Consider the following 288358-nt stretch of genomic DNA (forward strand, 5'->3'; position numbering starts at 1 on the left):
GAGGGCAGGGGCTGCAGCTAGTTTGCTCACCACTGGGGCCCCTACACCTGCAAGGAGGCCAACACAAGGAGGCCTGCAGAATGTATTTGTGAATTGAATAGGGCTAGAAAATAGGTAATTGCATGTGGGTTCAGAGGTTTTCACTTACTCCTATAGTCCTTTTAGGCTCTGCTCAGGTATCATCTCCTCTAAGCGGTCTGTCCTCCCTATGCTTGGGTTAATGTAAGTATTGGTCCCTCAGGGAAGCAAGAAAGTTTTTCTTGTTTAACTTTAAATAACCAGTGAGTGCTTCTCATACCTATAATTCTAGCACTTTGGGATGCTGAGGTGGGAGAATCACTTGAGGCCAGGAATTTGAGACCAGCCTGAGGAACATAGCCAGATCCCATCCCTATAAAAAAAAAAAAAAAGAAAAAAAAAGAAAAGAAAAATTAGCTGAGTGTGATAGTGCATGCCTATAGTCCCAGTAGTCCCAGCTACTCGGAAGGCTGAAGCAGGAGGATCACTTGCCACTGCACTCTAGCCATGGCAATAGAACAAGACCCTGTCTCAAAAAATAAAATAAAATAAAATAAAATAACCAATGATTACCAGAAAGCCCAACACAGGGGGGCTCACTAAACCCAACTGCTCCCTCCAGCTAGCCCTCTCTCCCTCCCCTACCTCTTCCCCTCCTCCCTTCTTTTTTTTCTCTATCCAACTGCCCCATGAGGTACTCCCTACATAGTTATATAGATCTGTAATGTTATTCCTCCCACTTCAAATGCAAGTCCCAGCCTGGGGTGCTTGGGGGTAGGAGTAGGGTTGAACTATCCAGTAATTGCCTTCTGATACCAGCATGATCTATGCTGTTTTCTTGTCCTTAGTTGCTATGTTTATTACTCCATTGTGAGATAGAAGAAACTCTGCCCTGTCTTTCATTTTCTCACTTTGAAAGACAGTAGAGCTGAAAATCCAGAGTCAGAACACCTGGGTGCAAATCTTGCATCTTCCGTGACTTCCTGGGTAACAAAGAGTAATTCACTTCAAGGCCTTGGTCTTCTCTATAAAACTGGAGACGGGGTGGTCTATGAAACCCCTGCATTCTGACCTTCTCACCCATGACATAATGACAAAAAAAGAGCCCAATTATTGGTGTCAGACTGGCCTAAGTTCCACCTCTGCCAGTTACCACTGGGTAATCTCGAACAATTTAGCTTCAGTTTTCTCTTCTATAATCTGGGAATAATAGTTCTACCTCGTAGAGTTGTAAGGTTTAAATGTGATAATTTACATAAAGCACCTAACATATGGCCTGACAAATGTGAAGTGCTCATTAAATGTTGTCCAATAGATTACCAGTAATATTCTGAAGTAGTCTTATTCACCAGAAATCCTCAGGAGTACTCTTCAGAATGGAAGGAGAGGGACACATTTCAGGGTGTTTGTTCACTTCCTTCCACAAGGAGTGAGGATAGACGGGGGACAGGGAGGTGCCAACATTTTCTGACAGTTCTAGCCCAGTGGGTGACGACTTTCAGCAGGAATGAGTGTGATGGAAGGAAGGAGTACATGGTGACACATATTAAGTTTGGCTCCTCAGAGAAGCAGCCGCCAAGAGGGGAATTGGCATGGAAGGAATCAATTAGGGGAACCACCTGTGAGAGAAAGTGGGGCGGCAGCAGGAGAGGCTGGGGGAGCCAGCCGACTGCAATGCTCTGACCTCCAGTCAAGGAGAGAGGGTAGGAAGGAAAGTGGGTAGGAGCTTCTTTGACTACCGTGCAGTTTTAAGGAAAGTTCAACAAAGCCACTGGGAGTCTTGGAGCCAAATTATTCCTGCCCCAGGAGGAATAATTCAGGTGGTTAGGAAAAAAGGGTATGAGAAAGACAAAATTTGAGAAAGCAGCTGTTATTCATGTGAAGAGAAGCAATTTTTAAAGTTTTTTTTTATGCATTAATTATCCACTTCTCTCCTTGGTATTTTTTTTTTTAGCTAAAGGAAAGATGAAATACTTTAAATTCATATTTTTCTTGCTGAACTGTGTTTCTTTGACACTGAGATTGAGCCACAAGAGCCCTGGCTTAAATTCTAGTTAAAATTGTTATTAAGACCTGGAACCTGGTTTTTTCTCAGGCTACACATATTCTCCAAGCCAGCTTGAGAGATCCTCATCTTTTCTGACACCTCAGGCTTTATGGGAAATGAGCAGAGCTGGTTTGTCCCTTTTCCCAGAATCACTTCTAGACTGTTCTTCCACTCTTGCTGAGCTTCTTTTCCCTTGAAGTTTTTACCCTCTGTTGGTACCGCACCTCCAGTGTTCCCTTGACCTGCACATCACCCCTCCTCTCCTGTCTCCTGTAATTTCCATCCCAGGCTCACTTTTCCCCTCCCCCCCCCCACCATTCTCAGAGGCTCCACTCAGCCCTCATACTGAGATCCTCAGACTCCTCAGAGCCTTCAACTCTGTTCCACCCATGTCAGCCATCCCCACACTGGGCCTTGTGATCACTAAGAATTGCTCCACTGCTAGGAGCTGGAACCTGGCAGTTCTCTCTACCACCTCCTTTTCTGCCACCTGACCCACACCCTTCATACTGACTCTGGTCCCTTCCCTCAACGTAACTCTTTAATTTCCTCAGTGTAAGTATTTATATTGTGCCTACTCTAACATTCTGACCTCTCTCAACTCCTTCAATTTCCATCTAGATCACCATGCCCAACCCTTCCTTTGGATCACTCTGATTCTGCTCACAGACTGACCACTGTTGCTGGCAGAAGTCACAAAAGTCATAGTAGGTGTTTTCATTTCCTAGGGCTGTTGCAACAAATGACCACAAAGTTGGTGGTCAAACAACAGAGATTCATTGTCTCCCAGTTCTAGAAGCCAGGTGTCTGAAACAAAGATGTCATCATGGCCACACTCTTTCCAAAGTCTCCAGGGAAGAATCCTTTCTTGCCTCTGCCAGCTCCTGGTAGCTCTGGTGCTCCTTGTTTTGTGGCAGCATGACACCGATCTCCACCTCCATCTTCATCTTCACGTGGCCTTCTTTCCTGCGTCTCAGTGTCTTTGACCTTCCTCTTTTTTTTTTTTTTAATGTGGATACCAGTACTTGAATTTAGGGCCCATCCTAAATCCAGGATGATCTCATCTAGAGATCCTTAACTTATAATAATTACATCTGCAAAGACCCTGTTTCCACATAAAGTCACATTCACAGGTACCAGGACTTAGGACTTGCACATGTCTTTTGGGGGGAACACAATTCACCTACTATACTAGATCACTGCATATTTTTGCTATTCCTTGCTGTTCTCTCCATTTCTGCACATCCAAATACCATGCATCTGGCTCCAAACACGATTTCTCAGTTATAAGCAGCTCTTCTTCTTCTAAACTCCCATCTACCTTTTTTCCCTCATTTATATCTTTTTATCAAGTTCTACCTTTCAGCAGTGCTATCTATATAAGAAAGACCTATACTTTCTCTGGTTACCAGGTTGCAAGAAATGCAAACTCCTGGTCACCAAACTTCACATTAGAATCTTCATCTGGCTACAATTATTTATGTTACTCCTGCTGACACTGAATATGCACCCATGGCTCCTCTACCCTAAAGATCCCTGTCTCTCGCTTCTTCCCTAACTTGTTTTCTGTTTTCCTACTTCTCAGCTTCTCCCTTGCCCAAGTCCTCTGCTCGACAACCTGCCCCTTCTCTACTTCCCCCCCCCTCAGTTTCCCAAGTAGGTGAGCCCTGTGAAGCACAGGTCTGCCCTGCATACATCATTCTTTCAGGCCACCACTGTCTCATTCTCTTCTCAACCCAGTTCAGTCCGTTTCTTGAGACTTTCTCCTACCTTTCCTCCCAGCCCTCTGGATATCCTTAACTTTCTCTAAGAATGCTCCCTTCACCTTCTTGCTTTTCCTGATGGCATTAGTCCCCTTCCTTCTGATACTCAACATGACTTCCATCCCACAACATTACTGCATTCTTCTTTTGTGTTCCCATAATTTGTTCATCCCTCTAACAGTACCTCCTTGATATATTGCATTAAAATGATTTCTTCAGGTTTTGCTGATGACGTCACCCTTTCCACCCACATTATGGTCCAATTCTGTTTAGATTTAGTCCTGAGTGGTAGCCTGTGCCTGTAGTCCCAGCTACTGGGAAGGTGAGGTGGGAAGATAGCTTAAGCCCAGGAGTTTGATGCTGTAGTATGCTTTGATCATGGCTGTGAATAGCTATTGCACTCCAGCCTGAACAACATAGTGAGACCCCATCTCAAAAAAAAAAAAAAAGATTTATACCTGGTAATGGGGTTGGGATGTAAGTTTCAGAACTCTAATATCCTAGGTCACCCTTGAGGATGCCCTTTCCCATTTCAACCAAAATATCCTTAGTGATTCTCTCCACTTCTGGATACTAATACTGTGTTGCATTTAAGCTAACATGTACCTGTGATACAAGAAATACTCTCTTTTTCCTTCATCCTCCTTTTTCCTATCCATCTCCAAAAGCTTAGAAAATTCTAAGACAAGAATCATAGTACTAGATAAAGAAATCCTTCTTTTAACTAGTGGCTTCTCTTCTTTTTCTTTTATGATTCCTGCTGCATTTCTAAAAGGCCATATGATTTATGCTAACTTCACAATTATTTCTGTTATAATGGGTGATTTTGAGCTTTTTTGTATGAATTATGCTGCTCTAAGGCAATTAAGGTTAACATCTAGAAAATGGGGGGAAAATAAGCTATTTATATATGACTCCTGCTGGATTATAAGCTTATTGAGAGTAAAGACTGTATCATTTTTATTTCAATGTTTCCAGCACCCAGTAGTTCCTGATACATTGAAGATATTCAATCACTGAATGAACTTTCTTGCTATCCACTTTCTCTGGGAAAGGGGAATTATCTGACCCTCAGCTCCATCAGTAGAGGCAGCTTCCTTCCCATGAAGCATGGGAAACCTATCTAGTTTCCCAAGGGTGGTACTGACACTTGCAACGTACTCACTGGGGAACATGAAAAGTAATAAAGATAATTACTTTTCATTAGGGTATGGTTCATCCCATCCAATTCTTCCCCCCCCACCCCCAAATTTTAACTTGTGATTGATGCAAGTGTGACCCTGAGTGAATGAGAATAAGAAGGAAGGTTAGGTAGAAGCATCTCAGACTGCAGTGCAGTCTGAGGAAGTCAGCAAGACAGCTAAATGAAATGACACCACCACTGTACCTTTTGCTTTTACTCTTGGTTTATTGCTTTGGAAAGAAGGAAAAAAAGACAGAAGAAGAGAAGGGAAAAGAAAAGGTGAAAAGAAAAACAGTACTATTTGAAGGCTTGGAAAACAGCTGCAACAACAGAATTTTCCTTACAAACCCTTTTATACATAGGAAAGGATTGAGTAAATATTGATGCATTCCTTACTTCCAGAATCAGCACTACGATAATTATGAGCTAGTGAAGGGCTTCTAGTACAACAGAAAACATGCTTAGGTGCTACAAAACTGAATTCCAAATGACACTAACAAGCAGTGTGACTGTGCAAATAAATTAATCACTTTGAGCTAAGGTTTTTTCCACTTGTAAAATGGCAATAATAATACTGACCCTATAGAACAATATTATTCTATAATGAAAAGATTAAATTAAGTAAGATAACATATGTAAAGTACTGGGTATGCGCTACATGCTTGAAAAGGTATTCCCACTCTAGCTTGGGAGGAGAGTCCAGTGCAGAGGAGAGCAATAGTGTAGATGGGAACTGATTCTGAATACCTGAAAAAGAAAATTAATTATTGGAAGAAAGGAATTGCCAAGGTGGTTGGAGAAGAGTCAAAAGCAAGATAATCTAGGAAAACTCAGATAAGATCATGCCACCAGAACAGTCTGGTTATGGCGTTGACCTAGATACCACTATTGACAGACATTGCTGTCACTGCCTCTGGATTTTCAAGGTTATCCTGCCACTGTGAATAGTTTTTATATTATCATGTAAATTTGCATCACACTTCCATTCATAGTCTTGAGTGGGAATGTCAGATTGGCAGAGAATAAGTATCATGCTCACACTCTAGCATGAGAAGGATCTAGCCCATTTGATATCAAGGGTCCCATAAATAGAACACTCCCTATAAATAGAAGGGAGTTAAGATGAAGAGTAGCCAAGAAAAAGATAAAGGATCTCTAAATTATTTAGAATATTTCTAGAGATTGTAACAAACTCCAAAATGTCAGCTACTTAATATAATAGAAGCTTATTGTTCACTCTAACATTCTAGTGTAGGTGTTCTTCCACATGGTGGGCAGCTTTCCTCCACGTGGTGATTCAAGGATCTGAGCTGCTGCTTGTGGGCCCACCATCCCGATAGTCCTCTGTATTCAACTGGAGAATAGGGAAGGAGACAAGTGGAAGGGAAGTCCTGTTTAAAGACCCCAGCTCCACCTGGATGCAGGAAGAAGCTTGACAAGGTAGTCCCTGGCTGGCCCCCACTTTCCAGCAACAACTCTACACAACAGAAGGGGGATCGTAAATTTTGGCTGATAGCTATCTATGCCACACCCTCTACTGGGCCAACGTATGTGGTAAAATGTATGGGGAATGGGGCAGTGTACTGAGGGTTAAAGGGCCCTGGGAGGATGGAGAACTCTTTTGAGTAGTGGGTTTGAGGAATGGGAAAAGAAATAGTACTCTAGGAAGTTTAAGTACGTGGAAAACATCAATCTAGGGCACAGGATTGTCTGAACCACTCAGTGCCCTTGACAGCTTCTTTCCTATGATGGTTGAATTGAGGTGGCTGTAGTCCCAGTTACTCCGGAGGCTGAGGCAGGAGGATCACTTGAACCTAGGAGTTTGAGGTTGCAGTGAGCTATGATGACGCCATGGCACTCTAGCCCAGGGTGCAGAGTGAGATTCTGTCTCGAAAAAAAGAGTTTAAAGCGGAAGGTTATAACTAACAGGTGGGGACTTAGGGCAAGTGTAAAGTCCAGATCTGCCAAAAGGCTAATGCAAAGACAGTACTAAATGTGCAAGAAATTTAGTAGGGAAATGCCTGAGGGAAGAAATGGGGAGAGAACCAGGGGAGGCTGTGAGAGCCTTCAGACTGTGAATGTAAAGTGAATCTAACCCTGAGTGAGGGAGAGAGGGAAGGATGGAAGGCAGGGTGGGTGGAAAGATCTTAGAATGCAGAACAGAAAGTTGAGCAAGACTCTCAGGGAGTCCAGTGAGCTATGATCTCGCCTCTGTACTCCAGCCTGGGTGACAGAGTGAGACTCTTTCTCTAACAAGAAAAAAAAATTTTAAGAACAGGTATGGAGTAGAGCAAAGTAAGATCTGAACATTGGGGAAAAGATGATGAGTGTGGGTTTGGATATATAAATCTTCAGGTGACTCCAGAACATCTAGCTGAAGGTGGAAGATGATATAATAGTTCTTCAAGAAGGGATAATTTAAGCTATTAATTATAGTTGGAGGAGATGCCAGAGTGGGGGTTATGAAATGGGAAAGAAAAGGAAAAGAAAATGGAAATAGACGCCAAATGGGGGTTGGAGGTGAATTCATAAGTCACTCATTCATTCGTTCATTCAAAAATAATGAACAAATGCACCAGGCCATGAAAAATAAGTTTTTCTTAACTTAAAAAAAAGTTTAATAAGTGAGACAGATGTAGACTTCAATTTAGGGGTATTAATATCAAATTGAAATGAGAGAGAATAAGAAGCAAATAAAAAAGAGAAAGAGACTACCCAGAAATATTAATAGGAAAACTCAGCCTATGCAAAGTCACAGAATAATGGAGGAAAAATGCTTTAGAAAGAAAGTTATTATAAATGATAAGAAAATTTCTTCAGAATGGTCAAGGCGAATAAGGGTTAAGATTTGGTAAAGTAGGTTGATATTGCTGAATGGTACCTTGCCACTGTCCCAGAATTGGTGCTCAGGTCTCACAGTTGAGGACAGTGAAACTCTTAAGTACCCTCAATAGTGGCAGACACTTTCCTTGGGCTATGAGACAATAAAACCAGCCTTGCCACCACCAGCCACCACTGCAACTCTCTCTCTCTTCCCAGTTCACAGAAAAAGAGGGAAGAAATGAAGAGTCAGAGTCCAGCTTCATGGTTGTGCATTTATGGCAAGGTTTCTGTTCCCCTCCCAGAGAAGCTGTGCTTTTCCTCTATTTCCAATGCCAAGTGGGATTAGAGGGATAGGGGAGAGTGAGGAGGCTGGTTTCCTGATTTAATGTGTTCTTGGGCTGGGAACTTGATCTGACCAAGGGGAAAGAAACTGGAGATAGATGCCAAATGGGGGTTGGAGGTGCTGTGGAGTGATCCAAACTCCCACCATAGCAAGGATGAGAATTTCCTGTTCAGGGGTTCCTGAGAAAAATTGCTGGGATTGAGCTATCTTGGCAGTATTCCACATAAGGGAGCTGCCACCCGGCAAGGGGGTCCTAGTAGAGTGCTGGGAGTATGAACCAAAGAGGCCCTGGAGGTGGTCAAGCCAGAGATATTCTTCCATGTCCTGGCACTGCGTAGTGGAGTGGACACCCAGAAGTGGTCCTAGAAGAAAACAAACATGTACTCCAAAATAGACCTTGCACTTGGGTGTTTTCTACTGAGAACTTCAGTTGCCAGTTAATGTTGGAGAAGCAGTGGTAACCACTGGAGACAGAACTGCAGTCCTTCCCAGTTGGGCAGATGTGTGTCCAGGGCCACTCTGAACATTTGCAGAGCCTAGGGCAGGAATACAAATGGTGGTCCACATTCTGTATGTCTAAATATTTATATGTTGTAAATCAAACTAACAAACTTTTAAGTAAAAATGTTTTATTCTCTACTTTGACAACTATATCTTCAAAACAACATGGAAGGCCAGGTTTGAGCTTAGACTGTTTGAAATCCTTGGAGTTTCACACCAGGATGTGGCAGCACAGGTAGAATTGGATCCCCAAGCATGGCTTCTGGCCCACCTCCTTTCTCTTCCTACCTGTGGCTCTTTCTTATACTTTGAGGATCCCAAAGTGCACATCCCAACCCAAACATCTAATCTCTACCACCAACTGCTGTCCCTTTGCCACTTCTCTGGCTCTGGGGCAAATCTCCTTGGCTCTGTGGACCCTTCTACCTGACACGTGGAGTGACATGACTAGAGTTGCCCCTTCTACCCTGGGTCTAAAAGCACTACTGTACGTGTCTCTTTTTCTCTCTTATTTTGACAACATACCAGAAGAGCTAGATCTTGAAGAGTGAGGGGGAAAGAAAGAGATGAGATTTTAAAACATTTTGAAATATTTAGTTTGTGGCAGAAACTGCTAGCTGCAATCCAAAGTCTATTCTTTCCTTCTTCTTTAATAACAGAACTTCCATTTTATTTGGTATGTCCAAGAACCCACTAAAAGACTATGTTTCTGACTCCCTTCCAACTGGGCATGGCAATGTAACTAAGTTATAGCCAAAGAAATATAAGACAAGTGTTATGTGGGCTGCTTAAAACTGGAGGCTGCTTGGAAGGTGCTGACTCAGCTAAGAGGTGGGCCCTTGTGTTCTCTTTCTCTTTCCTATTACCTGACATGCTGAAGCTTCAGGAGCCATCTTGAACTATTAGATAACCATGAAGGTAGAAGGTATATATTTGGATGATGGAGTGTGAAGACAACCTGGATCCCTGATAACAGGGGAACTGCCACACTAACTGTGCATGTCCTTCCTACAGACTTTCTTTACATACAAGAAGTAAATTTCTATTTTGCTTAAGCATTGTTATTTTATAATAGGTTTTCTTTGATTTTAGCCAAACCTAATCCTGATTCAAAGTTTTAAACTAGACTAGATTTTATTAACTAAAAATAGCCAGAAGCTTATGGAATCTGCTCAAGAGGTAGAATAGGGACAAGAAAGGGCAATTAAATATAGCACTGTTGAAAGTAATGATCGGACAATAAAAAGCCAAACATTAGGGGACCTCTGTAGTTCTTTTTTTTTTTTTTTTAACCTCTGTGGTTTTGAAGAATATAGTTTCAGTAGAATAATAGGGTGAGAAATCTGATTTCAAGAGATTAAGAAATAAATAATTAATAAAAATTCAAAATAAAGTTGAATTCTTCCAGAAGTTTGACAGACTAAACAAAAAGAGAGGTCTGGGTATGGTGGCCCATGCTTGTAAACCCAGCACTTTGGGAGGCCAAGGCAGGAGGATTGCTTGAGGCCACGAGTTAAGACTAGCCTGTGCAACATAGCCATACCCCATCTCTACAAAAGTAAAAAAATAAAAAATATAAAAAAGAGCTGGGCGTGGTAACACACACTCAGCACTACTACTGGTGTAGTCCCAACTACTCTGGAGGGTGAGGTGGGAGGATGGCCTAAGCCCAGGTGTTTGCAGTGGCAATGAGCTATGATTATGTCACTGTACTCCTATCTGGGAGAGAGTGAGACCCTGTCTCTTAAAAAAAAAATAAATAAAGAGAGAGATGTGAACTGAAAGATGAGTTTGGGAGCATATGGCATAGCTGGGCAGAACTGGGTAAGACAGCAATGAATGAGAGCAGGCTGAAGAAGTAAGACTTGGGGAAAACCACAGAGCCAATTCCTGGAAGAAACCAGAAACAGAAGAGAAGAATGAGAGAATGGGGGATTATGGAATATTTTGATGTAGAGAAGAAGGGGATCTTGATTTTCTCCTTAAGGTAGAGGTAAGGTCTTCTGCTAAGATTGCAATGTGAGACTGGAGTTCAAAGATGTGGGGATGTGGAAAAGGTTTGGGACAGCTCCACTGCACAGCTAAGAAAGGACTATAACCTTCAAATGAGACTTCATTAGTAAAATGAAATCCCCACTTGGGATGCATATTGTGTGCTGGTTAGTATGCTAGATCCTTTATTTTTTTGAGACAGAGTCTCACTGTGTTGCCTGGGCTAGAGTGCCCTGGCATCTGCCTAGTGCACAGCAACCTCAAACTCCTGGGCTCAAGCAATCCTTCTGCCTCAGCCTCCCGAGTAGCTGGGACTACAGGCATGCGCCACCATGCCCGGCTACTTTTTTCTATATATTTTTAGTTGTCCAATTAATCTCTTTCTATTTTTAGTAGAGACGGGGGTCTTGCTCTTGCTTAGGCTGGTTTTGAACTCCTGATCTTGAGCAATCTGCCCGCCTCAGCCTCCCAGAGTGAGTATGCTAGGCCCTTTACACATATTACCTGACTGAAAATAAAACATTCTCCCAGTTTGCTGCCTACCTCTCTGACTGCTCCTTCTCAATCTCTTTTGTGGGATCCTTTCCCCCTGTTCTTTGTTTAAACATTGGTAGTCATCAGGGTTTCATTCCGAGCCTTCCTTTCTTACTTCCCCTGAGTAATCTCTCTCTACCACGGTTTCTATTGCCATCTATATGCTGCTGACTCCCAAATCTATACCCCTAAACCAGATCCCTTTCCCCTATACCCAGAACACCAAGGCCATTAATGCAACTGCCTACTGGACATTTCATTTGGATGTTCCATAGACACTTCAAACTGAATATGCCCCAAACCTATATATATCGTTTCCCTCCAAACCTATTCTTCCTGTGGAATTCCGTCCCTCTGTGAATTTATAGACTAGTGTCAAAAGTAGCGATTCTGGAACCAGACTGCCTGGATTCAAATCTCAGCTCATAATTTCACCCTAGCCATATGGCCTTGAACAAATTATTAGACCTCTGTGACTCAGTTTCCTCATATGTGAAATGAGAATGATAATAATAGTACTTACCTGATAGGGTTGTTGACAAGATTAAATAAGTTAACATATTTAAAGACTTAGATCAGTGCCTGGAACATGGTAAGGTCATGTAAGTGTTCATTATTATTATTGTTATTATTTTTGAGATAGGGTCTCACTCTGTTGTCCAGGGTGGAATGCAGTGGCATAGTCATAGCTTGCTGTGACCTCCAAATCCTGGGCTGAAGCAATCCTCCTGCCTCAGCTGCAACTGGCCATGTTCATTATTATCATTGCCAGAATTAGAAAACTTGGATATCATTTTTTACTGTCACTTATTGTCACATCCCACTGTTCACCAAGTTCTGTTGATTCAATCTCCTTGAACTCTCTCACTCCTCACTGCTATTATCTTAGTTTGATGTCCAGACCAAGGGTCAGGAAACTTTTTATGTAAAAGAGAAGACAGGCAATGTTTTAGGTTTTGTGGGTTACAACTATCCAAATCTGCTGTAGTAGTACAAAAGAAACTCTAAACAATTCATAAATGATTGAGTGTGGTTATGTTCCAAGAAAACTTTATTTATGGACATTGAAATTTGAATTTCACATAATTTTCATGTGCCATGAGATATTATTTTTATTAAAAAAATAATTTAAAATGTAAAAAAATATTCCTATCTCATGGGCCATACAAAACCAGGCAGGGTGCCAGAATCGGCCTTTGGTCTGTAATTTGCCAACCCCTGGGCAAGATCATCTTTTGGTGAAATACTTCAGTAGCTTCCTAATTGGTCTCCGAGCTTCTAATCTTCCCTGCCCCAACCCAGTCTATTTTCTGTGATGCTCCAATACCCTCAGGATGACCCTCATAAAGTTGATAAAGGGTCTTTGTAATCTGGCCTCTGTTTATTACTCCAACTTCATTTCTCATCATTTTCCCCCTTGTATTAATATTATGTATACTTTAATCCTACTAAACTACATAATGAAATTTCCCAAATACTTAAGCTTCTTCCTCTAGGCCTTTCTACATGATCTTGCTTCTGTCTAGAGACTCTTCCTGACTTTCTTTTGTTTCTCCTACTTGTCAGTCAAGTCAAATTTTACATATCATTTTCTCCATATTTTCCTAGGCCTTGAGATCTGGTTAGGTGTCCCTTCTTATGATCTTATAGCACCATATCAAAGTACTTTTTCCATTGTATCATAACTGTATATTTATTTCTGTCTTAGCCAGCAGACTGAAACTCCTTGAGACTTTTTCACCTGTGTATTCATGGTGTCTGTGTTAGAAACACATTTGGTGAAGATATGACTTGCCATGTTAACCATTCAAAGAAAGTATTATTCTCATTTTACAGGTGAGAAAACTAAGGCTCAGAGAACTTTAATATTTTTCCCTAAATCTAATAAAGCAGGTGTCCTTAACTGCAGCCCGCGGGCCACATGCAGCCCGCTGACGACATTTATCCAGCCCACCAGGTGTTTTTGCCGCCATTGCCTGTCCTGCTTAGCAGCCAACTCATCCTGGGCCCACAGTGCACATGTGTGGAATGTGCACTGCACTATCCAAAGGCCCTCCAATGGTCTGAGGGACAGTGAACTGGCCCCCTGTTTAAAAAGTTTGAGGACCCCTGGAATAAAGATTTGTTCAGGCTTATGCCATGCCACCGCCCAAAGCTCAGGAATAACGAGGACAGTTTGGTTCACAAAGTCTAACTTGCTCAACTTCAGGTTAGAAATCCTCCTTCCCAGCCTAATTTGTCTTTGAGTTGCAAAGTCCATTTTTAAACCTTTATTTTCTAGGAGTGTATACTTAAATATCTTTAGGAATCCTATTTTTTCCATGAAATATATCTTTTAAAAAACCATTCCTGCAATTCCTTTTTATATCCCTAATCATCTCCTCTCATTTTACATAGCAGCAATTCCAAACTTTCATCACTCACTCAATGGACTCTTCCTCACTATCTTCTCTAGTAATGAAAACAGTCAAATTTAGAACTGAGGCTGCTTTAATCCTAGCTGCTTGAGTAAACCTGTTTGACCAGAGGAGTATCTCAAACATGCAGTAATGTGCCCTGGAGAATAAGTTGGTGACTGTGAAACTATGCAACCCTCAGGTAGTACCTACCATAGGCCATGTGGAATAGGTAGGTGGGTATTGTAGATATAAATTATTCTAAGACAGATAGGGATTCTTGGATAATGGAGAAATAGCCCCCAGGGACAAATGGGCTGTGTTCCAAAAATTCAGTTTTAAATTGACTGTTTGGAATGCAGAACACATTTTCCCGTAGAAACAATGCTATGAATAATTGCAGTTATTTTCCTAGGAAAATCCACACAAGCTTGTTTAACTCATAATGTAACAGAAATATCTACTAAGATATTTTAGTTCTGCATCTAGCACACCCCTAAATCCTTACTACTCTGAATTATAAATTAACTGTGTACATAGCTGCCATCCCAACTAGACTATGAACTCTTTGAGGGCTAGAAACTGTTGAATTATTCATTTTTGTATTCTGAATGCTTGGCATATAACTGGCAATAAACGTTGGTTGCATAAATGAATGGACAAATTTAATGGGCATTTGAATAGTATTGAAAGTGTCTTAGGGAATAAAAACAGTAACATTTAGTGGGCACCTTAATATGAGTCTGGCACTGTGCTAGGAGGATGACCAATAAAGCAAGCTGCTCTGTTAAGGCTAGAGTTAGGGATGAAGACAGTGAAAGCAATTTTAATATTTGAGGTGTAAAATAAATGGGTGCCAGACTTGTTAAATAAATATTTTTGGATGAAATGAATGGATAGATCTATTGATTTGAAAAACTGTCATAGAAAAAAATATCAGCAGGAATTGCTGCTGGAGAAAAAAAGGGAAGTGGTTCTTGGGGGCTCTAGGACTGAGGAAGGGAGAGGTATGAGCACAGCTAAAAGCAGAGAATGGAAGAGGAAGTTTGGTAATGGTCAGAGAGGAATGATCAGAAAATAACAGAAGGACTGGTCTGGATTGGATCCTGGTTTAATTTCATCTGGTTTATTGCTCCCATAAAGAAGTATTACTCTAGTCAGTCTCTGAAGATTTTTTAATGAGTTTAGATTAAGCTAGTATCACTTTCCTGTATATTGAGGTTGATTCGATTGATTGCTTTCCAAAATGACAGTAGATTAAGCATTTGTTAAAATTTGGTAGGGATGAGTGTAATGGCGAAGGCAATGGGGCGGGGACACAAGCCAGTGGGGGGAGTGCAACTTGGGAAGGTGGGAGAGGGAACAACATCTCCAGATAGAGCTTTTGGTGGAGGAAGAAAAAAGAGGGGACTGAGGAAAGAAGGGTGCAAGAGGAAGGGAAAGGAAGGGAAAGTTTAGCTATTTCATAATTTTGCAAAGGACTTAACCCCTTGAAAGTCCTTCTGTCTTACTGCTAGCCTGATCTTTGTTCTCTGAAAGCATAACTATAACTTCTTCTGCATTTACTTCATTGTCCCCAAAGTGCTAGGGTACAATCAATAAATACTTGTTGATTGATATTCTGAGTGTTTCAAACCAATCCACACTTTTGGTTTTATTAAGGATCAATTGACATTGATCAAGCTGAAGCAAGAACGGTCTTTAAATTTGTTAGGCATTTTATATCTCTCCCCAAGGAAAAAACAAACATTTGTCCATGCCTGTTATGCACACCACACACTGTACTGGTGGCTCCACTTACATTGATTGTCACATTTCTAGTAATCATTATTTTAACAATTACTGAATTCCCATATGTCAGACCCTACACAAGGCAGTGAGAATAAAAGATAAAGAGGGAGAAAACTCTGACTTTCTAAAGTTATAGAAATAAAATGGGGATAAGACAGGGCTAAACCAACAACTGTGGCATAGTGTGGTAAGAGCAACAAAAGAGGTAAACACTTGATAATTTTGGAGAACAGAAGAGGAAAGCTTTAATTCAAAATGGGTATACCTACAATAAGAAAAACAAGTATTTTCCATAATTCCATTATCCAGAAAAAATAATATTTTGGTGTATATCTTTATAATCTTTTTACCATGCATAGATATTTAATTTTCCCAAAATGGTTCTATTCATCAGGATTTTAAAAAATTAATATATTATGAATATTTTTCCATGTCAATAATATATTTTTATATCATTTTTAATAGCTAAATAATATTCTACTATGCAGATGTTCCATAATGTAGGTTGCTTTCAATTTGAAATTTAGATTGGATCTACTACTTTTTTTATAGTATAAACAACTTCAGTGATTATTCTCATATGAAATTCTTTTCATAGTCCTAAATTACTGTGGTTCCCAAACAGTGTGCCAAGGTGCCTCCAGAGTGCCACAGAGAACTCACAAGGAAGATGCAGGATATTTCAACCTTTTGAGGGAAAAATAGCAATATGTGACATGTGTTGGACACTGTTGAAACTACTAGCGCCAGGTAGTTTACAGTTTAAACAGTAGATCACCATACATTCCAATGAGGTCATATCTTTGCAAAGCTGAGTTTTTGCTGGTGCTGTGATAAAAAGCAAGCATTGCACAAAAGTCAGTGTTACTGGGAAATGAGGATGGTGATGTCCAATCTGATTCTAAGGTTTGAGAAATTGTGCCATGACTAAGAGGTGTACAATCCTATAAGTAAGTAATTATGATTATTTTAGAATGAAATGAAAATATTTATTCTTTAAATGTTTGTGAATTGCCTTTTCAAATAGTTACTAAGTTAGGACATAAATACCCATGAAGTTGTTTGGACCTAACTACTTAAAAACCTGTTTCATATTTCTTTTGGCCTAAGGGTGCTATGAAAAAATTTACTGACACACTAAAGTTACCATGAACCAAGAAAGTTTGAGAACCTCTAATCTAGGATAAATTGCTAGTGGAACTTCTGGTTTTGAGGCTTTGCAAAATTGACAAGCTTTTAATATTGCCAATTGCCTTTAGAAAAATAACCTACCAATTTAAACACTCATTAACAGGCTAGTTTTCTCTTCCTTCAAATGGTGACCCTTGAACTAAATGAGTCCAGAGCATTGTGCTGAGTTATCTATGATACAAGAAAGAGTTAGAAATGACCTCTAGTCTTCTTAGGCTTAGAACCTTAAAAGCAGAGACTGTCTTATCCCCTCTTCCCAGTGTTTGGCACAGGGCTTTGGTAGAGCAGGGGCTCAGTAAATACATGTTGATGAAATACAAAGAATCTCATTTTCAAGGGTTTCTAAGGCAAGGCTGAAAACAATGTTAGGTTATAGTGAAAGTGTACATACTTAGATTGCCAGATAGAATGCAGAATGCTCAGTTAAAAATAAATTTTAGATAAACAATGAATAATTATTTTGATATAACTATTTCCAAATTTTGCATCGAAATACCTATACTAAAATAATTATTTGTTGTTTGGGATGAAATTTAACTGGGCATCAAGAGGAGGCTAAGAAGACATGATGACTAAATGTAATGTGTTATCCTGGATGGGATCCTAGAACAGGAAGAGGATATTAGGGAAAGACTGAAGAAATCTGAATAAAGTATGGATTTTAGTTAATAATAATGTATTACTATTGATTCATTAATTGCATATTTACCATAACAATACATATTTAATATGTGCATATTTAATAATACATATGTACCATAATAATGTAGGATGTTAATAATAAGGAATTGGGTGTAAGGTAATACAAGAACTATCTGTGGAGTAATTCTGTAAATTCAAAACTGTTCTAAATTTAAAAGTTTATTGAACAATTTTCAATTGGCATTTTTTTTTTTTTGAGTCACGATCTCACTCTGTTACCCAGGCTAGAGTGTAGTGGTGTAATCATAGCCCACTGCAGCCTCAACCTCAAACTCCTGAGCTCAAGTGAACCTCCTACTTCAGCCTCTGGAGTAGCTGGACTACAGGTACGTGTCACCACACCCAGCTACTTTTTTCTATTTTTTTGTAGGACCAGGGGTCTTGCTATGTTGCCCAGGCTGGTCTCAAACTTCTAGCCTCAAGCAATACCTCCTGCTTTGGCCTCCCAAAGTGCTTGGATTACAGGTGTGAGTCACTGTGCCAGCCTCATGCTGTATTTTTGTTAGCTCTGATAACCCTAACAACTTACTTTCAAACAATAAACATAAAATGTGAAAAATTATCTTAAGTTGATAGTTTAAGAAATTTGAATTACATGATTTTTCCTGAATAGTTGATCCAAGTACTTTATTTTCTATAAACATTTCATTTGTTTTGTTTTTAGACAAGGCTCAAGCAAGCCAGTAATTATTAGAAAGGAATATACTTCAAGTTGCTTTGCCTCTAAATACCATAACACCAGTTGCAACCAATTTCGGAAGCTAAAAAAAGAATTGGTTTAACTTTCTCTAATCCCCCCTACGCACACGAATGAGCCATCAATATAATCGATTTGGGGTGGCACATTTCAAGAGATTTTTATTATTTATTTGTTTATTTTTTGAGAGAGAGTCTCGCTTTGTTGCGTAGGCTAGGTGGCGTCAGCCTAGCTCACAGCAACCTCAACCTCCTGGGCTCAAGCAATCCTCCTGCCTCAGCCTCCCAAGTAGCTGGGACTACAGGCATGCACCACCATGCACGGCTAATTTTTTCTCTATATATTAGTTGGCCAATTAATTTCTTTCTATTTATGGTAGAGACGGGGTCTCGCTCTTGCTCAGGCTGGTTTCTAATTCCTGACCTCAAGCAATGTTCCCCCCTTGGCCTCCCAGAGTGCTAGGATTACAGGCGTGAGCCACTGCGCCCGGCCTATTTTTATTTTTTTGAGACAGAGTCTCACTCTGTTGCCTGGGCTAGAGTGCTGTTGCGTCAGCCTAGCTCACAGCAACCTCAAACTACCAGGCTCAAGCAATCCTCCTGCCTCAGCCTCTCGAGTAGCTGAGACTACAGGCATGGGCCACCATGCCCGGCTAACTTTTTCTATCTATTTTTGGCTGGCCAAGAAATTTCTATTTTTAGTAGAGACCCGGTCTCAAACTCCTGACCTAGAGCGATCTGCCTGCCTCGGCCTCCCAGAGTGCTAGGATTACAGGCGTGAGCCACCGCGCCCCGCCTCAAGAGATTTTTAAAAATCCAGTTATGAGAAAATCAGCCAGGTTAATACCCTGCAAGTAATCACTTGCTAAGGGTGACTGGTAATTTTTGCTGCCTGAATGGAAAACGATGCTGATTATTTTACTCTCCGTGCTACTTCTCTGGGGGAGAACAACCTGTGTGTTGTGGGAAAAGACCTTAGAGTGTGGAATAAAAATAGAACTGTATAACAGTTTTATCTGAAGGTGAGCTTAGAAAAGATCTCATACAAAAAAGTTGGCAGATGGAGCTTTTAAAAATGAGAATGAATTTTAGAGTATCTTTCGTTTTCCACATACAAGACTACTAAATACATTTTGCACAGCTTTGCTTAATTTCTGCTTTGCTGCTAAACAAAATCAGGAAGCTGGGTTCCTATTTGCTTAATACTTAAGTGTTGATAATATGCTAGGCCTTGTAAAAAAAAAACCTGCCTTCGAATGGTAATAGAAATTATATATCAGAGGTTGCATAGATTCTCTTTTCATTTCTACTCCAAGTCGCAAGCCCCTAAAAACTAACACGCACCCCATTTACATATGGCATATACATGCCTATGTGTATATATACATAACATGTGCCACAAGATTTACACCATAAATTTCACTTTGCAAACGTCTGCAGAAGCATCTATGTGCAAAAAATTACGCTGAAGAGCTTTGGTGTGTCCAGAGATTTGAAATGGTTCCTACGGTCTGTTTCTATTTGTGCAACCCGAAAAAGGTTTTGTACTTTGAGAGGGGAGGGGAATCATCTGTTAAGTTAGGCTTTTGTTTATTTATATCTCAGTGTCCTTGGTCTCCTGAAAAAACAAGGCAAAAGCTTGTTTTAAAAGACAGACAACACTTTACAGATCTTGGGATCGTTCTAGAGCAAGACCATGCATTTTTCCAGAGATGTGTTCACAAAGAAGGGCCGAGTCTTTCAAAAAAGCTAAAACAAACAAAAAAAGGAGTTCGTTTTGTTTTAAAGACTGGACTCCATTCCCGTGCGAGCTCCGCGTGGCCCGGTGTTCGTCAGACCGCACGGGCAGAGGCCGTGGGAACAGCCGGGCCCTGATGGGTGGGAGAGGGGCGGCGGGTTAGAGCCCCACCGCTTACAGAGCGCCTGCCAGGCCCTTACAGACCTCGGACTGCCGACGACAGCCGGGAGACGCCGCCCGCACGCCTGCTGGGCGCGCAGCCACGCTGACTGCTGCACGCCTGCCAGGCAGGCGCGAGCCAGGCGCCGAGGCAGCGCCCTTTCGGTGGTCCGGATGCGCCGCTGCAGGACGAAGGCCGCGAGGGCGGGGCTTGGGGCCGTGAGAGGCTATTTCCTCACACAGCGGTCAGTCAGGACTGGGAGAGGCCGCGTTGAAGCCAGTGCGGTGCGCCACATGGCGCGACCAAGCTGGGCCTCGGCGTTGGCGGGCGTAGAGGCAGTGTAATGCGGGAAGCCTACAGCCTACGTTAGGGAAGGATGTGCCAACTAACGAATGTTTCACCACAGCCCACACGCCTAGGAAAGGGAATTTGAGAGCACGTGGGGGAGGGGCGGCGAGAGCTATCGGCTCGCAGAGAGCATGCTCCGTTCTGAGAGCCGTAAGTGGAAAGCTAGACATGCGCAGTGAGCCCAGGGTGGGTTGGCAGCGGGGAGGGGCTGGCGCGAGCGGGCTGATGTGTTTATCCGGTTTTCTGGGTGGGCGGTCAAAGCGCACGCGTAAGGGCGAAAGGCGGCGGAGCCGGGTGGTGAAATGCGCATGCGCTGAGTGAGCCGGTAGCTCCGGGAGGCTGTGGAGGGGCTCTTAGAGGAGAAGCAGGGGAAAAGGGAAGCGAAGGGAAAGGAAAGGGCGGGGGGGAGGGGTGAGATTGTGCTCTGCGCATGCGTGCGAGCGCTAGCGACGACGGCGGCGGGGGAGTCTCGGGGATGACAGTGGCTTTGCCCGTTGGGGTAACGGTCGTCGTCGCCAGCAGGGCCTGAGGCGCCGCACAGCCCGCGGGATCCATTACGGCCTCAGCAGCCCAGGCCCTACCGAGCTAGAGTGGCGCGTGGAGTCGGGGTGAGGGCGGAGAGGCACGGGGGAGGGGCCTGCGGCGGGGCCTTGCTGTGTGCGCTGGGCGGCGGCGGGGCCTGGCCGTGTGAGCGCTCGCCTTCGCCGCGGCCGGGCGGGAGCTGCAGGCGGCGGCCGTCGTGCTTGGCGGAGGAGTTGTCTGTCTTGTGCGGCGCCGAAAAGATGGCCGGGCAGTGAGGGGGCGGCGCTTGCGTCTGGTGACCCCGGAGTGTGCGACTGAGGAGCCAGGGGCGCCGCCGCGGCCCGGCCGGGCCTGCTCCCCGCCCCCTCCCGCCCGCCGGCGGCGGCCCGCGCACTTCCTCCCCGGCCCTCCCCTCTCGGGTGAGGGACTCTCCTGCCCGCCTCGCCACCTCAGGGAACAGCGGGCTGCTGCCGCCGGGGCGGAGAGCCAGGGCGCAGTCTGGGCCCCGAGTCCGATATGGAGAGAGCGGCGGCGGCCTTAGCCAGCCGCAACAGCAACCTTCGCCGCCGCGGCGTCTTGCACTAGGTCGGGAAAGCCGACGCCCGAGCCGTCGTCCTTGCTGTCGCCGCTGCCTCCTCGCCAGGCGCTGTGATGGAGTAAGAGGCCCTGCAGCCTGTGAGAAGCGTGCCGCCCCTGGGACCGGGCTGGGGCCTGCTCCCGCGCCCGCCAGCTCGACCAGAGGAGGTGCCTCCGGGTTCGGAGATGCAGCTCGAGCGAAGGCCGCCCGCCGAGCCTTGGGGCTAGACTGAGCCGAGTCCCGCCCGAGCGCCCAACCCGCCGCGTTCTGCGCTCTGTGGACGCTCCGGACGAACTCGAACGCTGGTGTCTCTCTCTTCTCTCTTTTTTCGTCTGAAAGTCTCAGGGACGGAGGAGGGGCGCCAAGGCCCCATGTGTGGGAGGATTGCTTCAGCTCCACAAACTTGCACGGATTTTGGTTACTTTGGCCAATGGTTCTGCTCTGATTTCTTCCGAATTGTTACAAATTCGCCATTGTTCCCTGACTGCTTACAAAATTGGATCCGGAATTTCTTTTCAACCGGGAGTCATTGGTGTCGAAGTGTCTGCAATGAACCCCGTGAATGCTACTGCTCTCTACATTTCCGCGAGCCGCCTAGTGCTCAACTACGACCCCGGAGACCCCAAGGCGTTTACTGAGATTAACAGGCTCTTGCCTTACTTCCGACAGTCCCTCTCGTGCTGTGTTTGCGGTGAGACACTTTTTATTGTTCCCTTTTCAATGCTTGTTTTAAAAAAGCCTTCTGGGCAGTGGTAACGTGAACGGGTGACGGCATGGTAGTTCGTATTAAGTTTTTGTTATTTGTGCAGTAGTATTACGGCCATTAGTTTTGAAACTTGCCAAGGGACTTTTGCCCGGCATTTCAGAAAAGCAGAGAATCCTTTCAAACCGCTTTGTACAGCAGCCTTAACGTTCAAAACGGTTTAATTCTCCTCGGTTCATCTGGTAATGGTGCATTAAGTGGGGTAAGGTGCATGCACAGTGCTGCTTTTCCTTTTTACCGTTGCTGCGAGAACTGATTTAATACCCAACGTGGTCAGACGTGGTTAAACATGATTAAAACATGTACATGTGGCATGTTTGCATTTCCCCAGACTGGTGTTATGTGGGGGTGGTGATATAATCTGATGCACCCACAGCTGGAGAACTCGATGCAGAACTTTCCCCCCCGGGTTCTCAACAAATGCTTTGACGGTTTGACGGTTAGCAGTGAGCCTGGGAAGACTGATGGTACTCTAAGTGCTTTTTTAGCTGGTGAGAATTTTACTTATTACGTTTCTCATTTTGTGACTTTGATACATGTGGCTTGGTAGAGGGTAATTTTAGATGTTTTGTTCAAAAGAATATTAACTCGTGGTAGGCAGGATACCTTTAAATTATTTTTAAGAGAGAGGGGATGCTAAATTGTATATTGAAATGTGTCGGAAGTGATGAGAATTTGGGTTAACTGTGTATGTACGTTAATTACTTTTCAAAAAACCTAGATTGAAACGTTAGTTAATACAAAGGAAAGGGCAACTGGCAAAGCAGTAATATATATCGGTTGGCTTAATATTCTACCCCAAATTTTGAGGTTTTGTTGATCCACTTGTTTAGTTAGAACTTGAGAAATTCAGGCACTTTCAGGCTTCTACTTTATTTAAAATAAGATAAAGGAGGAAGATAAATTTTTTGACGGTTGTGGCTGAAGAGGAAAATTGTATTCATTTGAGATTTATCTAGCATTCTGTATATCTCTGAGGCTAGGCACTCGGTGGATGGGGGGAGGGTAGTGCAGAAGGGGTGGAGATTGTGTTTTTGCTAGCCAGATGCTTAATGTCATAAACATTTAAGTAACTGAATTGAGTTAGAGATTAAGTGCTACTGTGACTAGTAACTGACATTTAACACCTATGTAGAGAAGCAGTAGCCCAGGGCAAATCATTTAACGGCCCTGGGCCTCAGTTTCTTGATGGGTAAAATGAGAGCTTTGCGGTAGATTTGAAGTTACCTTTCAGCTTATATTTTACAGATGTAAATATTTGGAGAATTTGCTTGGTTTCACGTACTCTTTCAGTCTACTTCCCACTTTTGTGGAGTCGTTCTTTTTATGTCTTCACAACTTTTGATGGTTTGAAGACTTAGGAAATGGAGCTGCCATAACTTCCTTCTCCATATACTTTTTTTTCTTTTTTTAGGGCGAGGGGTGCTGCTATAGTGAAGTAGGGGAAAGATAGGGCTTATGGCAAGCAGCCCACTCTGTCCTACCCAAACGCCAGTAGAGCAAGGCTATTATCAAGGAACACTTGCAGAATCTAGTAGATCTTCTTTTCACTAGGTGGGTGGTACTTGGGTCTCTAAGGGTAAAATGGTAGCTTTGAATCATGTAGATGTTTGGGATTTTAAGTACTTATCACTAGTTTTTGGTGGTCTAATGGAACATTTTCCCAAATTCCAACCTGGATTTTAAAGGATGGCATTAAAGATAAAACTACATTGGAAAAAAAAAAAGTCCAGCTATGACCTTCTTTTAAAGAAAAATCAGTCTTGGCAACACAAGGGGAATTTTTCTGACATTGGGGCTTTGTAATTATTCCCTCTTGTTAAAGCCTCTCTTCCCATCATCCAATGGAAAAGATTTGTGAGTTCTACTTCTCCCTTAATTGAATAGCTGGCATGAAGTTTTGGTAGTATGGATGTAAGTTCAGGTATTTTCGCCCCTAGTCTTTTTGGACATAAGTCAGTGGTTATCAAGAGATAGAAAAAAATGAGTTATTTGGATTCAGCTTCAGCATTTAATCATATTTGTATTAGGTACTGTCCTAGACTTTTTTCCTTAGTTCAGAAGCATAAACCTATTCAAATTAATGGGTGCATGTGCAATCTTATTTCATGAAAATAATAAATATGTAAAGATGAAGATTAATTCTGTTTTTGTGCTGTGAACAAGGAGTTTCAACAGGTCCTCTAACACTTGACTTAGTCCTACCTTTTCAACCTTGTATTCAGCTTTTACATAATTTCTCTGCTTTAGCTAGATTGATGATTTTGCTTTTTTCAGACACACCCTATATCTTCCTCCTCTTTTCCTTACGTTTGGTCCCTTAAGATTCTTTTGCCTAAAATATACTTTTCTCTAAGGGTCTTACTCAACTCGCTCCCTCCTTGGTGAAGTTTTCCTTGCTTATTGCTGCAAAAAGTTCTTTGTCCTCTGATCCTCTGTAACCCTTTGTTCCAGTCATAAGGCACTTATAACTCCTTTCAGTGCAGTTTTTATATCAATCTGATTCTTCTGATGTATATAATAAACTTTTTATGGAAAGCACTATTTTTTGCATATTTTTATATTCCTCTTGCTTCACCTCTCCTGTCCAGTGATTTATATGTAAGGTGTTTATGACAGACTCAGAGGAAGGAGGCAAAGAAGGCAAAGTACAAAAAACTTTGCAGTTAGGTTGAATGAAGTCTTGGCTTTTATACTTACTATGTAGACAAGTTGCTTTGATTTTTTTTGCCAGTTTCCTTTATCTGCTTCAAGTTTATTTCTGCAAATTTGTGTTATATGTGGGCTTATTTTTAAGTGTTTTGAAAAAACTTGTTGAACCCATGAGAACATGTATGCAGATTGAATGTCTTGGCACATATTAGGTGCTCCATATCCTGTCTTTGCTCGGAAGTAGAGAAAGGTGGGAGGAGGTGAGGGAAGAGACAACTGTCAGGTCAATTATTGGCAAACCTCCGTTATTCACTGGAGTTACAGCTTTGTTATTCTTTGAATTGTTAATTAGCTGATTATCGCTGTTTTTCAATTGCTTTGTATATTGAGACCTTCTGAAACTTCTAGTGAACGAAATTGCAATGCTCCAGAGAATTACTGTACTTTCTAGGCCACAGAAACAGTGACCAAGACAGAATCAATGTGGGTACTGTTTTTAAGGGTCAATTCCTTGCTCCTGTTCTACATGTTGGTTTTGCTTATTATCATTGTGAGACTTCATAAATTTTGCCCTAGGAATTTAAAATTTTTATTAAACTTGTAAGTCTTCAAATGATATAACAAGTTGGATATATAGAATCAAATCCTGTGAACACTGTTTAATTGAAGGGCATGTTAAATGGAAAAATGTTGCTCTTGTAGATATTTGGGGTCCTGTAAATTATGGTCAGATCTCAGGCACATGAATATTTTCCTGGTATTTTAATTAGTGTTTAGAAACAAAGTGATTTTGTTTTTGGATTTACTGAATAGTTGTGGCCCTTTTAGATACCCAGTTACTCATTTATAAAATAGAGGCTGGAGATTGTTTCCTACTGACACTGGGTGACATATGGTGACCAGCTTTTTGTTTTTTGTGTTAAGGGTTTAAAAACAAAAATATGTTATTACTCTTTACTACTGCTACTCTTACATTCCACTCTTAAGTTAGCTAGTTTTCTGAGGATGAGATCCTTGCTTGTTATGTGTTTTACCATTGTACCTCTTGTACATCCTGACAGTGTCTGGCTCAACAGACATTAATCTGTTGAATGGGTAAATACTTGTACCATTGAAAAGAGAACTTTTCAGCATCATCAAAATATTAATAATAAAGGTGTTCTTTCAGAATTAAAATTAAACAGATTTGGCTTTATGAAAAACTTTCATTTCCTTATTTTTGTCATTTTGCCATTGTGGACCCATGTTGGATTTAGTGGTGGGGTCACTCAAGGATCTCTTTCATTGATGCTCAGATTACTTGGGACTTTTTGCTTTTTTTAAAGGGTCTCTTCCAGTTCTAGAATTATGCTTCTATTTTAGCAGAAATAACTTTGCTTTGTGACTGAGCAAACAATAATTTATAAGTAGCAGGAATTTTCTAATACATAATTTGAGCATATAACCTTGAGTGACTTTTAAAACTACATTTCATTTAGATGAAGGCTAAACTAAAGGCTATTTGAATACTTGTTTTCTCAAGCATGAGTTTATTTGATACTTAAGATTTTATTTTTCTTTTACTTGGAATCACTATCATTTTTTATTGTGGTAAACACATAACATAAAATTTATTTTAAACATTTTTAAGTGTGCAGTTCAGTAGTATTAAGTATACAGAATATTCACATGGTTGTGACACAGACCTCCAGAACTTTTCATCTTGCAAATCTGAAACTCTATAGTCATTAAACAGCAGCTCCCCACTTTTCCCTACACCCAGCCCCTGGCAACCATCATTCTACTTTCTGTAAATTTCACTAGGTACTTCATATAAGTGGAATCATACACTATTTGTTTTTTTGTGACTGGCCTATTTCACTTAGCATAGTGTCCTCAAGGTTTATCCATGTGACAGGATTTTGTTTATCCATTTACCCATCAATGGACATTTGGGTTGCTTCTACCTCTTGGCTATTGTGGATAGTGCTGTTATGAACATGGGTATGCAGATATCTCTTTAAGACTCTGCTTTCAATTCTTTTGGATATATACACAAGAAGGGATTGCTGGATCATATGGTAGATCCATTTTTAATTTTTTGAGGAACTCTATATTGTTTTCCATGATGGTTGTACCATTTTACAATTCCAATCAGTGCACATGGGTTCCAATTATTGCACATTCTCACCAACGTTTGTTGTTTTCTGTTTTTTTTATAGTAGCCATCATAATGGGTATGATATCTCATTTGTCGTTTTCGTTTGCAGTTTTCTGATGATCAGTGATGTTGAACGTATTTTCATGTGCTTTTTGGCTATTTTTTATATTTAGAGAATTGCTATCATTTTTTATCTTGAAAACCTTATTCATTATATCTTTATTAATCATGTATGGTGTTATAGATGCTGGGATAGAAAGGTGAATAAAACAAATGGCCTGGTCCCATATGCTGGTCAGTGTTATGGGGAAGACAGATAAGTAAACAAATAATTATTGGTTAAGTGCTGGGGTAGAGGCACTTATGCTATACCAAACGTCAAGTTAACATTTTTGTACTTGTAAAAATTTCAAAATTTACTAACTGTAAAAGTATTTTTCCCTCCATGTAATTTGTTTTTGAATAGCTGTTTGAGTCAAAGGTTAACCAAACCTGATTGATGTTAATGGAGAGTTTGGTTTACCAGTTTTTTCTTGGGACTTAAATTCACCCATTCTCTCTGATGTGGGAAGGATTCTTTAGGGAGCATTTATCTAGTAGGATGGTAAGGAATACCAGTGTTAAGCAATTTTCTTGGCAGATACTCTTCTTTTATTTCAATATTTATCTAACTGTTTAATTTCTTTTCCTAAGAAGAACTTCCTTTTTACAATTTTCTCTTTTAGTATTCTAAGAATTCCAAAGTATTTGTTCATACTTGGGTATGTTTATGCAAAATGAAATTGCCTTAGGGAAAGGACTCCTTAAATGCATTGTTCTGGGTACTGAGAGAGATAAAAAGAGGTTTGTTCCACAGCCCTTCATCATATAAATTGGAAAGTTAAAAAAATAATAATGCTAGTTTAAATAATGGTTCAAGGCAGGTGTTATGGTACTGTAGAATTAGGCAGGAGAAAATGTTTCAATCTGGTGAGATCTACTGACTGCTTTAGCTGGGCCAAGAGGAATGGTGAAGTTAGACATTTTTAGTAGGGTTTGAAAGAGAATGGTTGGCTTGTTTGAGCAACAGTAAATCAAGTTTATCTGGAATAGAGAGTCCTTATAGGACAGCCCTTGCCCTATAGTGGTTACACAGGAGCCTTTTGTGTGGGCAGCTTTGATGCCAGGCTAAGGAATTTGATATTTATTCTGTAGACATGTTCCTCCCCCCACCCCAAAGAGTGCTCTATAGGCAACTTAAAATCACCTGAAAGCTTGTTCGAATTCAGATTTCCAGTCATTACACCAGACTAATTGAATTGGGATCTTTGTGGTCAGGGCCTTGTAATCTGCATTTTAATTGCCCATCTTTATTGGGAGAGAGATTTGCAAGTCACTATTGTAAGCATTTGAGAAACAGTGTTTAAGTAGGAGAATGATGTGATTGAAATTCTTTTTTAGAAAAGATTAATTTGGGGGTCAAGTATGGGTTTTGTTTGATTGGAATAGGGTGAACCCAGTTAGGAAAGATAATAGACGTATCTATATTAGAGGCCTGAATAGAGCTATGAGAGTGAGAAGAAAAAAGGAACAACACAAGATAATGTGTAGGGAAAATTTTGTTATCCTATGGTTGTCATAACATTTTAATTCTTTGATATGTATTATGTTATACTTTGTCATAGTTGGGCTTATCTTGCTATGACTGTATGATACAAGGTATTTCCTGCTCTTAAATTTATAAACACGTCTAGCACAGTGCTTTCAAGTAGGATATACTTTATAAAAAATGTATAGTCCACCCTCCATATTTTCAGGTTGTGCATCTGTGGATTCAACCAAACTCAGATCAAAAGTATTCTGAAGGAAAAATTGTGTCTATACTGAATATGTATGGGCCTTCTTTTTTGGTCATGACTCCCGAAGCAATACAGTTTAGCAACTATTTACATAGCATTTACATTGTATTAGGTATTATAAGTAATATAGAGATGGTTTTAAAGTATATGGGAGGATATGCAGAGGTTACATGCAAATACTACATAATTTTATATCAGGTACTTGAGCATTCTCTGATTTTGCTCTCTGAGGGAGGTCCTGGAACCAATCCTCCATGGATAACAAGGGACAACTGCACTGAATTGTGTTGAAGAACTGACACAATTTGGCAGTTTAATACAGATGCACAGAAAAATTGAAGGAGTTAAATGGTAACTCAATTCATATTAGAAATGAAGTAGGAAGGATGTTGATTTTTTGGGGAGTGGGATGTGAAGAGTGGAGGTAGTCTGGTAAGGGGAGCCCAATTAAAATATTCTTCAGGGATTTCAGCAATATAATATTGCATCTTGAGAGAATTCAGGTATTTGAGCTAAGTACTCTGCAAAATAGCCATTTCATTGTTTGACAGTTTTTTTTCCAAAAGAGTTTTCTTTTTTTTGCTTCCATTTTGCTAAAGTTGCTCTCTCTGTACATACATAGTTATCTCCATTAATTTTAATTTTGTCCTCTGGAATAATTCAGAAAGCCTTTGATAAAATTTTGCCCTTCAGCTGTTGGAAGACAGTTTTTATGTCATTCCTGAGAAGATAAGCATCACTAAATTAACTGTTCTGTCAGCATCTTGGTTTTGATTTCCACTAAAAGTATGGATTTTTGTGTTCATGTCCACAGCATGTCCACAGTATTTTAGATATGGCCAGGTGGTATTATCTGCCTTGATGACTTGAACAAATTATTTGATTTATCTGTTTTATTTGTAAGATGAAGTTGTTGGACGAGGGCTAGAAATTTGGTTGTGAATTTGGCCTTGAGACTTTTTTTTAAAACTTGGCTAAAAATTTATTGAACTGGTCATCAGAGTTTCAAAATCTGGAGTTCACATAAAAATCCAGATTTTAGGTACCTCTTGGAAAATTGTAAGGTCTTGTAACAATGGAAGCTACTGAATGGAAGCATTCCCTCATTGCAGGAGTAGAGAGGGATTTTCCCTTTCTGGCCTGGCCATGAGTGTGCTCTTGACAGTTTGCCCTGGTCATACCCAGCCTTTGTTGATTTTTTTTTTTTTAATTTTAAAAAGTTTTACCTGCTTGCTCCTGTAAACATTTGGATTTGTAGCCCCCAGGAATGATTGTGCTCCGGACACTATTTAACTACAGAATTTGAATGATGTGATTTTCAGTTATTTTGTGAAACCTTGTTACCTGGTTAAGAACCAGGATTGCTTTATTTTGTTTGGCAGTTGGAGAACAAATGTTCCACACATGTTTCTGGTCAATTAAAACATTTTCACAGGTTGGTTGACAGTGGTGGTCAAATCTTTTTTCATTGGTTTTCTAGTAGTTTTGTCAATTATTGAGAGAGTGGCATTGAAATCTCTAACTGTAATTGTAGATTTGTCAGTTTCTGTTTGGAGTTTTATCAGTTTTTGCTCCATGTATTTTGAAACTCTGTTATTAGATACATAAAACAATTTTGAACCTGTGGAATATAGTTATAACTTTCATTTTTAATGTTCTTGTCTACTAATTCTATCATCTGTGTCATTTCTGGGTTTGTTGCTCCGATTGGTTCTTCTCATCATGGGTTATATTTTCCTTCTTTGTATGCCTGGTTAATTTGGATCAGATGCCAGATATTGTGAGTTTTACTTTGTAGGTAAAATTTTACCTTGTTGCTGAATATCTTTGTACAATAAATATTCTTCAACTTTGTTTTAGGAATGAGGTTAAGTTCCTTGGAGACCGTTTGATCCTTTTGAGGCTTCTTTTTAAGCTTTTGTTAGGCAGGACCCACAGCAGCCTCTAGGGGCTAATTTTTCTACTCTACTAAGGCAAGAACCTTCTGACTACACTATGTGTGATGCCTTGTGAATTAATGAGATTTTTCACTCTGGGTGGTGGGAACAGGAATTACACTGCTGCTGCTGCTTTGAGTTACAGGGATTGCTCCCAGTGCTCTTTTCTGGGACTTCTCTGGTCTTATATAAATGTGCTAGTCAGTACTTACCTGAAGACTTCAGAAGGACTTTGTGCAAATCTCTGAACCTCTTTCTCTGTGCAGCTCTCTCGTCTCAGGTACTGTGCCCTAAGAAGTCCAGCTGTCTTGGTATTTTAGTTCTGTCTTCCCAACTCAGGAAGACCACTAGACCATTTTCCTTTCCTGTGCTCCAGCCTGAAAACCATATCCAGGCAGTAAGGTGGGACAGTATGTGGTTCACCTCATTTGTTCCCCCTCTCAGAGATAACTTTTGTGCTGCCTGTTGCTCAATATTTGAAAAGCATTATTTTATTCTTCAGTTTTTAAATTGTTTCAGGCAGGAGATTTACGTTTTGTCTGGAAGCAGAGTGAGATCACATTCTAAACCTACCCTCATACAGAGCCACAAGCCATATATGACAATTTAAATTTTATTTAATTAAAACTAAAGCTTAAAATCCAGTTCTTCAGTTACGCTTAGCTACAAGTACTCAGAAGCCACATAGGGCTAATGGCTATCTTAGTGGACATTGCATATAAAACATTTCCATCATTGCATCAGTTTCTGCTGCACAGTGCTATAACAACTGAAGAACTTAAATTTTTTTTTTTTTGCAGGGAGGATTTAGAGGGGTAAAATGGAAAGGAGACAGACACAGAGTAGGGAGATGGAGGCAACAATGGAGGGAGTCTTATTTGTTCTTGAAAGCTGTGGGAGTTTTAGAAACTGTCTAAAGTGTTTTCATCTCAAATTTTTCAAGTTTTGATTTTAAAACATGACCCTAGATGGGGTTATAAAACAGATTGTTGGCGCTCACCTCTTACAGACCTCTAGAACAGTTTCTGCAACTTAGTAAATTGTGCTCAAGAAAGTGTTCCATAGTGTTCATGTAGTAAAAGGTTTCTGTTATTTAGAAGAAAAGAAAACAATTTTTCTTCCTTTAAAATGAGGTAATTTGAAGAGATGCCAGATGAGTATCTGGGCAAATAGTGGAGCCATAACCAGTTAATAATTCAGCTGAATCGTTTTATCTGTAGTGAAGGGTTTAAATTGTTTTGTTAGTCACGTCTTTTGTTAACTCTTAGTCATATTGTTTCACTTCTTTGCACATTTGATGGATCATCCATTAGAGACAAGAAACACTAAAAATTAAGTTGATAATAAAATAAATGGTAGATAATGAGGAACATAAAAATGTAAATGATATTAAATATGTAGTTCATGATTACTTTTACCTCTTTCTGTAAGTCGTCTGTGTTGGTCTAACATCCTGTATCTCAACAAGACTTTGGAAATATTTCTAAAAGTAATATTGAAAAGAGAAAACATAGTATTACCCACTATGTTTTTTTATTTTTAGAAACTTAAAGACTACATATGCTTGTAATGTGTTATTGGAAGTGTTTGCAGATAGCAACCTGAAGCCACCTTTGGTTTATCACTTAGTAACAAAACAGAAAAATGGTTAAAAATATTTTAAATAAAAAGAAGAATTCCAGGTATGCACACATGCAGTTTTGTCCCTGTATAATGTATTGAATTTTAGCCTACATTTTAAATATTCTTGAGTTTACAAACAAGATATGTCATTTTAAAGTAGATACACCATCAAAATGCATTTTTTACAAAATTTAGGTAAATTTTTCTTTGTATGCTTTATTAAAATTAACTTTATAATCCTTAGTCATATACTGGTTACAAGTACTTTTATCCCTTTGAATAACTTCATCGCATTTTCTACTTAAGTGATGAAATGATTAGGAAAAATCCCCAGAAATTCTTGTTACTGTGCAAGGTAGCTTCAAGGCGAAGAAAGGTTAAAGTATCTTTCATGGTTCCTAATCCTGTTTGTGTGTCAGAATTTGGGATGCTTTTTAAAAATACACATTCCTGGTCAGCATCTCGATACTGAGTCAGGTCTTGAGTAGGCTATGTAAGTGATTCTGATACTAACCCTTGGACGATAGTAGTGCTGTCTTAGAATACAAAAAGCGCATGCCAGTAAATTTAAGCAATGCTGTGTTAAGCAAGTTTCTTGACAGCTGTAGTATTCAGTTTTAAGATGCTGAAGTATTTTGGGATGACTTTCTAAGAGGGTAATAAACTTTATGGTTCCATGGAACACCAGTTTGGGAAATTTGGGTCTAGATTTATATTGGTTTATTGATTAATGTTTGGTTGTTCAGCTATGAATCAAGTTAATTGTGCCTAACTGACCATCCTATATTATCTAATTGGTAATAATTTCATGAGCGACCATCATTGCTTTGCTAAAATAGGAAAATGGAATATTACAAAAGTACTCTGTAACCACACTCTATAAAAGTCTTCCCTGCTTAGTTATTAAGATAAATGATGCCTGGCATTCTTTTCTAATTCTTAGTGGAATATGAAATGAGGCATGATTTGAGTTTATGAACATTGTGGAACTGAGTGGTTATTCCTTTAATAATCTATGATGAACATTTGGTTTTTTAATTTATAATGATAATTGATGAAACTTACCTTATGTAAAGTACTGACTTATCACCCTGAGTACCAGAAGGATTTTGTCATAATTTTCAGCTAACTGTGGAAAGTTAAACAGCTTGGCTCGAGTAACTTTCATACTGTTAAAATTGCAGTGTTTAACTGTTCTTTTGTTTCACCCCTCAAATCCCTGTAAAATTGGCATACATGTTTATTACTGGTCTCAAGGTAGTAGTACTTAGTTATTTAAAGTTATATAGTGAACTTTAAAATAATTAGTCAAAATACTTCCACTATGTCATCATTTTTAGTGACTAATGCACATCTGTCATATTATCCTCCTGACTTGTTTTTAATTAAAATGCATATTTTTGTCATTTGTGCTAGATATTTTAAAGAAAATAGTTTGTAAATCTGTGGAATCTGGGTGATAGGGATATTTAAAGGGGCTAATGCTGATCTGGACATAGCTGCTTGGATATTTAATTAGGGAAGTAATAATTTCAAAACCTTAATTTGTTATTTGGATCTGCTGATTTCTTTGAGGCCTGTACTTTTTGGTTTATGCTAAAATTAACTGGGTGGAGGTTTAAAGGAACTTTAAGTGGTGCTGTTCAATCAAAAATTAAAAGAAGAGAGCCTGGTGTGGTGTTCATGCCTAAAATCGAGTACTTTAGGAGGCCAGGAGTGTGATACCCAGTGTGGACAACATAGTGGGACCCTTCTCTTTACAAAAAAAATTTAAAAATTAGCTGGGCGTTGTGGATGTGCTACTGGGGAGGCTGAGGCAAGAGGATTGCTGGAGCCCAGGAGTTTCAGGTTTCAGTGAGCTATGATCACACCACTGCACTCCAGCCTGTGAGACAGAGACAGACCCTGTCTTTAAAAAAAACAAAAAAACCTGGGCTAGGGAAGCTCCACCAAGAGTAAAATGGTGCTGTCTTAGGAGTATTCTCTAGTTTCAGATTCATTTCTCTTTGACCTGAGCTTATTATTGTTTATAGTGGCACTCATAGTACTTATGAATTTTGCCTAATGAAAATATTTTTGAGAGGTTTTGACTTTAATGTATGTCTGTAGAAAACTATTTGGTCATTAAAAATGAAATGTCTGATTCAAGTCAAAAGTTTATTATATCTTAAACAAGAAGCAGTACAATTAATTAAATTATTGCATAAACTATTGACACAGTTTTGCCATCCTAAAGGTAGCTTGTTTATGTCAACAGTGAAGAAGTCTGGAAAGTGAGTGGCGATGAAATCGTGAAAGGCATTTTTTACAGTTTGTTGAGAATCGAATATTTTTCCTTGTAAGAAGTGGTCCAAAGTCAATACTGGCACAAAAATGGATGCAAAAGAAAAAAATAAAAAATAAAAAAAAAACACAAAAAACCAAAAAACAAAGTCTGGAAGAAGAGATAGTCAGTTGGTACAAGGGCTGGTGAATTTGGTGGATGACTGAGAGTTTCTGAGTCCAGACTCAGTAGTTAAACTAGTGTTTTTGTGTGACATGTGATGGAGTCAGAGGATTGGCTGGTCTCTATTGACCAGTCTCGGCTGTTTAGTCACAAGCATCCTCATCATTTTGTCAAATTGGTTGTAGTAGACATCTGCTGTAATTGATTGACCAGGTTTCATGAAGCTGTAGTGGATAACACCAGTGCTGGGCGACTGAACAGACACCATTAGCTTTCTTTGATGAATATTCGGTTTTGGAGTGTGTTTTGGCACTTTTATCTTTATCCAACCCTTGTGTGGAACACCTGTGATTGTCAAAAAGAATCTATTTTTTATTATACGTAACAGTATGGTGTAGAAGTGGTTTGTCTTTATGTCGTGACAGCCAAGAAAGAGAAGTTTCGAGACAGTGTTTTTGGATGCTTGTTTAATTTATGTGGTACTCATCTATCCAGCTTTTTTACCTTGCTGATTTGTTTTAAATGGTCTTAATATTGTTGAAGTAGTAACATCAAACCTTGTTGTTAATTTACACGAAGGTTGAGATAGGTTTGCTTCTACTACAGCTTTTGGCTCATTATTATTCACCTTGGTCTCAGGTTGCCCATGTGGCTCATTTTTAAGATTAAAATCATCAGAATGGAACTTTTTTCAAGCCATCAAGGTACTGTGTGCTCATTAGTCACATTTTATTCAAAAAAGACTTTGTGACTTTGTTGATATTTTGAGCTATCTGTGTAGTTCTGGTTCTATGCCGGAACTCATGTTTGATAATAACACAAATTTTTGACTTATCTATGGTTTTACAAAAATTGTTTAAAAAAAACTTTGAAAGATAATCATAAGTCATACTGTGTGTTTGAGAGAATGAGGATGTACCTTCCTAAGAAAGATAAAAGAAGTGTCAAAGGGAAATGTCAGAGATATCAACTGTCACATTTAGTACTTAAGGAAATTAGATATTTCATACTTAATGACCTAATATAATTGGGCATTGGTTTTGCAAGAATGAAAATAAGCTTTTAAAAAGAACAGTTTTAGCTGGATGTGGTGGCTCATGCCTGTAATCCTAGCACTTTGGGAGGCCGAGGCAGGAGTTCAAGACCAGCCTGAGCCAAGAGCAAGACCCTGTCTCCAAAAAAAAAAAAAAAAAAAATTAGCCAGACATAATGGCTATAGTCCCAGCTACTTGGCAGGCTGAGGCAAGAGGCTCACTTGAGCCTAGGAGTTCGAGGTTGCAGTGAGGTATGATAAGCCACTCAACCCAGCCTGGGTTGGAAGAGAGAGACCCTGTCTGAAAAAGTAAAAAAAGGTTAAAAAAAAGACCACAGTTTTAATTGTCCAAGAACAGTTAATTCACATGTGCCAATTTGTTAAGTGACACATATTATCTTTTTTATGTTATAGTCATTTTTGTTCTTGGCTGAATCCAGAGATGATTTCCATAAGTATATGTATCCAGAAGATGTCCTATTATTGTTTGAAAACATATTTTACATCTTTAATTTTGGGATATAATGTTGGTGCTATAATTCAGAGATGTAAAAAAGGTCTGATAATGCCTTGTTAAAAGATGGAGTGGCTGGCTCTAGTGCCATGATTGGCATATATAGCTGGGCCCGAGGAATTATTTACATAAGTAATGGAGGAAGAAGAAATGTTTTATTAAATGAAGGTAGCCTAAACAATTAACTCTTCATTTGGAAAAGGTGAAGAATGCAGATAATTAGATCAATGGATTGGATTATGAGAAGATCATTGTCTAGGCCCTATCTCAGACTTTTGACATCAGAGGGAGAAGTATATTCTCCTGTTCTTTGTATGTACCTTGATAGTGCTGGAGACTGAATCTAGGCTGATGGGTTATGACTCAGATTCAGGATAATTATTCTCAATACAAAAGAAATAGGCTGTATGTATATATTTTAGTTTATCAGCATCAATTTATTGTTACTCAATACTAGAAAATTTTATAAATAATTTTTATAGATCAATTTTATATATGAATAATGCTATCTGAAGTGACATTTGTGAAAACCAGCTATCTGATAATGAGTTTAATATCTATATATTTTATACATACATACATTATATAATACATATCTACATATTTAATATACATAACATAAATAGTCTTTTGTTAAGATTTCTGATGCTATAAATTCTTAGACTGGTATATAGGCTGAGCTTTGTTTTTGCTGGAATCTCTTTAGCAGAGAAGATAGCACAGTGCTTTATAGCTGCAGTCCCCAATCTGCAGGCCACACAGCTCCATTGCCACACTCCCTGATGTAAACATTGTCTTCCATGCAACTTAAGAAGGGGGTGTGTGCACAGTAGGAGGTGAGTGGTAGGGGAGCCAGCGAAGCTTCATCTGTATTTACAGCAGCTGCTCCCCTTCCCCACAGTTTGCATCACCACCTGAGCTCTGCTTCCCCAACCCCCGTGGAAAAGTTGTCTTCTGTGAAACCTGTCCTTGGTACCAAAAAGGTTGAGGTCTGCTGCTTTATAGTGTATATATTCACTTGAAACATTTACGATTAACTTTAAAAATTGAAGTCAGTGTATAGAGAATCCAGGCAGGGCTCTTGTAGCTCCAGTTACTGTGCAGTAGGGATTACTGTACTGACCTTTAGAAATCTGTTGTTCAGAATCCATCCTCCCCTTCCTTTCACTCTTTCTGCCCCATCACTATACATTATTGTCAGCTACTAGTTCTTCTTTCTCTAAAAAGGTTTTATATCTTGTAGATCATTATTGATTTTGCCTAGGCTCAGTTTCAGTAATCATTCTCTTTGATAAATACAAAGAAACTAAAATTGTCTCAGTATATGCCATGAACTTAAAATCGTAGAAGTAGGGATGGTGCTGAATAAGGGAAAGGAATACTAGGCTGGGAATCAGTAGACTCAGCTTCTATTTCTCATTGCTAGTAAGGAGCTATATAATCCATGAAAGTCCATATTGGTTAAAATGAGGCTATGGAAAAAGCGATTACCAAAGTGACTCTCAAATCTAATGTTCTTTTTATGATTGATTCGTTGTACATTTATTAGGTGTGGCTTATGTGCCAATGCTGGTTTAATGATATAGAGATAGATAAGTTTCTGGTCTTGAGTGAGACTCAGTGAACAATGACAATGTAATATGATAAGTGCTATAGTAGGAGAATGTATAAAGTGTGGTTTTTCAACAAACAGAGGGGAGAGAAGTAGGGAAGATATTCTCTTGGAATTTATATTTGAGTTGATTCTTGTAGAATAATTTACCATGCAAGGATTGCCCAAGGACATTCTAGGAAGAGCAACCCACAGAGGAATGAGTAAGTTTATTCTATGCTTTGCAATAGTCAGTGGTGGTGAGAATGGAGTATAGAGTTTTTGGAGAAAGCTTAGTGGTAGTGGTATGAGATTTGGGGTGGGGGAGAGCGTAGGTGGGGACCAGATTCTTGAAGGCTTTATATGTCATTCCAAAGGCTTTGGATTTTTTTTTTTTTTTTTTTTTTTTTTTTCAAGTTGTTCTCTTTAGGGTAAAGGCTTTGGATTTTAAAGTCTGATTGAAGGGTTTTGAAAAGAAAGGCATTATAATCAGACTTGTGTTTTAGAAAGATCACTTGGAAGATGGATTGATTGGAGTGGATGAAGTTGAGGCATGGATATCAGCTAGAAAACTCAATATTCAGGATGAGAAATGAAGAGAATTGAACTAAGGCAGGAGTAGTTGTGGGAGTAAACCCTGAAGGGTGTAATTGGCAGATTTTTAGAAGCTACATGCAAGAAGACTGACTGGATATGAAATGGAGGTGAAGAGAAGCCTCTGGATTGTTTCAAGGTATCTAGTTTGTGAGTGAATGATAGTGTCAGCGTCTAAGAGAATAAGGGATGCTGAAGAAGAGCAGGCGGGTGGGGGTTTAGGTGAGATAAATTTATATTGGTACATGTTAACGAGTTATTTGTGAGTTGACAAAAAATGTGATTACTAGTAGGCATTGGGTCTGAAGCCCAGGAGTGAAAGGTTTGAGCTGGAGATACAGATTCAGATGTCAAAAGTTTATAAATGGTAGTAAAACAGCTTTATGAGCAGATGACTTTGGAAGGAGTGTTGAGAGAACAGTTTTAAACTTTGGGTGGTGTCATATCTGTGTTTCAAAAAGGGAAAAGGCTCATGATCCCCATAAGATTCTATGCAATAATTTGTACATATTTGTATTATCAGGTTCTCAAAGGGGTCTGTCACCCAGTAAAGATTGCTAAGGAATACTGGAAGAGAGTAAGGAGTGTAGATCCTGTTACAGAAATATAGGAAATACTAAAATTAAGGAAGAGACAGAAGAGGATGTAGAAGAGATGGGACAGACAGTAGTGTTGGAGAAGGGAAGGAGAGCATCTCAAGGAAGAATGCCCATTGAATTTGGGATAAGCAATTTTTGCCTTTCATTAGAAGATTGATTCTGGGGAGCTACTTCAGGAACAAATAACCAGAGGGCAAGTTGCTGTAGAGAAGGAAGGTTGAAGGTAAAAGTGAGAAAGTATAAAGTTATGTGGGTAACTAGGAAGGTAGGGTGGAAGCCAGAGCTTAGGAGGGAGAGAGGAAGATTTATCTTGGATGGAAGAAGAAAAGGGGCGGGCGCGGTGGCTCACGCCTGTAATCCTAGCACTCTGGGAGGCTAAGGCGGGCAGATCGCTCAAGGTCAGGAGTTCAAAACCACCCTGCACAAGAGTGAGACCCTGTCTCTACTATAAATAGAAAGAAATTAATTGGCCATCTGATATATATAGAAAAAATTAGCCGGGCATGGTGGCGCATGCCTGTAGTCTCAGCTACTGGGGAGGCTGAGGCAGGAGGATTGCTTAAGCCCAGGAGTTTGAGGTTGCTGTGAGCGAGGCTGACACCAGGGCACTCACTCTAGCCTGGGCAATTAAGTGAGACTCAGTCTCAAAAAAAAAGAAGAAGAAGAAAAGGGAGAGAAGGAGGAGGAGGGAGAGGGAGGGGTGGAGAGAGAGAGAGAAAGAATGGGAGGGATGGAGGGAGGGAGAGATGTGTGTGTGTGTGTGTGTTGGGGAGGAGTTGGGTGTGTGTGGGATGAGAAGCGGGAAGAGGAGGGAGAATCTTTAAGTATGTAAAGCTTCTGGTAAGTTTGAAAGCATAAAAAATTGGCATGAGTAATATTCAAGCTTTTGTTGAACTTTATTTTGCAATTTTTTGTAGGAAATTTCAACATGCAAAATAGAGTGCAATTCTCCTCAACAGTTACTGATATCCAAATAATGCGACACACTATTTATAGATCTAGCCATAAAGTCTTGAAAGTCATAAATCATCAAATTTTAGCACTGAAAAGAACCTAGGTATTGGCTGGGCACGGTGGCTCACGCCTGTAATCCTAGCACTCTGGGAGGCCCAGGCAGGCGGATTGCTTCAAGGTCAGGAGTTTGAAACCAGCCTGAGCAAGAGCAAGACCCGGTCTCTACTATAAATCGAAAGAAATTAATTGGCCAACTAATGTATATAGAAAAAATTATCCGGGCATGGTAGCTGTAGTCCCAGCTACTCAGGAGGCTGAGGCAGAAGGATTGCTTGAGCCCAGGAGTTTGAGGTTGCTGTGAGCTAGGCTGACGCCATGGCACTCACTCTAGCCTGGGCAACAAAGTGAGGCTCTCAAAAAAAAAAAAAAAAAAAAGAACCTAGGTATTTAGCTAGTTTATAGCTTTAAGAAACAGAGGGCCAAGTCACTTTTAAAGACACATATCATTACTATTATAATTAATACATTGTTTTACACAAAATTTATCGGATTTAGACAGTTATAGAGTTACTACTGATTGTAGTGGATGCCATGATATACTACCCAAATCCCCACTTCAGTACTGAAGGACTTCATTCTGTTAGCTGCTTAGTGTGCTGTTGGGACTGTCAGACCTCCCTGGGAATTGCTCTTGGTTGAAGAGAGCTACTCTCTCCAGGTCACATCCCCTTGCTGGGATTAGCCTGTGTTCAAACACTGGTGCATTAAACACCTGGCTCCCTGGCCCCAACATAGGGCAACCCTAAAGAGTCATCACAGCTTCAGAGTTTGCTGTGGGGTGAGCTAAGGCATTTGTTGTGAGTACATCCAAGCCTAACTTGTTCTTCTTCTGCCTTTTCCTTCCTTCCTCTACAAGTGGTAATCCTAAGAGCAACCTGTGTTATAAACTTCCAGAACATTAACCTCTGTCCTGAGATGCCCAGAAACCTGATTTCTAGCACTTATTAACTTTAAAATTCTTTTGATTTGTGACAGCAATTATTTGCTAAACTTTCAGGGATTTAACATGTCCTGCTTTTTCATGTTGATGAGAAATATCCAGGTAAATGTTGAGTGATAGAATCAAGTAATAACATAATGAAAGAAAATGATTAATTTGTATAATGCCAGATGTACAGAAAACATGTTTTGGGATGGCACAAAAGGAATACTCTCTCAAACTTGTTGAACATCATGGCATATAATTGGCTTCATTTCCCCCCATCATTGTTAGTGTTCTGCCTCATTTTATTACCTTTTATAAATTAAAGGGGTGTCCCCCCATTTGATATCAGGCTTACACTCTTTTTATTGACTTTTTTCTTTCTTTTTGAAAATTCCAAAACTATTTTTTATTGGCTTTTCTTAATTGAGATATTTTAAAATAGGGACAAGGTGGGTTTTTTTTTTTTTTTGGTTATACTGTACAAAATGGAAAGATGTGAAGTATATTTCTTGGACAAATGTGATTATATTGATAGAAGAGGCTTGCCCTTTGGTAGCATGATAGGGTGACTATAGTTAATAATTTATTGTATATTTCAAAATAACCAGGAGAGTTATTTGAGGTGATGGATAGCCCAGTTACCCTCATTTGATCATTAGGCATTGTATGCTTGTATCAAAATATCACATGTACCCAATAAGTATGTAATATTATGTACCCATAAAAAACAAAACAAAACAAAACCTTACCCTTATGGTACAGGAATGATTTGCCTGGCAGAATCCAAGCCTGCTACATTTCTGGATAAAGTATTTGAAGATTTTTTTGTCTGCAGCATTTGGGAGTTCCTTTCCAAGATCAAGTGTGCCACTTGTCATCATCCATTCAGATGTTTTGTCATCTTTTAAATTATCATCCTGTGTTTGATCCAAGAACTTCACAGCAGTTTTGGTTGGCAGCAAAATTCTTTTTGCTATGAATAAAGCTTTTTTTTCTTTCTGTGTATGTAACAGTAGTTATAATTAGATGGTTAATAAAGTTATCTGGGCCATTTTGAAAGGAATGGCTGACAAAAAGGACATTTCATTCAATAGTAATTGCTGAGGAAGTTGGCTTTAGAATCAGTAACATAATGAACCCAGAAAACTTCGTTTTTAAAAATTTTAATTTTTTTTTTTTTTTTATAAAGATGGGGTTTCACCCTGTGGCCCAGGCTACAGTGCAGTGGTGCAATCATCGCTGCTCACTGCAGCCTTGAACTTCTGGATTGAAGTAATCTGCCTGCCTCAGCCTCCTGACTAGCTGGGACTACAGGCTCAGGCTACCAGGCCCGGCTAATTTTTTATTTTTTAGTAGAGACAGGGTAACACTGTGTGGCTTAGGCTGGTCTTGAACCCCTGGACTCAAGTGATTTTCTTGCCTTTGCCCCCCAAAGTGCTAGGATTACAGGCATGAGCCACCAGGCCTGGTCTAGAGATGTATCTTTTATGATATCTCTTTTGTTTGATGTTCCTGTCTTCAGCAAAAGCAGAAAACTGCTTCTTTTGTAGGATGCCACATATTTTATAGTGTTGGATTCTGTACTGTTTTTATTTTTCTTTTATTATTTTGGTAAAGTAGGTTGTGGTATTATTACAAAAATTGGTTTTTTTTCCATATCTCCAGTATTATAAGATTTATTGAGTCTTCTTGTGGATGCTTTGTCCATTTAAAATTCTGGTTTCTGAGAATACTTTTTGGACAAATGGCATGATGGTTTTTGATCATAACCATCATTTGCCTGTGTGCATTTTTTGCCTTCTGATAATGGTATTTCATGATGAGTATTGGTTAATTTTCCCTGATTATGAGTCATCTCATCAGTAACAAAGTTTATATAAAATTACTTTATTTGAAGTTATTGATAAGGCAGTCCTTGCTATAATAGAAGCATTACCAGGAGAAGGAATTTTGGAGAGAAGGCATGGTGATAGAGTGTTTTGATTCTGAGTAATACTGTTTTTATGCATATGACATTTAAATTAGAATTATATGATACATTTTGTCAAAGGCAATAGTTAAGCTATTGAGCTAGTTTAATTCCTTGATCAGTTTTCTCTGCAGACCAACTAAACCATTTTTCACTTTTATCAGTTTGTATTTTACCAAAATTTTCATTGGTATCATTTCTTTCTTTTCTATATAAACCTTAAAATAAGGATTTGATTTATAAAGTGTCTTTGTTGTTCATGTCTAATTTGTCAGTGTTTTAAGTTATGATAATTTTTACTATTGTAGCTTTTATGATTATAATTATTGTCAGGTCCAGTGTTTACTTTTTAGTCATCAGTAAATTTTGCTAATAATATTAATAGCTATTGTCAATTTTATTTTTTCATGTGCCTCCTCTCCTCATCTCCCTAAACTTAATTTCCTCCAGTAATCTGGTCAAAATACTTGTGGGGTTAAATTACTTCACTATTTGGAGAATCAAAATGGAGAATCAAAAAAAATTTTTGCTTCAGAAGTGATTAAGACATAATTTAGTAATCAACATAAAATTTATAGTATGGCCATCTTTACTAATAGTATTTTGAAGTAAATGAGTTACTGGTTGCTTTGTTCAAAACTGGGATAAGCTCTGTATTTAGAAGAGTTCGCCAAGATTAATGATGTCCTTGTTTACCTATGCTAAGGAGGAGTGCCTATCCCTTGTCTGAAGAAAGGGGCAAATTGATTTGAGACCTCGTTACAGTTTATTTATAGTGGTGCTCTGAGTCTCTCTCATTTATGTTGGTTTGTAAATCTTGATTCTGGCTGGCAGTGATTCTTGTCAGGGTCACAGATGAGGATGAATGCCAGCCAATCCAAGTGCTAGCTTTGGCATATTAACACCATAAAGTAATGATGTGAATGATCTATGTTAAATCTGTTTAATACAAGGAAAGGTTTATGCCCCTAAAAAGCACATTGATTCAGAAAAGTACAATCTATAAAATGTTTTTTGATGGCTGAATTACAGACGCTTTCTAGGGCCTTTAAAAGTTTTTTCTCGGCCGGGCGCTGTGGCTCACGCCTGTAATCCTAGCTCTTGGGAGGCCGAGGCGGGCGGATTGCTCAAGGTCAGGAGTTCAAAACCAGCCTGAGCAAGAGCGAGACCCCGTCTCTACTATAAATAGAAAGAAATTAATTGGCCAACTGATATATATATATAAAAAAAAAAAATTAGCCGGGCATGGTGGCGCATGCCTGTAGTCCCAGCTACTCGGGAGGCTGAGGCAGTAGGATCGTTTGAGCCCAGGAGATTGAGGTTGCTGTGAGCCAGGCTGACGCCACGGCACTCACTCTAGCCTGGACAACAAAGCGAGACTCTGTCTCAAAAAAAAAAAAAAAAAAAAAAAAAAAAAAGTTTTTTCTCTTAAATTGAATATTAATCTGGTTTTTAAATTATTTAAAATTGCTAATTTTGTTAGATATGATAATGGTATCACAGTTACATTTTGTAGTGACTTATGCTGGTATTTATAGAGGTGAATTAATGATGTGTGGGATTTGCTTTGAAATACTTATGGAACAAAAGATGGGTAGGTGAAGCAGATGTGGCATAGTCTTGGTAATTATTTAATCTAGGTGATGAATATATGGAGGCTAATTGTTTTTGCTTTTGGCTGTTTGAAAATTTCCATAATCAAAAAGTTCCACAAATTAGAGCATTAAAAAAGTCTCATACTAAATATCTTAGTAAATTAATTACCAATGTTATGTATTCCCAGAAATACCCAGAATGAGAATTGTGGTATTCTAAAACTAAGTTTTAGCCTTAAATTATGATTGGTTGATTTGGGGAAGAAAAGTTAAGAGGAAGGAGAATAAATAACAAATGGGTAACTTAAGAAAATTAGGTATAAAAGTGGATATTTAAGTCTTTCTAGGGTCAGTGTCACATCATTTGTTGAAACAAGGCACATAAGTATCAAATTCATTTAGTTACAAGACCATTTTTGGAAAGGAAGGTAATTTCTGTGAAATACAGATAAGTATTCAAGGCAGTGCCGTGAGAATTTTTTTTGTCATGAACTATAAATTTTTGAAGTCTGAAGGTGTGTATTTTGAACAAGTCTTTTTTTGTACTTTTGTGTATAACTATATGGAACATTAAGCCAAATTAAACCTTTCTCCAAACACTCCCCAGGTTTTATAGGAGAGTCTGCCAGTGAGTGACTTATTTTTCCTTGATGCAGATTGCCCATGCATTTTATTTTCTAGGATAAAATGCATTTTTGCAAATTTTAAAATGTCATCTGATATCTCCCTCCCTCCCTCCCACCTTTCCTTCCCCCTCCCTCCCTCCCTCCCTCCCTCTCTCCTTTCTCTCTTTTGGACAGGGTCTTGTTCTGTCACCCATACTGGAGTGCAGTGCTGCAATCAAAGCTCACTGCAGGCCGGGCGCTGTGGCTCACGCCTGTAATCCTAGCTCTTGGGAGGCCGAGGCGGGCGGATTGCTCAAGGTCAGGAGTTCAAAACCAGCCTGAGCAAGAGCGAGACCCCGTCTCTACTATAAATAGAAAGAAATTAATTGGCCAACTGATACATATATAAAAAATTAGCCGGGCATGGTGGCGCATGCCTGTAGTCCCAGCTACTCGGGAGGCTGAGGCAGAAGGATCACTCAAGCCCAGGAGTTTGAGGTTGCTGTGAGCTAGGCTGACGCCACGGCACTCACTCTAGCCTGGACAACAAAGTGAGACTCTGTCTCAAAAAAAAAAAAAAAAAAAAAAAAAAAAGCTCACTGCAGCGTGGAACTCCTGGAGACTCAGGTGATCCTCCTGCTTCAGCCTCCTGAGTAGCTGGGACTACAGACATTCACCACCACACCCAGCTAATTTTTTAATGTTTTTGTAGAGATGAGGTCTTGCTATGTTGCCTAGGCTGGTCTGAAACTCCTGGCCTTCATATTTTTTAAATTGGAGGAAGGGAATTCCCTTCCGTAGAGACATATAGTTAGGTATTTGGTTAATGTTGATCCCAGCTAAGAAGCTCCTGAATCTTTTTCTTTGTTCCTCAGGTCACTGGAGCTGCCTTCATTGTGAAGTGTATAGAGAAGCTTTGGGGAAACTTTGAGAGTTAGGATGGTTAGCTGAGTGCATAAAGAAAGTTTGTCTAGAGGCATTTATAATGGTAGATTAAAGTTTCAGATACTTGTGTTGAGGAATAGTGGGCAATCTCGTAAGTAATATAAGGCCAGAGGATGAAGTCCTTAAGAATTCACTGGTAGTGGAGTCAATCAGTGAGATTTTGTGTTTTCTAGCCCATTTTCAGTTCTCAACAGTAGGCATAGTTATTCTCCTAAGACCTCATAAAAAATATAAAGATCTGTAGAGTATAAGTTCTTTAAGTTGTTGGTAGCTTAGGAAAGGTTTTTTTTTTTTTTTTTTTTTTTTGAGACAGAGTCTCGCTTTGTTGCCCAGGCTAGAGTGAGTGCCGTGGCGTCAGCCTGGCTCACAGCAACCTCAAACTCCTGGGCTCGAGCGATCCTTCTGCCTCAGCCTCCCGGGTAGCTGGGACTACAGGCATGCGCCACCATGCCCGGCTAATTTTTATATATATATATATCAGTTGGCCAATTAATTTCTTTCTATTTATAGTAGAGACGGGGTCTCGCTCTTGCTCAGGCTGGTTTTGAACTCCTGACCTTGATCAATCCGCCCGCCTCGGCCTCCCAAGAGCTAGGATTACAGGCGTGAGCCACAGCGCCCGGCCTTAGGAAAGGTTTTGATTGATGTGACTAGTGAAAAGATCACTGATGGAATTAAGGCTAAAGAGAAATTTGTCACTTGTGATTTGATTATATGTTGGTATAATTCATTCAATAAGGACAAATACTTGATTCTTGCTCTTACCAGTTTTCAAACTAATGAGCTGGTTCACTAGCGTCACAAATTGATTTTTTTTTTTTTCTTTTTAATGTCCTCAGGTGTACTTCCTTCCATTGCATTTATGCATGCTCAGCTTTTCTTTTTGGCCAGTGGGAACCTCTTCAGGTTTGCTCCTGAGTCCTGACCTTTGATAGTTTTCTTACTTTTTGGTATAACAAGGTGATCAAAACTAATCTTGTCCACTTCTTATCACAAACTTGGAATCAGCCATTTGTCCAAGAAGCCCTGAAAAACATTGGAAAATGTTTTTCAATTCTATCTGAATTAATTGTTCCTGGGGTTGGACCTTGTTTCCAGGACTTTTCAATGGATAGTGCTAAGAAATACATATATTTAAGATGAAAGCATGAGTTCATACTAAGTCCAAATGAATTCTTTTTAAGACTTCAGGATTTTTTACTTAACCTCTTGTCTTTTATAAATTTCCTCCTTCCTGCTGCTGAAAAAAAAGGATTCTCAAGGGCATCAACATTTACTTAATCCCACAATAATGTAAATACATTCATAATTACTATCAACTCTACCACCAACGTTATTACTAAAAACAAGAAAGATTAGGATCCGAGGATTAAGAGTCAATTTTCTGTGTTACAAAGTCCTTTGAAATAGTTTATCTTTGAATGGTTATACCACCTATTTGATATAAAATTATGATTACTTATTTCATTTTGCTTTTTAGAGATTTCCTTTAAAATTTTGTTTTCGTTATGATATAAAATATTTATATAGTTTGAAAGTAAAATCTTATAAAAGAGGTTAAACTCATAGTCTTTTCTTATTACTGTTAATTTTTCACTCTGCTGTCTCTCCTTCCCAGTAGGTAACTGATTTTTTTAACCTATGGTTTGTCCTTTTAAGTGCATGCATATGCACACCACATACATATGTGTTTTTTTCCTTCATATTCCCTATGCCCTTCATTAGATGAAGTCAAGGGTATTCTGCAGTGTTCCCCAACCTTTTTGGCACCAGGGATTGGTTTCATGGAAGATAATTTTTCCACGGAGTGGAGGTTAGGGTGGTGTGTCGTGGGTTGGGGAGGGCATGGTGCAGAGTTTGGGCAGTGATCCCCAGCCGGTTTCCTAACAGGCCACAGATGTACCAGGCCGCCTGGGGGTTGGGGACTGAAATTTCAAGGGATTCTTGTATTGGCATTGGATAAAATGTTGGATTCTATAACTACTTGTGCCTTGTCTTAAGTGTTATTGTTTTTTAACTTTAGAGTTGTGTAATGATCATTACAATTTGATTTTAGAACATTTTCATCACTTTAAAAAGTTCCTTTGTGCTCATTTATAGTTAATCCCTGCTCCTACTCTCAGCCATGGGTAACTCTTCTATGGTCTGTGCTTTTCTGTCATTTAATATAAATGGGATCATATAATAATGTACTCTTTTGCATCTAGCTTCTTTCACTTAGCATAATGTTTTTGAAGTTCATCTATGTTGTGGCATGCACCAATAGTTTGTTTCTTTTAATTACAGGACAGTACGCCATTGCATGAATATACTAACTTTTATTTACTCACCAATTAATGGACATTTGGATTGTGGCCAGTTTTGGGCTATTATAAATTATGCTGCTATTACCTTCGCATACATTATTTCTGTGTGGACATATGTTTTCATTTCTCTTTGCGTAGGTTCCTAGAATTGCTGGATTGTATGGTAAATTTATGATTAACTTTTTAAGAAATTACCAAACTGTTTTCCATTGTAATTGTACCATTTTACATTTCGCCAGTGATAACCAGTTTCTCCACATCTTTGCCAAGTCTTGGTATTGTCATTTTGAATTTAGCCATTCTAATGGGTATGTAGTAGTATGCCATAGATTTACTTTCTCTGATAACTAATGATACTGAGCATATTTTCATGTGCTTATTAGGCATTCATATTTCTTTGGTGAAATGTTTATTCAAATCTTATGTTTACTTTTAAATTGGATTATTCTTATTTATTTGTAGGATATTTTTTTAAAAATGTGATTATAGGTGTTTATCAGGTATGTGACTTGCAAATATGGTATTTTCTTAATGGTGTCTTTTGAAGTACAAATTTTTAATTTTGAGGAAATCCATTTTACTGTTTTTTCTCTTTTGTGGATTGTGCATTTGGTGTCAACATCTGTGAACACTTTGGCCAATTAAAAATCACAAAGATTTTTCTTCTGTGTTTCTTTTTAGTATTTAAAGTTTTTAGCTCTTACATTTAGGCTTGTGATCATGTTGAGTTAATTTTTGTGTATGTTGTAAGGTACAGGTGTAAGGTTTTTTTTTTTTTCTTTTTTGGCATTGGGATATCATATTGTCTAATACAATATGTTGAAAATACTCTCCTTGACTCATTGAATTATCTAGGTACCCATGTCATACAAATCAGGTGACCATAAATACAAGCATTTCTTCCTGAACTCTCAGTTCTTTTCCATTGATGTATATGTCTATATTTTCACTGTTACCACACTGTCTTGATTAATGTGGCTTTAGAATAAAATTTGGAATTTGGTAGTATAAGTTCTCTTGGATTTTTCAAAATTGTTCTGGCAGCTGGGTGCCTAGTGCTAGCTATTTGGGAGGCTGAGGTGGGAGGATCGCTTGAGCCCAGGAGAGCCTAGCTGGGCAACATAGCTAGACCTTTATCTCTAAAAACAAAACAAAACAAAACAAACCAACCCCCCGCACCCCCCCCCACACACAATCAAATAAATACCTTGATCTTGCCAGTAAGAAAAAAAGAAAAAACAAAGTGTGTTTTGGCTATCCTCTGTGATTCCATATAAATTTTAGAATCAGCCTGTCAGTTTCTTAAAAAAAAAAAAAAAGCCACCTGGGATTCTGATAACGATTGCATTGAATTTATAGATTGGGGAAAATTGCCATCTTGACAATATTTAGAGTCTTCTAATCTGTGGACATGAAATGTGTCTCTATTTATTTAGATTTTCTTTAATTTCTTTCAGCCATCTTTTGTAGTGAGTGTAGAAGTCATGTTTTTAATATATTATTGATACTATTATGAATGGAATTTTAAAAAATTGTTAATGTTTGAGTATTCATTGCTAGTATATAGAAACACAAAATGCAATTGGCTTTTATATGGTATTAAGTTTGTACTGTGACTTTGCTAAACTTGTTTATTAGTTATAGTTTTTGTGTGTGGATTTCTTGGGATTTTTTATATATAAGAGTGTATAATTTGTTACTAAAAACAGTTTTACTTCTTTTCAATCTGGATGCCTTTAATTTTCTTTTTCCTTTCTTTCTTTCTTTCTTTTTTTTTTTTTTAACTTTACTGCACTAGCTAGAACACCGAGCACAAGTTTGAAAAGAAGTGGCAAAAGCAGACATCCTTTCCTTGTTCCTGATCTTTGGAGGAAAAGCATTATATTTCACCCTTAAGTATGATGTTGGCTGTAGGCTTTGTATAGATGCCCCACCATCAGGTTAAAGAAGTTTTATTTCTAGTTTGTTAATTTTTTTTTTATAATTGCGAATGGGTATTGGATTATATGTTGCTGGATTCTGTTGAATGTTTTAGTATGGATTTTTTTTTATCTATGTTCATGAGGGATTTTGGTCTGTATTTTCTTTTCTTGTGTTTGGCTTTGGTATTGAGGGTAGCTGCTGGCCTTTAAAGAATGAGTTGGGAAGTGTTTTCTCTTTCATTTTTGGTTGTTATTGTTCTTAATTATTTGTTGGAATTTATCAGTGAAGGCCTTTAGCCCTAGAATTTTCTTTTGAGGAAGATTTTCAGTTACTATTTCAGTATCTTGTTAAAGGTATGTTCATACTTTAAAATTTTTCTTGAGTCAGTTTTGGTCAATTTGTGTCTTTATAGAAATTTGTTCATTTCATCTAGTTGGTCAAATTTGTTGTCATAAAGTTGGTCATAGTATTTCCTTAATCCTTTAAATTGCTGTGGGGCACTAGTGATAATTGCAACCTCTTTCATTGCTGATTTTAGTAATTTGTATCTTCTTTTTTCCCTTGGTAATTCTAGCTAAGGTTTGCCAAACTTTTTGATCTTTTTGGTTTTATTGATTTTTCTCTTTTGTCTTGATTTCTGCTCTAATCTTTATTCTTTGCTGTGTCCTTCTTAGTTTGAGTTTAGTTTTGGTCTTCCTGTTAAGTTGTAAGAAAGCGTAGGTTATTGACTTGAGGCCTTATTGTCTTCTTTAAAATATTATTTGGTTTTATTGTTTTTGTAAAGACAAGGTCTTGCTATGTTGCTCAGGCTGGATTCGACCTCCTGGGCTCAAAGTAGCTAAGACTATAGGCACATGCCACTTTGCCTGTTTGGAGACCTTATTTTCTGATACAGACTTTTAAAACTATAGATTTCCCACACAACACTGCTTTAGCTGCATCTCCTAAATTTTTATATGTATGTTTTCATTATCCTTCAAGTAAATGTTTTCTCATTTCCCTTATGACGTTTTTGACTCATGGGTTATTTTAGGTATATGTTTAATTTCCAAAATCTTGGGTATTTTCCTGATTTTTTTCCTCTATTGATTTTTAATTTCTGTGGTTAACATTCTTTGTATGATTTATGAGAAGAGATAAATGCTTTGGGTTCATTACTAACCAGTTGTCTGAATTGGGAACCAAGGAGCAGTTTGCTTGGAGTGAGGGTGGAGATGAGGACTGGATCTAGTTCCTTTTCCTTCCTGGTTCATATGTATAGGTCATTTATAATTTGGGAGTTGTGTCCCTTTGGGAAACCACTTTCACTTTTATGCTGTATTGCTGCAATTAGGATATTTACAGTGTAAAACCATGGTCATTTTGACTTCTGTCAAAAGAATTTGAGCCCAGTATTATGCCATGTTTTTTTCTTTAAGTTTAAATATAATTGCTTCTCTGTTTTATACTTTGATTTTTGGTAGAACAATTTGAATTCAGTAGCACTCCCCCTTTTCTTTCTTTTAATATAAATGAACATAGTTCTTTTCCATTGTAACTATATGTTTATTTTTAAAGAGGGTCTCGTTATGTTGCCCAAGCTGACCTCTAACTCCCAGGCTCAAGTAATTCTTCTGGCACAGCCTTCTGATTAGCTGGGATTACACACTCTGCCACTGCACCTGGCTTGTATCTACATTTTGATCTTTTTTCCTTAAATTTTAATATCAGTATATATCTAATTAAAACTGGTTGAAAAAAATTTTTCTGTGAACACGCCTTTGTACTGATTAATGCCCTCAAGACTATGTTTATGAGGGCAGGGACTAAGTCTCTCTTATTTGTGTCTTTTTGCCCAGTGCCCAACACAAAATAAACAATAAACAATCAGTATGATTTTGTTAAATATGTTGTACCATTACCTTGTTGCCTTAGGTTGAGGTCCCAGGAGTTTTAAGCCTAGTTTGTATTTTGGTGACTGATCTTCACGCTTTTACCTTTATAGCTTTTGGAGAAGAGGATAAGAAGGTGGACCAGAATGTACTGCTTGGGGTAGACACACAGAATCAGGGAAGTTTCTGGTTTGAGATAAAGGAATGGGGAATATGGCATGGAAATGAAGTGAGCTATTGAATATTTTTTAGTTTCTTGTAAGATATATTTATTATTATCTGGTCTAGTGAGTTTAATCCATCTCACTTTTGATAGATTACTTACAATATCATCTTAACTCCAGGATATGAAACTGTATATTTATTTTACTAAAATCTTTGCTTTCCTCCTTTCCCCCTTAGGACATTTGCTACAAGATCCTATTGCACCCACCAACTCCACCTGTCAACACTATGTCTGCAAAACTTGTAAAGGCAAGAAAATGATGATGAAACCTTCATGTAGCTGGTGCAAAGACTATGAGCAGTTTGAGGAAAACAAGCAGTTAAGCATCCTAGTGAACTGCTACAAAAAATTATGCGAATATATAACACAGACTACTTTGGCACGGGATATAATAGAAGCAGTTGACTGTTCTTCTGATATTTTGGCTTTGCTTAATGATGGATCATTGTTTTGTGAGGAGACAGAAAAACCCTCAGATTCATCCTTTACTTTGTGTTTGACACATTCCCCTTTACCTTCAACCTCAGAACCCACGACGGATCCTCAAGCTAGTTTATCTCCAATGTCTGAAAGCACTCTCAGCATTGCTATTGGCAGTTCTGTTATCAATGGTTTGCCTACTTATAATGGGCTTTCAATAGATAGATTTGGTATAAATATTCCTTCACCTGAACATTCAAATACGATTGATGTATGTAACACTGTTGACATAAAAACTGAGGATCTGTCTGACAGCCTGCCACCTGTCTGTGACACGGTAGCCACTGACTTATGTTCCACAGGCATTGATATATGCAGTTTCAGTGAAGATATAAAACCTGGTGACTCTCTGTTACTGAGTGTTGAGGAAGTACTCCGCAGCTTAGAAACTGTTTCAAATACAGAGGTTTGTTGCCCTAATTTGCAGCCGAACTTGGAAGCCACTGTATCCAATGGACCTTTTCTACAGCTTTCTTCCCAGTCTCTTAGCCATAATGTTTTTATGTCTACCAGTCCTGCACTTCATGGGTTATCATGTACAGCAGCAACTCCGAAGGTAGCAAAATTGAATAGAAAACGATCCAGATCAGAAAGCGACAGTGAGAAAGTTCAGCCACTTCCAATTTCTACCATTATCCGAGGCCCAACATTAGGGGCATCTGCTCCTGTGACAGTGAAACGGGAGAGCAAAATTTCTCTTCAACCTATAGCAACTGTTCCCAATGGAGGCACGACGCCCAAAATCAGCAAAACTGTACTTTTATCTACTAAAAACATGAAAAAGAGTCATGAACATGGATCCAAGAAATCTCACTCTAAAACCAAGCCAGGTATTCTAAAAAAAGACAAAGCAGTAAAGGAAAAGATACCTAGTCATCATTTTATGCCAGGAAGTCCTACCAAGACTGTGTACAAAAAACCCCAGGAAAAGAAAGGGTGTAAATGTGGGCGTGCTACTCAAAATCCAAGTGTTCTTACATGCCGAGGCCAACGCTGCCCTTGCTACTCTAACCGCAAAGCCTGCTTAGATTGTATATGTCGTGGCTGCCAAAACTCCTATATGGCCAATGGGGAGAAGAAGCTGGAGGCATTTGCTGTGCCAGAAAAGGCCTTGGAGCAGACCAGGCTCACTTTGGGCATTAACGTGACTAGCATTGCTGTGCGTAACGCTAGTACCAGCACCAGTGTAATTAATGTCACAGGGTCCCCAGTAACGACGTTTTTAGCTGCCAGTACACATGATGATAAAAGTTTGGATGAAGCTATAGACATGAGATTCGACTGTTAAATCAGTGGGTCTTTTAAACCTACCCCTGGTAGGGAAATAGCTACAGTTTCACGGCAGCTATGGTTCTGTTGGTTTAACTTGCCGGAGCTCCTGCATATAGATCACTTGTATCAAGTGTTTTCATTGCTAAGTTATATGTGTTAGTGTCGGGGAAATAGTTTGCAGATAATGGAGGAGTAACCCTACAACTATATGTCCTTAGTTCTTACAGAACCTCATAGTTTGAGAACAAATGCTGATGCAACTGATTTATACAAAATGAACTTTGGCAAGGAAAATAACATTAACCTCATTGTTTATGGTCATGCTTTGTGCATAATCAAAGTTTATGATTAAATGTAAGGAAGTGGTATCTAGTCAGTCCATAAAGATTGTGCTAATTTTTTGTGGAAAAGTAGCCATTAGTTTGTTCAGGAAACTCAGTGCTGCCTTCAGATGCCATTGATGTTTCTCCTGTTGAAAAGCTGATGTGTCCAGCTCAACCTTTGTGCTGACATAATACCATTTCTGATCATGAAAATTGGCTACTGGTGTATGTAGCAGTTCTTAAATCAGCAGTATTATGAAAGAAAATTTCCCCCTCATTAGAATGTTTAAGAAATCTGTTTTTAAAAGTAAATAAACTGAAATTCTGTCAGACTGCAAATGTTTAGCTGTTTATGCTACAAAACTCTTCTGAGTTGAGCCCCTTTTTTAGTTAAGTCTGACTCATTTCTAGGGAAAAAATTCTAAATCCTTCACTTTGAGCAATGTTCTGATTGGATAAATGAAGTGGAGAAGAGCAGTTTTATTCTGAAGGTAATTGAATTTAGATTATATAGTATGTGACAGAATTATTAAAAGATTATAAAAATATTTTATTTAGAATTGGGATTTAAAATAATTTTAGAATAATGCCCCAAAACTTATCCAGATTTATGCATTATACTTACTGCCACTGGCCACTTCTTTGATTTTTCTTTCCTCTAGTAGTTTATTTGCCACAGACTTTATTTTGAATATGCTCCTATTTTTTTTTAGGGTGCTATTCATTATGAAAGCTTTATAGAGGCCTAACAAAAATGCCTTTTTATGAAGCCTGTGCATTTAGGTAGTTTGAAGCTAGGAGGATTTTCTTTAGAATGCTCTTTTGCATGTAAAGCACAAACTATGTTTCAGTTTAAATGCACTTCTTCCCTTTAATTTTTATGAGGGAAGAGAAGTGAGTCACAAACATTCTGTTGAAGGGAAATCTAGTCAGTTGCTTGAAAGAGCACAGCCCAAATAAAACAAGGACTGACTAGGTGTAAAGAAATAACCTTATGATTTAAAAGAAGAGCTGCTGCTCTGACAGTGCTTAAAGAAATACTGCTGGGAAATTTCCAATTTCTACTACGTTCACCATCTCTAGTCAGATCTGACATATGTTGAAGTTATGTTTTGATTTGGCACACAGCATGTTCAATGATGGTTACTCGCCTAGTACAAGACATGGAGAAGAAACCTTTGGACACAGAGCAGATGACACCTCCTTCTGTTTTGTAGTGTATCCTGGTGTCATTTTCTGTGAATGTGGTCAGGTAGAGTTGTTTTTGTTGTTGTTGTTGGGCTTTTTTTTTTTTTTTTTTCCTGGTCTCTTCTGGTGGGGCGGGGGTGGGCTAAAGCCATAGGAAGAAAAATGTGATGTATGTGTCTGGTATGTACTATTTTGTTTTTGTTTTGCAAGAAGAGTTGAACTATTTTTGATAACAAGAGTAAATGGTGGAAAATGCTTCTTAGTTGTCTTGTCTTTATTTGCTTTTCAAGTTTTGGAACTTTATTTAATTCCTTTAAGTGTTAGCAGTGTCTTATGAAACATGTATTTTACCTAAAGTTTGTAACAGTTTTGTGTTGAACTCAGATACCCTGCTATATAAACTTGTAAATCTGTTCTTTATTCACAAATGATCACTGCAAAAATGACTAGAAATGAGATTGTACACATGGATGATGAGGATATATTTTGCAAATTTCCCAAACTTTCCTAATATTATGATCTTAAAATTCATAGAGTACTTTATTGCTTCCCAAGTTTGATAATCTTGTGTTTCTTGATGCATGGGAGGTTGGCAATATAGAAAAAGTGGAAATCATTAGTATGTGAGGGCCTTGATTGTTAATGTAATATTGCCAATGATGAATTCAGGTTGTTTTTAGCACAAGTTTCTCTTTTTTATGCTGGTATTCTCACTGCCACATTTTTTGAAACCTGTATTACATCTTAAATCTATCAATAAATGATAGTTTTCTAATTCTATGTTGTAGAATACTGAGGAGTTTGGGATAGCATGCTGTGTTATGGTCTGTATTATATGCATTTGGGGGAAGAGTAATTAATTTACAGTGCCTTTATTTTTATATTGTTTTTCTTTATACCCTGAGTTATTTAGGAATGCTGACCAATGGCTAACTAGGGATGATTGAGAGATTATTACTGAAGTAACTGGATTTACATCATCAGGATTTGAAACCACCAAAACAATAGCATTTAATATGACATCCTGAGTGTTCCTCTGAGTTATTGTTATAAATGATCAGATGATCTTTTTTACCTTAGGTAATAGTTTTAGAGCTGACATTTTATCTTTTTGGTTAGCTTCAGATAAAGTCTGCATTGCCATGTAGAGGTATAGTATGGTCCTAGGATAAAGAATTCCTTTTATTTCATTGTGTTCTTAGTTTTCTTAAAACAATTCCATGTTGACTTTGCTTAAGAAAAGTACAAGTTTTATGACACATGAAAAACAAATTGTCCTTTCCCTTATCATAGGTATAACACATGTAAAATGCTTTAGAAAATATTAAGTTCAAAGTATAGTTTCTAAATCTAATACTTGAAAAGTATTTTTTCCTTTAAAAAAATTAAAATTTGTGACCAATAACATGCAATTACACATTCTTTTAAAATAATACATTATAGACAAGGCTGAAGTCCCCTTTGATCCCTGTGAACCCCTCACTCCCAAGCCCTGGTCCTCCTCCCTGTCACCAGAAGAAATCACTTCTCAGTATATCTTTCCAGACCTTTCTTTATATTTTCCCCAGGGGTTCAAAACAGTTCTCTTTGAAACTCAAGCTTGTTTACAGTGTTACTTTTTCAGACAAAAATAAGGTGCAAGTGTGATTAAAAGCCAAAGTGTATAGTGATTATCTTAATGAACATGATTCATATTTGATAACTTTATTTAGTTTTGCAAAAAGGGAAAAACAAAAACAAAAATTAAGTCATGCAGCCTTTTCCACTCAAACACACCTTAACATTTCCAAAAGCTGAGCAAATGACTTACCTCATTTGATTAATCTAGAGTTTTATAAACACTTTGGTGCACAGTGACAAAGATACAGGGAAAATATATGGAATTTTATTAGTTTGATTACCTTGGCAATTAATGTTATGCTATGAAACTCATACTTCACGGAATAGAATTAAGATCAGGATAACCCTCAACTTATCTTTTATCAAGGGGCCTGGGATATTGTAACAACTTGAAATATCCAGTTTGGCAGTAATGATTATATTTACCATGATCTTCACTGGAAAGCCAAATATATTCTATCCTAGTTCCTCAGAATTCACATTTCTTGCATTTAGCTGTAAGAAAGGAGTACACTGAAACACATTTTTTTTTTTTTTTTTGAGACAGAGTCTCGCTTTGTTGCCCAGGCTAGAGTGAGTGCCATGGCGTCAGCCTAGCTCACAGCAACCTCAAACTCCTGGGCTCCAGTGATCCTTCTGCCTCAGCCTCCCTGGTAGCTGGGACTACAGGCATGCACCACCATGCCCGGCTAATTTTTTTTTTTATATATATATCAGTTGGCCAATTAATTTCTTTCTATTTATAGTAGAGACGGGGTCTCGCTCTTGCTCAGGCTGGTTTTGAACTCCTGACCTTGAGCAATCCGCCCGCCTCGGCCTCCCAAGAGCTAGGATTACAGGCGTGAGCCACAGCGCCCGGCCATGAAACACATTCTTGTAATTCCTGAAAATGTGCTAAATTTGGGTAACCTGTTAAAATAGTTTATCTTGAATGGTATTGATGGCTGTACTTTTATAACAGATTAGACTTCAAAAACCAAATATTGATCAAAGTGAAAGAGGACTTCAGTAAGGAGAAACAAGGTAAAAAAGTAAAGCCACCTAGGAAAAAAATATATTGTAAAACTGAATTTTATTTTTACTTTTTGATGAATCTTAGAAATAGTTTGGATCATTATGGATAATAAAACCTTTAAACCATATCTGGCTTCTAAAAAAAGTATTACCTTTCTTGTATTTCTATATGAAATAAAAAGAATTGCTTTCCTTCCCTGGTAAAGGCCAGATGGGATCTGTAGTAAATTTCATGTTACCATATAAGTGATTGAAGTCCTAACAGTTTATTCCTGTGTGTTTAAGTTACTCCATGTAGTGTTTGCTAAAAATTTAGTCACTTTTAAGCTTTTGATTCTTTTGTGTGGACTATTGTAACAGTCTGTAACAAATAAATAGAAGATCAGTTCTAATCATGAAGATAAAACAACAAAACTGTGAGGAGCTTGTGAAAGGCAGGATTGCTAGAATTACTGTTTCACTGTACTGGTTGATGGTATATCTCCTAAAATTCTCCTTTCCTCCACTTTTTGCCTATCATAGCCCCCCAGGTTTGATTATTTTAATGCTTGGCCTTTATACCAGTAAGGGTGGGGTGGAAAGGGAAAGTAGTCTAACACTTTTAGGACTGTGGTTAAAAAAAATCCAGTGGAAAAGTTTATGACTTTGGCAGAGAAGGATATTAAAAAGTTATTTGGGGCATTTCTTTTACTTATATCAAATTATTTTACTTATATTAGAAATTATATCAACTATCCATCCTTTGTAATGGTTTCTTCCAAGGATATTGTAGGATTTGGCTGCACTGTGGCCTGCTGAAAAATGTAGGATTCTGTAACAAACATGTGAACTATAGTAAATAGTTTTCTTTTATGAGTGTATCACTGTTTTCTTCCATTTCTAAGATAAATATTGAGGTGGATGGTAATAATCTGGAATAGTAGTTCTTTTTCAACATGAAGTAAAGAATAGTGTTTAGATTGACGCCTTTACTATTAGCCTAGTCTAATATTCAGTGAAGAAAACAATCTGGTAAGAATTTTCATACATCATTATTCCTTTAAGTCTTCAAGTAGGCCTGACAGGAAGTGAAGATGAGGCATCAACTAATTTGAAGATTAATAAATCATTCAATAGTTAATTGAACAAATGTTAGATAAGTTGAAAGGACTTTTTTCAAGCAAGAGTCAAATTCTGTACTTGTCTTCACTGAAAACGTTTTTTCTTGAGATTTTATGTAAGATCCACAGTCAGGATAGGGAAGTTGCCAGAGCTTGTCAGCAAAGTTGGAAGGCCCAGTGGTTAAAATACCTGAGGATGTAAAGTGACTAGCAGTTTGGCAGGTCATTGTGAAATTACATTAAACCAGGTAAGTTCAAGATTTCTGAACTCCAGTACACATATAATTAAAAGAAGTCTCTGAGATGTTTTGGCAGTGCTTTTATTACTAGGGCTAAGTCAATTCTGGAGGCTCTTACTGCTTTTTCAAGTTCCAGAATTTTTTGACTCAAGTTTTCTGGAAGTGAAGGTTTCTTCTAGGCTCCATAGGAGCCCCTGAGGAGCCTCAGGGATGCTGGCCAACACTGAGGCAACTTCTGCTCTGTGCAGAGAACTCTGTCCCAAGAGATCCTTGGTACATTCAGGGGTATAGAGTGCTTATTCGCAGACTTTGGAAGATGATGGTACCTCATTATATTCACTTCTGAGGAAAAGCTCTCTAAGAGGTTTGAGGCAAACTGGAGGCATCTCCTAAGTTGAGTGTGTATCCAGACCTATTGCATGAAAGCATTTTAAAGTTCCTAGTGCAGATACACATTTGGAGAAATCAAAGCCTTTGAAACACAGTATGCAAACTAGAACATCTCTTCACAAGAAAAAAACATTTAAAATACAAATCTTCCTTTCATGTAGACATTGGCAGCTATTCTTCATTCACTGACTGAAGCTTTCCACATTTCTCTGTAAGGCTTGAGCTTACTATTTTATTGCCTTTGTTTCCAAATTCAGAGGGAGAGGCAGGTTCATCCGTTTCATAATCTTCAAACGAGCTGAAAGAACAAAGCAAAAGTGAGTTAACTGATGTTAAAAAAAAGTTTTAATGTTTGGGTAGAAATCAATGTAGCAAACTGAAGACCAGCCTGTAAAAGTACCCTCAATTGTTAAATGGAGGCTGTAAACAACTAAGCCACCTTGGAGGTGACAACACTTGAGAGCAGAAAACACGTTCTTGTCCCTGTTCCTTAAAGCTCAAGTCCATGTTAGAATTTGTTGAAAATGTGCTGCATTGAGCTTTCCATGGGGCCTTGGTGGGATTGAAAACATTATGTATGGATGGTGCTATGTTAAGGGGAGTTGAGGTCCATAACGTATAAGCTTTTACATGAACATTTTCATTAAAGTGGTTTCCATGCAGAGGGGGTATTTTTTCAGCTCTAAAATTGCTTTATAGTTTCCCTCCATGATTTCCAAGAAGCACAATTAGATGTGTAATGTGTATACACAGCTGACTAAAGCCCATTCATGGATTTCCCTCCATTCTACTTTGTAGAACTCCACAGCATACCTAGATATTAATCCTGGGAAGAAATTCCTCTGCTCATTCCCCTTTGGAGGTTGTTGGTATCCCCTGAATTCCATATCCTTCAGGCTACCCTTGAGATTGGCTTTAGACAGAGATGATAAAATATTTTATCTCTTGAAAATGATCACTGCCTGAAATACTAAATTGATAAATATTCTGAGGCTATGTCTGAGCTCAGAAAATATGTGATCAATTATTAATAACAATGTCTACTACAGTATCTTAACATCATTGGCTTAGCCTTTTTACTCTTTCCAGGGATCTCCCACAGCATTTGAGCAGAAGTTTCTATACATACATTCCCTTCATCAAAAAGGTAGCAGGGCCAACTAGTGAGGAAAATATGCTGAGGCAGGTATATAACCCAGTAGGTGGTACCAACTATTCAAGTTTCTAAAAATTTTTTTTTTTCTAAAAACTTTTTTAATAGAGGTTAGAGAAGGTTAAACTTAAAGCCTACCTGATGGAAATGTTTTTTTCTATGAATACCAGCTTGTAATATTAAAATTATTTACAGTTTTGGTCACTTTTTTAAAAATACTCCATTCTTAATTTGTTTTCTCTCTTCCCCCATCTCCTTGAGGCCTCAGAGGAGTGTGGGTTATGCTGGATAAGGAGGCAACTGGAGGGTAACTTCACTCTGATGGGAGTGAAGTGGTTGATGGTAGAGTCTCTATTTTGGGAACAAAATTCTCAAAAAAAAAAACCCCAAAACACCTTAATTATAGTAATGTAATGTTAGACACTGCTTATTTCTTGTCAGAATGGAAGACATTTTCTTCCCCATAGTGCCCTAACTTGCTGTCTGCAAGCTGTGTCAATGTCTTAAACACCTCAATGCAGGTCTGGGAATAAGGCATATTTTTTTAAGAGTTAGGTGTGAAGGGAAATTCATTCAAATATTTGAATTCCCGTTGCTAAGCATGAGCCAAATACTAGGAATACAATGATGAAAAAGACTGAACCAGCCCCTTCCTCACAGCACTTGTAGGCTAATGAAGACCATCTGGAATAGCAGTGAAGTGATTTAGTCACAGAGCATAGGCTCTGGAGTTAGACTCTTAAGTTAGGTTCCAATCTGGGTTGATCACTTAATGTAACTTTGGGGCTTACTGGAGCATGATGTTGAGTGACACTTAACCCTATACTGGAGGCAGGGTTATAAATTTTTTGTGTGTCAATTTCAAACAAAAGGGAGCTCATTCAACAACCCTCTTTTTGTCAGCATCCTGGAGACACCTCTTATTCTGGTTCTCAACTGGGGTGATTTTGACCATCCCCCCCCCGGGGGGGGATATTTGGCAATGTCTGGAGACATATTTGATTGTCACAACTGAATGGATCCTACTAGCATCTAGTGGGTAGAGCCCAAGGATGCTGCTAAACATCCTATGATGTGCCAGACACCACCTCACAATAGAATTATCCAGTTTAGAACATTAGTGCTGTTCTTGAGAAACCCTGGTCTAACTCTCGCCCCTTCAATGTCATCCCAGCATTCTGGACTAAGCTCGTCTAGTTTTGTACTTCTCTGGCAAGCTTAGTTTTTCTTATGGCTTTACCCACTACTTACTCACCTGTGCCTTCTAAACCAAGTCCAGCCTCAACCTTTTTTTTTTTTTTTAAAGAGGCAGTCTTGTTCTGTTGCCCAGGCTGGAGTGCAGTGGCTCACGGTAGCCTTGAACTTCTGGGCTTAAGCAGCAGTGTAGGTGTGTACCACCACACCAGGCTAATTCTTAAAAAATTTTTTGTAGAGACAGGGTCTTGCTATTTTGCCCAGTCTTCTCTTTCTAAGCTGGAGAACCCCATATATCCAGCTGGCTACTAGCTGGCTCTTCCCGGATGGCAGCATGTATAAATCTTGAAAACATGGAGACAGACTATGTTTAACCTAAATGACCACTGCTGGGGTTAGCTGTAGGTTATTGGGATTCCTCAGGGCTCAAAGATTATCTTATGAGGTGTTTTTGGTTAACAAGCCATTTTTGAACTAGCAGAGGGATCAGAACTCACAGGGTTCATAAACAGTTTACTAGAAATCACAGGTATCAAATTGTTTACCATAGTATTGTGAACATGAGGGAAAATAATGGTTCTTGTAATTTTGCCAGCAATATCATTCCATTTAGGAACTTGTTTCCCTGAGTATGTTTTCCCTTTCAGGGAGCAATTTCTGGGTGAAAGTAGTACGGCTGGTTCTGTAGATCCCTGGGATGGGAAATATAGTAGCTGGAATGAGCAGAGACAATAACTGGCACATATGTGGTCTGACAAAGGGTTGTATGCAGTTTCAGGGTGTTTGGGAGTGAAGGTTTGATTCCAATTTCTGGGATTCTACCTATTTACAGGGACAGAGGAATAGAATATTTGATTCAGGGATTGTCTGGGGAAGTCTAAGACATATGGTGGCTATAGAGCATAGAATAAAATGTTAAATAGTTCTCTAGAGTCTATAATGCTTCAGAATTTTATACTTTAAAAAACCGATCTCCTAAGTCATTTATATTAAATGAATTAACTGAAATATTTTGGAAATTGGATATTTGGTTCAGTGAAGTTTCCTTAACCCATCCAGTGACTAGAAAATTTTTTGCTTTAACACTTGTTAAAGTTTCTAATATGTACCATCTACTTTCCTGCCTTAGAAAGTTGATCTCACTTCATTTTTTATGGCTGAGAAATCTTGCAGTTCCCCAGCATCATGAGCCATCATTATGCTATTCATTGTGGATGAAAGCATAAAAATGTGGGCTAAGTATATCCTAATTATGAACTTGAGGGGCAGAGTTTCATACATTTTTATTACTGAGCACAGTGACTAGCACAGAATAGTGCCTGTTGAAATAGATTAAAATTGGGCTTTGTTTTGTTGAACATGGAAAAAAATAAAACGTCATTAACTTCCAGTCCATATAAAGACTTTATTAAGCATTTAAAAAAATGATTCAACTATTCTATCTGTAAGATTATAATTCATGTTTTAGAATATTAATTCATGTCATTCCTTCTTTCTATACCTCAATATATATCCCCCCCCATATCCCTGCTCCTCTGCTAAATTCTCCAACTTCACTGAGGATAGTCAGGGTTCAGACAATCCCCCCTTATCTCACTCTTTGCCCAGAGGACCTTATTTTCCAGTGCTGATGGAAGTAAAGGTAGAACTCTTACAAAGAGTAATTCATATAAGTTTATATTTAATGTAAAGGAAAAGCTGCCTTTAAAAACATTCAGTGGAAAATGTTTTTCTTAACTAAATGCCTAATAATAGGGGAATGAATGTGTGTTATTGCTTGAGAGAATACTCTGAAACATTAAAAGTCATGTTTCTGAACCCAACTAGTGACAGCTATCAAAAATAATCATACCAAAGTATAAATAAGGGTGATTTCTGGATCACTGAACCAAGGGCAATTTTTATCTCTATATATTTTCCAATTTTTCTGCAGCAAGCCTGTATTTCTTTACAGATCAGATAAAGATTCCCAGAATATTAATAAAAAATTATGCTTAATCTGGGTTATACTCAAATATAAAAGCTGTTGGTGAAATACCAGACTATCCTGTAAGCAAGCATTTTTAAGGTCACTAAAAATCTAAAGCAGGCCGGGCGCTGTGGCTCACGCCTGTAATCCTAGCTCTTGGGAGGCCGAGGCGGGCGGATTGCTCAAGGTCAGGAGTTCGAAACCAGCCTGAGCAAGAGCGAGACCCCGTCTCTACTATAAAATAGAAAGAAATTAATTGGCCAACTGATATATATATATAAAAATTAGCCGGGCATGGTGGCGCATGCCTGTAGTCCCAGCTACCCGGGAGGCTGAGGCAGAAGGATCACTCGAGCCCAGGAGTTTGAGGTTGCTGTGAGCTAGGCTGACGCCATGGCACTCACTCTAGCCTGGGCAACAAAGCGAGACTCTGTCTCAAAAAAAAAAAAAAAGTCAAAATCTAAAGCAATCAAGCATTAGTCAAATTGGCAGAAAAGCTTGTTTTTGATTATTGTAAGTCTCAGTTTCTAAAGATAGGAACATGGAGGATCTTTTAGCCTGCTAAATTTACAGAATTTCCATGGAGTTTTACATTTATTGCAGAAACCATAAGAATGTTAATTATAAATAAATATGGTATCATAACTTGTTTTCTTCATATAAGTGACATATTTAGTTGAATAGGCTTAAGTAACTGGTACCCTGTCTTTCCAGTTTCCTCCATGACCATTCATTACTGGGGTGGAATTTATCCAGATGCTGTTGTATGCTGTGATCACTTTGTGTGCCAGATGGGCTAATTCACAATGTTTGCAGCCTCATACTTATGGAGACCTTTGGCCCTCCTTCATCTCACTGAGACCTGTAGTTATTACTAGGTTTTTTATTGAATGTATTATTAATACATAAGTACCAGCTAGGTAGTACTTATGTATCAGGAGGTACGGGTATTCCGTACAATGGCTACCTATGATTGTTGTTAGAGTAGATGGAGATGTTGTTAAAGTAGATGTTGTTAAAGTAGATGGAGAATTCTGAGTTGTTTTTGGAAGGTCAAGTCATCTGGGCTACTGTAGTGTAGTATCCTTGTAGCGAGAACAGCTGGAGTGTAGTGTAGTATCCTTGTAGCGAGAACAGCTGGAGTGATGCTGTCTTCTGTGCCACTCAGTAAACATCTGCTGAGGACATCCTATATCCCTAACAATCTGGCAGGTGCTGGGATTACAAGACTAAGAAAAAATTCTTTGCCCTTGAGGAGCCCTCAATCTAGTGGTAAGATAAACAGCTCCCATTTTTTGAGCACTTATATGCCAGACACTGTTAAGTACGTTATATACATTCTATCTAATTCTTAGTATAGTCCTGCTATTCACACAACAGATAATTAGTGTCAAACCTGTGCCATGCACTGTGCACAGGGAATAAAGGGAACAAGGTGGGTGATGGAATGCTAATGTTACAGCTGAATAAACTTTGGTTTGGAGAGGTTAGGTAATAATGTGATCAAGATCACAGAAGTGGTAGTAATAACCATTGTTTATTGATTACATAGGCACTATGCCTAAGTGCTTTGTATTATGTGCACTATCTTATTTAATTCTTAAAACAGCTCGGTGTGACAGGTGGTACCCTTGTTTTTATAGGGGAAGTTGAGACTTGGATGCTGGGGATAACACAGCTTTTAAGTCCAACTCCAGATTTCATGATCTTAACCATGATGTGTTGCATCTCTTCCCATATAGGGAGCAGTAATAGCTACTATTTCAGTAGCTATGTGCCAGGTGTTTACATATATTATCTTAGATTCTCACAGCCACCTTGGAAGGCAGTTGCTGGTATCTTCTGAAACTGAGCCTCAGGAATCAGGTAACCTGTGCAGCTGGTGAGTAGACCAGATCTGTCTGGCTCCTCAGTTTCTGCTCTTTCCATGGTACCAACATTGTTCCTCCTTTTCTAACATTTGAGTGTGGCAATCTCTGATGGACTCACCCTGACTTGTTTGTAATTCCTCTTGAGATGAAGCTCTAGGTGGTATAGCCTTGGGATTTTGGGTCTGGCCTTGCTTTTGCACCAGTTGGTTATTACTCCTGTAAATGGGCCTTTTCCTTTCCTTTGTTCACTTTCTAGTGTTCACTCTATGGGCTATAGCTGTTGTGAGCCTTCTCTCCCCTGGGGACTTCATTGCTCACATGTGTTCTATGTAGGCCTTTTCTTATCTCCCACAACATGAGAAGAGGGGTGTCTAGCAAGAGCCTCTCATATACACTGGTCGAATTTCACTACAGCTGGTCTCTGCATCTCCTTTTCTGACCCCTCCTCACTGGTACTGTCTGTATTCTCCCCCTCCTCTCTTTTCCCTCCACACATAGTGGCACCTTCTTTTACTGCTATCACAACTTGAAAAAAACTTTCGCTTGAACTAATTATTTATTCTCTTTAGCTGCCATTTGTTTCTCTTTCTTTTCAGAGAAGGTCTAAGTGTTTAGACCTGCTATCTCTCTTTTCTCCTCCCTTTAAAGCAGGTTATAAAATAATAGTTGTATAAATTCCATTTAAAGCAAATGATTTATGTATTTGAACAGAAATTTCTAGAAGGTTACACTCCAAAATGATAAGACAGGTTTTCTCTGGGTGGTAGATTTATGGTGAAGATTTAGATTTGTGGTGAAGATTTTTTGTTTACATTCTAATCCCTCCTCTGTAATGAACATGTATTACCTACATAAACAGATAAAAGAGAAAAATAACTTTTTCTTACTTATTAAGGTAACACATGCTCATAATACGAACCTTAATAGAACAGTATTAAAAAACCCAAATTTCTTGCAATTCTACAAGCCCAGAGTTAGTATTTTGGGGTATTATATTTTAGCATGAGTATATACATACACACATTTCTAATACTGGGATTATATCACAATTTTGTAACCTTGATTTCTCTATGAAATTAAAATTTTGCAAGTACATTTAAATGGCTGTATAACATTAGGGCACAGATACCATGAGTTATTTAGCTGTCTATTATTGTTCTTTTGTGCTGCTTTGAATTTTTTTTGGAATTACCTGTGACCATTGCCAACTGTTTAGAATTCAGTGGTTCCCAATCTTTTTGGTACCAGGGACGGATTTCATGGAAGATAGGTTTTCCATGGATGGGGGTTGGGGTGGGGGTAGGGAGGAGCTCAGGCGGTGATGTGAGCAATGGGGAGGGGAGTTGCTATAAATACAGATGAAGCTTCACTGGCTCCTCCATGGCTCACCTCCTGCTGCCCACCCCCGCCCCCCACACCTTCCTAAGTTTCACGGAAGACAATTTTTCCGTGGGAGGCAGTAGAGCTCTATAGGCCAATATTGTTTTGCAGCCTGGGGGGTGGGGACCGCAGGTTTAGATAGAACAATTTTATCCAAATTTCTAAATATTTACCATAGGTACCCAGAATTAGAATTAGGGAGTCAAAGGGCATAAATTCACACATCATTGCCAACTGGTGATTTTGCTTGTTACACTGGCAGTTTAGTATATCTCATTGTGGCTTTAATTTGCATTTTCCTAATGTCTAATGATACAGAACAGCAGTCCACAACCTTTTTGGCACTAGGGACTGGTTTCATAGAAACAATTTTTCCATGGACAGGGGTTGGGGGTTGGAGCTCAGGCGGTGATGAGAGTGATGGGGAGCAGCTGTAAATACAGATCAAGCTTTGCTCACTTGCCAGCTGCTCACCTCCTTCCTGCTGTACAGCCTGGTTCCTAAGTTTCTTGGAGGACAATTTTTCCACAGTGGGGTTTGGGATGGGGGTGTGTGTGGCGCTCAGGCGGTGATGTGTGGCCTAGTTCCTAACAGGCTGTGCTGGAAACCAGGTGGAGCCCAGGGGTTGCAGACTGCTGAAGAGCATCTTTTTATATACCTATACCTATTTGCTATTTGTACCTCTTAGTGTTTGTTCAGATCTTTTATCCATTTAAAAATTTGGGTTTTTAGTCTTTTTATTATCAAGAGTTCTTTACACATTCCAGATATGAGTCCTTTATCAGAATATTTTGGAAATATTTTCTCCCAGTCTATCTTGTCATTTTCTTAATGGTGTCTTTTGAAGGGTGATAGTTTTTAATTTTGAAGGAAGTCCAATGTATTGATTTTAATTTTTTATTGTTCTTGGCCTAACACAAGGTCACAAAGATTTTTCCTATGTTTTATTCCAGACACTTTATAGTTTTAGCTGTTACATTTAGGTCCATGATCCATTTTGAGTTCATTATTTTTGTATATAGTATGGATTGAGGTTCTCTTTTATTTAGCATATGGATATTCAATCATTTTAGCATCATTTTTGAAAGACTGCCCTTTCCCCTTTGGTTGAAAATTAGTTGGCCATATATATGACTATCTGTTTCTGGAGTGTTTCATTGATCTGTGTATATATATAAATCCTACAATGTCTTGTTTGCTTTATTGTAAAATTTTAAATCAGGTAGCATGAGTCTTTCAACTTTGTTCTTTTTTTTTTTTTTTTTTTTTTTGAGACAGGGCCTGGCTCTATCACCCAGGCTGGAATGTACTGGCATGATCATAGCTCACTGTAACCTCAGGCTCCTGGGCTCAAGTAATCCTCCTATCTCAGCCTGCCGAGTAGCTAGGACTATAGGCATGCCCTACGAAGCCTGGCTAATTTTTAAAAAGTTTTTTTGTAGAGACAGGGTCTTGTCATGTTGCTCATGCTGGTCTTGAACTCCTGGCCTCAAGGGATCCTCTCCTGCCTTGGCTTCCCAAAGTCCTAGGGATACACTTGTGAGCCATGGCACCCAGCCTCAAGGCTGTGCTTTTTAAAAAGTGTTTTGGCTATTCTACATATTTTCATTTCTGTATAAATTTTAGGATCAGTTTATTAATTTCTATGACAAAAGTCTGCTGGGATTTTGATAAGGATTTGGTTAAATCTGTAGATCCATTTTGAGAGAACTGACATTTTTAACAATACTGAACCTTCTAATCCTTCTATTTATTTAAGTCGTCTTTACTTTCTCTCAAGCACAGTTTTGTAGTTTTGATCGTGCAGATATTAAAGTACTTTTGTTATATTTATTCCTAAGTCTTTTATTCTTTTTGATGTGACTGTGTATACAATTATTCTTTTTATTTCAATTTCATTCATTGCTAGTATATTCAAATATTAATTTTATGCAAATACTAAAAAACTACTTTTTGTATACTGGAGCTTGTATTCTGAGATTGTGCTAACTCAATAGTTCTGGTATCTTATATAGATAGCATTTTCTATTTATAGGTCACATCATCTGTGAATAGACAGTTTTATTTCTTCCTTTCCAATCTCAATGCCTTTAATGTATTTTTCTTGCCTTATTGCAGTGAGTAGGACCCCCAGTTACAATGGTTGAGTAGAAACGGTGAGGAATAGAAGCATTCTTGCCTGGTTCCTGATCTTAGGGGGAAGGAATTCAGTTTTACTTCCCCCATAAGTATGATGTTAACCGTAGATGCAGTTTATCAGGTTGAGGAAGTTTCCTTCTATCCTTACTGGGTAAGAATTATTACGAATGGATGTTGGATTTTGTCAATGATCATGTGCTATTTGTCATTTATTCTATTAATATAGTGTATTAACATTGATTTTCAAATGTTAAGTCAAGCTTCCATTCCTGGAATAAACCCCAGTTAGTCATAGTGTATAATCTTTTTTATATTTTGTTGGATTTGATATACTAATATTTTGTAAGAAGTTCTGTATTGATGTTCATAAGGGATATTGGTTTGTAGTTTTCATTTCTTATGATGTTTTTGTCTGGCTTTGATATCAGAGTAATATTGGCTTTATTAAGTTTGGAAGTATTCCCTCCAACTATTATTTTCTAAAAGTATGTATGAAAGATTGATATTTTTTTCCTTATATATTTGACAGAATTCCCCAGAAGTCATCTGGATCTGGATTTTTCTTGTGGGGAAGAAAGACTTCTTGTAGGGATATATAAAGACTTCTTTATTTGATATAGATCTGATTTTCCATTTCTTCTTAAGTCAGTTTTGGTAATTTTTAGTTTTTCTAGGATTTTCCCCCCATTTCATCTTAAGTGTGAAATTTACTGAGATAAAGTTGTTCATAATAGTCCCTTATAATTCTTTTAATTTCTGTAGTACCCATTGTGATGCCTTTTCATTCATTCTTGATTTTGTTTGTTAATTTATGTCTTCTCTTTTTTTGTTAGTCTATCTGAAGATTTATCTTTTTGGTCAATGAAATTCTGGTTTAATTCTTTGTTCTCCTGTTTTCTCTTTCATGGATTTCTACACTGATCTTTATTATTTCCTTCATTCTACTTACTTTTGGTCTTGTTTGCTCTTTTTCTCTAGCTCAAGTTAGAAGCTTATATTATTGATATTAGACCTTCTTAAGCCTAAATATCACTCTGAGCAATGCTTTAACTGCATCCCATATATTTTCAAGTTCTTTTCATTCATTTAAAAATTATTTGTAATTTCCCTGTGGTTTGTGTTTTTTTCTTTGACCCATGTGTCTTTAGGAGTGTGTTATTTAATTTACAAATATTTTGGGGTTCCCAGGTTTCTTTCTATTGTTGATTTCTAATTTAATTCTGTTTTGGTCAAGCAACATATTTTATATTATTTATTCTACTTCAATTTATCAAGTCTTATTTTATCAGCCTAATATATAGTTAGGAGAGGTTCCATGTGCACTTGAAAAAAAAGTATAATTTTTTTTTGTGTGTGGAGTATTTCCTAATGTTGATTAAATTAATTATGTTGGCTGTGTTGTTCAAGTCTTCTGTATCCTTATTTACTGTCCGCAGTTGTTCTCTCAATTCTTGAATGAGATGTGTTGAAATCTCCAACTAATATAATTGTTGAATTGTCTATTTCTCCTTTCTAGGCTGAAAATTTTTGTTAATGTATTTTGTGGTTCTGTGATTTGGTACATATACATTTAAAATTGTCATATCTGGCAAATGCACTTTAATGTTGGTGAAATAGGAATTTTTATGTTTGTTTCTTGGGTGAAATTTCTGTCTTTTGACTGTTTTTAGAATTAGACAGTATTTATGTTACTATTGATTTTGAAGAACCTTATTTATAAAATAATATTGGTCATATGATGCAACCCAGTTTGTCTTTCGATTATGACATAGAATTTGTCACTTATTTTAGCTAGTTTTTAAATGTATTCATATCCATAATTTCCTTATAAATTTATACCGTTACGTTTATGCTTCTAAAGTCTGTTTATTTGTATGCAGATGTTAATTTAATATCTACTTTTTTTACCCCACAATGGAGAGCCAAATTTTACTGACTAGTCTTTTCCTAGCATAGTCAAGATGCTTACCTTTATCATATACTACATTGCTGTGCATAAATTTTCTGTTTTGGCATGAATTTTATACTCAGTTCAATTACTATGACTTTATATAGTCCATCTCCCCTATATCCCACCATATCTTTGTTTCTTTTCAAAACTCACTGCTATTTTTATGTCTCTTTATTGTTCCATGTGAGTTTTTGAACTAGCTTATCAAGTTCCACAACATATTTTGGGAGATTAAATAAATTAATTCTAACATGGTAACTAGTCTTTATATTTTTCTATAGAATTTTATAGATTTCTGCATGTATATTTTTCAAGTCACTGCTTTTTTTTTTTTGCTATTGTGAATGAGGATTTTTTTTTTTATTACATTTTTAACTGGTTATTTCTGGGATATGGAATTAATACCCTTTGTCAATTAAGGAGGTGCTTGTTTTAGTTTGCTTAAAGATTTCCCCCCAAAACTGGAAAATATATTAAATTTTGTCAGATTCCTTCAAAGAATCTATTTAAATTTTATGATTTTTTTTCCTCCTTTAATCTGTTAATGAGGATTTTATAAGGATTAACTATTATTGCAGTCTTGGGATAAAAACCACTTGCTTATGATGCATTCTTTTTTATATTGGTGGATTTGACAAATTACATAATCTTTTGTGGTTCATTTTTCATAACTGTGATAACAATTTCTACTTACTAGGTAGGGCTCGGTGAGCCCAATGAATTAAAATGTTTAGAACAGTGCTTGGTACACAGTATGCTGTGCATGTATAAATTAATGGATTTCATTTTGTTTAAATAAAAGTGTTTACTTTCTTCCCACTATATACGGTTGACCTTTGAACAACATGGGTTTGAACTGCATGGGTCCATTTAAACATGGAGTTTTTTCAACCAAACATGGGTCAAAACTCTAGTACTGAAGGGATGCAAAACCTGCATGTATGGAGGGCTGACTTTTCATATATGTGGTTCCACAGGTCTGACTGTAGTACTTGAGTATGTGTGGATTTTGGTATATGCAGGTGGTCCTGGAAATAATCCCCTGCATATATCAAGGGATGACTATATTTTGGTCTATTTTGTCATCTTTTTCCATGCATCTTGAGTTGACAACCTAATTAATTTATTACAGTCTATAAGTTAAAATTTCATCTTGTCCATATCCCCATAGGTTTTAATAAATACAATGCTTTCATTGTCTGGTTCTAAAAAGATTGTACTTTGCATTTTCATGTCCTCTTTTGCTTAAAGGTTAAACGTATACTTTAAAATCACCAAAATTTTAATTTTAAAATATCCAGATGTATGCATCTTTGCTAATTTTTTTGTTAATTTCAGGTTGCTTTTTTTTTTTTTTTTGGAGACAGAGTCTCACTTTGTTGCCTGGGCTAGAGTGCCGTGGCGTCAGCCTAGCTCACAGCAACCTCAAACTCCTGGGGTCAAGCAATCCTACTGCCTCAGCCTCCTGAATGGCTGGGACTACAGGCATGTGCCACCATGCCCGGCTAATTTTTTCTATATACATTAGTTGGCCAATTAATTTCTTTCTATTTATAGTAGAGACAGGGTCACTCTTGCTTAGGCTGGTTTTGAACTCCTGACCTCGAGCAATCCGCCTGCTTCGGCCTCCCAGAGTGCTAGGATTATAGGCGTGAGCCACCGCGCCCGGCCAAGGTTGCATTTTAAATAGCAAACATGGCCTGTGTACTAGTGATTTAAAAAAAAATTGTTTGCTACAACTCATGATGATGGCAAAAAAAAAGAAAAGAAAAAATATTGTAGTTTTCTTCATGCCTTAATAAAATAGGCACTTTTGTGGTGGTTCCATTTGTATTTGTCTATACTTTTGATTATCTCTGTGAAATCAAACTCATTGTGCTTTTTTGTCATTTATCTTCCTTAGAGTTTTTTTTTGTCCATTTAATTTGTTGGTTTTTATGACTGTGGATTTGTCAATTCCTCGTTTTTCCATCAGACTTGCTTTATATACTGCATATAGTTGATAACTTATTTTCATGGCCAACTGTTGAAATACTGATTCTCTTTTAAAGCTGTGAATTCTGTTTGTCTCATTAACATTGCCACATTTGATTTCCTCTATTCATTTTCCTGTTACCACTATGTAAGGTGTGAATCTGAAGAACAATATATTGTTAGATTTTTAATCAATTGAACTCTATACTGGTTTTATGATTGACACTGTATCTGGACTTATTCCATTTAGTGCTGTCTTTTTCTTATTGCCGTCTCTTTCTTAATATAGTGGACATCTATTGCTGTTGTTCCTTTATCAGCATAACATTCCCCTTTCTTCTCACCATATTCTCCATTTCCCCCCTATTTTCCTTGGGAGAACATATGGTTTGGATGGACTTGACTTATGTCCAAGTTTAGTTCTAGGCCTAACCCCTTCAGGAATTAATTTAGGGAATGGACCCAAACCAACAAAAGCTGAAGTGACATGAATCCCAAGCTTTTGTTAGAATTTGGGGGAAAGAGATTTTTCTCTTTTCTCTGAACTTGAAGCTATTAGGTGATCATCTTGCTACTGCATATGAAAATCTCATCCAAAAATAAAAGAATGAAAGGAAAACATATCCAAGAGATGAAAGAGATGATATCCTACTTTTATCATTCTATAGAGTCTCTATAGTCAGTACTATCTACTATCCCTGGACTTTTCAGTTCCATAAAGCAATAATATCCTTTTTATTTATGCCTTTTTTTTTTTTTTGGCTTATGCCAATTTGAGTTGAATTAGGTCACTTGCCACCAGAAGAATGCTGATTAACACATTTGTCTTTCAGCAGACTGAGTTTTCTTTACTCATCTTGTTTTCAATTAATAATCTATGTCTTTTTCTAAAACTGATTTGAAAGTTTTTAATTTTATTTTTCCTCTTCTAGTGATTGACCTTAAATTTTTTAACAGATATATTTTAACTCTGTGGTCCTCAACCCCTGGGCCACATCCCAGTACTAGTCTGCAGCCTGTTAGGAAACAGGCCACGCATCACTGCCTGAGCCACCTCCCCCAGCTTCTGGTATCCCCCTCCCCGAGGTCCATGGAAAAATTGTCTTCTATGAAACTGGTCACTGGTGCCAAAAAGGTTGGGGACCACTGCTTAACTCTAGTCATTGTTAAAGAAATATAAATTTATCAGTATCTATTATATTCTCCACTCTAATAAGGATAAGAACCATAGCATATTACCTCAACTTCTTTTTCTCTTTTATGTTAACAATAGCTATGATCAGTATTTAGTCCTAAGAATAAATTTTACTACTTTCATTGTTCATAATTGTTTCTTGCATCCCATGATTTCTTCTAGGATCCATTTACCTTCTTGCTGAAGAATACTGTTTAATATTTCTAAACTTTTTTGCAGACTTCTGAAAATTCTAGGTTCAAAGTTATTTTCTTTGCAGTACTTGAGTGATTTTGTTCCACTTCTTTTTGTGTGCACTTTTCTCGGGTAGGTTTTTAGCTCTTCTATGTTCTGAAATTTCACTTCGTTGCAGCGGTCAACAAACTGTACTCTGTGGGCCAAACCTATCTTGCTGCTGTTTCATGAGGGTAGGATGGGTAGGAGGGTAGGATGGGATATGCAGGGGTTGACCTACCTGGATGCATCTCCTCCTGGTCTTCTTGCTATTGGTTTGAGTCGAATTCAGGTATGGATCATTAAGTGCTGCTCCCATTATCAGTAGCAATTATCATTACAAAGAATCTAAGCTTCTGGCTTCTCCTTCAATCTGATCCCATCTGCTTTCCTTCTTTTAGTGGTCCACTGAAAAGTTTCTCTCCTTACTTTGAGAGGTGCTGTCTTATTTTTATGTGGTGTGAGACTGAAAACTACAGCGTACTTTCAGTCTACCTCCTTGAAATCAGATGCTGGTCTATATTATTGCTACTTTTTAGAAGTCCACTGAAGTTTTGTTTGTGGCCTAGTATGTATTTTGTAAATGGTCTACAGACATAAACCAAAAAGGTATTTTTATCTATTTTTAGGGAATAGTTTACTGTATCTGCAAATAATATTATAGGTTTCAATTTCTCCTTCTCTTTTGAGGTTTCCCTTAAAAAATCTGCTATTATCAGGACAGCTTTTTTTTTTTAGGTCTGAATTCTTTTTATATCCAACCTTTGTTGTTTTTTGGTGGTTGTTATTCCATAATTGAATCTTTTTCTCTTAATAACTGAGTTTATTCCTTTTATATTCACTCATCTAGAAATATTTGCCTTAGTTTTGTCATCTTTAGTTTATGCTGCATGGTCTGTATTTTTCCTTTGTGTGTATATATTTTCTGATGCAATTAGGATAGAGTCTGGCTTTTCAAATGTTTACTTTAAGAGTATTAATTAAACACCCAACTTGATTTATCAGTTTTTGAGGGTATCTGTTGAGACCCTGCTGGTAAAACTTACACATGTATTTTCTTCTTTCTTGGTATCTCCAATTTCAGTTGTTATTTCTAGAATTTACACATATATTTCCTCTTCACATCTCAATTTTATTTACTGTTTTCCAGAATATTATATGCTGTTCTCTTTTAATGCCCTTAGCTGTTTAGCTTCATTTCTACATTTACATGAACAGAATGTTTTTCTACCATGGCTGCTCCATTTCTTTGTTTTTTTTTTTTTTTCTATTCCTTTTAGAGACAGGGTTCTTGCTCTGTTGCCCAGGCTGGAGTCCAGAGGCGCAATCATAGCTCACTATGACTTTGAACTCCTTGGACTCAAGTGATCCTCCTGTCTCAGCCTTCCAAGTAGGGTGGGACTACAGGCGAGTGCCACCACACCCAGCTAATTTTTTTGTAGAGACAGGCTCTTGCTATGTTGCCCAGGCTGGTCTCAAACTTCTAGCCTCAAGAGATCTTCTGGTCCTCAAGAGATCTTCCGGTCTTGGCCTCCCAAAGCACTGGGATTACAGGTGTGAGCCACTGCACCCGGCCTCCAATTCTGAGCTCTTTATTTTGGTTTGTCTCTTGGTTTTATGATTATGTCCTTTTTTTTTTTTTTTTTAAAAGAGCTCTTTACAAAGAGATATGAAGCTGTATTACTTTCAGTTCTCACATGTTTGAAAATATATATCCATCTGTGTCTTTATGTGTGAATGCCATCTTGGCTTAATATAAAGTTCTTAGGTTTATTTCTCTGAGAAAGTTGTAAACATTGTTTCATGGTCTTTATTATTCAGTTTTACTGTGGAGGTATCTGAAGAAGGGCTGACTTTTTTCCCCGTCTGGTAACTTGCATTTGTAAAAAATGGGAAAAAAAACCCACCCCCAAACCCTAAATAAACCTTTATTCATCCTTGAATTCCAATAAAATCACAACGCATATCTGGGGTCAATCACTGCTATCAGTATTTCCTGGATATGGCATGATTTCTGACCGTTCATATTTAGGTTTTCTTTTATTTAAAAAAAACTTTTGCATTATCTTTGAATAGTTTTTTCTAGTCCGTATGTTGTTTAATACATGTAAGTCAGATCCCTTTTGTTTAACTTACATATACCTATTTTTTTTTTATTCTTCCTAGTATTTCTTTATTGTCCCTCAGAAGAATTCCTCTTTTTCCCCTCCCATAACCCATTTTACTAGAAAGGTCTATAAACTTTTGAACCCCATGGAGGAGTTGAATCTTCATTTTCTGAGGGTTTTCAAGTATATACATTAAAATAAATTTGTATAGTTTTTCTCATTAATCTGCTTTATTGTGAGTTGATTTTTCAGCAAACCTTCAAGAGTGAAGGGGAAATTTTCCCTTTGACCCAATAGTTGAAAGTTTACGTTTTAGAACTAGATATCTCTCTAGGTTCAAATACAAACTCTGTTTCCAAAAGTTCGACACTTGTCCCTGAGGCTGCATCAGAAGAAAAAGGACAACTGGTTTGAGGAGAAGGAAAGATAAGTTTATTAATTTGCCGGCAAATGAGGATGTTGACAGACTTCCATCTTAAAGTACCAACGTCCTCCCTAATTTTCTTTTGGATACCTTTTTGGTTCTTTCTATTAATAAGCCTTCTTCTTTGTCCCTATTATTTTCTTAATGAAAGTTAAATAATACAAATCCACAAAATTATTTTAATGCTTACTTGGAATTGCACTGTGTATGTGTAGTATAACTTTTGCTTTTGAGAAAGGGTTTCGTGCTGTCACCCAGGTTAGAGTGTAATGGTGTTATCATATCTCACAGCAACCTCAAACACCTTGGCTCAAGCAATCCCCTTGCCTTAGCCTTCTGAGTAGCTGGGACTATAGGTATGTGCTACCATACCCAGCTAATTTTTCATATTTTATGTAGAGATGGGGTCTTGTCATGTTGCTCAGGCTGGTCTTAATCGAATTCCTGTTCTCAAGTGATTCTCCCACATCAGCCTCCCAAAGTGACAGGATTACAAGCCATGTAGTATAACTTTATTAATCTTCCCATTAGATACTTTGATTGTCTCCAATTTTTCACTGTTATTAACATCCACATATGTTCTTAACTATAGCAGTGTGGCTTCATATGATCAGTAAATGAACCCTAATTCCTAGCAGGAAGCTCAATGCCAAGAAACTTTAAATAATGGTTATGAATCCACTTTCCTGTCTTCATGAAGTTAGGCTTAAGATACTCAATGCATAATGAATGATTTTTAGGGTTTCTAGGTCATTGCCATAAAAATGACACCCCAAATTTGTGGCTAAGCAGATTAAAGAAATCTCTAGATTAAATAAATTAGACCAGGTATGGTGGCTTACACCTATACTCCTAGCACTTTGGGAGGCCAAGGCAGGAAGATTGCTTGAGGCCAGGAGTTGGAGACCAGCCTGAGCAAGAGAGAGACCCTATCTCTACCAAAAAATAGAAAAATTAGCTGGGAGTGGTGGTATGTGCCTGTACTCCTAGCTACTCCAGAGGTCAAGGCAGGAGGATTGCTTGAGCCCAGGAGTTTGAGGTTGTAGTGAGCTCTGATGATGCCACTGTACTCTAGCCTGGGGGACAAAGTGAGATCCTATCTCCAGGGGGGAAAAATAAAAGAAAGTGGTTTGGTGATAGCTTATTCAGCACTCTCAAAAAAGATATTAAAGACTTGATGGTAGAGGTACAAAATGGTGCAATCTATAATATATAGAGGACTATCTGACATTATCTATTGGGTTGGGCTGAATATTTTCTGTTTATCCTTCCAGATCTCTTCCCCTATGCTGTGCACCTCAGAAGGATGACCTAAATAGACCACATCATTGGGTTCTTTTCTTCTGATTTGAAGTCAATGTGAGACATTAGCAGGATACTGAAGGTTATGAAGAGAATGAAGTTGGGTATTTATTCTAGCAGGTCCCTCTCAGCTGAGTTGCCACTGGTTAGTTAAATCCCATTACTGAACGTCACAGGTCCTGTCAGGTGACTCTCTTCATATAGCTATTCTCTTTGGGTTCTGGTGATAGTTTCATCTCCTTGTCCCTTTTGGCCTCCTACAGATGAGAATGGCTTCCCACTGGTGTGAGTTCTGGGTGTCTGCATCATTTCTCTGAAACTCTTATGTCTTTGCAAACTCTTTTCAGAAACCTAGTTTGAGTATGCTGTTTGCTACACTTCTAGGAATTTGTCTTATATTTATATATAAGATGATTCATTGCAACATTATAATTTCTACTATTAAAATATTAGAAATAATGTCCATCACTACAGAACTGTAAAATAATGATACAACTATATAGTGGAACATTATGTAGCTGTAAAAAACTGTCATTCATTAGACACATCTATGGCATAATCTCTAATATATTAAGTATGAAAAAAACAAAGTATCAAACTATGAATATATGCTACCATTTGTGTAAGAAGGAAATAACAAAAGAATATATATGTATTTCCATATATATGGAGTAGGAGTTTTTGGAAGGGTATATAAGAACATGATATAAGAACTGGATGGTAGGAAACTTGTTACTATTTATTCTTTTTGTTTCCTTGATATTATATCATATGAATACTGCCTATTCAAAAAATGCATTACATTAATGATAAACCTTAGAGAAACAATGACTAGGAAAAATTACAGGAATTGCTGAAAAAGTCACTAGAAGATGATGGAAAAATTCAGCAAATTATAGAGTTACTAAAATCCAAGCAGTCAAATTCTTGGATAATTTAATTTCTTAACATGGTCCCTTTTACAGAATTATGCCCTGACTAGTATTAATTATATGTAGAAGTTACTTCTGGTACTAGGTTGAATACACAAAACCACGTATGATAAAGATTTGTTTTAAACATGATCATTTTTATTATTTTAAGGAGCTTCAGTTCCTTTAGTCTCCTCCTCTATCTGCAGAATTTATTGATACCACTAAAATAGCAGTAATGACTGCTCAGTGATCTTGGTTTCCGGTGAAAGGTACAAGGGTGAAAGGTACAACTCCATGAAAGAAAATGGGGCATGAGAAGACTTTATCAGGAAATTAGAGAAGAGAAGACTGCTGGAGAGAATATTCATTTAACTAAAGTTGGTTTAAAAATCGTATTTTTATGCTATTCAAAAATGGAAAAAATAGAAAAGGATTTTTTCTAGGTGGTTTTAATATTCTTGACATGGGCATCCCTGTTAAAAAGTTCTACAAGACAAAGGGAGACTCACTCACCCTTCTTGGAACTGTGCTTGTGCAGATTCCTCTGCGACAAGAGTCTCATACTCCTCAGCAGCAAACCGGTCCCAGTCAGAGGGCTCAGGCCCCTCGTTTTCAACATCCTGATTGGAAAGAGGGCAACCACAGGAAATAAAAATAATCAAAGACAGAGAATTGGAGATAGGTCATCACATGTGTTGACTGCTGAAGAAAACCTATCTGAAAAGTGTTTCCTGTTAACATGTTAAAAGAAGTGGTAAGGTAACACTCCTAAAGTGATTTTTATACCGCAAATCACAAAATTATAATAATTTAGCAGCTAGATTGTAGATCTAGATTCTTTAGCCTTGTATTTAGAGACCTTTCTCCAGTTCCCTCTCCCCTGGCACTTTGCATAGCAGCTGTCTGGAGTGACTTGTGGTTTGCACATGACCACCTGAAATGTACCTTCCCCATATCCATGGTTTTCCAGCAAATTTTACTATCTCTTTAAAAGCTAGCTTAGACACCATGTCATCTGTGTTATCTTCCATGAAACAGCCCTTCTTTCCCAAATCACTTCCTTCTCTCTATTGCAGATGCTTTGGTTCCCATCTTTTCCTCTTGTGTCTCTGTCATCTCCATATTCCCAGTATCTCTTCAACATAGTGCCTGGAATTTATTGAGCATTTTCTGACTAATAACATTCTCTGCAGATCAGAACAAATATTAATGATTACCATCTCTTATAAAAGTAAAATTTAGAAATGAAGGGGGAAAAAACCCATACTTTTTCTGTCCCTTCTACAATGTCTCAGATTATATGTTCCAGGTAAAATGTCTTTCCAAACTGACAATGTAGTAGTAGTGTCTTAGGGCCCAGGGTCAGTTATGCCCAGAAAAATGTTAAGTACCTAAATATTGAATATGCAGTGTGTTAATTACTACATCTAATCCATCTTAATACCCTCTCCATCTTTTTAACATTTCTGAAATTGCCATGCATCTTAGACTTAAAATTGGCAATGTTTTGGGTTTTTATTGCTTAGAGGAATGTAAAATAATGGGGCATGTTAAATTCAGTGAAATATAATACCGACTTTAGGCCAGCAATAACGTACCTGATATGCTGAGATCAGCTGCAGAGTATTTGTTTTTAGGAGGTGATTTCATATTCTTACTATTTGGGTCAAACAGTTAAGGAACATGTAGAAGAAAAGAAGACTACAAAAGCTGCCTGTAGTTGTACAATAACTGTCGAAACAGTCCTTTTCTATCAACATAATTTTTATTTCTTAAACAGAGGAATGCTAAAAGCAAATGGTGATTTTTTTTTTTTTTTTTTTTGAGACAGAGTCTCGCTTTGTTGCCTAGGCTAGAGTGAGTGCCGTGGCGTCAGCCTAGCTCACAGCAGCCTCAAACTCCTGGCTCAAGCAATCCTCCTGCCTCAGCCTCCCAAGTAGCTGGGACTACAGGCATTCGCCACCATGCCCGGCTAATTTTTTGTATATATATTAGTTGGCCAATTAATTTCCTTCTATTTTATAGTAGAGATGGGGTCTCGCTCTTGCTCAGGCTGGTTTCGAACTCCTGACCTCGAGCAATCCGCCCGCCTCGGCCTCCCAGAGAGCTAGGATTACAGGCGTGAGCCACCGCGCCCGGCCGGTGATGTTTTTTTGTTTCTGGACATGGATCATATGTCCAGGGGTTTCTGAAAGTCCATGGTTTTTGTGTATGATGAAGGAAGCTCATCTTTATTCAGAGGCAGAATGACATTTAAAACTGATAGCCATGCTCAGCAATCATTAATACTTGAAAAAGTGTTATATTACACAAGAGCTGTTTATCACAGAGAGCTTCTAGTTTTTATTATGATGGGGAAAGCTATTTATCATAGATTCCTGGTAAGTGAATGGTACAATTAAATCAAGGTCAATATAGTTTTTAATACAGATGCCTACTGATATATTTTTAAAAGTCAGAAGAACAAATTTTTAATTTATTTTTCTTATTTTCTTTTAACAAGAAAGGGAAGAGAATCAAGAACAAATTTTTTTAAAAAATACTTTTTGTAACTGGTTTCTAATGTAGACAGTACGTAGGTGGATGCAGGTTACCTAAACTTGAAGATTAGCTGTGGGGAGAGATGTGTTCTAGGTCTTTTTTTCTCTATTTTCAGTATTTGATAAAATGTTTTAAACATTACTTCTTTAAATACTGAGATTCCTACATGCATTTATTTATTTTTTTTAGAGACAGAGTTTCACTCTGTTGCACAGGCTAGGGTGCAAAGGAATGATTATAGCTCACAGCAGCCTCAAACTCCTGGGCCTAAGCGATGCTTGTGCCTCAGCCTCCTGAGTAGCTGGGACTACAGGTGTGCACCACCGTGCCTGGCTACTTTATCTTATTTTTGTAGAGATGGGGTCTCGGTATGTTGCCCAGGCTGGTCTTAAATTCCTGACCTCAAGCGATTCTCCCACCTTGGCCTCCCAAAGTGCTGGAATTATAGCCATTAGCCACTGCGCCTAGCCTAGAGAGACCATTTTAATATTAATATGAAGCACACAGCCCTGATACTGCAGTCCTCAAACAAAAGTTAAAATTATACTGGTACCTTCTGGACGGCAAAGGGATCCCTTTGTTCATGGTCTAAGTATTTCTCCAGATTAAAGAAAGTGTCGTAGAAGATGTGAGCCATTCTGCACCTCTTCAGATCTCTTAGGGTTATTTTGCCTACATAAAAGAAAATCTGGTAAATTTCATCAAGAGCTGTTTTGGAAAGAGAAAAAACTCCTTAAGTCTAAAAGTATATGTATATGTTTATTATAAAAATACCATTTTTTTTAAGTTGAGTTAAAAATTCACATAACATAAAATTCACCATTTTAAAGTGCATGGCTTTTAGTACACTCACAATGTTATAAAACCTTCACCACCAATACCTAGTTCCATAACATTATCATCACCCCAAAAGGAAACTCTGTATCCATCAAGCAGTCCTCTCCTTATCTCCCCTCACCCCCAAGCCCCTGGCAACCACTAATCTGCTTTTTGTCTCTATGGAAAAAAATCCTATTTCTTTGTTTCTTTTTTTTAAGAAATTAGGTCTAGCTGTGTTGCCCAGGCTAGAGTGAAGTAGCTATTCACAGGTGCATTCATGGTGCAATCATAACGCACTACATACAGTCTTGAACTCCTGCCTCAGGCTCCCACATAGCTGGGACTGCAGGCATACCATACCCAGTGAAAAATCCTATTTGTTAAACAGTGGATTTGCCACCAATTGCCAGTTCTACATTAATAGTCAAGGAGAAACTTTAAACACTTCTATACTTGGGAGGCCTGCATGGAAGACTCTGGAAAGTAGATAATCTAGGGTGGTCTAGGATTACGTGCCCCACTTTGTTACACAGGTGAACAGTGTAAATGTCCCTTTACTCTGTCTCACCATCACTGGCTGGCTTCACCAAGTCAAGCATCTGGCACAATAAATCATGGAATGGCAAGGGCTCGATGCCCATGGCCTCCATCCGTTCACACTGTTCCTCGTAGAAGTACTCCAGCTCGTACATGGAGAGTACACCATCTCCATCCACGTCCATGCAGCGGAACCAATACTCAATGCTAGGAGATAAGGACAATCATTATCACAGGCCTGGTAAAGATCTTTTATTTACCCAGATTTACTATTGCCCCTGTTTCATTTTAAATGAGAGTTACATACATGTATATGACTTAGACATAGTTTTACAAAGTTTGTTAGGGAAAATGGGAGACTCCTTCTTCCCTTTATTTTACCATCCCAGAAGCAACCATGTTCAACAACTGATTATTTTTCTTTTCACCTTCATATTTTCAGATAACATATCTATATTACTGTCTTGTATTTGTTTTAATAACTGTATTAATTTTACACTATGAAAGATGAGGTTTTAGATCTTTACCACTTCCCACCACTACATGCCTTTTCCATCCTCTTAATATAAATTGTTCAACATTCAGAGTGTATAATTTTATTTTTATTTCTTATTTAGTTTTCCATGTACTTGTTAATAATTCAACTCTTAAATCTCTGCCAGTTGTCTAAATCCATACTCAGTCCCATCAAGTATGCTACCAATTGTATGTTCTTGATGAATTTTATTGTGGTTCCTCTGACCTGCTCTAATCTGGACTGCTAGGTCTCTAGGCTTAGTTCACAGTTTCATCTAAGAATTCCTTTTACCTTTCTCCTATTTCTTGTATCTAACATGTTCCTCATTCTTTTTTTACTTACTTGTTTGGTGCAGCACATTAGCTAGTAGCTTCTTGAAAAGGGAGCATGGCAGGTAAATTTTGTGAGATCTTGGATCTTTTTGAAAGTACCTTTTTTCTACCTTCTAACTTGGTTGGTATTTTGGCTCGTTATAGAATTACAGGTAGGTGGTGCTTTTCCTTCATATTTTTAAAGGCATTGATACATTGTCTTCTATCTATCCAGTGTTGCTGAGAAATCTAAAGCCATGTTGAGATGTAATTCTTTGACTGTAACCTGTTTTTTTCTCTTTGAAGCCTGCAGAGGTTTCTCTGAGTCTCTGGTGGTTTGAAATGATGAAGTGCCTTGGTCTGGATCCAACTCATCTATTTGGCTGTGCTTTTCTGAGAATTTATTCAATTTGGAAACTAGTAACCTTGAGTCCTTGAAAATTTTCTTAAATTATTTTATTTTTTGCCTGTCTTCTTCCTCCTTATTGATTCTCCTTTTATAGAACTCCTGTTATTCAGATCTGTATGGTCCAATATGGTAGCCACATGTGGCTTTTGAGCATTTCAGATGTGGCTAGTCCAATTTGAGATGGTTTCTAAGTGCAGATTTTGAAGACATAGTATGAAAAAAAGAACGTAAAACATCAATATTTTATATCACATGTTGCAATGACAACATTTTAGATAGGGTAAGATAGATTAACTAAAACTAATTTTACCTACTTCTTTTTACTTTTTAATTATGGCTAAATTTTAAAAATTACATATGTGGCTTGCATCATATTTCAATTTCTAATTATATGGGCCTTTTTGGCCTGGTTCTCTAATTTTCATATCTTGTCTCTATTTTCTACCACTTCATCTTTTTAAAAATTGTTCTTTCTGTGAGATTTCCTTAGCTTTATCTTCTAAATATTCTGTTTTTTATTTTTGCTATCATAGTTTTGATTTCCCAGAGTTTTTTTTCAGTTTCCTGAATGTTCCTTTTATAAAAAGTAAAATTTTGTTCATGTTCTATGAATGTAATTTCTTCTCATATCTCTGAGATATTAATAACCATTTCTTTTTTTTTGTTGTTAAAAGTTTTCTTTTCCTTACAAAGTCTCTGTTTCATCTAGGTTACCAATTCCCCACCCTCTGCTCATTTGTTTGGTCTCTATTTTTTATGTGAGGCTTTACTCAGGTATTTAGTGATGCTTTGTTTTCTGTTCATATTTAAGAATAGGTGCTAAAAAGCTGATCAGAAGTTCTATCTATGGGATGGTTGACTCTGGGCTTTACTGTAAAATGATCTGACTGGGTTATTTCCTTGGGGATAACCCAATGTAAAATCTTCAGGTCTTTATTCTTTGGCTGGTCAGATTGCCTGGAAAGCATCTTTTAGTTGGAGGATCAGGGCAAGTTGACTGTAAATTGAGTGAGGAATGAAGACTGGACATGCAACATTCAGTATGCATATACTAATTTAATCTGTTTTCAATATGGCATCCATAACTTCAATAATGCTCGTTTTCCCTAGTAGACAGGGTCTCTATTTTATACTTTCCAGGGAATAAAGCACCAGTTTTATGCCAAGGTAGAGGATATGATCTAGAGACTGTTTCTTTAAACAGATTTTCTGTAAACCTTCCTGTGTTTTTATCTTTACCTTCACACTACCCCTACTTCCAAGGTTCCTGGTACCCCTGAGTCCTGAATGTGTAGAGGTTTTGCTGGGTATATCTGGTTGCTTCTTGTTTTATTCCTCTGCTGGCTTAGGATTTAGGGAAGTCTGCTAAGTTTATTTGCTTTCTAGTTTCTAAATCTTTTTTTTTTTTTTAAATCTCTTCTATTTCCTTTATTATTATGGTTTATTCCTTAAAAAAGTCTCTTTACTGGCATTTTAGTGGGGTTTCAAGAAGAATGAAAATTAAGTGTGGTTAAGTTGCTGTCTTCACTCAGAAACCTATTCACTCTTTATTATGCCCACTTTATCATACTGCATTGTCACTCAGAGTAGCATCTATAGCTGTATCATCAATTAAGAACATATACAAACACAACGAGTAAGAGGTGCAACGTTTGGGGGATGGACACGCTTGAAGCTCTGACTCGAAGGGGGAAGGGGGACATGGGCAATATATGTAACCTTAACACTTGTACCCCCATAATACGCGAAAATAAAAAAAATATATATTAAAAAAAAAGAAGAAATATATCATTGTAATATAAGGAAGAAAAAAAAGAACAGAATATGGGCCAGGCACTGTGGCTCACACCTGTAATCCTAGCACTCTGGGAGGCCAAGGCAGGAGGATCACTCAAGGTCAAGCGTTCGAAACCAGCCTGAGCAAGAGTGAGACCCTATCTCTACTAAAAATAGAAAGAAATTAATTGGTCAACTAAAAATATATAGAAAAAATTAGCCAGGCATGGTGGCACATGCCTGTAGTCCTAGCTACTCAGGAGGCTGACACAGGTGGATTGCTTGAGCCCAGGAGTTTGAGGTTGCTGTGAGCTAGGCTGATGCCATGGCACTAAGTAAGACTCTGTCTCAAAAAAAACACAAAAAAACGAAAAAAAACCACATACACACACACACACACACACACACACAAAAAAAAAAAACAAAACAAAAACAAAAAAACACCCCAGAATATGAAGCCAACAGCATTAATTGGTAATAGGGAACAATATTTTTCTAGAAACATAAGTTCATGGCGAAGTAAAACTTCTCAACCCTTGGTCAAATTCACATTTGTAAGCCTGAAACCATATTAAGAACCACCACACGTGTAATGGCTTCTAAAAATCTCTTTTGGGGAGAGAAAGGTGAAAATAACTAAGTTGTGACTATTAACTGTTTTTAATTAAGTCACAATAAGATCTGTATGTACCTTTCCTAAGAAAGATAAATATTAAATCATTCTAACAAATTGAACAACTGATACTTACAAAGTTCTTTTAAGAAATATATTTTAAAAATTATACCAGCTTGATATTTAATGTTACCATTAAAGAACAGAAAAGGACATTCACTGGGTCCAATGAGAGTAAGGTAATAGTTTGGCCATGGTGAAGTCCTATCATAACTTACCTACTCTCATAATTATAAAAGGAACAGCACTTTGAAACAATTACTTATTGTGGGAAAAACCTTGAAGAGATAGATCTAATAAGCAGAGGCCTGCAATAAATGGAATAATATCTAGTGGTTATACCATTATATCATTTTTTTTTCTTTTTTTTTAGTGATAAATGTTTTAGTACAAAAGGAGCAAGGGACTGTCCTTTGGTCTTTAAGATCTCTTGGTGTCTTGAAATTCCTTATTACTTGTCTTAAGAGAATAAAAATCAGGCCAAAAGGAAGAAAGTAAATCTTGATTTTGACAGGGACCTAATAGGAATTAAGTAAACGGCAACTTCTTTTACTGAGAAATATAACCAGAAGTACGTTAGCCACTTGCACATTCAATTAAGAACTAAGACTCTTTTGAGTCTATACAATTAGTAAAGCTAAAGCACATACTTCAGTTCTTTGTAACAGCTCATAAGAGAGGAAGAAAGCTGGAATGCAAAGAGACAGATATACTGCTTGAATATTTGCCAAAGACACATGATAGCAGCCTTTAAATTGGAAAGATGTGGTAGATAAATCAGATGTAAGTCTGTGAATATTAGAGAGGATAAGGATCAATGTACAAAAGAGAGAAGATGTTTTTAGTCATAGACCTAGAAAAATGTATATAGGCTGCTTTAGTGGATAGTTATCTGTGCCTGAAAAGTTTAGAAGTAGGGGCTGAATAGATGGTTAAACACATGTAGAACATGTTCAGAGGGAATTTTTTTATTGGAAGTACTGGATACTCTCTAAAATTTCTTTCAGTGAAGATATTCTACTCTTTCTTATGAAGGGAACTTACCTTCTCAGAACCTAAAGTAATGACCACATTATAGGACAAGTGGAAAACAGAAAAGCACACAAAAGGAATAACTATCGAAGGAGAACCAGTATTAAATTTTTGCTATATTTACCAACAATTTTTGGTTTTTCAAAGCATAATGACATTAATGACAAATTGTAAAACTGTAGACATAAACCAGATTATGTCTTGCCCTTGTTCTTAGACTGGATGAAATTAAGTTCTGGACTAGTGATTTCTTATCTTTAATATAAACTCCTATAAGCTATTCAAGAAGAAAGTTGTAGGAAACTCCCTTATTGCTTAGGGTATAACTAAATGTATATTTCATTGCATATTCAGAATACATATATTAGTGCCTAATACCTTAAAAAGCACTGGCCTAGTGCCTTCAGGCATAACTAACTAAGCTGAATAAAATAGTTGCTGGAGATGACACCTAGCCAGGTGACTGTAGAAGCAGAATGTGATAAAAATAAGGACAGAAGGATTAGCAGCAGTCCCCCCTTTTCGGTACCAGGGACCAGTTTAATGGAAGACAGTTTTCCACGGACCAGGGAGGTGGGTGGTGGTGGGTGGTGGTGTGGAGCTCAGGCGGTGATGTGCAGCTGTTTCCTAACAGGCCACTGGCTGTGGCCCCGGGGTTGGGGACCACAGGTCATTAAAGGACATACCAAAAGAGGGTTTGCAAGAGCTTGTCCACAAAAATCAATCTATTCAAAGATACCTTTCATATCTTCCCCAGGACCAGACATAGGAAGGACTCAAGATCCTAATTTTGTACACGGTATTTTATACAGGACTCAGCAAGTTTTAGTCAGTGTATAATTTTTTTCATGAAACTCATCTTCTACCCATGTCTTGTATAAGTCAGAATCTTGATTTCTGCAAAGTGGTGCCTATTATATTTTCTTAAATAAGACTTTGATTGTACAGATGGACCCTGACTTATGGTTTTCTGACTTTATGATGGTACAAAAGCAATATGCATTCAATAGAAAACATACTTCAAGTACTGAAAAAAACATTCTGTTTTTCACTTTTGGTACAATATTTCATAAATTACATGAGATATTCAATACTTTGTTATAAAATAGGTTTTGTGTTAGATGATTTCATTCAACTGTAAGCCAAGTAAGTGCTCTGAGCATATTTAAGGTAGGGAAGGCTAAGCTATGAAGTTCAGGTAGATTGGATGCAAAAATACATTTTTGACATATTTTCAACTTATGATACGTTTATCAGAATATAAGTGGAGAAGCATCTGTATAGATTCTTTCTTTTAGTTATTTTATTTTTTAGGTATTTTATTTTATTATAATATATATTTTTTGAGACAGAGCCTCACTCTGTTATCCAAGCTAGAGTGCTGTGGCATCAGCCTAGCTCATAGCAATCTCAAACTCCTGGGCTCAAGCAATCCCTACTGCCTCAGCCTCCCAAGTAGCTGGGACTACAGGCATGTGCCACCATGCCTGGCTAATTTTTTTCTATATATTTTCTTTAGTTGTCCAACTAATTTCTTTCTATTTTTTTCAGTAGAGACGAGATTTTACTCTTGCTCAGGCTGGTCTCAAACTCCTAAGCTCAAACAATATGCCCCCCCCCCTCCCTGGTCCTCAAGGGGAAAGGTGTAGGCCTCACTCTCTGTGGAAACCTCAGACTGGAGGACGCACCAGTGGAGGGGAGGTGGCCTCTCCCCAAAGTCTTGGTTTAATCTGCCCTCCTGGCTGCAGTGGGTAGGGGAGGAGCAGGGGAGGAAAAGAGTCTGAATGGAAGAGAGTTGGTACTCTGGCTCCTTTGGTCCCTCTCCCTGGAAGGAAGCCTGGATGGAATGCCCAAGGTTTGTGATCACACAAGTTTTCCAGGGTCCCCTGCAGTCTGAGGCAGGCTTTGAGAACTGCCTGTGTGGGAACAGGTGATGCAAAAGGGCTGGAGTTCCCTAAAGTGCTCAAAGGGATGCTATGGGCAGAGAAGTACAATGGCGACTGCTTTCTCTACTCTAGGCTGTGGTCATTGGGGGTGAGGGGACCCTGAAGGGGCTCAAAGCCTACCCTTTATGTTCAAGAAGCTTGGGTTTGTGAGGGTGTAAAAGCTTCTAAGCAACTTGGCAACCCACTGATTACCAAAGGTGTGTGGGGAGGAGAAATGAAACCCCCACCTATCCCCCTTCACTGGGCTCTGAGCTTCTCCTGGGTTGATTTTTGCTGATATCTTTTCCTCCCTCTTCTTGGTTCTGCTCACAACTTGTTTCTGTGAAGTCCCCAGCAGGCTCTGGCACTTTTTCCTCCAAACTACACCTATGCTGTGCCCATTCCCTCTTCTCCTTTATCTGAAACTTTCCCTTCCCTCCAGGACCATCTGGCAAGTGATATCTCTAGTCAGCCATTTTCCTTTTGATAGTGTCTTGAAGCACAAAAGTTTTAAATTTTGATGAAGTCATCCATTTTTTCTTTTGTTACTTATGCCTTTGGTGTCAAGAGTCAGCATTTCCACTTTTAGAACCAAAAAACACCAAATAACCCAACCAAACAAACAACAAAACCAAATAACAACTACCTGAAATTTTTTAAGGAATTGCTTTGAATCTGTAGATCACTTTGGGAATTACTGCCATTTAACAATATTAAATCTTTGGATCCATGAACATGGGATGTCTTCATTTTATTTAGATCTTCTTTAATTTCTTTCAACAATGTTTTGTAGTTTTCAGAGTATAAGTTCTGTACTTTTGTTAAAATTATTCCTAGGTATTTTATTCTTTTTGCTGCTATTATCACTGGAATTATTTTCTTAATTTCATTTTTTTGATTTTTCATTATTAGTACATAAAAATAGAGTTGATTACTATATATCCTACAACCTTACTTAGCCTTTACTAAGTTCTAACAGTTTTTTAGTTGAGTTCTTCTTATGGTTTCTGCTAGATAAGATAATATCATATTCAAGTAGATAGCTTTATTTCTCCCTTTCCAATCTGGATGCTTTTTATTTCATTTTCTTGCCTAATAGTCCTGACTAGAACCTCTAGTACTATGCTGAATAGAAGCCACGAGAGTAGACATCCTTGTCTTCTCTCTTAAGAAGATAGCCTTCAGTCTTTACCATTAAATAGTTGTTAGTTGTGCATTTTTCTGATACCCTTTATGGGGTTGAGGACATTCCCTTCTAATTTTGTTAAGTGGTGTGTGTGTGTAGTGTTTTTTATCATGAAGCAGTGCTGGATTTTTTCAACTGCTTTTTCTGAGACTACTGAGATGGTTATGTAGTTTTTATCCTTTGTTGTATTAACATGGTGTATTACATTGATTTTTAGATGTTAAACCAACCTTGCATTTCTGAGATGTCTCACTTGGTCATGGTATGTAATCTTTTTTATATATTGTTGAATTCAGCTTCCTTGTATTTTGTTGAGCATTTTTACACCTATATTTAAAAGAGCTAGTGGTTTGTAGTTTTATTATAATATTTTATATCTGATTTTGGTATCTGGTGATATTTGGCCTCATAGAATGAGTTGGAAAGTGTTCTCTCCTCTTCTGTTTCTTGGAAGAGTTTGTAAAGAATTGTTATTAATTCTTCTTTAAATGTTTGGTGGCATTCTTCAGTGGGATTCTTCAGTAGCATTGTCATCTTGGGATTGTTTTTCCTATTCGGACTTTTTATTTCTTTCTGAGCCAGTTCTATAGTTTGTGTCCCTTCAGGAATTTGTTTATGTTGTCTAAGTTATCTAATTTGTTAGCATAAAGTTGTTCCCAGGCTTCTGTTATAATCCTTTTTGTTTCTATAACATTGGCAGTGATGTCCTCTCTTTCATTCTTGATTTTAATAATTTGAATCTTCTCTTTTATTTTCCTTGATCAGTTTAGCTAGAGGCTTATCAATATTGTAGATCTTTTCAAAGAAATCAACTTTTGGTTTAGTTGGTTTTTTTTTTTTTTTTTTTTTTGGCTAGGTGTGGCGGCTCACACTTGTAATCCAGCAGTTTGGGAGGTTGAAGTGAGAGGATCACCTGAGGCCAACAGTTTGAGATCAGCCCAGGCAACATAACAAGACTTTGTCTCTAAAAAAAAATCTATTGTTTTCCCCTCTCTATTTTATTTATCCATTCAAATCTTTATTCTTTCCTTCTGTTTGCTATCCTTAATTTGTTCTTTTTCCCTAGTGTCTTAGGGTGGAAGTTTCGGTTATTGATTTGAGATCTTTCTTGTTTAATATATGTGTTTACAGCTATAAATTTCCCCTAGCACTGCTTTAAATACCTCCTATAAGTTTGGTATATTGTGTTTTGATTTTCCATTCATCTCAATGTTTTGGTATGTTGTGTCTTCATTTTTATCCATTTCAAAATATTTTCTAATTTCATTCATGTGTTGTTCTTTGACTCAAATTGTTGTTTCTATATATTTATGAATTCCCAAATTTCTATTATTAATTTTAAATTCTAATCCATTGTGATCACAGAAAATGCTTTGTATGAGTTCATTAATTTTATTTATTTAAATGTTTTATGCCCTACCATATGTCCTATCTTGGAGAACTTTCCATGTACATGTCAAAAGAACAGGTATCCTATCATTCTTGAGTGGAGAGTTCTATAATGTCTGTTAGGTCTAGGTGGTTTACAGTTTTGATTATAGTATTTATACTATTGTTCATACTTCTATTTCCTTGTTGCTTTTCTTCATGGTGTTTGATCCATCATTCAAAGTGGGGTAATACCAGATGCAGTGGTTCATGATTGTAATCCTAGCACTTTGTGAGGCTGAGGCAGGACTGCTTGAGGCCAGGAGTTTGAGACCAGCCTGGGCAAGAGTGAGACCTGGTCTCTACAAAAAAATTAAAAAATAAGCTGGGTGAGGTAGCATGTGCCTACAGTCCCAGCTACTTGGGAGACTGAGTCAGAAGGATCGCTTGAGCCCAAGAGTTTGAAGCTGTAGTGAGCTATCATCATGCCACTGTACTCTAGCCTACATGACAGAGTGAGACTCTGTCGGGGGAGTGGGGGGGGGGATAAAAACAGAAAGCCAGGTAATAAAGTCTCCAACGAGATTATCATCAAATTGTTTACTTTTCTCTGCCATTCTGTCAGTTTTTGCTTCATGTATTTCTGGGTTCTATTATTAGGTGCATATGTATTTACAATTATAATGTCTTTCTGTTGGATTGGCCCTTTTATCATATAAAATTGTCCTTCTTTGTCTCTAATAATGATTTTATTTATTTTTATTGATTTATTTTATTTTAGCATATTATGGGGGTACAAGTGTTAAGGTTACTTATATTGCCCATGCCCCCCTCAAGTAAGAGCTTCAAGCATGTCCATCTCCCAAACGTTGCACATCTTACTCATTGTGTCTGTATATACCCATCCCCTCCTCCCCCCTCCCACCCTCTCTAATAATGATTTTTGTATTAGCTGTTTATTTTCTCTGATATCTATTACAGCTACTCCAGCTTTTTTTGTGGCTAATGTTTACATGATTTTTTTCCATGTTTTTACTTTCTTTTTTTTGACTTTTTAAATCTTTAAATCAGTGTCTCCTGATAGCATAAACAGCATATACGGATAGAGTACTGCCTATCTGAATCTGAAATGCTTGGGACTAGAAGTGTTTTGGATTTTGGATTATTTGGGATTTTTGAATATTTGCATATATATAATGCGATATCTTGAAATATGAAAATCACTTATGTTTCATATATACCTTATACACAAAGCCTGAAGGTAATTTTATATAATATTTTAAATAATTCTGTGCAGAAACAAAGTTTGTGAACATGGAACCATCAGAAAGCAAAGATGCCACTATCTCAGCCACCTATGTGGACAGTCTGTGGTTGTTTGGCATCACCATCATTCCTGACTCTGAATTTATATGCTATCAATAAGCAATCATTTTCTTTCACTTATTCACATGTAAGTGCTAACATGTAACAGTGAAAAATATGACATACCATTAATACAGTGAAAAAAATGTATTCAGGGTAATTAAGCAGCACCATAGCATCACCAGAATACCTGTATCAGCTGTTTACCAACAGCAACAACAAACAAGGGCAGGCTTTACGCCTCTACCTATGATGCTGTGTTTTGATTAAAAGGTTACTGTGTACTGTATTTTACTTTTTTAAGTGTGAATAAACATGACAAGCAGTTGAGATACCAGAAAGTGGGTCCTTTAGGGATGATGAAGCATCCTGCTAGATGGTTTAAGATAATGCTTCCTCCAGAATCATTTGCCTCATTAACAATGGTTTTTGTCTCAGAAGTCACTCTTTGATTTTATAAACTGACATAATTTTTTGTTTTGAATGCATGATGCTCTCGTCTTTCAATAAGCCTACCACACATTTTCACCATGTCATCTACAGGCACTTTTTTCTGCAGTATTAATGTCATCTTTGTTGTTACTGTTACCAAAATCACCTCAATTCAGAACCATTTTGGCTATTTCACCATTGGTCAATCAATGAATGAACAACTGGAGTCTCATTATCAATATTAAAAAATTTTCAGCACCACATGTACTTACCAGCAAATTGGTATAAACTGATCAACAGCTAAGTGGACATACAGGAATAACATCTATCGGGTGTCAGCCAGGTGGGGGGGAGGGTATGGGTATATACATACAAAATGAGTGTGATACACACCAACTGGAGGATGGACACACTTGTAGCTCTGACTCAAGAGGGGAGAGGGGGACAAGGGCAATATATGTAACCTTAACATTTGTACCCCCATAGTATGCTGAAAAATATTTTTCAATAACCACTTCTTCCAGCTTACTAATGGACTCTGAAGGTATTTTTTGGCATATGTAAGGTCAGTCATCATTTTTTTCTCTCGCTTGACTATGGCATCGTTCAAATCACCACCCTGTTCAATCATCATCACTGAACATAGTTGCAGGCCAGACGTTGTGCCAGGCATGCACAACTTTGTCTTTATTCACTATGTTCCAAGCATTGGCAACAGCATATATGGCGTCCTTCATGTTAAACTACTTTTGAAAACCTTTTGCACTGATACCTCTGTTCACTGCTGCTAGCAAGCTATTAAACAAAATGTTTTAATATTGACTCTTCATTGATCTAAGGATACCCTGACCACATGGCTGAATAAATGAAGTCACATTTGGGGGAGAGGACATGGCATAAACATTACTGTTGTTATTTCTTTTTTTGAGACAGGTTCTCACTAGGTTGCCTAGGCTGGTCTTGAACTCCTGTGCTTAAGTGATCCTCCTGCCTCAGTCTCTTGAATATCTGAGCCTGTACAGGGTGTACACCACTGTTCCTGGCTCATAAACATTATTTTTGATGATAATTTCAGCTGGAGGATAAGCAGAATAGTCCTTAAGGAATAACAAAATCTTACAGTCATCATCCAGTCAAACTTCCAGGCTGTGAGCATAAGCCAGTGGTACAAAACGTTTGTGAAACCAATCAGAAAAGATATCCCTGGTAATTCATGCTTTTTTGTTAGAATAATAATGGACTGATAAGAAAGTCATTCCTTGAAAACAGCAAGGATGCAAGTTTTGCTTATCATAGCACGTTTACACTTATGCCTGCTGTGTTAGCACATCCCAGCACAGTTATTCTATCCTTGGCATCCTTAATTCCTGTAGGGGCTGTCTCATCAGCTGTAGTGAGTGTCTTTTGGGGCACTAATGCCAAAACAGTGATGTTTCTATAACATTATAGTACTTGTTCTGACATAAAATTTTTATCAGCAAGGACCCTGGCAAACTTGTCAATAAATTTTTCCACTGCTTTGTGATCAGCAGGTGCTTTTTTACTGCAAATATTTAAAAATTTAATACCATGTATTTTATTAAAATTATCTTCAATTTTTAGTTTATTGTGATAGAGTTTTGCTTATTTCATAATCAGCATACCATTCAATGGCATGTGTTCACTGCAATGCTGAAAAATCTACTCTTTTAATACACAGTTGAGATCTTCATTTTTAGCTTTATGAAATGTCTTTCTATTTTTCATTGACTTCTTTCTATTCATCACTGTCAGCATAGAACTTCAACAATTTATTCTTTTCTTTCCTCCAGTTATATATGGTGGTCATTCCAACACCATATTCTTAAGATGTTTCACACTTACACCACTGTCCAGTTTCTCCAACAGCTTGACTTTCTATGCTATAAACGTAAATGCTTCCTCTTTTTCTTACCACTGTTATGGGGTATCTGCAGGCCTTTTTGACATTTTCAACAGTATCTTTCTACCACAGAGCAAAGAATAAGCAAAAAACACAATGAGTAAGGCACGTAGGTCTTGGGTCCATTTGAAGCATTAAGGAGAACCTGCCAATAGAGTATCTGGCTTGCACACATGCAATTTTATTCCCCTTTGTGGGTGTGCTTGTGCTGGGGAAATCTATGGGTGCACAGAAAAGACACATTGTAGTTGAAGGGGATTGGAAGGGTCTTTTCTCCTTGGGTATGCTGAGTAACCTGTGTGTTATGAACCTGTGTTTTGGCTGTAAAATGTTATGACAGGTCAGATGTGGAATTTTCCACTTCTGGCATCATGTTGGTACTCAAAATTTGGCATTCTGGAGTGTTTCAGATTTTGGAGTTTTGAATTAGGGATGCTCAACTTGTAATTGTATTTTGTTTTTATAATTGTATCTAGTCTGGTAATCTCTGCCTTTTGGCGGATGATTTAATAATTCACTTCTAATGTTATTGTTGCTATAGTTGGATTACATCTGTTGTGTTACTTTTTGTCTTCTGTACATTTTAACATTTTTCTCTTTTCTTTTTTTTTGGGACAGGGTCTTGCTCTCATGCCCAGTCTAGAGTGCAGTGGTGTCATCATAGCTCACTGCAACTTCAAACTCCTGGGCTCAAGTGATCTGCCTGCCTCAGCTTCACAAGTAATGTCTGCACCATTATGCGCAGCTAATTTTTCTAATTTTTGTAGAGGTGGGGTCTCACTCTGTTGCTCATGCTGGTCTTGAGCTTCTGGCCTCAAGTGATCTTCCTACCTTGGCTTCCCAAAGTGCTAGGATTATAGGTGTGAGCCACTGTTCCTGGCCCCTTTTTTTATATTAAGTGAATATTTTCTAACATTTTAATCCTTTAATGATTCTTTCACTATGTATTTTTAGTTAATTTCCTAGTGGTTGCTCTAGAGCTCACCATATACATCTTAATTTGTCAAAATTGACTTCAGATTTGTACTGATTTAATTGCAGTATGAGATATTGAAATATTACTCCTTATAGCTCTATTCTTTCTTCCCTCTTTTTGTACTATTATTGTCATACAACTTACAGCTATACATATTAAAAACTCAATAATTACAGTTATAATTGTTATAATTACTACTTTATATGATTTTATGCTTTTTAAAGAAGTTGAGAGAAGAAAGGGAATTTGTTATATTACAGAATTTGTTATATTGAACTTAACTACCATTCTGGTTTTCTTCATTTGTTCCTGTGGAATAATAGGGGTTCCAGAAAAAGAAAAACATGGATGGGAAGTATTTGAGGAAAGTTTTTCCATAATTAAGGTAAAGATTGAGAGGGTTAAAAAAAACACCAAAAAAGTGAAAAGAAAAAATGCACATCTTCAAATCTTTGGAAATTTAGGTAATCTAACTGAAACCACCCCAAGCCTTCAAAATAATACATTAATGACAAATTTACATATGCATACTTATTGATATGAAAATTTACTATATGTGGAAAAATGTGTTAAAAAACTATATATAGTATAATCCCATTTATCATACTGTATCATTTGGAGCAAGGAGAAGGAGAAAAGGAAGGAAAAGGGGAAGAAGCAGGAAGGGGGAATAAAAGGAGGGGGAAAGGGAGGATATATACCAAAACATTAACTATGGGTCATGGAATTATGAATGAATTTTATATTAAGGTTTTTGATTGCATGTATTTCATAATTTTAATATTTATCTTAAGCAAAAAGAACAAATTGGGAGGCATCAGTCTGCCAGACTTCAAACTTTACTACAAGGTTATAGTAACAAAAACAGCATAATACTAGAACATGAACAGAGATATAGACATTTGGAATAGGATGGAGAACCAAGATATAAAACCATCCTCATATAGCCCTCTAATCTTTGACAAAGCAGACAAAAATATACACTGGAGAAAAGAATCCTTATTCAATAAATGGTACAGGGAAAACTGGATATCCACATGCAGAAGATTGAAACCAGATCCCCACCTCTCACCGCTCACAGAAATCAACTCACGATGGATAAAAGACTTAAACCTAAGGTGTGAAACCTTAAAAATTCTTGAAGAAAATGTTGGGAAGACTCTTTTAGACATCGGCCTCGCCAAAGAATTTATGAAGAAGACTCCCAAAGCAATCACAGCAGGAACAAAAATAAACAAATGGGACCTGATCAAATAAAAAGGCTTCTGCACAGCCAAGGAAACTATCATTAGAGCAAACAGACAACCTATACAATGGGAGAAAAGTTTTGCTTTCTACACATTTGATAAGGGGCTGATAACAAGAATCTACATAGAACTTAAGAAAATCAACAAGAAAAAATCAACCCATCAATTAATGGGCAAAGGACATGAACAGAAACTTCTCCAAAGAAGACAGAATAATGGCCAGCAAATATATTAAAAAGTACTCAACATCTCTAATCACTAGGGAAATGCAAATCAAAACCACAATGAGATATCACCTGACTCCGATGAGAATGGCCTTTATCAAAAAGTACCAAAACAATAAATGTTGGCGTGGATGCTGAAAGATTGGAACACTCTTACAGTGCTGGTGGGACTGCAAATTAGTACAACCCCTGTGGAAAGTAATTTGGAAATACCTCAGAGAGCTAAAAATGGAAATTCCATTTGATCCAGCAATCCCATTACTAGGCATCTACCCAAAGGAAAAAAAAAAAAGACATTTTATAAAAGAAACTTGCACTTTATAGCAGCACAATTCACAATTGCAAAGATGTGGAAACAACCCAAGTGCCCATCAATACATGAGTGGATTAATAAAATGTGGTATATGTATACCATGGAATACTACTCAACTACAAAAAACAATGGTCAACTAGCACCTCTTACATTATCCTGGATAGAGCTTGAGCCTGTCCTTTGAAGTGAGGTATCACAAGAAGGGAAAAACATGTACCACATGTACTCACCATCAAATTGGTACTAATTGATCAACACTAAGGTGCTCACGTGGTAGTAACTAATACTCATTACTCTGGAGGGAGGGGATAAACCCTTAAATAATGGAAGTAGAGCACACTGTATGGGGAAAGGGCATACTTGTAGCCCTGGCTTGGGTGAGGCAAACGCATTAAATGTATCTTCATAATATCTTGAATTTAAAAAAATAAATAAATAAAAAAACAATGTGTATATCATTAAGCAATAAACTTAAAAATTTAATCTAGCAGCAATGTGCAAAACATATGAAAAAGGCAAGTCACCTGAGATGAAATTAAAATGGGCAAATACATATAAATTCAGCCTCTCTAGTAATCAAAGAAATATAAATTGATACTTTATTCTTATTTTTCAAATTGGAAAATATTTTTCAGAGGAAAATACCTACTATTAGTAAGGGTTCTAGGAAATATGCTCAATACCTTGTTGGTAAAGATATAAACTGATACCATTTTTCTTTTTTAAAAATATGCCTATCCTTTAACCTAGCAATTACTTATCTGGGAATTTAGTCTATGGAAAAAACTGTAGATATAACAACTATGTAGCTGTAGTTATTAGAGGATATTTAGGAGAGCATTCCATTAAAAATTTGGGGTATACAGCAATTCAGATTTAATCCAATGGAAATAATCTAAAAGTACGAACAGTATGTAAAAATATATGGGTTAGGCCAGGTGCGGTAGCTCGCCTGTAATCCTAGCACTCTGGGAGGCCAAGGTGGGTGGATTGCTCGAGGTCAGGAGTTTGAAACCAGCCTGAGCAAGAGCAAGACCCCCGTCTCTACTATAAATAGAAAGAAATTAATTGGCTAACTAATATATATAGAAGAAATTAGCCGTGCATGGTGGTGCATGCCTGTAATCCCAGCTACTCGGGAGGCTGAGGCAGTAGGATTGCTTGAGCCCAGGAGTTTGAGGTTGCTGTGAGGTAGGCTGATGCCACGACACTCACTCTAGCCTGGGCAACAAAGCGAGACTGTGTCTCAAAAAAAAAAAAAGCATATGGGTTAAACGTCCCTAATCTGAAAATATGAAATCCAAAATGACCCAAAATCCAAAACTTTTGAGCACTGACAAGACACTCAAAGGTCATGCCCAAAGGAAATGCTCACTGGAACATTTAGAATTTGGGATGCTCAACCACTAAGTATAATGCAAATACTCCAAAATCTGAAAGAAAAAAAAAAAAAAACCTGAACTGCAAAACACTGCTGGTCCTAAGCATTTTGGATAAGAGATACTCTATCTGTATATGAAAAAATACTATAATGAATGCTAACTTTTTTTTTTTGAGACAGAGTCTCGCTTTGTTGCCCAGGCTAGGGTGAGTGCCGTGGCGTCAGCCTAGCTCATAGCAACCTCAAACTCCTGGGCTCAAGCAATCCTACTGCCTCAGCCTCCCGAGTAGCTCAGACTACAGTCATGTGCCACCATGCCCAGCTAATTTTTTCTATATATATTAGTTGGCCAATTAATTTATTTCTATTTTTAATAGAGACGGGGTCTCGCTCTTGCTCAGGCTGGTTTTGAACTCCTGACCTCGAGCAATCTGCCCGCCCCGGCCTATCAGAGTGCTAGGATTACAGGCGTGAGCCACTGTGCCTGGCCGAATGCTAACTTTTAATGAAGTCTTTTTCCCGGATATTAGAATTACTAGTATTACAATTTATTTTGTTCTTTCTTTTCATCTATGTTTTCTAATTACCTATAAGGGACAATAAATTATTACTTTTGAAATGGATAACAGTCATTTAAAAATAATATAACAAGCTGCCAGAAGAAATGGCTTATTTTTTTCTATTTCAACAAATATTTCCAAAGAATATATTCAACATTTAGATAACTTTCTGAACCAATATGAAGACAGCTGAGTTGGTTATATCTATAAGCACCATCAAGGACTACAGCCCTTCCCCTCCTTTGGTACTGAGCACAAACTATGTATAAGGCATTGTGTTACACAAGCTAGGGATAAAAAGAAGTAAGGCAACTAGATTTTTGTCTTAAATGAGAGATAGCAGTGGGAGAAAAAGATGTATAAATTCACAATTATAAATCAATTCATAATTATAAATCAAAGTATATTTGAGAGTGTCAAGGAAAGGGAGTGATGATTTCAACTGAAAGAACAAACACATGTTATTATATACTAATCATCTACAATTTGTTTTTTTCTCCCTCTCCAGTTTACCATTGAGATCATAAAACTAAAATTAACATTATCTATTCCCACATACTATATAAATCCTAACCAGTCCTACTTATCCCTCAGGGTCCACTAACATGTCACTTCACCTTTGTTTCTGTGGTAGTACTTCTCTTGATATGCCTATGTCATGAATTCAGTGCCTATTCCCTTTCTTAGACTCCAAGAAGCCAGAGACTAATCTATCTTAGTATCCTCAGGCTGAGTCAGCTTCACAAGGTATGCATTATGACTTTTTCAAACTTTGTGCATGTGTTTAACATCTTGGCAAAGGAAACTTAGAAGTCATACCTGGTAGGGTTCCTTTTGTCTTCCTCAGAGATCAAAAACCAAACAAAATCTGCATAGCTCATTCTTCCCTCTTTCTGTACTGTTTTTCCCCTGAAGAAAATACATAGTTATAAAATTTCCTGAGCAATGACTCAGATACATTTAATAGAATGATGGACTAAGAAATAAAGTAATAGTCTTCTTTGGAAATTTAGTTAAAATTTTTAAAACTTTAGAATGCTGGATGCCTCATAAAGGGCAACCCTTCCATGGCATATCTTCTTTTCAGATGCCTAAGAGGGTGAAATCAGAAGGCATCTGCAAATGTGAAGAAAAGAAATCTGATTTCTAATTTGAATGCAAATAAATAATCACTGGGATCAAATACTGTTATGTGTATTTAGATATAGGATTAATAGTCATATTAAAGAATTACTGTCTTATATAATATTAACCATCAGTATGTTTTATAGGATATTATTTCACCCAGTACGACTGCCAAATTATGCAGGAAGCCTTGCTAAAATGAGATCATTACAGTATCACTTGCAGTTCATTTTTTTTTTTTTTTTGAGACAGAGTCTCACTTTGTTGCCCAGGCTAGAGTGAGTGCTGTGGCGTCAGCCTGGCTCACAGCAACCTCAATCTCCGGGGCTCAGCGATCCTACTGCCTCAGCCTCCCGAGTAGCTGGGACTACAGGCATGCGCCACCATGCCCGGCTAATTTTTTGTATATATATTTTTAGTTGGTCAATTAATTTATTTCTATTTTTGGTAGAGACAGGGTCTCGCTCAGGCTGGTTTCGAACTCCTGACCTTGAGCAATCCGCCCGCCTCGGCCTCCCAAAGTGCTAGGATTACAGGCGTGAGCCACCACGCCCGGCCTATTTTTAAACTCAGTTTTTAAACTTCTTCTTACCTTGTTACTGCTCCAGAGAATATTCTTTCAATAATTCTGTTTGATGAAGCTAAATATAAATAAGAAATTACAAAGCTAGTTAGAAATGTACTCCATAATGCAATACTTTTGGCAAATTTATTTTTATTAGCTATAAGGTAAACAAACCATAACAATCTTCCATCATGAGAATAAGACTTACGTTTTTCTTATGTATGATTTATACTTTTTGGAAGTAAGAATTTGAGGTAGCTTACTATCCATTAATCAATAATTTTTAAAAAGAACAGGCAAATGAATGTCCCTGATATCTGGGAAGTATTTATATAGTTGAGTGCTAAGTTAATTCTGAACATCCTGACAACTAAGATGAAAATGTACAGGATTTATATTGATCTTCTTATCCAATGAGATGTATTTTCCTATAAAATAAGACAAATTTTATCCTAGCATTAAATTCAAGGGGGAACTGATTGTGTAGCTCCTAATACAATATAACATAAAACAAAACAGAATAAAACAATGGAGAATGCTTTCAAATAGAATTTTATAGAAGATACTAAAACATATCATAAGTGTCCTTTTATATTTGTGTTCTATGAAAGTCTAGGATATAACAAGATATAACAAAATTTTTAGACTTTCTATCAGTAAGTTTTATTTATTAGAGAGAGACAATTTTATCTTAAGATAGTATGTTGCTTACTATGATAGATCCTAGAGAATCTCTGGTGGTTTCAAAATAACCAAAGCCATCAGAAGAAAAGAAAAGAAAGGAAAGGAAAAAGGAAAGGAAAGGAAGGGAAAAGAAAGGAAAGGAAGCCAGGTGTGGTGGCTTATGCCTGTAATCCAAGCTGTGCTGGGGATCCCAGGTCACTTGAGGCCAGGAGTTCAAAACCAGCCTGGGCAACAAAGTGAGACACCCATCTCTACAAAAAATTAGCTGAGTGCAATGATGCACACCTGTAGCCCTAAGTTACTCAGGTGGCTGAAGCAGGAGGATCTCTTGAGCCCAGGAATTTGAGGCTGCAGTGAGTTATGATTGCACCACTACACTCCAGCCTGGGCCAGAGCTAAACCCTATCTCCATTAAAAAAAAGAAGAAGAAAAAAAGGCCTAGGGATCTCAGACCTGTTCTTTTAACAAGTGCTCCTGGCAATAGCATGCACACTAAAATGTCAGGACCAGTTATGAGGTTTTAGGAATTTAGCAGCTATCCACATCTGATCTTCTGCATAGAGTTAGTTAGGTACAGTCAGTATAAAGGTTCATTAGTTTGATGAAGAGAATATGTCTATCAGTACAGCCATACCTGGTCACATGTGGAAGCTTATATAAAGACCTTCTATACTTTGGACATTGGTTTATAGGGTTAATAATTAGTACTAGATAGGAAAAGAAGGCTATATACGAAAGGCAAGAATATTTAATTCTAAAGCTAACATCTTTTTAGAAAAGCAATTTTTTTTTTTAGCTTTAGAGGGTTTAGGCTCCTAAATTGAAGACTGTATTGTTCCACGTTATCTCCTTAGGGACAGTCTGGTGAGTGGATAATTATGTAGCATTTAGTGGTTCCTTCATTTATTTTCCAGACTTCACCCAATTAATATGGATAGTTCTTTACCTGCTATGTGAGTATATATAATATTTAGGGACTTAGAAAGAATTATGGTTATATGATCCAGAGAGGGTGCTTTAAAGCCACAGGATTGTGCATGATCTCTGGACCCTGGCTCATGTTATATAGATGATCTGTTTACTGGTAATGGGAAGATGCACAGCTAATAAAGCTGACCTCATACCCTTATAAATATCTTCATCTTTCTGCTATTCTGGTGATAGGAAGTTTATGATTACTTGAAGAAGGGATGTAACAGTATTAATATAGTGATCAAATAAGTACATTTGAGTAGTTCCCCTTGATGTCTGCTTGGCATCTGAAAATTTGAGAATGAGAACTCTGTTTCCTAGATATGCAAAGTGCTCCATGAAACTTGACATCATATATGATGACCCTTTTCTTAAGCTGTATACCACTGGTCACAGATATACCAAATAACAGAAACAAAATTCAATGCATGTATGTAAGATTTACTCTATTATATCTAAAAAGCTAAAGTCTGATTAAAAAAATCAACAGTGCCTGAGAAGACATTTAAAAATACACCAGGGACAATCTTATGAGAGAAGAATGAATGGTGCATGGTTAAGAATATTAAATAAGTAGGCAATAGGTTCTAAGTTTACTACAGGCAAAAATGAAGCAAAAAGGGTAATATCATAAGTAATTTTTTGTTTGCTGTCAAAAGAGAGCACACAAAATTCATCTGTAGAGATAATACCTTTTGGAATTAAATTCCCAAAAGTAAGTTTTTATGATTCTTGAAAATAAACTTGGCAAGTTAGAAACATTATTTTCATCTTTGGCTTTTTATAGAAATAATGTTAAGTGGGAAAGTTTATAAAGGTATATACATATTCTCTTTCAAATAGATTTACACAGGTGTGAATCTTATTCAGTTCATCATCAGAAATACACATCACTATAAAGACCCACCACTTCATCAATACTAAGACTGATTGCTTACCTCCAAACCCCTTCTCTCATACACCTGGCCTTTAAATATAAAAATTAAATTATCTTTGCACATCTTAAAAATTCTTGGCCCTATAAAGACAGCTTGATTAGATACAGAATTAAGGAAATGGGAATTTCTAATAATGAGTAGGGACAATTTACATGACTCTTAAAATGGTTAAGTCTTAGCATCTACAGAGTCACTCACTCACCCTGGTCATTGTATCGAGATAGATCAGCCTGGCTGATGTAAAGGTCGTGATCACTATCTAGTTCCCAGAATTTACAATAAATAACATAGAAATGTTCATAGGAGAAGTAATCTGTGATTTGGTTTATATCTTCTTCTTCTTCCAAAAGGGCTAGAGTCTGAAATGGTATAAAAAGAAAGATTAATTTCAAAATTATGAAAAACCAGCTCTGGCCATTGTACAGAGTCTAGCAAACGTTTGTTTTAAATTGAATTTGCAATTTTGTTTTTGGTAACAAGTCAGGGAACTTTTTAATAGGCAACCTCATCCTACCTTTAATTTGCTGAGCTCTATAATATGCTTAACAAAGGATTAGATGCTCTGGAGGATACAAAAGCAAGGAAAGAGAAGGGCCATTACTAGGAGGACTGTAACCAGTCAGAGGTCCACAGACTGGCAGGCACAGAACAATTAGACAACAAGTTTAATTATATGGCCATAAACTAACACTGCTTTTTAACTTTTCAAAGTTATGTGAGCAATATTAAGAAGAGTAGGCATCCACATACCAGGTTTAGTTTTGTAATGAAATCAAGTTTACCATAAATGATACTTATATACACAATAGTGATGACACATGGTGGCTTGGCATAGAACTTAGGAAACAGAAAAAACAAAATGAGATCAGATATATCAACAGTCACAATAAAGATAGATGAGTAAAATTTGCCTATTAAAAAATTTAAATTGAGTATCAAAACCTAATCCAAAAACCAGATCTAGGTATATACTATCTACAAGGGATATACCTAAAAAAAAATTAAGATGGAAGGCTAAAAAAAAAATGGACAAACATACACTAGTCAAATGTTAATAAAAAAGAAAGCATATCAATATTAATAGAAGATAAAACAGAATTCCAAGGGAAAACATAAGAGGGAAAGAGGACTGTTTCATAATGCAAGTATGCAAGTGTATTACTGTGATAAAAATTTTTAAATGTAAACATTGGAAAGCCAGAACATTTTTGAAAATTGAAAACATAAATTATTAAATTATGGTAAATCTGTTCAATGGAAGATTATGCAGCCAGTAAAAATTATTAAGTCTACATACAAATAAAAGAAAACCATGATGTGGTAAGTAGAAAATATAGGAAACAAGATTGTACACTCTAATAACTATGTAAAATCCTAAAATCCATATATGTATATGAATGAGATTAGAACACATACAAAAATGATTCCAGTTGTATTAGGGTGGTAAAACAAGTTTTTCTTCTTTTTTCCAAACTTGCTTGTAATGTTTTGTTTTATAAAATGACCTTTGATATGTTTGAAGTAGAATACTTTCAATAAAACAAATCTTCAAAAGCAAAGAACTATCATTTTCACCCACTGGATTGTCATTAAGTGAAGATGACAGATAAATTCTATTGTTGGTGACTATATAAGTGAAAGTATGAACTAGTACAGGCTTTTAGGAGGGTAACTTGGCAGGATCTATCAAATTAAAAATGCATATACTATTAATATTTCATCCAGGATTTTCTCTCCAGTGGTCTATTCTAGAGAAATTCTTACTCATATACACACCAGAGGAAAGAACCAGGATGTTCTGCATCATTGTAATAGAGGAAATCTGAAAATTATTTGAAGATCAATAGAATATGTAATTAGTTTAGCCATGTGATTGATTATGCAGTAGTTAAAAGAGTGAGATAATTTATATGAATGGAAATGAAAAGAAGCCCAAGATACTTGTTAAGTGAAAAAACAAGTTAACAGAATAGTATGAACCCACAGAGTGAAGAGATAAATAGCAACTTCTGCTTATTTATTACTATAGATGTGTTCATATTATTTGAAAATTTCGAGTATTTGTTTAAATACTAAGAGGAAGAATAAGGAGAGGAGTAGAGAAGGAGAGAGGGTAAAATAAATCATGCTCTAGGAAGCACATGAGTTCTGTTTCTAGTTCAGCAGCTTGCTGGTTGTGTGATCTTATATAAGTCATTCACCTATATTTTATCATTGGTTAAAAAAAGGTTTGTCATTATAATAATGATTCAAAAAGTACAAACTATAATGTGCTTCAGGAATGTGAGGGATTATTATCTTGAGGTAATATGAAATTTCTGCCATCTTAACCCATTCCATATTATTAATAAAACTAGTGAGAGCCCAGGCAGGCATTAGTGTTCAATAAATATCAACAATGAATGTGATGATGACTGTTCATTCTGGAATAACAAAATGTTTGTATATCCACTGGACTGCTAATTTTGATAAGGCTTTATTACTTTGTCCCAGATGAAGACAGGAAAAAATAAACAGTAAATAAGGTTGTATTATTAGCCTAAGCTTCATTTAGTATCAGTCATTTAAAATAAAACATTTTATTTCCTTCCAAGTATGAACAATTCCACTTTCTTTAGGCGACCTTAAACAATCAGGTGTGAAGATTACCTCGGTAAAAGGCTCCCACTAGTGGTCAATACTCACTCTCTCATTTGGTAAAATAAATAAAATAATTGAATGAAATGTATTCTTTCTTAAAAGAAATTTTTAGCAGGTACTGGGTAAAGAGTCACTGCAGACAGGATCAGGTCCAAAATCTTCCATTGCTTTGGTAAGCCTCTTCCCAACCTGGCCTCAGCCCACACTCTTTCAGCCCTATCTCTGGTCACTCTCTGGGAGCCTTTGGACACTTAAGATTGTTTGGCAGTTCCTGAATATGACATTTGCATGCTTCCAGCCTTTGCTTATGCTGCTTTCTCTGTCTGGAATCCTCTTTCTTCTAATATTTTATCTTGGTAAACTCCTGATATCCTCCAGGGTCACAATAATATGGCAGTCTTTCTGTGAAGCCTCTCTGCACCTTTAATATACATCTCTAGAATGTATCAAGTCAGGGGTGGTACACCTGTCTCTCTTGCTCCACAATGCATGCCTCAGTCAGAGATCCTTTGTTATTCTATTTATCTTTGTCTCCCTACCCCAAACATCCCAGTGTCCCAATATAAATATTTGATAAATACTTAATGACTGAAAGTAGTGACAGTGCTTTGCATAGAGTAAGTACTCAAATATTTGTTAAATGAAGTAAGGAAATTATTTAAATTGCTCTTTATATGTGAAATCCAATGAGAGTGAGAGACATACTTGCAAAAAGTTGCTTTTTCTTATCTCTGTCGAAGTAATTTTTCCACTCCAAGATCTGTTGACTGTGTAGAATATTCTCTGAATAACCTGGTTCCAAAGGGAAAACAAAACCAAATGAAAACATTAAATATCTCTATTACTTTATCAAAGCCCATCTTATGAATATGCTTGGAACCAATTTAAGTTATGGCTTTTTGATTATGTCAAATGTAATTTCTAGTAAAAATTAATGCTATATTTCAAAATCTACATCTATATATATTTTGAATATGCCTCTATAATTCTGAGAATAAAAAAATTCTCTGCCCACAAGTCTTCATTTCCCAGTTGCCTGCACATCACTTCCTTTGTTCACCTTTCATTTATACAGTGATGCCTGATTCAAATAATACTTATTGGGCTATATGTTTTGGGAGGGCAAATGAGGTGGGAAGTAATCTGCTGGGCTGGCTTAATGATTGATTAATCAGTCAGAAGGATGGCTGTCAAGGTGGTATAATTCAAAAGGGCATTATTCTGATTATTATAGCCTTATGCACTGGAGTCTCAAAGACTCCTGGTCTTTCAGATTCACTATGTAAACTCAAATACATCTGGGTAATTTATTTCCTGATCTTTATGTGGCTATGAACACCTTTGTTATTAGCTAGTATTTTAATGAGTTTAATGGAAATGAAACTCTGGAGAAGACTCTGGGTAGGATTGGAGAAGAGACAGTAAGCAAATGAGTGTGCTGGGGATGTGTGCGCTATGGTATAGAAGAGGATCAGAGAACGAGAAAGACAGAGCCTGCAGTCATGGAAGTAGGAGGTCATAGTGCATTCTTACCAATTTTACCTGTGATTACTTCTACCCACTCAATTTCCTTCTTTCACTATTAATATTATTTTTTCTCCCAAAGGAAACGGTGGTTGAGAAGAGCAATTTAAGCAGCCTTTTTGGTACTTTGGCTTTTATTTTGATAGTCTAATAATATAGAAATCCTGTATCCTTGGTGGTTTTGTCATGGAAAAGGTTAGATCTCTTTTTCGAACTATTTTGGTGCAAGAAGAACAAAGAAGTAAAGACATTTGGACATCTTTCCAAAGAGAAGGCTTAATGAGGTACTAAACCACCATTCTGCTTCTGAATTCTTTAGCAAAGACAGTGATGCTTTAACTGAATGGAGAAAAATTAACATCAGGATGAAGGTTTAGATTTCTACTGCCCAGTATTTACCAGTATTCACCACTGATAGCATGGTCTGCTATCAGTGCTAACCTTGTCTGACCCCCCAGAATTGAGCCCAAGCTCCACACTCCACAGGAGGCCCCAGGACAGGAACTGGGTTGGAATTCTGCCTTCTGTGCTCCCACTGCCACCTGAGCCCCCTTCAGTCATTGCTGTGGTTACTTCTAAACACTGGTGTGCACCTGACCATCACCACTTCCACACACCAGGGGACCAGGTCTTTCCTGACTTGTGTTCTAGTATCTGATATGGAGCTTTTTATATTATCAGGTGGTCCATAGTTGCTTAATAAACTAATGAGGGTGGGAAACTGTGTAACAAAGACTTTTGTGTAATCTTTGTGATAGAGAAATATGGGTTGGTTTCACAGCCAGTTGAACAACTCTATTTAGAGTTTTGCATAGCAGAAGGATGCCAACCCAAGACAGGTCTCTAATTAGTATTTCACATAAGTCACTATTTCTTTCTATGATTTATAGATAGAATGCATATAAAATGTGCAAAAAACATAGAACAGGAAAGCTTAACTACATTCAAAATGATTGTGAAGATGCTACTAATGTAGTAATGTTTAATCTCGAGGAAAAAATAAGACTAGAGATAGGCTCATGATCTGAATGGCTAACTCCTGGGTAGAAGAAGAAACTGACTTGTTCTGTGTTGCACCAGAGGGCAGAATTAGAACTGCTAGATGGAGATGTCCTTATAATGAAATGCTTCAAAATAGGTTAGTTTCTTAAAATTAGCTTTATGAAATAATGTGTTTGTATGAAGGTAAGGTTTCTTTTCACCACAGAGTTGACAGGATTCCTGCATTAGGTAGGAGCTGGGTGCCCAATTTCTCTACTTGCCTCAATCACTCAGACTCTGACATCCTGGAGGACAGAGAATGTGTCTTGCTCAACACCTCCTTAGCACTAGCTTGGCAAAAGTTCATATAAAAATGATGGGAGATTTTTAGCATGGAAATTATATATATGAAAATAAACATTAAGAATTTCATTTATCATAATTTCACTTCCCCTCTCTCAAGTTAAAGTCAATTTCAATACATATTATTACACCAAATTTTTCTTTTCACCTTTGTTGAACATTAGTTTTTTGTCCTTATTTCTTGACTTTGTATATAAATTTATCTTAAATTATGAGTTTCCTACTTAAATTTTATATTTATATACTCAAATATTTTATTTATGGAAGTACTGTGTTAAAAAGTATACAACTTTAATCTGTATCCAGTTCTTCTATTTTATTTTTGTCTTCTTTTGTTTCTTTTGACACAATTTTTAAAAGTTGCAGTTTGGCTATTAGGCATTTGCTATTTTTAGCCTCTGCTAACCTACTTATCTAATACTATAAAACAATGTACCTGTAGTCCATTTTTTCATAGCCTAAATCTCTTTATTCAGTGGCCCCACTTCATCAGCACATTTGTTGGTTTCCACATCACTGATTCAGCATTTTAGATAATCAAGGTCAGGCCACCATCTAGTGGTGAAAGCATATAGCTGCTGGTTCTACATTAATTACAATTGTTATTTTTCTAACTTTTGGCCTACTACTTCTAAGTGAATAAAAATTAATCACCATTTAAAAAATGTCAAAAAAACACAAACTTAAAAATAAACTATAATTAGAATGACTGTTTACTACCAGTGAGAGAAATGAAATTTGACAATCTTTCACCACGGGACCTCTAGTCAACTTGATAGGTTGAATCATGAGACAGTTTCCTTTCTTCTTTTTATCTATGGAATTGGAAGCCTCTAATTCACAAATATAGGTCACCAGGAATGGAAGTAAGCGTTTGGTGGCTTTATCATGTAGTTTTTGATAAGCGAATTAAATGCAGATGCAGAAATTACAAAGAAGTTCTCACTATAGATGACATGACTGCCGAAAAGCATACTCAAATGCTGCAAACCTGGCTCTGCCACTTGGCAGGGAGGAGTGAATGGATTTCTAATCCTCTCTTTAGTTAACATGGCTCTGAAAAGTATTTCTTCAAGGTCTGCTTTAGAAGTTGGACTTTAAATAAAAATGATTTCATTCTCTATGAAGAAAAGTTTTCAAGGGGAAAGAGTTAATAAGCTCTTAGTGATAAGCAGTCTTCACCACAGCTTAGTCATCTTAGGAAATATCAGTTTCTTGTCCTCAACAATTAAAAACCTGGCATTTCAGCCTGAAGTGATGGGATTCAGGCCAATCATGATACTGAATATATGACTAAGACACCATCTGAGCAAGCCACAGAAATATCTTTACTGCCAGCACCAGTGTCATAAAGAAGTATTTTAAATCTCATCACTTATTTTAAAAACTCAAGTGAGGACTTCTTTCCTCAAAAGTCAGCATATGTCAGTTTGGATAAGCAGAGCCTTTTTTATTCACTGGCAATCTCTGCACAGCATGTAAAACTGCAAACTCAAGGGCTACAATTTGCTGGTATTTCTAATTTTCATTTTCATTCAGTACGAAAGGCTTATTTCTTAACTGCTAACTCTTTTGGGAAATAAAAAAGAATATGGACTGACTTTAGGTGCAATCTCTTATTTGGGTAGTGATGTCCTTCTTTACAGTATATATAGCTGGTGCTCTTTTTCCAGTCTAAAAATAGCTGACAAAATAATTAACTAAATAGTCTTCCTATAACATAGGCTTTCAATGATAAATAGAAAATAAAAGTTGTCCAATTTTTCTTCATCATATATGTATCATACATAAGCTAATATTTGGGGCACACTTTGTGTCAGTGTTTTCTTCCAACTACAAACTGAAATAACTAAATAACTCTAGCATGCAATCATACTATTATAATTGTTCTTCTACACTGTATGCCACTGACATTATATAACATTCAATAGGGTCATATGATAAAATGATTTATACTATGGAATACTGCAAAGATTTCAATGATTTGCAATGAAACTTGGCCATTATTTGACCAAGTTTTGTAACAGAAAAGGCACTGGGGAGAACGGATAAGCAGTCTGATAAAATTCTATTTCCAGATATTCATTGTTAAACTTTTTATTTGCACTTTTCATTTTTGGGTGGTAGTGTAAGATTATCATGACATCAGTTATTCACTTATCTCAGTAAAGACAGATTCACATTCTATATTCCTGAATAGGCCTCTTTATTCTTTATGTTATGATGCTATTTTGAGGTATCATATCATTATTTCATCACAAGTATTTTACACTTTAATGACTACTTCTGAGTAACAGAATCATTTTTGTGAACTGAGAATAAAGCAGCATTATATAACAAAGTGTAAATTTAACAAATTCAAATAATTATACAAATGCTATGAAAAAATGACAGTAGAGATAATTAACTATATTCTGTTAATTGACCAGTGCAGTTTTGTTCAACAGCTATTTATTTATTTATTTATTTCAGAGACGAGGTCTTGCTCTATGACCCAGGCTGTTGGAGTGCGGTGGTGCAATCACACTACTGTAACCTCAAATTCCTGGGCTCAAGCGATCCTCCTACCTCAGCCTCCTGAGTACCTAGGACTACAGGCATGCAAGACCACGACCAGTTAATTTGTTTATTTGTAGAGATGGGATTCGCTTTGTTGCCCAGTGATCTTGAACTCTTGGTCTCAAGTGATCTTCCTGCCTTGGCCTCCCAAAGTGCTGGGATTATAGGCATGAGCCACCATGCCTAACCTTGTTAAATGATTATTAATATGATAGAATTTCTTGGAAAATGTGAATTATATGTGAACAAAATGGTTTCATGGCTTTCACTCTGAAATCATAAAACTTCTTGGGAACCACTTGCTGGATGACCACAGACTATCACAGGTCCAGGTACTTAAAGAAATACCAAACTAAAAAGTATACAGAAAGAAAATTTATCTCTACTTTATTCTTTTGTTCTTTAATATCTCTACAAATAAATTAAAATAACAAAGTTCCTCTGTAGAGAGCATTTTCTGAATTGGTAGAAGGTTGGACTAGATTATTTCTAAGATCTTTTCCAACTCTTAAGATTCTAAATTATGCTGTTAATATGCCTGAGTTTACAGAACAGTCAATAATCAGAACCCAGTAATTCTTTGGAATTGTAGCCAGAGCTATTATAGAATTCTTAAGCATGAATAATTTCATGTATTCACTCAGTACATAGTTATTGTGTGTCTAATATGTGCCAGGCACTATTCTAGGTACCGGGTATATGCAGTGAAAAATACAAAGACCCTGCTCTCATGGATTTTATATTGAGAGAAGGAGATGGGCAATAAACAAATAAAATCTAAATATCAGATGACAGGAGTTAAGAAGGAAAATAAAGCTGGACAAAGGAATAGAGAGTGTAGAGGGAGGAGACAGGGGGCAAAGAAGGATAATGAAGGCAGAATGTGATCAGGAAAGGCTTCACTAATAAGGGAATGTCTAAGCAGATATCTGGATGAAGTAAGGGAGCAACAGTGTAGAAATCTGTAGGAAGAGCACTGCAGGCAAAGGAAAGAGGAAGAACAAAGCACCTGAGGCACAAGTAGATCTGGTCTGCTTATATGTCTTAAGCAGAGTAAGCAGCAGGGAGGGAGGGAAGAGAGATCAGAGAGCAGGGATTATGAGGATATGGGAGGATTATGGTGAGTCTGGGCAAGGACTTCAGCTTTTATTCTGAGTGAGATGGGAAACTATTTGGAGGGTTTGAGCAGAGGAGTGATATGATCTGACTTATATTTTTAAAGGATAACTCAGTTTGCCTTATGGAAACCATGAAGGTGCTAATAGGGAGGCCAATTAGAAGTAATCCAAATGACAAATGAGGGTGATTACCTAGATTGTGGTGGAGGTAATTTAGTACAGCGTTGTGGTTAACAGGCAAAAATAACTTCTGAGATAGTCTGAGATGACAGTGACACCTTCTGGCTCAGATAAAATCTTACAAAGTTTAACACTAACAGAAGAAAGCCTGTGTAAAAGTAAAGAATGAAGTCCCTACAGGAGGGACTTCTGTAGTTTTAAAGTATTTTGTAACTCGGCAGAACCTAACACATCCCAACAAACTATACCCAAAGAATTAGAGGGTGGTCCTCAAAGGAGACTGCCCAGGTTAACTGAGGGATCTGAGTTAGAGGCAAGGGCCTTCTCCCTTGAGTGTGTCTATAAATGGCCTGAGGGCTTGTCTGTGGAATGTCCCCAAAGATAATCTGGGAGCTAGGACAGAGAACACATGAAATAGCTACACTGTACACTGCAGGTCTGTGTGCTCTCACTCATAATCCATGCCCTGCCTGTGACTGACCAAACGAGGCTGTGCCTGAGAAACAGGAAGTATGAGCACCTCACAAAACAGGGGATTGCGATTATGTTACTTTAAATTCTTACATGCTTTACCTTCTGATTATACACAAGGTATTTCTCATCATTTCCAGTTCTAACCTTGAAGTACTAGAGACATATCTTTTTCTGGGATAGGCTGTCAAAAATTCTTTTCAGTCTTATTTGGAAATACTAAAGATCAACTGGATATTAACATTCATAACAGCAAAAGGTATACCTCATAGGGCCAGACAGAATGAGTATATTACTTTAATTTCATATATAAGAGACTCCTTTGGGCATAAATAAGAAGGGAAATAGATATAAATAATTCAAGTTTATTCACCTTCTTTCCAGTTAAAAATAATCATTATAGCCCATGTTAGCTTTTGCATAAATATCTGAAATTCTGAACACCAGATAGTGATTAAAAGGTGACTTACAGAGTTACATTAAGAAAAAAGAGGAGTAAGCCTACCGTGGTGATGTAGCGGGAGTGGAATTCTGGAGCATCTTTCAGGAACGTAAGACCAGGGTGTGTATCCACCACATCCTGAAAAAGATCAAAACCAAAACGAAATTAACAAACATCCAACAATTATGCCTACAGAATTTTTTACTTCCTATATAATACATTACCAGTTGAGCAATCTTGCTATTTTATAATATTGAACAATGCACTTAAAATTTATTTAATACTTTATTAAATTCAAGTTTTATTACAAGTATACGTGTGTGCTTTTCTGTATGTATAGTATACTTTAATAAAGTTAAAATTTTAATTTAGCTATATTTGGTGATTTGTGACTCAAATGTCTTAGAGGTATGCAGTTATAATTCTAACACATCAAGTATGTCAGGGAAATTCATCCCACAGATCTTGGTAGAGGTTGCTAAGTGATATTTACACAGAAAAGATGTGACAGACATAAGCCCAGGAGAATGATTCTTTTTCTTAACTTTACAGAAACATGAGAAATTTTTGAAAAAAACAGTACATGTAGCCAAGTAGTTTGAAATCTGCCTATGTTAAGTTGTGTGAGCCAGCTAATGTCCATCAGTTTTTGTCATAATAATTGTGTGGACAAAACTGTTTTATTTCAATTTAGGATTCATTTCTAAATCTAGTATCTTGTTCTTATTGAAGACTGTTAGAATATGAAAACCCTAAAATACTGTTTTTATTTTCTAATTAGATTTTTAAAGCACTTTGAATGAGTCTAGAGAAACTATCAGAGGTAATTACTATTAATTTAATAACCAAAGGAAGTAGCAATGCCAACATAGATAGAACCTATTAATATTGGCTAGTCACCAATGGATAGACATCAGTTACCTCTTTTCTTTGTTTCTTCAGAGCAGTTAGCTATACATAACTACCAATACATAGCCTCAAACCAGTGGTCCTTACTATTTTTTTAAGTTTTAATTTGGAAATAATTTTATACTCACAAAAAATATTGTAGAGAAATTTCCTGTGCCTCTCTCCCAGCTTCCCCTAATGGTAACTCACAAACCATTGTATAATCGTAAAATGAACATTGATAAAATACTGAACTACAGACCTTAAATCTCACCAGTTTTTCCTCAATGTCTTTTTCTGTTCGAGGATCCTACACTGCATTTAGTTTGTGTGTCTCACTGGTCTCCTCCAATCTGTGGTAGTTCCTCAGTCTTTCCTTATCTTTCATGATTTTGATGCTTTTAATGAGTTCCAGTCATTTATTCTATAGGATGTCTCTCAATTTGGTTTTGTCTGATGTTTTGTCATGACTTGATTAGGGCTACACATTTTCAGCAGGAATATGACAGAAGTGACGTTGTGTCCTTTTCAGTGCATACATAATACAGGTGCTATGTGCTATCAATCTATCTTGTATCTGGAGATGTTAATTTTGATTACACTTGGTTCAAATGACGTCTGCTGTGTACTCCACCGTAAAGTTATCTATTTTCCCTTAATAACTGATAAATACCGTGGGGGAGATACTTGGGGACTATGCCAATATCCTATTTCTTCTCAAACTTTTGTCCACTGATTTTAGCATCTATTGGTCGATCATGACTGCAACATTTATGTTATAGTGTTTAATAGTGACTTTGTATTTTCCTCATTCTGTCTACATTTATTAGAATTCTTCTATAGGGAAAAGCAGTCCCTTCTCTCCCATATATTTGTTCACTTTATATCAGTACAGATTCATGTATATTTATCATATGGGTAGTAATGCTATACTACCATTATTTATTTTTTTGCTCAAACTGATCTAGCTTTGGCCATTAGGAGCTCCTTCAGGTTGGTTTCTGTGTCCTCTTGACATACCCTTGTGTCCTTTTGCGGGCACTTCCATATTTTCTGGTATCATAAGATGGTCCAGGTTTATCTTGTAGTTTCCTCACCCTAGCCCTGGAGATTGGTATTTAGAAATCAAATCTATGTGTATAACATGTGCCCATTACTACTAGGCCATCTTAGCAGGCAGAACTAGGAAATAGATGTATGTGCACCAATCCATGCACATACACATATCTATTTTCTTTCTAAATCTGGCTGTATATATATTAAAAACTAATATTCATAGAGATAACTCATTCTAATCTAACACCACAAGGTTCATTCTAGCTTTTCTCCTTTCCTTTGTAACTTCTTTTACTAACATTGAGAAATTGGGCATTCATTATCTGCAATATATTCACCTATTTATTCAATCCTATTATAGTAAAAGAATTGCTAACACATACACAAGTGATAAATTTACTAACTACAGTACAGTATTTGTATATAGCTCCTTTTGTCTTAATTTTACAGTATATAGTTAAATATTGTTTTCCAAAGTTAGCCTGGTTCTTTCCTTTTCTTCCTCCATCCTCCTCTTCAATGTGGTTCATTTCATTTGTTACTGTTAACATTCTGTTTTGGATTTCATTCCCATATATACTGGCTGACTTTAATTATTTTTTAGAAGGAGAGCATATGAAACACTCCTATGGTTGTAAGTATCAAATTTATCGTAGAATCGACATCTTTACAATATCAAGTCTTCCCACCCATAAAAAACATGACATCTCTCTCCATTTATAGAAATCTTATTTAATTTCTCTCAGAAATGTTTTAAAGTTTTCAGCATATAGGGCTTACACATCTTCTGTCAGATTTATCTCTAAGTATTTCATATTTTTGGGTGGTATGACAAATGATATTGTTTTTTAAATTTTAATTTCCAATTACTTGTTGTTAGTATATTAGACAACTGATTTTTGTATATTGATCACATACTCTGTAACCTTGCTAAACTCATTCTTAAATTCAGCCTTAGTAGCATCCTAAAAATGTTATGTTTTCATTTTCATTCAATTCAAAATATTTCCTGATTTTCTTTTTGATTTCTTCTCTGACCAATGGGTTATTTGGAAGAGTTATTTAGTTACCAAATATTGGGGAATTTTTCAAAGATCTGCTATGATTTCTAATTTAATTCCATTATGGTCAGGAAACAAACTTCATATGACTTGAATATTTTTAAATTTATTGAGGTTTGTTTTATGGCTCTGAATATGGTCTATCTTGGTAAATATTCTGTGCACACAAAAAAGGAAAGTTGATGGGTTAAGTGTAATATAAATGGCAATTAGTTCAGGTTGATTGAAGTGTTGTTCAAGTGTTATATATCCTTATTGATTTTCTGTTTGTTCTATTGAGTATTAAGAACAGTGTATGGACATCTATAATTGTGTATTTATCCTTGCAGTTCTATCAGATTTTGCTTCATGCACTTTGAAGGTCTATTATTAGGTACATAAACATTTAGAACTGTTATGTCCTCTTGATGAAATGATCCTTTTATTATTCCCTAGCAACAGTATTTGTTCTAAATACTACTTTGATACTAATATAACCACTCAACTTTCTTTTCTTTTTATTGTGGCAGAAAAAGCACATAAAATTCACCCTTCCAACAATACAGTACAGTTTCCAACAATACAGTACAATACTGTTAACCACATGCACACTATTGTGCAACAGATCCTCTCACTCCATCCTGCATTACTGAAACTCTATACCCACCAAACAACAGTTTAGTCCTCCCCCAGTCTCTAGCAACCACCCTAAATTTTCTAAGTTTGACTATTTTAGATACTTCATGTAATTGGAAATATATAGTATTCACCTTTTTGTGACTTATTTCCCTTTCCATGCCCTTAAGATTCACACATGTTATAGTATATAACAGGATTTCCTTTTTTAAGGCTGAATAATATTCCACTGTATATACATAATCTGTTTACCTATCAAATGATGTTTAGGTTGTTTTCTCACAACTTCATCCTTCCAACACATTGTTGTGTATCACTAACCAAGGAAGCTCAATTGAGCTTCAGTGTTCAGAATTTTTATTGGTGTTTTATTATGAGGGCATAATAGATTGAATCACTGGCCATGTTATACTGAATTCAATCTCTAGGCTGCCTCCCCTTGAAGGAGCTGAGGTCGTATCACCTGGCTAAAAGCCCCAACTTTAGTCACATAGTTGGCCATTCTGGTATAGCAAGTCCCCATCCTGAAAGTATCCAGGGCCCACCAGGAAAAACAAAGATATTCCTATCATTTAAAAAATTCCAAGGGTTTAAAATCTCTGTCCCAGGAACCTGGGACAAAGACTTGAAAAATTCTTTATTATAAAACACCCCTTCCTCCATCTATGTATATGTTAGGGCTGCTTGAAGTTGTCCCACAGTTCACCGATGATCTTTACACTTCTTTTTTTTATTCTCAATATATTTTTTCTGGTTTCTTGGACCATTTATTATTTAATTTTAATTTCTTATACATTATATTTATACTTATCCATAAGTACATATGAAATTTTGTTACCTACATAGAATGTATAATGATCAAGTCAGGGTATTTAGGGTATCCATCACCCAAATATTTGTTATTTCTATGTGTTGGGTACATTTCAGGTCTTTTCTTCCAGCTATTTTGAAAAATACAATACATTGTTGTAAACTATTGTCACCTTACTCTGCTATCAAACATTAGAACTTATTCCTTCTATCTAACTGTATATTTGTACCCATTAGCGGACCTGTCTTCATCCCTCCTCCCATCCATACATCCTTCCCAGTCTCTGGTATCAATCATGCCACACTCTACCTCCCTGTGATTTCCTCACACATGTGAGTGAGAGCATGTGATATTTGTCTTTTTTCACTTAACATAATGACCTCCAGTTCCATCCATGTTGCTGCAAATGACATTATTTTTTATGGCCAAATAATATTCTATCATGTATATATATTTATACATATATAGATATAAGATACGTAGATATATAGATCTATATATATCCATAAAGATATGGATATCTTTATCCATTCATCTGTTGATGGAAATTTAGGATGATTCCATATCTTTGATATTGTGAAGAGTGCTGCAATAAACATGGGAGTATAGGTACCCCTTTGATATACTGCTTTCTTTTTCTTTGGATAAATACCCATAGTGGGTTGGCTAGATCATATGGTAGATCTATTTTTAGTTTTTAAAGAAATCGCCATACTGTTTTCCATAGTAGCTGTACTAACAATTTATATTCCCATCAATAATGCAGAGGAGTTCCCTTTCTCCATGTCCTCGTCAATATTTGTTATTTTTTTGTCTTTTTGGTAATAGCCATTCTAACTGGGGTAAGATGGTATCTCACTGTGGTTTCCCTGATGATAGGTGATGTTGAACATTTTTTCATATATCTGTTGGCCATCTGTATGTCTTCCTTTGAAAAAAGTTTATACACATCTTTTGCCCATTTTATTTATTTTATACTGTTTTATAATACAATGTTATTAACTATAGTCACCATGTTGTATAAAACTCTTTTTTTCTTGCTTTCCTCTTTTAAAAAATAGACTTGGTACAGAGAGTGGATGGTACAGAGACTTTTAATATACCCTGTGCCCACACAAGCATAGTTTCCCTCATTATCAATATCCTCCACTAGAGTGGTACATTTGTTATAATTGAAACCACATTGACATATTATCCAAAGTCCACAGTTTACATTAGGGTTCACCCATGGTATTATACACTTTGTGGGTTTGATAAATGTATACCGATGTGTACCCACCATTATGGCATTACAGAGTCGTTTCTCTGCCTTAACATTTCTCTGTGCTTTGCTTGTTCATTCTTCCTTCCCTGCTAACCCCTGTCAATCACTCATCTTTTTACTGTCTCCATAGTTTTGCCTTTTCTAGAATGTCACAGAGTTGAAGTCATATAATATGTAGCTACATAGTTTGGAGATTAGTTTCTTTTCTTTCTTTCTCTTTTTAGGGATTTAAAAAAAATTTCAAAATATTACGGGGGTACAAATTTTTTGTTACATGGATAGCTTTTATAATTCTTTAGTCAGGGCTATAAGTGTGCCCATCACCCAAATAGCATTCATTGTACCTGTTAGGTAGGTTTTTACCCCTCTTCTATCCCCTTCTTGATTCCCAATAATTTTTACTTATTTTTGTGCCCATCAATTAGTTCCAAATTATTAGAGAGTACATATGGTGTCTGTTTCTTCATTTTTGAGATACTTCACTTACGATAATGATCTCCAGTTTCATTCAAATTGCCGCAAAAGACATTAACTCATTTCTTTTTGTGGCTGAGTAGTACTCCATGGTATAATGGTATATACATATACACCACATTTTCTTTATCCACTCATAAACTGATAGGCACTTGGGTTGATTCCACATCTTTGCAATTGTGAATTGTGCTGCAATAAACATTTGAGTGCAGGTGACTTTTTGATGAAATGTGATAAAATGACTTCTTTTCCTTTGCGTAGATACCCAGTGGTAGGACTGCTGGATTGAATAGTAGGTCTACTTTTAGTTTTTTTAATTAATTTTTTTTATTTCAGAATATTATAGGGGTACAAACGTTTAGGTTACATATATTGCCTTTGCACCACCCAAGTCAGAGCTATAAGAGTGCCCATCCCCCAGACAGTTCACACTGCACCCATCAGGTGTGAATATACTCATCCCCTCCTCTTACCTCCTATCTGCCTGACACCTGATGAATGTTACCTCCATATGCGCACATAAGTGTTGCTCAATTAGTACCAATTTGATGGTGCTTGCTTTTCCATTCTTATGATACTTCACTTAGAAGAATGGGCCTACTTTTAGTTCTTTGAGGAATCTCCATACTGTTTTCCATAGAAGTTGTAATAATTTGCAGTCCCACCAACAGTGTATAAACATTCCTTTCTCTCTGCATCTATGTTTTTGGACTTTTTAATAAAAGCCATTCTAATAAGGTTAAGGTGATATCTCATTGTAGTTTTTTGAGACAGAGTCTCACTCTGTTGCCTGGGCTAGAGTGAGTGCTGTGGTGTCAGCCTAGCTCACAGCAACCTCAAACTTCTGGGCTCAAGCAATCCTTCTGCCTCAGCCTCCCGAGTAGCTGGGACTACAGGCATGTGCCACCATACCCGGCTAAGTTTTTCTATATATTTTTAGTTGACCAATTAATTTGTTTCCCTTTTTAGTAGAGATGTGGTCTCGCTCTTGCTCAGGCTGGTTTCGAACTCCTGACCTTGAGCGATCTGCCCACGTTGGCCTCCCAGAGTGCTAGGATTACAGGTGTGAGCTACGGTGCTCGGCACCCATTGTAGTTTTAAGTTGTATTTCCTTGATGATTAGTAACGTTGAGCATTTTTTCTTGTGTTTGTTGGCCATTTGTCGATAGACAAATCTTCTAAAATGCTTTTGTTCATGTCTTTTGTTCACTTTTTAAGGTTTGTTTTTTTTTCTTGATTTGTTTGAGTTCTTTGTAGATTCTGGATTTTAGCTCTTTATTGGATATATACTTTATGAATATTTTCTCCCATTATGTAGATTTTCTATTTGCTCTGTTGACTACTTCCTTAGCTGTACAGAAGCTTTTTAGTTTAACCAAATCTCATTTACTTATTTTTGTTTTTGCTGTAATTGCCATTGGGGTCTCAGTCACAAATTCTTTGCCTAGGTTAGTATCTAAAAGAGTTTTTCCTACATTTTCTTCTAGAATTTTTATGGTTTCATGCCTTACATTTAAGTCTGTTATCCAGACTTAATTAATTTTGTCTGAATTAATTTTTGTAAGTGGTGAGAGACAGGGGTCCTATTTCATTCTTCTGCATGTGCCTATTAAATTTTCCCATCACCATTTATTGAATAGGGATTCTTTTCCCCAGTGTATACTGTTGTCTGCTTTGTTGAAGATCAGTGGTTGTAGGTAGATGGTTTTATGATTGGGCTCTCTATTCTGCTGCATTGGTCTATGTCTCTATTTTTGTACCAACACCATGTTGTTTTGGTTATTATTGCCTTGTAATATGTTTTGAAGTCAGGTAATGTGAGGCCTCCTGCTTTGTTCTTTTTGCTCAAAATTGCTTTGGCTACTTTGGCCCTTTTGTGGTTCCATATAAATTTAAGGATTGCTTTTTCTATTTCTGTGAAAAGTGACACTGGTATTTTGGTAGGGATTGCATTGAATCTGTAGATCACTCTGGGTAGTATAGTCATTTTAGCAATATCAATTCTTCTGATCCATGAGCATTGGGTGTCTTTCCATTTGTTTGTGTCCTCGTCAGTTCCTTTCACCAGTGTTTTGTAGTTTTCATTGTAGAAAGCTTTCACCTTCTCAGTTAAATTTATTCCTAAGTATCTTATTTTTTTGTAGCTATTGTACATGGGATTGCCTTTTTCTTTTCTTTTCTTTCGTGTTCTTTTCTTTTGAGACAGTGTCTTGCTCTGTTGCTTGGGCTAGAGTACACTGGTATCACTGTAGCTCATTACAACCTCAAACTCTTGGGTTTGAGCAATCCTCCTGCCTCAGCCTCCCAAGAGCTGGGACTACAGACGCATGTCATGAAGCCTGGATTTTTTATTTATTTTTAATTTTCATAGAGATGAAGTCCTGCTCTTGCTCAGGCTGGTCTCAAACTCTTGGCCTCAAGTGATCCTTCCACCTCAGCCTCCTGAAGTGCTAGGATTACAGGCATGAGCCACCATGCCCAGGTGAGATTGCCTTCTTGATTTTTTTTTTTGGCTATTTCATTATTGGTATAGAAATGCTGCTGATTTTTGTATGTTGATTTTGTATTCTATAACTTTACTGAATTTGTTTATCAGTTCTAAGAGTTTGTTTGGTGGAGTTTTTTTTGGGGGGGGCTTCTAAATATAAGATCATGTCATCTACAAAGAAGGACAATTTGACTTTATCATTTTCAATTTGGATGCTTTTTATTTCTTTCTCTTGCCTGATTGCTCTGGCTAGGATTTCTAGTACTAGTTGAATACAAGTGGTGAGAACAGGCACTTTGTCTTGTTCCTGTTCTTAGAGGAAAGGCTTTCATCTTTTTTCCATTTGGTATGATATTAGCTGTGAATCTGTCTGGGCCTTTATTATGTTGAGGTATATTTCTTCTATGCCTAGTTTGGTGAGAGTTTTTATTATGAAAGGGTGTTGAACTTTATAAGATGCTTTTTTGGCATCTATTGAGATGACCATATGATTTTCATCCTTCATTCTATTGATGTCATGCCTTACATTTATTGATTTATGTACACCGAACCATCCTCACATTCCTGGTAAAAATTCCATTTGATCACGGTGTACTATATTTCAATGTTCTGTTAGATTCAGTTTTCTAGTATTTTGTTGAGGATTTTTGCATCTGTGTTCATCAGGGATAGTGGCCTGTAATTTCTTTTTTTATTGTGTGTCTGTCTGGTTTTGACATCAGGGTAATATTGGCCTCATAAACGAGTTAGGGAAAATTCTCCCCTCTTTAATTTTTGGGACTAGTTTGAAGAGGACTGGTATTAGTTCTTTATACATTTGGTAGAATTTGGCAGTGAATCCATCTGGTCCTGAGCTTTTCTTTGTTTGGAGACTTTTTATTACTGATTTAATCTCATTACTCATTCCTGGGTCTGTTCAGGTTTTCTATTTCTTCCTGATTCAATCTTGGTAGGTTGTATGTTTCCAGGAATTGATCCATTTCCTCTAGGTTTTCCACTTTGTTAGCAGAAAGTTGTTGATAATGGTCTCCGATGATCTTTTGTGTTTCTGTGGTACCAGTTGTAATGTTTCCTTTTTCATATCTAATTTTATTTGGGTCTTGTTTTTCCTTCATTTCCTTCATTTCCATTTTCATCATTTCCTCTTCTGATCTTTATTATTTCTTTCCTTTTGCTAATTTTTGGTGTGTTCTTGCTTTTCTTGTTTCTTGAGGTACATTGTTATTTATGTGAAATCCTTCTACTTTTTTGATGTGGGTATTTGTTGCTACAAAGTTCCTTCTTAGCACTGCTTTTGCTGTATTCCACAGGTTTTGGTATGTGGTGTTTCCATTTTCATTTGTTTCAAGAAATTTTTTGATTTCCACCTTAATTTCTTCATTGACCCAATGGTACTTCAGAAGCATGTTGTTTAATTTCCATGTATTTGTATAGTTTCCAAAATTCTTGGTATTGATTTCTAGTTTTATTCCATTGTGGTCTGAGAAGATACTTAATATGATTTTGATTTTTAAAAATTTGTTGAGACTTGTTTTGTGGCCTAACATATGGTCTATCCTGGAGAATGTTCTATGTGCTGATGAGAAGGATGAGTATTTTGCAGTTGTTGGATAAAATGTTCTGTAAATGTCTATTAGATCCATTTGCTTCAAAGTCCAGTTTAAATCCAATGTTTCTTTGTTTACTTTGTGTCTAGATGAACTGTCTAATGCTGAGAGTTGGGCATTGAAGGCCCCCACTATTACTGTGTTGGAGTCTATCTCTCTTTACATTTAGTAATATGTACTTTATAAATCTGGGTGCTTCAGTGCTGGGTGTATATATTTAAATTTATTATATCCTCTTATTGGATTGATCCTTTATTATTATACCATGCCCTTCATTGTCTTTTAAAAATTGTTTTTGACTTAAGGTCTGTTTAATCTGATATAAAAAATATAGCTACTCTTGTTCACTTCTGTTTTCCATTTGTGTGGAATATCTTTTTCCATCCCTTTACTTTCAGTCAATATGTCTTTATAGGTAAAGAGCATTTCTTGCAGACAGCATGTAACTGGATCATTAAAAAAAAAGTCCACGCAGCCAGTCTGTATCTTTTAAGTGGAAAATTTATTCTATTTATATTCATGGTTATTGTTGATATGTGAGGGTTTTCTGCCCTCTCATATTGTTAATTGTGTTCTGATTGTTTTGTATAGTCTTTGTTCCTTTCTTATTGTTTGGTGCTGTGGTTTGTAGGTTTTCTTTAGTAGTATCATTTGAATCCTTTCTCTTCCTCACTTGTATTTGTTTTACTAGTGAGATTTAAACTTTTGTGCATTTTCATGATGTTAAATATCATCCTTTCACTTCTAGGTTAAGGACTCTATTGAGCATTTCTTTTAGGGCAAGTCTAGAGTATTGAATTTCCTCAGCTTTTGCTTGTCTGGGAAAGTCTTTTCTCAAGCAATTAGGGAGTGGAGGATTCATACCCATAAGTATAATCCACCAGCTTGGAGATTAAGCTGGGGGACCAAACTCACTACATGCCATTGGGAAGAGGTGAAGACAACAGGTCAGAGGTAACCCAAGAGGTTCAATAAACCTGGTAAAATACCCCAAAGGCAACTCAGGACCAGCACTCCTCTCCCCGACATGGTCAGGGATCGATCTTTGTGAACTTGGAGACAGGGCCATAAGCCAGCCCTAGCACCCCCAGCTCTTGATTAAAAGGCCAGATTAGAAGGAATCAGTTAAAGAACTCCAGAAACATGAAAAATCAGAGCCAAAGGACACCTCTGAAAGAAATCAATAACTTTTCACCAATGAATACCAACCTAAATGAAATGGTTAAAATAACAGATGAAGAATTTAGAATATGGATTTTAAGAAAGCTCAATGAAATCCAAGAAAAAATAGAAACCAACTCAAGGAAACCATAAAAACAATGTAGGAAATGAATGAAAAATTCTCTAAAGAAATCAAAGTAGTAAATAAAAACCAAAAAGAAATTCTGAAAATGAAAAATTCATTCAAGGAATTACAAAACACAGTGGAAAGCCTTAAGAATAGGCTAGATGAGAATGAAGAAAGAATCTCAGAGCTTGAAGAGAACACCTATGAGCTACACAAATCAGTCAAAGAGAAAGAACAGAGAAATACGAGGAACAAACAAAAACTACAAGAAACGGGGGATTATGTAAAGAGGCCAAACATAAGAATCATAGGAATCTCTGAGAGTGAAGAAGAAAATACACAACGGTTGGATAATTTATTTGAGGGAATAATTGAGGAAAATTTCCCTGGCCTCCCTAGAAATCCAGATATCCAGGTACAAGAGGCACATAGGACTCCTGGGAGATTCATTGTGAAGATGCAGTCACCACGACACATAGTCATCAGGCTGGCCAAAGTAAACACAAAAGAGGCACTCCTACGCAGTAAGGTGAAAACAGCAGGTAACCTACAAAGGAAAACCTATCAGACTAACTGCAAACTTCTCAACTGAAACCTTACAAGCCAGAAGGGACTGGAGACCCATCCTCAGTCTTCTAAAACAGAATTATGGCTAGCCCAGAATTTTGTATCCTGCAAAACTAAGTTTCTTATATGAGAGAGAAATAAAGACTTTCCCAGACAAGAAACTGCTGAGGGAATTTGTTAAGACCAGACCTGCCCTGCAGAAAGTACTCAGACATGGCTGGGCATGAACTTAATGCATATGAAGATGGCTGACTAGAGACTATGGATGCCAGTTCTTCTAAGAAAGAAGAACCAAAGTCATGGGTGAATAACCATAACTTAAATAGAATATAGGCCGGGTGCGGTGGCTCATGCCTGTAATCCTAGCACTCTGGGAGGCCAAGTCGGGAGGATCACTCAAGGTCAGGAGTTCGAAACCAGCCTGAGCAAGAGTGAGACCCTGTCTCTACTATAAATAGAAAGAAATTAATTGGCCAACTAAAAATATATATAGAAAAAAAGAGCCAGGCATGGTGGCACATGCCTATAGTCCCAGCTACCCGGAGGCTAAGGAAGGAGGATCATTTGAGCCCAGGAGTTTGAAGTTGCTGTGAGCTAGGCTGATGCCACAGCACTCCAGTCAGGGCAACAGAGTGAGACTCTGTCTCAAAAAAAAAAAAAAAAAGAAAGTACTCAGACTTGCATTGTATAGTTATCAGCACAATAGACACCCACCGGTGTAAAATCATCCAAAAGCTAAAGTTCAGAGCCCAGATATCTCAAGAGGTAAAACAAAATAATAAGAGTCCATCCAACAGTATGAACGGAAATCTATCCCAAATATCAATTCTTTCAATAGATGTGAATGGCCTGAACTCCCCAATGAAGAAACATAGGCTGGCTGAATGGATAAAAAAAATACAAGCCAAGTATTTGCTGTCTGCAGGAAATGCATCTAACCCACAAGGACTCATTCAGACTCAAGGTAAAGGGATGAAAAACAATATTCCATGAAAATAGAAACCAAAAAGAAAGCTGGCATAGCCCTAGTCATATCAGTAACATACACTTCAAGTCAATAAAAATAAAGACAGACAAAGATGGTCACTATATAATGGTGAAGGGAACAATTCAACAAGAAGACTTAACAATCCTAAATATTTATGTACCTAATGCAGGAGCACCCAGATACATAAAGCAAATCCTACTTGATCTAAACAAAATGATAAACAGCAATGCCATAATTGCCAGGGACTTCCACATCCTACTGACAGAACTGGACAAATCCTCCAAGCAGAAAATAAGCAAAGAAACAATGGACTTAAACAGAACTCTAGAACAAATGGGCCTAAGAGACATTTAAAGAATATTCTACCCCCAAAATACTGAATGTATATTCTTCTCATCAGCTAATGGAACTTTCTCTAAAAGTGATCACATCCTAGGCCACAAAACAGGTCCCAACAAATTAAAAAAATAGAAATTATACCATGTATCTTCTCAGACCAAAGTGCAATAAAATTAAATAAGTGGAATAAAATTTGTTACCTGTGCTTTTGAGTTCATATCCAAAAAATCAATGCCCAGACCAATGTCAAGAAGCTTTACTCCTTCGGTAGTTTTACAGTTTAAGGTCTTACATTTAAGCCTTTAATTCATTTTGAGTTGATTTTTGTATATGGACATAAAGATTATTCTTATTTTATGGATTATTTTATATCATCTTTTTAATATTCTTTATGTTTCAAAAAAAGACTATTTTTTAAAACAGTTTTAGATTTACAAAAAACATTTGAGAAAATAGTACTGGGCATTCCAATACATCCTGTACCCAGTTTCCCCTATTATTAACATCTTACATTTACTGTATGGTACACTTGTTCTGAATAAACCAATACTGATATATTATTATTAAAGTCTATGATTTATTCACATTTCCTTAGTTTTTCCTAATGTCTTTTTGTTCCAGGATTCCATCTAGGATGCCACATTCCATTTAGTTGTCATGTCTCCTTAGACTCCTTTTGGCTGTGGACAGTTTCTTATACTTTCCTTCTTTTTGATGACCTTGACAGTTTTGATAAGTACTGGTCAGGTATTGTGCAGCATGTGCCTTTATTGAAATCTATCTGATGTTTTTCTCATGATTAGACTGGGCTTATGGATTTTTGGGAGACAGACTGCAGAGGTAATGTGCTATTGTATCATATCCTAACAAGGGTACATATTATCAGCATGATTTATGACTGTTGGTGTTGACTTTGCTTACCAGACTGAGGCAGTGTCTGTCAGGTTCCTCCACTGTACGGTCACTCCCCTGGTCTCCTAGAAATCACTATGTACAGCCACTCTGCTGTTAAGAAGTGGAGAGTTATAATCCCCTCCTTGGGGATGTGGTATTTATTAAATTATTTGGAATTCTTCTTCACAGATTTGCTCCTTCTCCCATTTAATCCTTAATTATATCAGTATGTGTAATTAATTTTTTAAAATTCTCATCTTTTCTGTTTCCTGAATTTGTTTTGATTTGTTTTTTTCTAAGTCAGTTTTTCTGTGTTTTTTCTTAACCTTGATTTTTCTCTTTCATGGTTATGGTTTTCCTCATATACCCTGGTGTCCATTTATCTTTAAGAAGGACAAGGTAGTTCATATAATTTTCCTCTGGTGAAATATAAGTAGGTCTATTTTTCAATAGGTATCTTTCTTGAGTGCCAGGTCTGCCTGCAAGTTGTTTGTATTTAGGTTGGGTGTGATGACTGCCTGGCATTGTTTTAGAGTAAACTGGTGGGACCTCCAATGACCTACCCCACAACTGCCAAAATACAAAGAAACAGGGAGAGCTTTAATCTGCAACTGTCACATTAGAATCCTGAGCATACTTTATCATTTTTGTTAGTTTGTTTATGCTTGTAAGTAAATGTCAGGCTGCCTTTACCAGGAAAGGAGTCAACTGTTCCGTACACCAACCTTCAATGAATTCCGATTTCTAATACTTCTCATCAGATCCACCAACCCTGAGTTTACAGCCACCCTGGAACTCTGATGAGCAGAGAAGCTCACTTCACCACAGCCCACATACAGCTCTTCATTCTGGGTTGTGGTTTCCTTAGCCTGTTGCTGTTCACTTTCTATCTTCAAGAAATATGTTTAAATCTCCTGTTTCTCTACCATTTCATCCATTTCCATAGGTTTATTACTTTTTAATTTCTAATACTTTAACTTCAGAGGAGTTTGGGAAAGAATGAAAGGAGAATGTGTCATCTTTTACCAGAAAACTCCACAAGTCTACTTAAATAAAAATAAAATTTCTCCTTAGCTTTAAGGTAAGTATAAATGTCCATTAACTCCTAATTATGGTTTCGTTGTTGTCTGTTGTCTGTTCGTTGTTGTCTGTTGTTATAGTTCTTAGTATAAACTTAATTTACTTTTCTATCAAAGCTTACATTAAAGCTCTGATAAAACTGAGAATTCCATCTCTCAGGGTAGGGTCCTTGCAAGAAAAAGAATTCACCATATGAACCTTTCATGAAGGGACTACATGTAGAGTGTGGGCAGCATTAAGGGAGCTAACAAGGGAATGGTGAGGCACCCAGGGCTAGCAACAGTAGGATACTGTTACAATTCTTAGAGCCAAAGGAATAAGGGGAGGAGGAGAGTTATGGGAGCCTGGCACGCACCAGAACCATGCAGAAGAGGCTGTCCAGCAGAATCTGTGTTATAAAGAGATATAGTTACTATGCTGAAGCAGAGAATGGGGAAGAAATGCCAACTTCCCTCTCCTCTGCCCTCCTATATACTGGCAATGCTTCCCATTGACTAGACTCAACCAGAAGCTAGTCAGAGAGCCCAAAACATAAAATTTTCAGGGTCAGAGCACAGAAAAGAATGGATTGAGGTAGTGAGGACAGGGAGCAGATAAAGAACCTACTGTTTTAATACCAATATAGTTTCTATATTGAATATATGAGATTTTACAAAACATAAACAGGAATGTTTAATGTTGGATATCATCAGGTATAACTGTCTTGATTAAATGCAAAGAACTATTAATAATTCCCATTCTCATGAGTATTTTTTTTTTGAGGAAAACAAAACCAAAAAGCAAATAAGTCTAAGGATAATCAAAACCATCATGTCAATTCAGAGAAGCCTCAAGTCCTTGAATGTGAAATAAAATCAGAACCAAACTTTATATTTTAAACATGGAAAATTATTACTATAATTAAAAAATCTATGCCATATGGTGTTAGAAGTCAGACCAGCAGTTACCCTTGGCTGGCAGTGACTGGGATGGAGTGGGAGGGACTTTGGGGATACTGGCAATGTTGTTTCTTGATCTGCGTGCTACTTATACAGATGTGCCCACACTGTGAAAATTCATCGAATAGTAAGTACACTTGTGATTTGGGTGATTTTTGTATATTTCAGCAAAAATCTTTTTAAAAATGATGGCAGCCATTAATACAATTAAAAAAAAAAACCAAACAACTATGTCAATGTGTTTTTATGCCTTTCTTTAGGTACCCTTACTAACAGCCAACAAGGACTTACTGGAACAGCTAAAGCAATGATGTATATTTAACAGAAATGAAAGGCAGATCTTAGCTTCAAAAAATTTGTGATCTGCTTATTTAGGAAAACCAAATATTTAGACTTGAAATTAAGAATATTAGTAGTATCTCAGGCTATGAAGAATGCTGTAGTAAAAACAGATCCAATACTGATATGTAACTGATTCTCACAGGAAGGCCTAGATAGAAATACTCTTTACGTGGGCTTTCTGTTGGAGATCTCTTTAACCTTAACAAAGGTCAACTAGACCAAATGCTTGTAGACCCTGCATTTAAACCTACAACACACACAGTGCCACAAAAGCTATGAAGATTTCTAAGCCTCTTCTCTTCTCTGCCCTGAGTGGTAAGTAGGAAGCCCACACCTACTGGGAAGGGAAGTAGACAGCACAGGGAAGGAGATTTGAGGGCAGAGACAGGGAAACATAAAGGAACATGACAGAGGATTTCTACAGATTAGAAGATCACTCTGTGTCAGAAGACTGTGTAAGAAGAAGTCTGTGGGTGCCAAGAGCAAAGGGATCTTGCTGCCTGGCAACACCACTAGGGAGGCAGCTAAAACCTCAGGATAAAATACATGTGTATACATCTAGGAAGATGGGCTATGGTTGTCTTCACCAAAAGTTCTGGGGTCTGACATATGGCACAGAAAAAGCAAAGACCTCTGGATCTGAAGGGATTTTCTAGCCAAGGATGACTGATATCTCAGGAGTAACTCCCAACCCTCATGTTATGGCACTGTGTAAAACCTCAGCTGTGGCATAACTCCAGGATGAAGAAACCTCAGGTAGATCTGAGATAATACAGTACTTCTGTTTCATTTATCTGGTTGTACTAGTGAAAGCTGTTTCATATAAGTGAGTTTTCTGGATAAGTAAATATAGAAACTGTGCTACTTATATAAATTACCAATCTCAGCTGAAATCTGGTAATGGGATTGGGGATTACTGCCCTTATCCTGAATTATTTCCAGACTGGAGTGCTTTTAGAGTTTTAATGCCTCTTTTTTTTCCTTACTCTCTTGACTACCTTTGAAGTCTTTTAGATATCAGTGTGCTTGATTCTAGTTATCCTCTCTTCCTTCTTCCTATTCCGATTTTTTGTTTGAAATATATCTTGGGTTGAAAAATCAGAAAACCAAGTATTTTTAAACTATTCTTAAATCAAGAGTCAAGAGGCACTGAGTGAAAATGCCAGGGTTCATGAGGGCAATTCTGATTACACCATGGCCTTTTCTTACTTTCTACCAGGTTCTTACCTATGTTCTATGTCAGCAATTTTCAAGTTATTTTCTTGAATTTTAAAGTTTCAGAAGGTGCTTTAGTGATTGCTGTGAGTGGACAAGAGGGAGGCTGAGAGGCCCTTCTCCCTTGCCTCAGTGGGAGTAACCCTGTTTTCCATATTTTCTACTCTGGGTTCCATTTTAGATTTCATTTAACAAAAGGATTTTATTGCTAAAACAAGTTTGGAAACCACTCTTCTAGAAATCTGACCTCTAGATTTGTGTAGCTTAATTGACTATATGTTATAATTGCAAAATTTTTTAAAAACCTCTGAAACTCCAAAAATATAACCTATTTTGAAAAGAAAATGAAAATTACCTGAAGTAAAGGGATGAAATCCTCCTGTTCTAGAGAGCTGCAGCTGGGCTTTGCTAGAAGACAGATGAATTTAGAGGCATCATCATGATGGTTATTCACCAATCTATAAAAGAAACAAGTGCTTAGGAAGATTGGCTCCTCTGAACAAACAATGACTATAACATCAATAGTTGGTAATTTCAGTCTGACCTGAAGTCCTTTTAGATAAAAAACTAAGTAAGGGAATTATATAATCAAAGTATGTTTTAGAATGATGAGTTGTCTATGATATAGAGCTGGATGAGTGCTGAAGCCTCTTGGGACCCTCTTCCCTTCTAGTGGTCTCAGCATGAAATAACAAGGCCCTGGACTTGATGGTACAATGGAATGGAAAGAAAGGAACAGTTGTCTAAAACATTTTGAGGAAAATTCCTCAGTGCTCCATTACTCCTATCCTGCATTCCAACCACCTACTGGTAGATAAATATTAAGCTAGAAATTTGGGAGTCATCATGAACTCCCCCCTCCTTTTACCCCCAATGCCTATGAATTACCACATCCTTTCTATCAAATTTGCCCCTTTTGTCTTCATTGCCAGTATCCATGCTCAGGCTCTCACTGTTTCTTGCTTGATGTTTCTGAAAAACATCTGATCACTTGGACAGTGATCATGTCACTGTCCAAGTTAAAATTCTTTTTTAGAGTAGGCTAAAGTCCAAGCTCTTGACTTGACATAAAGGATCTTTAGGATCTGATCCTACCATCTCATGTCCCCTTCCACTACTATTCCTGCATTTGTAGTTGCCCAAATGTTCCATGTACTACCATACCAGGCATTTGTACATGCTACCCTCCTTACTGCAACACCCTTCTTCCCTACTTCACTTTCCAGGGAATCTCACTTGGCCTTCTGTGTCCTTCTATCCCACCTTGTGCTGCTTAGTTCTGTCATGGCTGTTCCACAGTAGTATAGGCTTATTGGAGTAACTCTTTCATTAGACTCTAAGCTCCTTACAGGGCATAAAACTGTGTCTTATTTTCTTTGTATCCCAAGCATCAAGGCCAGACACAGTTAGCATTCGATAAATGATTAAGAAAGAAAGCAAGAAAATGTTTGTGATCTAACAGACATATATTTGTTATATCTGTTAACAGTCAGTTGAGATATACATACTTAACTGACTTCACTTGTGATTACTAGAGGTATGGTATGATTTTTATGTTTATTCTCATTATGGTTTTTAATATGCTCAAGGCCCCTGAAGTTCAATAAATACATGTTTCAGAAAAAGATTAGTGCAATAGGAACTAATAGGAGCCATCTCTCAGGATTAGAAAATAGGTGGGATGATCAGAGCAGAAAGGCAGTGAAGTTTTTGAAAAGAAAAAAATGTATAGCACCACTAAATAAAACAGCAGATATATGATAGATAAGAGCTACTCTGAGAGGACAAAGTCAAAGGATGCCTTTTGCTACGAAGTAGAAAGTAAAAGCGAATTACAATTTTCTGCCAATGCTCATGGCTGATAAATGCTACTGGCTTTTAGGTGGTATGAAGGGATTAGAACACATTTGTACGATAAATCTGCTATTATATTTATTTTAAATAGTAACAATAACAATACTACTACTACTTGTAATAGGTGAATAAAGAAGAATGAAGGCAAGTATAGCTATTCTAAACTGGTATCTTCCAGAGCTTATAAGACAAAATATTGTTTCATTAATGGACAAATGACATATTGATATAAAAAGGTAAAAGAAAATAAAGCATAATAAAGCTGAAGCAATAGTATTGACTACATTTGAGAGGAAGGAATTCTGCCCCAAATCTGCTACTCTAGAACCTCAAACAAAAAAGCTGTGGAGCACTGTTTCTTCTAAAAACGTCCTGACTGTAAGAAAAATAGATATCAGAGTATAGATTTGAAATGGGCAGTAGCACAGGGAAATGAGGGGGGGAAAGATCCACTGGAGGAGAGATATAGAAGGCTCCAACTGATGAGCACTCTGACATGAGGGGTATTATTTACCTTTATGTTTTTGACTTTTGTATTTGAATTTATTTTTTAAAACTATATATAGCTTGTGATTGGAACAAGACAGCATATGTATGCATATGCCAAAATGTTTCAATTCTGTATCATTACCTGCAAGTTTTTATTTTTTATTCTTTTTTTTTTTTTTTTTGAGACAGAGTCTCACTTTGTTGCCCAGGCTAGAGTGAGTGCCGTGGCGTCAGCCTGGCTCACAGCAACCTCAATCTCCGGGGCTCAGCGATCCTACTGCCTCAGCCTCCCGAGTAGCTGGGACTACAGGCATGCGCCACCATGCCCGGCTAATTTTTTGTATATATATTTTTAGTTGGTCAATTAATTTCTTTCTATTTTTGGTAGAGACGGGGTCTCGCTCAGGTTGGTTTCGAACTCCTGACCTTGAGCAATCCGCCCGCCTCGGCCTCCCAAAGTGCTAGGATTACAGGCGTGAGCCACCACGCCCGGCCAACCTGCAAGTTTTTATACCTAAGAGTTTTAATATACTATACTTGGGCCCAAGTTGCTTTATGCAAAGGGTACAATTTGTAAAAATTCAGAAAACTAATTCTGTCTTCTCCAAGGTCAGTGTGGTGACTCAAATCAACATGCTTAGCTGCTTAGTCTTCCCACAATAGCCATATTTGAGTCTCCCTTAAAACACTCTGGCTTTTAAAAGGCATTTTAAGAGCTCAAAGAGGAGTTCCCACTAGAGGGCACTCAAACCATTTCAGTATCAGACCATAAGATAATGCTTTAATTTAGAGACACACTTTCACAGAATTTTTTTTAAATGAAAAAAGATACGGACAGTTGTTCGTGCTATTTAACTTCATTAGCAAGTTTTCCTGCAGTTAACCAAAGTGAAGACTTGTGCTTCATGTCTTTCCCCCCTTTTGCTTTTTACAGAAGTGCCTTTTCCCTGTAGATAAAATTAAAATGATTCATCTCAATGAAGTAATAAAATTATTCTTGTGGTGGCTACTATTGTTCTATTCACCAACACATACTCTGATCACTTTAGTTCTAATCTAATACATGAAGAACTGGGCGAACTCAACTTGCTCCTAGATTTTTAAAATTAAGAATACTTTTGTTTTTGAGATAGAGTCTTGCTCTGTTGCCCGGGCTAGAATGCAGTGGCTTCACTGTAGCTTACTGCAACCTCAAACTCTCGGGCTCAAGTGATCTCTGTCTCAGTCTCTTAAGTAGCTGGGACTACAGATGTGTGCCACCATGCCTGGCTAGTTTTTCTATTTTTAGTAGAGACAAAGTCTCGCTCTTGCTTAGGCTGGTCTTGAACTCTTGAGTTCAAGCAATCCTCTCATCTCGGCCTCTCAGAGTGAAGAACACATTTATTAATCACCTACTATGTTCTCAAGCATTATACTATTAAGGGCTTTTAGGTGGTATGAAGGGATCAGAAGGTCTATAAACTGAATCTATGGCTATTATATGTTACTTTTAAATAATAACAATAGGTGAATGGCATTTCCCAATAGTTTACTAGTAAGGGTATATAGCCCAGAAAAGGTGAGAAGAAAATTTATAAAGAGGGCTGATCTCTTAAGAGAGGAAGAAGGGGCAAGTTACGATATTCTCCTCAAATGTATAAATACATCAAAAAATAGCTACTAAGAAAGAAAGGAGAAAAAAAGAAAATGAAGCAGAAAGTTGGGCTTGAATTCAAGAATATCTGTCACAATGTTATAAACCAGGAATATCTTGATAAATATTAGCCCTTTTTTCTTTAACTGGAGCTTTTAAAAAATAATTAGAATCAATTAAAATTCAGTTATTTTTAGGTATAATTCAACTAGGTATAATTTTAAATTGGATTATATGAGAATGAAAATGTATTACTCATGTGATACATGTGGTTTGCTCCCTTTCAAGGAGAGTCTAGCTCCTTTTATGTCACTGCTGGCAGACCCAAATTCTGAGACCCAAATTTAACAAGTAAAACTAAGAAACTATCAAGTAGTTGTTTAAAAAGTATTTTTACGTATCTGTTTTACTGTTTAAAGACAAAGATACAGACTTGTCGCAAAGAACTTGTGTGTGAGTATAAATGGTTGTCAAATAACCAATTTTCCTTGTTGGAATAAAGTGTAAAGAGAAAATGAATAAATAACACAGGTGATCTTTATAAAGCATGCCATGAGGACCACACAATTCTTTGCCTACCCAGAGTTGACTGCTTACATACTTACTTTTTCCACATGGCAATGAATGACTGTGCTGACACAAATCCTGTCTTCTCTCCCCCTGCAGCCCTGAACATGGGGGCTTTCCAATAGAGAGGACAGCCAGAGACCTGCAAATAAAAACAACTACAGCGTAAGCCAAGAGGCAGTGAAGAGATATGTGGCTAAAGAAAAGGTCTTTGTGGCTTTTACCCTTCATACTGCAGTGGATAGAAGGGCCATTGGGAGAATAAAACTGGGTCACAGGCAAATATATCAACTAGGGTAGATTCAGAGAGAAACAGAGGGGAAACAAAATAAGAGGATTACATGTTTAATGAAGAAAATGGAAATCCATTTACCTTTTCTCCAAGTTCATTTATAGTGATTCCTCACCCACACCCACAATCCTGATAGTTAAAGCAACCAGCCTCACTTCCTAACACTCTTACATCATATACTTTCTACTTTCTAGAAACAAAAAGAAATGACAATGTCATAGTCGTATATGTATTCCATTCCTTGACCAGAAAGATAGAGCCACCTTTATTACTTGGTCACTTGGTGTTAATACACTCTACTACCTATCTCCTTCTCTTTCCTTTGTCCATTATGTTATTAAGTACCAGGTTCAAGAAGAACCAGAAAACCCTAGACTGCTCAAGAAAACATTTCTCAAATCTATTTAAATGGTTATAATTCAGGTAAAAGATGAAAGATAAAAATCAAAATGCTTTTTTAATATATTAGAAGATACCACAAATGACTACAAAAAGGAAAAACTGGGAATAAATATAACTTCAATAACCCTAAAAGCTATTTTTTTTTCTCCTTAATAAAAAGACCTTACTTCAATTTAAAAAAAATTACTCTTTTGCTATCAAGAGTTCTTACTAAATTTACCTGGTTTTTTCCTAGAGGAAAAATTCTTTCCTATAAGTAGTAATATTATCTAAATAATAGCAGAGAAATAGTCTCTAAATCTTCCCAATTTTATACATACACAGAAAACATTCCAAGTCTGGATCTCTTCAAGAGTCACATCTTGTTATGAGATAAAGATATGATCATTATTCGTATTAGATACTGGATTCGTTCAGCCTCCATCATTCTACAGAGAGAAGCTTCTCCTTTGGAAGTAGATCAGATGTGTATCCACATTAGGTTTAAGTGAACTCACTCCTCCTATCAGGCCTTAGTGCACAGGGATCCTCACAGGAGCCTGAAGAGTACCTAGTCTGACATTATCTATCTTGGGAGAAGCCCAAAGCTGCTGTGTTTATGTCGGACTTGAAGATATGGAAGGCAAGATTCAAGCCAAAAGATGTAAGAACAGGGCAGAAATAAGAGGTTGCTGCTGCCAGGGCCAATAAAGCACATCTGCAAGCAGAGTAGAATTTAAGATTTCTTAAGTCCAGAGGTCGAATACCTCCACTGAGGTCAAGAAAGAGGGAAAGGTGTTGCTTAGCAACCATGTGATTTTGTTTATTGTATAAATTGTGATTGCCAAGGTACAAAGCTCACAATTAATACAGTTTGGGTGTATAAACTGTCAAATCCACTTTCCCCAATCCCAGTCCCTCCTTTCATGCAGAGTAGTGGTTTGCCAAGAAAATGCTCTTAGCCTTAGTGATAGGCTATTGGCAACTGCTGGGAAAGCTGAAAGAATAGTATGTATTATGAAGTGGGGGAGACACATACAGAAAGTACAGGGAGAGAATGGAACAGGCTTGCCAAAGTGCTTGAAACTCCCACCACCAGAGTCACTCAAGAATTTTTCAGAATTGGAAGGGATCAGGAATCTTCTAGCTCAACCTTGGGAAGTGGGCACCAGCCTCAACTGAAACACCTTCCAGGGGCTGCATGCTTACCACCTACTGTGGGGTAACTTCCAGTTTTTTGGTTTTTTTTGAGACAGAGTCTCGCTCTGTTGCCCCAGCTAGAGTGCAGTGGTGTCATCATAACTCACTGCAACCTCAAACCGCTGAGCTCAAGCAAGCCTCCTGCCTTAGCCTCCTGAATAGCTGGGACTACAGGTGCATGCCACCACACCCAGATAATTTTTTCTATTTTTAGTAGAGACAGGATCTCCCTCTTGCCTGGGCTGGTCTCAACATGCTAGCCTTTAATAAATGATTTTTTTTGCTTAAACTAGCAACTGTTGTTTGCAACTAAGCATCCTGACTTGTATGAAACTATTATCTCACTATGGACTTTAATTTTTAAACTTTTTTATTGATACATAATATTTGTAAATGTTTACGGATTTTTAATTTTTTATCGCTATGAACTTTAAATCTCTATTTTGAAACTCAATGCAGACCCTTGGTTGGGTTCTGTCCTTCAAAAGTGTATTGTGAATGTGGCCATAAATTCTTTGCAGTTCCTCCATTAAGAGGGGAGCGTGTTTTCCTGGCCCTGAGTCTGGGCTGACCTATGACTTTTTCAGGATCAATACAACAATACAGAAGTGATAATGACTGTTACATAGAAAAGCTAATTGATAGCCCTCCCCATGAAACAATAAATATTGTGGAATTCATGGGCTAGAGTAATCATGAAAGAGCTAGGAACTAAGGATTACTGGGTGTTAAAATACACTGGTTTTGGATTTAGTGTCTAAAAAATATCCCTGTTATGAATCATTTTCTAAATCAAATTAAGCTAATCTGAGCTCCCAGCCACCACGATTGAACAATCAATGAAAATGTTAAGTTGGGCTGGCTTTTTGGAAGGGCTCTGCCCCCTCCTAGGGTTGTTATCCCAAACATAGACCCTGAAGAAGTGGGAGGCTCATACAGGGCAGTCACTGTCGTCTCTGGGAACCTGTTGCTTTGAAGAGAAAGCAGCAAAGGAGCTGGAGAGGCTCCCACAACCCCTGGAGTTTGATCCCATTGGCTCTGTCAGGCTATATGTTGCCCTGATCCTAAATCCTACACTGGGTCTCCTTTTGTAACTGGCTCCATGAACCCCTATATGTTTTTTATAATCCTCTCCCTTAAATTAACATCTTGACCCTTTGAGTTGTTTCCCAGAAATGAATCAACTTCCATTAACAACTTTCATTCCCTAGATTAAGGTCCTTTCTCCAGAAGATGCTTGTTAAAATGCATAGGTATCAGTTCAGAGATTAATACTTATAAACCTACTATGACCCAAAGGCAAAATCCTAAAAGATTAGGAACAGAACAAAAATGTTTTAAAGTGGATTGGAAAAGGTCAGCCTATTTTTCTCACTGTGGGATACCCTGAGTAGCCAAGCGTGAAACAACATGAAGGTATCAGGCCCCTGGAGAAAATGGCAAAGGAAAAAAGTGGGAAGGGCAGCAAATGGCAAGGGCTGTGGACATTATATTTTGACGATTTAATGGAAAATGTATGAACCCAGTGTGAATACGGTTTTTTTTTTAAACAAAGGAAGAGAATGGATGACAAGTGGGGATATAAAGGGTGATACAGAAAATGGGTGTAGGAAACTTACACTTAGAGGTGGCAGCAAGAGTCAATGTGTGGTAACCAAAGTTGCTGGAACAAAGAAAACTTAAATAACACCTATAAAATTTGATCTAAGAATGGTCCAATAACATAAAAGAATTAAAAGCAAAGCTGTCTAATGATATACATAGGAGGCTATGTTGTAATGTTCTTTCAACATTTAAACATATCTCATGCTGGTTATTTCATTTAGCCCTCACATAATCCCCATGCAGAAGAGGGCAGGTACTTTTACCACATTTTACAGATGAAGAAATTCAGGTACAGAGATGCTACCTTCACAGGCACGATGGGTCAAAAAGGTGCTACATCAGCCAGAGAGAGGAGCTGGAGGGCTTTGCATGGTTCAGAAGAGAGTTTTATTCTTTTTCCTCAACGTTCTGCTAGAGGTTAAAACTCTATGATGAATCCTCTGGCCCAGTCTCTGACAAATGCTTTTCTTACTCTTGCTCAGTTTCTGTTCCTATGCTGCTTTCATCCCTCTAAGATTCATCCTCTAGTCATTTCTTCTCTATCATCACTTAAAGCTGTGGAATAAAGCATAAACTACACACTGAGAATTTAACTAGATGTGGGCATTAAGCTCTTCACGGCTGTTTGAGGTCTAAGATGAATGAGCTAAACTTCACGAATAGATGCAAATTTCAGAAACAGAGTTTTCTCTGCACTTGAAATATAGATCCCAGTCTTTACAGCTATACTTAAGTGCCACTAAGAGTAGGTTGCAAACTAAAGCTGGCCTTCCTAATAGCTTTATAAACTACATGAGTCCATAAAAATATTCATTTATTGCTCTGACAACCTCTCTCTTCCTTGCCCCTTAAAGGTTGCCTCTCTTTCTCCTTTTCTCATGCCAATCTATTGTAATCTATTGGACAGTAAGTGCTGGAGCCACAGAATCCACTGCCTGGTGCCAAAAAGACTTGCATAGTAAAGAATTATTGAAAATAAGGGTGACTAAGTGAGTGCTAACAGACTGCCATAGGCAAGTAAAAGCTAGAATAAATGAGAATTAGCTAACTGGAAGACATGATTAAATCAATTTTTAAAAATTGTTTAAAGAATAAAGACAGTTTAAAGAATAAATGGTTTAAAGAATAAAGTCCAACAAAATGAGCTGATATAGTAATCAAAACCAAAACAATACAAACCGATACACTCATCATATCTTTTGAGGTCATTGTATATAAATCTTCATTTTCATATGTAATGTTAGTTTTAACTTTTTAAAGGTATGGGCAGTTTACATTGCTACTTAAGCTGACAATTAAGATCTAAGAGCAATGAACACAAAGGCTTGGTGCCCATGAATGAAATTTAGGGCTATAATCAAGTATAATTCAGACAAGTTAATCAGACATATATATGTATAATAGCTATTGTGCCACATGATTATTAGGTATAAACAGTAAATTGTTATGGAAGTGACTGTTACTATGGCTAAGCAAATTAATTTTCTCTTTCTAAACTTCTCCGTGTTGTCAGCTTCGACATGAATGGTTTTTCCTGAGGCCACATACAGACTGATCCTCACTGCACATAAATAGCAAAGTCCTTCCTCTGGCTCCCCACCATCCTGAGGCCCCCTTCCCTGCCTTTACTATACTCTTTTTCATACCTGCCTTGACCATTGTGAAGTCAAGAGGCTTTCTGCTTTCCTCTCACTGAATCTGTGGAGTGCTAGAGGGCCACCGAGTAGTGCAACAGGACAGGGCTACCACAATACAGGGCTGGAGGGACAGACCCAGAGGGATGTGGAAGCAGGGCAGTGTGAAGGCACAGGGAGAATGGGCTCTTCAGTCAGGGGCTGAGAATATCTGGAGAAAGAGAGTTGGCCCAGTGGGACCTGTATTCAAGACAGGGTAGGCTGCAGGTTTGTGACAGTTAGGCACTAATCACCTAGATGCACTCTCCAGACATGGTGACCTCAGCACTGTACTGGGGAACTGCTATGCTTTAATCTGGACAGTTTCTCCTTGTCTGCCTACCTGAAGCAATCCATGAACCCTCCTATCTCTTTCACACAAATTATCCCCATGTTAGAAATACACTGTTGGAAATTATGCAGTTACCATGTTATCTCCAAATGCAGATTTCCTTCATCCTTGCTAAATTTTATCTTTTGGATTTAGATCGATAGTTCTGGCCCATTCAGAGAATTTATTATTTTGATTCTGTCTTCTAATAAAATAGCTATCTCTTAAAGAATTGGGTAAGAAATCCCTGAGTGCCCTGAAAGAACTGGTAATTTATTTGGATGACTACTGATTAGAAGTTAGTTAATGTTAGTGTACATTCAGGGAGATAACACATGTAGAAACAGCACCATGCTAGAAGTTAAAGGACTTGTCTCCTGACATGGACTAGTTCTGCGACTGCAGGTAAGTACTCTTGGTACAGCAGTTTTCCCATAAGTAAAATGGAATGAAATCAGATAAGCTATTATTTCTGGAATGAGTTTGTTTTTCATTAGAAACATCTAAGGGATCAACAAGCAATTTTTAAGACAGGGATGAAGAAAGAGAGAATAAAAGAAAGAATTCTCTTTTATTTCCTTTAAAATCACTCTAGTTATAAACCATTTAACAGCAATGACAAATGCCCTGTGAGGTGAGAAGTAGGGCATGGCTGAAGTGGAGGTTTAGGGACTTCTCCAAAAAGACAAAATGGAAGCCGGGGCTCCAAAATGGATACTGTGAGAGCCCAAGAGCTCTGAGAGCCCAAAGTCAGAGGTGTGCCTGTGAGCAGGCAAGTGGGTCAGGCTCATAAAGGTTTGGGAAGGAACTCTGGGGCCAGATTGCAAAGGCCCTGTGGAATGCCAAGAAGAGAAGGTTGAGTTTTATCCTGAAGAACAGTAGCTTTAAAACTTTTAAACATTACTCCTGAAAGCAGGGGAAGCGTTCCCAGTGGAAGTGTGCCTGGGGTCTTGTGCATTCTCCTACTTGCCTCCATGCATCTCTTAGCCTACTGAACCCCTCTTCCTCTTGCTTGAAGCACAGAGTGAAACCACTGCTAAATCCTGAGGTATGATCTGACTCTTCAATATACATGCATGATAAAAATAAAACACAAATAAAACAAAACACTACTCAAGAGGGTTGGAACCCTTGAATATTGCTGAACTGGGAATGGCATGATCAAATATAATCTGATGGTCATGCTCAGTATTAACTGTTCTGAGAGAAGGCTGGAGGTATAGAATCCAGTCACAGTAGTCCTGACATTGGGACTTACAAACCTTAAATCAGAAGCAGTTGGATATATCAGAAAATATCAAAGACTTGCTTCCTAGTGTCAAATCCACTTATTTCAGGGTAAAATGACAATGCAGAGATGGCCTAATGGTGCCTTGTCTGGCATTACGGCAGAGTTATGATTAATGTGAGAGAACAACAACAAAAAAAGATTCCTATTTAACTCAAGGAAAAATTTAATGATGGAACAGGCTGCTTGGCAAGGTAGTAAGCTTCCAGTCACTGACAACATTCACATAGAGAATGAATTCATGAGTTGATGACTTGGAAGGGATTCCTGTATTAAATGGGAGGTTGAACCGGAAAACCACTAACATTTTCTTTCAAACTTAGAAGTTCCATGAAATAGGACCACAGATAAAAGACTTTATCAGGATCAAACAAATTATTTAAACATGGAGAAAAAGTCTATGCATACTTAAAAACAGAAAGCAAAGAGGCAGTAAATAGGAGGAGATTGGGGATTCCAGAGAAAGGGGGATTGTAAATCATTTAGTTATATTACCTTTGCAATTTTCCCCATTTCATAAATGTCTGCTTTCTGATCTTCAATATCCATGAAAGCAGTTTCAATTCTGCTTAGAGTCTGTTCATGGTTACTGCAGGTATCTGGGAGTCCTTCAGGAAAGTAGAACTGTGGAATGTTTATGGACAATGGTGTGTTCACAACATTATTCACATGAAGAACAGGAGAGGGAGGTCTGGGACTACTTGGCAAGGTGGCTGGAGGTGGAAGCGGTGTTCCAGGTTTCTTTTCTGGTTTATTTTGAATCTGGAAAAAAAATGAGATTATGAGACACAAAAATTCTAAACAGCTTTTATTTCTTGAGAATCCTTACCAGTAGCAGGAATTTGGGTATAAGTACAAAACCACAATTAGAGATGGTAGAGATCAAGGGCTAACTCCACTCTGGAGGGTGGTAAGCATGTTTCTAGGGAGTTATTATCCATGTTAAATAAATTAATACATCAATTATCTGTCAATAATAAAATTTACATAGATTTATGTTTAAAAAATCCTGCAGTACATTTTCCCATCAATCAATTGGCAGACATTTCAAAAGAATCAAAAAGCAATGTCAGTTGATGTATTAAGGATATCAAGAAGTAATCTCAGTCTGCTGGAACTGGATTAGTAAATTCTTTTTGAAGACTGTTCTTGGCCTTTCTGTGAATTTCTACTTCAAAAAGGCAGAAATGAGTTCTTTTTAAATATATAAATCTAAAACAAAATGGGGTGAGGCTCCTTTCACCGTCTTCTCTAGTTTGACTTTGCTGAGGTGGAATCACTGCCAGAGCCTGATGCTGAGAAAATCTTTGTTAAGAAAATAAGCATTTTAGTTCTGGAACATCCTCTACCTGGCTGATTTACTTGCCACCAGAGGCATGCCACTTTTTCCAAAATATACATCTGTCTTATTTTTGGTATGTTCTACATAGGCAAGGACCATGGTCATTAATTTCATCACGACCAAATTCTCTTTACAGTTTATGACTTCATATACAGTTTATATCATTCCTTTTTATAAAAAGCATTTAATGTAGTATAACATAAAGAGACATTAGAAAGGACAGTAAAGGTGGGGGACGATGGGAAGACTAAGATTACTCATGATTTAGGAAAAGGGAAGGGGAGGTACACCGTCATTCAGGTAGTTCATTTTACCGATGAAGACTGAATTTAGTTCTGAGATTCCTAACAGAAAAAGCAAAAAAGATTCCACAAAGATTTTCACAGTTTATACTCTTAATTAATGACTAAGTTATTTATCAAGGCTCATAAGCATGGCACTGTGTTGGATGCTACATAAAGTCATGTTCATGAAAGATGGAGATGGACATGACTGTTGACTAGCTAACCTTACTTTATTTATTTATTTTTTTTGAGACAGAGTCTCGCTTTGTTGCCCAGGCTAGAGTGAGTGCCGTGGCGTCAGCCTCGCTCACAGCAACCTCAATCTCCGGGGCTCAGCGATCCTACTGCCTCAGCCTCCCAAGTAGCTGGGACTACAGGCATGCGCCACCATGCCCGGCTAATTTTTTGTACATATATTTTTAGTTCGTCAATTAATTTATTTCTATTTTTGGTAGAGACGGGGTCTCGCTCAGGCTGGTTTCGAACTCCAGATCTTGAACAATCCGCCCGCCTCGGCCTCCCAAAGTGCTAGGATTACAGGCGTGAGCCACCACGCCCGGCCCTAACCTTACTTTAAATTCACTGTGAACACAACATATTATTCAAATGTTCTTCTTCCTTAAATTACCCTAATGGCATCCTACAATTTGAACGATGATTTATATATAAGAAGTAGATCTGAATGTCATATTTCCTCTTAACATATGACTTATAACATGATTTTAAAATTCAGGATAAGGCCGGGCGCGGTGGCTCACGCTTGTAATCCTAGCACTCTGGGAGGCCGAGGTGGGCGGATTGCTCAAGGTCAGGAGTTCAAAACCAGCCTGAGCGAGACCCCGTCTCTACTATAAAAAAATAGAAATTAATTGGCCAACTAATATATATATATATATATATATAAATTAGCCGGGCATGGTGGCTCATGCCTGTAGTCCCAGCAACTCGGGAGGCTGAGGCAGTAGGATTGCTTAAGCCCAGGAGTTTGAGGTTGCTGTGAGCTAGGCTGACGCCATAGCACTCACTCTAACCTAGGCAAGAAAGCGAGACTCTGTCTCAAAAAAAAAAAAAAAATTCAGGATAAAAGTCTTAGCTATCCTTAAAATGCATGAGTTTTATAGGGCAGATAAGCTTCATTCACATAAACATGTGATGAAAATGGTTAAATTTCCTACTTTTGTTATAATGGCCCATTTCCTATGTGTTAATATCTAGCAATATCACACAGAGAGGATTCTGCTCATATATTAATACTATCAGGGGCATAAAGGGCAGCTGTCATATCAAGCCTTTGCTGCAGTAAGTATTAAGATGTCACCCATATAAAGCAATAGTCAAGAAACACAGGGAAGTGATGCCAATGAAACATGAAAAACTTCACAGAAAACAGTGATGGCTTACTACTCTGTGACCTCAGGAAAGTTACTTAACCTTTTAGAATTTCAGTAATAAAACAGAAACTATAGTCCTTACTTCTTGGAAGGTTGTTGTGAACATTAAAGGAAATTACAGGATGTAACATAGATAAAAGATTCTCAATAGTGCTGGGCACAGATCTGTCTTGATGTAAGAAAATAAGTGACAGGCCAAAGGGTGAAGTTCTTTTTTTTTTTTTTTTTAAAAGCATAAAACAGTCCAAATGGTGAAGTTCTTAAAAGATCAGATTAAAGGGGGGGAAATGGGCATTTATTGAAACCTTAAAATCTGTACCCCCATAATATGCCAAAATAAAAAAAATAATTAAAAAAAAAAGATCAGATTAAGCATTATTTGGCATGGTCCTTCAGATTCAATAATAAATTAAATAATCATTTACATTTATAAGGCAATTAAAATTTATAAATCACTTTTAATAAATTGATAATCTATTCTAAATAAACACTTCTCAGTGCTAAATCTGCAAATATTACATAGTGCTAGGAGTCAATAATAGTTATTGTTATTGTTTTAAAGTATTCTTAAAATCCTAAAATAAGGCATAGAATTCTTCAGAGGCTTTATCTAGGTCTTTACCTACATTAGTGCTATTTCCTTTCCACTATTCTATGACGAAAGAGATTTGTGAAACTACAAGTGTGCAATCATCAAAATTATTTTATTGTTTCCCCATGTTTCCCATGCTGTAACATCCAGAGCAGTTATGGATAATTTCAGAGTAGTTATGCCCACAGAATTAGGACCACAGGGATGAAACTGATAGTCTCATGAACACACCCTAATGGGGAAGGGTTAGAGCTGGGTCTTCTAAAACTCTGTTTTTGCTTTGACAGAAACAAGTGACATTCAGAACAAAACACTGGCTGTTAAAGTTTTCATCTGAATGGGAAAATATTTGATTACATAATATTCTACTCTGTTTTCTTAATGTACTTCTTAACACAGCAATTCACTGATAGGCAAATATCTATTATTTCACTGGTTAATTCCATATTAATAAAACTGATATTAATATTTAAAAGGAAAATAATATCTAAAAATGCATTTATATTGAACTTTCCATTTGAATTCTATAGGAAACATATAATTTAAACCTTAAAGTAGTTTAATAAAATTGACCCTTTATAAGCATTACAGAATAAAACCTAGTAATATAAATTTTGCCAGATTCACTGGTAAGTTTATCATCTGCTCACTTTCAATGGAGTGGTTTTAGGCCAATCTAGGAGCAGCATTAAAATAGAATTAGCATCTCAATTCTCCATTTAAGTCTTTCCCTATAAACACAGTATCATTTAGATATTCATTCTGAATAGTATCCTTACGCTATTATGTCACTGTAGCATTTCTGATATTTGATCATTTTTTACATACAAAAAAGCAATTTCATATAATTCACCCAAATAATTTGAGATTATTCTGGGTAAGAGTAACTATGAAACTATGACTTCTTGCTGGATTTTGGATGACCTGCACTTGTATAGCCCTTGATTTATATTGTACTCAATGTTAGGCAACTTCAAAAAACACTGCCACAAGGTTATGAACAAGAAAGCAGGGATTTGGCAAAGAAGTCATCACAGGCAGGAATGACTCAATCTTACAGCCTGCTCAAGGAAGACATTCTTTGCACTCTCTAGAAATAATTGCCATCCTTCATTATCTACATATGTACATCATATGACACATATATACACACACACTTGTCTATATAAAAAATGCTTCTTGGTTTAAAAACATTACCAGGATATATTCTTTTTTATAAACATTCATTACAGATGTATGTATGTTAATACAAACACAGCCTGCTGATTTAAAGTGCAAACAAGGCTTTTAACACAGAAATTCTAGTTTCTCAAGGATATTCCCATTAAAGATTCTAATATTTTTCTGACTAAATTGTAAACTATTTGTTAAGTTGTATTTCTTGTCTCTAAACTGGGTTCCCTCTCTACAAGAGAAAAATGTGAGTACTGTACTCCAGGTCCAGAAGGTCTATTTTTAAACCTGTTGGAATCCCTCTACAAATAGCTTTCTGCAAATAGCTGTATAGAGGACACAGATTAATTCCTTGATCTAATATCAAGATACAAGTGAGCTGTAAAATTATTAGAGTTAGTTCATTGGGTGGTTTTATTAGTAATAAAAATATTTCAAAAGAAACACCCAAGTTTCAAACCTGTGTCTGCTGAAATGACTTTAGCCGCTTCTTAAACCGTGAAGGGAGAACAAAATCACAGCCCCTTGCCAGGAAAGCTAACTCTCCTCTTAGATCCGGGTCCCTTCGTAGAGATGTTTCCTTGATCATCATCTTTGAAAAGTGAATGTTTACTTCGTAACTGTCCAGCACACTTCGGAAGATAGTCGGATTTAGTAAGTTGTCAATCTTGTCAGGTAGAAGGTATTTTTTTCTTATCTCCCAAAGAAATGCAATTCAAGCATTGTGCTCTCCAAGCCTCCAGGGAGCACAATCCATGCTTGTTCTGACAAGCAGCTGGTTCCCAGTCTGTGGCTCCCAATACCTGCTCATAATTTTTAAGTTAGAAACACAGCCTGCAATGGGCCTGTGGCTCCTTGTAGGTAGCTTTATTGACATAAAGCTGACCCACACATGTTGAGAATACAGAGCCTTCTGGGAAAGGAAGCACCCACTACTCTGAGTACCAAAGTTAGAAACATTATAGCTGCACCTAAATATAGCAACTTCTCAGATAATGCTAACTTCTTAAACTCCGAGTATGTGAAGTGTCAATCCACATAAAGTAGTTTCTCCTTAAACTAGAAGGAAAAGAACATGCACAGCATTTTTGGTTTTTGCTATTTAATATTTTATGAAAAAAGAACAGGCTGAACTTCACATTTAAAACTACTATTTTAAGAATAGTTTTTATTTTTTATTTGAAGGGAAGTAAATATCCAAAACCCTCTAAATCTCTCTAGTCAAAATATCAGCAAAAACAAACTTTCATCCTCAAATAGTAATTTGTTAGTCTCATATTTTAAAATTTTTTTTTTAAAAAGAAGACTATCTTAGTTATCAAACATACTTTTTCAATTGATTATGGATATATTTAAAAATTTATTGTCAAAAGTATTGGCTAAGAACATGGAGAAATTGCCATAAAAAAGCAGCTTTAGCTACATATAATGAGTGAAATTTGGCTAAAGTAAGGGTATAAAAGATGATCAAACAGCAATGATATAGTATATACTAAATTTATGAGACTTTTTTCCTTCAAGTAGCTTTAAAGAAATCATCAGATTTTTAAAATTTTTTAAATGTTCTATTATTTATCACATATTGAGTATATGTCTCATATGGTTATTTATAAGTAAATCATCAAGTATAGTCATCCCTTGGTATCTGTAGGGGACTGGTTCCAGGATCCTTTGAGGATACCAAAATCCATGGATGTTCAAGTCTCTTATATAAAATGTGTAGTATTTGCATATAACCTACCAACATCCTCCCATATACTTTGAATCATCTCTAGATTACTTATAGTACCTAATATAAGCCGGGCACAGTGGTCTGTGCCTATAGTCTCAGCTACTTAAGAGGCTAAGGTGGGAGAATTGCTTGAGCCCAGAAGTTCAATTTCAGCCTGGGCAACACAGCAAGACACTGGCTCTAAGAAAAAAAAATATAAAACCACACCTAATACAACGTAAATGCAATGTAAATAGTTGTATTGTTTAGGGAATAATGACAAGAAAAAAAGTCTGTACTTTTTTTTTCTGAATATTTTCCAACCACAGTTGAATCCGTAGACACGGAACCCATGGATATGAAAGATTGACTGTATTTTTTCATGTTTAACATTTAGATTTCAAAATTTATTTTCAATCACATCATTCAATCAGTATTTATTTTCTCCTCCTAGAAAATATAAACCAAATATCATTATCAAAAACCAAACCAAACAATAGCCTACAACTCTCTTTTACTGAACTTTTGTCTAGTTTAGTGGGAATTCAATTCTTTGGTTTTCCATTGTTTCATACAACTTAAGTCAGCTTTTTCCTACTAATTTCAAGATATTCTCGCAACTCTTTATAATGTATACACTTGGTTTATATGTTTAAACCTGTGTGTAAAAAAATTTTAAAAGCTATAGATCTTCTATTCACACAAAAATCTCATCTGATTAAAAGAGGATTATAATTGAAAACCACTGGTCTTATGCTTGAACCTGGCCAGCCCTTATTTTCCCAATTTTCCCTCTCACTGGGCTTACATGTTAACTTCTTTTTTTATTTTTTTAAATATTATCACTTTATTTTTTTTTCCACACTGTAGACCTGAGATGTTTCTAACATGTTAACTTCTTGAGCTAAGTAGCTATCCATATTTTTTCCTTACACTCCTGCCTAGTATACTTCTCCAAATTAAAATGTCAAAAAAGTCTGTTATGAATGCAAGTAGGTCTTTCGACTTATGATTTAATGCCAATTCAGTTAAATCTCACATTAAGTTGAATTTCCTCCCTCTTCTTCACAACACCAACCTATGGCTTCTGGTGGGTGAATTTTCATCCCCTTCCTGAGAATCTTCCTTTTCTCAAATTATACATATTCTAATCATCCTTCAAATTCCAACTCAAATTTTAACTATTTCATGAAAGCTTCATCATTAAGTTCCCTTACTGTAATTCTTAACTCTATATATATGACACTTAGTGAAATGCTATAGAATCTCTCTTAAATGACCTCCACTTAACTTATGCTCTGGATCAGCCAGTGCTCTCCATTTCTCCTATGAAACGGAGCAACCGATGCCCATCACACACTGATTCATGGCTAATAGTTTATTTTTGGTTATGCTCTCATATTTCTTATCTTAGTATTTGAGTTGTATGCTCACTAAGAGTCAGTTGTGTTTGTTGCCAATTTGTTTATGCTGGTTGTACTTTTTACAGTAATTATTCAGTTCAATTACCTATCACATAAATTAATGAAATATGAGTAAAAAGAAAAGTTGTTTCTAAAATTTAAAAAGAACCCTAAGTTTTAGTAAAGGTAAACTACTAAAAAAATTTTTCTGTAAAATTAGGTTATGGGTGGGATAAAAGAGAAAAATCATTAAAATCTAGAAGGTTTCTACATTCAAACTGCTTCATTACTAAGTTCCCACTCTAAAGAAACTAAAATTGGAAATCAGTCAACAAATGTATTATGAGTGTGATTTATTTAAGAAAGAGGTCACAGAACTCCAATTATGAGACTCATTCTCAAATAAAAGACTGGCCCTATATTAAGAGATATCTGAATAAATTAATGTTTTAAGTTAAAATATTTATGATACACATTTTATAGCATACATACATATGGTTTATGACTCCTTAACTATCAAAGTCAATTATGTTAAGGTAAAAGAGCTTCTTCTATAATATTTTATAATCTGATAATTATTTTCCAATAGTGTCTAAACTCTTGAGAGCAAGGTCAATTTTACAGTCATTCAATTTATCAATGAATGTTTTTATGATCCCTTATTATGTGCCAGACACTTTGCTGGGTATGAGGATAGAGAGATTATAAAGTGATAATATTTAAAAAATAAAAAAAAGTGGCCTCTTCTTTTCCTCACTGCACCTTCTAGTACACCTTCTAGTTGATTTGGAGCAAAGGATAAGAAATAATTCCATTTTATTTACTTATTCTAAGTCTCTGAAGTTTCAAAGTCAGAACAGTGGTTAAAAGCCTGCTCTGCTATTATACTCTTAAGCAAGAAAACATTTCTCTATGTCTTTTGATGAAGAAATAAGCTCTAAATTTTGATTTATCAAACTGTTCTCCAAAAACTTCAGAGGAGAAAAAAGACCAGGACCCCTAGAGGGCTTAGAAAACAGCTGGTCTGTGGCAATGAGTTATTGACAGAAGAAGACTAGCATGAGATTGGTTTATTTGCTTTTTATTTACCTGTGTTTGAATGGAAGTATACCTGCATGGTTCTAGAAAGGATCTGAGAATGCTAGTTTCAAGGAGTATATGTCAACTGGAACATAGCACCAAAGAACATGGTTTTTAGAGTGACCTCTTCTTTACTGGGAAAAGATCAAGCATAGGGGAATTTCACTATAAATAAAACATATTCTATGATCTACTCTATTCTCTCTCTGCTTTAATCAGAAGGCAAAGTATAATCCATGAGGCTGGGTATTATAAGAGAGAAGCTATTTTTGGGTGACAGGTTTCCCCTGAAGGGACTAACCAGAATAAGGAAGAACAGAGAAACATAAACACATAATTTATAAATTCAGTTTGAGAATATGAAAAATTAGGAGCTGTGGGCAGTTACCAAGGAAAGAGACAACGGTAAGGGTCTTCCCAATGTCTTTTTGGAATAAATCACAAGAACTTTCCTCCTGCCCTCTGCAGCATATAATGAAGCCCATCCTAACAAGTTAGCTGATCACTAGTAGGTGCTTCCTGCAAACCTACCTCTCTCTTCTTGGCCTTTAGATCACTCATGAACATACCCTGTCTGAAGACACAATTAGTCCTATATGGACCACGTACTCAATTTGAGTCTTTAGGTCAATAATGATAAGAGAACTTGACTAGAGGATACAAAAGACTGGTGCTCTCTAATGAAGGATTGACTGGGATTTACCAGTTGTAACCTTGAGATCCAGCCGCCTGTAGCATCTTCCCTGCTTTACCATTCCACGTATCTTCCTCCAGAATAAGTATGCTTGGCAAGGGAGATAATCTTTCTCAAAGAGAACCAGTTGGCATGGGTTGCTAGGTATAGGTTTTATAGGTTCCCTGGCAGAGTTTATATATGCAAGAAAGGCTACAATCTATGAGAACCCTAAAAACTAAAGATTTTTGTTTAGGATAGCCTGCAATATCTCAAGAAAGAAAAGATGCTCCCTTATCATATCCTAAAAGGACCTACATAACTGAGGAATAAGTTTAGAATGAGCCTGTACCCTGAAGGAAGGTGAGACTGGGAAGGAGAAAGAGGAGAATAAATCATGTGAGACCCAACACATTCCATTTTCATAAAATTCATTCTTTGAAGCTTAGTTTGAAACTCAGGATGGATTTTTTTTAGAACTTTCTGAATCCTCTTATAATTCCCTGCTCTTTCATCTTTGAAAATAAAGACAATGGTGATATAAAATATTAATTTGCTTTTTCAAGAGAATCAGCTTTCTGGGCTGTTTTAAAAAAAAAAATAGGTTGATTACACAGCATAGAGAAAATGATTTTGAACATTTGCCTGAAGAAGTAAATCTCTTATTCTCACTTGTTTATAACTGCTATACAGTTAGTATTGTATATGCGATGTGTTGTGCCAAAATAAGTCTAGCCCTTTTTTATACACCAACATGTAAAGTCAGTCACCAGCCTCAGCTGAACATGGTTATGAAGACTGAGATGATGGCATCAGCTAAGGCCTCACAGTTGGGAAGGGCAATTGGGATAATCTAGGTAGCAAAGCAGTAAAAATCTGAGTAACACAAACATATAGCACAGCAAGGCTGGAAAAATCAGCACAGCTATGTGGGGACCTGTACTGAATGTTAGAAGCAGGTCCAGAAAGACAGCAGAGCCTTATTCTGAAATGACACCAAACAATTTTACTCAGAAGATGCTACAGAAAAAAGTTACATATTAAAGGGGAGGTTCTGGTACACCAGGAGGATACTTCTGATTAACAAAAGGTTGCTGTTTTCAAAAATCTAAAAATGCTAAATCAAATAGCCTAGGTCCATACAAAAATGTATATATGAATGTTCATAGCTATATTATTCATAATAGCCCCAAAGTGGAACAACCCAAATGTCCACATAATGATAAAATGAAAGGATGACCAAATTGTGGTATTCCAAATAATGGAATATTATTTAACCATTAAAAGGAATGCAGTAATGATACATGCTACAACATGTTGAACCTTGAAAACATTATGTTAAGTGAAAGAAGCCACGAAGTATCATATATTATGATTCCATTTACATGAAATCTCCAGAATAGGCAAATCTATAGAGAAAGTACAGTATGGTTTTCAAAGACTAGGAGCAGGGGGAATGCGAAATGACTGCTAATGATTATGGGTTTCCTTTTGGGGTGATGAAAAGGTTCTAGAATTAGATAGTGCTGATGGTTGTACAACCTTGTTTATATAATAAAACTACTGAATTGTGTACTTTAAAAGTGTGAATTTTATACTTCACGAAATATATCTCAATCTTTAAAACCTTTCTCACCTTGTGATTCTAACTGGCTGAGTAGTTAAAAAAGGTAACAACCTGGAATCACAAACTTTGTTTAAAAAATCACTATGGAATTGATGTGGTGGCCCATGCCTGTAATCCCAGCACTTTGGAAGACCTAGGTGGGAGGATCGCTTGAGGCCAGGGGTTTGAGACCAGCCTGGACAATACAGTGAGACACTGTCTCTACAAAAAATAAAATTAGCTAGGCATGGTGGCACACTACTTGGGAGGTTAAGGCAGGAAAATCCCTTGAGCACAGATAGCAATTTGAGGTTGGAGTGAGCTATGATCATGCCACTGCACTCCAGCCTCGGTGACAAAGGAAATCCCTGTTTCAACAAAACAAAACAAACAGAATATCACTGTAAATAGGCTTTAACAGAGGAAACTGATTATAAGCTATTATAATTAGTTGTTAAGCCTAAAATCTGATATCCTTCTTTTATGATCTAATTCGGTGTTTTTCCTTTGTTGAATAAATGGCTTATTCTGTGTTATTAATGTTATTTTGCTCTTAAAAACAGAACACTGGGGCAGAGGAAGGAGGCCAGATAGTGGTAGTGAACTCTGGTTTCTTCGTTCCCAGTCTAATAATCCTCTAGTCTTACTTCACTGGTTGCAGGAAAGTATGAAAGCATGTGTGTGACAGGGGAAACCTAATAAGCATTTTTTTCTCTTGCTTCAGTTGCCTCCACATGATGAGAACACATTCCTTGACTAGTAACAACAAGAACCAACAAATCTAATATTTTTGCTTTTCAGTGTTCCTAATACTTGGGTATTAGGATCCTAGATGTTCTTCTAGGATCTGAGGCAGGGAGAGAGAATTAAGAGCCTTAAATTATTAGGCATAATAATTCTTGGATCCCTAGAATTTCTAAGTTTCTGGAGTTCTCTGTCCTTCTTTGTTTTTTTTTCCCCTCTCTCTTTAAGGAATTACTTCAATTAGAGATTGCTCATTACAGAGCATAAGAAGAATTTATTTTTGGCCTATAAGTGTGTTACATAGAGAAAGAAGAAATGAAATATTTCCATTTCATTAACATTACCATGTTAAATGAATGCATGGTGGCCTGGTACTATAAAATACCTTGCCCTAGTGTCTTCCTTGGCAGGTGGAGCCCACTGGAGGTTGGTGGTCACGAATTTAAAGCAAGATCACTCAGCATGGTTGTGTGAGGCTCTTAATTTAAGGCTCTCCAGCCAAGTACAGCTGCACAAATTAAAGCTCAGAGTAGGCAGAAAACACAATTTAATCTGAGGTAGAGTTTTCCAGGTGTGTACCATGAAATGAAGGCAAGGTAAAGAAGCTGAGGATATACTGAAGGGAGTGATTTTAACGATGGACCATGGCAGTGGTTCTCAAAGATGATCATACATCAGAATCTCCTGCAGGGCTTGTTAAACCACAAATTGCTGGGCCCTACTCGCCGCAGTGTTTCTGATTTACTAGGTCTGGGCTAGGGCATGAGAATATGCATTTCTATCAAGCTCCCAGGTGATGTTAATGCTGTTAGTTGGGAATTATACTTTTAAAACCACTGACATAAACATAGGGCCAAAGAATAAAGGAAGAAGGGCAGAGGCCAAGCTCACTGGAGAAGAGGAGATCAAGGCACTGAGATGCTCCTGTACTGGATACTTCATCTACTGAAAACTCTCAAGAACTGTGGCAAGAGTTGTATTGAAAAGTGTGTCACAGAGCCTTGGAATGGAATGGAAACAGTACAAGCCACTGTGAGAAATAAACCTTTAACCTCAGTATCATTAATGCTGTGTTAATGCCAAGAGAACAGCTAGGTCCTTAACTAAATTAATTGGATAACAGTAAGGTGTCCCTATCCAAATGCTATCTCCTCCAGAGCAACTTCCTTGAATTCCACAAGCTAGGATGTATCTCTCCCTCCCCTAAGTTATTGCAGCACTCCATTTATATTTCTCTTATAGAATCCATTATTTTCTAGTTTCTAGCAAAGTCAATAGCTCATGTCTCTTATTAAAACTGTGGGCTCCACAAAGCCTTGTTCTATGTCTCATTCATCTTTATCTCCCACTGTAAGCTCTGCATAGAAGTGGTTGTGAATGCTTGAACTATTTAGAAACTATTCTGTTTAGAAACAAAATAAGCATTTTATCAACCTCAATTCTGCATAACAATGAACAATATGTTAACTATAAATGATCTTTACATTATTGAAACAGGTCCAGCTGAGATTTACACTTCGCAATATGCTGATACTAGGTTTTACTCTTTAATCTTAAAATACAGCTATTCTTTCAAAACATTAATATTTTAATTTGTACTTTCTACTAATCTAGATGTGTTTTCCCCCTCAGTTGAAATTTCTAAGGTTTCACTAGACTTAAATATTATCGTATAGTTTTTTTAAAAAATAATCTTCCTCTGTATTTAAATTCTTCCTCCTTCACTGAAGAATCCTCCCCCCAACTATATTATTTTAATTGAGGCAAGCAGTAATGGAAATTTTTTCCTGGCTTTGTTCTTAATAAAATTAAATATAAATAAATAATTTTAAAGGGAGGTTGGGGTTTATTATTTTAACTTGTGAATAACCATTAACATGCTATTGCCCCATAAGGCTAAAAAGAGACCAAAAATGACTGCAATAACATCTGCTGGTGGTAATATAGAATTACAGTATCATTTATTACATGAATTACCAAAACTATAATTTCTTAGTTTTTAAAAAAAATTATTCCTTTATCCCCCATGTCAAAACATGTCCTCAGTAATTCATTCATTTGTAATTATCAAACCCTTTGGGCCCTCAATCACATCACCCTTTCTCTCTTCCACAGCCGTTCTCTTATTTTTGTTCAACTTACTTTCAGGCCCATCTGCACACCTTAGCTATTCTAGAACCCCTATAAGGTTGTTTCCTGTCACGTGGAGGCTTCCATGAAAAAGGCATGTTCTGAAGATTCATTTGCTAGCCAAAGATACAGATAACTAGACATAGTGAGAAAGTTCATGTGCAAAGGAAGGGGAATTTAAGATACAGGATGAGAAAGAAGCTGGAAACATCAGAGATAAATCATTACTAAGGAGGAGAGAGGAGAAAGGGCCATGGTCAAAATCCATTATGAAGGAATTTTTTTTTTTTTTTTTTTTTTTTTTGAGACAGAGTCTCGCTTTGTTGTCCAGGCTAGAGTGAGTGCCGTGACGTCAGCCTAGCTCACAGCAACCTCAAACTCCTGGGCTCGAGCGATCCTTCTGCCTCAGCCTCCCGAGTAGCTGGGACTACAGGCATGCGCCACCATGCCCGGCTAATTTTTTATATATATATCAGTTGGCCAATTAATTTCTTTCTATTTTTTATAGTAGAGATGGAGTCTCGCTCTTGCTCAGGCTGGTTTCGAACTCCTGACCTTGAGCAATCTGCCCGCCTCGGCCTCCCAGAGAGCTAGGATTACAGGCGTGAGCCACCGCGCCCGGCCTTATTATGAAGGATTTAGAAACCCTAGGCGTATTTACTTTTCTATGCCCACTGATACACTGCTTAAATATCATCAACCATTGGTAGTTTCTGCTATTGATATTTAATGATGTTTCCAAGATTTCCAATGCATTTAACAAAATAGCACATTGAACCTTATCAAAAGTCTGCTTTGCTGATCTGCCATGAAATATAATCTAGACTGGGAGTCAGCAAACTTATTCTGTAAGTAGCCAGATAGTAAATATTTCAGGCTTTAGGACCGGCAGGCGTCCTCAAACTACGGCCCATGGGTCACATGAGGGTGTTTCTGCCCATTTGCTTTTTTACCTCAAAATAAGATATGTGCAGTATGCACAGGGAATTTGTTCATAGTTTTTTTTTAAACTATAGTCTGGCCCTCCAACAGTCTGAGGGACAGTGAACTGACCCCCTGTTTAAGAAGTTTCAGGATATCTGCTTTAGGATCTCGGCTGTAACTATGTACTACTCAGCTCTGCAGATAGAGCACAAAAGCAGCCACAGACCATATGTAAATGAATGGATGTGACTGTGGTCCAACAAAACTATTTACAAACATATGCTGCAGGCTAGATTTGGCCTATGGGCCCCAAATGACTGACCCTTGATATGGACCAATATCCTCTTTATCAATCTCTCAATATCTTCTCAATATTTTCTTTTGGCTTCTACCACCAATTCAGGTTTGAATTTCACACACACACACACACACACACACACATATATATATATATACACATATATATGAACATCAAATACTGCTCACTCTTGGGAAATTATTTTGAAATACATACTAAAATATTAGTGACATACAATATTGTCAAGTCCATCTTTCTTTTAAAAGATAATCATTGTCATTTAAAAGTACTGTCTATATGCCCACTTAACATAAATCTTTTAGTTTTCTTTTTTTTTCCAGCCTTTTTATCATTTAAAAAAAATTTTTTTATTTTTTATTTTAGCATATTATGGGGGTACAAGTGTTAAGGTTACTTATATTGTAATTAAAATGTTTTGAATGACAGGTAAATTTTCAACTGTCCAAAAAGTAAAAAAAAACACCCCAACAAAACAAAAAAGGAAGACAATTTAACACATTGACTGCCATACTAGAAAAAAGTTTTCCTTGGGGCCACAGTGTTTTATTATGAAAATAGAATAAAAACTTGGAAAACAAAACGATCCTTTCTACTTTAATAAAAATTTGTTGGCCGGGCGCGGTGGCTCATGCCTGTAATCCCAGCACTCTGGGAGGCTGAGGAGGGTGGATTGCTTGAGGTCAGGAGTTCGAAACCAGCCTGAGCAAGAGCGAGACCCCCGTCTCTACTATAAATAGAAAGAAATTAATTGGCCAACTAATATATATAGAAAAAATGAGCCGGGCATGGTGGCGCATGCCTGTAGTCCCAGCTACATGGGAGGCTGAGGCAGCAGGATTGCTTGAGCCCAGGAGATTGAGGTTGCTGTGAGCTAGGCTGACGCCATGGCACTCACTCTAGCCTGGACAACAAAGCGAGACTCTGTCTCAAAAAAAAAAAAAAAAAAAAAAAGAAACTATTATTTTTTATTGTTTTCTGTGTGTGAGTGATATGCAATTAAACTGTCAATATTAATTCTAACAATAAGAACATCAACAAGTAAGATTTTCATGAACCAAGTGCAGTTACATATGCTTCAAGAGGCCCCCCCAGGGCTCAAAACTAGCATGAGTTAAATACAATTCACATGGCAGTTAATGTGTTACTCTTAAAAAAAAAACAACAAAAAACCCCCTATGTGACTCTTCTGCTTAAAAGCCTTCTTTGTCTCCCCACTTCCCTAGAACAAACACTTTATCATAGCATACAATGTCATTCATCAGTTGGCCTTAACCTACCTCTCTATTTTTTTCCTATTATTCTCTGCTCACTCTATATAATAAAAACATGAAAAGCAATATTGTATAAAAACTTGTGGGTGGAGATAAACCTTAACTTTAGGATAGTAGTTACTTCTGAAAAAGGGAGAGAGAGAGAGAGAGCACTGGGGTGGGGTGCCTTAAGGATTTCAACTATATCTGAGGTATTTTTTGTTTAATGATGATAATGAAAATATTAGATAAAGATCTGAAGCAAATCTGGCAAAATGTTAAGATTTGACAAAGCTAAGTGGTAGGTAAAAGTTTCATTCATCATACTTTTCCATTTGCTTAAAACAGAAGTGGACATGGGCCAAACTTGGCCACTATCTGTTTTTGTACATCTTGGAGCTAAGAATGGTTTTATCTTTTTAAAGTGTTTAACAACAACAAAAAAAGGCAAAGACAACTATGTGACAGACACTTTGTGACCAACAAACCCTAAAAAATGTACTCTCTGGCCCTTCACAGAAAAAGTTTGTCAATGCATAGCTTAAAATATTTAAAGAGAAGGAAAGATTAAAAAAAAAAAAAAAGACAAGTAGGGAGGCAACTGGGTAAAGGAAGAATGGTTTGTCTTCTTGCATTAAGTGTCTTCATGAATTAAACATTTTATATTACCCTTTTTTTTTTCTTGAGACAAGGTATCATTCTGTCACCCAGGCTAGATTAAAGTGGTACAATACTAGCTCACTGCAGCCTCAAACTCCTGGGCTCAAGTGATCTTTCTGCCTCAGTCTCCCTAGTAGCTGGGACTACAGGTGCACGCTACCATGCAGGCTAATTAAAAAAATTTTTTTTGTAGAGACAGGGTCTTGCTATTTTTTGTCCAGGCTGGTCTTGAACTCCTGGCCTCAAACAATCCTCCAGCCTAGGCCTCTCAAAGTGTTGGGATTATAGGTATGAGGCACCATACCCAGCCTTATTTATCTCTTTAAATTAGCTGTTCATTAATTACTTTTTCAACTTTTAACAAGAAGAAATCTCATCAAGTTTTATTCTATGACATTGGAACTTATTTAAAAGAATGGCAGGAGACTATTTTAATAAGATTTTCATTTCAATCCATACTTGTCAGAAAATCTGGGAAGCACGTTTAGAGTCCAGTGTAGCATTTTTAGGCAGCTGTACTTAGACTGGGGGACCACAGGCTACCTGCTCATGAGCTATTAGCTGGCACAGGAGGGGTGTTGCTTGTGCATTTTCTACTTTCTACAGTCCATCTCTTTTAGAAGAATTGGCCTCCTTTTTCCCACAGAAGATAATGGGGGAAGAGGGTTGAATAAAATACAAAACACTGTATCATAGTAAGAGTTTTGGGTTATAATAGTTGTAAGGCATTGGAATAGGTCATAGAGGAAGTGGACTTTTTTCCTTTAATGAGCAGACAGGTTATTGTGGAGAAAATAGTGAGACAATACTTCTAAATGTTTTAGCATGCCTTAGCTCACAATAACTAGCAGATTTCATGATATTATCATTCTGAGGTTGCTATATAGGTATTTTCTTTCCTTCATAAAATATTGAGCACATCAGTATTGCCTGTCTATTGCTAATATACCCATGGAAAAAATCCACATAAAGGGAGTTTTTTCTTATTTTTGTAATTAACACCCACAGTTGCTCCCCAGCGTTGACCCAAGTCAACTAAAGATATTACCACTTGTGAATCAACAAATGAGACAAAGACACAAAGTGATTTCATAGAAATGCTTAGTTAACATCTAAGGATATTCAGACTCAAATCAACATTTAATAAACTTAAGTATGTATTATTTAAACTATAGTGTCACTAGTAATTTAAAATGTCCACAGCAAAACAGCAGCCTCAAAATATTTGCAGGTTGAATATTCCTTATCCAAAATGCCTGGGACCAGAAGTTTTTCAGATTTCAGATTATTTCAGATTTTGGAATAGTTGCATATGCATAATGAGCGATCTTGGGGATGCGGCCCAAGTTTAACACAAAATTCATTTATGTTTCATATACATCTTACACATATAACCTAAAGGTAATTTTATAAAATACGGTTAACAATTTTGTGCATGAAACAAAGTCTTGACTGCCTTTTGATTGCAACCCATCACATGAGGTCAGGTGTGGAATTTTCTACTTGTGGTGTCATGTTGGTGCTCAAAAGTTTAAAATTTTAGAGCACTTCGGATTTTGGATATTTGCATTAGGGATGCTCAACCTGTACCAGGGAAAAATTCATCTGATTACAACATATATTTTTTTTCTACTCAAATGAAAACTTTAATAAGAAGCCTAAAATAATATGTAACTTGTTTAACTTGGCCACATGATTACCACCTCTAAAATCTTGTTTTTTAAAAGAAATTTACTATGTAATATTTGAGAATATTCAAAAGGCATACAGAATATGACAAAATACTTATGGATTCCCCACCCAAATTATGAAATAAAATATTCCTAATACTACTGAAGCCTCCTGCACACCCTTCCTCAGTTGCATCTCTCTTCCTTCTCCCAGAGTTAACCACTGTGATGAACATAATATTTGATGCATTTCTTCATATTTTTTATACAAATGTACATACATATCTCAAAATAATTCATATCATTATTTTACAACTTGCTTTTGTTGATTTGGCTTGATGTCTGTGAATTCATACATGTTGACACATACAGTACATTCAGGTAGTAGAGACAATGCTTAACAAATATGCTATATGCTTCCCTGTGTTTCTCAGATCTTAGGTTGGGATCACTGGAACTGTGAGCAGAAATGAAGTGTGTCATGTTTGGGACCGGGCACTTAAAAGCACCCCCCCTTTTTTCCCCTTCTTCAGTGAACTCATAAGCCAAGTATTCCAGATGGGGCAATTGGGCAGCAGTAAGAACATGGAGCCTCCAACAGTCTGGTCCTTCAGTGAGGTAGAGCAGAGCCCTTGCTAACCCAAGTTGTAATTCTGTTATGCTAAGACACACATACACATATGGACAGATAAACACCTTCCCGGGAGTAGTCAAAAGCAGTGCCATCAGTAGGGTATAGATTCAAAACCTTTTGAAAATACTTCTATGATTCTAGATTGATAATTATTCTCATTTGCATGGAGAAGCAAATCTCATACTCCAGTCTTTATTTCCTTTGAAGACCTACTGTACTAACAATACTTTCAGAGTAGTGATTACATGCTCATGAACTGTTTCAGGAATATTAGTCTTGTCTCCCCAACTAAATTTTATGCTCTTTAAGAATCATGTTTTCTCTTTTTTATACCCTATCCTATTCTGACCCTTATATAGGTCTACACAGGCATGTTGCAATGATTGCTCTCTTGGCTGACTGGGTGAGGACTAACATTAGATGCCTACTTTGTGTAAGGCACTGCGCTTGTGTTTCACATGAGTTATTTTCATCCTTATTATTTCTACCATAAAGGTATAAGGATATTAAGGCTAAATAATTTTTCTTTGGTCGCAGAACTAGAAGATGAAGGATGGGGGAGGGCAGTTAAAACCAGTTTGACTCTAATTCTTTGCTTTCTGCCACCTGAACTAATAAGTAAGACCATGCCTAGTGTAGGGCAGGAGTGTTAGAACATAATATGGCTAACAAAAATAGTTTTTGTTTATAAATTTTGCAAACATTAAAACATTTTCTTGAGACTTTTCAGGACTCAAGATTGTTGGGTCTTACCTTGATCACTTCTGGAGTCTGCTGAATCAAAACCATGGAAGTAGTATCTTTGGCTTTATCACCAACAGGACTTCTACAGCCTGATAAATCGGCCTGGGAGGAAGTTGTTAAGGTTTCCTGTAGAATTTGCATCATTTCCTTTTCTTGTGATAGGCTCCCTCTGCCTGATTTGCATTCAACTAATTCCTGAGCAAAGTCTTCAATGCTTTCCAGAATTCGCAGTAAGAGGGCTCGATCCTCCTCCTCTATTTTATGTCCATTGGTTTCAATAATCCTTGTTAGACAGGAAGGTGAGACTTTTTCCATGGGTAAAGAGACTTTAGATTTAGATTCAAGATCTATGGAGGTCTGACCAGTCAACGGACTATGACTATTTAGAGAATTAGAGTTTTTACTCTTGGCTAGTGGCTCTCTTAGAGAAGTTTCCATCTTCTGTGAAAAAGATTCCAAATCCATTAATAATTTATCTATCTCTTCCTGGCTGTTAGACTTCATAAAATCTCTCTGGCCTCCCCTTTCAACTTTAGGACCTTTTGATTTACAGTCTTCCTTAGATAGATGAACAAATGGCTTCTCAAATATGTTACCAATTTCATTTTGCATGGAGGCTGGACATTTTTTAAGATGAGTATCATGTTCTGAAAATTCTGTTCTATGTTCATTTATCTTTAACAACTCCTGACTGGGTCCATTCTCTGTCCTTTGTCCTTTATCTAATGCTTTCTTTTCATCTGACTCTTCTTCAATATAAAGAGTTTCCATTAAGTCACCAGAAGAAACATTTTCTAAAGGATTCATGGTTAAGGACTGTGATTGAAGCTGGACAGGTTTTAGAGTTCTGGGATCATTTACCTTTAAGTTATACAAGGAATTTGGGGAATTGTTTGGAATGGATTTTACAGTGTCCATTTTCCTAGAATTTTGCTTGTCATCTTGCAGTTCAATAGTCTCAAACTGTCCAGAGGCAGGAGCTGAGAGCTGAACAACATCTTCATATTTAGGGGGCTGTTCATTGCCAAATATTGGTGAGAAAGGAGTCAGTTGTAGACTAGGCATATTAGTGACCAGTTCTGTTAAATCTATAGCCTCATTATTCCCAGATTTCATGAATTCAAAAGGTAACTTTTTCAGATAGGATGCTAACCTAGTCATTACATTCATATAGACAGTTTCAGAGCTAGAAACTGCATCATTACCACTTCCTTCATTGATGCTACTTCCTGACTTTTTCTTTATGCATTGTTTTATAATGTCTGTGCATTTTTTCAAATCCTCAGAGCATTTCAGCAAGATGTCCAAGCATATCTTTATATCTGTCCCAGAAGAAAAATTATCTATTTTATGTTTTTCCAAAATCTGAGTAACCAGATCTTCTTCAGAGAAGTTTTGAAGAAGCATGGAAGTCAGGTTTGTATCAAGTGAGTTTCTATGGGACAAAGATTTTTCCTCAACTGAGGAACTCCGTAGTAAACCAAAAGATGGGGAGTTTCCATCATTGTTATAATGGCCACAGAGCAAGTCAAAATCAACTGACCTCCTATTAAATGAGTCAGATTTAACTTTTCTTCCCTTTCTGTAAGCTGCATGGTTAGAGTTTTTGAGTTTTTCAAGGGAAAATTCTTTTATTTTCCCACTGGCAAAACTGATCGCTTCTCCTGCAATGTCCTTTAAGTTACAGGTATTCTGAAATGTAGATCCTTTCTTGACCCTGGGTATGCCTGTGAGGGCCTGATGGGGATAGTCACCTTCAGCTGAGGAAAGCCCATTTTCGTGGGGTAGAAACATAGAGTTCAGATCTGCATCTTTGAACGGAGACACAGGGATATGCAAGAGGTCTGCACAAACACTATGATGTACCACAATGCAGTCAACTCCATGTGTGAAGGTGTGGCAGGTTCCAGTGCAATAATGTATAGCTTGCTCAAAACGCCGGTCTATCACCACACTGCTGTAGTGGTTCACAGTGCTAACCACAAGTCTGTAAGTTGCTGCCATAATACCAAATCCACTTAGTGGTGGAACTTGGAACTTTCTAGAACTTATTTCAAGAAAATTCTCCTAAATGGCACTTATCTGGAACTGTATTTAATGACAACACTCAGTGGTTTCTTGCAAATATAATGACTCTTTCCAAGAAGGGAAACCATCTAAATTTGAGGTTTGATAACTATTAGGATACAGTAGCTACTGCACATGTGTGCTTGTATTAACAAATCTAATAACTAAATAATTGTGCCTTTTAGTTTTATTTAGTAGTATCATGATACTACAGAATTATTTTTATCAAAGAATATCCTCTTTTAGTTCTTCAACAGTTCTACATGTAGAAATTTACTGTCAAAAATTTACTGTCTTAAATCTTAGTTGGTGGTATAGAAGTATTATGATAACTGAGTCCTCCAAAGGTTTAAATGATCCATTTTTCTGTGAATGACAGAGAAACCTATAATAAAAAAAAAAGAAAATTAAAAGGAAATGATTTCTTAATATTGGAACTTATAATTTCCTCTTTGCATCGCATATGTAGATAATCACCGAGCCTTATTCTCTGCCATGTCACTGATTGCTGATACTCAACTCATGCCTTTGTTTTATCACGCCCTATACTCCTTACTACCTAGAGTAGTATTGTCTCAACTCCACCTTGTTACAACTGCCTCTCAGCTGATATTTCTTTTCCCACTCTCCTTGCCACCTTACAATGAAACTAGCAAGCTTAGACTTAGACAGCTTTTTCATCCCTGACAGCTCAAGAATTCACATTGCCAATCTCCATCATGGATCATGGCAGGTCTACCTCTTTTGACTCACTTTCAAGTCCTTCAACATCTGTTCTCATCCACTTATATTTTCTACTACCCGCTGGAACCAACCTTTTGCTTACATCAACCTAATCTTCTCAAAGACTGACAATACACAGTACCTGTTCTTGATTCTGAAATTTCCTCTATACTTGGAAATTTTTCTCCCATGATCCTTTCTTTTTTTACTGAGTAAAAAACAACTTTTATTATTGCTCTTGATCCCATCTCCCAGACCCTGCCAAATGCAGATCTTTCTCTCTGCATCAACTGGATAGAATTTACTTAATCATTATCTTTTTTTAAAATGGCTTTTAAAACATGTTGTTGCTTTCCAAAAAGATTCTGTTAATGTATTCATTTAATCAACAAATATTGAGTGCCTACTATGTGCCAAGCTCTTTCTACATGCTAGGGATGCAGCAATGAATAACACAAAGTCCCTGTCCTTATAGAGCTGACAATCTGATTGTAAAAAGAAAAACAACATATAAGTTAAACATATAACTTATCAGATGGTAATATGACTTACAGAGAAAAATGAAGAGTTTAAAAAGGCTGGGAGGGTGCTGTTTTATAAAGGGAAGACCTCACTGACATCTGAATAGAGGCCTGAAAGAAGAGAGGGAGCAGGCCAACAAGGCATTAAGGGGCAAATCATCTTAAACAGAGAAACTGTAAGTGCAAAGGCCCTCTCTGAGGTGGAGCATGCTTGATTTACTAGAAGAATGACAAAGAGACTAAAGCTCTTAGAGCAGTGAAAGCATGGGGGACAGTTTGGAAGATGAGGTCAGAAAGGAAAGGTGGGAGTCTAAATTATGCAGGGTCTGAAGACCACTATATTGAAACTGGCTTTAACCCCGAGTAAGCTGGGAAACAACTGGTAACTATTGAGCAGAGGAATGTTATGTTCAGATTTACATTTTAAATTGATTTTTGGCTGCAGAGAAACAAGTTAGAGGCTATTGCAATAAGTCAGGCAAGAAGGCTGAGGGGCTTGGACCAGAATAGTAACAGTGGAAATGTTTAGATGCTATATATATTACAAAGCTGCAGCCAACATGATTTGCTAGAGGATAGAATGTGCAATACTACTGCATCAAAGGTGGTATAATAAGGCAATGAGAGGAAGGAGCTAATGACAGTAATGAAGGAGACTATCAGTTTCACTGCACCATCACTAGCATTGGTATTTTAACAATAAAAATCTTTCCCCATTTAATAATGAGAAACAGTATTTCTTGTTTTCACATTTTATTTCTTTAATCATAGAAAGCGGTTTATTTTGCTTATTTATTTGTTCTTTGGTAAATTGTCTATTCTTGTTCTTTGCCCATTTAGGTATTAGGGACTTAATATAGAAACAATTAATACAATTAATTCATGACGAATCCTATCTTATGTTGAATTCTTATACTGGTTAGACTCTATTTCCCGGTTCTTTGGATCCAATAATTACTCTGTTTTTGTGCCAGTATACACTATTATAATTACTGTTGACTTATTAAGTTTTACTACCTGGCATTGCTTCCCATATCCCTAATTATAATTCTTTTTTTACCTTCTAAGTGTTCTTTGATGGTCTTCCAGATGAACTGTTGAACTGTCAATTTCAACATTTGATTACAATTGCAAAAAAATTCAAATTATTTTGAAGGAACACTGATATTATTATAATATTCAGATTTTCCACACAGGAAGATACATGTCTTTTTTTTTTTTGAGACAAGGTCTTGCTGTGTCACCCAGGCTGGAGTGTAGTGGCATGATCATAGCTCACTGCAATCTCAAACTCCTGGGGTCAAGTGATCCTCCTGCTTGAACCTCCCTGGGAGGTAGTAGTACAGGAGTGGGCCACCATGCCTGGCTAATTTTTTAAAAAAATTTTTTGTAGAGATGGGGTTCTCAGTATGTTGCCCAGGCAGTTTCAAACTCCTGGTCTCAAGCAATCTTCCTGGATTAGCCTCCCAAAGTGTAGAGATTACAGGCACCCAGCCTGGAAGAGTTATTCTTAATTCCAATATATATTTTTTTATCTCTTTCTTTGTGGTTTTCTTCAGGTGGGTCGCATCTCAGTCTTCTTGTCCCTCAGTATTTTAACTTTGTTGCTATGTGAATGGATCTTAAACTATTGTCTCACCATCCACTTGTCTTTATATCTCAGGTGGTGGCTTATATAACTATCAAATTAGATATCTCAGAAAATGGATGAAGCTAAACCAGAAAAAGTTACATAGTAAAGGAGATATTCAGTAATTCTTAAATTAAAATACAAAGAAGCCAACGAGGAGAAGTATTATAGAACAAATGATGAGAACATGGTAATGGAAGGAATTACCTTTTCAAAAGATGCACATCCAAAACACAGGGAAGAAATGGCACCTTTTCAGAAATCCAAGATTTTGACAGAGCATTTGGGTAAGGATACAAGGTAAGGTAAACACAAAGGAGAAAGTACAGTAGGATAACTATATGAAAAATACTGGGACTATTTCCTAATACAGTTGATAAAACTGGCCCAGGGACAAAATGTGTGTTAGAAAATTTATCCAGAAACCTATTAAAATATGTGTCAGATAAATTCTTAAGTTGACATAAAAACAACTGCTTTTCTCTGAAATTAGAAAAAATAAAGAGGGAAAGTATTTCTCTAGGCCTGAATATAACCAAAACAACTGGCTGATCAGGTAATGTGACAGAAGGAACAAAAATGTATTTGTGTTACATTGGAATTTGAAAGAGTAAAGGAAGAGAGAACACTGGCTAAAGTGAGATATGCTGACCAATAAAATTTCTTGCATTGATGGAAATATTCTTTATCTGCACTATCTGTTATGGCTGCCATTAGCCACGTGGGGCTATTGAGTACTTTAAATGTGGCTGGTGTAGCTGAAGAACCAAATTTTAATTTTATTTAATTTTGAAATCATTTTAGATACACACAGGAGTTGAAAAAAATTGTAGAGTTCCTGTAAACCCTTTCCCCAGTCTCCCCCTAATGATACTAAGTCACCACAGTACAATGATCAAAACCAGGAAACTGACAATGGTACTATCAACTACAGACCTCATTCAGATTTCACCAGTTTTATAACCACTTACTCCTTTTTCTCTCCTTTCCTCCCTCCCTTTTAACAATAACTACCACCATAATCAGAATATACAACTATCCCATCACTCCTCAAAAAATCCCTCATACTACCCTCTTGTAGTCACACTCTGGCCCCAAACCCTAACCCCTGGCAAACACGGATCTGTTCTCCATCATTAATTTTGTCATTTAGAAAATGTTTTATGTATGAAATCATATAGTACGTAACCTTTTAAGATTAGCTTCTTTTAGGCCGGGTGCTGTGGCTCACGCCTGTAATCCTAGCTCTTGGGAGGCCGAGGCGGGCGGATTGCTCGAGGTCAGGAGTTCAAAACCAGCCTGAGCAAGAGCGAGACCCCGTCTCTACTATAAACAGAAAGAAATTAATTGGCCAACTGATATATATATAAAAAAAAAAATTAGCCGGGCATAGTGGCGCATGCCTGTAGTCCCAGCTACTCGGGAGGCTGAGGCAGAAGGATCACTCGAACCCAAGAGTTTGAGGTTGCTGTGAGCTAGGCTGACGCCACGGCACTCACTCTAGCCTGGACAACAAAGTGAGACTCTGTCTCAAAAAAAAAAAAAAGATTAGCTTCTTTCACTTAACTCAATGTTTCTGAGATTCATTCACATTAATGCATATGAAGATGGCTGACTAGAGACTATGGATGCCAGTTCTTCTAAGAAAGAAGAACCAGGGCCGGGCGCTGTGGCTCACGCCTGTAATCCTAGCTCTTGGGAGGCCGAGGCGGGCGGATTGCTCAAGGTCAGGAGTTCAAAACCAGCCTGAGCAAGAGCGAGACCCCGTCTCTAAAAAAAAAAAAAAAAAAAAAAAAAAAAAAAAAAAAGAAAGAAGAACCAAAGTCATGGGTGAATAATCATAACTTAAATAAAATATAGGCCGGGCGCGGTGGCTCACGCCTGTAATACTAGCTCTCTGGGAGGCCGAGGCGGGTGGATTGCTCGAGGTCAGGAGTTCGAAACCAGCCTGAGCAAGAGCGAGACCCCGTCTCTACTATAAATAGAAAGAAATTAATTGGCCAACTAATATATACAAAAAATTAGCCGGGCATGGTGGCGAATGCCTGTAGTCCCAGCTACTTGGGAGGCTGAGGCAGGAGGATTGCTTGAGCCAGGAGTTTGAGGTTGCTGTGAGCTAGGCTGACGCCACGGCACTCACTCTAGCCTGGGCAACAAAGCGAGACTCTGTCTCAAAAAAAAAAAAAGAATATAAAGGGGAAAGTGCTAGAGTCTAGCAGAAAACCCACAGGAAGAAACTAAGGCACAGAAAAAGAAGTGGCAGACATTGCCAAGGAACCCAAGGGATCTGGTATGTATTTTTAGCTCCCCTTGCCCTTGCTGCTGCAGACCACCAGTACTGAATCATCAATGAGCTCCTCTACCTTTGTGAATCTAGACAGGACTAGGAATCTAGACAAGACTAGGAAACTTTCAGGAAAGGTTTCCCAAAATAAAGAGATGTTATGTACATAATTTTGAAGGATCAATGAGAGTGAGTTAGGCAAAATGGAAGGGAAGAATACTCCCAGCAGAAGGAAACACATATGTGAATGTGCAGAGGTGTAACATGGCACAGTGAGTCCAGAAGTACAAGTAGTTCCAGCTGGTTTCACTGGGTGGAGGAGAGTAGAAAGGCAATCAAGAAGGGAGGAAACTTGAGCAGCAGGAACCATACCACAGACTAAACTAAGTAAACTAGGGATTGTGAACTTTATTCCGAACACTATGGGAAAAAGAAAGACTTTAAGGTAGGGGAGTAACATAAATGAGATTTATGTTTCAGAGAGATTATTCTAACAGCTAAGTGGAGGCTAGATAGAGAGGAACCAGATTGAAGCCATGAAAATCAGTTGTGAGGCTACTGTAATAATCATGCAGTAAGTAGGGAGAATCTAAACCAAGTAGGTGGTAATAGTTAAAAAGAGGAGGGTATCAATGAGACAGGGGATGGGGGGTAGAATCCACAGAACAGGGAGAGGGAAAGTGAGAGGGAGGAATCTTGGGTTTCTGGCTTGAGTACTGTGAGACTAGTATCGCTACTTCCAACACAGACTTTTTTTTTTTTTTTCTTTTTAATGGTGGTTGGCCATAGAAAAGATAAAGAATTTTATTCTGAATGTGTTGTTTGAAGAGGTACCTGTGGAACTTCCAAAGAGTGATGACTGGATGAAATGTGAATATAAAACCTGGAGGTCAACAGAAAGAAATAGGTTGGAGATACAGCTCTGAGAAGTTACTCAGGGTGACAGCGTAAAGTATGGGGAGCTCTAGGCTGAGGACAAAGTTGGATGTCACTGACATTTCTGAGTTAAACAGAGGAACAGAATTCTGAGAGAGAACCGAAGAAGAAAGAGACAGGTAATAAGGAAACAGGTAATAAGGAGAAAGTAGTTTTACAGAGGCTGAAGGAGAAACTTTGAAACTGGAGGTCGTCAGCATTAGATGCTACTAAGAGGTCAAGGAAAAAACAAAAATTACTCACTGGATTTGGCAACATGAAGGTTGCCGGTAACCTTAACAAGTACAATTTCAGGAAGTCGCTGTCAAATAAGTGGTATAAGTAGACTAGATTTTCCATTCGTATCTTTTGTTGAAAAAGGAGGGCTATTGCTGGGTGTGGTGGTTTATGCCTATAATCCTAGCACTCTGGGAGGCCAAGCCAGGAGGATTGCTTGAGGTCAGAAGTTCAAGACCAGCCTGAAAAAGAGTGAGACCCCATCTCTACTAAAATTAGAAGAAATTAGCCAGGCATGGTAGTACACGCCTGTAGACCCAGCTATTTGGGAGGCTGAGGTAGGAAGATCGCTTGAGCCCAGGAGTTTGAGGTTGCTGTGAGCTAGGCTGATGCCATGGTGGGTGACAGAGCAAGACTCTTTTTTAAAAAAAAAAAAAAAAAAAAAAGGAGGTCTATAAAATGGTAGCTAGAAGAGAATGGAGTTACAGATTTTTTTTTTCTATCAAATGATGGGAGATATATTTGAGCTGTGTGTATGTTGAAGAGAAAGAGCCATAAGCTTTATGGAGGCAGGAACTAGTAGCCAAAGCCCCAGTGAAGGGATTAGTCTCAGAGGAAGGTGGACACCTTTCCCAGTGAGAGAAGAGGAAAGAAATCAATGGGATAAGTTTATAGATGGAAGAAGAAGAATTTAAGGGATGTTTTTCCCCTTGACAACTTCAATTTTTCACAGTGAAACTGAAGGCAAAATTATCTATTAAAGTTTAGAGGAAAGAAGAGGTGTTAGGGGATTCAGGAATAGAGTAAAAATCTGAAATAGATGCTAATGGAAATAAGGAGGAATCTTATTAGGAACAGGCAACAGTACAGAGAAATCCTGAAACATTTGGCAAGATTGATGTAGCAGTAGGATGGTAATGGTTGGATTGATCCAGGGCTTCTCATGAAAAAGAACCATGGCAAGAGATTCAAGAGTAAGAGTGATAAGCCCTCACAGAATTATGAGGTAATATGTTTATTTCTTAAATTATGTTGAGCAGAAAGGAGCAAAGGAGAGAAAAGTCTCTCAGCAGTTTATTAAACATCTCCCACTAGGATGACATCTGTTTGTACAATAAGCTTTGACTCTGATCATTAGTCAACAAATATTTCACTGCATATTAGTGGACACTTCACTGAATCATGTGAGATGTAGAAGGTCTATTTTTTCATCAGGCTTCTTTCAAAAGTTGACAAAGATAAAACTGCCTCTATTAACTTTAAGCAAAATAAATATGAAGACAAAAAAATTTCAAAGAAGAAAATCCTAAATTTTTTCACAAAAAGGCAATACTTTATTTTTTACTTATTTTATTGCTATAGCAAATTTAGCAAGAAAAGCCAGCATTTTTTTAAAAGTTTGGTTATATTTTCATTTTAATTAATTTACTTTTTTAGAGATAAAATCTTGTTATATTGTCCAGGCTAGGCCTGAACTCCTGGGCTCAAGTGACCCTCTGCCTCAGTCTCCCAAGTAGCTGGGATGATAGATGTGTACCACTATGCCTGGCTTTATAAATATATTTTTTAAAAGCAGCAGCCTTCAAAAAATAATAAGAACAAAGAGAAAATCTTGGTGCAAGAATCACATTAATTATTAAGCTACAGTATGTTTCAATTCTAAAATACATTTTTTAAAATTTTTTTCTTTTCTTTTTTTTTCTTTTTATTTTTTCAGGCCTCAACTTACATATGTGGTTTATCTAAAATACATTTTTTAAAATCTCTATGGGCCAGGCAGAATTGTGACATGGTTGTCATTTACTGACAACTTCTAGTAAGATCAAGAAAACACCACCATAAAAAGCATGCAGAATGACTTGGCAAAAAATTCTCAAAGGCCATTCATTGTAGAACACAGTTTTAAGAAATGCTTCATCACCAAATACCCTTGACGGCATAGAGGATGATACTGTGGGAGAAAATATGAACATAGATGGTTCTAAATTGAAAAGTTATTTTTAAGAGAATCTGAATTGAACAAATTCTAGAAATATTTTAATCAATTTTCCCTACATTTTATTTATATATGCACAAGAGTGATATATAATTTAAATATCTGTCAACATAAGTCTAATAGAGCTCTTTCAATAAAAAAATTCTAAATAAGCATATAATGAGTATTTTAAAATCTTAGATATGGTAAAAATACGGTAAAATTTTTCAGTTAGTCTAAGTATCTGTTATAGCCTGATTTTTTCCCCTGATATAATAAACTTCTTGGGAAATTATAATTATTCTGAATGTTTATATTTATTCCATCTCAGGTTTTGTTGCATGCTGCCTGCCCTACCCCTCACGGCCTTTAGTTTCTCCTGGTTCTTTGATCCCTGCAAAGGACCAGAGTCTGTTTTCCCAATTTCTAGCTAAGTGGTTCATATGCATATTCAGAGTTCAACAAATATTTATTAAGCATTTACTATCACTTCCACTGTAAGCTGATTACAATTATTGTAACAAGTACTTTCCAGTGGCTCCTGGAAAACTCCTTCATAGTAAACTGCTATATGGCAATCCCTGATGAAATGGACCTTTTGTGAAACAAAGGTTCAAAAGCAGAAGACAAGAAAGTTAGGAGGGAGCAGAACTGGATTTTCAAAGATGAGAGCCTTACCAGGTGAAGAAAGGATTAGACTAGGCCTTGTAAGCGAAAGGAAATTCTACAAAGGCACAGAGATATGAAAAGGCTTGTGTGTTTGGAGAATTATATGGAGTTTGGCATTGCTGAAGTTAAAAATTAAAAAATGAATTATGGGCTTTACAGGTCTGCTCCAAACAATAAGAACAAAATACAAGAATGCAAACTCCATCTTTAAAAACCTAGAAGACACCTGTAACTCCAAATTACTATATATGAAGACAAAGAAGAGAAGGTGAATGGTAAATGACTTAGCAGAGTAGGGATGCTGATGACAAGCAAACCAATTCATCCCACACAACCCCCCAAAAGCTAAGGTTTGGTGGTAGCAGGTACTACAGAAAATTGGGTAGGATAGAAGATTAATTATAGAGGGGCTTGTCTGAAAGTCTGCAAAGAAATAGACCTCGTTATTCCCATTCCACAAACCCAGAAAATCATCCTCTTTCACCCTGCCGAGACAGGAAGTTTATTTGCTGAGGGGAAAAAACTGAACCAGAAAAGTATCAACACCAGGGGCAACAGACAGAGGGTAGTAAAAGACTGAAAGTAAAGGAGGTCCATGTCAACAGAAACCAGGTTTATTACCTCTAGCTCCTAGTTCCCGCTGTGGATTAAAGAAACCTTATCTGGAGAAATAGAAATCTCATCTAACTACATCATCACCTCACAGTGAACCCCATCAACTGATAAATGTTGCCCATGAACACATAGCTTCCTTTCAGCTTTTTAGAACCTTACTTTTATTTTAAATCAACTTTATTGATATATAATTTACATACAGTAAAAATATGTTAAAGTGTATAGTCCAATGAAATTTGATAAGGACAATGCAACCACTGCCTTAAAAACAATACTATACCCATGCCCTTTTCCAGTCAATATCCCTTGCCCACAACATCCAACAACCTCTGATCTGATTCCTCATTACTATAGATAAATTTCGCCAGTTCTAGATCTTCATATGAATATAACCATACAATATGTATATTTTTCTGGTTTCTCTCACTTAGCACATGATTTGAGATTCATCTATGTTATTGCATGTATCAGTTGTGCATTTCTTTTTACTTTTGCTTTATCTATCTGCCAGTTAATGAACATTTGGGTTGTTCCTAGTCTGGGCAATTACAAATTAAAGCTACTATGAACATTCAAGTAAAAGTGTTTTTGTAGATATGTGTTCATTTCTTTTGGGTAATTAGCAATGGAATTATTGAGCCATAAGTGTACATTTAACTTCATAAGAACCTACAAAACTGTTTTCCAAAGTGGTTCTACCATTTTACACTCTTATCAGCAACACTTGCGAGTTCTAGTGGCCCTACATCCTTTCAGATACTTGTCAGTTTCTTTTATTTTAGCCATCTTAGTGAGTATGAAGTGGTATCTCATTGTGGCTTTAATTCACATTTCTCTGATGACTAATGATGTTGAGCATTTTTTCACATGCTTATTAGAAATTCATATATATCTTCTTTTGTGAAGTATCTATTCAAATGTTTTGGGATATCTTTTATTATTGAATTCTAAGGGTTCCTTATATATTTTAGATACAGATATCATCTCCAGGTCTGTGGCTTCTCTTTCCACATTTTCTTAGCAGAGCAGTTTTTGAAGAATAGAAGGTTTTAATCCTACTAATTAATTTTCATCAATCCAATTAATCAATTTCTCTTTTATACTTAATACATTTGTATACCATCTTAAGATCTTTGCCTACCCTAAGGTCATGAAGATTTTTTATGGTTTTATAGTTTCAGCTTTTATGTTTAAGACTCTAATCTATTTTTAATTAATTTTTACTTATGTTATGAAGTTGAGTTTGAAGATTATCCAGCACTATTTGTTCAAAGACTATTCTGTCCTCACTGGATTATGTTGGAGCTTTTGTTGAAAAGCAAATAACCATATATATGGGTATAATTCTGGATTCTCTATTCTTTTGTCTATATATACACAATACCATTCTATCTTAATTACTATAGCTTTATAGTAAGTCTTAAAATAGTAATGTATACCTTCCTTCCCCCCTAGCCCCTCCAGAATTGTTTTGACTAGTCTAGGTCCTTTGCACTTCCAGATAAATGATGGAACCAGTTTGCCAACTTTTACATAGAAAGCTTGCTGGAATTTTGATCAGAATTTCATTTAATTTAAATTGCCACTTGGTGGCAATGGAGGGTTTTTTTTTGAGACAGAGTCTCACTCTGTTACCCTGAGTAGAGTGCAGTGACTTCGTGGTAGCTCACTGCAGCCTCAAACTCCTGGGCTCAAGCAATCCTTCTGCCTCAGCTTCCCAGTAGCTGGGACTACAGGCATGTGCTACCACATCCAGCTAATTTTTCTATTTTTAGTAGAGACGGGGATCTCGCTCTTGCTCAGGCTGTTCTCAAACTCCTGAGCTCAAGCAATCCTCTCGCCTTGGCTTCCCAGAGTGCTAGGATTACAGGTGTGTGCCACCGCACCTGGCCTGGAGATCTTAATAATAAATCTTCAATCCACAAGCATGGTATATCTCTCATTTATTTCAATGGTCTTTAATTTCTCAGCAATGTTTGTAGTACTTTCATTAAATTTATTCCCAAATATTTCAAGTTTTCATGCTAATGTAAATAGTATTGTTATTTTAATTTCCTTTTCCATATTGTTTGTTGCTGGCATATAGAAATATAGTTGATTCTCCTTGTCATATGACACCTTGCTAAATTCATTTATTATAGTTTTTATGTGTGTGTAAATACCTTGGGATTTTCTATATGATCATGTCATCTGGGAATAAAGATACTTTTCCTTTTTCCTTTCCAATCTTTACTGCCTTTTGCACTGACCAGGAGTTTCAATATGGAATAGAAGTAATGAATTTAGGAATTCCTGTAGCTGATCTTAGGGAAAAAGTATTCAGTCTTTCACCATTAAATATGATGATAGCTATAAGGTTTTTTTTTTTAAATAGATATTCATCATCAGGTTGAGAGAGTTCCTTTCTATTTACAGTTTGTTGAGAGTTTCCAAAAATCTCATATGGGTATATAAGTTTATCAAATACTTTTTCTGGATCTATTCAGATGATTACACAATTTTTATCCTTTCTTTTGTTAATGTGGTAGAATAGGGTGAGAGAGCTAAATTCACACTAGGAAGGCAAGACTTAGTGTTTAAAATTAACAAATGAATTAGCAATGTATTAATACATGCATTTAAAAGATAAAAACAGGAGAAATAGCTAAGAAAAAATTGACAGTGGTTGTCTCTGAGGAGCAGGACTAGGTGGGAGTAGAAACTGATATTTTTAAAAAGGCTTTTGGAATTATTTGACACTTTAAATATAATATATAATGTTTAGTAATAAATTTTAAAAATTAAAAATGGGTTCTAGGGACATGTGGCAATGAAGCTCGGGTCTGATTATAACTGTGTGCTAGGATAGCTAAGGGGCAAAGGTGCAGGGGAGATGAATTCAGCTTCTGGCATGGGTTGTTTCAGTGGAACATTCTGGAGAAGATATTCCCCATGCAGTTGGATATTCCTGTCAGTGAAAAGATAGGAACTGAAGATAAAGATCTGGGAGGAAGCACCAGATAAAGGTTTTATATTTACAAGAGTGGATGAGACTGAGCAAGCATAGAAAAGGGTTGAGGACAAAACTCTGAGGAAGGCTGGCAAGGAGAGGAATGCAAGCTAGAAGACAGTGAATTTTCAAAAGCAGGAGGACAACCAGCCAAATATGGCACAGAAATCAAGAGAGAAGAGTGTTTCATTCTTCCAACATGCTGAATTCCAAAGATTTTGTCTACCAACAAAAATAATAGCTATACTTTGCTTTTATAGGTGTCTCTCCCTAATTTCATGGAGAAATCTGGGAAGTTAATAAAATCTTAAACATTAATGTAATAAAGGAAAATAGAGAACAGTGTTACACATATTATGTTGCTATTTACTTGTTCCATTTCAGGAAACATCTGGAGCAGAGAGTATGAGGTAAAGAAATTCCGTTGCTTATCTCAGCTAATGAAAGGGTTCAGTTCAAGAAGAAATGATCAACATAAATCATAGACACAAGAGAAAACTGGTCAAATATCTATGTCGCTAAGGTGGGCATTTGAAGAGTAAGACTGGAAGAAATTGTAAAAATTGTCTTGAAAATTTTTTATTTAACAGTACACAAGGTGTGATGATTCAGAAATAGTGAGTCATTGAAGAATAATAAAACTATAACTGTGCCTGGAAAACACAGGCAATCTTGGATGGATGACTCACTATGGAAACTGCTTCCCAGAGAACAGTTTAGAATAATACAAAACATATACCATTAGATCTACATGTGAGATTCAAAAAAAGAGACCTGGACTATTTTATTTTTTGTGTTCACTTCAAAAATAGTTGAGAAAATAAATTAAGAAATTTCTTACAAGGGAAGATTTCTGATGCTCAAAGAAACTGTACACATGAGTATGAAAGAATATTTAATGGTTTAGGTTTAAGCTAATGTCTGAATGAGACTAAGAGTAATACAAGATCATTTCAGCAGCAGGCATAATTTGAGCATATGGGAATTTGGAAGTGCTTAAAAACTTACTTTTACTGCAGTGGAGAAATAGGAAAGATGATGAGGGGAAAAAGCACCAGGTGGGCAGTCAGGAGCTCCTGGTCCCAGTTTCTGCTATTGTACTGACCAGCTCAGTAACTTGGTCAAGTTACTTCCCACACAGGGAATTCATCTTCTCTTCAGAAAAAACATGATGAAAGATGGCTTTGGGATCTAGAAAACATGAGAAAGCAAAATTTGTTTTTTCTTGGTTTGAATTAGGAAAAGCCTATAATTTTTTTTTTTTTTGCCTGGGCTAGAGTACAGTGGTGCCATCATAGGTCACTGCAACTTCAAACTCCTGGGCTCAAGTGATCCTCCTGCCTCAGCCTCATGAGTAGCTGGGACTACAGGCACATGCCACCATGCCTGGCTAATCTGTCTATCTTTTATAGAGATGGGGGTCTCACTATGTTGCTCAGGCTGGTCTCAAACTCCTGACCTCAAGTGATCCTCCTTACCTTGGCCTCCCAAAGTGCTAGGATTATAAGTATGAGCCACCATGCCTGGGCCCATTTTATAACTTTTTAAAAAACAATTCTCTATTATATAGTCCAAAATATTAACAATAATTATGTGTCTGTCTGGTAGTATTTTAAGTTACTTTAATCCATATATTCTCCCTTTCTACATATTTTTCCTATTTTGGAGGAGGTCATACAAAAATCAGATCACATTCTATGGGTCAAAATCATTTGGACAATTTAGAAGAACATATGAACTTTACAACACAGTTTAATAAACATTTGAGTTCCACTACAGACTAGGTTCCCTTCCAGACAAAGAACTATGAACTTATGGTTTTGCCTCAAGCAGCTGACAGTAGTGAGTGGGCAGAAAAGGAGGATACATCAGCTTTAGGTCAAGGAAAGCAACCCAGAGAGGCAGACTGCCAAGTCCAATCCTGCAATAGGGCAGAAGTAAGTTGGCTGCAGGAAGGAAGGGAAAACACCTTGTGGGCAGAGAAAGCAAAAGCAGAAGGCAGCATGAGATATGTGGCAGCTACCAGTATTTCAAGTGTCAAGTCTGAAGACAGGTTTCCAGGAGCCAAAGTTGAAGGGGTGGGGCAGGGGCAACATAGCATCAGGGAGCCCCTGAGAGGTTACAGACTGGGGGCCAGGGGGAGACAACGTCAGATTTATACTGTAGGTATATCACTATTTCTAGCACTGCGGAGGACAGACTTGGAAAAGTGAAAAAAAAAAAAAAAAAAACCAACTAGGTAGCTGGCCTCTGCAGACTTTAGAAGAGAATCAGTGAGGCTATAAATGAAGGCAGCCAAGGGCCTTAAGTAACTACGACCATAAAACTATGAGCAAGATCTGAACATAAGTTTTTTATCTTGCAATCCTGTGCCTTTTATATTCCTATGTAAGTACAAATTCTGGTCAAAGTTGAAAACAGATCTTAAATTTACCTTTATTAAGTAAATTATGGATCTATTTTTTAAAAAAGACTTTATTCATTAATTTATATTAAGTACCATAACTGTTCACGGCATTATAGAAAACAAACAAGGTTTCTGTCTTCTAAAAATTTATGAGATAAAAGAAATGAGACAAAAAAGAATAGGTTAATTCATTAAATAGATATTTATTTAACCCTCCTGGGCCCTGATGGAGATCACATTCTAGTGATAATTCTTTTTAAAACATGATTTTTACATCCTTTCTTTCTCTGACAAATTCTTTTTTTTTTTTTTTTTTTTTGAGACAGTCTCTCTCGGTTGCCTGACAAGAGTGCCATGGCATCAGCCTAGCTCACAGCAACCTCCAAGTCCTGGGCTCAAGTGATCCTCCTGCCTCAGCCTCCGAGTAGCTGAGACTACAGTCGCATGTCACCAGGCCCAGCTAATTTTTTCTATTTTTAGTAGAGACGGGGTCTCGTTCTTGCTGAGAGGATCATTTGGCCTCAAACTCCTCACCCCAAATGATCCTCTCACCTCAGCCTTCCAGAGTGCTAGGATTATGGGTATGAGCCACTGCGCCCAGCCGACAAGTTCATTTTGATACAAGTGATCACAGAAGGTCTTCAGAACCAAGTGGGCAGTTCTAGAGGATGGCCAGGAATCTGATGTAGAAGGAAAAGGTTAGGGTAAAAAAAATTGCTTGTACAGATAGAATTAATGACTGCAGAAATAAGATACACTGGAAAAAAAATAGTGAAGAGAGACACAAAGAAATACAAAGAATACAAAGAGATACAAAGAAATACAAAAGAAATACAAAGAGGAAAACAATGATCACAGCTAGAGGTAGGATCAACATGAACATTTTTGTAAATATCCTTTTGGGCTTTAAATATACATATATACATACATAACAAAGACATGGAGCTTTTTATGTATATATTTTAAAACAAAAGTGAGATTAAATTATCATTTGTTTTTTCTACTTAGTATAGAGAAATTCCTTTTTATGAAAATTAAAATCCTTTTTCAGGATTTTAAGATGATTCATTAGATTGTTTATATGTGATCTTTCTGTCTTTGGAATTAGGCATTTATGGATATAAATTTTCCTCTAAGGAAATGCTTTGCTTTAGCTGTGTCCCACAAATTTTGATAACTTGTGTCTCCTTTACGATTTAGTTCAAAGAATCTTTTGATTTCCTCCTTAGTGCAATAATCGTTTAGCAGAAGGTTGTTTTAGTTTCCATGATTTCATGTAAAGATGAGAGTTTCTGTTGGAGTTGATTTCTAATTTTATTCCACTGTGGTCTGAGAAGATACATGGTATAATTTCTATTTTTCAAAAATTTTTTGAGACATGCTTTGTGGCCTAGGATATGGTCAATCTTAGAGAATGTCCCATGAGCTGATGAGAAAAACATATATTCCAAGCTCATGAGTCGGCAGAATCAACATTGTTAAAATATCTATACTACCCAAAGTGATCTACAGATTCAATGCAATCCCTATTAAAATACCAACATAATTTTTCCCAGATCTAGAAAAAATAATTCTACACTTCGTATGGAACCAGAGAAGACCCTGTATAGCAAAAGCAATCTTAAGCAAAAAGAACAAATTGGAAGGCATCAATTTACTAGACTTCAAGCTATATCACAAAGCTGTAGTAACTGAAACAGCACGGCGCTGGCACAAGAACAGAGACATAGCCAATGAAACAGAACGGAGAACCCAAATATAAAACCATCCACATATAGCCATCTAATCTTTGACAAAGCAGACAAAAACATACACTGGGGAAAAGAATCCTTATTCAATAAATGGTGCTGGGAAAATTGGATAGCCACATGTAGAAAACTGAAACAGGATCCTCACCTTTCACCTCTCACGAAAATCAATTCACAGTGGAAAACAGACTTAAAGCTAAGGCATGAAACTTCAAGAATTCTAGAATAAAATGTTGGAAAAACTCTTACAGACATTGGCCTAGGCAAAGAACTTATAAAGAAGACCCCAAGGTGATCACAGCAACAACAAAAATAAATAAATGGGACCTGATCAAATTAAAAGCTTCTGTACAGCCAAGGAAACTATAACGAGAGCAAACAGACAATCCACAGAATGGGAGAAATGTGTAACATGTTTAGGTTACGTATATTGCCTTGGCCCCACCCGAGTGAGTCAGAGCTTCAAGCATGTCCATCCCCTAGACAGTGCACACCGAATCCATTAGGTGTGTGTATACCCATCCCTTCCCCCCCACATCTGTCTGACACTCCATGAATATGGAGTGTTATACATGTTACACATCCGATAAAGGGCTGACAACTAGAATCTATATAGAACTCAGGAAAATCACCAATAAAAAAATCAAACAACCCTATCAAAAAGTGGGCAAAAGACATGAACAGAAACTTTTCAAAAGAAGACAGACTAATGGCCAACAAACATATGAAAAAATGCTTAACATCTCTAATCATCAGGGAAATGCAAATCAAAACCACAATGAGATATCACTTATCTCCAGTGAGAATGGCCTTTATCACAAAGTCCCCAAACAACAAATGTTGGCCTGGATGTGGAGAGACAGGAACACTCACACACTGCTGGTGGGACTGCAAACTAGTACAACTTCTGTGGAAAGTAATATGGAGATACCTCAAAGAGCTACAAGTAGAACTACCATTTGATCCAGCAATCTGATTACTGGGCATATATCCAAAAGAATAAAAGATATTCTATAAAAAAGACATCTGCATTTGAATGTTTATAATAACACAATTCACAATTGCAAAGATATGGAAACAACCCAAGTGTCCATCAATACATGAGTGGATTAATAAAATGTGGTATATGTATACAATGGAGTTTTACTCAGCCACAAAAAACAATGGTGATATAGCACCTCTAGTATTATCCTGGATAGAACTGGAACCCATTCTACTAAGTGAAGTATCCCAAGAATGGAAAAACAAGCAACACATGTACTCACCATCAAATTGGTATTAACTGATCGACACTTAAGTTCACATACAGTAATAATATTCATGGAGTGTCGGACAAATGTGGGGGGGAAGGGATGGGTATACACACACCTAATGGATTCAGTGTGCACTGTCTAGGGGATGGACATGCTTGAAGCTCTGACTCACTTGGGTGGGGCCAAGGCAATATACGTAACCTAAACATTTGTACCCCCATAATATGCTGGAATTAAAAAATTTTTTTAATGAAAATTAAAATCTGTATTATAAAACATATGTAGTATGGGTATACTAAATTTACTTATTTAACTCTCTAGTAAGGCACATGAGGCCTTAAGTAAGGTGCATAAAGGAAGCAAGCAGCAAGGATATGATAAAACTGACTTCATCTATGGCAGCATTTGGAATATTCTCAAGGTGGAAAGAGGTAAGACATACGCAAGCTCGTGAGATTTTAAGTGTTCCAGACATAGATGAATAATGTCTGAATCTGGAATTCTTTGTGGATGAAGAAGAATTTCCAAAAGGGAAACAAAAAAAAAAAGACTGCAACCCAACTCATACTATAAATGAAGTAATTTCAAATCTTCACATCTGCAGAACAGATAGAATGTCAAAGAAAGCACTCAGACAACTAAAAACAGTGGGTGGACTGCCAGGGAAAAACCAAGTGCTGTTCTAATGATCATCCACAACCACAGCTTTCCAAAGAAATGACAGAACTTCCAAATTGTGCTCTGATAGAAAGTGTACTGGGCCTTTCTCATGAGATGCTCAGGTGTACTGAGCCTTTCACATAAGGTGGCTTTAGGACTTCATGTTTCCTCTCTGGGCCTCCACTTCCTTAAGTGTTTGGGCAGGCTCTGTGAGTTACAAATGGTGCTTGTCAGAGTTCCCTTGGAAGCTGCTACTATGAGGCATTTCCCACTGCAACCATAACAGCTCTGCTTTTATCTGTTTTAGATATTAGATCTCCTAAAAAGGTTTTACTTGAAAAAAAGTTCCACAGCAAAAAATTATTCTTAAAATTACAGGGTTAAAAAAATAACATTCATCCTTAGGCTTGTTAATCACTAAGGGAAAAAAGCAAATTATAACAGAGGGATCTGAAAGTCCCCACCTTAACATATTAGTCAAACTTAGCATTGCTAAGGTAGATCAATCAGATAAATATGTACCTCCAGAAATGATGCAAATGAAGATCACAGTATCATCTATGGAGTTTTCTTGCCAAAAATATTTAAATTTTAATATAATCAATCCTTTGGCTCTAATGTCCAATTATAGGACATACAGCACATAGAGAAATAATACCATGAGGAAGCAGAGAAATTCACAGTATGGATCATTTTATAAGACAATTAGCCTGGTCTCTTCAATAAGTCCAGTATCACAAGAGAAAAAGTATGTGTGTGTGGTTGGGGGCTGGGGAAAGAAGAAAGCAGAAGTAATACCAAATATAAAGGCTCTGTGGTGTGGGCATGTCTTGAATGTTTTAGTAAGAGTGAGAATGCCAGAGTGACTAGGCTTTGGCTCTTACTTGAGTGAGATGGGAAGCTATTTAGGACTTTTGAGCAGAGAAATGACATGACCTGTCTTACTTTTTAACAAGATTATTCTACAAGGGGACAAGAGTAGAAGAGGGAGACCAGAAAGAGGGCTATTACTATAATCCAGGCAAAAGGTGATGCTGGCTTAGACAAGGTAAGGATGAGAAGTTGTCAGGTTCTGGATATATTTTGAAAGTACAGCCAGTGGGACAGATGTGTGGGTTCTGTAGAAAAGATGGAGGTCAAGAATGCATCTAAGAGTTTTAAAAAATTGTTTTTTTTTTGTTGTTGTGTTTTGTGATTTTGCTTGAACAACTGGAAGTAAGAGAACTGACATTAATTGAGACTGGGGAGACCATAGAAAAAACAGATTAGTTGGTGGGAAAAGAAATGGTGCTGGCAAGGAAAATCACTAGTTCAGTTTCAGACAGGTTAGTTTTCAGATGCCCATTAGACATTCACATAAAGGTGTCCAGAGGCTGTTGGAGAACTAAGCCTGGAGTTTAGGGGAGAGATCTGGGATGATATAAATTTGGGGTCATATTTAAAGCCATGAAACTAGATAAGAACATCAAAGGAAGGGATACAGAAAGTAAAGAGGAGACATCCAAAGGCTAAGCCCTGGGCCATTGCAAACATGCAGACTGGCACTGTCCAATGGAACTTTCTGTGATGATGAAATATTTTTATATCTGCGCCATTCAACTGTAGCCACTACCCACATATGGTTACTGAGAACTTGAAATATGGCTAATGTAACTGAATAATTGAAATTTTAATTGATAGAGCTACATGTAGCTAGTGGCTGTAGCATTGGACAGTAAAGATCTAGAGTTTGGGGAAGTGAAGAAGAATCATCAGAGGAGACTGAAAAGAAATGGTTAGAGAGGAATTATTGTGGGACAATTCTTAATGAGTCTTTCATGTTTCTGCACATATTTCAAGCAAGGCACTGACTATGATAGTTCTGGACTATCTTTTTAAGAATGTTTTTATAGTGATTAGCCTTAGAACACTCAGCATTGTCTCCCTCCACAGCAAAGGGTTATTATCCAGTATAATAATGTTTCCCTTTGGAACAAAGAGCAAGTATGCTCATTGCCCATTATAAAAGATTTGGGTTCCATAAGATGAGGTTTCCTTTCTGATAAAACAACCCATTGTGCATGTACAGGTATCATCCGGCCTCTTCACGTTGCCCTGGGGGAACTGGGGATCAGGGAACCAGTACAAAAATACTGATGTTCTAGTTACTGCTACTGCTGAAAGAAATGAACTGCCTTCTATCTATGATCCAGAAGTCTTTTGTCTTCTACCATTATTCATGAAATTGTGGCAGGTTAACTCATTAGCTTACAAATAGGGTAAAATCTTAGATCTTCCATAGTTCTTGACAAGTATCTTAGAAACCAAGTGAAGAGGGTATTGCAGGGAGGAGAAAGTAATCAACTCTGTTTCTGAATGTTAAGTCAGATAAGCAATGAGCAATGGCAGATATGGACATCACTGATAATTGATACGAGTGGTTTTGATGGAATTGGAGGGCAGAAATCTGACTGACTTGAGTTCAAAAAAGAAAAAGGAAAAAATTAGCAACAGAATACAGATAATTCTTTCAAAAAGTTTCGCTGTGACATTTATGTGAAATAAGGCAATAGAGGGGAAGGTGGAGTTAAGAATTATTTTTAAGATGAGAAAAATAAAATTATATTGTCATACACAAGAGAATAATTCAGGAGAGAGAGAAACTTAGAAAGAATTACAAAGGACTTAGGCTAGTTCTTTCACAATAATAGGAAAGAAAGCAGTGTATATGGATACTATTGCAGGTAGTGGGGAGCTGTGATATTAAAGCTCTTTTCTTAGTTTTCTCAGTGAAACAGGAAGCAAGGCCAACAGCTGAAAGTGAAAAGAAGGAGATATTCAACATGTAAGGAGACTGAAGACAAGAAATAGCCATCTAGGAAAGGAAACTGAGACAAAATGGGGAAATATAGTATGATAGCCAGGCAATTTTAAGGGTCCACTTGAAGTTATGAGCACTAATTTAATGAAAGTTCCACAGCATGGTTTTAACAGGCATGAAATAGGCAAAGAATTGGATTTAACTGGTGCTATGGGTTAGCCAGGCAAAGTTGCTGAAGTGAGAAGAGGCAAAGAAATTGAGGATATTTGCAGGGAGAGGTGGTAATGATGATGGAATATAAGCCTCTACCCCTCCTATCTGCTGAAACCTTAAACCTTTCCACTAAGTCCTGTAGGACTCATAGGTAGTTACTGGCAAAACCCCCATATCCTTCATCTCTGAAGCTTTCTTCGACTTCCTTTACCTTCTTACTTAAAACTGAACCTGGGGGCTCTCCTTTGAGGATGCTGCTTTCACTCTAACCTTTAAGGCTTTTTCTCTTCCACACTCCTTAAACACAAAGCCTTCTTATTCTTCATTGCTACTTCCAGACCATTCTCCCTTTGCTCTATCCAAAAATTCTCTTTTCTGAGTCATACACCACTAGACTCTAAGACCTACTACCCTTCCTTATTGTAGTCATTTATGGCTCCCCAAGGTCATTCCCTTTCACTTCTTGATGATTTTAGCTTCTGGCTATCACTCCAACACTATTTTCAAATAAATAATCTATCTGATATCCTGTCTTCTTAGTTTCTTGATCTTTTCTTCACAACAACAATAATGTTGATCTTATTCTCTACTCTATCTCAGCTTCTTTCTCCCCTGGTCACACCCTAAGCCTTTAGAACATGTGTTAATAATGACATATGTGGAGGAGCATCACTTACCAAAAAAAGTTTACTGATGAGTTCGTAGTAAGATAATCCCTTGTGGGCTTCCTAAAAGAATGGTCATACATCAGATATAAGACCCCTCTGTAGGAATTCTTGCTACCATCATCAACAGATAACAGCAAGAAAAAGAGAATTAGTCATGCTTTCTATTTGCCACCTCTTATCTTGGGCTTATATTCTTCAGGTGGGGAGGACGGTGTGTGTGTATGCTAAGGGCTGGAGTAGAGGCAGAGGCATGCTGCTATGTTGATCCTTCTTGTACTGGGCTCTCAAAGGGAAGACAATTTAATAGTATTACATTATCATTTAAAAAGTACTTGTATATGCTAGGATTGTCCTGAGCATTTAAATGCATCATCTAATTTAATTCTTATGACAACATTGAAGTAAATGTTATTTGCATTTCACACATGAGGAAACTGCAGCTAAGAGAAGCTACAGAACTTGCTCATATTATGTACTCCAAAAGTAGAACTGTGATTTGAGCCCAGGTTTCCCTAACATCAAAATCCTTTTGTCCTACCTATATATGTCCATATTAAGGCTAAAGGAGCAGAGGTAGTCAGTTCCTGAGTCCCTCCCATAATCCCAGATTTCTCAACTTCTAGGGAAGGAACAACTGTCCCAAATCTAAGTAGGAAGAAGGAAAGGAAGGAGAAAAAGAGGAAGGGAGGGAAAAATCTATAGAACACTGAAGTTGTTACAATAACCTGGAGAGAATGAACAAAATGGTGTTTTTTAAACCCCAATTTTGTTTTTAGAAAGAAAGCTTAAACATGTAACAAATTTATTAGCAAATGATGAAATTGTGACACATAAAATAGCTATAAAAAGGAAAATCAGATACTGTTAAGGGAGTTATCAGTTATACTAATAAAACTAATGAATAATGTTAAATGCCACCTATCTGAACTTTAGACTATAAGTACCGTGTTTCCCCGAAAATAAGACCTACCCATAAAATAAGCCCTAGCAGGATTTCTAAGCATTTGTACAATATAAGCCCTACCCTGAAAATAAGACTCAGCGTATCTGTACAACCCATGCATTTCATCGCAGAGCAGTACAGAAGACGAGCAGCCCTTCTCATCTGCCCCATGAGAGCTCTACTGCTCAACATGAGAGATTGGGGCCAATGGTTCTAAAGGAAATAGAGTCGCAAGAAATTCAGGATGGAATTCAGGGTTTGGAGAGTTATGATGATGTTCCAGAAGAAGAAGACTTAATTATATTTGAATAAATGTAGATTGTTGTACCATACTTAAAAAAAATTACACATCCCCTGAAAATAAGGCCTAGGGTGTCTTCTTGAGGAAAAATAAATATAAGGCCCTGTCTTATTTTCGGGGAAACACGGTATATTATCAAATGTTGTAAGTATAATTTAGACAATAAGCTTGTTCAACACTAAAACTGACTGGGACATAATTAAAAGCATATTTGCATATGGCATCACATCCAGAAAGAGAATTACATATAAAACATGCCATAAAGCCAAGCATAAACCTTAATTAAAAAAAAAGTGACCTGTGAGATTAAATCAACAGGAAGGAAACAGAAAATACAGAAGGCTCTAAATGTGAAAGAATACAAATATCATGGCAAGAAAAAACAATTTAAAGAAACAACAGAAGAGTGAAACATGGGATGTGATTTAGAAAAAACACATACAGATACCAAAACAAAGATTCTCTGAACAGAAAAAACTTAGAAATAATTTCCATTTATTCACAAAGTATTTTTAGTATTAAGCATTTATAACACTGCTATAGTTTCTCAGGAAGGGGGATGATGGGATTCAGGTGGCAGTGTGATGGATCAGGGAAGCAGAAGCAGATGAGCCAGACTGCCACTATAATTTGCTCTTCCTCATATCCCCCAACACGTAGCCAGTACAGAGCATAAAACAGAAATTCAAAAAATTTTCTTAATGTATGAACTGTCAAATGCTGTGAAACACCCCAGAATTCAACTGGGGTAGGGGAAGGTGGCAAAAGTCCAACGGAAATATTTCTAGGTATGCAGGAAATAGAGATTACTTTGAGCTGACCCTTCGCGGTTCTCACAGGTGTCCCTCGACAGAACTCATTGCTTAGCTCCTGCCCCAGATAAGGTTTAGGTACCTTATTTCTTGGCTCTACTGATGCCCTCTATTTAACCAACCCTGACCATATTTCTAGTGAGGTCTTATCAAAGATAAGATTATTAGTTCATTTTTGCCTGAGCTTGCTCACTGGAAGAGTACATGAAGCACTCATCTGTCTACAAGACAATTTCACACAAAAAGTTGTGATCCTGAGTAGTACCTAACTAAATATAACCACCCACAGGACACAAGTCTCAATTACCACTAGTGATACTCCTTTAATGGGGTTCTGTGGCCACAATTTCAGCAGGTAATTTTTCATTCAATATCATGATAGGGGTGAGTGTATGCATGGGTGGGATGAAATTGGGGAAGATGATACCGAGATAGCATGGGAAAGCAGAGCTGAGAACAAGGTTCAAGTTTAATTCAAAAGAGGGAAATGATGTGAGTCTAAACCAAAAGGCCAGAAAGGGTATGGAGGTTGACCATACCCTTTGAGAGCAGGAGGGAATTTGAGAGCAGGAGGGTTAAGAATAAACAGAGAGTCATCGCTATAACAGAGTCAGCAAGGTTAATGACTTGCTTTTTATCCTGGTCATATATGTAGTACATCGGGGTGAGCTGAAAGGTCCAAGTTTAGGGTAAAGACAGCCATCCAGCCTGCCTCACCAACCTTTGACTGTCATTCAGTCTTTATTACCCTGAAGGGTATAATGAGAACCCTGAGACACTCCCAAAGTTCTTCATTCAGCTGATATTCTACATTTGGGACTGAGGAATCCCTGTATTCTACAAATGAGGCCCAAAAAGCGTTTGTTATTAATTACCTATTATATAGACAGACAAGCCCAGTACATGCACAACCAGGTACCTTACTGGGTAATAAAACTTTTCACAGGTGTCTTGTTAGGTGTTTGCAAATCCATAAAAGTAGAATAGCCACCTGCCATATTTGCAGGCCATACCCAGGATATAAGGCCTATAAACCCTATCTCCAAAATCTCTCTCAATTCTGACCACTTCTCATCACCTCCACTGCTAGAATCATGATCCAAACCATCAACCTCTCTCACCTGCAAAACTGTCACAGATTCCTGTCTAGCTGTCTTCACTCTCGCCTCTTCATACTTCAATTATCGTCCAAACAGCACAATCACAATAATATACAGTGAATTACTCACCTGTTTAAAGTGGTTAGCCACTGCATTTTGAACATTCTGAACTCCTCCACCATGCCCTATAATAGCTCTAGTCTGCTACCACCCCACTGACCTCATCTTGTACTGTTCTTCTCTGGTCTTTTTCCAGTTCTTGAAATGGCCTCTCCTTCTGCTTGACCACAATCCCCATCTCGTTATTTTCTCCTCATTATCTAGTTTACCGTGTTTTGATGTGCCAGTCCCTGAATTTGCTTTATTTATTGTTTACACATTTACTGTCTTTATCCCTGCAATAATGCGTACACTCCACAAAGGCAAGAATCTTGTTTGCCTTGTTCACCACTGTATCCCAACTCCAGAACAGTGCCTGGCATATGTTAAGCACTCAATGAAGGAAGGGAGGAGAGAAAGGAGGGAGGCAATTTGCTAATAAGCCACCATTTCTGTTGGCCAAAACCTAGACTAAGAAAAAAGTCACTTTTTGTAACTAGTTTAAGGAAGGGCTAACTGACTCCATCTAGGATACAGTGGCCCTCTTGGCCATTTCCGAGACTGCTCAATTTTTCATTCGGCATTTTATCTGATGCAAAGGTTTAGCATATGCTTTGAACTTCCTGGCTCCCATCCCAAATGCCCTAGTACTGAGAGGCAAAGTACAGTTAACCAGACCTTGGTCTGGTTAAGAAAAGTGACATATCCATACTGATGACTAGATACCATTAAGAGCTTCTGCTGTTAGCACTGTTATACAGTACACCTATACCTGGCAGTACTCCTCCCTCCTTATGAATGCCCACTACTCCCACTCATCTGTGCAATGCATGAAGGGCTCAAAACAAACCAAAGCCTACTACATGGGAGTGGGAGAACTAGACATTTGAACATCAGTGGTTACCAAGCTGGCTGAGCTGAACAGAAATCACTAGTCTGGTTCATCATCTACCTAAACAGACTTTTATCATGATGGTGGCTGGCTATTAAGGGGAACAGACTTTGGCCAAGGTGTCTATACCTTGACAGACATTGTAGTAGAGATTTCATGGAAATTTTTAGTTACATACCTAAAGTTCCAGTCATCCATTCATTTCACCTCCTAGAGCCCTCATTCCTATTGGATGAGAATCATCTATAAGGTTATTGGGGCAATAAAGCTGCCCAGGGCTACAGAATGGACTGTTGTTCATGATGTAAACTGAACCAATCTTCTTTTTCTATTATATCCTTACCATCTTTTGAGGTGTGTGTGTGTGTGTGTGTGTGTGTGTATTTTATGCTCCCTCCCCTTTTTTCCAAACCTTGGGACAGTAATTAACTCCTTTTCAAATAAGTCTTCACTCTTATGTACTGAACAAGAGATTTCATCCATTTACTCCCTCCTCACACCCTCTTCTTAGAGACCTTCCTTGTCCATAGGCTAGACATCCAGTCCCTGGGTAAACTGGTTGGGACACTAACTCAAGGTAGGACAATCATATTTTCTCTCTTAGGGACTTGGAATTGAAGTACTGAAACACTGTCAATGAGCTGAGTGCTTTGAGTCTTAAAGTTCCTAGCAATTTGATGGTGGAGGCCTTTGTTTGGGGGCATCCATGATGAGCTAAATGGCAGGAGAAGCTGGTGTTAAGAAAACAGAGCAGACATAATACAGAGAGAAAGAGAGAGGGGATGCAGAAGAGGGAGAGAGATGGAGAGGGAGAAAGAGACAGACAGAAGCATGTTCATTTGCTAAGATGGCTGGTTGTACTTAATAAAACTGGAATGAACTGATGTGCTCCCTGTGTATTTTTACTATAAACTAACTTCACTTGTTTTTAATTTTTTCTCATTGTAAAAATTTTATTTAGACTTTTTGCTTTTGTTGTGAATCCTAAATCCAAGCTGAAATACCCTTGCTGTTCACTTGTCTTTAAATGGCTTTTTATTCCTTAAAATCAATTTCAATGACAGGCAAATATAAATCTTCATTGATATTGTCTCTCCATTTTCCTTTCCTCCAAAGACCTTTTTTGGTGTCTCTCTTCATTTCATCTGTAGCCAAGAAACCCTCATCATATGTAATGGGTAATTACCATGTTTTCTTTTGTTTTGTTTTGAGACAGGGTCTCACTTTGTTGCCTGGGCTAGAGTACAGTGGTGTCACCACAGCTCACTGCAACCTCAAACTCCTGGGCTCGAGTGATCCTCCTTCCTAAGCCTCCCGAGTAGCTGGGACTACAGGTATGTGCCACCATGCCTGGATAATTTTTCTATTTTTTGTAGAGATGAGGTCTCACTATGTTGCTCAGGCTGGTCTCAAACTCCTGGCTTCAAGCGATCTTCCTGTCTCAGCTTTCCAAAGTGCTAGGATTACAGGTGTGAGCCATGGTGTCTGGTCTTTTGTTTTTTCCCCTGCTCTCCATAATCTTTTGGTCTTTCTAATCTTTGATTGTAATGATGGCAGCATGAGCAATACATGTGCCCGTCTTTAAGATCAAAGCAACAACAGGATTGGAAAGGGGAACGTATTACCCTTCTAAAAAGGAGTAGCAATGCTACACTCTTTAGTTAAAGGTACCCATCATATGACACATTCTGCTCTCACACTTTAACAATGGTGTATGTCTTTTCCAGGCTGACCATTCTGGATCCAGGTCCAATCTGACATCAATCAGTAACATTTCAGTCAATAGGTGTCTATAATGCAGATCAATGTTTCCCAACCTTTTTTGACTAATAAATCTTTTAAAAAGTAATATTGCAAACTTCTTCAGGAATTTAAAAAATCATTTAAAATTTTTTTGTATGACATATGATTAAACAATTTTAGGTAAAAATATTTTATCTTAGATTAGCATATTAGTAAAGATCGTGTCTGGCTGCAGTGACTTATGCCTGTAATCCCAATGGTTGGGGAGGCCAAGGTGGGAGGATCACTTGAGCCCAGGAGTTTGAGACCAGCCTGGGCAATGTAGCTACATAGCAAGATCCCCATCTCTAAAATAAAAAAAGATGAGAAAGAAAAAATAGCCGTGCATGCAGTGGCACTGCCTGTAGTCCCAGCTACTTAGGAGGCTGAGGCATCAGGAATGCTATAGTGAGTTAGGATTGTACCACTCTACTCCAGCCTGGGTGAAGGGGCAAAACCCAGTCTCTATAAAAACAAAAACAACAACAACAAAAGGATTACATTATAAAGTTTGTGTGATACAATCTTTAATAATATTGATCATATATAAGGACAAATTTTGTCTTCTACTCACAGTAGACGAATTGTTTTATAATGTAAAGAAAATCATAAGTTGTCAAATAAAATTGTCCAAAAATGGATTTACTTTCAAATGTATTAAATGAGAAGATAGACTTGGCACCAGATGTATGCTGAAATGTAGATTGAAACTTAATTTGTATTATAGCCCATCCAAAATAAACAAACTGCTTTTATAACTTGATACTTGGAATTCTTCCATTTTGAGCTTATAAAGCTGCTTATTTTGGTAATTTGGGGGCTTAGTTTTTAAATGTCAAGGTAGTAGAAATGGCTACATGCTGTTCTTTTGAGAGAATTTCTTTGTAATACACTGTAGATCTTTATTACCAATAAATGAAAAGCCAAATTGGATAGAATCACCCTATATTTTTCTTTTTGTCACTTTCAAATGTGTAAATCATTCCTTTTTAGAATTTTAAGTACCTAAACAGAGTATAATCAATTATAATCAACATCTAGCCATCTACAACACCACTCATATAGTAAGTTGAAATGAATTCTTTTTAGAGAAAACCACTTCCTAATTATTTAATACCACATGGGGTCTTTCAATTGATAATCTATTCTAGAAATGAAAGCATCTTAATTTGATTAGTCCTCTGCTATCTTTCATGAAATTCAGTAGGATATCTTTACCTTGCTATTTGTATTCAGTGAATGAATTTGAAATTATTTTTTCTAGAGCAGGCTTAAGAATAGGAAACAGAAAATGCCAATTACATGCATATGTAACTTTAAACATAAGGCATGCCTGGCTGATTATATCTTTATAATGATTAAAAAACACTTATTTTGAAATAATTTTAGGTTTCCAGAAAAGTTGCAAAGATAAGATAGAGATACATGACCCCTAGTTTTCTTTAATCATATAGTTTTTTTAAATATTAGAGATATCTAGATGTTTTATAAGAATTCTGATCAGGCGAATGAAAGTTATGTATTCCATAAATAACATCTTGAAATAATTGAGCAAAATTGTTTTTTATGCTCTTCATTAATTTATAATATTTTGACATGTGCTACATACACATTCTATCTTTAACCAACAGTCCATTATATGAGTACAAATTAAATCATACTTAGAACTAAGAATTAAAAACAGTGTGATGGTTAAAAACCACCAAAACAGATAGTAAAAAATTGGCTGGAGGTCATGACCGCATTCAACCATCTTCTAACAATTCTACATTTGCATCATATCACTCAAGCTGTTGCCTTTAAATGGAAAAAAACATTTAAATAATTATTTTACTGGCACAAAAACTATTACTCTTTTTTTTTTTTCTTTTAGAGATAGGATCTTGCTCTGTTGCCCAGGCTAGAGTGCAGTGGCAGGATCATGGTTCACTGCAACCTAGAACTCATGGACTCAAGAGATCCTCCCACCTCAGCCTCCTGAGTAGCTAGCATTACATGCACAGGCCACAGTGACCACTAGTTTTTCTTATTTTTCTGTAGAGATGGGGTCCTGCCATGTTGCCCAGGCTGGTCTTGAACTCCTGGCCTTAAGCAATCCTCCCACCTTTAGTGGTCAGGAAGATGATGAGAAACTAGCAAAAAGACTGAGAAAGAACCTCCAGTAAGGTGAGAAGAAATCCAGAGAATGTAGTGAAGCTAAGTGAAGGAAGTATCTCAAAGAAAGAGAAATAATCAACTGTGTAAAATGCTGCTAAAAGGTCAAGAAAGAGGAACACTGAGAACTGATTCACTGGAGTTTGCAATGCAAAGGTCAGTAAGCCTGGCAAGAGTGCTTCAGTGGGGGAAGAGGCCTGGTGAGTGTGCTCTCAAGACAGACTGACGGAAAAGGAATCGAGTCGGTGATTCAGAAAACTGGCAATTTGCAGGGGAATGCAAGGTCAAGAAAGAGCTTGGTCTTATATCACAAGGCATTGTATATTCAGTATCTCCAACAGTGCCTGGCACAAATACTTGTGAGGCAAGTATTTTTATCATTTTCATTTCACAAATGAGAAAACTCAGGGTCTGAGACTTGCATAAATTCACATAGCTCTTTCAACAAATGGTGCTGGGATAACTGGATATTCCCATGCAAAAGAATGAAGTTGGACTTTACCTCACATACAAAAATTAACTCAAAATGGATCAAAGACCTAAACGTAAGCACTAAAACTATAAACTCTTAGAATAAAATGTAGGGGTAAACTGACGTGATCTTGGATTTGGTAATGGATTCTTAGATATGATGTGAAAAGCATAAGCATCAAAAGAAAAAAAAAATAAACTAGACTTCACCCAGATTAAAAACTTTTGTGCAAAGAACATTATCAAGAAAGTGAAAAGACAGCCCACAATAAGGGAGAAAATAATTGCAAATCATATATTTGATCACTGTCTAGTATCCAGAATATATAAAAAAACTCTTATAACTCAACAAAAGACAAACAACCAAATTAAAAAATGGGCAAAGGACTTGAATAGACATTTCTCTAAAGAAGATACACAAATAGCCAAAATACATATGCAAAGACACTCAACATCATCAGTCATTAGGGAAGTGCAAATCAAAACCACAATAAAATACTACTTCACACCCACTAGGATGGCTATAACCAAAAAAATCAGAAAATGGCAAGTGTTGGCAAGGATGTGGAAAAACTGGAATTATGAAATATTGCCAGTAGAAATGTAAAATAGTGTACAGCTTCTGTGGAAAACAGTCTGGAAGTTCCTCAAAATCTTATACATAGAATTATCATATGATCCAGCAATTCCACTCTTAGGTATATACTCAAAAGAATTAAAAACAGGTGTTTAAGCAAAAACTTGTAAACAAATGCTCTTAGCAGCACTATTTATAAGAGCCAAAATGCTTAAACAATCCAAATGTCCATTAATGGATGAATGAATAAGCAAAATCTGATATATCCATACAATGAAATATTACTCAGCCAAAGAAAAGAATGAAGTACTGATACATGCCAACAACCTGAGTGAACCCTGTAAAAATTATGCATGAAAGAAGCTAGACACAAAAAGTCATATATTATATGATTTCATTTATATGAAATGTTCAGAATAGGCAAATCCATAAAGACAGAAAGGAAACTGGTGTTGCCAGGGATAGAGGGTATGGGGAGTGACTGCTTAATGGGTACAGGGTTTCCTTCTGGGGTGACGAAAATGTTCTAGCATTAGGTAGTGTTGATGGTTGCACAACACTGTGAACATACATATTGAAAGTTACTGAATTGTACACTTCAAAATGGTTAATTTTACCTCAGTTTAAAAAAATACCACAAAGCTCACACTTGACAAATCCAGGCCTTGTGCCCAAGAACTGATTCCAATTTCTCAGCCCACTCAGCCATCCTATCTGCTTCATAGACCAAAGGAGCTCTGGACTACCTTGGCAATGGGCTTTTCTCTCAATCTACTGCTATCCAGGTATAGTACCTAACCATATTTGTGATAGTCAAGTCCCACAGCTGCTCAAACACATACAAGTTTCTAAACAAAATATTTTCTCATAATGGGCTCCCAGTACAAACCATCTTAGACCAAGGTGTGCTATTGATCTATTGATGTCAGAAAGCCATCCTTTTTTTTTTTTTAAATCTTCTTCTTTTGTCTTTTAGATCACGCAGTGAGAACAATGTCATCCTTTACACAGAAGTTAACCATCATCTACCTAACTAATAAACCAATGACAGCTATGAAGGCTAGTCCCTCATAAGATGATACTCCTGTTTGCAAAAGATTATGGCAATGTGGTTATGTCTTCAACTAATAAATACCATTCTTCACTAATAATCCTTGGCATTTTCCACCCCCTATATTTTCTGTTCTGCTGGTAGACCACAACTCTTAGAGACATAAAGCACAAAACTGACCTTTAAAACCTCCTTTGCCAGGTTAAGGTTGCCAATGAGGTAGAAACATATAAAACACAGACTGGTTGTGGACATTTGTATGACAACCCATCCTAGACAGTCACTCTGACTATAGGTCTTCAAGGCCTTCACATAACCATTGGAAACCAAAGTTGGCTTAGTGCTTAATTCTCTTAGAGTTCAATAAGGGCCTACATTTCCAATTTATATCCATACCCTTAGTCACCATCAATGATAAAAATTTCAAAGTATGAGAAATTTTACATGCATGCAACTGGAAAACCAATCTACAAAATCAAGTTAATTGGAAAAAACAGTTGCAAAAACTACTCCTGGGAATCTGATAGTTAGATACACATTCCCTAACATAGCCAAGTATTCCATTTTCAACATACCAACAATATAGCCTTTGTTCATCAGTTTAATGAAAGGATGATGTCAGGGTCACTGGAGCCCAGATCACTGCTGGCCTTTAGGAACTCTATGGCTTTGCAGATAAGAGATTTAGGGCCTAATCACCAACATCTGAGTCAGCCACATCAGAAGTCTCAGGAGTCCTGGCAAAAATATCTCAGTAAGATGTACAAAGTCTCCAAAACAAATACAAGGGAGACTCCTATAAGATGGGAGAGAGAGGTAATCAGGTACCATTGATCTACCTTCCTGAAAAGTCAGAAGTGTTTCAGTAACCAACGGACTGAGCACCTATCATGTATTCATGTAAGACACCTGTTCCTCCTTTACCACTCCCTTTTGTGGGCAAGTTCTCAAAAGATTTTGCCAATATTCACCCTTTCTATTTTCTTCCTACCTACTTCATTCTGGTTTCTGCCTCTTCCAATCTAAAATGGTTCTTCTGAAGTTAAATAATCCATCTTGCCACATTCAATGATCATTTTCAGTTCACATTTTTACTCAATAACTCCTTTTTCAAACACTCTTCCTTTGCCTTTTATGACACATCTTAAACTTGAATTAGATTCTAAAGCAAGCATCTAAGGCAAAAATCAAGTATAGCTTAAATTACTCTTGAAGATCCTTTAAATGGCCCATTAAGTACAGCATACCTGTACACATGCAAAATAAAACCTGGCTCTCTCTCATCTAATTGATTTTATTTATTTTTTTTAGTTTTTTTTTTTACTTTTCACCAACTCGAACCAGAGCTCTCATCTAATTAAAAACACGGTAGGGTGACTTTGGTTAATTCTACATATTTTAACTTCACGCAAGGTGCCATTCCACTGTACCTCTCTGGCTACTTCTTATCCTCTTCCTGGGCTACCTTCCTCCACCAAACTTTGAAATGCTGGACCTGAGTCCTCTTTTCTTAATCTTTAGACCCCAGCCTTAGTATTTTTTTTAATCATTCAGTGATTCTGATGTGCAACCATGATGAGAATTCATTCTATACTCTCTTCCTAGACCAAGGGTCACACATTCAAAAGCCTACAGAGTCAGAGAAGTAAATGAGCAAAGTGGGCCAGGCCTAAGTTTAGGGAGTGGTGGGCTCTGTAGTGAACTAGAAAGCAGCTGGGATCAGCTTTGACTTAGCTTTAATTATTGCTGCCACATGGGAAAGCCAACTCAGTAGTGCTACATCTTTTCATTTTGTAAGAGAAGCTCCAAATATGGATTTTCATGGGAAATCTTTAGATTTTAAAATATTAGCAACTAATTCAAAATTAAATAACAATAAAACCACTGTATGGACAAAACAAAACACATCTGTGGGCCAGATTCAGCTGAGGGCTACTGGTTTGCAACCTCTGGGCTAGATAATTTCATCCACACCCTTCAATTTACACTTAAAAATTTGTGCCTTCAGTTCAGCTCTTTCCTCTGGGCTCTGGATTTGAACTGTCAAATGCTTATGTGACATCTCCACTTGAAAGCCTCAGCAGTCCCAATGTAAACTCTGGTTTAAACTCACCTCAAAACTATACTTAAGAGTGTTCTCTAATTCAGGTAACAACTCCACCATTCACCTGGTTGGGCAAGCTAGAAGCCTGGGAGTCATCCTGGAACTTACTTCTCCCTCTCAACTCTCGTACCATATTAACCACCAAATCCTATAAATTATGCCTCCTAAATATTATCTCATGTATACATCTCTTCATGTCCACTGCTACCGTGTTGGTCCCAGCTACCATCTTTTCTCTCCTAGTTATCCACAGTAACCTTAGTTAGTGTCCGTTGCCTCCCACATTCACTCGTTTCCTTCCAAACCATTCTTTCCAATATGACCAGAATGATTTTTTAGCATCACAAATATTTACAAATATATAAATATACACACTACATAAATATACGTGTGTGTGTGTATTTGACCAAACAATTTCACTTCTAGGAATATATCCTACAAATATATTCAAACACATGTGGACTGGCATATTCATAGTACTGTTAATGATAAATTATTGGAAACAATCTAAATGTCCATCAGTAGGAGAGTGGTTAAACAATCTATGGTAAATCCATACAGTGAAACATTATACAGTCATTCAAAAGAATAAGGAACCTATTTATTGAAATGGAAAGATCCCCCTAGACATTGTTAAGAGAATAGAGTATAGAGAATACTACCATTTGTGTAACAGGAGGAAAGAACATGCATTTACTTGAATACGCTCAAAAAATCTACAACGATATACAAAACTCCTATCCGTGGTTATCCTTTTGGAAGGCATAGATTAAATGGTGTCTGGGGGAGGGAGTGGAATCCATGAAAGATATTCTGATTTAATGGGTCTGGAGGCCGAGGCACCAGTGTTGTTCTAAGTTCCTCCAGTGATTTTTGGTGAGCAGGCTGGATTGAGAACCACTGTTAGTGGACAGCCTCTGCCTACTTTTCCAGCTTAATTTTGTATCATCATATTCCCTGCTTCTGTCACCCTGATTTCTGGATTCCCAGAAATGGTCCTGTTCCTTTCTGCCTCAGGGCCTTCACGAACCTGCTCCTTCTTCATGGAATATTAACCCCCTAAGATTCACCTAGTAACTCCTGCTTATCCTTCTGAATCTACCTCAAAGGTCACTTCCCCAAGGAAATTTTCCCCAGTTTCCAAACTTAAGTGAGAACTTGTTTCACGTACTCAGAGCAGCCTGCACTTCTCCTCCCAGAATGTAATGCATTTGTAATGAGGTGATTGTATGATTATACCTGTATACATCTGTTACCCTCTTTAAAGTCCAAGTGTGCAGATTTGCTTTTAGTTGTATATTCCAGACCTAACCTAACATCCAGCTGGCAAAGTAGGGCTTCATATATTTGTTAAATAAATGACTGCTCCTGCCCTCAAGCTTAGTATAATAAATGTATAAGCAAATGAGGACAATGCTGTATCATTTGTGTTAAGGAAGCAGTCTGTTTACAACAGTGGTTCTCAACTGGGGGTAATTTTGGCTCTCCTAGGGGACATCTGGCAATGTCTGAAAGCATTTTTGATTTTCACAACCGTGTGTGGCATGCTACTGGTATCTAGTAAGCAGGGTCAGGAATACAGCTGAACATCCTATACTGTACAGGATAGCACCCTATAACAAAGAATTACCTGATCTAAAATGTCAATAGTACCATAGATGAGAAACCCTGATTTAGAGGATGGTAATACTCAGAAGGTAGTCAATTATATTCCCAGGGCTGGTGATTTTTAAAAAATGTTTTCTTTTTGGCAGACAGGGGGGATGTGAAGAGAAGCTTCAGAGAGGAAGTAAAGCTTCAGCTCCATGTTGTGTTGAAAGAGACAGAAGCCAGATCAGTGAGGACTATGTTTGTCAGAGGTATGAGGAGTCTCTGAAGAGTTTAAAAGCAAAGTTATGGTTTGAACAGGTGTCTCCTCTCAAGTACCTCATACTCCAAAATTACTCATCTCCTTTATTCCATTCTTGCTGAAACAAAACTTCCATTCTCTCAGAGTAGCTCAAGTAGGGGTTGGTAATCTGTGGCCTTGGGGCCACATGTGGCCTTCTAGATCCTCAAGTGTGGCTTTTTGACTGAATCCAAATTTTACAGAACAAATCCTTTAAATAAAGGCCTTACTTATTAAGTCCAGACTAATTCAGCCCCTTCAATCTCCAGAATGTTAAGCTGCATTTTAAAATATGCAAATACTTATGAGTACAAATAAATCTTTCACTGCTTAATGTTCAAGTTGTTAGTGGATAAAGCTATTTTTTAACTCAACAGCCAGGTTGGCCCTGGTAAGCCTTCTCCAGAGCTTTCTATTTTTTAAAACCTTTTTACCTATTTCCTTGCTCTATTTCTAGGCTCCTAGACTGTAGAAAAAATCCAAGTTTTTTCCACAAGTATCTCATGCTATAAGTTCTTGTGCCAGAGATGACAGAAGAGCCATTTGGATGCAATAAATGTGAATAAACTGAGTGTGTAAATTAGGAGTGGTTTATAGATTTTTTTAAAAGGCTTTCAGAAAAAGTCGTGGATACTATTAAAGGAAACATTTTTAACAGTATCACCCAGGGAAAAAAATCTGTTTTACTACAACACAAGTCTGAGCTTACTGAACTGGATGTCCATCTTCTGACCTAGTATGGCAATCCTTAGGGTCTCAGCGCTGGGTGCTCTGTTTACAAGAAACTGAGGCCTGAGACTAAAGAACAAAGAAAAATGCCTGGCACCAAAGGTGTGGGGATGTTTTGTACACAAACGAAGATTTGAGGAGGAGCACTTCCTCAGATTTTGGAAGGCATCACAAATCACTCTTTTTTGCTTACGTGTTAAGAATTTATTTTGTGTTCTCAGACCATTTCCTAATAAGAAAATACCTACTAATTTACAAACAGCAATCTGTCTTCCCCTACATTTGCTGACCACTAAGACTGGATAAAATTTCCTTAAGCTTTACCAGAATGGGATGACTGGGAATAATGTGAGCACAACACAGTTCGGATGCAACATTAACTCCAAGCTCAGCCAGCTGGTTTCCATCGAGAGGTCCCCCAGGAGAACGCCCCTCCGAGGCGGCGGCCGGCTCGGCGCGGGAGAGAGACCCTGCAAGGCACTTCGAGCGCGGCCGCGGAGCAGGGCCGGGGTCGCCCGGCCTCCGTTCACCTTTGTTTCAGGTACCCCTGCTCCCAGTTGGGCCGGGGATCCCGCCCGCAGCCCAGAGCTGGTGGTGACACATCCTTCTTTGGCCAAGTCGGGCCGAGGCTGGGCAGGGGGCGGGGAAGGAAAATGAAGCCTCAGCGCCTAACGACGTGACTCTCAGTTCTTCCAAAACGTTGGCATTTGTTTCTCTGCCAAGCTTTCGCGTTAACAAGTTCCCGAGGACTGTGCTGGCGAACTGGCCTAGGAGCCCCGAAAAGTGGGAGGGCCCAGGCCGCCCCCCGCCTTGCCTCCTCCGCGGGCGCCTCAGGGCAGGCGTTTTCCACACCTCCCGGGCCACCGCGCCCCGGGACCGAGCTGGGCGTGCAGAGGCGGCCGCAGCGCCTCGAATCCCGACTTCCACAGCCCTGTCCGCTCCGCGCGGCCCCTCCGGCCAGGCCGGTCCCCGCCCCCAGGCCGCGGCCCCGCCCGCCCCGGCCTCCGCGCGCCGCCCCCCGGCCTCGCCACCCTCTCAGGCCGGGCCGAGGGAGCACAGGGCTCCGGGCCTCGCGGCGGGTGTCCCCGCGCCTACCTCGGCGCCCGCGGCTCCTCCTCCGGCTGCTGCCTCGGCTCGCGCACCGCACTCGCCTCCAGGGCTTCCCGCGGCGCGGGCTCTGAGGCTACGAATGCGGCTGGTGAGGAGCGGAGGCCTGAGCGCGCCCCGCCCAGCCGCCCGCGGCCCCCTCCTCCTCCTCCTCTCCCCACCCTCCGCGGCGGGCTCGACGCCCCGCCCCGGCCGGCCCGGCCCCGCCCTCCAGGCTCCGCCCCGCCCCGCAGGCCAATGCAGGAAGGGGGCCGCCAGGGGCGCCGCGATAGCCGCTGCAGCTGCGGCTGGTGCAGTGCCCTGGAGGCGGCCCCGCGGGGACGCGATTCCTAGTGGTTACTGCTATTTGACGGATGCGAGTCTCTTTCTCGGATTTATTAGTTACTGTCATCATCATTGTTATCTTTGTTGTTTATTGTTATCGTCATTAGTTATTTTGCCCTTCTCGCCACTGACACTCTCAGGGCACTCGATGCTCCCAGCGGCCGGCACCAGTGTCGCATTTCGCTGAGTCCAAAAAGTTGTGTGAATTTTGAAAAGAACAAAAATTTACTTTTAGCTGTAAAAAAATATAATACAAATACAGAAAGGCATACAAAACTAATGCAGAGTTTAATGGTTTATTCTGAGACGCACCCTTATAACCACTCCCCCAATTTAGCATCATGTAAAATGGTCTGTCTTAAAACAAAACCTCATTAATAGCTGTGAGGCACAAGCTGGGAGGGCCCCCCCAAATTGTCCTACTTTCAACTGCCACAAGAACTTAAAGGCCGCTGGCCCATAAACATGCCCTCTCCAAAAATACATTTGTAAAATGGAAGTTTTCCCAGAATTAGGAACCCCCAATTAAGAGTTATTTGTAAAATTCTTAATCAAAAAGATAAATCAATAAATATATAAGCATATAAATAACAATAAATAAGTCAATCAATTGGAAGATTGAATAGCATGAGGAAGAAGCATCTAGGGATGGGCATTGGGAGGTATATAAAGACTTAAAAATAGGCAAGGATTAGGACTTGAGGCTGTGTCCTGGGCACCTGGACTATCCTTACTGTGTCATTAGCACCTATCACAGCACCAGGCACATACTAGGTGCCATATGTGTGTGTATGAACATATGTATATATGTGTGTATGTGCATACATTAATGCACAGATATATATGGCATATATATATATGGCATATATGTATATATATATATATATATATATACACACGCACGGCACAAGGAGAGAAAAAATATGTAAAATAACCCCAAACAGGCTTTACCTACTGAAGAATTTCACTCAAGGTCAATCTTTCTGATAGCTAAAATGATATGCTCAGTGAGAACCCTTGATGCCTTGGCAAGAAAGAGACCATTATACTTTCAACTTTATACTGCTTTTCCATTTTAAAAGCCCTTTCACAGGCATATGACATTTTATTCAAGACAGAGCAATCCTGTGAAAAAGGTGGGGCAGGACAGGACTTTGCAAAGGTCACAGTGCAATGCACACTGAAGTACACAGTGAACCATAAAATGATTTCAATACTGCTGACCCTGCCAACCAGGATTCCTGGTTTGTCTTAAGAGTTTTATCACCTGAGTTTTTACATTATGACTCCTTTGGCTCTTTTGCCATACATTTATACACATTATAACTTGAATGTATAAAAGACACAACACTTGACTGGAAATTTGATTCAATACAATGAAGTTAGCCTCTCCATCATGAGCACCTTGGGGGATTGGGGCTCAAGAGTTGCTAATTCACCACAATTTATAGAACACCCAGGCTCTGCAGTAGGTAGTAGGAATACAAAGCATATAAAATAAATAAGATACTATCTTTGCTCTTAAGGGGCTTATGGTCAAGTAAAGGGGAAAGGTTTGGAAGTAAATGAGGGTTTATTATGATGGTAGGGGAACAGTCATAAGAACAATTAATTCCACTACGGCTAAGGAGAGAGTGGGGTAAGTCTTGTCAGAGAACATCTGTGTATTTTTCATTATAAAAAGTCAAACATTGCAAACATAAAAAGCATAACATACTGAGCTACTATGCGCCCATTACTCAGCTTCAACAATTATCACCTCATGATCAATATGTTCTAGCTGTACCTTCACCTTCTCTTTCCCTCCCTGGATTATTTTGGAGCAAATCACATGCAGATATTATTTCACTCATAAATATTTAACTATGCATCTCTAAATGATAAAGTCTATTTTAAAAAACAACCACAAAATCATTAAAATTGTTTAAATTAATAATTTCTTAACATCTAGACTGTTTAAATTTTCCTGATTTTCTCATATATGATTAATGTAGTTTATTTCTTCAAGTCAGGATCCAAACAAGGTCCTCAAATTGTATTTTGTTAAAATCTTTTAAACCATTTTATTTCCTTATACTTTATATGTAGAAGAAATGGATAGTTCGTCCTGTGGAGTTTCCTACATTCTGCATTTTGTTGATTGCTTCCCTGTGTTTTTTTTTTTTTTTTTTTTGAGACAGAGTCTCACTCTGTTGCCTGGGCTAGAGTGCCATGATGTCAGCCTAGCTCACAGCAACCTCAAACTCCTGGGTTCAAGTGATTCTTCTGCCTCAGCCTCCCGAGTAGCTGGGACTACAGGCATGCCATGCACCACCATGCCCAGCTAATTTTTTCTCTATATATATATTTTAGTTGTCCAGATAATTTCTTTCTATTTTTAGTAGAGATGGGGTCTCGCTCTTGCTCAGGCTGGTCTCGAACTCCTGAGCTCAAACGATCTGTCCGCCTCGACCTCCCAGAGCGCTAGGATTACAGGCATGAGTCACTGTGCCCAGCCTCCCTGTGTTGCTTTTTAACATGTGCCTCTACTTCTGTATTTTCCCACAAACTAATTGTTAGAACTAGAGACTTGGTCAGATTTAGGAAAACACAACCCATAATGAAAAGAAAAATCAGCCAGTCAAACAAACAAACAAAAAAGAGGAACCAGAACTTGCACAGATATTAGAATCAGCAGCCAAGAACATGAAAGTTACTATAATTGTATTCTGAATGTTAAAAAGTTAAATAGATATAAAAAAGGAAAATATAAAAATAAAAAAACGGCCGGGCGCTGTGGCTCACGCCTGTAATCCTAGCTCTTGGGAGGCCGAGGCGGGCGGATTGCTCAAGGTCAGGAGTTCAAAACCAGCCTGAGCAAGAGCGAGACCCCGTCTCTACTATAAATAGAAAGAAATTAATTGGCCAACTGATATATATATAAAAAAAAAAATTAGCCGGGCATGGTGGCACATGCCTGTAGTCCCAGCTACTCGGGAGGCTGAGGCAGAAGGATCACTCAAGCCCAGGAGTTTGAGGTTGCTGTGAGCTAGGCTGACGCCACGGCACTCACTCTAGCCTGGACAACAAAGTGAGACTCTGTCTCAAAAAAATAAAAAATAAAAAATAAAAAATAAAAAACCATCTAGTATTTTTATAGATGAAGATTATAATATCTGAGGTAAAAATAGTTTTGACTGGATTAATGGCAAATAAGATATTGCCAAAGAAATGATTAGTGAACTTGAAGTCAGATCAGTAGAAATTATCCAAAATGAAACATACAGAAAAAAAATTAAAAATCAGAAAGAGTGTTGGTGAGTTGTGGAAAACTACAAGTAGCCTAATATATGTGTAAATAAAATCTCCAAAGGAAGGGGTGGGAACAAAGAATATTTGAAGAAATAATAGCCAAAAGTTGCCAAATATTATGAAAATAATATACTCTTAGATCTAAGAAGTTCAGCATACTTCCAGTTTCCAGTCCTGCAGATGACAGAATTAAACCCAACCACATCAATAATCATATTAAATGTGGGACTCCTGGTTCCAAAATAATAGTGAAGAAGCAAGCTGGCCTCCATAACCATCTCCCTACCCCCCAGAAAGCCAGAAACAAATATACAACACTGAGATCCTCACCAGCAATATCCTAGAAATAAAATATGTGGATGAGACAGTTCCAGGGCCATAGAGAACTGAAAAAAACTCTGAGCGGACAATAAGAAAATTGGACTTCCACATTAATGGTACACCTCCCCCCATTCTGCCTGGCACCAAGCCCACAGAAAATTTCCCTTCAACTCATGGTTTTCTACACTGGAAAAAGTGAGGTTTAAGTGGACAAGCAGCTTCCCCACTATCTTGGGCTCCCTTAATCCACAGGAAACATTGTGAGTACCTGAAGTGAGAAATATTCTTTAGGACAGGCAGAGACAAAGGGAGAGGCAGGACTACCATCCCCAGCCCTGAAAACTCTGCTCTGTAACTCAGGCAAAGGAGATGCCAAATCAGAGTGGCTGTTCAGCAGCGCCATGCTGTAGCAGGTACATTCCGTAGATTGCCTAGGCATGAACCCCCAGCCAGCCTTCTCACACCGTTGGGATATCCCCTTTGGGACCTCCCATTTACTAGGGCCAACCAAGGAGAACCTGGGATTAAGGCACCACCTAGAACTGAAAAAGGAGGCAGTGACCTAGCAGTAAGGAATCTCTAAGCAAATATATTCAATAAAAGCCAAAACAAGCCAGAGAGAGAAGACTGGGATAAATAATTAATCTTTCAATGTAAAGACATAAGCATACATCCACAAGTAACATCAACAAACAGGAATCCATGACCTCCCCAAACAAACAAAGTAAGGAAACAGTGAGTGACTCTAATGAGACAGCAATATGTGAGCTCTCTGACCAAGAATTCAAAATAGCAGTTTTAAGGAAGCTCAGTGATCTACAAGATGACATGAAAAAGCAATTCAGAAATTTATCAGATAAATTTAACAGAGATTACAATTTTAAAAATCAAACACATTTTGGAACCAAGAAATACATTGCTGAACTGGATAATCCATTAGAGGCTCTCAACAACAGAATGGATCAAGCAGAGGAAAGAATCAGTAATCTCAAAGACAGGCTATTTGAAAATACTCAGGCAGAGGGGATAAAAGAAAAAAGAATGGCAGGGGATGAAGACTGCCTATGAGATACAGAACATTGCCTCAAAAGACCAAGTTTAAGAGTTCAACAGGGAGTTGAATAAGAGCAAAGAGTAGAAAACTTATTCAAAGAAATAATAGCAGAAAACTTTCCAAAACTTGAGAAAGATATAAATATCCAGATACAGGAAGGTCAGAGAATACCAAACAGATTCAACCAAAGACTAACCCAAGGCATATGATAAGTAAACTCTCAAGAGTCAAGGACAAAGAGAAGCTCCTAAAAGCAGCAAGAGAAAAGAAGCAAATAACAGGTAAAGGAGCTCCAATTTGTCTGGCAGCACACTTCTCAAGGGAAACCATACGTGCCATGAGGGAGTGAAATGACATTTTCAAAGAGCTAAAAGAAAAAAAGTCTGCCATCCAAAAATACTGTACCCAAAACAAAGTTATCCTTCAATTATGAAAGAGAGATAGTCTTTCCCAGACAAACAAAAGATGAGAGAATTCACCACCACCAGACATGTCTTGCAAGAATTCCAAAAAGGAGTTCTTCAATCGGAAAGAAAAAACAGTAACATATAAGAAGAAAACATTTGAAGGTATTATATAAAACCCACTGGTAAAATTAAATACACAGACAAACCCTGAATACTCAAATACGTAACTGTGGTGGGTAATCCACTCATAACTCTAGTATAAAGCCCAAAAGATAAATTTATCAAAACTAGTAATTATCTATAGCAACCTGCTAAGAAATAGGTAATATAAAAATGTGTAAATTGAGACAACTAAGAGTCAAAAGTGGGGGTTGGAGTTAGTGTAGAATTTTTTTTTCTTAGTTTGGGTCTGTTCTTTTCTTTGTTATCTAAGATGAGTTGTCATATCTTTAAAATAGGTTGTTATATCTCTATAAGATTTTTTTGTAAGCTTCATGGTAGCCACAACACAAAAAAAACCAACAATAGATTCACTAAAAATAAAAAGCAACAGATTAAAATGTACTGACAGAGAAAAATCACTTAACCACAAAGGAAGATAATAAGAAAGGAAGAAAGGAAAAGAGGAGTTATAAAACAACCAGTGAACAACCAATAAAATGGCAGGAGTAAGTCCTTACTTATCAATAAGCACTGAATATAAATGGACTTAATTCTCCAATTAAAAGACAAAGAGTGGCTGAATGAATAAAGACACAAGATCCAACTATAAGTTGTCTACAAGAACCAACTTCACTTATAAAGACAAACACAAACTGAAAGTGGAAGGGTGAAAAAAAATATTCCATATAACTGTGAAAAAAAAAAAAGAGCAGGAAAAGCTATACTTACATTATATAAAATAGGCTACTAAACAAAGACCATAAACAAGACAGAAAAGATCACTATATAATGATAAAGGGGTCAATTTGTTACCAAGTAATGGGCTTGCTGTCTGTTGCTCATAGAAGCCAATATTATGACACTGGCTTCTTATTTACCTAGGGTGCAATTCAAATGCACAATTCTTATGATGAGATCAAAGACAATTTAAGGTGTAAGTGCATATTAATTAACAAGGTATTTGCCCTGAAAGGCATCTTGAACCAGAAGCAATTTCTTTTCCCAAAAGAGAAAGTAGCACTCGGGAGCTTGAAGTACTTTGGCAGAAAAGCAGGAACCTCACAGCCAAACCTCTAGAAAAAACTACTCTAGGTGTCCACTCAGGGTCAGTCAAGAGGGCCCACACCTTGCCAAGGGGCTATAGTGCCTCTGGTAGGATTTAGTCCCATCTGGGTTGCCAAAATTGTTACTGAGCATGAGCTCACTTCCTGATGCACATAGAAGCCAAGATTGGCTTTTAAGAAAAGAAAAAGCTTTATTGCAAGTCAACTGGCAAAGAGGTAGAGGCAACACTCAAATCTCTCTCTGGCCAGGTGCGGGGGCTCACACTTAAAATCCCAGCACTCTGGGAGGCCCAGGTCGGAGAATCACTTGAGCTCTGGAGTTCAGGAGCAGCCTGAGCAAGAGCAAGACCTATCTCTACTAAAAATAGAAAAATTAGCCGGTTGTGGTGGCATGTGCCTATAATCCCAGCTACTTGGGAGGCTGAGGCAGGAGAATCGCTTGAGCCCAGGAATTCTAGGTTGCTGTGAGCTAGGCTGATGCCACAGTACTGTAGCCCAGGTGACAGGGTGAGACTCCGTCTCAAAACACACACACACACACACACACACAAAAACCCCTCTCTCTCCAACTGGGGTCTGGCGGCAGGTTTTATAGGTGGAGAGTAACCATGAGGAGAGAGGAAAATGCAATGAGGCATGATCTGATGGGCTATGCTGTTGAGTCATTGGCCTATAAATCTGTATTGCAACAAAACAGGGAGTTCCTTGCTTCCTAATTTGGTCCCTGTTCCTTCATCTGAGTACTTAGGTTCCACCTGTAGTTGACTTTTTCATTCCAGCTTGCTCTGGGATTATGAATTGGGCATGATTGGTTCACCTGGTCATGCTCAGGTTACGTTACCTGTAGCCTGAGGGGGTCTGTTGTAGCTGAAAAACAACTCATTGCTTAGTTACATTTTGTTACTGACAAAGCTGAACCATGCTAAAGTATAAAACTGGTTCTGCAGTTACATCAGTAAAAGGATATAACAATTAGAAACATTTATGCACCCAATATCAGAGCCCTGAAGTATATAGAGCAAATAATAATAGATCTAAAGTGAGAGATAGACTGCAATACCATAATAGTCGAGGACTTTAACACCCCACTCTCAGTAATAGACATATCATCTGGCCAGAAAATCAACAAAGGAACATCAAAGTTAAATTACACACTAGACCTAATATGCGTAACTGACATTTACAGAACATTGCACCCAACTGCTGCAGAATACATATTTTTTTTCATCAGCACATAGAACACATTCTCCAGAACAGACCATCTCTTAGGCTACAAAATAAGTCTGAACAAATCCAAAAAGGTAAATATCATACCAAATATCTTTTCTGACCGCAATGTAATAAAACTAGAAATCAATAGCCAGAGGAACCTCAAAAACTACACAAACACAGAATTAACAACATGCTCCTGAACTACCAAGGGGTCAATGAAGAAATTAAGAAAGAAATTAAAACATTTCTTGGAACAAATGAAAATGGAAATATAATATACTAAAACCTATGGGATACCACATAAGCAGTACTAAGAGAGACATTTATAGCAATAAATGCCTATATCAAAAAACTTGGAAAACTTCAAATAAACAACCTCATTACACACCTCAAAAAACTAGAAAATCAAGAACAAACCAAACCCTAAATTAGAAAGAAATAATAAAAATTAGGAAAGAAATAATAAAAATCAGAGAAGAAATAAATGAAATTGAGACTAAAAAACAATGCAGAAGATCAACAAAATGAAAAGTTGGTTTTTTGGAAAAGCAAACAAAATCAAGAAACCTTTATCTAGACTAATAATAAAAGAAAGAAGACCTAAATAAATAAAATCAGAAATGAAGAAGGAGACATAACAACTGAGACCACAGAAATGCTAAGAATCATTAGAGATTATTATGAGTAACTATACACCAACAAATTGAAAAACCTAGAATAAATGAATAAATTCCAGGACACAACAACTTACCAAGATTGAGCCTTGAAGAAAAAGAAAACTTCAATAAAGCAACAATAAGTGGTGAGATCAAAACTGCAATACAAAGTCTCCCATCAATTAAAAGCCTATGACTAGATGGATTCCCTGCTGAATCCTACCAACATTTAAAGAAGAATTAATACCAATTATATTCAAACTCTTCAAAAAAATTAAAGAGGAGGCAATACTTTCAAACTCATTCTACAAGGCCAGCATTACCTTGATACTAAAACCAGATCAAGACACAACAAAAAAAGAAAACTGCAGGCCAATATCCCTGATCAACATAGAAGCAAAAATCCTCAACAAAATATTAGCAAACTGAATTCAACATCGTATTAAAAATATCGCTCACCATGATCAAGTAGAATTCATCCCAGGGATACAAGGATGGTTCAACGTATGAAAATCAATAAGTATAATATATCACATTAACAGAAAGAAGGACAAAACCATATAATTATCTCAATAGGTGCCCTGAAAGCACTTGATAAAATTGAACATCACTTATGATGATACCCTCATGAAACTGGGTATAGAAGGAACAGACCTCAACATAATATTGGTCATATGTGACAAATTCACAGCTATTAATAACATAGTACTGAACTAGGAAAAATTGAAGGCCTTTCCTCTATAATCTGGAATAAGACAAGGGTGCCCACTCTTACCACTTTTATTCAACTTAATACTGGAAGTCCTGGCTAGAGCAATTTGGAAAGAGAAAAATAAATGGCAACCAAATTGGAAAGGAATAAGTCAAATTAGCCTTGTTTGCGGATGATATGATCTTATACTTAGAAAAACCTAAAGACTCCACCAAAAAACTATTACAACTGACAAATAAATTCAGCAAAGTTACAGAATATAAAATCAACATACAACTTTTGGAGAGTGACTTGCAATTATTGATTCTGTGGTTTGAATTCATTAATGATTCCAAATAACTTTTGGGGGAAGGAAGAGAAGCTGCACTTCACTATTGGGGATTGGCAAATAATACTTAATTTTGCATCCTTTAATTAGCAAAGAGTTGGTAAACTGACTTCTTTTTTTAAACAAGGAGGATTTGAATCTTTGCTCCATGATTGGAAAAATTAGGGGCACAGATTGACATCTTTTTAAAAACTGGCCTTTAAAGAGAAAAGCCTGCTGGTCTCATATTAAAGACTTTGGATTCATATGAGAATTGGTTACAAATTCAAATTTTCATGTCACCCCATGACAGCTGACACACAAGCCACTTGGCCTTATGCCCAATTCCAAAAGGGCCTGAATGTTGGCAGCCATGTTAAGAAATATGGTCAGAGTGCCTATGAAGTTGAAACTAGTCATGACACTAAGATTGCTTAGTTTTTTTACCCCCTTCACGAGTATAGTTAATTTTCCAAGTAATTAAATGACTAGTACAAAACATGCAGAAACATAAGCTAGATATCATTAACACATTAACTGCCATGTGAGTTGTATTTAACTCACACTAGTTTTGAGCCTGGGGCCTCATGAAGCATATGTAATTCACATGTCTCTTTACTTTGGGAGCCATATGAACTATTTTTCAAGTTGCATATAACTCACAGAAAACAATAAAAAATAACCAATTTTTCATTAAATTAGAAAGTATCATTTTGTTTTCAAAGTTTTTATTCTATATTCATAATAAAACACTGTGGCCCCAAGGAAAAACATTTTTTTTCTAGTGTGGCAGTCAATGTGTTAAAGAGAGATGTGTTGGTTTTGATTTCATCTAATGTAAATATTGTAATTTGCCTAACAAAACCCATCTAAACTACTACATTAAACTAATTTTTTTATGAATTAAAAATAAAGATGACTGTATATGTAAAAAAATAAAATCAATATAGAGAATTAGCATATATATACACCAACAGTGAACAATCTGAAAAAGAAATCAATGGCTGGGCATGGTGGCTCACTCCTGCAATCCTAGCACTCTGGGTGGCTGAGGCAGGAGGATTGCTTGAGGTCAGGAGTTCAAGACAAGCCTGAGCAAGAGCAAGACCCTGTCTCTACTAAAATTAGAGAAAATTAGCTGGGCAACTAAAAATAGAACAAAAAATTAGCCAGGCATGGTGGCAAGCACTCCCGCCTATAGTCCCAGCTACTCAGGAGGCTGAAGCAGGAGAATCCCTTGAGCCCAGGAGTTTGAGGTTGTTGTGAGCTAGGCTGATGCCATAGTATTCACTCTAGCACAGGCAACGAAGGCGAGACTCCATCTCAAAAAAAAAAAAAAAAAAAAAAGGAAAAGAAAGAAAGAAATCAAGAGAGCAATCCCATTTATAATAGCTAGAAAATATAAAATACCTAAGAATCAATTTAACTAAAGAAGTGAAAGATCTATACAATGACAACTGTATAACACTTATGAAAGAAATGGAAGAGGACACAAAAACATGGAAAGATATTCTATACTCATGGCTTTCCTGTAGTTGAGGGAACTCTCCTGGTAGGAGTCCTGATGCCCAAGGTGTAAGCCAAAACTCACTTTCCCCACCTCCTTTGCAGCTAGAAGAGGGTACATGACCTAGGTTTAATCTGATGCACCTCATTAAGACTCTAAGAGGAGCACCATGTGAAGAAGCAGGACATCCACAACAGAATCAAGTCATTAGATGTATGTGCAAAAGATTCCCAGAAATCTTTCCTCGCAGGAGGAATGGATTTTCTCTCCTTTCTCTCCCTCCCTCCCTCCCTCCCTCCCTCCCTCCCTTCCTTCCTTCCTTCCTTCCTTCCTTCCTTCCTTCCTTCCTTCCTTCCTTCCTTCTAGATAACAGCTTTATTGAGGCATAATTCATATACCATATAATTCACCTCTTTCCAATGTAAAAATGTGATGGTTCTTGCTATATTCAGAGTTGTGTAGCTATCATCAAATCAATTTTAGAACATTTCCATCACACCCCAAAGATGCCACACTCATTAAGCTACTCTTCATTTCCACCCATCCTCCCTCCCAGCTGCAGGCAACTACTAAACTAACTTTCCGTATTGATAAATATTCTGGACATTTCATATAAATGGAGTCATATAGTATGTGCCTTTTGTGGTCTAGCTTCTTTTGTATATGTAGCATAATGTTTTCAAGGTTCATCTATTTGTACTGATCCATGTATCAGTACTTTCTTTCTTTACTACTAAATAATATTATATTGCATGGCTATTACTACAGCTTGTTTATCCACCACCTGCTAATGGATATTTAGGTTGCTTCCAGTTTTTGGCTACTACAAATAAGGTTGCTATGAAAAATTTAGGTCAATTCTTTATATGTACATAATGCTTTTATTTTGCTTGGGTATATGTCTAAAGGTGGAATTTCTGGGTCATATGGTAACTCTATGTTCAAAGTGCTTCGCTTGCAGGTTAAGGGGGTGTTTTTTTTAATGAAATTAAATTTATTTATTTATTTTTTTGAGACAGAGTCTCACTTTGTTGCCCAGGCTAGAGTGCCATGGCATCAGCCCAGCTCACAGCAACCTCAAACTCCTGGGCTCAAGTGAGCCTTCTGCCTCAGTCTCTCGAGTAGCTGGAACTACAGGCATGCACCACCATGCCTGGCTAATTTTTTCTTTATATTTTTAGCTGTCCAAGTAATTTCTATTTTTAGTATAGACGATGCCTCGCTCTTGCTCAAGCTGGTCTCAAACTCCTGAGCTCCATGGATCCACCTGCCTCGGCCTCCCAGAGTGCTAGGATTACAGGTGTGAACCATCGTGCCCAGCCTGGGAGGTGTTTTTAAAATGAGACCCTGGTTTGTGAGAAGTTAACCCTTTCATCATTTCATCATTTTGATTTTTTAATGTATGAGGCAGGCTTTTATACACAGAAAGAAGAAAAATGCAAACACTTAGAGCCACTTTTTAAAATTAATGTCAAATTTATTAGAGGTATCTCATTTGAAATCTAGTTTTTACTAGGCTTTTAACTTAACTTTCAATCTTATAATTTTGTTTATAAATATAGTATTCTGTTATAACCTAAAATTACATTATAAATATGATAGATTAAATTCCCAAATCATTTATTTATTAACTTGATGCAATTCTTAGATATTTGAAACCACAATTACAAATGCAATGTATTTGATTCTCTAAAGTACTTCAAGCACTCAATGAGCAAGGTTACAAATCTAATAAACCAATATTCCTAAGCACTTGAACTCCATTTACAAACGTAATAACTTAAAAGTTGTAGATTTAATACCTCAGATTCTCTGAAAAATTCAAACACAATTTACAAACATAATCATTTCAACTTTTACACATCTCAAATTTAAATCTTCAATCTACCATCAATAAAAGTCTTTTAAACATTTCAAATTAAAATCACAAGTCTAAATTCAACATTTCAAATACTGTCTGTCAAACAAAATACACCTAAATTTCCAAGATGATTAAAAAAGACCTTATTCTTGAACTTAACACAAAAGTGTTCAATCTTGGGTTTGAATCCCTTCTTTACTCTTATTCAGACCCTGCATGTGTTTGGTTTATAGAAAAATTCAGCTAAAGCAAGGAATCATAAATAATATGTCATATATGGTTTAAAATTTAAAGTTAAATGTTTAGAGCATATAAATGTTTAGTTTAGAACATATAAATATACATTCATTTGCCATACTTTTCTTTAAGTATGAATTGGTTATCAGAGTTCCAAGACTTCATTGCATAAACCACTCTCATGGTGTATCCTGTACAATTTCCAGTTTGTATTATGTTAAAAGGGAGTAAAAACTTTAAGCTGCTGCAAAGCAATGTAAGTGTAAATTGATTTTAGATTTTTACATTTCCTTGCAGTTTTTCATAGCTGTCTCATCCACTTTTAGTTTAAGAATTTTTTTAGCAAGTTCTATTAGCAAGTCTTTATTCCAATTTTATTAAAATTGTTTCTATTGAAAATGTATTCCAATTTTCATAGAAATGAAACAATAACTTTTCCTTTCCACATTCATATTTCATGGGCTTATGTCATATTTAATTAAATTAGGTAATTATAATAATGAATACGACTAACATCTGCAGGTTTGAGAACACACACAACTGATTCTTGGTATGTGTTGTGCTCAACTGATGGAAGCAGAAAATGCCAGTATATTAGAAAGGAATCTACTAGCTTTATGTACTCAGCTGTAAATGTTCTGAGTACCAGTTGGTATGTTTTACAGAAGGAATAGAGAATGTCGGCTAATTTAGTAATTGAGCTAAGCAGACGTTGGTTTAAAAAGCTTCTATTATTTTTCATGGTTTTAAAAATTGAATTATAAGTTATATACAGTTAACTCTCCTTTGAATGTATATTCCTATAAGTTTTGACAAAGGCTTGAAGTCATGTAATGATCACTACCATGATTAAGATATAGAATATTTCTATCACCCTTCAAAATTCCTTTGTGCTACTCCTTTGTAGTCAATCCCTCTACCCACCCCCTGCCCCTGGTTCCTAAAAATCACTTATCTCTGTATAATTCTCTGGAGATTGATCAAAGTTCTTGTGTGTATCAATAGTTTGTTCCTTTTTACTACTGAATAGTATTTCATGGTATGGATGTACAACAGTTGATTTGACTATTGACCTGTTGAAGGACATCTGGGTTGTTTCCAGTTGAGGCTATTGTGAAAAATTTGCTAGGAGCATTCATGTTCAGGTTTTTGTGTGAACATAAGTTTTCATTCTCTATGTAGTGCTATCTCGTTGTGGTTTAAATTTGCATTTCCCTAATGGCTAATGAAGTTGAACATCTTTTCATGTGCTTATTTACCATCTGTATATCCTTTTTGGTGAAATGTCTGTTCATGCCTTTATCCATTTTTCCATTGGATTGTTTGTTTTTTCACTATTGAATTTGGAAGTTCTTTATATATTCTACATACCAGTATTTTGTGGGATATGTGGCTTGCCAATATTTTCTACCAGTTTATAGTAATTGTCCTTTTATTCTCATAGTTTTATCATAGAGCAAAAATTTCTAATTTTGACAAATTCCAATTTATCAAATTTTCCTTTTATAATCATGATTTTGGCATTAACTCGAAGAACTATTTGTCCAGTCCTAGATCCCAAAGGCTTTTGACTATTTTTTTTCTAAAATTTTTATGGTTTTACATTTTATATTACATCTATTATTGATTTTGGTTAGTTTTTGCCTAAGATATGAGTTTTAGGTCACAGTCCATTTCTTTGTCTGTAGATATCCAATTTCTATTTGTTGAAATGATTGTCCTTCCCCTGCTGACCAACTTTTGAATATTTGCCAAAAATCATTTGGGCATTCCAGGAGCAATAAGCAGATTGAGTGCCCAGGTCATGGTTTTCACCACCATTCTCCAATGAAAAGAATGAGGGCTCCTTGGAGAAATGGCTGATGCTTGGACTGAGGCAGAAAATATACAAGTTGATCCTGGAGCATCTTGTAGTAACAGAAAGTAAGGAAGTGATAACAACAACAATAAAATCCACAATGATGTGGGTATGTCAAGGGAGCACAGGAGCCGAAAGAACTCCTGATGGCCAAAGTTGGAACAATTTGAACAACAAAATAAAGTAGTATTGGATTATAGCCTGAAGTATAAAATACCCATGAGTTCATACTGAGATAAAAAGATTGAATAATAAATATACTGGGAAGAATAGACAAACCTCCCATGCAGAAGAATTCCAAATAATCTATGCAGATACTCTTCCCTCAAGGAGGAGAACATAACGCTCCACTCTTTAGGTGTGGGCTGCCCATAGTGACTTACTTCCACAGAGAATAGTGTGGAAAGGGCAGAAAAATAACTGTACAGTAGAGAAACCTTACGAATACTATCTTTGCCAGGTGATCAAAGTCAACATCAACAGTTATAAATCACATTAATGGTATGTACTCTTGATATGATGTGATGAAAATGACACTTCTGTGATCTTCCTCCCAATAACCCATCACTCAAGTTTTATCATGAGAAAAACACCAAGTTCCCATAGTAGGGCATCCTGTGAAATATATGACCAGTATTCCTCAAAGCTGTCAAGGTCATGGAAAACAAGGAAAATCTAAGAAACTGTCACGGCCAAAATGAGGTTAAGGAGACAGGACAATGAAAAACTAAGGAAATCTGATTTACTACGGTCATTAGTTAATCATAATGTTTCAATATTGGTTTCTAAACTGTAACAAATATACAAATGTAAGATGTTAATAAGGCAAACTGGTTATAGGGTATATGAGAACTCTCTGTACTATCTGCTTCATTTTTTCTCTAAATCAAAAACTATTACAAAAAATAAAGTCTATTTTTTAAAAAATCAGTTGGGCACATTTGTGTGGTTCTAGTTCTGGGTTCTCTATTCTATTTCATTGATCTTTTCACTATCCCTCTGCCAATACCACACTGTATTTTTTTTTTAATAGGCAGGGTCTTACTATAATATGTTTCCCAGGCTGGATTTGAACACTGGGCTCAAGGCATCCTCCCCTCTCAGCCTCCTGAGTAGTATCACACCATCTTGATTACTGTGTGGTATTGTCAGAGGGATAGCTATCCAGTAGGCCTTAATATTGGAGTAGTTTTTGGTCATTTTTAATTGAGTTGTTTTCTTATTATTGAGTTTTGGGAAAATGCCAGTGTGTTAGAGAGAAGCTCATTGGCTGCAAGTGGTCAGCATGCCTTAGGACAAGTTGATAGGTTTTATAGAAGGAATGGAGTTTATTGGTTACATTAATAATTTAGTTAAATAAAAGTTGGTTATAAACATTTCTATTATTTTTATTTCTGGGTTTCTTCTGCGGGTTGAAAGGACACATACCCAGCTGAATTAGCATCAGTTATTTGGAGAAGATTTGGGATTACTGTATATTTATAGTTTTGGGTTATATTTTGGGGGTTAGGGGACTGAATACTGGATCCACATTCACCTTCTAGAATTATTCCTCCTGAACCACCCTTTGACAAACTAGATCCCTTCTTTTATAGCTGGGCTTTATACAAAGAAAATCCTCAAGCTCATGTCTTTCAGCTGGAATTTAACTTGTTTTATAACCCAGTGAATTGCATCGTCCCTAGGCATACCCCAGAGTTATATTTTCACCCTTTCCTCCAATTTTTTCACTAAAACATCTTTTACAACATTTTAGGATTGGGGTTGATAGGATGCTGCACCCTACCTCCACCCCCAAATAGTCTGCAACTGCCTAATGAAAGGGTTTTTAACCTTCTTCCCCACATAGACCTCTTTGGAAGTTTGATGAAGCTATGTATCTTTTCTTAGATCAATGTTTTAAAATCTATTTCATAAAAAACATAGAACCACAAAGGAAACCAAGGACTGAAATACAATTATCAAAATATTAAAATGAATGTGAAGTATATTTATACAGTCATGCATCACTTAATCATGGGGATACATTCTAAGAAATGTGTTGTTAGGTGATTTCACTGATATGCAAACATCATAGAGTACTTACACAAACCTAGATGGCATAGCCTACTACATGCCTAAGCTATGTGGTATGGCCTATTGCTTTCATGCTACAAAACTATACAGTGTGCCACTGTACTGAATACTGTAGGCAACTGTAACACAAAGGTAAGTATTTGTGTATCTAAACATACCTAATATAGAAAAGGTACAAAAATGGGGCTCCTTTCTGCTCCTGTAGTTGGTGCTTCCCCACATGGCTCTGTATGAGATAGCATGCACCCCTCTCAGAAATGTAATAAAAATATTCATTTGAGCAAATTGGCTGACTAGAAGCCCCTAATGCTTGTTCCCCTGACAAAGATATTAGAATAATAAATACAGAACTACATTTTAATGAAAATAACTGAGTGAGACAACCACAGTGCTCATAGGAATAACAGAAACCCTGGTGAGCACAGAAACTTATGATGGCCACATAGAGAGTGAAAGGAAAATCCAGGCCTCCACCACTCCATTCCCTAACCAGGATCAGCTGGGAACCAGGGGAACTTCTCCATATGGCGAGGAGATAAGCAAGAGGATCCTAGCAATCCCCATCAGCTCCTTGGACATCTACAGACTTCACTACTGGGGGCCCCTGCAGTCCTCACTGGAACTAAGCCCAGCTGAGGGAGCTGTCTGGAGTCTATATAGTTGTACTTCCCCCAGAGATGGAGCCAACACTCTACCCAATCCACTATGGCCCACATAGCTACGGCACTGCCCCATCTTGGGATTGGAAGTACAACTGGAGCATATCTGCTCTGTGGGTGAGTAGCCATGGCTCCTCTTCATCCCTGAGGCTAAGCTGCCAACATGCCAGCCAGCTTGGTGGCCTAACATCCCCAAACCAAGTTGTGAGCAGCTCTTACATATACCCTTCCTCATGGGGCCAAGTGGAGGTGGAGCCACTCCACCTAGCCCTCCTCTTGGCTCCTTGGCTAGAGCTGAAGTGGTACCCTGCCTCCCAGGACATCGGTGCCTTGGCTGTTCAAAGATGTCTTGCCTCCTAGTGTATGAGTTGAAGCAGAACCCTGCATCCCAAGAAATAGTGCCTTGGCTGCCCATAACAGGCACCCCAGTATCTAAGCTGAAGCAGTGCCCTGCATCCTAGGAAAATGGCCTGGACCACTTGGAACAGTAATGTCCCCCATGCCTGAGCTGAAGCAGCACATTGTTCCCTGGGGAATTGGTACCCTGGCAGAGCTGAGCAATTGCACATCCCTGGGCTGAGCTAATGTAGTACCCTGTATCCCAAGGAAATAGAGCAATGCCTGAACTTAGACACTCTGTCCTACAGGCCAAACAATTCTAGTACCCTGCTTCACTAGAGCTGGACTAGCCCCCTAGACTCTGAGCTGCTGAGACACCCTTCTCCCTGGGGAATGGAGTCATCACTATGCCATTCCCTGTCCCCCCATGGGCCAAACATTTAAAGAAGAACTAATACCAATTCTATTCAAACTCTTGAGAAAATTGAAGAGGAGGAAATACTTCCCAACTCATTCTATGAGGCCAGCATTGCCCTGATACCAAACCAGACAAGGTCACAACAAAAAAGAAAACTGGACATCAAAATATACTACAAAGCTATAGTAACCAAATCAGTATGGTACTGGCATAAAAACAGACGCACAGACCAATGGCATAGAATAATAAATCCACAGAAATAAATCCACATAGCGAATCCAGAAATAAATTCAGAAATAAATCACACTGTATCCCATGAATATGTACAATTATTGTGTGTCAATTAAAAATAATAATAAAAGAAGATAAAAATGGTACACCTGTATAGGGTACTTATCATGAATGGAACTTATATGACTGGAAGTTGCTTTGGGTGAGTCAGCGAGTGAGTGATGCATGAATGTGAAGGCCTAGGACATTACTATACACTACTATAGACTTTATAAATACTGTACACTTAGCCTAAGCTAAATTTATATAAAAATTGTTCTTTCTTCAATAATAAAGTAACCTTAGCTTAGTGTAATTATTTTGCTTTATAAAATTTCAGATTTTTAAACACTTTTTGACTCTTTTGTAATATCACTTAGCTTAAAACACACATTGCCCAAGTGTATAAAAATATTTTCTTTATACTCTTATTCTATAAGCTTCTATTTATTTATTATTTTTATTTTTATTTTTTGAGACAGAGTCTCACTCTGTTGCCTGGGCTAGAGTGTCATGGTGTCAGCCTAGCTCACAGCAACCTCAAACTTCTGGGCTCAAGCAATCCTTCTGCCTCAGCCTCCTGAGTAGCTGGGACTACAGGCATGCTTGGCCACCATGCCTGGCTAATTTTTTATATTTATATTTTTAGTTGTCCAGCTAATTTCTTTGTATTTTTATTTTTAGTAGAGACAGGGTCTTGCTCTTGCTTAGGCTGGTCTTGAACTTCTGAGCTCAAACGATCCGCCCGCCTCGACCTCCCAGAGTGCTAGGATTACAGGCGTGAGCCACCACACCCGGCCCTATAAGCTTTTTATATTTTTAAAAAATATTAATTTTTTTTTTTACTTTTTACACTTTTTTTGTTAAAAACTAAAACACAAATACACACATTAGCGTAGGCCTACAAAGGATTGGGATCATCAATATCACTGTCTTCCACCTCCACATCTTGTCCCATTGGAAGGTCTTCAGGGACAGTAACATGCTTGGAGCTGTCATTGCCTATGATAGCAATGCCATCTTCTGGAATACCTCCTGAAGGACTGCCCTCAGGCTGTTTTACAGTTAACTTTTAAAAAAATAAGTAGAAAGAATACACTCTAAAATAACAATTAAAAGTATAGTGTAGTAAATGCATACATCAGGAACAGTCATTTATCATCAAGTATTATGTACTTACTGTATGAGCTATACTTTTATCTGACTGGCAGCACAGTAGACCATCATTACAAACAAATGAGTAATACATTGCATTGTGACATTATGATGGCTACAATGTTATTAGGCAATCGAAATTTTTCAGCTGCATTATAATTATAAGCATGGAAAGCTCACTAGGTGCTCACACCGTGGGTGGAGAAGGATTTCTCACGCAGAGATTAGCATATATAAAAGTAAAAAGTTTATTTATTTTTCCAAGAAAGAAAGAAAGAGAGAGAGAGAGAAGAGGAGGGAGTGGGCACAGCACATGGAGGAAGGAAGGAAGTGCTAGGCAGATGAGTAAAAGCTGTTTGGAGTTTTTAAAGGGTAGAAATGGCTTTTTTCCCCTCTGCTTCAGCAGATTGATAACAGAAGTGGCTGCGAAGCTGTTGCAGGTGTCTTTATTTTTTCTCTTTTCTCTGTGAGGCCAGCTTACCTGAGTCCTTGAAATGTGTCTCTGGCAGAAACTGAGGCAGAGAGCTAGAGTGGGGAGTTCACACCCCTGCTGTCAAGGCTGAGAAAACAAAACTCTTGGAGATAATGAGTTAGGCCACAGGTGTTTTAATTGAAACAAAACAAAGGGGGTAGTTGCGTTGTCAGTTTTTTCTTCCAAGAGACAATTGTGTGCTATGAGTTTATTTTTCTTTATGTTAGATAGTGTATTTTCCTCAGATAGGTTATTAGTAAGTCCACCTTTCCATAGTCTTATGGGAGCACCATCGCACATACAGTTCATCTTTGACTGAAATGTCGTTATTGTGTGCATGATTACATATGCTTTTTATTAATAAATTAAATCTCAAAATCTAGTGACATTTAATTACTATCATAATTTCAATGAAATGACGAACAAAAATGATGTTTCAAGATATTTCTAATACCACAAAGTTAATTGAAAATATCTGTGAATTTTATTGGTGACAGTCATCGGTACTACTAATACTGAAGTGTTTTATTGCCTCCTTTCATAAATGAAGGAAATGCTAGATTTTCAGTTACAGGTTAGTGAAAATAAAGATGCAATTTTTTTTTGTCCATCTGAGTTCATGGTTTCATGGAATCCTATTTCTGTTCTGTGAGATCTTGCACCCTTTACATGTTTTACTTTTTGATCAGTCTCATCCACTACCAGTTTCTTTTCCTTTGTACTAACCCCCTAGGGGCAGGCTTTAGCAGGAGGTTGAGGGGAGTAAAGGTTATGGGTAAGTGCAGACCTTGACTCTTGGACTGATGCCTGCCATTCTGCCCTCCATACCTCTTCCTCCCACACTTAATGCTCTGCCTTCCTGGGTCAAGCCTGCTGTTGCAAGTAACTCCCAGCCATAATGAGCTCTAGTCACAGAGGGCATGGACTCTGCATTGATTTCCCTCTGTGCTTTGTTGATTTATCTACATGACCTACCCATAGCTAGTTCTCTCCTCCTTATGGTCCTGAAACTTGTCATGTTGTGAAAGTGTTTTGCTTTAGACGTCCTGAATCTGGGCAGAACCTTTGGAATGTGTGAGAATTCAAATTGTTTTTCAGTTTCAACTTCCATAGATCCCAGAGGCAAAATAGAACCAGGCATTTAAATAGTACTGATAAATCAGAATATTGAAGACTTTGCTATGGAAAAGGAGTGTTCGAGGATATAAGTAATATATTGTTGGTACTGTGAAGCTAAACAATGAAGGTGATTATTTTTATTAAAGTAGAAACAGTTATTTAGCCTCTGCAACATTCTTTTCTCTCTTCATTTCCAATGCCTGGAGACCAGCAGTACAGTGGAGCTCTAAGTGGTGAGAACAAGATGTGTTTTCTGCCTTTAGCAATGCTGCTGTTTTCATAGCGATTTTCTTGCTGTGGAACTCCTATTGATTTCTGCCCTGGAGGTTGAGGGCAGAGATGTTCCAGTTCTCTTGACAAGGTCCCAGGAGACTGGGAGTGGACTGGATTCTGGCCAGGGGCATTTATTCTTGAAGAAACTAGAAACCAGTGGGGTATTGCTCTGCTTATTCAGAAGGAGTAAGAAATAAACTAGCATGTGACAGGGCAAGGGAGTTTATCTCAATCTAAACAAACTTTTCTTTATATAGGCCTATGAAGGTGATAAAAATGAAGGCCAGAAGAGGAGAAATGGTTGATAGGAGAGACAGACAGACAGACAGACAGACAGACAGACAGACAGACACTGATAAGGCAAGTTTCCACCCAGCAAACATTGTTTTTGTGTAGAGTTAGAATTCTTCCCCGTCATTTTCTCTCACATTCTTATTTTTTAATTAAGAAAACTTAGAATATATAAAGCATACAGAAGAGTATAATTATATAATAAACATCCACATACCACCACCCGGATGAGACAAACATTATAATGAGGGGAGAAGGTCCCATTAGGAAGCTCTGATGACCAATGAAGATGTCCACAGGGAAAGTGTACCTGTTAATCATCTTCCTGGCCCAGAGGATAGGAAGCCAGCAAGCCAGATAATGACTGGTCTATCCCCTTCCTCTCCTCCTTGCCAAGTTCCTATTATTTTGGAGAGAAGAAAACAGCAGGCATTAAGTGGAAGAGGGAGAGTGGGGAGAGCAGAGAGCAGAGGTGTACCTCCCTTTCCTCCTGCAGGCTTCTAGGTGGAGCTGGCAGAGGGGAGAAGATTTACTGAGTGAAATTATGAGTTTTGACTATTTCAAAGGATTATGCTTTTTTTTCTATTTCTTTTCTTTTGTTTTTGTGATAGAGTCTCACTCTGTCACCTTGGGTACAGTGCAGTGGTGTCATTGTAGCTCACTGCAACATCAAACCCCTGGAATCAAGCGATCCTCCTGCCTCAGCCTGTAGTAGCCTCCTGCCTGTAGCTGGGACTAAAGGCACACACCATGATACCCGGCTAATTTTTCTATTTTTAGTAGCATTCTAATTGCTAAACCGAGACTGTGTTTGTGACTTAAAATGACCGTGAGACTTTCCCATTATTTAAGAGTGAACAGAAAAGCCATGGGACTCTCTGAGTTTTCGTTCAGGAGCAGGAAAGGTGACCTTCGCTGAACAAATGTTCAAAAGAACCAGTGGGAGACAAAGTCAAGTTGAGTTTTGATGGCCAGGAGTCATGCTTGTCTCACATACCACCTGGAAAGCATTTAACCAAATCCAAGATGCCATTGATACTAAAGCAAACTACAATTTTAGATGCCACTAAAGAAGAAAAACATTGCCACTTTGCAAAATTAATGCAAAAATCTATGACAAATAAAATACCAAATTTTAAATAAAGACAGGATCAGCATTACTGATTTTTCCTTAGGCTTCAATATGTCTCAGCATGGTATTGTCACTGATCTTTATTTAAAATTTTGATATTTTGTTCATTATGGGTTTTTGACATTTATTTAAAAATATTGTATTAAAATATTATTTATCTTGATTTTTGAGTTTTTGGATGCTCCACTAAATTTTGCACTTGAGGAAAACACCTTCCTCACTTCACCCACTGCACCCTAGTTCCTCTGGGAGATAGAGACATGGATAGAAAAAAAGAAGAAAAGGCGAAGAAATTAAAAAAAGACATTTTTTTGCTCATTTTCTTGCCTATGTAACTACAGATGGGAGAAATAGTTACAGACATTTCTCTAACAGGGATCTCTTTAAAGTACTTTCTGGAAAATACCAGAAATGGTCTGATTGATAGCCTCAGATAACACTGAAGAGGGAGCTCTAGTCTTCTCTTCAAAACCACTCCAATTTACTTCCTGGGATGTAAAAAGTCCACAATAAACAGCTAAATTGGTGATTTGGATGCTGCTGATATTAAAGTATGAAGCGAAAGTCCTGTTGTGTTGATTTTCTCATTCCTGCCATTTAAAGAAATTCCCTCTAGTACCAATGAAAGTGTAAAAGGAGATTTATGATGCTAGTGTGTAATATAATACCTGGGTATATAGCTCTCTGCCATTTTCATCATCTCATTCAATGCTCGTAATATTTTTCACTCAATCCTCAAAACTACACAGGGGGTAGACAGGGAAGGTGTTGCCCCATTTTACGGACAAGGCTTCAGCCTCTTTTCTCAGACGAGGTTGACCTAAGTCACAAGACAAACTGCTACAGAATGGGAACCAGAACTTTGATCTCTCGACTTCAACAACAATCCCTTTCCTGCACACAGTGCTGCGTGCCTCTGAAGGCGTGATGTCTAAGTGGCTGCATTTGAGGGATTACAGCTATAATGTGAGCTGGTTAGCAGCTGATCTCCCTGAGGCTATGTACAGTCTCCTAATGCTGTTTCATATTAAACAGGTTTGGGAGTGAGTCACTTTGGCTGGCACATAGCAGCAACATGATTGCTTTAGCTCTGCTTGAAAACTCTAGGTCCTCCCTTCACCTGGGGGTAGCAAACTCAATGCAAACCTCAGCTATAATCTTGCAGATGCTCTGGGGCTGATTTTGTGTTTCTTTTATATATTAAGTTTTCAGTAAATGATCAATGGAGGAGTCAAGTATTATTTGTCTTACCCCAATGTACCATAGAAACTGTTCTCATGGGTGCCACCTCTTTCGAGGACAGACTGGCACATCAACAGTGTTAGTCCCACAAATCAGTGGGATTTGGATATAAGTTCTTGGCCACATTTAAACCTGTAGGCAGAGGTACCAGGTTCCCTGTAGTCGTCCTCCATCAGGGAGGGGACTAATTTCTCTCAAGCCCTCTTGTGCCTGGGTGCTCAAGTATCCCAGGTGGTGTTGTGGGGCAGGATGGAAAGCCTTGTCGTTGTGTGTCAGCCAGGTGCGAGGGGTCTGCTTCATACCTTGATCTTGTGCCTCATTCCCCTTGTGCCTCAGTGAACCCCTTCTACCAAGTGCCCTTCACTCTGTTTTCTCCAGTTATTTGAGTGGACCCTTCCTGGGGCTCCTCAGTCCCTGGCCTATAACTGGGTTAAGCCTGTTTCATTTGGCTCAGATTTTTGTCTTTTATTGTTGATCCCCTTCAGGGATCACCCTTCCCCCATCTCTGGCATTTGTTTGCCCTACATTCCCATTCCTTTTTACAATCTCCTGGCAACCATTTTCCTAAGAGTTTGCTGGATGCAAACTTTGACAGTTGTCTTCTTATAAGATTCTGGAACTCAGTTCTGAAGAGCCATGGCTCAGAGGGGAGAGGGAAGAGGAAAAGGGGGTACCTTCCACCCGACGAGCAAGTCTCATTTGTCATGGCCAAAGCTTCCTGCACAGAGTTGACTTGAAGGCTAGTATTAAATACATTTTGGCAAGAATATTGGATATAAGTGACTTTTTATAGTTGCTATTAAGATGTATTTATACATTATAATACAAGAAGAAAAGTGATATGAGATGTTTGGAGAGTTGGGTTGTAATGAAGATAATTCCCTGAAACCATTATGATGATTCTTTAAAAAGACAAGGCACCAAGACTGTGTTGAGAGGAGAAATATTTGTTGGATAATTTTTTAATTGTTCCTGGATAGGATCCTCTAAGTTCCACTGCTCTAATACTGCTCAAAATCCAACTGGGAGGTAATGTACACTTTTAGATCCATCTAAAACAAGCAGAGTTTAGCTACAGGCATCTGATGTGCTTTTGTTGAGACTTATTAGTCATTAAATATTAGAGCCTGGTAGAAAATTTAAGATTATCTGGATAGTGTTAACATTAGATGTATTCTTTTATTAGTGTTTCCTTTATGTAGAACACTGTTCATTGTTTTTAGTGTTTCATTAATAGATGAATTTGCCTATTCTCAAGTGTTTATATCTACGAATGGATTGATAAACGATAGTGCTAACATAATGGTTTAATGGATAGAACATAGGGCCTACGTAGGTGAGACAGTGAAGGCAAATGGGAGATAGATTAGGACCAAATAGATCCATGGATTAGTACTCTAAATGGTGTCAAAGAGTTGTTATTTTTGTTTGTTTTCCTTAAAAGAGAGAACTGAAAAATGGACTGGTAAAGATTTTTGGTGGGATATTAGAGTTTAAATTCGCAGAGTTAAAATAGTTTTGGGTAACGATCACATTCAGGGTAAAGCCATGAGAATGGCTGGTGCAATGGACAGATAGTGGAGGCCACTGGTCACCTTGGCAGGACTTGAGGGAGTGAGTTTGACTGAAGTCCGGTGAATGTGGAGGGAATGACCCAGAACAGGATAGATGACACCAATGGCCATAAAAAAGGGGTAGAGGATTTTTATAACTGAATGAAGCTATGAGCATTTGGATAGGGTAATGTGGAATCAGATAAGAAAATATGTCTTTTTCCCTACATAGCTCCAGAATGTGTGAAGAATAACACATCCTCACTCCCAGGGGCTTCAGAGTCCTGTTTCAGTTAAGGTTGAAGGAGAGATAAAGTAGCCCAATAAGAAAGTCTTCTATTATAAGGAAGGGAGTTTACCAGTGGACGAGGGCTCTAGAGGGCTGGAAGAAAGGGTTGGGTTGTGGGAGAGGGAAAAGAGGGAGGATGAGCCAAGGGGAGGATTGAGGCCATGGCAACAGAAAAAGACAGGTCATCAGAATGGCTAGCATATAGGGTGGTGGCAAAGCACGCCACAGTGGAGAGGTAAGTAAAACCATATCAACTGGTCTGGAGAGTGTGTCTGGGCCTCTGGCATCAGGAGTTTTTAAGCCCATGCAGAGAGGTTGCCAGGTGACATCTGCCCTGTGGTCTGGGCAGCAATGTGAAGCTCTGCCCAGGCCTCCAAATGAATGCAACATGACCATGAGGCTATTCTGTGCTTTAGCATGAGTGAGCCTCAGTAAGGAGGGTAGCACTGTTAGACCTGAATCAAAAGGAAGCTAATTATATCTGCTCCCAGGCCTTCTGTGAAGCACATCTACATACAGGTCCTGATAAATTAGCCAAACTTTCCCCTCCTCATCTCTTGGTGTCCCTTGGAAAGCACTGGGCCTTAGCCATAGAGTCCTCAAGGTTGGGAGAGAGAAGAATTCAGCCCTAAAATTCCTGGCCAAACTAGCTTGACCTGGTGACCATAAAATAAAGCTGCTCTTAAGGGTCTTCATCATGACAGCAATGGGTCTTCCCGACACCTGCTCTCCGTTGCCAGGGTGACCACACCTCCCCAGCTCTGTGCTGAGAAGGAGGCCAGTCACTGGGGATTTAGATATGAAGCTGGGAACTTAGTCCAAGAGAGAAAAAACTATACACTCAGGTTTTGGGAAAACTGTGATATTAAATCAAGACAGGAAAAGCAGTAAGATAAATCAATGCTGAATCAGTGAGTGGATGATTTAATCTTTTTTACTGAGCTCAGATGTTAGCTGAGGTCACTCTGCCCCTTAGTATCTGCTAAGATTGGCTCAAGCCCCATTGTGGGGGAAGAACAGTGCCCTCCCCAGGTTTACGCACAATCCCATGGTCTGACAGTTTTCACTCCTGCTCTGATTTTCAGCTTTGGCTGAGTTCTTCCCAATGTGGACCTAATCACAGGACCTAGTTCCTTCTCTTTGGTTTCTGTCTAATGCACCACTCACAGCAGTTAGCAGCATGTTGGAGAACTTTAAGTGCTGGTGGGAGCTACAGATCAGCACCAGACTGTGGATGACATAGAGGTAATATCAGACAACCCTGTTCTTAAACATCTCTTTTGCCATTTCTGCCAACTCCCAGACTCCAGACTCCCACTGCGCTGCCTGACTCTTTCCTTCTCTTCTCTCTCCCCCATATCTTTCCTCTTTCCTTCACTTTCTCCCGCTCCAAGTCCTCTTTCCTTTTCTGAGAAGTCCATTTGCTTCGAAGTAAACCCTTGCCAACCCCAGTCCCAGAGCTCACCCGATTCTCCCATCTCGTTTTTCAAGGTATTTTCTTAAACAAGATAGTTTCTTCTCTAAGAGAAATTCTGGAGCGAGCTGGGTAGATTTTCCTTACCTATTTTTATTGCCCTTGTCAAAAGACATCTGGTTCCCATAGTCTAGAATGGGGTTTAACCTGCAGGTGTATTTATTTTAAGTGGTTCCTGATACAATGGGCAAAGGAGGTGGAAGGAACTCAGGGCAGTTCTGGAGCAGAGTGGAGACTTTCTGAACCCAGTGGTTTGTTCTTCCCCATTCTCAACACTGTGGCCCTTTGAGTGACTTCTCTCATGAGAACTTCCCAGACCACCTGTATGCTTATTCTTGGAAAACCCACCTGCTTGTCCTTCATGCTAGTGCTCTTATTCTCTCTCTCTCCCCCCTCTCTTTGAACTCTTGGCTCAGGGGCATGCTCTTCCCTTCTCTCCGGGAAGAGGACAGGCACAAAACAGTTCTTTGTTTAGCATTTGAAAACTCAGTGCCTCTTTTCACCTAATTAGAAGGAAGTAGTTTTCCACTCACTTGAATTTCTTATCGGAATTTGCTAACTGGAGCTGAGTAGCTTAGTTTGCATACAAGGTTTGTTCATTAATTAACAGCCTCTAGGCCAGGTTGTCCTTATCAGGACTTAATATCTAACTCAGCACTGACTAAACCAGAATTGCTGGTGTGTGCTCCTATGATGGGAAAGGATCTCCAAAGCGTGTAACATCTCTCTTTTCTCTGCTGGAAGCTATTTCAAAAATTAAGATCTGCCAAGGAGTATAACCTGAAATGTTTGGGGATGCTTGACAGAGGTCAGGGATGGCCACCACTTTGCCAGTTTCTTGTAATGATGAAGTGAGACAAAGGACTTGGGACTTAAAGAGAAAATAATCAGAAAATTTTTTAAAATTACTTTTTGCAACAAGTCCACTTTATTTTCTACTTGAGCAGGCACAAGTAATTACCAGCTGTAGCCTCGCTAGTTTCCCCATTCTCTGCTATTGGGTTGTTATAGACAGCATTTTAGTCCCAAGACTTAACGCCCAGTGTTACTCCAGTAGTTATGTTAATTGGCAAAATGACTTTGCAGATGCAATTAAGGTTACTAATCAACTGACCTTAAAATAAAGAAATTCTTTGAGTGAGTCCAGTGTAATTACTGAACCTATGAAAGCAGAGCTTTCTCCTAGCCGAAGGCAGAGGAGGACGGAGAGAGATTCTGAGTTTAGGAAGGATTTGACTTGCTGTTGTTGGATCTGAGACAGAGGGGCCATGTGCAAGGGTCAGACAGAGGTCTCTAGGAACTAGGGGCAGCCCCTGGGCTGACAGTTGGCAAAGAAACAAGACCTCAAAGAAACAAGTTCCCTACATCAGCAAGGAACTGCATTCTGCCAACAAGCTGAGTGAGCTTGGAAGTGGACTCTTCCCCAGAGCCCCCAGAAAGCACAGCCTTGCTGCCACCTGGACTTGAGCCTTGTGAGACCCTAAGCGGAGAACCCAGTTGAACTTCACTGTATGTGGACTTGTGACCTGCAGAAACTGTGAGATAATAAATATATGTTGGTTTAACTTTCTAAGTTTGTGGTAATTTGTTGCAGTAATTGAAAATGATTATGTGGGATTTCTGTCTTTGAAAAGGAGTGAGCAATGGAGATGTGAAATCTTAAAGTAAAATCTTAAGTCCTCCTGCTGACTGAATGGACCCTCTCTTGGCCAAGGGGACCCCAGAAATACCCTAAAGCTGAGTTGCTGGCCATGAGGAGGGAGGTCAGATGGATTTCTCTCATGCTCCCCTCCCTTCATGAAGATATCCTTTGGAACTCATTAACAGGCCACCCATTTACTTAACAGATTCCTTGAGTTTTGGTAAATGTCCAGTGGCTGGTCTCTGCTTAACAGACATCCTTATTTTAAGTTAAACATTACAAGCCTGGCCAGGCATAGTGGCTCACGCCTGTAATCTTAACACTCTGGGAGGCTGAGGTGGGAGGATTGCTTGAGCTCAGTAGTTTGAGACCAGCCTGAGCAAGGGTGAGACCCTGTCTCTACTAAAAGTAGAAAAAAAGTTAGCCAGGCAACTAAAAATAGAAAAAATTAGCCAGGCTTGGTGGCGCACCTGTAGTTCCAGCTACTTAGGAGGCTGAGGCAGGAAGATCACTTGAGCCCAGGAATTCAAGGCTGCAGTGAGCTATGATCATGCCATTGGACTCCAGCACTCCAACCTGGGTGACAGAATGAGACCCTGTCTCTAAAAAAACAAAAAACATTCCAAGCCATTAGACAAAGCTTCATTTCTCTAATCAATTACAAATCAAAGAATCTTTAAACTCACCTATAACTTGTAACACTGCCCTCACACTTTTGAGATGTGTTACCTTTCTGGACCAAACCAATATACACTCTCCACATACTGATTTAGGGTCTTACATGTAATTCCTGTCTTTATAAATGCATAAAGCCAAACAAATCCAGCTACCGTGGGCACATTCTCTCAGGATCTCTTGAGGCCATATGATCTGGGCTGGTCACACACATTTGGCTCAGAATTAACCTCTTTAAATTCATTTACAGAGTTTGGGTCTTTTTCTGGTAACAGAGACCACCTTTCTTAGGAGGAGCTGACCAGGCAAGGGTTTTTATGGCAAGGTTTTGTGGAAAAACTTGGTCACTGTTCAAAAGGGTGAACAGTTTTATAATCTAGATCTACACAGTCCAATGTGGTAGCTACTAGCCACATACCGCATATGACTTAAATTAAAATTAAATAATATTTAACATTTAGTTCCTTAGTTCTATTAGCTACATTTTTGTGTTCAAAATCTACATGTGGCTAATGGCTGCTGAATTGGAAGGCACAGGTATAGAACATTTCCTTATTGCAGAAAGTTTTATTGGACTACAACTAGTCCAATACAACTAGACCAGTTCTGGTCTAGGTTGGACTTGCCTCCTTATGTTAGTTTCCAATGCCTAAAGGGGATTTTAACCTCAAAGAGGAAAATGAAGCTGCTTTTCTTTCTTTCTCTTTTTTCCTCCCTTCCTTCCTTCCTCCCTTCCCTTCCCTTCCTTTCCCTTCCTTCCCTTCCCTTTCTTTTTTGTTTTTTTCCTTTCTTTTCTCTTTCTTTCCTTTTTGAAGACAGGGTCTCGCTCTGTTGCTCATGCTGGAGTGTGGTGGTGTGATCCTGCCTCAGCTTACTGAGTAGCTAGGACTACAGGTGTGAGTCACTATGCTCGGCTAATTTAAAATTTTTTTTTTTTTTTGGTAGAGACAGGGTCTCCCAAAGTGCTGGGATTATAAGCATGAGCCACCACACCCAGCCAATTTTCTCAGGAGACTGAAGCATCCAACCTCAGGATCAGACTTCAGCCCCAGGCTCAAACAACAGAAGTTGAGACTTAAGACTTCCAATGACTGGCTGGGGCATGGTGGCTCATGCCTGGAATCCTAGCACTCTGGGAGGCCTAGGTGGGAGAATTGCTTGAGCTCAGGAGTTTGAGACCAGCCTGAGCAAGAGTGACTCCATCTTTACTAAAAATAGAAAGAGAGCAGCCTGAGCAAGAGTGACCCCATCTCTACTAAAAATAGAAAAAATCAGCCAGACATGGTGGTATACACTTGTAGTCCCAGCTACTTGGGAGGCTGAGGCAGGAGGATCACTTGAGCCCAGGACCTTGAGGTTGCAGTGAGCTATGATGACACCATTGTACTGCACTCTAGCCTGGGTGACAGAGTGAGACTCTGTCTCCAAAAAGAAAAAAAAAAAAAAAAAAGAAAGACTTCCTTGAGAAATTTATTCATGATTGGTGGCTATGAAATAAAGCTTGTAGGTGATACAGTTGGAGACAATTTGATGAAGGCCAAGAGCAAGAACATGGATTTGGGGTTAGAAGACCTGAGTTTTTGAATCCTGCATCCATATTGCTGTGTTGTCTTAAGCTAGATAATGAACTTTCCTGAGCCCCAATTCTTGGGGTTAGTGTAGAATTGTGAGGATTAAAGGAGAGAATTGCACAGGTTGTCTGGCTCCTAGGAAACAGTAGGTGATGTTGTTATACACTTGTCAGCTTGAGGTTACATAAAAAAGACCATCCATCAATCCCCTGACCTGTCATCTGTGTAATTTTGTTTCTATTTTTACCTCAATCACCAGTTCTATTGCCACACCCTCAACTCAGTCATTTCAAGGATTGTATTACTCCTCAAAACATCTTACGTCATCATTCAAATATCCCACTTTCTCTTACCACTACCCAACACATTCCTCTGAACACTTGATTCCCTATATATATAATTCTCCCAACTCATTGAAACTTCCAATCCATTATTTCACTTAGGAAAACAGAAGCAACCAGAAAAGAACTTCCACGAGCTGTCACCACCACATCCACCCACCTGCTGGCATTTGTGCTCATAGACTCTATCATTCTTTCTGCTCCACTGGGGGACCTGTCTGTGCTTCTATCTAAGGTCAGTCTCACCAGCTCTGCTCTGCATCCAGCCTCTTCTCTACTCTAGAACTTTGTTCCTGCAGTTGTCCTGCTCTCTTGCATCATTAATTTTCCTCTTTTCATGGAATCATTTCCATTGCATCAAATATTCCATAATATTTCTCATATTATGCAATGGGATTATGGAATCCATAAATATTCCTCCTAGACCACCATCCTCCTTCAACTACCTCTTTTTCTCTGCTGCCCTTTATGTGTCCTTCACTGGTATTTTCTCATCTCCCTGAATTCTAAATGCTGAAATGCCCAGGGTTTAGTCCTCAGAGCTCTACTCTGTCTACACTCATCGCCAGGGGATTGCATACAGTTCTATGACTTTAAATACCTTCCATATGCTTCCAAATTTATATGCCCCGCCTGGACCCCTCTCCATACTGCAGACTCACATCCAACTGCCTATTCACCACCTCTGCCTGCATATACACAAGACATCTTAAGCTTACTGTGTCCAAAATGAACTCTTGATTTTCAGCCCCTAAATATGCTCCTTCCATAGCTGTCCCTGGTTCAATACATAGAACTCTATTCTCCCATTTGCTCATGCTAAAAATCTTGGTTTCAACTTGATCCCTCTGTTTCTCTCACATACCTCATCTAGTCCATCAGAAAGCAGAGGGAGAGAGTCCTGAAATGCTATGTTGTCCAGGCCAGGGAAAAGTCCTGAGTCCACCATAGAATACCTCCCTCTTGTGACCAGAATTATTACATAACCTATATGCATTCGTCTTTAATTCAACAAATGTCTTTGGAGTGTTTACCACATTCCAGGCAGTGTTCTAGGTGCTGGGGATATAGCAATGAACAAAACCAGGTAACATTTTACTGAGGTTAGTTCTATTGTGGGGAGCAGAAAACTTGTTAGATGGTTAAAGAAAAATACATCAGTAAATGATAGAAAGTGATAGAAAGATGCTGTTTTGGATATAGCGGTCATGGAAGCTTCTGAGATAAAATGACATTTAAGCATAGACATTTAAGCTCAAAGCATGGAGAGCCATGCAGAGATCTGTGAATAAATTATTCAAGCCTAAGGGGTATGTGCAGAGGTCCTGAGGCAAAAGCATGCCTGAGGTATGTCCTGGGAGTAGGAGGAACCTCTGTAGCTAGCGTGCAATGTGTCAGGTGTGGGAAATGAGATCTGAGAGAGAATTGGGGTGAGATCACACAGGCCTTGCAGCCAAATAAAAGGATTTGGGAATTTTTTTCTAAGAGACAGAAAGCCAGTGGAGGGTTTTGAGTAGAGGCACTTCATGATCTGACTTAACATTTCAGAAGGATCGACCTGACTGTTGGCTGAAGAATGGACTGTAGCGGGGCAAGAGTGGAAATAGGGAGACCAGTTATGGGCTTGCTCCATTACTCCAGGCGTGAGAGGATGGTGCCTGAATGAGGTGGTTATTATGCAGGTGGCGTGAAGTACTGAATTTAGGTTCTTTTGAAGGTAGACCTGGCAGGGTTTGCTGAGCACATGTTAGGTACACGGTTTATAGGTGTTGAATGAATGGATACACAGAGAGGATCATTCTGGAGTAAAGCAGGTCTTTTCTCTGACCTGGATGGAATATCCTGGATGGAATGCCATTGGCCCCCTTTCTTCTTGCCACGCTCACCTGCAGCTGTGTGATGACTAGTATTTTGTTCTGCATACCCTGGGGCTGGGGAAGGATGTCCTCAAGATTGAACATGGGGATGTTGCCACTGGAAAATAGGTATAATTCTAATTTAGTAGATTGGGATTCTGGGTGGTTTGTAATTAATTCTCTTGTCCAATTTTGCTCAGTCTGACCATCACTATCTCTCTCTGTGCTGATGAAGTTGAGCTCCAAATCTGAAAATTTGATCCCAAATTCTGGAATATGGTGGTCCCACATGGTCCTTTGATACTGTTGGGCCCATTCTGAGCAATTAATTGGGGGACTCCTTTTTGAGCAATTTCTCTGATTTTAGCAATACATGCTTCTTTTTACTCTTCAAATTTAGATTTTAAAATTTCTGATATGTGGAATTAATATAATTGAGTAGGAACCCAGTTTTTATTGTCAGAAGATTCATAGAGTCCCTCTTTTCTTCCAGGCCCCTTTCTTTAATTCTGAGGGCAGCAATAATGCCTGCCAGGGCCAGGACTAGAGGGAGGCAAGTGAGGTGGCTAGGGTATAACATTTGAGGAAGCACTCACTCTCAGGGCCATGCAGATGTAGGTCGGCACCTGATAGTGAGTACTTCCTTAAATGTTGTGCTCTGGGTGCCTGCTAACCTCACCCTAGTCTCAGCTCTATCTAATACCTACAGAGAAGCATTTTGGTTTATTAACCAGGCAGCTGTAGCATCAAGAGCAAGACCAGTTCCCCACTGTTTGGCCATGACTGTGCAACAGAAAACTGCTCTTAGAGAAAGCAAATGGCATGGAGAAGAGCCATATTGTGGAAAGCTCTGCCAATTTAGAAATTAAAACCAGTGGGAAAATGAGGGTGAACATTATGGAGTTTTGCTTCATAATCAGCTCAGTGAGCTACTGGCATTCCGTTTGTTGAAGGCTACCTAGATCTAGTAATACTATCTATAGGATTTCTATCTTGTTTGCAGTTCCTTGTTTGCACAGATACAGCATTTAAAAAAATATTCATTCTCTACTATCTTCTGTGCCTTCTTTATACATATTACAAAATTAACAGAACAAATAATAGCTGCAGTATAAATGCTTTGGACAATCAGGTAAGGGCTTATTTTTAAGGTTGGGTCAATAATTTCCACTTTCAAAATGAGCCCAAATTGACTGAGGGATTTTAAATTAGCTCTTTAGTTTTTACCCTAAACCACTGATAATGCCACTATTAATTTCAATTATTTGGAGGCAGTGTTAATACATGTGAAACAAGAACAGCGATGACAGAAGGGAATAAATTACTTGCTGCAGGACAGAATGACATTTTGACTGGCACAGAGATTTTTTTTCTTTCACACACTTTGTGCTTTGACATTTCACTTGGCACAAACATTTCACAAATTCTTGACCTAATCTGATGTACTGTTGTTTAGCAATTGCTGACATGACATATTTTAACCTCAAGCTCACCAGATTTCAAATGTTACCTTTTCCTGTCAATCAGGGTTGGATGACCTCCAACAAACAGTCCAAGCAACAGCCTATGTACCTAGGAGGTGAAGTGTTGTACTTGCTCAGAGCAGGGAAGGAGCAGTGAAGTAGGAGCTGGGGAGAAGCAGGAGAGATGGTGTCATTGAGGGCAACTGTAGGATGAAAAGAGGGCAGAATACAGATCCCTAGAGAACCCTGACATCTTGAGAGAGACAACAACCGCAAACATAAAATACCTACAAATAAACCCAACAAGAAATAGGTGGAGCATATATGACAAAAAATAGAAAACTTAAGAGATTGAAGAGATTCAAATAATGGAGAAATACACTATCTTCCTTAAGAGGAAAAATGTATAGACATATCATTTCTTCACAAATTACTTTGTAGGTATACCTTGACTGTGTCTAGGCTTTGCTGTCTATGGATATGAAAGAGCTCACATTCATATCAATACCTAGATTTTGGTAGTTGATTGGCTTTTACTGACCTCTCTCCCAGGTTTTTGCCTAAGAATAAGCCACATTGCTCTGCTCTTCTCTCCTTTTTAAGGGATATATCAGTCAGAAATGCTTTCAGTTGCAAGTAATAAGACAACTCCACCAACAGTGGTTTAAATAATAAAGACATTTAGTTGTCTCTTATTAGTCCAGAGGTAGGCAGTTCCAGATGTGGTACACTGGCTCACTCAACAAAATCATCAAGGACCTAGGTTCTTTCTATGTGTCCACTCTGCCATCCTGGGAAAATTGCTTTTTGTCCTCAGCCTACTGCCTTGTGGATATGAGTTGGAAGAACCACAGCTCCAAACACAATGTCCACACATAACCATGTTTAAGGCAGGAAAAATGGTCAGGGAGAAAAGGACTTTCTTCTCATAAGGCCGTGCCTTTTTATCAGGCAAGATAATTTTTTTCTAAAGCCCTTCTCATCTTTTCATCAGACTTCCCCTAACATCTCATTGGCCAAAGCTGGGTCATGTTGCCCATTTCTAGACCAAGCACTGGCCAAGGGGAACTGCAACTGCCACGATGGGCTTTGACCAAATGCAATTCATCCATGGGTGCTGGGAACAAGGCTGCCAGAACAGCATTGAGATTCTGTTAGCTATGAACAAGGGGATGTGGCTGTTTGGTCATAGATGGGCATCTGCCCAAATATGCAGCACCTATCGGCATTTGAGAGAGGGCCTCCACTGCTCTGCTGGCTGCTCCAGGCTCTTCTTTGATGTGCAAGGCACAGACCTTCTCCCTCGTAGTTGCTCCAAGTCCTCAGAGTGTCAAAGCTGCTTAGCTGCCTGCAGTAAAGAGGGACACAGAGTAGCCTTCTCAGCAAAGTGCATGGTGTTGCCTGGATCCCTCAGCAGCACTCCTTGTGACCAGTTTAGCAAAGGTGCTTGCAGTCTGGTGCTATATTATTATCCTCATTTTGTCAATGAGGAAATTAAGAAGTAAGGTAATTTGCCCAAGATTCAGTGGGACGAATCTAGTGTTTTTGATGATAAGAAGCTAAAGGCTATATTCTTTTTACTATACCCCACTACCAATGAAATCCTAACAGAAAGGTTAATGGAATTAGAAATAATCAGAGGAGTACGTCAGAGGAGGGTAATTTGAGAGATGTTGTGGAAGACAGAAGGAATATAAATTAAGGGGGAAAGATGGAAACAAGAGTTATCTGTAGTACACAGTCCAATACTGGGCATAGGGTCAACAGGAAGATAGAAAGATGGACCTCCAATCCATGTTGTCTGTGACCTGGACAGAATTCTCTGTCACACATAGCCAAAGCAATACGTGCTGGAAAGTACACAGACTTTTTACATCCAACAGATCTTCCTTGATCCTCTTTCATCACTTACTAACCACATGTCAAAATAAAGATGAAATGGAATCCTTAAATAATCCAACCACAGCCTCCATTAGAATGCAATTTTCTCCCTTCCAAAGGTACCAAGGCTGTGGTTCTTCCTCTAGGTGTTCTGATTCCTGCCAGATTTCACTCCCAGACATCAATGGTACAGTCTCAGCTACATTTAAAGATCTAGATATAGCAATGATATATAGCAATAGCAAACATATAGCAAATGTTTGTTTAGCAACAAACACCCAATAAGCACAATTTTATTCTGGTTGCAAGTATGCACCCAAACTCCATGGGTTAAATACTCCATGCTGTTTTTCCTGGCTTACCATAGCATAAAGATTGCACAATTGCACCCATAGCTGTCCATAGAATGGTATTTTTTTATAGGTACATTATATTTAAAGAGGAGTGGCCATTGTGTATCCACAAAGGTAAAAGGTAATTAAATAAAAGCAATTGTGCTCACCATGAATAATTTCTATCAGTACTACTCATACGACTGAATAATAAAATCCACAGTGGAATAGTTCCATTTAAAACTAATGTTGCTCAATTTATGGCCAGCTTTTCAAATCTTAACATCAGTCACCTTCTTAACACAATTATAGGCATAAATAATTCAAATTGATTAAACTTGAAGATGAAAAATTCAATTTATGAAAGGTTACTAAAGTAGCACAGTAAAATTTGGCAAATTTCTAAGTATAGATCAGATAGCACATAGAAATAGGTTTCCATTGTTTGAAAATAAAATTTTAAATACAATATGATAATAAAACACCAGTTTTTCAAAGTCATCAACAGCCAGAATTGAAGACTATCACAATCAGTTTTTTTGTAAGTAGAAGTGACTGATATGAGAATTTATTCTCTTTAATAATGAACAAGAACCGTCGATTAAAAAATGGCCATATTCTTTTCCTAGTTTAGTTTATTTGCTTATTATTTTACAATCGCTCTGAGCTATTGCTTTGATGTCTGTAAAAGCTATAATTTTGCTGCAAACCTTGAAATTAATTTAGAAACAATTTGATGTCCCATTTTTCAGTAAAAAATTAAAGAAGCAGGTAAAACTAATCACAATGCATTGGTATGAACATATTTAAAGAGTATGTGTGGGTGAAAAAATATATTCTTGCTTCAGATGGTTTTTAAATATTTATAATACCATATTTACATATGAGACTTACACACATATCAAGGCAGTTCCTGGTACAAAGTAGGTGCTTAGGAAATGTTTGCTGAATAAATGATTGACATACTTCGCCAAACATAGATAAGTGCACATCACCATGTCATAGACACATTATCTAAAAATCACGGAATTTTAAACATTAAGAAAGCTTATTCAAATGATATGTGGCATATTTGCTGGAGGAGTAGGGCACAAAGTCCCCCAGACAAATGTCACCTCACATCTGTTTTGTTTGTTGCACAGCATGGCAATTTTAACTACCTTTTCCAGATCCCCTTCAATTTCTGCACCTGTGAACTTAAACTCAAATATTATTAGAAAGGTTCCATCCTTCCCCTAGGGAAGCCACATTTCTCACTTCTTATTTTAGAAAGAGTCTCTGTTGGATTAGATGCACTTGTATAATTTCATTTGGCTTTTCAAAACCCTTTATAAAAACTTCTTTCTTTGTAGGTCCCAACACCTGAAAGAACACTATATACCAAATTCTACTTTCATTATCCAGTTTATTTTACTGCTTCTAAGTGAGTCATAACAGTTTGGTTTCCTACATTCACTGTAAGTATTTCCCAAATCCTTATAGTTTTGTCCCATGCCTCACTCTGGTGAGTGAGTATCCAGTCTAACTGCACGTGTATGTTATTAGCGTTAAAAAAGGACTTCCTTTACTAACCACATTGGCCTAGCAGGTGTACTTACTTGAGGACATAGAGGGTATCACTACTGTCCTCAGGGATCATCAGGGATTGCTGAGCAAAACAGGCTCCGTGGTGGCTGGGGTAGAGTGATCGGGGCCTACAGCATCTGAGGATTCAGCCACGCAGAGTTTACACCAATTGGTTGAGAAGAATTTACTAAAGACTTTTATTTGTGCGTGTGTGTTGGTGGGTGGTCGCAGGAGATATTGTGTTATGGAGTACTTGGCTTCTGCTTCTCAGCTTCTCTCCATTGCTCTTTTCTCTTCTCTCCTTCTGAGCGCCTTGGAAACACTAAGTACAGACAATGCAAGTGCCATTCTGCTCTATCCACCTCCTGTGTACTGGATGTTGGATTTTCTACCCAGTGCATCCATTTCCCCATTCGCCTTTCCCAACAGATCCATTTTTATACAGGCATCCATCTCTCCTCCACCGCTCCCCAACAGCCTACTGCTTCAAGGGAAAATGATCCTTTCTCAATTCCAGGGTTGGGCCTAATTGGTCCCATGGGATGTTCATCCCCTTTGTCCATGGTTGGTTAATGAATGGGCATGTGACCCAATCTGAGCCAATGAGGTGTGAGGAGAGGTTTGCTGGGACTTCTGGGAGGAACTTCAAATTCCAGGAGAGCTCCTAGCAGCTGCTGGCTTTCTCCCTCTGCAGCTGTTGCTGCTCACAGAGCTGTAAGGCCAGACCAGCTATAGGCATCTTGCCTTCAGCCTGAGGAGGAAGCCAAAGCACTGAGGAGGGCATTGCTGGAGGGCAGACGAGGCGAATACATCCTAACTAGTATAACTAAGAACAACTATATAGTCCTCAAAGGCAAGCTTTAAATATCACTACCTTTTTATTTTTTTAAGAGACAGGGTCTTGCTTTGTTGCTCAGGCTAGAGTGCAGTGGCATAGTCATAGCTCACTGCAGCCTGAAACACCTGGGCTTAAGCAAACCTCCTGCCTCAGCCTCCTGAGTAGCTGAGACTACAGGCATGTGCCACCATGCCCAGCTAATTTTTAAGTTTTTTGTAGAGATGGGATCTCACTATGTTGCCCAGGCTGGTCTTGAACTCCTGGCCTCAAACGATCCTCCTGCCTTGACTTACCAAAGTGCTGGAATTACAGGTGTGAGCCACCAGGCCCAGCCCATCCCTACTTTTTAATCCATAATTTGGGAGGGCAGTCTTTGCCTTCTCCCTACTTCTCTTCCTTCCATGAAGAGAAACTTAAAAAAAATTGTAGTAAGATACATATCTTTACCATTTTAAGTGTACAATTCAGTGGTATTAAGTACATTCACATTGTTTTTGCAGCCATCACCACTATCCATCCCCAGAACTTTTTCATCATTTTAAACTAAAACTCCATACCCATTAAACATGAAGAGGGACTTTTAATTAGACTGGATTCCAGGGTGTAGACTGGGCTCCTGCTTCCTAGAGGATGAGGACACAGCTTGTTTGAATGTCACACACATAAGGGTTGCTTTTTCTTTCACCTGCAGGACAGGAAAGATGAGCTGTGTCAGGGCCTGCCTTCATGAGGGAGACTGGGATGTCTGGATTCCTCTACTTCTGTGAAAAAGTACTGGGAGGAGGCTGGTTGTTGGTTAGACAAAAAAAAAAAAAAAAAAAAAAAAAAAGAAAAAAGAAAAGAAAAAGAAAAAAAAAGAAAAAGAAAAAAAAAAGAAAAATTGGTATTTACCTAAAATTCAGATTTCACAGGGCATCTTATATTTTATTTGCTAAATCTGGCATCCTTTGGTGAGGAGAATGTGGCCTATGGAACTTGGTGACTTAGAGGCCTTGAAGGACCCGTTGATAGCACCTGTGGACACCTCGCTGTGAGGACTGAGCTATTGAACCAGAGACTCTCACAGAGATGGCATGAGTGGGGGCCCAAAGAACATCTCATTTCCTCAGATTCCATGAAGGAACATAAGCTGCACCTCACATGAACTTCACCTGAAGTTAGACTGGGGAAGCGAGGAGAACAGAGGGAGGATCCCGAACTGCTTGAATATTAACCCAAGAGGACTTGAGGAAAAAAACCTGAAAGAGACTAAGTTACCCTGCCTTGGCAAGATTAAGCAGAAAGGAGAATTTAAAAACTAAGTTAAGTTCAGTTATAATGTAATAAAGTCACATTTTTCACATCTGAGTCTGTGAGGGAAAATTTGTACCTGCTAGAGATAAAAAATGAGACTGATGAGACTGTCTTCAAAGCCCCTTGTGCATCTCCAGTTCCATGGCCGGAGAGGTGAGCCTTGAGGGCCTGGAAGGAAAAGTCAGGCATGCGGCAGGTGAGGGTGGGGGCGTTGCAGACACCCATATGGTGTGTCTGGTTCCACAGACCTAGCAAATAGACATGGACAGGAAGGAGGGAGAGGAGAATCGTGACCACCGTGAGTATAAGGTGTCCCTGTGTGCTTTGTGTTTGTTGCTTCCTAAACATTTAAAGCTGAGAACTTGCTAGATTGATTATTATTAACAGTGAGAGGCAGCTGATTTACGCCGATTCAGCTGATTTGCTGATTTAAGAGCTGTTCTCTGAGGAAAACTATGAACAGACTTTCTAGGGAACCAACTGGTGAACAAGCAGTTTTTTGCAGGGAAAGCCACCAAGGACTCTAGACCTAGGAAGACTGAATGCCTACAGAATTGCTGCACACTGCACCATGTTTAGCTTCCCGCTTAAACAAGCACTATCAGTCCTCTCTGCTTGCAGAGAGGGTGCAAGGCTGGATGGGATTTTCCCCAATACTGCAGAGGAGAAAGGATGCCTAGACAAGGGGGAGAAGCATGTCAGGCAGGAAGCCAGCCTAAGAAGGGAGGGCAACTTAGGCCAATTTCAAGAGGCTTGAGAGGAAAACAGCGATCCAGGGGGTGCTGGTGGAGAAGTATCTCTCCCTGGGGCCAAAGAGAGAGGCTTTGTGTGTGTGCCCAGCAGCGCCCCACACTCATCAACAGTCGGGGAGCATGGCCAAGTGGCGGGCACTGGCAGGAGTGAGCAAGGCTGTTCCCGCCCAGTGAGGAAGAAGTGAGTCACAGCAGTTGGTGACCAACTCCCTTCTGGAGAACCAAGTGGCCTGGCGCAGACAGCAGGGTGATTTGTCTTGCTGGAGGCTAGTGGGCATTTATGCAGGAGAGCAGGATGTGGCTGACACCCACCAGGAGGTATGGGCGCTGGTGATCAATACTCAGCAACATTTACATATGAAGGACTGAGCACCAGTGGCAGAAGAACCCTGTTGTACATCTTTGCTAGCTTTGGAGGCTTTTATGAAGAATATGGGAGGCTAAGAATAGAGGTGGAAAGAGGCCATAAACATGCCACACTCCATTTTAAAGGGTGCCACTTGTGAGGAATAATAAGGAAACGAAAATCTTGAAAATGGAAGTATTGGCCACACTTGGTGTTAACTAGCAGGCTTCGGTTTTCTAGATCGTGGCTTTGATATCAGCACTTCTGGCAGAGATTACTGAGTGCTTTGCATTAAATCTGGGAAGACCTGTTTGACAAGAAACACCTACTTACTTGAGAGATTCCACCCAAAATGTGAAGGGGTGGGAAGAAATAGGTCTAATAAAAGCACGAACCCAGGTATCAAGGAATATAACCACTATAGCACAAAAGAAATATGAAAACAAACTTCCAGGTGAAGGCATCCAGGAAGTGGGTTACAGTGTACATAAAGCTCTGAGATCTATACAGTAGGGTGCAAAATCTTAGAGACAAAACGTATTTAAGATTTTTTTACACAGTGAGGTAAACATAATCCCACAGGGATGGGGTGCGATGGGGATCAATGGCTGGCCCAGGCCTGTTGTACTAGAAGAGTGTCAGGAAGACTAACGCTCAGAACAAGCCAAAGCTTGTGAGGAAAAAAAAGACAAGCAAAAGGTTTCTAAAAGGCTATGTTTGGAGCCAGGAGAACATGCAAGGTGTAGGCCTGTAGTTAGAGAAATTTAGTGCAATGTTTGCAAATGAGAAAGACCAAGGGAGAAGTACACCCTCTCTGGGTTGCTTCTGTCTCTTCCAACAAGAGGACACATTTCAGAGTTCCACATAGTCCAACAAATACAGCCAGGAAAGACAAGGGAAGTGATCCAGCAGATACTTACCTGTCGGGGATGTGCTTGCTGGAAAATTGTTGCTAGTTAACTTGGTGCAAAAAATCAAGAATGGTGAGTAGATAAAAGAGATCTTTATGGGAAGGGATTTGAGTATTTATTTTCAAAAGATTCCTTTTATGTGGACTATCCTTGCCCAACACTCTAGGGAGTATCTGTGAAGCTTAAGGGGCTGGCCTTGCCCACTCACCAGCAAACCCTCTTAATGCCAGGTATGGAGAAAGGGCATAATGGAGTTATGCCTGCAGGTTACAGACCAAGGTCAAAAGCTCTGCCCATTTCTCATTCTCAAAGGTAGGTGCATGGAACAGAAAAGGTGGAAAGCAATAGGAGGTCCCCTGGTCTTGGGGGCAGGGAGGGAGCCCCCATGTCATTCTCTGCTAAGCTGACACCTGTTCCCAGTAGGTGACTTAATTACTAATCCCTAAAATAGCAGCTTGTTCCCTAGTAAAAAAGGGTTCCTAGTAAAAAGGGCTCTTTATTAGTTTCTTTTAAAGAACAATACCTAGTCATAGCATGAAATTTAAGAAAATATTTTGGAAAGTATAAAGAATTCAAAAAGTCAACTTTGACTTCATTTGCTAGTGATAGCCTCTGATAACATTTTCTTTTATAATGCTTATTATACATTCAGAATAGAATGTTTACTATAAATACAGAAAAAAACCTAAAAAATAAAATGAAACCTGCCTGTAATTCCACTGCTGCTGACATTTTGATGTTTTTCTTCCAGTCTTTTTTCTTTGTGTATATACACATACATATATAGATACATTTTAAGTAAAATGTGAATTATACTGTGTATGCAGTTTCATATCCCGTATTTTGCACATAATATTATGAGCATTTTCCTCATCATTAAACACTGTTCAAGAGCATGATTGTAATTGGCCATCTGGTATTTTATTGTGCCACAGTTCATTTAACCATGACCTCTGGCTTGTTTCCAGCTCCTCGCCATTTGAAAATAATGCCATTGTAGACGTCCTGTATGAAAATCTTCACTTAGGATAACTTTCCAAAGGTTGAATTACTAGGTCAAAGACCATAAACATTTTTAAGGCTTTTGATACATATTGCTGCCTTGCCCTCCACTTCACAAGTCCCATGGGGCATGTGAGTGCCCACTTCTTGCCAACTGCTATTATGATTTGCAGTTTCTGTCTGATTCCTCAAGGCCTTCCTGTTTTGTGTAATCCCATCACACCACTGCCATCTTGTGTTCTCCCTCTGTGGCTTTTCTAGGAGAGAGAGAGAGAGAGAAAGAGAGAGAGAGAGAGAGAAGTTCTGGTCCTTGGATTATTTGAAATGCCCTCCCTGGATTCCTTTGATGTCCTTTACTGCTCCACGGCTAATATTGCTGCTTTGAGGAGATATTCCTTCAGTTTGACCAGCTGGGTAACTCCTATTTGTCCTCTGGACTCAGCTCAGACCTTGTGTCCTCTGTAATTCTTCTACTAACGCTCCAGGCTGGTTTTGGAGCCTCTCCTCTGTGCTGCCCCCACAGCCCTTCCCAGTTAAAGTACCAATACACTGTACCCTGTGCTCAGCTGCCTCCTCTCCAGATGTGAGCGCCCTGAGGGTAGCGATGTGTCTCTTTTCACTGTATCTTCAGTGCCTAACATGGCATTTGGCAGATGTGGATACTCAATAGATGCTGAATAAATGTTTAGTTTATTAAAAAAAATCCTTTAAGGTTCATCTCCATTTCTATACCCTACATTCCATTCCATCCCCCCTAAATCTTTATGGGGAGTTTTTCTGATTATGTAAGCATCTTCTAGTTCTTATCTTGTTTGATAACTTAGAATTGACTTTGGGGGCACAAAAAGGAAAGAAGGGAAGGAAAAGAAATGAGGAAAAGAGAGAGGAGAAATAAATCAGAATATAGATTATTATCTTACATTTCTTTATGATTTTATAGTTTACAATGTTCTTTCATGAACTTTATTTTAATGTGGTGATTCTAAGCCCCCTCCTGGAAAGGACAGACCCTCGTGCTATGTGCTATGATAGCACTTTGTACCATCTTTTCACAATTGTTGGCATACAATTGCAGATGTTCCTCTACTTATGATGGGTTTATATCCTGATTAACCCATCGTAAATTTGAAAAATCTTAAGTCAAACCATTGTAAGTCAGAGATTGTAAGTATTAGCACTCACTGATAAATCCCCAATGGATAGAACAGTGTACTCTAGCTACTAAGTACATACTTATGAATTCTGAGAAAAAGCATTATTACCTCCATCTTATAGACAATGAAATGAAGCTTAGAGAGTTGACCTTTCAGCCTAGGGAGCTGGATTGCAAGTTTGGTGCTTGTTCCACTCCATGCCAGCTAATGTAGTAACTTTTTTCCACCATGGGAAAAATATGAAAGTTGGGGGAAATGGAAGAGGAGAATAATGGAGGGAAAGAAATGAGGGCAGAAGGGAGGAGGAGTCATAGCGATGAAGAGTGGAGGGAAGTGGTTGGAAGTTGACTCCTTGATGATGAAGGGAAGATAAGTAGAAAGCTCCAACTTCACGCTGGATGTGGTGTTTTGTCTGTTGCTCTACCAAGCTTAGTAAACCAAGATTCCACCCAGAACTGCTATATATTTAAAACCAGTCAAATTAAGGAATTCAAATGTACTTTGCCTACTATAGCTCTCCATATTCCCAGGCTAATCCTTGAGAATACACCAAGTGGCAGTGGGAGAAAAGGTGTCCCCAGTGATATCCTCCAGAACTGTGGTCCCCAACCACTGGGCTGTAAACTAGTATCCATCCCTGACCTGTTAGGAACTGGGCCACACAGCGGGAGGTGAGCACCGGGCAGACAAGCGGAAGTTTTATCTGTATTTACAGCCACTCCCCATGGCTTGCATCACCGCCTAAGCTCCACCTTCTGTCAGATCCCTGGCGGCGGCATTAGATTCCCATAAGAGCGTGAACCCTACTGTAAACTGCACATAGGAGGGATCTAGGTTGTGTGTTCCTTACGAGAGTCCAATGCCTGATGATCTGAGGTAGAGCTGAGGCGGTGGTGCTAGTGCGGGGGAGTGGCTACAAATACAGATTATCATTAGCAGAGAGGTTTGACTGCACAACGAATGTAATGTGCTTGAATCATCCAGAAACACCCCCCCCCTCCCCTCAACCCTAGTCCATGGAATAATTGTCTTCCATGAAACTAGCCGCTGGTGCCAAAAACGTTGGGGACCACTGCTCCATAAGATCCATAGGCAGGATCAGGTGGTTTCCTCTTGTCTTCATACTACAGAGTACAGAGGGTTTAGGTGAAGCTTCTCTGTAGACAGGGAGATGCACCTTCTGGAGTAGTACAGATGATGACCAATGAGTGCTGTGACAGATGTCACCTTTTTCCTTTTGTAGCAGTGCCCTTGGCAGCATTTTTGAATTCATGGGAGTCACCAGAGCACAGAGGTTAAAAGTGCAGGCTGTAGAGCCAGAGTGATTGGGTTGGAATCCTGGCTCAATCGCTTCCTTTTGTGATCTTGGGCAAGTTGCTTAACCTCTCTGTGATCTAGTTTCCTTATTTGTAAAGTGGTAATAATAAAAGTACCTAACTAATTGGAATGTTGTGAGAATAATGTGAGAATGAATGTGAAGTTCATAGAGCTGAGTCTGGCCCATGGTTGGCACTCAGGAAGTGTTGGCTACTCTTGTTAAGCTTGCCTTCAAGCTCGAGGCAGGGAAAAATGTGTCTACAGTTTTGTCTAGTAAGTAATGAGCATGGCACTATTTTTCATTGTCTAACAACCTCTAAGAATTCCTAGGCACCAGAAGGTACCCACAAAGCCATACCTCAGGTGTCCAGCTATTGGCCAAAGCTTTTGGGAAAGTGAATGGACTCTGTAAGAGTGGTTGACAGCCAACCCCTTGTGGTTCTTTATCCTCTACTCCCACCTCAGCTGGGTTCCAGAGGTCACATGGCATTGTCTTCCTTCAACTTGCCAATGATATTCACTTTAAGATGATACTAGACACAAGGTTGGAGTTAGGTACTCAGAGAACTACTACAGATACCCCATAAGTTAAGTCCTGGAGAATTCAGTACTTTCTTTGACACACTAATTACAAATTATTAGCCAGAGCCATCAAATGGTTTGTTTGGCCAGTATGGTGTCTATTTGGTGTTATCTATCTATCTAAACTATCTAAATTTGAATGCCTTTAGTCAGGACATGTAATCTCCTATCTGTTGACACGTTTATGTTACTAGCTAGAGCAGACAAGTGTATCTATTCTAGATGATCTAAAACAACAGCAACTTCATCTAACACTGGAATTTCTTTGTCATTGGAGCATTTTTCAGTTGCAGTGGGCCTCATGCTCCTCTGTATCCCCTCACTTACTCTAGTTGCCTTTTGTATACCTGATACTATCAGAGCTCCTCACTAGGTCTTACCAGGCCTTCCTCGGCCTGGCCCATAATCATACCTCTATTTTCATCTCTTGTCCCTGCCTACCCCTCAACCTCTATTCCCCCATCCAGCTCCAGAGCTTTAAGCTCCAGAAATATGAGCCAAGGTGGTTCTTGGCACTCTTTATGTATATGTTTACCGTCTTGTCTTTGCTCATGCTGTCTCTGCCCACATCACCTGCTCACCTGACTAATCTCTCCTAATCTTTTGGGACTTAGTCTAGACCTCACATCATTCTGGAAGCTTTTTCTGACCTTCTTGTGCTCAGATTATCTCCTTGATTTTCCCATAATACCCTGCACAAATATCTACCCGAGTCCTTACACATTGTGTCATAATTTATGTACTGTGTTTTTTTTCCTCACTAGACTTATACTTCCTTGACAATAGAAACAATGTCCTATCCACTTTCCAATGCCCATAGTAACTGGTACATACTAGGCACCTGAGAAGTGTTTGTTGCATAAATTCCTAGATGATTATGATTAAAGATGTTAAAAAAGCAATAAAATACAAGAGAAATTTATGAAACACTGTTACAAAAGAGAACCAAAAGACAGAACTAAATTACTTTCTAAAAATGACATCACAGTTATTGAAATTAAAAACTTAATGAATGGGTTAAATATCACGTTAAACAGAACTGAAGAGAAAATTGATGAAGTGAATCACAGCACAGAGAAGTTAAGACATAGAAAACATAAAAGAGACCTTAAGACATACATATCCAGAAACAAAGGGGTGGGGGAGGTTAAAATAAAAGAAACTGTAGAAAAATAATATTTGAAGAAGTAATGGCTCAGAGTTTTCTGGTGTTGATTAAAGATAGGAGTCATTTTGATTCAGGAAGCATGAGTATTTAGGAGGATAAACAAAAAGGAAAATTCACACCTAGATACATGAAAATGCAGACATTAAAGGAAAGTATGAAAGCAATCATACAGAATAGAATTTACCTGCAGAAGAATGACAAAGTGACAGTGGACTTCTTAAGCATTACAAAGGAAACCAGAAAACAATGGGGAAATAAGAGCTTAACAATGCCAACAAACAACCCAAGTGTCCATCAACAGATAAATGGATAAAAAAAGTGACACACACACACATATATATGTATATACACACACAATGGAATATTATTCAGCCATATAAAGGAATGAAATTCTGATATATGCTACAGCATAGATGAATCTTGAACAATTGTGCTAAGTAAAATAAAGGAGTCACAAAAGGACAAATAATCTATGACTTAACTTATTTGAGATACTTAGAATAGGTAAATTCATAGAGACAGTCAATAGAATAGAGGTTACCAGCAATTGGGGAAGGGAAGTAAAGGAAGTTATATTTAATAGGTTCAGAGTTTTTGTTTTGGATAATGAAAAATTCTGGAAATGAATATGGTAACAGTTATAACAATGTTGCAGATGTACTTAATTCTACTGAATTGTGCACTTAAAATGGTTAAAATGGTAAATTTTATGTTATATATGTTTTACCACTATAAAAATGCTGAAAGACACTAAATGTTAATTTAGAATTCTTTGTCCAGATAAATTATAATACAACAATGAGGACAAATTAAAGATACAGACAAAAAATGTTGAATGAGTTACCACTAATAGATATTTGATGAAAGAACTACAAATAGAAGAACTTAAGAAAAACCCAAAAGAAAAGTATAAAAACTACAAAGGAATGGTAAGCAAGATATTGGTAAACATATAATTGAATCTAAGTAGGCAACAGCTATATTGAGCAATAATAATACTGACTACCTTTGAGGATAAAACCAAGAGGGATCTAAAATACTGGTCAACTTAAACATGTAAAATAATAGAGGTGATCATAATTAAAGAATTTTTAGGTCTTTGTATTTTTGGGATGGGGCTACAGATATTAATTTTAGACTTTAAGTATTGATGTTTAAAATTTAAAAGAAACAGTAACAACAAAAAATAGAAATTATAAAGTAGTGGAAGGGGAAATAGAGAATGAACAAAAGTCAATCCAATATAAGACAGGAGAGGAGAAAATTAATAAAAGAAAAAGAATAAATAGAAGAACAAAATAGATGACAAACATAAAGCCAGGTATATCAGTAATCACAATAAATATAGAGTGTGGACCAAACTTGTTTAAGACATCATAAATTGTTATACCTGTTTGCAAGAAGCATACTCAAAACATAAGGATGGGGAAAGAATGAAAATAATTAAAAAATCATGCTAGATGAACAATTAACCAAAATATATTCTCTGAAAAACATACTATTACAGGGCCATTATGTAATGATAAAAAGAATTCACTAGAAAGAAATAATTCTAAACTTGTATGTACCTAAAAACAAATTATATAAATCAAATTATATAAATCACATATTTTCAGAATTATAAGAATATGATAAAACTAAAACCACAATAGATTTTAATAGTATTTTATAGATGAAATACAGTGATTTAGTAAAAGATATAGATTCAAACAATAGAATTAATAAATTTAATCATATATATGTATATATATATATATATATATATATATATATATATATATATAAAAATTAACCTCATGTGGCTCACAACTCTCAAATACCAAAACTTCACGGGCAGATTGCACTTTCGGATCACAATACAATTCACTTAGGAATCTGTAACAATGTGACTGACAACATTTATACATTTTGGAATTTAAAAAGCATACGTCTGAGTCACTTGTGAGTGGCAGAAGAAATCATGAAGATAGGAAATACTATAACTGAGTTACAATGCAAATATGATATGTCAGAGATGATTTAAGGATGGGGTGGCTAGAAGGATGCCATCTTCTATGTGAGGATTTTCAAGACCCACAGTGATTGATAGACTTTTCTGGGCAGGACAGCTTGGCCACTCAGGAATGGATTTGTGGCGAGGTGGACCACAACTGCAATTTCCATGCTGGATTGGTAAACACGCACCAGTGATCAAGAAGTATGCTCTGCCCCGCGTTCTAACTAGGCTAAGTCCTGCATCAGGCAGTCTGCTAAGGGGCAGGAGAACCAAGGTATACAGGGGTCAGTCAGGATAACAACACTGGACTTCATACTAACTTGGAAGCTCACTCCAATTCTTCCTGCTGGTTAGTAGTATCTCTACTAAGAGAAAGGGAGCCCAGACTAGCAGTTAACATGGAGCAGGATTAAGTAACCAAGTATAGACTGGAGATCCTGGGGCTGGATCTGGAAGCAGAAAGTGATGTGGGTATGGCTTCATCCTGACCCTAGAAGAAATCCTCAGCTGAGCTCACGATCGGGGGAAAGAATCAGGTTATAATATCCACGTCCACAGACACCCTCTCTTCCTTATCAGAGGCAGGCTGGGGTCTGAACAGAAACTGCATCCCTCTAATATGATTTTTGTGTAGCAGAATGGGCCACGAGTGTGACTGTGGCAGCGATTCCCCCTCTCACTCCTGGTGTTTCAAGGCTGCAGTGTGGGCAAGACAGAGCCCAACACTGGGGTGTTAAGAGATGGTCTCACACTTGCTTCCTTTATGGCAAACAGAGAAATCTTGTCCCCAGGCTTGCTTCCCTCTCCATAGTGCAGAGCCACCCAACACCCCTAGTGGCGATCACTTTGTTGTTTACCCCAGTGTGCCTCCAAATCTGCTCATTTTCCTCATGAGCCATGATGTGTCAGAGGTTATGAAACACTGCCCTGGCCCTGACTCTTGCAAGGAGTGGGATTAACTGTGAATGTTGACATGCCTCTGCCCGGGAAACTTTCCATTACCTAGTCCTAGACTGTATTAGGACAGATAGATCCGGTCAAGTTCGCTCGGCAGCACCCCCAGAGGCAAAAGACAGTAGTGGCTCCCTAGACTGTTAAAAACAGTGATTCCTAAAATTTAATGCAATCAGAGCCCCCTGCAGGGCCCGTTTAAAGTTTCCTGGGCCCTTTCCTCAGAGATTGTAATTCAGTAGGTTGGAGTGGGGCTCGTGAATTTGCATTTTTGATGAGCTTAGGGCTGATGTCATGCTGCTGGTCTGAGGACCTTTCTTTGAAATCATTATAGAAAGAGACAGCAGTGGGAGGAAGGAGGGGTCCATGAACTGTTGGAGTCCCTAGGAGATCCATTCATACATGGAAAAGCCCTTTTGGGGAGGGATGGGAGGTGGGTGATTTCATAAAAATCCCCAGCCTTTACTCTTCTCTGCCACCTAAAGATTGTTTTGGGCTTGCACACTCTATTTCTTGCTCTCCCCTACACAAAGAGGGGACCCAATCCTTAGGCTTTAGAGGGACAGAAAATGGACCCTGGGGAATGGAGAGAGCTGGATAGGTGAGAGGAAAGGGAGAGGGAGGAAGGACAGGAGGCTCAGGGCCTAGTAATGCAGGAGGAATTTTCTAGGCAGCTCTGGGGAGAGATATGGGTGAAGCTGTGAGGATGAGGGAAGTGGTGAGAGAAGAAAGAGAACTTCTTTGAGGAGTTTGGCCCTTGGGGTGCTGGGGATGATCTGAGGCAACCCAAAGGTCTTTGAGAAACGCAAGAACTTAAGTTGTTTTGAAATTACTTTTTCATTGCTGGATGGCATGTCTTAGGGCGTGACACTGCTCTGACTCTGGTCTTTAGCTTCAAGAGGATTACAATGCCATGATAGTTCTGATGCATCGTGTGCGTGTGTGGGAGACAAGGGGCCCAGGAGGCACCCACTCAGTCCCTTCTCTCTGTTAAGGTAAGGTGCCCTCTGTTTCTCACTGGCCCAGCTGTTGCAAAGGTTTCCTACTGATCTCTTTGCCTCGAGGACTCTTCCCTGCTTCCTTCTGCCACAGAGCCCCTGGCCTCCTGAGAAGCCAGACTCCTTCCTGTTAGAACAGGCTTCAAGACTCTTTTAATGGAGGGATCGTTGTAGGTTCTTACTGCCTATTGATTTTAGACAATATACCTTTCAAGGCATTCAAGGCTTCATTCATTTTCCCACCTCCACACCTTTGTGCATGGTGTTTCTGACACCTGGAATGCCCTCATTTCCATTTCTGCCTAATAAGATCAACCTAGCTTGAATGCTTTCTCTTTTCTGAAACTTCTGTGATCATCCCTACTCCTCCCTCCCTCCATGGAACTTTATTTGTACTTGCCTATACTACAAATTCTGCTTATACTGTAGTTGTTTGTCTCCTTCGACCTGGGTTGTCTAATATGGTAGCCATGAGCCACATGTGGCTATTTAAATTAAAATGAATTAAAAGGAAGTAAAATTAACAATTCACTTCCTCAGTTTCACCAGCCACATTTCAAGTGCTCAATACAGTTAGTGGTCACTGTATTGCATAGCACTGATACAGAACATTTTCACCATTGTAGAAGGTGCTACTGGGCAGTGCTGGGACCATATGTTATTCACCTCTTCTTATGTTTATTGAATAAAAACTAGTCATATTGAATGAATTAGAATTTTACTGATTGTTTTGTCTTGATTTTTGACCCAGAACAGGAGTTTATATTTTCAGCTTTTTAAAAAGCTGTTCCTTGCTTTTTTTAAAAAAAAATATTTTTTATTTGAGAATATTAAGTGGTACAAACATTTTGGTTACATAAATTTCTTTAATATTGTTTGAGTCAAAGTTATAAGTGTGTCCATCACTCAGATAGTGTGCAGTGTATCTGTTAGGTGTGAATTTATCCATCCCCACCTCTCCCTCCCACCTGCTGGATTTCTGATGAATATTTCCATATGTGCACATAAGTGTTGATCGATTAGTTCCAATTTAATGGTGAGTACCTGTGATGTTTTTCTATTCCTGTGATACTACGCTTAGAAGAATGGCCTCCAGTTTCATCTTAATACAAGAGGTATTAGTTCATCATTTTTTTTTAATGCCTGATCGGTACTCCATGGTATACATAGATCACATTTTATTAATCCTTGTTCTCATTTCGATGGGCTATGCTCTATTGAGGTGAAGCCCCATCTCTTCTTTTGGTTGATTTTCTTTACTCCAGAGCCTTTCTGAGAGTTGTTTGGTCCACCACCTTCCTTCCTGGGTGTGTCCCAGGTCACTTCCCACAGCCTAACCCCTGAGTAGTGTTCCTTACTGATGAAGCCTGCCTTGGAGGAAAGAGCAGAGGCCTGCAAACCTCTGCTACATTGCTACTTAAGAGAGGCTGCCTGTCCTTCTAGACAGACCCTCATGTCTGCAGGGGGCAAAAGACACAGACACAAGGACACCCATGGCAATTAGCAATGGCATTTTGAGGTATCCTTTCTCATTAACTTCTAAAATCAATTGTCTAAGAGGCTTCTGGGAAGAAAAACCACAAGGCCATAGTGACCACAAGAGGGCAGCAGTGTATCTTAAACAGTCTTTTCCTTCAAAATTCTCGGGAAGGCTTCCCAGCTTTGCAAGGGAAGGACAGAATGAATACACATTGGAAAGGAAGAGAAAAAAAAAATCATCATATTGTGATATCTAACTGTAAGGCCTGATTACCATATATTTATGCGTACAAGACCTCCTTAAATATAGGAATCACAAGAACATTAGACAATAATAGGTAGACAAGGGATTAGATTGAAAATACTTCAAATAAGGTTGTGAATAGGTCAGTAGACTTTAAAACAGAATAAACCTCACTTCGAAGCAAGGTAGCTATGGAAACATTACCAAAATTATTCTGTTACTTCATGGCTGCAGTGGTTTTTGCAGCCTGGAAATGCTGTCAAGGGAGGGCAGAATATTATTTTCTTATAAATAATACAACACAGGATCCTATATGGAAAGTTGCAAGAAATTAGATTTCAGAGGTAGAGATGTTTCAACAAAAATACCCAACAGCTTTAATTTGGTTTTTGATAACTTGGCTCTGGGTTTGCAGTTAAGTTTGTCTCTATCTCTGTTTTCTGTTGCAGAAAGGGAGCCAGTGAGGGATTTATTTTCATGTCTCTGGATGTATTATATGTACACACATGCATGCATACTGAGCATGGCTGAAAGAAGTCACCTGTTTACCCCAGGTATGACCCACATGAGGGCTAGTGACCAAGATTTAGATAAGGAGCCGGGCGCAGTGGCTCACGCCTGTAATCTTAGCACTCTGGAAGGCAGAGGTGGGCGGATTGCTCGAGGTCAGGAGTTCGAAACTAGCCTGAGCAAGAGCGAGACCCTGTCTCTACTATAAATAGAAAGAAATTAATTGGCCAACTAATATATATAGAAAAAAATTAGCCGGGCATGGTGGTGCATGCCTGTAGTCCCAGCTACTCTGTAGGCTGAGACAGCAGGATTGCTTGAGCCCAGGAGTTTGAGGTTGCTGTGAGCTAGGCTGACGCCATGGCACTCACTCTAGCCTGTGCAACAAAGCAAGACTCTGTCTCAAAAAAGGGGGGGGGCTTGCTTTCTTGTGGGGAACAGGCCTGTAGCTATGCTGCTTAAGGCCACAGGGTTCTGCCATTGACTCTCAGAGGTCCTAGATGAACTGCTTTTGACCTTGACCTCGAGCTTCCCAGCAAACCCAAATGAGAACATAAAGACCATACATGTGATTGCTCCCAGACCATGCTGATCATGTAGGTGGAGGGGTGAGTAAACAAAGTAGATTGATGTAAGAGGGGTAGGTGTTTGGTAAGCAGGGTAAATGTGGTATAAGCCCTGAAGTTAGGATAAATGTTATGCTGGTGGGTGCTAGGGGTTCAAGGTGAAGTTTTGATGCTATTATGAAGTAATTCATGCAGGGGTTCAAAATGCTCTTGTTAGGGACTAATAAGTACTCTTTTACCCCACAGATTGGTTTGTGGTGTTTTTGTTTTGTTTTGTTTTGAGAAAAGCTCTCACTTTATTGCCTAGGCTAGAGTACAGTTGTCTGATCATAGCCCACTGTAGCCTTGAACACCTGGGCTCAAGGGATCCTCCTGCCTTAGCCTCCTGAATAGCTGGGACTATAGGCACATGCCACCACACCTGATTTTCTTTTCTTTCTTTTTTTTTTGGAGACAAGGTCTTGCCATGTTGCCAAGGCTGCCTATAGAGTTTTAAGGGAGCTGTATATTCAAGGGACTATAATAAATTGGGAATCAAAGACCCAACACATTGATGTGATATACTATGGTAAGAGGCTGAGTTGGTGATAAGCCTAAGGTCTCAAGACTAGGAAGTGGGTTCCCCTAGCACCCTGATCCTAAATACTGGGATATCACCTCTACCAGTATGGCTACACGGAGAAAGAAAATCAGAGAGGTGGGAGCGGGTAGCAGTATACAGAGCAGGCCAGGGCTTTAACTGCATGTGTGGAGAAAGAAGAATGGGAAAGAGTAGAGTAGCCCTGCCTATTATGTAAAAATAAAGAATGGGGCCCATTCAATATCCTGATGGTGAGGATCAGGTAGGAATTTTGCACAAATGTGTCCTAAGGAAAGAGATCTATGTTCCTCCTTGTCTGGAGAAGTGGATCAAACACTTTAGTGAGCATCAGGATCACCTGGAGAGCTTATTGAAATACATGTTGCTGGTCTCCACCCCAGAGTTTCTGGGTCAGTAGATCTGGAGTGGGGCCAGAGAACTTGCTAACAGATTCCCCAGGATGCGCATGCCTGTGGTTCAGGAACCACAGTTTGAGAGCTATAGTTCTAGAGCATGATAAGTGGTTTAAGTGAAGTATCAACAATGTAGGTGTGATGTGGATTTAAAGTCTGTTTCTGAAACTGAAACCCAACAAAGGATCCATTAATTTTTAAAGTTGAGATATAATTCATGTACCATTTTCATATCTTCTTTGGAGAAATGTCTATTCATATCCATTGCCCATTTTAAAAATTGGGTTATTAATCTTTTTACTGTTGAGTTGTGAGAGTTTTTTATGTATTCTAGATGTAAGTCCCTTATCAGAGATATGATTTGAAAATATTTTTCCCATTATGGGTGGGTTGTCTTCTGGCATTCTTGATGGTGTCCTTTGAAGAACAAAGGTTTTAAAATTTTGATGAAGTCAAGTTTATCTATTTTTTTCACTTATCACTTATGACTTTGGTGTCACATCTAAGACATCATTGCCTAATCCAACATCACAGATTTACTTCTTTGCTTTCCTCTAAGAGTTTTATAGTTTTAGTTCTTACATTTATGTCTATGATCAATTTGGAGTTAATTTTTGTGTATGGTGCAAGGAAAAGGTCCAACTTTATTGTTTGGCATGTGAACATCAAGTTGTCACTCATTTTACCTTTTAAAAATGGAGATATAAAAAAAACTAGAACAACTACATTTTGGTGGGAAATTTTTGAATATTAGTATGATTTGAACAGTATTTATTTCTGTGGCTTTGCTTATACCCAATCAAATATACCCATTCATCCAATAAATACAGAGCATCTATTTTGTGGCAGGTGTGTCTAAGCTGATGGTGATACAGCACCATCAAGGACTTGCTAAATAAAGCAAGTCCTTGCCCTCATGTAGCTTACATGCCAGTGACAAAAATGGGCATAAGTAAATAAATGTGTAAATATGTAATACACAGCAGTAGTCATAAGTATTATGAAGAAAAAGCAGAGTAAAAGGGTAGAGGTGATATGGGGCTGGGCAGAGGATGCTATTTGATATTGGATGGGAAAATCAGGAAAGGCCTCTAAAGTGGCTGCATTTATTTGGTACCTGAATTAAATAAGGGGACAAGCCATGTAAATATCAGGAGGAAGAATGTTTCAGGCAGAGGGAAGAACAGATGCCAACATCATAGGGCAGGAATGTGGTAGGGTTCTTCTGGGAAGAGTAAGCAAGGCAGTGAGGCTAGAGTGTGGTCCATGAGGGGGTGATGGGTAGAAAATGATGTTGAAGAGGTACTCAGAGACCACACCCATGGGAAAACCAAGAGTTTTCTGATTTTTCTGTCTGGCAAAGCATTTTGGCTTACAATATTTGCACTGGCCTTGAACAAAAGTCAATAGCATTCTTTCTCCTTGAAATTAGTATCTGCCTCAAAACTTTTAGTAGGAAAAAAGAATACAAATAAATATATGAACATAATCGCATAGATTTTGGGGAAAAAGAAAACCACCAAAATAATTCAACAGGAAAAAGTAAAGACTTTTCAGAGTCCTTCTGTTTGCGTATGTGATTTCTATTAATTAAACCTCCTTCTTTTTCTTTAAGGTTCGTGGCCAGGTCTTCTGGCTGCCCCCCAAAATCTGCTCTCCCCGGCAACTTAGTACTAGGGAGCAGCTGCCCAGCCAGAGACCACACTTCCCCTATTCTCTTGCAGTAGCTGGGGCCACATGACCAGTTCTCACCAATTGGAATGTGAGCGGAAGTGATTCCTACCGTTTCGGAGCGCTGGTCTACTCTTCCCTTTCTGCTAGCTGGATGCAGAGGGTGACGAGGCTGTATGAGGTGGTTTAGCTACAAATTAGAAGCAGCCTGGATCCCTGAATCAGTATGTGAAGAAGAGCTTCCCAATGACCCAGAAATGCTTGCCTTGGACTATTATGTGAGCAAATTTATATTTCTTTTGTGTTTGAACTATTACATCTGTGGATATGTATATTACAGCAATTAGCCTACTTTAATACAAGCTCAACTTAGATTGAAAGAGAAGAAATAAACTACTTGGAAAGCTAGACTGAAGGGAACTGGTATTGAGCATATGCTAGATTGGGCCTGGAGAGGTTTGGGGTTGAATGGCTTCCCCTCTTGGGTCAGATGCATTGATATTGCATAGAGAGCCTTCTCTTTTTACTACACCCTTGGCAGTGGCGGGGAAGGGGTGGGTGTGGGTAGTAGTGGGAATGTGGCGGTGGTAAGGGGGCAGGGGATGAGTCTTTGGATATGTCTTCAGGGGCACCTGCACAAGTGGCAGAGATGGCATCTGACCCAGGGAGGATTTGTCAGCTCAGTGGGCCCTGGGTATGGCTACCATCTCTGTTCTATCAATGACCAGAGGACGGCAGGCCCATGCCTAGACCATAAACAGGAACTTACTGGCTCAATGGCATGCTGACTTTTTTTAAACTAAAAGAATAAAGACTTTTATTGAGCACTGTAAGTAGCCTTTATGAATCTTCTAATTTATCTCGTCAAAATCCATCTACAATCAATCAAACTTAATAGTAGTTCATTCTTGCAGAATCCATGAGTTAGGTAGGGCAAAAGGGTCATCACCTTACATTAAGACCTAAAGGTATCTACTTAGCTCTTATGGGCAGGGAATGAGGAACTATACCTCATGTATGATCACTGGCAATCACCAACTTGTAGTGGAAAGAGAGGTCGTTTGTAAGGGGTAGGGAGAATTTGGGACTGATGGCACCCGCCATACAGGTCATGTGGTCACTATTGAATTTGGGCCCAAACTTTGCTGGGAAAAATAGGCAAAAGCATATTAGCTCTGGGAAAATCAAATAAATCAGAGGTGAGGTGAATTTAGGTGAATTTGGGTATTTTCAGTAAATGGCGCTGGCCAAATAATTTTGTTAAATTTTTGGTAATTTAAAGAGGAGATATCTGCCTATAACCTCACTTGTGATTTTATTTTTCTATTCTTTTTATTTCTCCCTATAGTATTTTAAAGACAAAAATCGAAAAAAAAATTTCACTTTTCTCTCAGAGACTTATTAAAGATACTTATCAATAAGACACTTATTGGCTGGGCGCTGTGGCTCACGCCTGTAATCCTAGCTCTTGGGAGGCCGAGGCGGGCGGATTGCTCAAGGTCAGGAGTTCAAAACCAGCCTGAGCAAGAGTGAGACCCCGTCTCTACTATAAATAGAAATAAATTAATTGGCCAACTGATATATATATAAAAAAAATTAGCCGGGCATGGTGGCGCATGCCTGTAGTCCCAGCTACTCGGGAGGCTGAGGCAGAAGGATCACTCAAGCCCAGGAGTTTGAGGTTGCTGTGAGCTAGGCTGACGCCACGGCACTCACTCTAGCCTGGACAACAAAGTGAGACTCTGTCTCAAAAAAAAAAAAAAAAAAAAAAAAAAAAATAAGACACTTATTAAAATCCAAGCCAAGATAGGTTGAAAGAGCAAACTGCCACCAGAAGCAGTTGGGATGGTGAGGGTGGTCATTAGAAGGGAGAGGGGGCTGAGGGGAATAGAGCAGGGGTAGAATCTGGGAGAGGGCTGGTCGGTGCACCGCTTCTCCCCCAACCCCTGCTCGGGGGGTTTTTCAAAATAGGCTGTCTGTGTGTGAGTACCTGTGTGTGAGTGTGTGTGTTTGTGTGTGTGTGTGTGTGTTCTACACCATGGATATTACATAGCTGGGCTATAATCACTTTCTCTTCTTGGCTATTGGTAATGGTGTGGAGTAGAAGGTCAGTCTCTCTCGTGTAGCAGAGCAGAGTGATTAGACAGCAAGACTGTTAATTAGAATGCTGAGACTGTAACAGGGCACCTTCTCACCGATCAGCTGTGCGAAGGCAGCTAAAATTGTAAAAAGCTGAAGAGAAACCATGTGGAATACTTGTTGGTGCCAGAATCTCTAAAGCCCTGAAGAAAAAGAGCCAAGTATCAACCCCACACAGGATTTTAACTCTAAGGAAAGATGCAGGGTGAATTCCAATTTAAGTGCTGAGCAAGTGCCAAGATTAGATTAAGCAGTGAATAAGCAGTTAAAGGTAGTAACGAGGTATATGTATTTCTTTAAATCTTGCTCTAAATGCTGTAATCAATTTTTATCTATAATAATTTGAGATGAATTGTTATGCTTTGTTAACTTAATAAAGTATTCTATTTTTATAGAAAAAGGCACAGAGGCATGGAAAGCATGTTAACTTCCCTTTCTCCTGCGAGCAGCCTTTTGTTTCAGTCTGTGGTCGTGGATCTGCCCCAGGAGCAGCAGCTCAAGTGGTAGTCATGATTACAAGGGCGGAGGAATCCATATGTGCACATTCCGAAACCCAAACCTACAAAAGGACAAGCAAGTTTCTTAGAAGAGTGAGAGACCACGAGAGGGCCCAAAAAGGCGCCAGGAGCCCATGGAGCCAGGAACCTTGCCCCGCATGCCTGATAGACAGATGGGGCTCTAGAGTAAGCGAGGTGACTTTAGGCAAGGACGTCAGTTGAAAAGTTGGGGGGCCCTTGAGCATGCTGGCCTCTTTTTCCACTTGCCTCTCATTCACACTGTAGGGCCCATCCCTGCCATATTCTTAATCCCTCCTGCCACTTTCCGGCTCTTGCCAACGTCATGCATTCTAACCTACCAAGGACTCCCTGTTCGGAGAGTATTTCCCCCTAAGCATCAGAAAAAGGTAAAGGGATTTCCGGAAAAGATGCCTTAGACACTGTGGATTTATGCTACAGAATGGAGGCAAAGCCCTTCTCAATTAAAAAGCAAGACGTTTGGAGGACAGGCAGGGAGGACGAAAGTGTGAAGTGAAGGCGTTGGTGACAATGGGATTAGTTTGTACCACTGCCCACCATTTCCACACTGTGTGACCTCAGGCATGTTCCCTAAACTCTCCCCAAATCAATTTTTGTCATTCTCATCATAGAGTTAAAAATACTTACCTCTTGGTGCTGTGAGGAGTAAATTTAATAATTCATACAAATCTCTTGGTACAAAGCTTGAAACACAATAAGAATTAAATGATAGTCGGTGTTCCTAGCTACTATTGTTGTGCCTACATTACTGTTCCAGACATTGAAATTCCTGCAATCTGCCTCTACCCTGCTTACTTACCTGTTTCCTCCCTTCTTTCATCCCTCCCTTCCTGCCATTTATGTTCATCATGAGCAGGTGCCAGGCTCCATCTAGGCCCTCCCCCATTTTCTTCTCCTAATTCTCACCACGGCTTAGGGATGAAATGCCCCTTCTTATGCTTCCATCTCAGCCCTCAAGACTGAGCTTGAGTCCCATTTCCCCCCATGAAGCTCTTTTTTTTTTTTTTTTTTGAGACAGAGTCTCACTTTGTTGTCCAGGCTAGAGTGAGTGCCGTGGCGTCAGCCTAGCTCACAGCAACCTCAAACTCCTGGGCTCGAGCGATCCTTCTGCCTCAGCCTCCCGAGTAGCTGGGACTACAGGCATGAGCCACCATGCCCGGCTAATTTTTTATATATATATCAGTTAGCCAATTAATTTCTTTCTATTTATAGTAGAGACAGGGTCTCGCTCTTGCTCAGGCTGGTTTTGAACTCCTGACCTTGAGCAATCCGCCCGCCTCGGCCTCCCAAGAGCTAGGATTACAGGCGTGAGCCACCGCGCCTGGCCTCCCATGAAGCTCTTTATAGCAACTTCTGCTCACGTTGAGCTCTTCCTTTCCTTGAATTACTGTTTGTGTCATAGACTTTAGTGCTGAATTATATGAGATGAACTGCCTGTGATGATGAAGATGTTCCATAGCTGTGTTGTCCAGGACAATAGCCACTAGCTACATGTGGCTAGTGAGTACTTGAAATGTGGCTAGTGTGAATGAAGAAGTGAATTTTAAATTTTATTTACTTTTAATCAATGAAACTTTAAATTTGAATGAATACCTCGGCCCAACATGTCAACTACCTATTCTGACAAAAGCTCTTGGGAGAGATAACACTCCCGTGTTTCTGCTGGCCTCCTGGTGCCACACCTACTCTCTCTTCCCACGGTATCCTCTCTGCTCAGGGAGAAATCAAGGGGTGGTCTTGGGGGAAGAGGAAATAGAGGTGCAGTGCTCACTCGGAAGGGGCTGGTCACGAGCTGGACTGTCAGTAATCCTGCAGAAACGGATGTCCTTTTCGGCAGGATTTGCAGGGGCCCTGCCCTGGTGAGCTGGCAGGCCTTGTGATGCACATGTGAGAAGTGTTTTGTAGGGACTCCTGAGTCACTGTGGCTGACCCATGCACCTGATCTTTGTACGGAGGGATCCCTCGGAGTCAGTGCTGTGGCATCCCACCTGGCCTGGGCCGGACCACCGCTTGACCCTTCCTTCCTAATTTGAGTCTTCTTGGAGAGTCTTCACCATGTGACTCAGCTCTGGCTCCTGATTTCAGATTCTTCAGACCTGCCTTGGATTCCTCCCACTCTATCTTGAGTCTATCCTGTGTTTCCCAGTGGTTCATGAAACATTTGGAGATCATAGACTCCTTTGAGAAGCTATGAACGTTATGGACAGTCTCCTTAGAAAAATGTACATGGTCACATTCATACACAATTTTGCATACAGTTTCAGCAGGGTCACAGATCAACTGAAGCACAGGCTTAGGTCTGAGACCCTTGGTTAAGAACATTTTCTTCAATCTGACCTTAGAAGTTTCATATGCTATTCTGTCTCAGCACCAGCTCAGCTCTAACTTATTCTGTGCTCACCAGCTAACATTTTGACAACTGGTTTGGGGCTCCAGTTACCTTAATAACAGGAACACTCACTCCTCTAAATAGCTATGAGGAGTATTTCAGTCACTATAAATATCTGTCCCCATTAGGCAGGTTAATAGATTGGCATTCTGGCTTATAAATCTTTTCACCCTTGCAAAAACAGTTTTTCGGGCTTCTTTATATCTAGGTGCAATTATAAAATTTATAAAACAGCAGTTCTGAGCTCTAGACTCTAGACTGAGAGTCCTCCCAACCCGACAGCCTCACTACCTCTAGTTAATTAGGGTTATCCAGCCCTGGATCTGTCATGTAGCACCATTTATATCCTCCGTTAAACTTTGAGTTCATACTTCTCTAACTCACCTGGACTTTCTTCTGATCTGAGCTGATCCTTCATCTCATAGACCACAAAGTAAGAGTTGGAGGATATACTGAGACCATTTGTTGCCGAGGCTCAGGGAGGGAAATGGCTGGTCGAGACTCACAGCTGATGGGTGACAAGGCAGGGCTAGAACCCAGCTGACTTTTATTCCAGTTCAGTTTTTCAATTTCTCTATGCTCTATGGGTGATTTGTCCTCTCGTTTTGGATAAGATGACTTAGAAAGTTGAGCCTGTATTGTGTGTGTAGGGAGACCTCATTTCATGCCTTGGATATATTCTTGCAAATTTGATAATAAAGTGAATTTCAGTAAATTATATCTTATCATGTTTCTCAAAGATTAGAAATGTATTCCTTCTGTTAAAGCTTTCAGCCTTGAGTATACACTTGGATAAAATAGAAAAACCACATGCTTGGAGTGAAAAGAATTTTCTGATGAAATATTAAAATAATGTTCTGAATAAACCAACAAATATTAAAGTGTGAGACAAAAATCTTTTTGTTAGAGGAAGATATAGCCTGTCTATTTCTTTAGCTTTAATATATATTTTTCTCTATATGCAGGTAAATATTCCTTTTGAAAAGCTCTAGCTTTTATTTCTTCTTTCTGAAGAGTTTATCTTGCATAATCACTATTAATTGTTTATTTAACAGCCTAGATTAGCTTGCTGCAATATTTGCTTAGTATCTTGTGTAAATTCTTCATCATTAAAAGTCAGCTTTCCTATAGCATTATTAAGATTTATTATTTCTGTAAGTATGACTTTCCTCTGTCATGGGGTTTCCATAAGTGGAATAGATAAATAAAGAAGCAGCTATTTTTGGTTTTTTACTAGCCATAGGATACTCTCTTTTATAATTTAATAAAAATACCTAAAATGTTATATGAGATAACATTAAGTTTGGAATTCTTTACCAAAAAAGTCTGACATCAGTTTTCTTTCCTCAGTTACTTGCCATGATATTCTTTCCTCTGGCCAAGACAATCATAGTAATTCTCCTAGCCTAATCCCAAGGCCAGTACATTTTGTACTGTGCACGATTTCAGGAGGAACGAAGAGCTGCAGAGACAGTCCTTAAACTTCATATTAATTAATCATGTCAGCTGTTCCCCTACTAAACTTTTAACTGGAGCAGCTAAGAGGGCGCAAACTGATGGGTTTGAATTTCATCTCTTTTTGTTTTCCTTGCTCACTCTCTGGAAAAGGGCTAATGAGCAGTGAAATGGCCAGGCCTGAGACTCCAGAGGAGGGAGAGAGAGGACCTGCCTGTGGAGCTTGCTGGCTGTGTAATCAGCTCCTGAATTATCACAAGGTGTCCCACGGTTTTATGATGGTGCTGGAAATATTCAGGCTCCAATGTTGAAGGGAGTAAGGAGAAGAAAAGATGGTCTTCCCATTGGCATGATGTCTCCTTTGTCCACTGGATTAGAGATGTACTTTCAAGGAAGGCTCTTTAGAGAAAAAAATAATAGAAGACAAATGTTGGTTTGCAAAATGTAATAAACCTGTTAGTGTTTACAGTACAGATGCTGACACTGTTTAACCTAATAGCAAGCTGTTGCCTAAGCATCTTTTGGAGGGTAATTAAAAGGCTCCTAGATGCACTGAAGTCAATTATATTAAAATTTTATTTGTAGGGAGTGCTCAAGATGTCAGGTAAAAAAATAAGAATTGATGACCCAACCAAAGATATTTTCCTACCACGGGCAACAGGGATGCTACCAGGAGGAGATCCCAATTAAAGATCAGGGCTTGGTTACAAAGGCAGAGACCTCAAATCAGCTTTCCTCTGATCCAACCGAGCACTACCTTAATGAGGGAAAGAAAAAGTTCACTATTGCAATATCATTAAGTAGAAATTAGAAGAAAGGACTGATTATTCCTATGGGAAAAAAGACCAAAGAAATGTGTGGGCCTGCTTGAAGAAGTTTCAGTTAGTGGCAAGGCTCTGAGAAGATGCTTTTTTCTGGAGAGCTGCATTCTTCAGATATAATGAATGGGTTATGTTTGCTGTTTATTTGTTTGTTGTTTTCCAGAAAACCTACCAGATCCAGCTGGAGTTCCCAGAAGAATTCCAGAAGAAATATTTCAGGAGATCCATATACTTATTCTGAGACTGCTGGTGACTGATAGGCTGTGTAACCTCAGAGAAGTTGCTGTGCTGCTCTGAGCATCAGCTTCCTATGATCTGTAAAGAGAAAGAAACACTTCCAGCTCAATAAAGGGCTGATCCTGCTGTAACTGTACTTTGTATTGAGAAAATGCCTCTTCTTTTATCTCCCAAGTAATTTGGAAAAAGGTGTCAGTACTTAAAACCCCTATGGGATTCACAGGTATTACTGCAGTTGGAATTACAGAGAGTCAGTGAAGTTATGTGGTGGGAGCAATGTGACCTTGTCACTTTTCAGACGAGGATGGAGAACTCCTGACCTCAGAGCTCAAGCCATTCAGCCAGAATTGTATGGAAAATGAAAAAGTCTGATGGAATTTGGGGTTTGGTGTTTTCCTTAGTCATGTGGGTCTTTCCATTTCTTAACAATCCTCTCCACCTTTTTGTTCTTTGACCAGAGTTTATCAACAGTAGCTGTAGCCAAAAGTACCAGAATGGGAGTGATGTCATCTTTTTTTTTTTTTAAATTGTCTTTAAAAAAAGACTTTATATTTTAGAGCAGTTTTATTTTCACAACAAAATTGAGAAGAAGGTACAGAGACATCCCATATGCCTCGTGCCTCCACACATGCATAGCCTTCTGTGTTATCCACATCCCACGACGGAGTGGTGCATTTGTCACGATTGATGAACCTCGACACATCGTTATCACCTAAAGTCCATAGTTCACATTAGGGTTCACTCTTGGGGTTGTATATCATATGTACAACAAATTCATGATGACATGTGTCCACTGTAACAATATTACACAGAGTAATTTTACTGCCCTGGAAATTCTCCATGCTCTGCCTGTTCACCCTGCTCTCACCCCTGCCCTTGGCAACTACTGATCTTTTTTTACTGTATCCATACTTTTGCCTTTTCCAGAATGTCATGTATTTGGAGTCATGCAATATGTAGCCTTTTCAGACTGGCTTCTTTCACTCAGTAATATGCATTTAAAGTTTCCTCCATGTCTTTTTGTGACTTGATCGATCATTTGTTTTGAAGCACAGAATAATATTCCTTGCTGGATGTACCGCAGTTTGTTTATCTGTTCACCTATTGAAAGCCATCTTGGTTGAAGGACAGAGTTTTCTGATGTCGCGTTTTTATGTTGTCTTTCGCAGGACTGGTGGTGTGGGGCATGTGAGGTGAGAACCTGCTTATATGGTGAGAACTTACGTGGTCACAAACTTCCTTCCTAGGAGGATCTCTTGATACCCATTCTCCATATTCCCAGCCAGCCCTGTCTCTGACATCTTCTGTACCCAGAAGAGATACACTGGGCTGAGAAATTTGGGACTTTTACAGCCATGTTTCTTTGCCTGGTGACTCCCACCCATGTTTCTCAGACCCATCAGTGGTGAGTACCACAAGGCAGTGTTCTCTGCTCCAGCTCTCTGTCCTTGTTCATTGGGTCTAAAGATCCCCTCATAGTCCTCACAGCTTGCCCTGGAGTTCCTGGGGGTATCTTAGGAATAATTAGCACATTGGCATTTGATACTTTCACCACCTTCTGCTCTCCAGCTCTGACTACTAGGATGCTGACTATTGTCACTCCTGTTTAGGTCTTGGTGTAAGTGCCTGGGCCTAGAATTGAGGACAATTGAGTGTGTCACCTCTGATCGTGGCCCATTCATTTTTTTTCCCTGACCTTATTTTATTGTAGTAAGAACACTTAACATGAGATCTACCCTCTTAACAAATTTTTAAGCATATGATACATTATTCTTGACTACATGTATAGTGTTGTACAGCAGATCTCTAGAACTTGTTCATCTTGCTTAATTGATACTTTATACCCATTGATTAGTAACTCCCCACTTCCTTTCCCCCCAAACCCGGGCAACCACTCTTTGATTCTATGAATTGACTTATTCAGATACCTTATGTAAGAGAAATCATGCAGTATTTTCCTTTCTGTGACTGGCTTATTTCACTTAACATAGTGTCCTTGAGGTCCATCCATGTTGTTGCATATGGCAGAATTTCCTTCTTTTTAAAGGCTGAATATCATTCCATGGTATACACCATTCATATCTTTTCTGTATTCATACATCTGTGAATAAATATTTAGGTTATTTCCATATCTTGGCTATTGTGAATACTGCTGCAATTAGGATCTCTGGGATCCTAATTTCAATTTTTTTGGATAAATACTCAGAAGTGGGATTGCTGGATCATATGCTAGTCTATATTTATTTTTCTACTAAACCTTCATACTGTTTTTCATAATGGGTGAACTATTTTGCATTCCATCAATAGTGTGCAAGTTTTCTCCCACAAAAATAGTAAGTAGTTAACCCCATGCAGCTGGGAGGAAATATTGGTTGTTTATTATAGATTGGACTCAAAAGGTGTTTAACTCTTGACATTAATATTTGTGAAGAGCATTTCTCCACATCCTCACCAACAGTTGTCTTTTTTGTTTTGATAATAATCTTCCTGACAGGTATGAGGTGGTATCTCATTGTTCTTTTGATTTGCATTTCCCTAATGACTAGTGATGTTGAACGTGTTTCATATACTTGGTGACTATTTGTATGTTTTCTTTGGAGACATGTCTATTTAAGTCCTTAGGTCATTTTTTAATTGGGTCATTAATATTTTTGCTGTTGAGTCATATAAATTCCTTATATATTTTGGAGGTTAACTCATTATCGGATATATGGTTCGTAAATTTTTTCCCATTCTGTAGGTTATCTCTTCACTCTGTTGATAGTTTCCTTTGATGTGCAGAAGCTTTTTAGTTTGATATAAACTTGTTTATGTTATTTTTGTTGCCTGTGCTTTTGGTGTTATGTACATAACATTATTGTCAAGACCAATATCATAAGATTTTTCTCTTTTATTTTTTCTAGGAGTTTTACAGTTTTAGGTCTTATGTTTAAATCTTGAAACAATCTTGAGTTGATTTTGTATATGGTGTCAGATAAAGGTCCAATTTCATTCTTGTGCATGTGGATATTCAGTTTTCCCATCACCATTTGTTAAAGAGACAATCCTTTCTCTGTTGTGTACTTTTGGTACCCTTGTTGAGGAAGGGTAGATATATGCATGGATTTATTTCTGAGCACTCTATTTCAGTGCACTGGTCTACAGTAGTTTCCCCTCATCTTCAGTTTTGCTTTCCATGGTTTCAGTTGCCCACAGCCAACAGTGGAACAAAAATATTAAATGAAAAATTTCAGAAGTAAACAATTTATAAATTTTAAATAGTATGGTGTAGTATGATGAGAACTTGTGCTGTCCTGCTCTGTCCCATCCAGGATATGAATCATCTCTTTGTTCAGTGTATCTATGCTATATATGCTACTCACCTGTTAGTCAGCAGTTTTCTCAGTTATCAGGTAGAAAAAACATAGTGAATATAAGGTTTGGTATTATCTGCAATTTTAGGCATCCACCAGAGGTCTTGGAATGGATCCCCCATGGATAAGGGTAGACTACTGTATATGTCTGTCTTTATGCCAGTATCATGATGTTTTGATTACTGTAGCTTTGTAATATATTTTTATTTTTTCCATTTTTTAAAAATTTCAACATATTATAGGGGTGCAAATGTTTAGGTTATATATATTGCCTTTGCCCTACCCAAGTCAGCTTCAAGTGTGTCCATCCCCTGCACCCATTAGGTGTGAACATTCCCATCCCCTGCTCCCCATACCCACCTGCCTGACACACAGTGAATGTTACTACTATATGTGCACATAAGTGTTGGTTGATTAATACCAATTTGATGGTGAGTACATGTGGTGCTTGTTTTTCCATTCTTGTGATACTTCATTTAGAATGGGCTCCAGCACTATCCAAGGTAATACAAGAGGTGCTAGATCACCATTGTTTTTTGTGGCTGAGTAGAACTCCATGGTATACATATATCACATTTTATTAATCCACTCATGTATTGATGGGCACTTGGGTTGTTTCCACATCTTTGCAATTATGAATTGTGCTGCTATAAACATTCTAGGGCAGATTTTTTTTTATAGAATGTCTTTTGTTCTTTTGGGTAGATGCCCAGTAATGCGATTGCTAGATCAAATGGTAGATTGACTTGTATTGCTTTAAGGTATCTACATATGGCGTTCCACAGAGGCTGAACTAGTTTGCAGTCCCACCAGCAGTGTAGGAGTATTCCTATCTCTCCACATCCAGCCAACATTTATTGTTTTGGGACTTGTTAATAAGGGCCATTCTCACTAGAGATCAGTGATATTTCATTGTGGTTTTGATTTGCATTTCCCTGATGATTAGAGATGTTGAACATTTTTTCATGTTTGTTGTCCATTAGTCTGTCTTCTTTTGAAAAATTTCTATTCATCTCCTTTGGCCACTTTTTAATGGGTATAATATATCTTTAACCAGGAAGTGTGATACCTACACCTTTGTTCTTCTTTCTCAAGATTGATTTGGCCATTTGTGATCTTTTGTGGTTACTATGATTTCTGAATTATTTTTTTCTATTTCTGTAAAAAATGCCATGGTGATTTTGATAGTGATTGCACTGAATCTGTAGATTGCTTTGGGTAGCATGAACATTTAACCATATTAAGTCTTCTGATCCGTGAACACAGAATGTCTTTCTAATTGTTTGTGTCTTCTTTAATTTCTTTTATCAATGATTTGTAGTTTTCAGTAAACAGTCTTTCACCTCCTTAGTTAAGTTTATTTCTAAGTTTTTTTTTTTTTTGATGCTATTGTAAATAGGATTGTTTTCCTGGTTTCCTTTCATACAGTACATTGTTAGTGTATACAAATGCAACTGATTTTTATATAATAATCTTGTATCCTACAAATTTGCTGAATTAATTTATTAGTTCTAACTTTTTTTTAAAATGTTGTCTTTAAGATTATCTATGTATAAGATTATATTATCTATAAACAGGGACAATTTTAATTCTTTCTTTCCAATTTGGATGCCTTTTATATCTTTTGCTTACCTAATTGCTGTAGTTAGGACTTCCAATACTGGGTTGAATAGAAGGTGCAAGATGGACAACCTTGCCTTGTTCATGGTCTTAGAGGAAAAGCTTTCACCATGAACATGATAATAGCTGTGGGTTTTTTATATGTAACCTTTCTATATGTTGAAGTATTTTCTTTCTATTTCTGGTTTGTTGAGTTTTTATCATAATATAGTGTTGAATTTTGTCAGTGCTTTTTTGTTTCTATTGAGATTGTCATGTGATTTTTATCCTTTAATCTGTTAATAAGGTGTATCACATTAATTGATTTTTGTATAATAAACCATCCTTGAATCCCAGTGATAAATCCTGTATAATTACAGTGTATGATTTTTTTAGTGTGCTGTTGGATTTGGTTTGCTAATATTTTGTTGAGGATTTTTGCATCTATATCAGGACTATTGACCTGTAGTTTTCTTTTCTTGTGATGTCTTCATCTACGTTTAGTATCAGGGTAATGCTGGCCCCATAACATGAGTTTATTATTATGTTTAGTGACAGGGTCTCACTCTGTTGCCTGAGCTGGAGTACAGTGGCATGATCACAGTTCACTGCAGCCTGGAACTCCTAGGCTCAAGTAATCCTCCCATATCAGTGTCCTGACTAGCTGAAACTATAGATGTGTACCACCATGCCTGGCTAATTTTTTAAATTTTTGTAGAGACAGGGTCTATGTTGCCCAGACTGGATAACATGAGTTTAGAAGTATTTCCTCCTCTTGAAATTTTTGAAAGAGTTTAGAGGGGGTGGCATTAATTCTTCTTTAAATATTTGGTAGATCTCAACAGTGAAGCAATTTGATTGTGGACTTTTCTTCATTGGGAGGTTTTTGATTACTATTCAATCTTCACTCTAGTTACAGATCTGTTCAGACTTTAAATTTCTTCATGATTTAATCTTGGTAGGTTGAATGTTTCTAGTAATTTATCCATTTCTTTTAGGTTATCCAGTTTTTTTTTCTTTTAGGTTATCCAGTTTGTTGGCGTATACTTGTTCATGGTAGTCTCTTATGATCCTTTTTGTTTCTATAGCATCACTTGTAATACTTCCTCTTTCATTCTGAGTTTATTTGAATCTTCTTTTTTTCTTAATTGGTTTAGCTAAGGGTTTGCCAATTTTGTTTATCTTTTCAAAAAATGAACTCTTAGTTTCATTGATTTTTTCCTATTGTTTTTCTATTTTCTATTTCATTTATTTCTGCCTTAATCTTTGTTTCCTTCATTCTGCTAACTTTGGGCTTTAGTTTGTTCTTTTTCTAGCTCCTTGAAGGGTAAAGTTAAGTTATATATTTGAGGTCTTTCTTTTTTTAATGCAGGTATTAATATTTATTGCAATAAACTTCTTAGTAATGCTTTTGCTAACCCATTTGTTTTGGTATGTGAGCTTTTATTTTCATTTATCTCTAGGTGTTTTTAAATGTCCTTTTTAATTTCTTTTTTGATTCAATGGTTTATGAGTGTATTGTTTAATTTGCACATATATGTGAATTTTCTAGTTTTCATTCTGTTATTGATTTCTAGTTTCAGTCCATTGTGGTGAGTAAAGATATTTGGAATGATTTTAACCTTCTTAAATTTTTTTTTTTTTTTTTTTTTTTTGAGACAAAGTCTCACTCTGTTGCCCAGGCTAGAGTGCTGTGGCATCAGCCTAGCTCATAGCAACCTCAAACTCCTGGGCTCAAGCAATCTTCCTGCCTCAGCCTCCTGAGTAGCTAGAACTATAGCAACACACCACCACACCTGGCTAATCTTTTCTATTTTTAGTAGAGACAGGGTCTCCTTCTTGGTTAGGCTGGTCTTCAACTCCTGACCTCAAGTGATCCTCCCACCTTAGCCTCTCAGAGTGCGAGGATTACAGGCATTAACCACTACACCCAGATGTCAATCTTCTTACATTTTTAAAGACTTTGTGACCTAATAATATGTGATCTATCCTGGAGAATGTTCTGTGTACTCTTGAGAAGAATGTGCATTCTACTGCTGTTGGGTAAAATGTTTTTTATATGTTTGTTAGGTCTATTTGTTCTATAGTGTTGTTCAAGTCTTATTGGTCTCTCTCTGAATGTTTTATTCATTACAGAAAGTGGGGCTTTGAAGTTTCCTACTATTGTATTGCTATCTATTTCTCCCTTTATATATTTGAGCTCTGATGTTTAGTGCATATATATTTATAACTGTTATATCTTCCTGGGGGATTGACCCTTTTATAATTATATATTGCCTTTCCTTGTCTCTTGTGACGGTTTTTGACTTGAAGTATATTTTGTTTGATATAAATATAGCTATGCCTGCTCTGTTTTGGTTATGATTTGCATGGAATATCTTTTTCCATCCCTTCACTTTGAGCATATGTGTGTCCTTAAATCTAAAGCAAGTTTCTTGTAGAGAGTATATAGCTGGGTCTTGCTTTTTTACCTATTCAGCTACTCTATGTCTTTTGATTGGGAAATTTAATTCATTCACATTTAAATTAATTAATTATTGACAGAGGAGGATTTACTATTATCATTTTGTTAATTATTTGTTAATCTTTTAGTTCTTTTATCTATCTCTTTTTCTCTCTTGCTTTTTAAAAATGTTTTGTTGATTTTTTATATAGATATGCTTTGATCCTTTCTCTTTTTCTTTTAACTTCTACAGATATTTTTTTGTTACCTTAGGGCTTATATAAAATATCTTATAGTAGTCCATTTTAAGCTGATAACAACTTAAGTGAAATTATTAATACATACAAAAACTCCAAACTTTAACTACTCTACATATTTTGTTATTGTCACAATTTATATCTATTCATATGATGTATCTGTAAATATATTTTTTAGTTTAGTTATTTTAAATACTTTGTCCTTTAACTTTTATACTAGAATTAAAAATGATTTACCATAACCATTTACAGTAAAACAGTATTCTGTATTTGTCTATATTTACCTTTACTGATAAATTTCATACTTTCTTATAACATCGTGCTACTATTTAGTATCTTTATGTTTCACCTTGAAAAATTCCCTTTAAAATTTCTTGTAGGGCAGGACTAGTGGTCTTGAACACCCTTAGCTTTTGTTTGGGAAAATCTTTACCTCTTGTTCATTTTTGAAGGATAGTTTTTCTGGGTATAGTATTAATATTGGTTGGCAGAATTTTTTTAAATTTCCAAATATTAAGGGGGTACAAATATTTTAGGTTACATGGATCATTTTTGTAATGTTTGAGTCCTGGCTATAGGTATGCCTGTCACCCAAATAGTGTTCATAGTACCTGTTAGGTATGTTTTTGTCTCTCCTTTTTCCCCCTTCCCCCTGGGTTAATATCCACTGAGTTTTACTTCCCTTTGTGCAGATGTGTGCTCTTCAGTTAGTTCCAATTTAATAGTAAGTTTGTGTGGTGTTTATTTTTCCATTCTGGAGATACTTCATTTAGGAGAATGGTCTCCAGTTCCATCCAGGTTGTTGCAAAAGGTATTATTTCATCTTTTTCTATGGCTGAGTGATACTTCAAGATATGCATATACCCCATTTTATTAATCCATTCATAAATTGATAGGCATTTGAAATGATTACACATTTTTGCAATTGTAAATTGTGCTGCAATAAGCATTGGAGTGCAGGTGTCCTTTTGACAAAAATCCTCTTTTCCTTTGATTAGATACCCAATAATGGGATTGGTGGATCATGAATGGTAGGTCTACTTTTAGTTCTTTGAGGAATGTCCATACTGATTTCCATAGAGGTTGTACTATGGAGTCTCCCCAACAGTGTATAAGCATTCCTTTCTTTTTGCATCCATGCCAGTCCATGTTCTTGGACTTTTAAATAAAAGCTATTCTAACTGGGGTAAAGTTATATCTCATTGTGGTTTTAATTTGCATTTCCCTGATGATTAGTGACATTGAGCATTTTTATATGTTTATTGGCCATTTGTTTTTCTTCTTTTGAGAAACTTCTTTTCATATCTTTTGCCTAATTTTTAATAGGGTTGTTTGGTTTTCTTTCTCTCTCTCTTTCTTTCGCCCTTTATTGGATGTGTAGCTTGCAAATATTTTCTCCCATTCTGTAGGTTGTCTATTTGTCTGTTAATTATTTAGCTCTGAAGAAGCTTTTTAATTTAATTAAGCACCAATTATTAATTTTTTTGTTGCCATTATTGTCATTGGGGTCTTAGTCATAAATTCTTTGCCTAGGTCAATATCTGGAAGAGTTTTTCTTCATTTTCCTCTAGAATTCTTATAGTTTCATGCCTTAGATCTAAGTCTTTTTCCATCTTAAATTAATTTTTGTGAATGGTGAGAAATAGGGGTCCTGTTTCATTGTTCTGTATGTGGCTATCCAATTTTCCCAGCACCATTAACTGAATAAGTCTCTTTTCCCCAATGTATGTTGTTGTCTGCTTTGTCAGAATCAGTTGGTTGTAGATAGATGGTTTTATGTTAATCCACTCATATATTGATGGGCATGAGTGGATCAAAAAAGTCCCCAAACAACCAATGTTGGCATGGTTGCAGAGAGATAGGAACTCATACACTGCTGGTGGGACTGCAAACTAGTTCAAGCTCTGTGGAAAGTAATATGGAGATACCTCAAAGAGCTACAAGTAGAACCACCATTTGGCCCATTACTCTTGAACCAAATTTCTGTACCTCCTTTTCTCAAGATAAGACTTGTTCTAGGGGGTTCTTATTTCTTCATGTGAATGGACTGCTTATGTTTGAGTTTTTAGGCTCACGTTGAAGTCCTCACCTCTGTGGATTATAGATATGGATCAAAGCTGGCCTAAAAAATCCTGATATGGGATTACATAGGGCCCAAAGGCAGAAGGGAGAACCTTCAGTTAACTCATTGTTCCCACAGTGTGAAATTTTCTATTATGGGACAGTGAGGGGAAGGTATTTGAACCCTATGTCTGTGGCCCTGATGCTCTGCAAAAATCCAATTAAGACTCCCTTTGACAAAAGTGAAAAGGGGAGAGCTTGCTTTTGTTATGAGCCTGTTATCTTTCTCTGCCTCTGCAACTCTTTACTGTTTGTTACTAGAGGTGTGGTATGTTTTTAAGCTCTACGTACCTGCTAGGACTCTTCATGATGCTGTCAGTCTCTCCTCTTCCTTTCTTCCCATCAAAACTTACCTGTTCAGGGAGCTATTCTATCAAGAGTTTATCTATTCTGGAAAATGATAAACTACTTTATGCTTAGATGTTGAATAACGGTCATGACTTTGACTTACCTCTTAAGCTAGCTGTTCCTGATGGAATGTGATCAGAGCTGAGCCATGATGCCCACATTTGGGGTTGGAGAACTAAAGACTAAGAGCCTTTCTGTGAATGTGAAAATGACAACTCACCTGGAAATGAGTGGAGCCCCTGCCTGTGGAGACAATCTTACATGTTGTTCACTACTTCACCATCCTCCAGGGATACATACAAACAAACTTATGGTTGGATGACTGTACAGACTCAGAGCATGCTGCCCCTCTGAAAAGACACTTTTGCCTGTTAATGTTTAAGATAATATAGTATTGTCTGTCTTCTAGAGTAAGGAAGGCTGACAGAAAATCAAGTCTAGGGCTTTATTCAGTAGGCTACAGAGGAGTTGATAGTGGATATAATAGAATTTAATGGTGACAGATAGAAGTCATGGAGGAAAGAGAGGTAGGCAAGGGCACAAGCAGACAGAAGAGGGATTGGAAATATTTGATTCCCAGTTATTTTAGGGAGATCTGGGTGATGGATATAGAAAGGTTTAAGGAGAAATAAGACAAGCAGGCAGAGGTGTCAGAATCCTGGGTTTTAGCACCAAAAATGTCAGGGTGGAAGTCTGTCCTCAGTTCTTGGTGTGCTCTTGGCCAAAGAATGACCAGACACACCTAAGTATCAAGTCCAGACTATTATCCTGGTCCTCTGACTCCTTTCTTAGAAAAGTCACCAGCAAGGCCAATGCGATGGAATAACCTGAGGGGGGAAGCAGCTTCACAAGACCATCTATTTATTGTGGAATAAAGTGGGTCTGTCTCCATGAGTGGAGAGAGATAGACCAACTCACTCCCTCACTGATCCGCTCACTTTCCTGACTTCTCCGATTGTTTCCTTTTATTAGCCCAGTCTGGAGGAGGGCTTTTGGGAGGTGTAGGATGTTATCAAATGATCAACAGGTGTCCTCAAAATTCCATCTGCATATATGAGCTCCCTCTAAGAAAGCCCACCTGGGGGGAGGTGAATCCCAATGCAGATTCAAACTAATGACATATTAATTACCCTTAGGTTACTGTAGGTCACTTTCTAAATCTTATTATGCTTGGGCTGGAGAATTCCTAGGTTGATAAATCATGCCCTTATTCCCCAGGCGTAGCAGTTGCTAGGGATAGGATTAAGCGTAGGGCAACACCAAAATGGGGTGCCCACCCTTATCCTTCTTTCCAGGTGGAGCAATTGCTTGAAATAGCACCAAAACAGGGAACCCTTATCCTGAGAAGAGCCAGAGATCCCAACGATCTACATCATAGGGAAAGGTACAGACTATTTTGGAATGATTGTTCTCCTTGGATGAGGTTATGGTCATTGTTAGAAATAAGGACAAGGGAAATGGATGCTCTGGATGCTCTAGATCAGGGGTCCTCAAACTTTTTAAACAGGGGGCCGGTTCACTGTCCCTCAGACTGTTGGAGAGAGCGGCGCACATTCCACACATGCGCACTGTGGGTCCGGGATGAGTCGGCTGCTAAGCAGGACAGGCAGCGGTGTGGCAAAAAACACCCCACGGCTGGATAAATGTCCTTGGCGGACCGAATGTGGCCCGCGGGCCGTAGTTGGGGGACGCCTGGTCTAGATGCTCACACCTACAGCAGTCCTTGCTGAGCAGATGGAAGAAAGGATGATTGAAAGAATGAATGAATAATGCCAGTATACTCATATGTCTCTGAGCTTACAAAGATTTGTTGGGTGACTCAGAGTTATTAATATAAATAGTTACAGTGGCAACAAAATGTCCTAGTGACAGTCCTATTTTAAAAATTAACTTTAAAATCTATTTTAAAATGTTATTCTAAATCCTAAGAATGTGTGTTCTTTTTTGCATTCCTTTGAGAACTCAAGTCTGTTATTTACAGTGTTTATTACTTTTAAACATATGGGACTACATATGATGTTTGTCCACTTTTTTCTCAAGCAAGTAAACAAACTGAGAACAGGACCAATATGATCATATTCACTCTGCCATTGACCTTGTCCAGGCTCTCCAAGGTCAGTAGTGGTGGTTGGATTTTTGTTAGGATTGACTTGTTTTCAGCAGGAGCTGGGTCTCCCGCCTACTCACATTTGTAATCTTTCCTTACTATCTAGCCTGCTGTAAAATTACTAGTACAGTTTCCCCAGGCAATGACTTTGTGATTTTCTACTTTTTTATTGATCAATAAACAGTTTTAAACCAAAAAACCCCACAGTGAGAATAGAAACTTATTTGGTACTTGTAACTACCTGCCTTGGAGAAAAAAGAGGGATTGGAAAGATAAGAGCCTCAGGCATTTGCTGCCTTCTTAACGCCAACACCACTAGATGAAAATAAAAAAAAAAATGCAGCCATAGGTTAACAAAACAATGTTTGCCTGCAGTATGCTAAATAACTCGTTGTTTCCCATGGAATTAACCCATTGTTTTTATGACCCACGGATATATGCATCACCCTCTGCAAACTTACAGACAGCAGGCCTTGCCTGTTGTGTTCACTGTTATTTTATTTTATTTTTTTTTAGTGCTAAGCACAGTGCCTGGCATAGAGTTAGTATCCAAGAAATATCTATAGCATACATGATTAAATAAATAATACAGCTACCAGGCTTGAGACTAAGAGGGTAAATTTATTTCTTTGTTACACTGAGGCTGTTTTACAGTCATTTCCTTGGGTAAGTCTGGTCTCTGTAATTAGACTTAAGGAGACACCGTATACCCTATGTGTTTTCTGTTCTCTGTGGCAGAAAATTTGGTTTATGACTGTGGAAATACCTCTAGTTTGGTAATGACTATGTTTCTAATGGTTACAGCTTCCCATCATCCTGTTTGTTTTCTTTTGGCTTTGTTTTGGGTAAATTGAATTTTGAAAATAAGTTTAGAAAATAAAACAATATTTTTAGTAAAACCAAATCAATAACAAGCTAAGGATAGCAGATAACTTGTGATTGGAATTGAAAACTGTCTGCATGGGCACATTCTGAAGACTGGGAGAGGTTTCTTCTCACATTTGTTGACATCATTTATTTTATTCAGGAGTGATTGGAGTTACGATGAAATAGAAGCATTTTTTCTTTTCTCTCTTTTTTTTAAAGCAATGCTGTGCCATTTTGCTTTCACCTTAAGAAACATTGAGGAACAGTAAGTAGACTGTCTTCCATGGTGGCATCACAGACCAGCACTTGTTGTTTGTGTGATGCTCGTGATCCAGAGATGGCACATTCAGTGATGACACGGCCAGGGTTTCAGGAAACAAGGCTAGAAGAGCTGGTTTATAGTTCATCAAAGTAGAATACTCACAAATCTTCCTTAAGTAAAAAACATACTTTTATTCACCCAATGTGGAATCATAGGCATTGGGTCCTGGAAGGGCCTTGGGAGCTTCTGTTTCAGTCTGCCCATTTTACACACAAGGAAACTGAGGTACAGCGCAGCCCAAGACCGTCCGAGGTCACATAAGGATTCAGTGGCAGAGCCCTCCCCCCAGTCTGGAACCCGGCCATGAGACCTCCGTACTGCTGTGCTGTACGCTGTCCCAGGTTGTGAATATGGGTTACCACCCTGATTGTCCTCTGTAGCACACTCATGGGAAACAAATATGAGTTCCTGCTACTGATGGGAGCTCAAGAAGCCATTTGCCTCGGTGCCTTTGCTGGTCTGCTGTCTCCAGGTGGCCTCCCCAGGTTGCCTGGTGCCTTAGGCCCCGAGTGGGGCCATTTGCAGAGCATTGACAGGAGGCCTGGGATGCAGCCACGAGTGAGGCTCACTGCCGAGAGGCACTTGACCCATTCTCCACACCAGGAAGGTTGTCCAGTGCCCATGGGCTCCACTTGTGATGGCTCCAGCTCAGGAGGCCTCAGTAGCAGTGGGGCAGAAGGCCTTTCACTCAGCCAGCTGATGAAAATGATGAAAACTCTGTCCTTTTCAAAATGTTCCAGAAAGCCAAAATAACTCATATTTCCCACACAACGTTAGAGCAGATTTATGCCCCTTTAAGAACACATGTGGTGTAAAAAGATGAAGGGAGAGACGGCCTAAAGTTTTACATATGGTAGCGAGGTAATCCTAGCCGAGTTGGCTTCTCTAGAGAGTGCCTGCAGGGTATAATTAGAACAGAGATAGCCATCCCAACAGATCTATACTTGAACAAATCGTGGCTAAGACAAAATTGGAACCAAGGCTAAATTTATCAATAACAGGGTTTAAAAAAAGGAAAAGAAGACAAATGAAGTTGAAATTTTTCCTTGTTTATTTTAATGTCCAGAATATTTTCTAGCTGATTTATGCCATTGCTTCAGTATATTTTTCATTTTTTATTTATTTTGCAGTTAATTAGATTTCCAGGTTTTGCAGCCAGTCACTGCAATTGATTCCTGAAAAGATGGATTTATTGCTTAGCAAGGCAGCATTCTGACGCTCTTCAGAGGATGGAAAATAAAAGAAAACAGCCCATACATAGAGCACGGTGGGTTATCACTGGGTCAGACCAGCAAGATATGTTGCAGCTGGCAGGTTTATGCCAGAACTTCAGCACAAGTAATCTTCTTGCTAAATGGGCAGCACCAGGACCCGTTGGAACATTTTGTAGGATATTGTCAGTGAACCCATGCTTAGGAGGAAATATAGCCCAGAATGGGGACCCTGAAGCAGATATCAGATCTCAGGTGGGACCCAAGGGTAGAGATTGCCTAAACTTGAAACAGCTCACACCTTTGCTGAGGAAGCATGGGACTTTGTTTTGCTTGGTGATGGCTCTGTTGGAGTGCCATAATGGCTCAGGGGGCAGAACCAAGAAGTTGCATGCCTTCAGCAGAGGGTCCTGAAAATTTGTCAGTTGAGAAGCAGCAGAACAGTGAGTGCTCTTAGCTCTGAAAAAGTCCGACATCCATCCAACCATCCATCTACCCAACTATGTAATAATTTTTTACTGAGCCCCAACTATATGCTAAATACTTTGCATGGAGCTGAGCATAGTAAAATGAATACTAAAAAATATAGTACCTACTCTTGTGAAGCTTATAGTCTGTTGGGCAAATAATTACAAGTTTGTTGAGAGTTAGGACAGAGAAGTTCAGGGAGCTCCAGGAACATATTACAGGTAGATCTATCCTGGTCTGGGTTTGGGGAAGGCTTCCAGCAGGAAATGTTGTCCAATGACTGCGAGAGACTGAATGTACAGATGGAAAATGATCAGGCCATGTATAAAATAGAACTCTGACCCACAATCTGCAGTAACCATCCCAGGAGACCAACCCATCATCCACTGTAACCAGCCTAGGAAGTCAGCCTACTCTCTATACGTCAGACTTACAGGAAGTTAAACCATGATCTCTAGCAATCAGCCCAGGAAGCTGAACAATAACCCCTGTAACAATTAGCCCCAAATGGCCAGGACTCAATAACTGACAGCTTCCCTAATTTTGTCCCCACTTCTGACTTAGGAGCAACAGGAAAAAGCTAAACACGCGCTTCTAACCAATCACATTGGATGCCTGCTTCTAGTGATCCCACCTACAGCTCCCCCATGCCAACAGTCTCGAATCAGGGCATACCCGAAGTCTACACTTTTTTTTTGCTGTAAAGCCTTCTCCACTCCTCTCCCTGCCCCTGAGTTTCTGCCGAAACACGAGTGATGGTGGCTGGCTCCCTTGCTATAGCAAGCTCGGAATAGATGGCCTTTGCCTGTTCTCAGTTGGTCTTTATTTCACAGACCTGAAGATTGAGCCTGTGTCGGTCAGATGGTGGTGGGGAAAAGAGTGTTTCAGAAGATGGAACAGTATGTGCAGACACCCTGAGACAATGTATTTTAGAAATGCCGAAGTACATCCTTCCAGCTGTAAAAAGTTGAATGTGACTGAAATGTAGAGAGTGAGGGGGAGACTGGCATGAGATGTGGCTGGGGATGGGGGTTGGGGATAGGGTGGGTTTGGGATCCTGCAGAGCCTTGTGAGCTGCGGTGATGATTTTGGACTTTATCCCAACCAGAGCCTCATTTGTGGCTGGTGCTTGGCAGTTTTTCTTGTAACTAGTACGTTTTGATTGTAATTGAACTCCAGCTCCTGTCTGTTGCTGTGTATGCGAGCTTCTGCTTCCTAGCTGAGGGCCTGCATGCCTTGAGACCTCTTTGTCTTCTGTTAGCACTGTTTTTGTGAGGGAGACGAACAGGCCAAGACACCTTGCTGGGTGAGTCCTATTCCTTGCCAGGACCAGCTCTCCTGATCTTCTGGGCAGTAGTGAGGTAAGCCCTGGTTTGCCCAAGCTCCTCCCTGGGCCTGTGCCTAGCAGGGGTTATGGGGAAAGAGTAATGTAGCAGAGAATGGGAATTATTCCCATATCTGTTCTCACCGACTTCCACAGTAATAGAACATATGGTCAACCAGATTAAAGATATTTCCCAGGCTCCTTTGCAGCTCAGTAGTAGGCTTTTGTGTAAGAATGCAAGAGCAAGTGATATATACAACTTCTGGGACATGTACTTAAAGGAGAAGGCTTGTCCTCCCCTTCCTGCTGGCTGGAATGTAGACATAGTACTGGGCAGTCATTTTGGGTCATGTGTACCTGGGATGCTAGAACAACCAGAAAAAGCATCATGACTGATGGGTGCTGCTTACTTTTAGAAATAACGCAAGAGAGAAATAAACTTTAATCTTTTTTTTTTTTTTTTTTAATATGGAACGCTTCACGAATTTGCGTGTCATCCTTGCGCAGGGGCCATGCTAATCTTCTCTGTATCGTTCCAATTTTAGTATATGTGCTGCCGAAGCGAGCACTAAACTTTAATCTTATTCAAGTCACTTATTTCAGTCTCTGGCTACAGACGACCCATATCCTGATACAGAAGTCTTTAAAATGTGGTCTGGAAACC

The 288358-nt window shown here is 38.1% G+C and overlaps 2 protein-coding genes and 1 non-coding gene across 5 annotated transcripts; 1 reads left to right on the forward strand and 2 right to left on the reverse strand.

Moving 5' to 3' along the window:
- Positions 1 to 20659: 20659 nt before the first annotated feature.
- On the forward strand, positions 20660 to 55954 carry MSL2 (MSL complex subunit 2). The gene is made up of 2 exons (XM_012787774.3): positions 20660 to 22016; positions 52611 to 55954. The coding sequence occupies exons 1-2, from the start codon at positions 21875 to 21877 to the stop codon at positions 54200 to 54202; spliced, it is 1734 nt and encodes a 577-aa protein (XP_012643228.1). The 5' UTR covers positions 20660 to 21874; the 3' UTR covers positions 54203 to 55954.
- A 1906-nt stretch (positions 55955 to 57860) lies between these two features.
- PPP2R3A (protein phosphatase 2 regulatory subunit B''alpha) lies at positions 57861 to 206001 on the reverse strand. 3 transcript variants are annotated; one of them, XM_012787769.3, is made up of 15 exons: positions 205853 to 206001; positions 181114 to 181296; positions 165490 to 167932; positions 145646 to 145912; positions 138419 to 138522; positions 134193 to 134295; positions 115986 to 116060; positions 108990 to 109076; positions 105847 to 106003; positions 103078 to 103126; positions 102180 to 102269; positions 83776 to 83951; positions 82942 to 83060; positions 80361 to 80467; positions 57861 to 60358 (listed from the first exon to the last, which is right to left on the reverse strand). In XM_012787769.3, exons 3-15 carry the CDS (start codon positions 167482 to 167484, stop codon positions 60232 to 60234), a joined length of 3456 nt encoding a protein of 1151 aa, XP_012643223.1. In that variant the 5' UTR covers positions 167485 to 167932; positions 181114 to 181296; positions 205853 to 206001; the 3' UTR covers positions 57861 to 60231. The 3 variants fall into 3 exon arrangements, with proteins under 3 accessions (XP_012643223.1, XP_012643225.1, XP_012643227.1); XM_012787771.2 differs by lacking the exon at positions 181114 to 181296; XM_012787773.3 differs by lacking the exons at positions 165490 to 167932; positions 181114 to 181296; positions 205853 to 206001 and adding an exon at positions 150393 to 159559.
- An 82155-nt stretch (positions 206002 to 288156) lies between these two features.
- LOC142874909 (U6 spliceosomal RNA) lies at positions 288157 to 288263 on the reverse strand. Its single transcript, XR_012922489.1, has one exon. It is a non-coding gene; the product is annotated as a U6 spliceosomal RNA (small nuclear RNA).
- Between the last annotated feature and the right edge of the window lie 95 nt (positions 288264 to 288358).

The sequence above is a fragment of the Microcebus murinus genome, chromosome 1, assembly GCF_040939455.1.
Source record: "Microcebus murinus isolate Inina chromosome 1, M.murinus_Inina_mat1.0, whole genome shotgun sequence".
Taxonomy (NCBI): Eukaryota; Metazoa; Chordata; class Mammalia; order Primates; family Cheirogaleidae; genus Microcebus; species Microcebus murinus.

Bases quoted from the DNA above. Each gene is read 5' to 3' on its own strand.
- MSL2 (XM_012787774.3), top strand. From the start codon at position 21,875: ATGAACCCCGTGAATGCTACTGCTCTCTACATTTCCGCGAGCCGCCTA. The intron at 22,017-52,610 runs GTGAGACACTTT...TTTCCCCCTTAG, and splicing joins CCTCTCGTGCTGTGTTTGCG to GACATTTGCTACAAGATCCT.
- PPP2R3A (XM_012787771.2), bottom strand. From the start codon at position 167,484: ATGGCAGCAACTTACAGACTTGTGGTTAGCACTGTGAACCACTACAGC. The intron at 145,913-165,489 runs GTAAGACCCAAC...TTTTTTTTCCAG, and splicing joins AGACTCCAGAAGTGATCAAG to ATTCAAAATAAACCAGAAAA. The intron at 83,061-83,775 runs GTGAGACAGAGT...TCTTTTATGTAG, and splicing joins GGTGAAGCCAGCCAGTGATG to GCAAAATAACCCTAAGAGAT.